Below are 272,667 nucleotides of genomic sequence, written 5' to 3' on the forward strand. Positions count from 1 at the left end.
AGCCAACAGCTGGAAAGGGTGTTAGAAAACCTAAGCAAAACCTACTCTTAATGCATGGAAGCTGCTTTAAAAGCAGAGCTTCTGTCTTCTAAAACATGCCAGGCTGTTTGAAGGTGAGCATTTAAAACTGAGAGGCAGTTCCTAAGTCGAGTGTGGTAGAGGAGATGGTTCTTTAGTCAGGAGAGATGTGCAGATGAAGGAAAAGAGGAAAGATGCAGTTCTGTAGGTGTAGAACCAGGGAAGCAAAGGAAAACCTTCACCCTAGGTAAATCTTTGAAGTATGCCTTTATTTTCTGTGAAATGTTGTGATTTCCAGAATCTTAGGTACACTTCTATGTTCAAGAGAAAGAAAAGGATCCAAATATGCCAAAATCTTAATTAATATTTGTTGAGTATTACACTTTTCATTTAGAAGAAAGAAGCAAATTATCAGAAAAAAATATATTAGTGTAAATATTAGAGAGTTGAACACAGGGTAGTAAGGGCTACCTCACCTATAAAGGAACATATACTTTTATGGAAAACATTGTCCTGGATGAATTTTTTTTTCTCTACTAAATGCATTGTCCCATTGATTTTAAAAAATAAAACCAAAGGTGTATTTACCTGAGGAAGACACTGATACTGAATGATAATACAGTCATATCTAACAGTACAGAAAACCCTTTAAAAATCATAGTTAATGTTTTGGACTATTTAAAGGGTAATTATTGATAACAATTATCTAAAAATGCTTAAACCATACTGAGCACATATCCAAAGTAGTAAGGGTAATTTTTATGTTTTGCGTAGCAGCTTGAATGGTTACATTAAAAAGGAAAATGTGGGTACACTGAATAGAAAATTCTTGACTGAAAGCTTATTTAGCTTCTCTTACCACCTCCCCACCCCCCAAGATATTTTATAGTAGGAGACTTGGTAGTTATCTTTGGCTGCTCAGACCTACTTCTGGATACCCAGGGGGAACATTTGGACATGACCAGCTTGATCTGGTTAGAGGAGGAAGAAAGGCAAACCACACAGCTGAGGTGGTAACGCGTAACACAGCCCTAACAAAGAGAAGGTGCACGTTCAGCTCACCCAGGGAACCAGGGCATTTGGAGTGTTCAGACAATGTGTGTCCAACAATGCCTTGATTCCTATGTGATGGCAGAATTTGCAATCAGCTAGCAATTTCCTTGATTGGGGAATTAGTGCCATGTAAACATTCTATGATGTCTTCTGGCATACAGAATTTGTGAATAATGCTTCCGTATCAACTGAATGTTTGTATAAATTCAGCTCTTTTTAGAGCAGTAACGAGTTGGGCCCATGCAAAGTGCGAGGCTGGACTTTCTTTAAGATCCTCATGGCTCTGAGAGTCTACGGAGCCGTGTTGTGAGGCTGCAGTTTTCTTCCCAGTTGCTGGTAAACTGCCCCGCAGACAGGCAAAGTGGGCCTTTAAAATCGTCAAAGAGTTAATGTGTTACATTCCACTGCTTATATCACTCTCAGGTCAGACCTTAGGTCCTCAGAAGTTTGGTTTTTTTTTTTAATCACTTTTAGAAATTTCTAAATTTCTATCATCTCCATCAAGGATGCCTTGGTTTGCCCTTTTCAAATTCTAGAATGACATTACATAGGAAAACGTCTCATTTTCATCTTTGAATCGCTTTTGCTTTTTCAGAAAAGGATGAGTTGGTTATAGCAGCTGACTGGAAGCTAGGTGGTGGCTAGCTCTCTGCCTTCACCTTGGACTACAGGGGCTTCGAGAATTCTGCCACCAAGCCACTCCTCTAAGTCTGCAGTAGGACAGGAACATTCCCCTAGGCAGCAATACTCTTACACAATAAACAGTGAATCTCTTCTTGGTGGTATTTACAAGTGGAGCCGTCACAGGCACTTCATTTAGTTTTGTTGTCTGTTGTCTTTATTCACATGCTTCAGCTGCCTGCTCTGTCCAGCTTTCAAGAACTCAAAACATCCTCTTCTTCCCTGGGTCTAAACTGAGCTCAGTCACCCCAGGCTTCTGGAGAAATCACTTTTCCTACTGGCTACTACTTTGACGGGGACTATAATACAATGGGGAAGATCTCAGGCTCCAGAGATAGGCTGCCTGGGTTTGAATCTGAGTTCTACCATTTTCTACCTGTATGATCTTGGCCAATTCCCTTAATCCCTTTGTGCCTCATTTTCTTTATCTGCAAAATGGGGATAATAGTATTATATAAACCATCTCATAGGGTTATTGTGAGGATTGAGTTCACTTACGTAAACTCTTTAGCATAGTGTCTGGCAAATTGTTGTTATTATTGACTGAGTTTCTCCCAAAGCCTAACTCAGTCCTTGGTACTCAGTAAATCCTTATTGGCTGGGCGAGGTGGCTCATGCCTGTAATCCTAACACTCTGGGGGACTGAGGCAGGAGGATCGCTTGAGCGCAGGAGTTTGAGACCAGCCTGAGCAAGAGTGAGACCCTGTCTCTACTAAAAAAAAAAAAAAAAAAAATAGAAAAAGTTAGCTGGGCATGGTGGTGCATGCCTGTAGTTCCAGCTTCTTGGGAGGCTGAGGCAGGAGGATTGCTTGAGCCCAGGAGTTTGATGTTGCTGTGAGCTAGGCTGATGCCACAGCACTGTAGCCCGGGCAACAGAGCGAGACTCTCTCTGGAAAAATAAATAAATAAATCCTTATTAAATATATGTACTTAAACTATTTTCCTTTTTTTCTAGTGATCTCCTTTGGTCAGTCCCCTCCCCAATTTTCTATATTTTTCTCACCAAAGAGCACTCTTCGGGGAGATCTCCAGCAAGTCTTTACCCAAGTCTCAATGGGACACACCACCTACTAGCCTCAATCCATACGGCAGGGAGCATAAATGACATAACACACAGGATATGTTCTGGTCATTATTAAGGGACAACTGCAATCTGCCTTTTCTCTTTGGAAATTAGAGCAATGCTCCATTTTTTTCCTTTTCTTTCTTCTTTCTTCCTCTTCTTCTTCTTTTTTTTTTTTTTGTTTTGTTTTTGAGACAGGGTCTCACTCTGTTGCCCAGGCTGGAGTGCAATGGTGTAATCATAGCTCATTACAACCTCAACTCCTGAGCTCAAGCAATCCTCCTGGCTCAGCTTCACAAGTAGCTAAAACTACAGGCATACACCACCACCAGGCCCAGCTAATTCTTTTAAAGTTTTTGTAGAGATGGGGGTCTCACTATGTTGCTCAGGTTGGTCTCTAACTCCTGGCCTCAAGTGATCCTCCCTCCTCCCAAAGTGCTGGGATTACAGACGTGAGCCGCTGTACCCCACCACAATGCTCCATTTTCTAGATCCTCCCCAGAGTCGTCTTTATTTTTGACACCCTCCAGAGAATGATAAAAGTTGTGGTACTTGATTATCTTTGTGAATGGAGGACACTCCATGAGTGCACAATCACTAGTGAGAATGGTTTCAGAGTTGCTCCTGCAGCCTCCAGAGTGGAGGATTTTTTTCTTTGCTTTACCAGGCAGCTGACATTTCTGTTGAGACCTCCAGTGAGATGGTAAAACTGGAGCTCTGGGGCCCAGCACCAAAGTTACAGACCTTGCTAGAGGCAGGGGAGGGCCATAAAGTGGTAAGAGAGACTGGCCACACTCCATCATTTATCTGGGATGGTATGAGCTCAACTGATGAAGGGGCTTAACCAGTGCAAGAAACTGAGGCTCACTTCATCCTTATCCTTATTTGCTAGTAGAGGAGTCAATTAGTGTTAATTGTGTTGGCAATTTGGAACACCCACCAGAGAATTGATCCAAGACAATTCTGTGATGACCCCTCTGTTGCATCTTAGTCCCAGACATTATTCATAGTCAGAGAGAAACAGAGCACTAGGAAATGTCCTTTGGTCAGTGAAAATAAACATGTGTTCTCCTTCTCAAACGTTATAGTGCCCTAGGTTTAAGTTTTTAATATTGTACATGCAGTGACCTGACAACACACTTCTGCCACCGAGAGAGACGTAGATCTGGATGGATCAGGACTAAACTGAAGGAATACATTTTAATAGCAGGATGTTCACAATCTTCTCTCCTCACCCTCTAGCCTGCCAAAGACTATCTTGTTATTGACAGCCCAATTTCCTAACCCCCACCCGTACCTAAAGCAGCTAAGTCAATCTACTTAATAAAGGGAGGAGGGAAGGGAAGGAAGAGGGGGAAGCCTGGGAGTTATGAGGGATGCCAGATAATAGAAGAGGGAAGAAAAAGGGATATGAGTTTTATTGCTGGAGTTTTGAATTTGATCACCCTTAATGTCCTTGGAGAGTCACTAGTAAGAATGGAATTTTTACTTTATTATTTACTTACTTATTTTTCCTAGCGGGGTGTTCGTCTTTAAACATGACGTGGCTCACTGGACAATGTGCACCACTGCTTCATCAGGGTTATACTAGCAACAGAAATAGTATGCGCGCACTCTGACAGGCGCCTAGCTATAGAACTCTTCAGAACCGGGGGTGGTAGGAAGGAAAATGACGTACCTCCTCTGGCCCTCACCCACCCCGATGACTGGAATGCCTGTTTGGGCTTGTTTCTCCGCCCTTGAACACGCAAATCCTTCCTAGTTTCCCCATTCCCCTATATTCGGTAATAATTAGATTGATTGTACAGGGTGGGCTGGATTTTGTAAGAGGAAGGAATTTTACTGAAGAGTTCCCCTGCCTTGCTACCAACTTGGTTACAGTTGCTTAAATACTGTAGCTATTCCTGCCTTTGTGGCCTCAAGGGCTAAAGTGGGACAAGGCTGGTATTTTTGGTGATGAGGAAACACTTTTGTTAAGGGAGGCTGGGTGATTGTTGAACTGGGACAGAGGTCACAGTAGAGGTCACACTGCGATTCTAGGGGTAGTGGGGGGTTGGCTTTGGGTCGGGCATCATGTACCCCCGACTCTGGAGACGCCGCGGAGGCCTCGAAGTTGCTAGCGCACTTGGGGTTCCCACTCCCTGCTCCCCGGAGGGGGGCACCCGGGAGTCGGCGCCGGAGGAACCAAGGCCCACGCGGGAAGGTCGAGCTCGCCGGTGAGGTCACGGTTGCCATGGCTCTGGGCAGTGACGCGCGTCGGCACGTGACGAGCGGTTGCCATGGCGCCGGGCGCCTGGCGGCGCGAGCGCTCCGCCCCCCGGAGTGACGTCCGTCAGCCCCCCCCCCTTCCCGCCCCCCCGCCCCCTCCCCCCGAGCCGGCTCCCCGCTGCCCCGGAGGTTTCACTGCACAACAAGATGGCGGCGGCGGCGGCGAGCGGAGCTGGCGGGGCTGCCGGGACCGGGACGGGGGGAGCCGGGCCGGCGGGCCGCCTGCTGCCTCCGCCCGCACCCGGGCCGGCGGCCGCCCCCGCTGCTGTGTCCCCGGCGGCTGGCCCGCCGCGTCCCCCAGCCCCGGCCTCCCGCGGACCAATGCCCGCCCGCATCGGCTACTACGAGATCGACCGCACCATCGGCAAGGGCAACTTCGCCGTGGTCAAGCGGGCCACGCACCTCGTCACCAAGGCCAAGGTACTGGCGCCGCGGGACCGGGCGGCTGTCGGGCTGCACAGCCCGGGACTGTCCGAGTGTGGCGGGGCCGGGAAGGATCTGCGACCCCCGAGGCTGAGGGGTCGGGCGCAGCCAGTGGGGCTCAGCGTGTCGGGGAGCGTTGGGGGCCGGGCAGACGGGTAGGGGGCTGCCTGGGGTGCGGGGGGGTGAGAAGGTAGCACACTGGGGACCTGGGAGAGGGAAACTCCACAGCAGAGAGCGAAGGGGGGCCGTTGAGCACTGGGACCCGGGGAACCAGGCTTGGGGAAGGGGTCCTCAGGGCTGGTGGAGGGTAGAAGAGGGGGTGACTGGAAAGAAGGGGTTGGAACTCTCAGGGGGTCAGGAGACTGTACGCCAAGAAGACTCTGGAACTAGCAATTAGGAAATCATAAGGGAATGAGGGCAGGAGCATATGAAACGTGGACCGGGAGGATGGGGGAAGGCAAGGGTAAACTGGCAGACCTGGGCCGATGAGGGGAACCAGGACGGTTGGGGCACGGACTGGGGGTGTGTGGCGGTGCAGGGTCCCGGGCGGTCCGAGGAACCTGGTGGTGCCTTCAGACAGATAGGAATCCGCATTTGATCGTCTACGACTGATAGATTGTGCGAATAGGAGCCTGAGGAAAGACACGATTATTGGAGGAAGCAATGGAAAAAAATGGGGAAATAAAGGGGGAAAATTGCCTTGCTTGTCGGCAGGAAGGGGCCCAGTGAACAGAGGCCCTGGGGGGCCCAGGTTTATGGTGGCACTAGGAAATCAGGGGTTAAACAATTTGGGAGAGCTGATTGCTGGTTATTTTTGGTTGTTTGAGGGTCGGGAATTGTGGGCTTTGTAGAACCCAGGGTGGGCTTTCAGTGGCTGGGGGGAGAGCTGCAGAAGCCAGACACCGGGGGATTACACACATGGGGCCCTTTGGTTCCCAAGGGATTTGAGGAGCTGTAGGAGTGGAATTGGCCAAGGTCAATTAGGAAGCCATATATGTATATATATAAAATTCTCTTTTTGGAGGAAATATGGGTAGCACTTTCATGTAGCCTTCTTCGCTGGGAGTATTGGAATCCAAGACATCAGGGGGAATCTTTTGGTTTTGATAGAATCCACAAAGGCCATTTTTACTCCAAATTTTCCTTTGCTCAATATCTCACTTGAATGAATACTTCTAAGGTAGTCATTCATTACATTTGAAACTGCAGTTTGTGTTTTCCCTCAACCTGAGGAATGAAGAACCCTTACAGCTGTTGCTGCTTCCTACTAAAGCCACATCAGTTCCCCTCACCTCCTCAACCTGGCCCCTGGTTATCATCGCCTACCTTGTTTTTGCTTTTATGGCACTGGCTTGTTTTCAAAAACCAGTGACTTATCTAGGCCTTCTCTCCTCACTTGCAACCTGAGGTTCCTTTCTGTCGAGGACTACAAGGACCCTTCTTACCAGGGTGGCAGAGTGGGTGGCTGTGGAGAATTGATTGGTCAGTTTCACTTCCTCTGGAGGGCCCCCTTCTGCCTTTTTGTCAGTTTTTAATCAGAGAGCCTCAAGTCTGCAGGTCGCAGCTGAATGAGATACCAGTCTAGGGCTCCCTGACATTACCCTCAGACCCTGAAAGGGGGTCACTGAGCCAAGACTCTGGTGTTATCTCATGGGTCCTGAGTGTTTCCCATCCTGTTTACTATTATCTAAGCCAAATTTATATTTACAAACAGTGTGCCTTATTCCTTTTTGGTATTTCTTCTCTCCATCTCTTTGAATAATCACATTGTGCTCCTGTGATTATTTTGCTCTGACCTCTGGGGGATAGACTCTGTGGACTTAACTGGTTGCCTGGTTTATGGTCTCTGATTTAAGGAATTTTGAATCTTCCAGCCCTTGGATACACCAAAATATTGATAAAGAAAATTTGTGACAGATAGGGTTGAATGTTTTTGTAAATGTAATTACAAACAGTTGATTCTTGGCTTTATGTATAAAAGAGACATTTCTATCTTAAGTAGTCAGCAAAGCCAGTGCCTAATTATGGCTGATCTACCCGCTTTCTAATTTTCGTATGTGTGTTTTCCATAGTTTTTCTCTGAGACCTTGGTATCCTTTAGGACTGCAGCATTTTAAACATTGGCTTGTTTACAGACGGGTGTCACTGTTTATGTTGGTTTTTATCTTTGATCATTTGTGGTGTACAGTTACGTATGGAAGTATTCAGTCTTGAATGAGACTGAAATGGCTTGGACAATGAATTGCATGTGTGGAACCACACTAGCATTCATTTGTGTTTCTGTAGCAGTGTGCAATTTCCTGGTTACAGTTACAAGTGCGCTATCTTTTGCTGCTTAAATCACTCTGATGACATGAGTGAAGCTTAATTCACAAGGAGTTGTCATGTGCTTTGGGTGAACGATGAGCATATTTTGGCCTGCTCCATGCTTATCTGAATCCACTTTGGAAGGGGTTTTCAAATGCTGACAGCTTAGATGTGCCTAACAGCTGTTGACATACAGTATGATGGCCTATTAAGGCTATGGTTTGGTTATATAATGACAGAGAAGTCTGCATCGTTATTAGAAGTTGCAGAAGCTGCTCCTTCAGTTAACTCAGGTAGATAGATTTTTCTTCCTATGCACTGCAGCGTTTATCTTACTTCTGCAGTCAGGTCAGTTGGAACCAAAGAGAGTTATTTTTCCCCCCATCTCTTTCCAGAATGTATCATTTGTTGTTTTGTCTTTTTGAGGTGTGTGATTTTTTCCCCCCTTTTGCCTTGTAGCTCACTGAATGGTCTGGGTTTTCTTGTAACCATATTTAACAATCAGACTGATGTTATTCAGATGATACTTGTGTTGGCTGAAGGTGGTTAGGTAATAGGTATTTTCTGAACATGAGAGAAATAATTATGATCCTCTTTTCTTACACACATTACCCATTCCAAGGACTAAGAGGCTAAAGTAAACTTCATTTGTTGACTAGACTACTGCACTTCATCCAATAATAAGTGGTTAAGCTGGCTCTTTCCCAATTTCTAAGTCTCAAACCTCCGAGAGTAGGACTGGGGGATGAATAAAACCAGTAGAGAAAAGGAATTATTTTCCTATTTAGTTGTTGGTTACTTTTGCAGCACAGCATTCATGAGCTCAGGCTTCATATTGGCAGCACTGCAGTGCTTAGAGCGTCACTGCAGAACAGTTAACAGGAGAGAATATTAATCTGTGACATACTTTGGTCAGCAGCTCACCCTGGCTATCTTTGTCCTACCTGCTTTTATTTCCTTTTTTTGGAGGAGCCTTAACCTAAGATTCTCTGGCTCTGTTTTTTTGGTAGGACACTATAACGTAATAAAGAGATTAAAAAAAGATTTTTTTGCCTTCAAATTGCTGGTAGTCTGTTGCCTGTGCCTAATTATACCTTTACTAGTTGGACCAATAGGAGCAAAAAGTAGATATGTTTTGTATGCATTTTTAAAGTATGCATGACTAGAAAAGTCTTTGGTCAAATACTTTAAGCATATTTTAACAAATATATGTGTGTGTGTGTGTGTGTGTGTGTGTGTGTGTATTTGTCACTGGTTCGTGGTGAGAGCTTCAGCTTTGGATAAGACTGCTGGGGTTTGAATCCTTTGCTGCTTAATAGTTACGTGATCTTGGGCCATGAGAAATTATGTAACTTCTCTGTACTTGGATTTCCTTATCTGTAAAATATGATGACAATAGTACTTACCTAACAAGTTTGGGTGTTGTGAAGGTTAAATAAGATAATATACATAAAGCTCTTAGAACAGTGCCGGGCACATAGTAAGCGTGTAATAAATGTTACCATCATCATCATCGTCATCAGGTGCTGTAGTAACAAAGATGAGTAAGACATAGTCCCTCTTTTTTGCTTTTTGCCCCTTCAGCACAGTTCATGTGTGCGTATGCCATTAGTTTTGTGTAAGGCAGATGCCATCCTGATCACATGCTTCCGTGGTTAAAAAAAAAAAAAAGGAGTTTGCTTTTCCTATGTGAAGGAAATGAAGAAAACAAAGTAGTTCGCTACCATTTTAGGTGCCACTTTAAGACAATTGGGTTTGATTACTGTGGGGTAAGGGCTGGCAAATCTCATGAAATTGGCATTCTAAAGCATAATTTTTTATTAAACTTTTTTTGAAAAGCAGTTTTGAGAGGTATTTAATGAAAACTGACTAACACTGGCTTTTGCTTTGGGCTGCCTTGAATTTTCAGTGAATTTTGTGTAACTAATTTTTGTCATATTGATGATGGAGCAGTTTGAGTTCTGTCTTTTCTCCGGAGATTCTCTTGCATTCTGTGGAGAATATGTAGAAATCTTTCTATAAGCTTAAGAATACATTTGCCATTGTGTGCAGAGTGTGCTACTTAGAAGGCCAAGGTCAGGATTCTTAACTTTTAAATATTACACAGAGAAAACATTTTGCTCCATGACCCCATTCCAAATATTGACCAGCCAGGACACATCTATGTGCTGTGTGGTTTAGTGCAAACTCGTTTCCATGAGAAGAACAACTCAAAGTGAGCTAAAAGCACTATTTTTACTTCTAAAGAAAAGTTTAGTGAAGGAGATTAGATGATGCTTTTGCCCATTAGAAAGCTGAAAACTTCATTGAAAGATTCATTGGTAAATGCAAAAGAGAATTATGTTACAAAGAAATTGAAAGCAAGATTTACCTTAGATACATTTGAGGATGATAGTTCCATCCCTAGACAATCTAGAAGTTATTGTTGGGAGCACACCTTCATTTTACACATAGGGCCACATCTCTCTGATTTAAAAAAAAAAAATAGAAGTGACTATTGAAAGATGACTGAGTTCATTTTGACATAATTGTGATGGGTTACTAAACTTTGTGGAAACTTTGTTAAGAGCCAAGACTGATTAGAACTTGTCTCTCCAGAGTCAAAATACCACTATTCTACTTTCAACATCAAAGATGTTTATTTTAACATTTTGACTTTGGTGCCAGCTCCCTAGAAAGTCATAGATCTGGCTCAAGCCAGAGGTGCCCAGACTAGTTATTTCTGTGCCAGAAGTGCTGTTTTCATTTTCCAAGCATCAATCTGGCTAATGTTTTCTAGTTCACGGCATAAAAGAGAACAAAATGGATGCTTTGAAAAGAAAAAGAAATATTCTCTACTCACCAGAGACTCCGTAATTGTAAAAAAAAAGGATTCAAGACATCTCTGCACAGAGATGGAAACTTTCCCTTATCCATTCATTCATTCAGTACATATTTACATAATGCAAATTTTTTATGAGGTTTTGTTTTAGGCTCTGGAGTACACCAATGAACAAGAGAGACAAAAAGCACCTGCCTTCCTGGAGTTCACTTTCTAATAGGAGACAGACAAGAGACATGTAAAAAAATAAGTAACTTCATATAGTGATGAGCTTCAGATAGAGTGATCAGGGAAGGCCTTTCCAAGATAGTGATATTTGAGCTGAGACCTGAATGATGAGAAAAAGCCAGCCTGAGAAGATTTGGAAGACAGAACATTCCACGCAGAAAGAACAGCAAGTGCAAAGTCCTTTGGGCAGAAATGGACTTGGTTTAGGCAAAGATGTGACAAAAAGTCATGGCACCATGGTGCCTTAGTGAACAAGAGGGGGTGGGTGGTAAGGGATGAGGCCAGACAGGTAGACAGGGGCCAGATTGTCTAGGACCTAGACTCTAGGTCTTATAGGCCATTTTATGGAATTGGTTATGAAACGGGGTTAACATTAGAGGGTATCAAAGCAGAGCACTGACATCATCTGATTTATGTTTTTAAAAACTCATGCTGGTTATTTTATGGTTAAGAGTAAATATGCTTTTTCTGATGCATTTCTTGAGATAAGGGAGGTGTTCAGTTTTAACAGGTTATATTCTTTCACACTGTAAGAGAATGCCAACATAAATTGCACATAAATTAAGCACGATCAACCAATAAATATTTCTTGATTTATTGGGTACAGAATAGACCTTAGAGGTGTTTCTATTCTTTCTTTTCCAGAGTCTAGAAAGATGGACTTAACAGATTTAGAATCTCAGGTTTTAAGGGACTATTAAAGTCTTTTAGATCTGTGGTCCCCAACCCCCTGGCCATGGACTGGTACCAGTCAGTGGCCTGTTAGAACCAGGCCACACAGCAGAAGGTGAGTGGCAGGCGAGTGAAGTTTCATCTGTATTTACAGTGGCTCCCCATTGCTTACATCAGCGCATAAGCTCTGCCTCCTGTCAAATCAGCAGTGGCATTAGATTCTCATAGTAGTGGAAACCCTGCTATATAAACTGTGTGCGAGGGATCTAGGTTGCACGCTCTTTATGGGAATCTAATGCCTGATGATTTGAGTTGGAGCTGAGGTGGTGATGCTAGTGCTGTGGAGCAGCTGCAAGTAGAGATTATCATTAGCAGAGAGGTTTGACTGCACAGAGACCGTAATCAGTTGCGTGCAGACTCATATCAAAACCCTATCAATGAGTGGCAAGTGACAATGTAATAATAATAGAAATAAGGTGCACAATAAATGTAATGTGCTTGAATCATCCCGAAACCATCTCCCCCAACCCCCGCCATTTGCAGAAAAATTGTCTTCGATGAAACGCGTCCCTGGTGCCAAAAAGGTTGGGGACCACTGGTTTAAACCGGTTATCCATTAGATTCATGGCTTTCTCCTGTATTTCTCCCCCCACCCTCATTTTCTCAGAGTCCTATAGTTAGTTAGCAGGGGAGCTGGAATTAGAATCCAGGTATAGCCCTACTCCTACTTAACTCTACCATAACACCTCCAATCATAGAAAACATTGCCCTTGCCCTCTGAGCACTTAGTCTTTTATTAGAGAAGCAAGATATACCTACCAATTAAAGTTGAACATATTTATCCTCTCTATTAAGACAAATCAGATGTGAGATGTTATGATAAGAGGAAATATTTCCAAGTAGGGAGGAAGAGTAATATACCAACACTGTATTTTACCTATCCTTTGGCATTATGTCACTTTGTCACAACTGCCACTTATCTGCAGTGCTGTATGGGTTCACTGCTTTGCTTTTAAATCTCCTACTCATATACCCCTTGGTCCCCCCATGGCATGACTGATATACAAAGGAAGTAAAAAAGGGAAAGAAGTAAGTCCAGAAGATTTAATGACCATAAAAATAGTCTGCCTTATATAGTTTTCTTATGTCACTGTATCTAGCTAGCTCCCAGGGAATATGGGTACTTATGCTTTTGTTCTGTTAGGCTGGTCCGATCTGCCTTTGAAGGTACCTTTCTTAGATGACCTCCTCACTCACCAGATCATTACCAGTTTCCAGGGATGGTGTCATCATATAACTCATTAAGAAAACTAGTTACCAAGATAGGTACCTTGATGACACAGGTGAAGATCAAGAGAACTACTTATCTCGGGTTCCTCTTAATTTGGTTCTAGTTTCTAGTCTGAGCCATGCCTGTTCCCCAGGTAAATGACCTCACCTATCAGGTAAGTCCCTGGTTCCTACTAATATTGAGTAGCTTGGTGGTCTCTTACTGGTATAGTAGTATAGTCATACTGTCTTGTGGATGACCAGCAACATCCAGAGGATGAAAATTATATATATTCTCATGGGCTTTTGTCTTAATGTAATAAATCATTGCTAAATATATGGCCTAGGCAATGTCTTTGAGATGCCTCAGCAGTCTTTGATGAATTACCTTCTTTTGGATCTGTTCAGAATAGAATCCCAGAAGTTAGTACAAAACTGCTGGATGAGCCATCATTAAGTTATGTTAGGAACATATTTCTCTTTAGCAGGTGTATGATCCGTGGTAGACAAGGAGTCTCTGGCCACTAATTTCATCTCAGAATTAGGCTTTTCAAAGAGGTAGGAATCAGATTTTGAATACTTAGCCATATTTCCCAGAAACTGAAATGGAGGCAAAAGCAAACCCATTGCCTCTTTAAGCTTGTCTGTGTGGGTTGGGCTCACTCAGTTGGATACTTTTGGCCAGGTATTTTAAACTAAATTTAGGTTTTGATTGGGAAGTCCTGAAAAATTATCAAATTTTTGCCTAGTTTTAGCTCCAGCTCATACCAGCAGTATGCTTTTACTTCTCATAGCTCCCCTGAGAAGAACTGATTATGAAAGTTTAGGTTAGTTACATACGTTTCTTGAGACTGAATTTTTTGGAGAAGAAATTTTTCATTTATTCATTCTATCCATCCAATAAACTTTTGAAAATTATCTATTAAAGATATAAATAGATGGTATAGGGCACAAACTTTTTTTTGTGTGTGGTTCTCAAATGATCCTTTATTGAAATATTTTCCTTTGTACTTTTTAACTAGCTGGGCACTCCTTGCACCATTGTTGATGTCATCTATGATGTCATGAGGGTGGTAGCCATACACATCACAGCCCATAGACTGGGCAGTCCCCTGAATCTCTTTAATGGTTCCAGAGAGCTCTCTGGCTAAAGATCAGGGCTGCATCTGTCTGGCAATGTATCTCATCAAAACTGATATTTCCGCTGTGTTTAATGTTTTTCTGTTTCTTTGTGTCTCTTGGTGGTTCCTTGAGGGCTTCGATGATCAAGGCAGAGGCAGAAGGTACCACTTCATTCTGGGCCTGTCTGTTCTGAATAATCAGTTTCACTGTAATCCTCAGACCCTTCTAGTCACTGGTTGCCTTGCTGATATCATCACCACCCTTTTTTGAAGACAGACCCAGGGGTCCAATCTTGGGGGCCGGGGCAGACGTCGCATCGACTTTGCCACCAGTGCACCTCAGGTACATGACTTTGATCTTGTTGGGGTTGAACATAGGTGGCATGTTGGAGGTGGTTGGTGTCAGATGAACCTGGATTCAGGACAGCTGAAGAAGTTGGACCTTGGCCTCCTCTGAGCCAAAAACTGAAAGCTGGCACAAAATTTAAAAGGTGTAAAGGAGGATCCAGTGAAATGAAGTCTTCCTGCCACCCCAATACCTCAGCCACAGTTTTAGTCTTGTTTCATAAACGTTTAGTAAAGGCTTCCTTCCAAAAGTGCGAGGTGCTGTTTACTTTCTGATAGTGCTTAGACATACTTGAAATTTCTAAAAATCTTTTTACTTAAAATTAAAAAAATAAAATATCTAAGTTCTATTGCTAGTTAAGATGGCATAGTGATAGTTTAATATAAATTCCATGAGGTCAGGTATTTTAATCTGTTGCTTACTGCTGTATTCCCAGTGCTTAGTACAATGTCTATAAATATTCGTTCAGTAAATGAATATAAGGATTAAAAAAGAGCTGAGTTTGTACATTTTTTTTTTTTGTAATTTTAGAGATAGGGTCTTGCTCTGTTAGCCAAGCTGGAGTGCAGTGGTGGGATCATATCTCATTGTTGTAGCCTCAAGCTCCTGGGCTCAGGCGATCCTCCTGCCTCAGCCTCCTGAATATCTAGGACTACAGGCATGCACCACTGCACCTGGCTTTTTTTTTTTTTCTTTTTAGACACAGGGTCTCGCTACATTGCTCAGGCTGGTCTTGAACTTCTGGTGTCAAGTGATCTTCTTGCCTTGGCCTTCCAAAGTGCTGGGATTACAGGTGTGAGCCACTGTACCCAGTTATACTCATAATACATCTTTGACTTTTACTGTTGGAATTTCTAATCTCTGGTTAAGATGTTAAAGAAAAGTATTAATAATTTTCTGACTTATTCTTACAGATCTCTGGGTAGGGAGATTTCACAACCTTTCTGGGCAAGTAATTGAATTTTGCCATATCTCAAACTTTCATCATTAGGAAGTTCAGTGTATTTCTAGTAAATCCTGCAATTTAAATTCAAGTCCCTTACTTAAAATGGAACGTTCTTTCATATCCAGGCTCCCAGTGGGAGGTCGCTTCCTTGAGATGGCCCCACGGGTATGGTCAGTGTAGTCAGCCTCTTCTGCCTTGGGGCCTCTCTGCCTTTGGAGACCTACCAGACCATCTTGGTCTGCTGGCACTTCCTGAAAATAACTTCAAACCATTTGTTGAGTTACTTCTTGTTCTTTTCTTGATACTAAGTGATTTGATTTAAAAAACAAAACATTATTTTCTTAGCTTTGGCCTTGCAAAAAAAAATTTAAAAATAAATAAATAAAAAACCAAACCAAACCCAAAGCCAAGCTTTCCTTGTCACTGGCCCTTAATTGTTTAAAAAATTAAAAAAAAATTTTTAATTATTATGGGTACATAATAGTTGTATATCTTTATAGGGTACATGTGATGTTTTGATACAGGCATACAATGTCAATTAATCAAATCAGGATAATTGGGGTAGCCCTCACCTCAGGCATTTATCATTTCTTTGTGTTAGGAACATTCCAATTCCATTCTTTTAGTTATTTTAAAGTATACCCTAACTTATTGTTGATTATAGTCACTTCATTGTTCTATCAAATATTGTTCATTCTATCTGTCTGACTATACTTTTGTACCCCTTAACCATCCCCACTTTATCCACCCTCCCCCACCCCCACTCTTCCAATCTTCTGGTAACCATCATTCTACTCTCTGTCTCCATGAGGTCAATTGTTTTTAATATTTAGCTCCCACATATGAGTGAGAACATGTGAGATTTGCCTTTCTGTACTTGGCTTATTTCACTTAAATGTTCTCCAGTTCCATCCATATAGTGGCAGGATTTCATTCTTTTTTGTGGCTATGTAATATTGTGTATATGTACCACAATTTCTTTATCCATTTATCTGTTGATGGACACTTAGGTTGATTGCATATTTTGGCTATTATGAATAGTGTTGTAGTAAACATGGGAGTGCAGATATCTTTTCGATACACTGAATTCCTTTCCTTTGGATATGTACCCAGCAGTGGCAATGGTGGGTCATATGGTAGTAGTGTTTTTAGTTTTTTGAGGAACCTGCATACTGTTCTACATAGCGGTTGCACTAATTTACATTCCTACCAACAGTGTAGGTGGGTTCCCCTTTCTCCACATCCTTGCCAGCTATTCGTTATTGCCTTTTGATAAAAGACATTTTCACTGGGGTAAGATGATATTTCATTGTAGTTTTGATTTGCATTTCTCTGATACCTAATGATGATGAGCATTTTTTCATATACCTGCTTGGCCCTTAACTTTAATTGGTTACTTTTGATGGTCCTTACCTTTAGTGGATTAATTCAGCTAGTATTTGTTGTATCATCTGTATGCAAAAAGTAGCAACTGCTGGTACTAGAAGACAAGAAGATAGATTTTATTCTTGTTAGGGTAGTCAAAGGGTTAATTTAGAGAAGTTGAATGCTTACAGCTTGAACCTAATAGAGGAAGGAAGACAATAGGTATTAAGCATAAATTCCTTTACCTCAACCACACTGTCTCTTGTTACTGGTTCTCTATAACCACTTTGCCTTATTTTTTTTTTTTTTACTATAAAAATATCTGTGCTCATGGAAGAAATTAGGCAAAATTCAGTTTTGTTTTTGTTTTTTTTTTTTTAGAGATAGGGTCTCACTATGTTGCCCAGGCTGGAGTGCAGTGGTTTTGTAGCTCACTATAACCTTGAACTCCTGGGCTCAAGCGATACCTCCTGGCCCAGGCTCCCCCGTACCTGGGACTAAAGTGTGCACCACCATACCTGGCTAATTTTTTAATGTTTTGTAGGAACAGGGTTTTGCTGTGTTGCCCAGGCTGGTCTTGAACTCCTGGCCTCAAACAATCCTCCTGCTTTGGCCTCCCAAAGTGCTGGGATTACAGGCATGAGCCACCATGCCTGGCCAAATTCAGAAAATTATAAAGAAGCAGGAGTAAAAAAATCACTCAAATCCTGCCCCTCAGAGGCAATGGTTATTAGTATTATAAAATACTTTTACTTCTACCTACATATTTTTAAATAGTTGAGATCATATTGATATATTATTTTATTCCTTTCCCCTTATCATTATAAGGGTTTTCCTGTTATTAGAAACTATTAGTAAATATCAGTTTTAATCTACATGTATTTTTCCATGATATGACTACTATTTTTTGAACCTACTTGGTGATTTAAGGTTTTTTTTTTTTTCCAAGTTTTGTATTTTACAAATTTGCTGTGATAACCATTTTTGTGCACAAGTCTTTGATGTGATTCGGAGTTTTTGCTTAGGATAGATTGTTGAAAGTGAAATTACTGGGGCAAAGGTAACACATGTTTGTAAGACATCTGATATGTATATTGCCACATTGCTTTCCAGAAAGACTGTACCAGGGTTAACCTCCCCAGCAGTGTATGAGAAGGCCTGTCTCACAGCCAACCCCACTGCTCTCTCTTTTTTTTTTTTGAGACAGAGTCTCACTCTGTTGCCCAGGCTAGAGTGCCATGGCGTCAGCCTAGCTCACAGCAACCTCAAACTCCTGGGCTCAAGCAATCCTTCTGCCTCAGCCTCCCAAGTAGCTGGGACTACAGGCATGTGCCACCATGCCCGGCTAATTTTTTCTATATATTTTTAGTTGACCATATAATTTCTTTCTATTTTTAGTAGAGATGGGGGTCTCACTCTTACTCAGACTGGTCTCGAACTCCTGACCTTGAGCGATCCTCCTGCCTTGGCCTCCTAGAATGCTAGGATTATAGGTATGAGCTACCACGCCCGGCCATATTGTCATATATATTTTAAAATTTTATTTATTTATTTATTTTTAGAGACAGAGTCTCACTGTCACCCAGGCTGGAGTGCAGTGACACAATCATAGCTTACTACAGCCTTGAACAACTTCTGGGCTCAAGTGATCCTCCCGGTTGGCCTCCCAAAGTGCTGGGATTACAGGCATGAGCCATCACACCCAGCGTATCTTTTATTTTTTTAATCTCTTATTTGTTTGAATCAGTATCTAAATAAAGTCCATACATTATACTGATGTCTCTTAAGTTTTTTTTAAAAAAAATGTTTGTTTTACTCTATAGGTTTCCCCTGCCTTTCTTTTTCCTTGTAATTTGTTTGTTTAAGAAATACGTTAGTTAATATTTTGAAGTAGGGCCAAGGCCTTTTCTTTGTATACCCTGACTGGAGTTCCTTCATCTTGTTTCCATTAAATACACCCATAATTCATTACCTTTGATTTCCAGTTTTGCTTTGCTTTTTTAAAGCAGAACAGAAATTTAAAGGCATTTGTGAAACAATATTTTTACGAAATCTCTGATTGATTTTTATGATCCCCCCAATATTTTATGCTTATCTCATCCGCATCTAATTTAACTTTAGCAAGTCTTTTTAAATATTTGACTTAGTTTTCATAGAAGCATGTCTTTTTTTTTGGTGTAAATGATCCAAAGTAAAAAAAAAAAACACAAAAAGAAACGTCTTTTTTTCTTAATTTTTTTTCAGTTTACATGATATTTAATTAACTTACATATGTATAATAACAGGAACAACTGGTATAAATAGGTTTGGGAAAAAACAATTAATTATTGGTAAGAATACAACTTAATAATGGGAATAGAAGTGTCCAGGAATAAGAGACAATAGCCCTTAGTTGGGATCAGTTTGCATGTTGGGGACATTCATTGTTTTACAGAGAAAAGGGGAAGCATTGATTATTTTGGCTGGTTGGCTGAAGAGAGGTGGATTAAGAGAACTGCATTAATTTAAAATTATAAATAAGCTGGCTCACGCCTGTAATCCTAACACTCTGGGAGGCCGAGGCAGGAGAATCACTCAAGCTCAGGAGTTCGAGACCAGCCTGAGCAAGAGCGAGACCCCGTCTCTACTAAAAAAATAGAAAGAAATTAGCTGGACAACTAAAAATATATAGAAAAAATTAGCCAGGTATGGTGATGCATTCCTGTAGTCCCAGCTACTTGAGAGGCTGAGGCAGGAGGATGGCTTGAGCCCAGGAGTTTGAGGTTGCTGTGAGCTAGGCTGACGCCACGACACTCTAGCCTGGGCAACAGAGCGAGACTCTGTCTCCAAAAAAAAAAATTGTAAATAAGCCAAAGCTGTTCGAAATTTGAGGACAAGATAATTTATAGAAACTTTATTATTTATAGTGTATACTTCAGGGTGGTATTTTTGTCCACTTAAGTTAGAGGTTGTATGAACTAAAATGAATTTGATAATGGGCCAATGATATTAAAAACTTGGTGAGGAAACAGCCCAAACTCTCTAGTTTAAAAGGTTTATATCTGTTCACTGCCAGTGTAGTGTTCCATGGAACAAGTTGACATTTTCATGTAGTAAGTTGTTTTCTGTTTCAGGCAGAAGAAATCTTGGTTCATATGCTGCAAGAGACAGAATTGTTTTTATTGTGGAAAGCAGGAGCAGAGCTGTGTGTTTCTTATTAGGATTACTTGGGCACCTGCAGGATTTCTTCTCTTTCTGCTTCCTGCCTCCTGTTGTCCTTTCCTTCTGTCAAAATGTTCTAATGTTGCATAAGCAATGTTCTGACAATAGTTGAGTTTTTTTACTAGCTCATTTTTTTAAACCCTCAAAATAATGTTTTTAGTGATTGTATGTTCTTGGCTTACTTTCCATTTCTGCATCAACAGGGATATTGTGATTCTAGTCAAATGGGGTAGTTGTATTCTGGCAATGATCTTTGTGTCCAAGTCAGCTGCAGGAACACCACTTTCATATATTATACCTGAATATCTTACATGTATATAGTAATTCTGGGAGGTAATTAAATGTTAGGATCTCTTTAAAAGGTTTTCCAATTCTCAGGAATAAAATAACTTGTTTGAAGCATGTTACTCAATGGCCTCTGACATACGCAGAAGACTAGCCAGTGATTTTTAGCCTACTGCCTCTTCTGATCTCATTTTCCTTCTTTTGAGTCAGCAGCTGCATCCAGCACCCTGCTGTAAGCAAGCTCTTAGTAAAAACGGTATTGTTATACTACTGAGTCATAACCTCTTACAGCATATTAATGGTTGTTAGATTTTTAGGCCAAGAATCCATTTTGGAGTCACGTTAAATTTCGACAACCAAATTTCATTAGTTAAATTTTCTTCCTTTGCTTATGCCAATACCAGTGTTTTCTGCTTTTCCAGCTCTTTAGTGAAACTTTTTGGTACATCAGAGTTGCTTGAGATAATCTGTAGTAATAAACTGAGCACTGGTGTAGAAGTTAGGGGATGTTTTTCTAGTTCCAGTTTTTACTCACTGGCAGTTTGACTTTGGGTAAATTACTTAACCTCATGGGGCTTCTAGTTTCTTTTTTATTTATGGTTTTGAATTGCTTTATTGAGGTATAGTTCACAGACCATACAGTTTACCCAATTTAATGTTTTTTTAGCATACCTACAGAGCTGTGCAACCATCCCACAATACATTTTAGAACGTTTTTGTTACCCTTCTTAAAAGAAACACTGTATCTATTAGCAGTCACTGCTCATTTCTTCAGCTTCCCTTCCCCAGCCCAAATCTATAGATTTGCCTCTTCTGGACATTTCATATAAACAGTCATGCAATATGTGCTCTTTGTATCTGGCTTCTTTCACTTAGCATAGTATTTGCAAGGTGCCTTCACCTTGTAGCGTACCTTGTAGCGTATGTTGGAATTTCGTTTTTATGGCTGAATAATATTCTGTTGTATGGATGTACTACATTTTGTTTATTCTTGAATTGATGGACATTTGTATTGTTTCTACTTTTTGGCTATTATGAATAATGCAGTCATGAACATTTGTGTACAAATTTTTGTGTGATCATAATGTTTTCATTTTTCTTGGGTATTTACCTAGGAGTGGAATTGCTTGGTCATGTGGTAACTCCATGTTTAACTTTTTGAGGAGCTGCCAAACTGTTTTCCAAAGGGACTGCCCCATTATATATTTTCACCAGCAAAGTATGAGGGTCCAGTTTTTTTTTTTTTTTGAGACAGAGTCTCACTCTGTTACCCAGACTGGAGTGCAGTGGCATATTCATAGCTCACTGCAGTCTCAAACTCCTGAGCTAAAGGGATCTTCCTGCTTCAACCTCTTGAGTAGCTAGACTACAGGCACCTACTACCACGCCTAACTAATTTGTTGTTGTTGTTGTTGTTATTGTTGTTGTTAGGGATGTGGACTTGAACTTCTGAGCTCAAACAATCTTCCTGCTCAGCTTCCCACAGTCAGTGCTTGTGTGCCTGCCCCAAAACTTTCTTTCTTTTTGATTTTAGCCATCTTAGTGGATGTGAAGTGGTATATTGTTGTGGTTTTGATTTGCATTTTCCTAATGAACACAGGTGGTGAGCACCTTTTCATGTCCTAATCGATCATCTGTATATCTTCTTTGGAGAAATGTCTATTTAAGTCCTTTGCCTGTTTTTTTTTTTTTTTTTTGAGACAGAGTCTCACTCTGTTGCCTAGGGCTAGAGTGCCGTGGCATCAGCCTAGCTCACAGCAACCTCAAACTCTTGGGCTCAAGTGATCCTCCTGCCTCAGCTTCCCGAGTAACTGGGACTACAGGCGTGTGCCACCATGCCTGGCTAATTTTTTCTACATATTTTTAGTTGTCCAGTTAATTTCTATTTTTTAGTAGAGACGGTCTCGCTCTTGCTCAGGCTGGTCTCACGAACTCCTGACCTCTAGCGATCCTCCCACCTCGGCCTCCCAGAGTGCTAGGATTACAGGCGCGAGCCACCGCGCCCGGCTCCTTTGCCTGTTTTTAAATTAGGTTATTTGTCTTTTTATTGTTAAGTTATAAGAGTTCTATATGTTATGGATGCAAGTTCCTTATATGTATGATTTACAAATATTTTCTCCCATCCTGTGAGTTGTCTTTTTACTTTCTTGGTAGCCTTGTTTGTAACATGAAAGTTTTTAACTTTGATTGTCTAATTTCTTAATTTGTACACTTATTCTAACTCTGAAATTATATGTTCTAATGTGATTATTTTCCTCTGTAAGATATTCTTACAGAATATCCTTCCAGGCTCATTCTATACCTCTCTCCCATTTTCATATATTCTTCCTTTTCCAGGACATTTTCTAGCCTTAATGACTCTTTAAAAAACCATCTGTCTAGCTGGGTGCAGTGGTTCATGCCTGTAATCCCAGCACTTTCGGGAGGCTGAGATGGGATTAACGCTTGAGGCCAGGAGTTTGAGACCAGCCTGAGCAAGAGTGAGTCCCTGTCTCTACAAAAAATAGAAAAATTATCCAGACTGGTGGTATGCACCTGTAGTCCCAGCTACTTGGGAGCCTGAGGCAGGAGGATGGCTTGAGCTCAGGTGGTTGAGGTTGCAGTGAGAGCTGTGATGAAACCACTGCAGTGTAGCCTGGAGACAGAGCAAGATCCTGTCTCAAAACAAATAAACAAACAAAAATCCATCTATTTATATGTCTGTCTATCCGATACATGTATCTTACGAAATAATCAAATTTTACAAAATGTGTAACAAAGGAAGTGGAGGTTCCTTCTCTCCAAGAAAACATTGTTAACATTTTATAACCAGATTTTTTTCCTATTCACATGTTAACATTTTATGTTTTTTATTAAGAAGGGATCATACCACAATCTAGTTTGCTACTTGTTTTTTCATTTAATAATGTATCTCCAACACTCTTCCGTGTTGGTACATTTTGCCCTAGTCTCAACCATTTTAGTGGCTACAGAGTATTCCATTTTATGGATATAATACAGTTTATTTATATAATAACCTACTGATAGATTTTAGGGTTGCTTTCAGCTTTTAGTTTTTTATTACAAATTTTATATCAGTTGTTTTTGAATATTTATGTTTGCACACTAGTGTTTCTTTTCTATTCCATTTATTTGCTATTGCACTATTTACTGTTCGAAAGACTCTTAAGTTTTAGACTTATTTAAATTTTTAAAAGTACAAGAGTTTTATTAGATCTGACTTAAGAGTAAATTGTCCAAAATTTATGTATTCTTTTCCATCACGATATGTACAATATTAGGATATTCTTTTGAAGCTAGATTCTTTATTTTCTCAGTAATTGTATAGAATAATTTACTAGAAGTGGAATGCCTGGGGCAAAGTGTGAGTGCTTAAAATTATGTGGATGTTGCCAAATTGCCCTCCAAGTAAGGCCGTGCTAATTCACTCAATTAAAGAGTGTGTGACAGTGCTTTTTCTGTTCTCTTTAACCCTGGCAACTGGTGTTTTTAGGGAGTCAATCTGACAGGCAAAAAAAAAAAAAAAAAAGTCATTTTAGTTTGTAGTTATTTATTAGTGCATTTGAGTACTGTTTAATTTATCTGTTGGTTGTCTGTGTCCTTTATCTAATTTTCTTTTGGGCTTTTGGCCTTTTCTCATTCGTTGTAATAGCTTTTTGTATATTAGGGAAATTAGTTACCTTATAAAATATATTACAGGTATTTTTCTTTGCTTGTCTTTTGTGACTTTGTGTGTGTGTATAATATAAAATGTAAACATTCTTATGTTTACAGTTGGATTTTTCTTTTTTTTTCTTTATAGTTTCTTGATTTTTTATTCTAATTTAATGAAAATATTTACCTGTGTTTTCTTCATCTACTTTTATGTTTTGTTTTTAAATTTTAATCTTTGCTTCATGTGAAATGCATTTTAGTATAAACCAAATGAGATAGGGATCAGTGTGAAATTTATTGGAGTTGAAACTTTACATTTATTTTTGTGATTATTAATGACTTTCTTCCTCCCACTTAACTACAAATGAGGGCAACAGATTGTGTCATCTTTTTTCCTTATTCCTATTTTCGTGAGGCACAGTGCTTGCCACATGATAGGCCCTCCATTTTTTTTTCTTTTGAAATAGGGTCTCGCTTGGTTGCTGTGCTAGAGTGTGGTGGCATCATCATAGCTTGCTGCAACCTCAAATTTCTAGCCTCAAGCAATCCTCCTGCCTCAGCTTTCTGAGTAGCTGGGACTACAGGCACACACAACCACTCTTGGCTAATTTTTGTATTTTTTTTGTAGACACAGGTTCTTGCTATTTTCCTCAGGCTGGTCTCGAACTACTGGCCTAAATGAATCCTCCTGACTTGGCCTCCTAAAGTGCTAGGATTACAGGCATGAGCCACTGTGCCCAGCCGGTATCCTCCGTTTATTGAATGTATGAATTTAGGTTTTTCTCCAGATGTTTAGCTTGTCCTGACACAACTTACTAAATAATCCTTCTTTTCCCTCTTGACTCAAAAAGCTACCTTATCATTTACAAAGCCCCCATAGGTACTCGTGTACATTTCTGAACTCTTTAATCCATTGATTATACTGTCTTTATGTGCTTTGATACTGTACAGCTTTAATTGTTATACGTTTTTACTTCTTCTCTTCTTTTCTCTTCTCTTGGGACAAGATCTCACAAAGGTACTCAGGCTGGTTTTTGAACTCCCTGGGCTCAAGTGATCCTCCTGCCTCAGCCCCCAAAGTAGCTGGGACTCCCAGCATGTACCACCATGCCTGGCTCTATAGCTTTATACTATTTAAAGTATATTTGGAAGGCCAGCCTTAAGTACCCTTAAATATATTATACCACAGTTTGGGAAGCTCTGTGATCTCCCTTAGTAAAACTTTGTGCCAGCCCATAGGAAACGTTTATTTAACTTACCAATTAAGCATTTAATCCATTCTGAGAGTCAGCCTGCAAAGTAGAAATAATTTTTGGGGTGCTACTTAGTGAAGAGTTTTTCTAGGATGTAACATCATTAATTCTGGCTCGATCTCTTAAGTATCATTTTAAAAACTCTAATGCCGGGTGCAGTGGTATTTGCTAGTAGTCCCAGCTACTCAGAGTCTGAGGCAGGAGGATCATTGAGCCCAGGAATTTGAGTCCAGCTTGGGCACCATAGCAAGACCCTGTCTCTTTAGGAAAAAAAAAAAAGAGAGAAAATTCTCATTGTATAACTTTGGGCATTTCTAGAAAGACATAACAGGCCGAGCATGGTGGCTCATGCCTCTAGTCCTGGCACTTTGGGAAGCCAAGGCAGGAGGATTGCTTGAGGCCAGGAGTTCAGGACCAGCCTGAGCAAGAGCAACACCCTATCTCTATAAGAAAGAGAAAAATTAGCTGGGCATTGTGGTGTGTGACTGTAGTCCCAGCTACTCAGGAGGCTGAGGCAGGAGGATAGCTTGAGCCCAGAAGTTTGAGAGCTTACGGTGACCTATGATGATGTCACTGCCCTCTACCACAGGCAACAGAATGACAGACTGAGACCCTGTCTCAAAAAAAAAAAAAAGCCAAAAAAACAAAAAACTCATTTTTCTCACAATCTTTTAATGCAAAATACACAGAGGGCAGGTGGCAGGAAAGGTATCAAGATAATCGTGTTGGCACCTAGCTTATGTCAAAGCAGATAATGGAAAAGATATTACTTAAAACGGTTACAGAGAATTTATTTTATAGATCTTGACTTTCCACCTCGTGCATGACACATTACTTTCGTGTGTCATGCTATATTCGACTGATTCATTGGCTGTGACTTGGGTGAAGTTCAAGTAACATTGCTGATTAATCACTTTGTTTTTCTTTGGTGTAGACTCCTTTTCTCTGTAAAAAATTATAAATTTTTAAACTATGACATAGATCATTCTCTTGGGATTTTCTGTATTTCTCATGCAAAAACCAGGTTTTATGATTATTAGAGAAGTTTAAAACAGAGAAATTTAATGTCTGGGGAACAATACTAATGAAATGATGCCTGTTGTAAAAAATTCTTGTTTTCTTTTTGGTTGGAATATTGTCCTACAGTGCTTCCATCAAACTCTGTTAATTCTAAATAACTGCTAATTTGCAAGTGTATTTTCACATGATTACCCATTTTCTTAAAAACAACAACAACAACAACAAAACAACAGAGGTTTTATCAAGTTCTTTCAGACTTTTAAAAAAGGCCTAACCATGGAGAGAGAAGAGCACCTCAGACCTCAGTACCCAAAAGTGGGGAAGAGCCAGGAAAGAAGAGTATGGTGCCTGGGGAGCACCCTAGCTGCAAGACAGAGCTCAGGCTTTGAGAATTAGGAGTGTGTGAAGTGCCTGGCAAAGGCAGGAGCACCAGCGTTTGTGCTGCTCTTGGCTAGCTAGGGGAGTCCGAGGGGCAGCGAGGGGTGAACAACCTGACGCAAGATGGCCAGTAAAGAGATGTTTGAAGATACTGTGGAGGTGCATGTCATCAATGAAGAATTATAAAATGTGGAAGAAGAATACACTGTTTCTGTATGACCTTGTTATGACCCATGCTCTTCAGTGGCTTCCTGAAGTGACTAAACTGGAAGGAAAGGATTATGTCCTTCATTGGCTAGTGCTGGGGACTCGTACATCTGATGAGCAGAATTATCTGGTGGTTGCTTGAGTACACATTCCCAACGATGATGCACAGTTTGATGCTTCCCACTGTGACAGTGACAAGGGTGAATTTGGTGGCTTTGGTTCTGTAACAGGAAAAATTGAATGTGAAATTAAAATTAATCATGAAGAAGAAATAAACCGTGCTTGTTACATGCTGCGGAACCCTCACATCATTGCTACAAAAACACCATCTTCTCATGTCTTGGTTTTTGACTATACAAAACATCCTGCTAAACCAGACCCAAGTGGAGAGTGTAATCCTGATCTTAGGTTAAGAGGTCACCAAAAGGAAGGCTGTGATCTTTCCTGGAATTCTGATTTGAGTGGACATCTCCTAAGTGCATCCAATGACCATGCTGTCTGTCTGTGGGATATAAAGGGAGGAGGACCAAAGGAAGGCAAAATTGTGGATGCTAAAGCATCTTTACTGGCCACTCAACTGTTGTAGAGGATGTGGCCTGGTATCTGCTGCATGAGTCATTGTTTGGATCTGTCACTGATGATCAGAAACTTACGATATGGGACACCAGGTCCAGTACCACCTCCAAACTGAGTCACCTGATTGATGTGCACACTGCTGAGGTCAACTGCCTCAAGTTAAATCCCTATGATGAGTTCATTCTAGCGACTGGCTCTGGAGATAAGACCATAGCTTTATGGGATCTGCGTAACTTGATGTTAAAACTCCATGCCTTTGAATTTCATAAAGATGAAGTTTTCCAGGTCCACTGGTCTCCCACATAATGAAGCTATTCAAGTGGTATTGATTGCCACCTGAATGTGTGGGATTAAGTAAAATTGGAGAAGAACAGTGAGCAGAAGATGGGCCTCCAGAACTCCTATTTATTCATCGAGGACACACTGCCAAGATTTCAGATTTTAGTTGTAACCCCAGTGAGCCTTGGGTCATTTGCTCAGTGTCTGAGGATAACATCATGCAGCTATGGCAAATGGCTGAAAATATTTACAGTGATGAAGAGTCAGATGTCACAATATTGGAACTGGAGGGACAAGGATCCTAAACCCAAAGTACAAAAGATGTTTCTGTTCAACGTAATGCTACATGAATGCGTGATTTCTCAAATGCTAAAAAGGCATTGTAGAGTAGGAAATGTAAATGGTATGGTATGGTGTTCTTTATGGTCTGATTCTAGCACTTTCAAGTGAGCTGTTGAGTACTGTATCATATTGTAGCTATCAGGGAAGAAAAGAATGTTGCTTAAGAAAGAACATCACCATTGTTTTAAAATGAGTAGCAGGTTACTGCCTTTGATTCAACTATTTTAAGTCCTCATTTTCTCAAACTAATTGTTTGCTGTTCCCAAATATGCAAGAATAACTTTTACACTTTTTCCTTCCAACACATCTTGATTGGCTTTGCAGAAATAAAGTCTTAAAAAAAAAAAGTCCTAACCATGGATTTTAGAATTATTAAAGTAGCGAAATAGTCAAATAGGTTTGTTTGGGATGCTTAGTCTCCACCCTGGAATTAAGTGCTACTTAAAATAACTCTGGAATAAAGGGTTTTTATGGGGCAGGACTAGTTGACTTACATGGATTTATTTTTGCAAGTTTCTGTGGGTAGAAAATGGACTTACTTTTCTTTTAATTGTATTATTTAAAAATTTTTCTCAATGCTAGTCTTAACTGAGAAACTTTTAGGCAGTTAACTCTCCCAGCACACCAATAAGTAGCTTGTTAGTTGATGTTATCTCATATTGATTTGTTACTCTTGAGATTTACTGTGCTTGCAAAACACCTGTCTGTAAATTTGAGCCTTGCTAGGTGGTTGGCTTTTGTGTTTGACTGAAGGTTTGCTCCAATGAAAGCAAACAGCTATTGGAAAAAGAGAAAAGGGAAAATAAAGAGTCAGCAAATTTCTATATGCTTTCATGGAAGAGATTTCCCAATTAGAAGGCTTTTGTAGGCTTAACCTTTTTGTCCTAAAGTAACCCAGCATTTCATTATGTATTCCATTGAGGTTTTAGAGCTCTGTGCCAGAAAGCGGGGATCAAGGTTGAATGTGAAAGGAATATTCAGAGGATGAAGCTCATAGTCAACAAAGTGCTGCTTCATAGGCTAGCTCCAAAAATAACCTGCTTTGCCATAGGGGAGCAAGAATGGAGGTAGCATGAGCTGCTTTTTTGAGCAGTGTTTCAAGTCTTGCTATGTCATTCCACCATAATTAAAATTGTGTTTCAGGCAATATCGTTTAAAATTTAGGTTCGGGAGAATGTTGTCTTGGTAAATTTTACTTATCCCTGTGGAATAGTTACTCTGCAAGGTTTGGAAGGAATATTTTTTCTGCCAGATTGGAGGAAATTAACAGAATTTACTCTTTTATAAATAGAGGATGGTTTGCATCATAACCATCTAATAGTTGAAGTTCAAATTAGTGATTTGCTTGGATCCTGTGGTGACTCTTGAGTGATTACCAGGCAGAACTCAATCTTTGGTTCAGAAAAGATAGCTTTGGAATGGATCCCCAACATGCCCTGAAGGTAGGAAATGTTTTGGTTCAGAGGGCTCTTCTAAGGCTTGCAGAAGAACCCTTAAACAGTAAATTTTAAGAGTTATAAATAACATTGAATGTGGACATGCATAGCAATATAGACACATAATTAGCAAGTCAGGAAATTTGACTAGATGGTATAAATTAACTGTGGTCACTTAATGGAAGGAAATCATAGAAGGGAACATAGTTTGTTTTAGGTGGTGGTGATTGTGAGGTTGAAGCTGGCCCAGGAAATGAATCATTAGATATATTGTTGTCCTTATTAATGGTCCAACTTATTTCTCAGGTTTATAGTTGCATAAAGAGATGACATTTCTACCCCATTTAGGGAAGTAGGGATTCAAAATTTAAAAGCTACACAAGAGTGAAATACAGTGAAAAGTATCCTGCCCACACATACCCTATAGTCAGTCATCCAGGTCCCCCTCCCCATAGGCAGTTGGTATTATCAATGTCTTACATGTCCCAAGATAATGTATAAAGTAAATGTGAATATCTGTTACTCTATTCCCTCTTTTAAAAAAAGTTGTAATAGATTATATTATACACGCTAGTCTGCATCTTTCTTTTTTCACCATTGTATATTGAGGATTACTACATGTAGCTCTATAAGGAGCTTTCTAATTAAAAAAACAAAAGCTGCATAGTAGTCCAGTGAAGGAACGTATCATAATTCTTTTTTTAGCTATTTGACTTGTTGCTAAGATTTTGCTAATACAATAACGCTGGAGGATTTAAAAAATGTTAGTTTTATATTGATAAGTAAATATTAAGTCATAATAGCAACTTGTTATGATAATATTTAAAATCTGTATAGTATGTTCATAAATGTCTTCTCTGAGCCTTGCTGTGATCTTGCGAGGTAAGCACAGCATTTTATCCCTTCCGATCTAGTTCAGGTAGTACAGGTAGAAACAAGGTCTTCTGACTCCTATTTGAGTATCTTTATGTTTTACCCCAAATGCAGATTACTGTTGTGGGCTTGTAGGGAAGTGTGCATGGGAGAATAAGAGGATATAAAGCTGGGTGAGACAAGCTTGGGAGAGAGAGGGATGTACCTGTCATTCCAGAAGTCAGGATCCTGTTTGCCAGGAGTGAGAAGAGCTGGATATCAGCCTGTTGCAGGGACATAAAAGCATGCAGGCACTGGCAGAGCCTCATAGTTTGATTGCCATCTTGGAGTGTAGTAGTATGATAAGCTAAAATGTGGCGGTACTTGAGAAACTGGGGACTGTCAGAGCTCCCTAGAATAGACTGGGGGTATAATAGCATTCAGGATTTATTAAGGGAGGCTGGGTATGGTGGCTTACACCTGTAATCCCAGCTACTTGGGAGGCTGAGGCAGGAGGATCGCTTGAGTCCAGGTGTTCAAGGCTTCAGTGAGCTATGATGGTACCACTGCACTATAGCCTGGGTGACTGAGACCCTGTCTCTTAAAAAAAATTTAAGAGAATGTATTTGGCCAAGGCCATAAAACAGAAACTTAGGCAACAGTGAAAACACAGAATTTTCTTAGAAGCCACAGAATCAGGGAGGGGATAATAGTATGTTGATGGCAAGGAGATGGCTGTAATGTTAGTCAATTTTGGTCTTAAGACTAGGGACTGGGAGAAAGCCTTCTTCCTTTAGAGACCAGTTGAAACTATACAAGGGTGAGTAAATCATCCTATAGCTGGACATAGAGAGGAAGACATGAAACTGATTCATGCTTTCATTTTATAGTTAATACTATTTAGAAACCTGAGTGTAAGCCTAGTTATCAGCCTTCCGTCATAATTGCCATGTACTAAATGCCTGCTGTGTTCTGTACATTTCATATAATTTTTGCTAGCCCCTCAAAAACTGCAAAGTAACTATTGTTATATCTAGTTTCCATTGAAAAAACTGAGGTTCAGTTAGGTAACTTGTCCAAGGTCCTTTACCTTTTAAATGGTAGAGCTAAGATTTATAAGTAGATCTATATGATTCCAAGGCTTTGTTCTTTCCATGATACCAGCTGTTAGACATCCACATTGAACAATGAAATTCTAATCAGTTGTACATAACTATACTATATGTACAGTTGTACACAACTATACTAGAATTCTATTACTGCCATTATAAAAGTGTTAATATATAACAAGACCATTGTCTGTTATGGATTTGGGCTGAAAGAGGAGAAGGAATGCTAAGGAAAATGACCACCGGAGATACTAAGAACTGGCAAACTCACTCTGAATATGCATATAATTTAGAGTAAAGTAATGTGCTTACTATACATATGTAGCTTTAAGATAAGATTTCCAGTGCTTCGTTCCCTCATTAGATTGTACTTTCTGAAGTTCTTCTTATATAGAGATTGCATAGCTGCCACTGAAGACCATAGCTGATAGTAACCAGGACCTGGAACTCTTTTTTGTGGGGTGGGGTGGGGGGGTGTTGTCTGAAGGATCCATGTACACTGAGATCACCATAATTATGATTTCTCCTCCCACTGTGAAGTTTGAGGAGGCAAGAACCTCCTTGACTTAACAAATTTTGGCTTATAAGCCAAAGGCCCAACAAGTGTTATTGCCCTCAATTCCTTAGCATTATCCTGCAAAATTTTGGTGTATACTTTTTGGATAATACCTTTGATATACTTCCAATGACCATTGTATGAGAGTGTTAATATGGGAGGTTGACGTACTGGTGAAATAATCACTTGGAAACTGTGATTCAGTGTTAGTCACTGGCTTTTCTGCTAGGTTACATTCTCCTGTGTCTTGCCTTAATTGTGTAGTGAGTCTCAGTCATTTGATTATGCAACTATCAAAGAGACTGACCTCAGTAGTAACCCAGTCACATTTCCAGATAGTAAAAATATTGGGGACAAAAATCATTCATATGTATTAGCTAGGGGTATTAGTTCTTCTCTGGAGAAATGTTAGCACACTTTCTAGATTATGCTGATAATATTAAAAGATAACCTTAGGAAAAATTGCCATTTATACTTTTAGTTAGTGTTCTTAAAAAGTGGAAATGTAACAATGTGCTTTCTGGACATACTCATTTTAGTATTTAATATGGGATAAGTTTTAAAACCGTGCATGGTTTGGATTCATTCTGCCTGTTTTACCTAATTTCTCACTATTCTGTTTTTCTTCACAGCCTCGTGAAGTTGCTACATTTAATCTTTATTTGAAAAAATCTTTTTTGGAATGCCTATTTTTTTCTCCCTTCTTCTTTCCTTCCTTCCTTTTATTTATCCTTCTATTTCATCCACACATATTTGAGTGTCACTGTGTTTTAGGCACTGAGATGGAGTGGTGAACAAGAAAGGGACATGGTCCCTGCCCTCAGGAGCTTACAGTCTATCCTAGTGTTACTTATTCTTGTCTTGCCCTGCCTTCAAGGTTCAGCTCAAGTCTGATCATTGTATAGTTAGTTATCTTTGACTTCTTTAGTCCTTGCTGACCCATCCCTTCTATGAGCTGCACTTCTTTAAATCTGATTCACACAGGTTAGCCCCCACCCCCACCCCCACCCCCAGCAGGAGGCAAGTGGCGGGCCAAGCTCTTCTGTATTTACAGCCGCTCCACCTCCTGTCAGATCATGGTGGCATTAGATTCTCATACGGGCATTAGATTCTCACAGGAGCACAAACCTTACTGTCAACTGCACATGTGAGGGGTCTAGATTTCATGCTCTTTGTGAGAATCTAATGCCTGATGATCTGAGGTAGAGCTGAGGCTGTCATGGTAGTGCTAGGGAACGGCTGCAAATACAGATTAGCAGAGAGGTTTGACTGCACAATAAATGTAATGTGCTTGAATCATCCTGAAACCATCCACTACTGCCCCCTGCCCCCCCATCTGTGGAAACATTGTCTTCCATGAAACTGGTCCCTGGTCCCAAAAAGGTCAGGAACCGCTGAGTTAAAGTATAATTTCTGTGAGGGAAGATATTATTAGATTATTTTTTGCCCTCCACAATGGTGAGCCCAAATAATTAAAAGGGTTTTGATTCAGTATGCTCTGCTGAATGTTGAAGTTACTAGCTCTTGGAATTTAGAAGCAGTAATAAGTGTATGCCCTTAAAAAATTCCTGGTAGTTGTTTGCCTAGCATTTGCTATCTTCTTCTGTTAATGTATGCTAAAACTAGCATAGATCAGTCCCTACTGATTCACTATCTGCATTTATGTTAGTTTCTAGCAAAGGGGTTGTATTTGAGGTCATCATTGCATAGCTTCTCATGTAGTTTACCTTGTGACATTATAATGAGGGATCCATTTCATGACTAAGGAACATAGCTAACCTAGTGTTGATTGCCTGGCACCATGCAGTAATCTTTTGGTCTTAAATGTCCTATCACTATGTCTTAGTTCATGCAGTGTTAAGAGTAACTCACTTAAAATGGGAAGCTGACTACGTAATAACTTAAAATTCAGAATTGAGCTCTCAGAAAGATTAATAGAAATGGAAAATGATCTTTTAATGGGCCTACATTATTTACATTTTATGTTGTTAGAAATCAGATCTTTTCCTAAGTAGTAAATGAATGTGGCAACTTAAATGTGAAGGTGGGAGGCTATGTGATTAAATTAAAAGTTTTTCCTGAATGTGCTAAAAGCTCTGGGATAATGGCAGACTTTAGTATTGGGAATAAGAAGGGATATTTTCTTTATTAAGAAGGAGTAGAGTGTACTGGGGGAAGGAAATGCTCTTCTGCCTACACCTAAAATTAAGAAGGTAAGTGTATGAAATCAAAGGGGTAAAAGACCATGGAACAGGAGAAAAGGAAACCATTTGCCCCCCCTGAAATAATCCTAGATTGCAATTTGAACAAACCAATTGCTAAAAATTTATATGACAGTTGGGGAAATTTGAACATTGACTGGATATCTGATGTTAAGGAATTATTCTCTGTTTAGGTGGGATAACAATATTGTGGTCATACTGAAAACAAAAAGTACTTACCATTTAGAAAAAAGGTTGGGGGAAATCTGAGACACTGAGCTCCTTCTACTCACTTTACTTATATTAAGCTAATTGTTTTCCATATTGCTTGTTTTCTTTTTATTTAATATTTGAAATATTGTGTGGTAAATATAGGTAATTTTGACCTTTGGCATTTCTTGTCTTTTCTCACCCTACCTTCTTCCTGGGAACATATATTTTTCTTTGTCCTTATTTTTTCCATGGTTCTACACAGTTTTTCCAGCAGATCAGGACCCAGCACTTCCTTTATCTTCTGTCCTATCAGTTTGTTGGGTGGTAGTTGTGTTAACGGAAAAAAAGCCAAACTGTAAAATCATTTTAAAGAGATTTATTCGGAGCCAAATTTGAGGATCATGACCTGGAGCCACGCCCAAGAAGTCTTGAGCAAGTGGACTTGCTGTGGCTGGGTTACAGTTTGGTTTTATACATTTCAGGGAGACGGGGGTTACAGTTAAAGTCATAAATCAATACGTGGGGGGCATACATTGGTTTGGCCTGAAAAGGTGGGCCATCTAGAAGGGGATGGGGAGCTTACAGGTTATAGGTGGGTTTAAAGATTCTTTGACTTATAATTGGTTAAAGACCTGAAGCTTTGTCCAAAGGCTTGGAAGGTTTTAACATGCGAGCTGTTTATGGGAGTTAAGCCACAGGACATATATTTGTCCTGTAAATTGAGAACCTGCAGACTTGTCTTGCATACCTGTAGGCCTGCTAATGGGTTACAAAGGATGTCCCCAAGAAGGGAGGAGGGCATGAGGCATGTCTGACCTCCCTCCTCCTGGCAGGCAATTTAGTTTTAGGATATTCCTTTGGCCATGAGGGGGGTCCATTCAGTCAACTGGTAGGCGGTGAGCCTTAAGATTTTATTTTAGTTCACAGTTGTTTCATTGCCATTGACAGAGCTGCCCATTGTAATGTTATTCCCCAACTCATACTGTTAATCGCTACCATTGTGTGTCCTGCCTCCCCACCCCACCCACTCCAATTTGTAAAATGAAATGATAATCCCAGCCTTTTCTGAGATTCTTTATAAGGCTGTCTAAAGATTTTAAAGTGTCTAGTGGAGGTACTATAAACATCTTAGGAAATGTGATAATTTCATAGATTTTTTTTCCAAAATAGCATTTTGATATTCTTAATCAACTTGATTGAGGTATAATTTACACTTGATAAAATTAAAACATTTTAAGTATATAATTTGAATTTTGACAAATACACACATCTATTTAATGACCACACAATGAAGATACAGAATAATTCTTTTATCCCCCAAAGTTCCTTAGTACCTTTTGCATTCATTCCCATGCTCCTCTACTCCCAGAAAACCACCGATTTGAAGTGTTACCATAGGTTAGTTTTTGCCTTTTCTGGAATTTCCTATAAATGGCCTCATTTAGGATGTACTCTTCTTTCATCACCATACTGTGTTTCACATTCATTCATTTTTGTTATCTATATCAGAGTTTGTTACTTTTTATTGCTGAGTGGTATATCTGAGTAGCATTAAGTTTTATGGAAATAACAGGATTTTTTAATTCATTCTCCTGTTGATAAACATTTGGATTGTTTCTAGTTTTTTGCTGTTATGAATATAAGCTTCTCTGAACTTCATGTACAGCTTTACATACACATATATAAATGCCTTAGGACTTAAGTAAATACCTTAGATTGGAATGGCAGGATCATATTAATATGTTGGTGGGTTAATGTTTAACCTTATGAGAAACTACCACATTGTCTTCCAAAGTGGTTGTACCATTTTACACTCTCTCTAGCAGTGCTTGAGATAAGAGAGTTCCATATGCTTTAAATCCTTTTTCTTTTTGTTTTTTTGTTTTTTTTTCCTTAGAGATGGGGTCTCACTGTGTTGCCCAGGCTGGTGTGCAGTGGCTATTAACAGGCATGATCATAGTGTACTACAGCCGCAAACTCCTAACCTCAAGTGATCCTCCTGATTAGCTGGAACAACAGAACACGGAACATAACCACCAGGCCTGGGCCAGTTGCTTTATTTTATTTATTTATTTTTGCTGGCCTCCCTCTGCCCCATGCCTTGGCCAGTTGCTTTAAATCCTTAACAACACTACAATGGTATGTCTTAAATTTTAGCTATTGTGTTTTGTTTTGTTTTTTTTTTTTTTTGAGACAGTCTCACTCTGTTGTTCGGGCTAGAGTGCCGTGGCGTCAGCCTAGCTCACAGCAACCTCAAACTCCTGGGCTCAAGCGATCCTCCTGCCTCAGTCTCCCGAGTAGCTGCGACTACAGGCATGCGCCACCATGCCCGGCTAATTTTTTCTATTTTTAGTTGTTTGGCTCATTTCTTTCTATTTATAGTAGAGGTGGAGTCTCACTCTTGCTCATACTGGTCTCGAACTCCTGAGCTCAAGCAATCCTCCCGCCTCGGCCTCTCAGAGGGCTAGGATTACAGGCCTGAGCCACTGCACCCGGCCAAATTTTAGCTATTCTAATAGTTGTATAGTGGTATCTTCTGGTACATTTTCCTGATGACTATTGATATTGAACATCTTTTCATGTACTTGTCAGCTCCGTATCTTCTTTGGTGAGGTATTTGTTCAAATCCTTTGCCCATTTTAAAAAATTGGAATATTTTCTTATCGGATTTTGAGAATTCTTTTTCTGTATTCTAGATACAAGTCCTTTATCATATAAATGCTTTGTAAAGTTTTGCCATTCTGTGGCTTATCTTTTCATTCTCTCAGTAGCGTCTTTTGAAAACCAAAAGTTTTTATTTCAAATTTCAATTTATCCATTTGTTTCTCTTGTGAATTGTGCTTTTAGTATCATATTTAAGAAATCTTTGCCTTTTATTCATAAAAGAAGCAAATAAAAACTATCTTTCAGCTCCTTTTTCACGCACTGGGGCAACTGCAATGTGTTTTTTTAGTAATCCTCAGATTTTAATAATATTTGACAGAAAAATAATTTATGTGGGGTGACATCCATCCTCATCTAACATAGTTTGCTAGAAAAAGCATATATTCTACTAAAGACAAAACTGCTTGGTATAAAAAGTCAGGAATTTTAGATTGTTAGGATTTTTTTAAAAAATTCTTGGCTTAGGGAATAAATTTCATTAAAATCAATTTATGAAGATTATTTTTAAATGTGAAGATATTGAAGAAAGTTACTAGATTTGTGTGAAAATAGCCATTTATAGCTATGACAGACAGACGCATAAATTTTGTTAAACTTCTTTATATAGAATATTTTGCCTTACGCCACACTTAAGTTTCCATGCTCTCAAATGAAACACAGCACAAGGTTTAAAATTTGTTTCCGTGGATTACTTTAAAAAGTTAGTGGGTTGTCTGATGTTCTATAAAAAGATGAAAAATTCATTTATTTCATTAATGAGATACTATTTAGTGTGACTGTTCTAAGACTTTTATTTTACCATTTAAAATAGTTGATAGTTAAAAATTCAGTCTTCACCCCCCTTTCATTTTTTAAAATAATAAAGTAGTTTGGGAGTTATTTTATGTTGAGTAAGAATCACAGAGACAAATTGTTTTCTATGGGATCAATTCCTGAATTTTATCTAACACAAGACTTTTAGCAACTAAAAGTCAAATGCAGTTCAGACATATTAGTTTAAGTAATATTTTGAATATTTCAAGAGAACATAATTTGTAAGCCATTTAGTTACTTACTAACTACTCTGCCTTTGCTAGAGAAAGAACTTAAATTGAAGTTCTGTTTTAAGGTGCTTTTTAAAAAAGGAGCTATTGTAGGTATAAGATTTGACAAATCAAGATCTTGGGTAGCAGTGGGTAATTATAAAGTCTGATAAGATAACATGCTAAATTGTATTGGTAAGACTAATTTGTGACAGTACTTATCAGTGGAAAAGAAATGTGATCTGTGGTTAAATACTGAACTGCCACTAAAGGTAAAGTGTTTTATAGATGAATTGGAAAAATGCTGAACTGATCTTTATTGCCCAAGATTGCTTTGAGTCAGCAATTTCAAAGAATAAAAGAAAAAAGGAGTTAAGAATGGGAAGCAATAAATAGTATGCTGTTTTTATTTAAGATACCTTGAAGAGATAATTAGAAAGGTATAGGGTTATGGGATTTTTGGTGTTTTCCTGATAATAATGAAGTATGTTATAAATTAGATAACACTAGCACTCTTAAGTTATTGTTTTTAAAACCAATTTCTTGGCAGTTACTGACAAATTACACTCAGGAGCAAGCTGAAGGCTCGGTATTAGGAGCTGTCCCAAGATTAAAAATACCAAGGGATTTTGACCTTAGTTTTGACCTGGCTTTGTCCTGACCGGTCTCTCTGTGAATTCTTAATACTGTACTCTTACAGGGACCTTTTTCCTAGATCTTTCTGATACTATACTCATTTGCATATGATAAAGTTAACAGTGTACCTGAAGAGCTATTTTTTCCTGACTGAATATCAGATGCAGAGTGTGTAATTTGTAGTCAGTGGTACATTACTAACAAGGTTTGTCTTTCTCTTTTAAGATGAAAAATCTTAAGAAACTTCATTAAAAAACCAAAACCTGGGATATACTCTCCTCCTAATAATAATGTCTTTTTACTCACGTATTTATTGGTAAATCAGGCCAGAGGGATTGTTTACGTTTTGAAACAGTGAAACTAGGTCCTGCAGTTCATTTTAGTTACAGATATCTCAGCAACTGATTTTAGATTGGGCAGAGGAGACTACTATGCCTAGTGGTTCTGAGAATAGATGCTCTAGAAACCAAGATAATATGTCTGTTACATATATGGTGAAATATAATGAATCTTTCTCTCCCTTGTGAGGGAATTCCAACTTCACTAATTTATGGCTTCCCAGTGTAGTTATGGTCATATCTTCTGAGACATTAGTACCAATGGTGTTAAGTTTAAACTTATTTGAGCTGACAGTTTTAGGGAAAGGGGAGGGTGTTTAATTCCAACAACCGGTAGTTTTTATTTATCACTTTAGTAAATTTAGGTTTAGTCATAGGAAGAATTGTTAGCATAAGGCAGATTTAGATGTAATACATTCTTCTAAATACTGTATAAGGAGTTAAAAATCCCCTACATTGTCATGTCATTCTTTATAGCAGCTGAAAATTTCCAAGTGCAACATTATAGGAAACCAGTAAAGCTAATTTCTGATTCATCTAAAGCAAAAGAATTTAATATTCTAACTTCAGCAAAAGGCAATTAAAAAACAGACTTAAACCACATTATGTGCTTTCAATATGTATGATTTTTTTCCCATCCTGTCTCATATGTTTTAGTTCTTAGTCATTTACTTCCAGTAGTTTCCAAATTGGTTGAGGGAATTAGCTGATTTACTGATATGAGATTTTCCTCCTATGTATGTGAACCACCCTTTCTGGAAAATACCCTTCCATTGGCAGTCTTAGGACACTTTTCTACACTTAGTGATTTGGGGGCTGAAGCCTGCATTTAGTCAGAGGTGACAAATGGCTAAAAAAAATTTTTTTTCCAGTTTAGTGACTGAGAAATGATTCAGAATTGAAACTGAAGTGAATATGGAGTTACTATATTTCCTTGCCGTTACTCTTAAACAGTTGCTGTCTGTTATTATTAGGCATATTTTGGACATATGGGCTCCATTTTGGGCCAACATTTTGTGTCATGTTGTTCAATTTCATGTCTGGTTTAGACAGTTCACTTTTGAAATTAGCCTGGAACTGGATTTGATCAGGAGGCCATTGGAAATGAAAGTAGTGGCTCATTTGGGGAGGACAAAAAATTGACATATTTTTACTTTAAGAATTCTTAGGAAATTTTTGATAATGTGTGAGAATATATTTTCCAAGTCATAATATTTTGGGGTTCAGTAATTGTCAAGGGAAAATCAGGAAGCTTGTTATTCCCATTGAAAGTATTAGCCTACCGAAATATTAGCCTATTTCCTACTGAAAATGTAATATAGTACGTTATATAATATATATGTTTGTATGTATAATATGACACTCAATATTTTTCTTTTATAATTAAACAAAGGCAAGTTAAAAAAGCATGTTCATTGTAAAATGTTTAATTTATATAGAAGTTTATAAAGAAAAAATCTGAAAGTCTTTACCCCATTCCCAATTTTCCTCTCTAGAGGTTACCTACTGTTAACAGTTTAGTATGTATTCTTCCATACTTTTTTATGTGCACATAAAATATTGGTAAGTAGATTTTGGGGTTTTTATTTTGTTCTACAGCTTTTGTAACTCAGTCCATTTGTATATGAGTATATAAAATCAACTTCATTTCCCCAACCCCATTTTTTGGTTAGCTTTTAAAAAGATTATTTCTTACTCTTGTCATGTTATGGTTATTAATCCTTTGTTAAATATGTTGCAAGTATTTTCTCTTAGAATATCATTTGTCTTAACTTTTTAAAATTTCCTACTTATTTACTTATTTTTAAGAGACAGAGTCTTGCTCTATTGCCCAGGCTGAAGTGCAGCGGCATAATCACAGCTCACTGCAGCCTTTAACTCCTGGGCTCAAGTGATCCTCCTGCCTCAGCCTCCCAAGTAGTTAGGACTGTAGGTGTGTGCCACCAAACCCACTAATTTAAAAATTTTTTTAATAGAGATGAGATCTCACTATGTTGCCCAGGTTGGTCTTGAACACCTGGCCTCAAGTGATCTTCCCACCTCAGCCTCCCAAAGTGCTGGGATTTCAGGGGTGAGCCATTGCTCCTGGTTCAGAGTGACCTTTAAAAAAACAAAGAAACAACAAATCTATTATATTATTTCTTGTACAATACATTTCATAACAGAGATAAAATTCTTAAGTTTAACGGGTCTTAGTTCTTCAGCCTCCTCTCTCTCCTGTCAGTGCGCCAGCTTCACTGGCCCTTCCCATGACACGGCCATTAGCATAAGGTTTTGTATGTGCTCTTCCTCTGCTAGACACTTTTCCTTTGGCATGTTTAATTCATACTCATCTTTGGGACTTAGCTTATCTGTCACTTTCTCCAGGAAGTTTTTCCTGACCTTCTATTTACCTAAAGGTAAATTAACTTCCTCCTGAAATAATAGTAATGAGAGCAACAACAGTAATAACAGCAAACATTTGAGTTTGAATGCCAGAGACGGTTCTCAGTACTTTATACATAAGAACTTTTTTAGTTTTCACAGCAACCCTATGAGTTAGATAGGTGGATAAATAAATAGGGCCTATAATTATCTCCATTTTATAGATGAGGAAACCAAAGTGAGGAGTGTTAAAGTCACTTGTCCAAAGTCACACAGCCATTTGGTAGCAGAGCTGGAACTTGAACCCGGGTAGTCAGACTCCAGAGCCAGTGTTCTAAACTGCTGTGCTGTTTGGTGATTATAATTGTGTAATTTTTTTGTTAATGTCTACCATCCTTGTAGACTCTAAGCTCTTTGAGGTCAGAGGTCACACCTGTGTGGTTAATTTTTGATTTTCCAATGTCTAGGACAGAGCCTGGCACAGAATAGGCTGTGAACAGAGTACTTGTTACCAAATGAATCGCAGCCTACCATTCTACTCAGTCGAGTAAATAGAGGCTTTCAGTGTGATTTTCCTTACTTTACCTCCCTTCTGCTTCCAAATATTAAACCCCCTAACCAAAAGAATAGGTGCCTATATTTATTTCAAAGTCTAACCCCTCTGTTTACCTTTTATATTCTGGAAGTAATCTATGTACTTTCTAAGTGAGAAAAACTAGTGTAAATATACATAAAATAAAAGTATATGTCCTCTATTTTCTTCCTCCTCTAACCTTTCATACTTCCCAGAGGTGTCAACTACTAGCAGTTAAATGTATATCTTCTTCTGTACATAGCAAATTGTATGAACACTTAAAATACACCAGGGGAAATGTATGTAATATGCATAATATTTAAAGCTTTTTTTGTGGGATCAGAGGATTCAGATATAAGTTTTTTTTAAATTAAAAATTAAACTATAGTTTTTCAAGATGTTATCATTGAGGGAAACTATGGTATATGGGATCACTCTATTATATCTTTTTTTCTTTTTTCTTTGTTTTAGAGATAAGGTCTGGCTTGTTGCCTGGGTTGGAGTTGAGTGGCATGATCATAGCTCAGTGCAGCCTTGAACTCCTGTGCTCTCAAGCTATCTTCCTGCCTTAGCCTCCCAAGTAGCTGGGATTACAGACTCAAGCAGCTATGCCTGGCTTCTTTATTATTTCATATAATTGCATGCAACTCTACTGTTATCTCAAAACAAAAAGTTTAATTAAAAATAAATTATGAAAATCTTTTCATGTCAGCATACTTACATCTTTCTTTTAAATGGCTACATAAGATTTCATTGTATGAATGTGCATTACTTTATTTCACCTTTCCCCTCTTGATGGACTTTTAAGTTATTTCCATTTTTTGTTTTCACCAATATTGCTGAAGGTGGAACATCCTTGCATTTGTAGCTATATGCTTGCTTGGGTATATATGCACAGCCAAGTTTTGGAAGAGGAGAAAGGATCTAAAGATGTGCACATTTGAAATACTGATAAAAGTTGGCCTACTGTCCTCCAAACCAGTTGACATTCATTCTCTTCAGCAGTTAGGATCATAACTGTGTGTTTACCTGTACTGTCCTGATCCCATTCTACCACTTCTTTGGGACTTTGTTTTATTAATGAGTCCTTTTGCATTTAATGTATCTACTTTTCTGTTGGTTCTCTTCTGTCTACCTATCCTCTCTAACAAATCCTCTCTATTTTTTTTTTTTTTGAGACAGAGTCTTGCTCTGTTGCCCAGGCTAGAGTGCCGTGGCGTCAGCCTAGCTCACAGAAACCTCAAACTCCTGGTCTCTAGCAATCCTTCTGCCTCAGCCTCCCGAGTAGCTAGGACTACAGGCATGTGCCACCATGCCTGGCTAATTTTTTCTATATATTTTTAGCTGTCCAGATCATTTCTTTCTATTTTTAGTAGAGATGGGGTCTCGCTCTTGCTCAGGCTGGTCTCGAACTCCTGACCTCTAGCGATCCTCCCGCCTTGGCCTCCCAGAGTGCTAGGATTACAGGCATGAGCCACCGTGCCCGGCCAAATCCTCTGTATTAATACAACTTTTCTTTAGTAGCTGTCTTAGTCTGTTTGTGCTGCTATAATAGAATACCTGAGACTGAGTAATTTATAAAAAACAGAAATTTATTTTCTCATAGTTCTGGAGGCTGAGAAGTTTAAAGATCAAGGCACCTGCAGGTTCACTGATGAGTGTTTGGTTTCTGCTTCCAGGAGGGCACCTTGAATGATGTGTCCTCACATGGCAGAAGGCAAAAGGGCAAAAAGGGAATAAGTCTCTCCATCAAGCCCTTTTATATGGGCAGCTAATCCCATTCATGAGGGAAGAAGCCCTCATTCCCTAATTCAGGTCTTAGAGGCCTAACCTCTTAATACCATCACATTGGTAATACTTGAATTTTAGAGGGGACACATTCAAACCATAGCAGTACCTAAGTGCTTTACATGTTTTTACTTATCCTTACAACAACCCTGTGAAGTGGTGCCTGTTTCTCTGCCTGATTTTTAAGTAATTATATTCTTCTGGATTCTGTCCTTGTCTCCTCCCTCCAACCCACCTTCTGCCCCACTTTCTCTTCTCTCTGCTCATCCAAACCAGAAAGACCAGCATTTGAATTTGATTCCATTATTTTCTGTCTGAGAAACACGAATGATTTACTTCATCTCTCTGCATTTCTGTTTCTTTCTCTGTATGAATGGGGAGAATAATGGTACCTATCTCAGGATTGTGTGTAAATGAAATAATGTGACATTTAACAGTGTTTCATTTATAGCAAATGCCTAATAAATGCTACTAGTAGGAATAGTAATAATAGTATAGTTGTATTATTATAACTCTGTATCTGTGGTACTCTTAGCTTTCCTAAGTCTATACAAATAAATAAATAAATAAATAAATAAATAAATATACACACACACACACACACACACACACACACACACACACACACACATTTATTTTTATTTTTGGTTTTTTAGAGATGGAGTTTCACTGTGTCGCCCATGCTGGAGTGCAGCGACATGATCATGGCTCACTGTAACCTTGAACTCCTGGGCTCCAGTGATCCAACCTCCTGCCTTAGCCTCCATAGCAGCTGGGACTACAGGCTCGTGCCACCACACCCGGCTAATTTTTTTATTTTTTGTAGAGACAGAGTCTCGGTGTGTTGCAGGCTGGTCTTAAAATCCTGGCCTCAAGCAAAATCCTCCTTCCTTGGCCTCAAGCAAAAGTGTTGGGATTATAGGCATGAGCCACTGCATCCAGCCTGTACAAAAGTATTGAGCTGCCTACTAGAAATCCACATTTGGATAACTCTCCAGATATCTCAAATTCACTTAATCTAAAGTCAAAGTCTTTCCCTGGCTTCAGTGCTTAGTAACTGTGACCTTGCATAAACTACTTATTTTCTTTAAGCCTCAATTTCTCCATTTTTGAAAGGATGGTAGTAATGAAACTGACCTTATCAATATTAAATAACATAATTCTTGTAAAAGTATTTAGCATAGTGCTAGTATATACTAATATTTTAATAAGTATTTGCTGCTATTATTATTATTCCTCTTTTTTTTTTTGAGACAGAGTCTCACTCTGTTGCCCGGGCTAGAGTGCCGTGGCATCAGCCGAGCTCACAGCAGCCTCAAACTCCTGGGCTCAAGCAATCTTCCTGCCTTAGCCTCCCGAGTAGCTGAGACTACAGGCATGCGCCACCATGCCTGGCTAATTTTATATATATATATTTTTAGTTGTCCAGCTAATTTCTTTCTATTTTTTTTAGTAGAGACGGGGTCTCGCTCTTGCTCAGGGTGGTCTCAAACTCCTGAGCTCAAACGATCTGCCTGCCTCAGCCTCCCAGAGTGCTAGGATTACAGGCATGAGCCACTGCGCCTGGCCTATTATTCCTCTTAAAATTTGACCCTCCTTTTGCCCTGAATAGAATAAGAGCCTCAGGAATAGTTTTTGCTTGTCTGTTTCCTTATCTTCCTCATGCAACTAGTCACCAAGTACTGTTGATTCTACTTCAGAAGCATCTGCTTGCATCCATCCACTTTTTTCATTTCTTGACAGAATTATTGTGATAATCTCTTAATTGCTCTCCTGACCTTTGGGTCACCTTCTGCCTTTCATCCCTGTTTACAGTAGCAGATCTACTTGTATCACTCAGTGGTAAAGGCCTCAAATGGGTCCCTCTTACCTGAAATATAAATCCTCCAAGGCCATTACACCGCAGTCTTCTTTTCTAGCCTCCTCTCTTGTTCTTGGGACCTGTGAGTCCTATAGTGTAAGTAGACTGACAACTGACTCTTCTGTGACTGCACCTTGTACTCTATATTGTATACCTTGTCCCTGACCTGCTATTGCTGCTCTTGCATTCTTTTTGCTTAGAGTTCTGTCCCCTTAACCACTCACTGCAAATAAGCACCCAGACTTCAATCCTAAACACTTCAGTGGTTCGTCTCAAATATATTATCTACTCTCTTCTTTTCAGTATTAACTGCCCTCCAAGGCAACATGAGTTGGTCCTTCATTAAGAGGCAATATAGTGGTTAGCTAAAATCCCTGAGTTTGGAGCCAGCCTGCCATGGTTGATAACATAGCTATATAACTGGGATAAAACTGCCTCAGTTTTCTCATCTATGAAAAGTGAGTAATATTGGTCTTCTTGTGAACATTAAGTGAATTAATATAGGAAAAATGCTTTGAAAAATGGCCTGCACATACTAAGCACTTCATAAATATAGCTAATATTATTAGTTTTTAGGAATAGGGTCTTGCTCTGTCTCCCCAGCTAGTGTGTAGTGGTATAATCATAGCTCACTGTAACCTCAAACTCCTGGGCTCAGGTGATCCTACTGCCTCAGCTTCCTGAGTAGCTGGGACTAAAGGCATGTACCACCATGCTTGGCTATTTTTTAATTTTTTTAAGAGGTGGGTCTTGCTGTGTTTCCCAGGCTGCTCTCAAATGCCTGGCCTCAAGCAATCTTCCCACCTCGGAATCCCAAAGTGCTGGGATTATAGGTGTGGACCACAAAGCCTAGTCTACCATTATTGTTACTATTATTCTCAAAGCATTTCTTATATACCTCTATGATAGCATTTACCACTTTGTATTACAGTTTTTTTGCGTGTGTTTTCCCAACAGACCGTGGCTTCCTTGAGGGTGGGACTGTTTTAATCATCTTTGTGTCATCAGTATCTAGTACATAATGGAACCAAAGAAGCATTCAATCATTTGTGCTATTTGCTTAGGCCATAATAAAGCTCTAGATCATCCTACATTGTGACAATCAGCATCTTATGTCTCCTGGAAATGATTGCTTTCTGAAAGTATGGCATCAGAGACACAAAATTCTGTGGGACTGGACTTCATTGGGCACTTCAACCAGAAATTTGCTATTACAGTGAAGCTTCTTACCTGTATCAGGTAGATTGCAGCTAATAAATAGCATGTCATTTTTAGGAGGAAGTTACTCCCAGAGCATAAGAGAACTTCTGATTTTTTTTTTTTTGCTTAAAGGGACACAGTCTAAGGTCAGAAAGGGTACTGTCAGAATGTTTTGTTTTGTTTTGTTGGGTATAGGAAGAGCTGTTTCTACCTTTTCAACTTTATTCTTATAAACCTGCTAAAGATTGAAATGTGAAACTTTATCCCTTTTAGTGATTCAGAGAAGAGATTTATTTATTGTAAACATGATGTAGAGGTCAGAATGAATCCCAGGTATAGGCTCTCTATAGAAGATTTCAGAGTATTAAGTTATCAAGTCCCTTATGGTCTGGTTTTACTACCAACCCTTAGTACCCTGCCATGCCTGGGCTATTGCAATAGTAACTGGTCTTTCTACCTTTTGGCTCTTCCCTCCAGTCTGTCCTGTCTACTGCTGTTGTAATAATCTTTCCAAAGCCCTGCTTTGACTTTTCTCATGCATTAATAAAAATCCTCCACGAGGCTCATGCCTGCAATCCTAGCATTCTGGGAGGCCGAGGCAGGAGGCTTGCTTGAGGCCAAGAGTTTGATGCCCACCCCCCCCCCCCCCCCCCCGCCGCCTGAACAAGAGTGAGACTCCATTTCTACAAAAAAAAAAAAAAAGAAAAGAAAAGAAAAAAGAAAAATTAGCCAGGTGTGGTGGTGAGCACCTGTAGTCCCAGCTTCTTGGGAGGCCGAGTCAGGAGGGATTGTTTGAGCCCAGGAGTTTGAGGTTGCAGTGAGTTGTGATGATGCCACTGCACTCTAGTCTGGGTGATAGAATGAGACTCTGTTGCCAAAAAAAAAAAAAAAAAAAAAAAAAAATCCCCCACGAGTACCCCATTACATACAGAGTAAGTCTAAAGCTCAACATTCTATGCTAGTATTAGTCAGGGTTCTCTAGAGAAACAGAACTAGCAGGACATATATAGATATAAGAGATTTGTTATGGAAATTGGCTCATACAATTATGGAGGCTGAGAAGTCCCATGATATGTTGTTGCAAGTTAGAGAACCAGGAAAGCTAGTGGTGTCATTCAGTTGGAGTCTAAGTGTCTGGGAACCAGGGTAGCTAAGGCTGAAAGCCTGGGAATTGGGGACTTGTGGTGTGCTGATTTAAGTCCTGGATTCTGAAGGCCCAAGAACTGGGAGCTCTGATGTCTGAGGGTCAGAGAAGATGGTTAGCTCAAGAAGAGAGAGCAAATTCACCCTTCCTCTGCCTTTCCTCTGCCTTTTTGTTCTCCTTTGCGGGGGGAAGGAGACCTCAACAGATTATGATACCCACTTACACTGGTGACAGTGGATCTTCTTTGGTCGATTGATTCAAATGTTAGTCTCTTCCAGAAACACCCTCACAGACATATCCAGAAATAATGTTTTATCAGCTATCTGGGCAGTCCTTAGCCCAGTCAAGTTTATACATAAAATTAACCATCATAGGGTTTTCTACAGCCTGACTCTGGTTACCTTTTCTACCTTATCTTCCGCTGTATCCTAAAGTGAACTTTGTGGATTATCTGGGCTAGTTGGGATTCCTGTAATGTGAATTGCACTTTGCTTTTGTACCCACCTAGAATTTTTTTCTTTTTCTTACCATTTTTCTTTTGAATTCTGCCTCTCTTTTAAGAACACCCTTGCCCCCACCCCCTGCCTTTTAAGGCTAGTCAAGTGAAGCAGTGAGAATGGAGAAAAAACAAAGAAATTTGTAATTGGTTGTGATCAATTAGTTGTAAACACTACAGTGCTATGACTAGCCTAAGATCCATTTTTTAAAAATTTTTCCAGTTTTTAAGTGACAGGGTCTCACTCTGTTGCCCAGGCTGGAGTGCAAAGGTGCAGTCATAGCTCACTGTAGCCACTAACTCCTGGACTCACGCAATCCTCCTGCCTCAGCCTCCCAGATAGTTCGGACTACAGGTGTGTGTCACCAGGGCCAGCTAACTAAGATCCCACTTTTTTAAAAAAACTTTTTATTTTGAAATAATTATAGAATTATAGGAAATGGCAAAATTAGTATATAGAGTCATGTGTACCCTTCCCCCAACTTTCCCCAATGATAATATCTTATATAATTGAGTACAATATAAGATTTATTTTAAAACTATTTTGAAAAATATTTTCAGTGGTTAAAAAGAAAAATCTTTCTCTCCCTCCCTCCTTTCCCTCCTTCCCCTCCTTCCTCTGGCTTGGGTTTGTGGAAGTAGCTAGGACTCATGTATACTATGCAAAACAAATTAGGTGGGTGCCCAAGCTAGGTAGTACGGTGTCTGGTCCTGAAAGGAAAGGAGTATGGTTATATGTCATCATAAGACTGGTTTTTATCTGCCTTTATGAACTTGCTTTGGACAGAATTTCAAAAGAGGAGTTTCTAAAAGTAGAATGGGTGTATGACCTCCTTAGGTAATTAAATGAGGAACAGTACTCACTTAGATGTAAGTATTCTAGTGTGTTGGTTAAGCCAGTCTCATTATTTTATAGCCATACCATTTATATTCACTTTTAATGCTTATGTTCTTCCTTGAGAACATGTTTTCATAAAAGAAGCTAGTTGTTAAAACATACACTGATTTATGGGGGAAAAAAGAGTTTGTTTTCCTTATGCTCATTTTTTAAAGGAAAGCAGAAGGCTCGTAAAGGAAGACATTTTGGAAAATAAAATTTATTCTCTAAATTGGAACCTTCATACATTGCTGGTGGAAATGTAAAGTGGTACAACCACTTTAGATAACAGTTTGGTAGTTCCTCAAAAAGTTAAGCATAGTTGCTATATGACCCAACAACTCCACTCCTAGCTATATACCCAAGAAATTAAAAACATATTCATGTCAAAATAGATACACAAATATTCATAATGGCATTATTCATAATAGCCCCAAAGTGGAAAGAACCCAAATGTCCATCAACTGATGAATGGATAGACAAACTGTGATAGTTCCATAGAATGGAATATATTTCAGCCATAAAAAGGAGTGCAGTACTGGTAATCCTACAACATGGAAGAACCTTGAAAACATTATTCTAAGTGAAAGAAGCCAGACACAAAAGACCAGATATTGTATGATTCCATTTAAATGAAATGTCCAGAATAGGCACAGATCCATAGAGACAGAAGTAGATTGGTGGTTGCCAGGGTCTGGGAGGGAAGAAGGAATGGGGAGTGACTGTGAATGGGTACAGGATGTCTTTTGGGGGTAATGAAAATATTCTGAAATTAGACAGTGGTTATGGTTGCAACTTTTGACTATATTAAAAACCATTGAATTGTACACTTTTAAAGGATAAATTTTATAGTATTTGAATTATATCTCAAAAAATATTCTCCAGTTGCCTTGCAACTATGATGGGGTTCAGAACTTTACCTATTCTCCTAGCATGATGGAACATGTGTAAAAGGCTTCTTACATTCCAAACTCCAAGTGAGGCAAAGGAACAGTGGGAGAACTGAGTAACTTTGTCATACTTAAGCCTGCTAACTGCTCCGTGCCCTATAACCTCAAGGGGCAGAATAGAGGTAGAAGCAGATCAGATAAGGATGACATTAACAAATGTATAACCATAGCCTTCAGCATGGAAGATTGGGTAAACAGACCTTGGGAAATATCTTTTCAACTTTATGCATCTCCCTAGCTATCCTTTAAAATAAGATGTTTATAGGGGTAATTGGAATAAGCTATATTTTTATAAATATCTATATTATCTAATAGTTGAGAACCCCTAACAATCTTTTAGATTTTAGGTAGATTTACTTATCTCAGAGAAATCATGAATTATTTTATTTTATTTTTATTTTATTTTATTTTTTTGAGACAGAGTCTCCCTCTGTTGCCCGGGCTAGAGTGCCGTGGCGTCAGCCTAACTCGCAGCAACCTCAAGCTCCTGGGCTCAAGCAGTCCTCCTGCCTCAGCCTCCCTAGTATCTGGGACTACAGGCATGCGCCACCCATGCCTGGCTAATTTTTTTCTATATATTTTTAGCTGTCCAGATCATTTCTTTCTATTTTTAGTAGAGATAGGGGTCTCACTCTTGCTTAGGCTGGTCTCGAACTCCTGACCTTGAGCGATCCTCCCACCTCAGCCTCCCAGAGTGCTTGGATTACAGGCGTGAGCCACCGCACCCAGCCTGTTTTTTCCATGTTTACATAAAAAGCCTTAAGATTTTTCTCAAATTAACCTGTATGTTTGTGGTGTAAAATTTATAATATGTGTAGAAATAGTACCAAGATGAGGTGGGTAGCCATCCTGAAACGTTATTCTTTGGCAGAATGAACTCTATTTATGTTTTAAAAATAAATCATACTGCTATGTCTGAATAAGATTTCAATTTTATTTAAATAAATATATGAGCGATAGAAGTAAGATTTTCCTAATAATACTAATATTAATAACTATGGCAAGTAACATACACTAAATCTTACTGTCTGCCAGATACTTTTGTCAGTGTTTTATATTCATCATCTTAATCCTCACAACATACTTTATCATTTGATTAGAAAAAAAAAATCAGTACAGTATAGATATTCTCAGTGACTACCAGTTTTTCCTAAACTATTTTAACACAATAAATATTTACTGAGCTCCAATAAATGAACCAAGACTGGTACTTTAGAACAGCGGTGTTAAATTGAAATACATGTCTAAGAGTATCTAGGCTTGGATAGTTTTAAGAGAATCAATTTCTAGGTTCTCAACATTTCACTTATACTGTTACCTGAAATTAATTTGTCCAAAGGCAACACTGATATAATGCTAGTTCATCTTTCCTACCCTCCCTTTATCCCTGGGCCTTCCTATGGTTGAAAAAAGAAAGCTATACCCATCTTGAATCTCACCGTTGTACATTTTTCTGAGGTATAAAATCCTCCAGGCTTCCAGCAAAGGAATAGTTGAAACACTGGCATCAGGTGTGAAATTTCCTTTTATCAAATTATACCTTCCTCCATACATCTTATTAAGAAATGCATCTCCAAAAAAGGAATTATACTTGTTTATGTTTAGTTATTAAAATCTGTAACATATTTACATTGTCTTCATCAATTGTGTATTGCTAGTAATGGGAAGAATATCTTAATCCAACATAAATAAGAAATAATATGTGTATTTTTATTATAGGAAAGTATGATAAAAGAAATTAAATACTGTGGAAGAAGCATAATAAAAATATAATTTCAAGAAGACAAATGTAAATGTAGCATTTCATATAGGAAATGAAGATTCTATTATAGTTTTAAAATAGAGGATGGTGGGTATCAAATTGCTCAGGTGTTTAGATTTCATTGGAATTAGTGATGTAGCAGTTTTAATAACGTTAAAATTAGTGATATAATAGTTTTTTTAGATGTCAGTTTTAAATGGGCATAAATGAAAATATAGGCCGGGCACAGTGGCTCACTGTAATCCTAGTACTTTGGGAGGCTGAGGCAGGAGGATTACTTGAGGCTAGGAGTTTGAGACAAGCCTGGCAATATAGTGAGACCCGTCTCTAAAAAAATATTTAATAAAAAAATTAGCCCAGTGTGGTGGTATGCTCCTGTAGTCCCAGCAATTTGGGAGGCTGAAACAAGAGGATCACTTGAGCCCAGGAGTTCAAGCCTACAGTGAGCTATGATTGGGCCACTGCTCTGTAACCTGGGCAACAGAACAAGACCTTGTCTCAAAACAAGCAAATAAAAAACAACAAAGAAAGAAAGTATAGTCTTGGTGTAGTGATTTAAACTTTTGATGAAAAATTTTAGATATCAACCTAAAAATATACAAGGAGATACTTTTTTTTCCTTCTTCAAATTTGTTCTAGGGTGTGTTGGAGAAAATGTTTTGAATAGTGCTGTAAAGCAGTGGTCCCCAACCTTTTTGGCACCAGGGACTGGTTTCATGGAAGATAATTTTTTCATGGACTGGGGGTCGGAGGGGGGATGGTTTCAGGATGATTCAAGCACATTACATTTATTGTGCACTTTATTTCTATTATTATTACATTGTAATATATAATGAAATTATTAATACAACTCACCATAATGCAGAATCAGTGGGAGCCCCGAGCTTGTTTCCTGAAACTAGATGGTCCCATCTGGGGGTGATGGGAGACAGTGACTGATCTGACAGGAGGTGGAGCCCAGGCAGTGATGCCAGTGATGGGGAGCAGCTGTAAATACAGATGAAGCTTCACTTGCTTACCCACCACTCACCTCCTGCTGTGCGGCCCAGTTCCTAATGGGCCATGTACGGGTACTGATCCATGGCCCGGGGGTTGGGGATCATAGCTGTAAATGGTAAAGAGATTTGAGAAGAAATAATTTCTGCCCTCAAGAAGCTTCTTAGTTGAATGGTGAAGTGAAGACATAGATACATAGTTTGGCTTAAATTAAATCTTTATTGTGTCACGATATTTTGCTGCTTACTTAACATGGGCATTGTGCCTCAGTGTTATGTCATGCTTTACTCAGTGTTAAAATGATCCTTGAATAGTGATTTGGGTGATATGTTCCCTGTTACCACATAGGCTGTTGTGCAGAACAGAGAAGAATTGTGAATTTTAAAAGACAGATGGATAGGAACAGTGCCCACTGCACTGAATATTAGGGCTTTTTCTCATTGTGGTCATAAAAAACATTAGACTGGGAGTCAGGACATCTTCATTCTTTTTTGTTTTTTGTTTTTTTAAGAGACAGGTCTTGCTGTGTTGCCCAGGCTGGACTTGAACTCCTGGGCTCAAATGATCCTCCTACCCCAGCATCCCAAGTAGCTGGGACTACACTGTGCCACGTGCCCAGCTAGGACACCCTAATTCCTGTCCTGATTCTACCACAGGGTGTGTGATCTTTGCAAATCACTTAATACATTTGAACTCTAGTTTCTTCATATAAAAAACTTTGTAGGTAGGGTGTGATGGCTCACGCCTCTAATTCTACTTAGCATTTGGGGAGGCCAAGGCAGGAGGATCATTTTGAGTCTAGGAGTTTGAGACCAGCCTGAGCAAGAGTGAGACCTCTTCTCTATAAAAAATAGAAAAATTAGCCAAACGTGTTGGTGCGTGCCTGTAGTCCCACTGCTTGGGAGGCTGAGGCAAGAGGATGGCTTGAGCCCAGGAGTTGGAGGCTGCAGTGAGCTATGATGATGCCACGGCACTCTAGCCCAGGCAACAGAGTGAAGACCCTGTCTGAAAAATAAAAAAAAATTTAAACTGGATGATCTTTTACTTCTGAAATTTCGAATTCATCAGTCGAGTTTATATATTTTTACACAGTATATTAGTTTTAGAAGGGATAGGTGCAAAGGCCAGGAGTTGTGGCTCACAACCTATAATCCTAGCACTTTGAGAGGCCAAGGTGGGAGGATTGCTTAGGCCAGAAGTTTGAGACTGCCGTTTTTATTAAAAAAGAGAGAGATAATTTCCCCCAATTTTTTAGAAATAGAACAAATTCTACACACGATTAGTAACTGAGAATACCAATTTTAGCTTCTTGACATTGCCTCTAGTGAAAGCCACATTTTTGTAGCATTTTAGCAGAATATTAAAATGGTTTATGGATTACAGACAGCCCCAGGCTTTGGTCTTTATAGGTCAGAGGCGGAAACCAATAGAGCAATTACTGTTCACTCTTGTCATGGACTGGGTCTCTTAGGTTCTTTATGAAGCTAAAGTGAAACTCTCTGGAACAGTTCCACTAGAATGGCTTTCCTGGGGGCTTATGAGGCTTACGTTCTGAAACTGATACTCTTGTAGTACAAGAATAACTACAAACTGATGGGGAATTAGGAGGCCAGAGAGGGGAGATGCCATGTGCAGCTCCCATTCTCGCAAGTCCCTTGGCTGGTGAACAGAGATTTTTCCTGTCAGTAAGCAAATATTTGGTTATATATTGACAAATCTCTAAACAATTTTTAGAATAGATGACTCTGCTTCTATTTTGTGTCTTTGGAGGCTAAGAGGAATATTGGAGTGTGCAAAATTAGCTCATGGTAGTTTAACATGTGCAAATATTATATATTTAACCAGCCTTCATTTCCTGTGTTTGTTCTGGAACATTGTCTGCATTGTTTGAGGCTAAGAAAGATAAGAAATCTGGCTTATTTGCATATGTTATTACCATTTATCTATTTATTAGCCTCAGTATTCGATGGTTTGACTGATTTGCCTTCTTTAGGTAGAAATTTAGATTGGACCCTTAAGTTTTTACCTTTTTTCCCCCCTTTTCTTGGTGATACAAAATGTAGGGTGAAGAGGTCTGTCTTTAAAGTGACCAGGGTGTGTGCCTTTTTGATGCTGAAGAGGGAAACACTATTCTGGCAGACTTTATTTTGTTTTTGTATCACTAAATCTCTAAGTCAGCAGTTTACTTTTTGTGTAATAGTATGTCTTGGCTTGTCTGAATGAGTCATAATTAAAATTTAGTCATAGGGACTCATGATCTTGTCTAAGCAGGAATTATAGTATAAAGATACTATGCCTCGCCATATGTAGAATTAGAACGGGGGAGCCAGGTGTGGTGGTGTGGGCCCGTAATTCCAGCACTTTGGGAGGCCAAGGTGGGAGGTTTGCTGGAGACCAGGAGTTTGAGGACCAGCTTGGGCAGCATAAAGAGACCCCGTCTCTACACAAAATAGAAAAATTAGCGAGGCGCACACACCTGGGGTCCCAGCTACTTGAGAGGCTGAGGCAGGAGGATCGCTTGAGCAGTTTTTTGTTTGTTTGTTTGTTTTGAAGATAGTGTTTTGCTCTGTCACCCGGACTAGAGTGCAATGGCATTTTTATGGCTCACTGCAACCTCAAACTCCTTGGCTCAGGTGATCCTTCTACCTCAGCCTCTCGAGTAGCTAGGACTGTAGGAGTGCGCCATCGTACTTGGCTAATTTTTCTATTTTTTGTAAAGACGGGGGTCTTGCTCTTGCTTAGGCTGGTCTCAAGCTCCTGGCCTCAAGTGATCCTCCTGCCTTGGCCTCTCAAAGTGTTAGGATTATAAGTGTGAGCTACCTTGCTCAGGCAAAAGAAAAGGCAGTTTTTCACATTCTTTTGCTCATTTTTTTTTTTTTAAAGACAGAATCTCACTCTGTGGCCCAGGCTAGAGTGCAGTGGTATCATCATAGCTCACAGCAACCTCAAGCTCCTGGGCTCAAGTGATCCTCTTGCCTCAGCCTCCCGAGTAGCTGGGACTACAGGCATGCACCACTGCACCTGGCTAATTTTTCTATTTTTAGTAAAGATGGGGTCTATGTCTTGCTCAGGCTGACCGGCCTAGGTCTTCCAGAGTGCTAGGATTACAGGTGTAATCTGTGAGCCACCATGCCCAGCCTCCTTTGCTCATTGACAAAAACGTCGTCAGAAGTGTCGATTCAGGACATGTGACTTCTGATCCGTCTTAATAATTAATATTGCTACTATTTGCAGTGGTCATTTGTCATAAGTGTTTTGTTGAGCCAGAATTATACTGGGACAGCAGCCTCTGAATTGGTAAAATATGAATTAAGAATTTAGGTGCCAGGTATTACACTAATGCTGAGGGTACAAAGGTCAATAAAAAAACATCATTTTCTATGTGTTTTGTTCCATACAGGATTTGAGGTGGCTGACAGTAAATAAAATAATATAAAATATAACTGAAATTCAGAACCAGGGAAAACATAAATTCTATTTGGAGGCCAAGATGTGGTTGAATAATTAGACATGAACCCTGTGGCTGAACAGCTCAGTTTAATGTTCATGTTAGTAGTGATAAGGTACAGAAGCTAAGCTTTGTTATGTTCAAACTATGTTAAGGAATGGCTAATATATTTACAAGGATTATGAAGAGTTCAGGCATTTTGGGGGAACTTCTACGAAAATTTCATCTGGAGTTGGATGTGTAAATGGTAGTGTTTTTGCTGTTCGATTACATAAGTTGAATATTGAATATTAGGTGGATTTCAGTGTTTTTTTGTTTTTTGTTTTTAAATCATATTTACACCTCATTAAATTGGGAAGACAGTGTAAGTACCCAGGCTGTGGAGTAAGCTTGCCCTGTATTTTTATATGGTAATGGATTTTTGCTTACATGGTAAATATGGATTTTAATGTTGAGATGAAAAAAGTAGAAGTGAATTGCAGTTTGAAAATTGCTCTGTTTCCTTTCTTTCTATTTTTATTTTAGTCGTAACACTTTATCTCTGGTCTATTGAGTTGTTTCATGGCACCTTGGAGGGTGGGATGGAATGCACTTTGCTGAATCAAAAACTGTTTCTGCACTTCATGGATTAGGGAAACTGATCAGGTAAATATTAATAATTTTTAATTTGAATATGGAAGCTGTTTGGGGAACTCTTAAGGGCTTATGTTGTTTTTAAAAGGGAAGAAAAGATTTACTGATTAAATGGGTATGTAAAACTTTCTGACCGTAGTTTTAGACTTTATCGGCTCAACAAGTAGCATTGTTGCACAATACATAATCTTCTGTGGTAGCTAATGAGATACCAAACTGCATAATGACATCAACAGTTATTTTCCTTATAGAATTTGGCATCTACTAAGTAAACAGTTTTTAAAATTTATCTTAATTGGCTTAGTTATGTGCCGTCATTGAATTAGTCTTATATTTTCCTTCATGTTGCTGCACTCCACATTCTTAGCTGGGCAGAGAAAGATATTAATTGTATTAAGGGAGAGCTTGATCTTTTAACATTTTAGCCAGTTGGCTTTTCTTTATTAGGATGATTACCCATATTTAGATGAAGTCCAACTCAAGAAGCAATCACAATGAAATACTTGCTAAAAACATTCAGGTAGTCAGTGTGGAGAAAAGACTCCTGGAAGATAAAATGTCTCCAAATTGTTTTACAATTTATCCTCATTATCTTTATTCATCCTTCATGTGGGTTAACTACAGAAGGATTCCTGATTGTGATACTGGTATTTTGGCAAAGACCCATACTGTGTCTCAAGTGCTTCTAATGCAGGTGCTGACATTTAAAAACCAGACACATGTTGATGTAGCTGCGCAGCTACATCTCTGGAGAGACTCTGGAAGTCTCTTTTGTTTTATCTTAAGTGGCGAATAAACCAACTAAAGGAGTACCATGCATGAGTCTCATGCTTTGTTTTCTACTTGACAACAAAGCATTTAAGACCATCCACTGACAACAATACAACTTGAATTAACTTCTGATTTCCTTGTCCAGAGACACCCAAGGATTTCACAAAGTATTTTCCTGTACTAATGAGAAAAGGAGACTGGTGGGACCTGTTTATCCTTACTCTGTTTTTCATGTCTTTTTCATCTTTTTCTCCCCAGTTTGCCATTTTTCATTCTCTATTCTTCCCTTCATATGTTATCTTCGCTTTGCTGGCTCACTTTAGTCCAGTGTACTCATGTCCTCTATTTCTCCCAGCTCCCTGTTCAAATTACTATCTTGAGTCTGTGGACTTCCATTATGACCAGGGAACATGTTCATCTGCTAATAACTAACACCAGGGATGACAGTAGAAGTACAGTTTCCACATGTTTACCCCATAGTAGACACTGCCCAGCCACCAAAGCACTCTCTCACTAAACCCACAGTGCTCTCAGCAGCTACGTCCAGTCTCCTGAAGTTGAAAGCAATTTACAGACAGGTTCTACATGTTTGTTCTCATTTGCATTCTTTAGATTCTATTGGGTGAAATATGAAATACACTAGCAAACACAACTTACAGGTTAGAAATGAAACACAAATAGTTAAAGGCAAGAATGGTATACAGCTACTGACGTTTAAAAACGAGACATATGTAGATGTGAGAATGAGATGTAGAATGAGTTCTGTAGAACACTAGTATTCCTCAATGTTTAAATACATTAACATGTTCTAGGAGGAAAAGTATTCTTTTATTAAATAAGTTTGGGAACATGCAGAGTAAACAAAATTAGTCAGTTTCTTTACTATAGGACATTTGAGAGGTCTTGAAATACCAGTGTGCCTTGTGGATCCCTGAAGGGGCAGATGGGGGTGGGGCATGTAGCCTTTCTCAAATTTATTTGACCACCATTCAGTTTGAGAAGAGCTGGTATGTATAATTGCATTACCTGCAAAGCTCGGCTTTTTTCTACGTCTTCTCTGACTTGCTTTGGTATTTTTTTTTCCTGTTCTTACATCACTCTCCCCCAAACCTCCTCTCTCCACATTGGGAAAATTCTTTCTTTTTTCATTTCCATATGTGTATTCCACTTGGGGAATATTAATACTGGCTTACATTTTAAAATATAATATTCTAGAGATCTAATGTACAACACGAGGACTATAATTAATAATATTGGCTGGGCACGGTGGCTTATGCTTGTAATTCTAGCATTTGGGGAGGCTGAGGCAGGAGGATGGCTTGAGGCCAGGAGTTGGAGGTTGTGGTGAGCTATGATCACACCACTGTACTCCAGCCCGGGCAGCAGGGCTAGAGGCGAGACACTGCCTCAAAAAAACCAAAAAATTGTATTGGGAATTTTTGCTAAGAGAGTAGATCTTAGGTGCTCTTGCTTAAAAAAAAAAAAAAAAGGTGGGGGGGATAACTGTGTGAGATGGTGGATATGTTAATCTGCTAGACTGTAGTAACCATTTCACTATGTATATCAGAATGTGTTGTACATCTTAAATTTATACAATTAAAAGAGAAAAAAGAATATAGAATATGATTATGGTATTTATATCTGAACTCTTTATTTGGATCTTCAGATTTCTTGATAATCTGGCCCCTAATCTTACCTCCATTTCTAGGTTTATTCACCACCACTCTTCCATAGTACGTCTTCACTTGAGCTCAGTTTCTTTCTTTGCTATCTCATCATTATATTCCATACTTGGAGTGTTCTCTACCTTCACATTATGGTTCAGCTCAGATGCACCTTTTCCATGAGGCCTTCCCTGATCTTTTTAGCTAGTAGTAATCCTCTTCTTCCTCAGCACATCTGTAGCATTTATTTACTAATACCTATAGTGTTATTTATAGTTTGGTTTGTGGTTATGTATGCACATGTCTTAGACTGGGAGCTTCAAAAGAGGGGGAATACCATACCATATCACCCATAGCCCCTAGCTTCGCCATTGTCCAGTAATACGGTAACACAGTAATAATACTAGCTAACATTTATTGTTTACTAAATGCCAGGCACTGTTCTAAGTGCTTCATATGATTAATGTAGTGAGAAGTAGAGTAGCTTACTCAAAGTCACACGCTAAGTTAGTGATGGACCAGGATTCGAACCTAAGCAGTCTTCTCTTTATCACTACACAATACTGCTTCCTCTAGTGGACACTCAGTATCTGAAATGAGTGAGTAGACAAGGCTTTGGACAAGAGGCTCATCAGCTGTGGCTCAAGGTTGTAAGGCACTTTGTTTTCACCCTTTTTAAAGTTGACATTTATCTAGCCATGTAATGTTTGCAGTGACTAAGAACAATTAGCAAGGATTCAGGTGGGTTGTGGGAGCGGTAGAGATGAGTGTGTGGGGAGATGTGTTTAGTCATCGTGTTTAGTTCATTGCTATGCTGGAAGCTGCTGCTATTCTTGTTGAAGAAATAGTGGTAGGAGTCCAGGCTTTGGAATCAGGAAGACCTGGATGGGAGTTTCAGCTTCTTCATTTATTAGCAGTTTGGGCAAGTTTCTTAATTGTTCTAAACCTCACTTTTGTCCTTTTAAAAATAATAGTAACTCCTTTAGTGTCCTTTTGAGGATTAAATCAGATAATCATATAAGTAAGCACCTAGCATAGTGCCCACTATATATAAAGTGTTCAACAAATGTTACTTATAATGCAATAGGTTTTACTTAATGTGAAATTAACTCCTTATCTCTTTTCAAAAAGCATGACCTTTGAACTCGGACCTTCAGGGTTTAGTCAGTTAAAGTATTAAAAAGGTCTGCTTTTTATGATTTTCTTTTTTTCTTTCTCTCTACTTCACCATACTTTATCTTGTAGTTTGGGAAAGATAGTAGTCCAGAATTCAGTTTATTTGTTCTCTATTTCACAGCAAATAAATGAACACTAGATTAGGAGTGCAAAGCACCAGGCTCTAACATTTTTCTTATTCAGTCAGTTACACCTTCTGTAGGTGATGTTGGATGTGTTACTCAGCTTGTGGCTGTAGTTATTGAGATTGGTGATTTTCAGTGCTTTCATCTCCTCTTTTGATAAGCATAAAAATCTTATGTCTTACCACCTTTTATAATATTTTGAAATAAACACAAAATTGCTTTATTTGTTAAATAAATATATTATCTTTAAATAAAACTCATCTAAATTAAATTATAGTCTGAGAACAGAAACATGTCTGTTTATGATATTCAGTAAGAATTCTAGTGTTCTTTGCACCTTATATGCACTACGAACATCATACATCAGTAGCAAGCCTGCAGTGAACTGAGTTAGTTTTAAGTAGGGTTTGTTCTGAATATTTTCTCATTGTTGAACTTATTTTTGGTGTGTATAATATGAAGATGAGAGGTATCTTTTTATTTACCAAATAACTTTTATTTTATTAATTATGCTTTTTCTTTTGAACTACACCCTAAAGAGTCAGATTCTTCTCTTTCCATGCTGTGAATTGCTGTAGTCTCACTGTACAGCTGACATGATTTTGATCTGAAAGATCCTGCATAAATATGGGATATTTGGAAGAATCTTAGCTTTCATTCATCTGTGGGGAAGAAATATGAGATTATTAGCAAAGATAAGAGGAGAGGAGAGTCATTGCAAATGAATCTTTTAGTAATTTATTCTGGACTAGAGCCAGGGTATTTTGATTTGGCTGTAAATTATTAAAGTTGGTATACTGTGAAATTTTCTTTGAGTGGTTTTTTGGTTGAGAGCGTTCAGTTGAGGCTGAGAAAACAGGAGATTGTTCTTGGAAGGGAAGAAGGTTGTCTTTAGACCAAGACAGGTCAGTAATCCTATAAGGAGAGTCCCCAGAGAGGATGTTTCTGCTTTTGAAAATATTGTCTGATATGTAAATTCACATATGTGGTATAAATGATTCTGGCCAAGGTTTCTGCTTTCTTTTGATTCGGGAATAAGACAAAGCAGTTTTCTGCCCCAGAACCTACACAACAAAAAAGAGACATTATCAACACTTTTCAGAACTTCTGAGTGGTATGATTTTATATGATTTCTTAATGCATTCAGCATTCGAAAAACCACGTGAAAACGGAGGAAAGGTGTTTAGCATAGGAATTAACTTTTTTACATGGCAGTGTGGCATTTGAATCGCTTGTCTCTGTGGTGGTTTTGTATGTGGTTTTTTGTTTTTTTTTTTCCATCTACTTGATTGTCACCTCTTTTTTCTGCTATGGAAGATGTGTCTTTATGTAGGGCAATTACCCTACTTACACAGGAGGCAAATTCAAAGCTAGTAGTTGTTTTGTTTAAGTAGGACTTCCATTTATAGCTGAGCTGGTACTAAGCTGAGTCATTGAGGTTCATTTCACCCAGTTTAGGTTTTGATGCTTGCTTGCTTTATTATTTGGGAGCGGCAGGAACCTGGAATTCTGTTACATTTCTTTTCCATCTTATTCATGTTAGTTGCATAATGCTGATAAAAGATGGCAGATTCACATTCTTTGCCATATCCTTCTTCAAGAGAGGAGGGCGAGGAGTGTAAGTATGGGCCAGGGTGGTCTCCCTCATCAGTACCACCATCTATTCCTGACTGTTTCAATTGCTTCTGTGCCTTAGTGCAGCTTTCTCAGCCTATTCTGGCCCATGGTGATCATTCCCTCCTTTGAACTATTCAAATAGCCTAATTTTCTCTGAGTCATGTGGCAATTAAACTTGTTTTGCTTTGTGTTATCTCTAGCAGTTGACTTTTATTATTAATGTAAGCTGCTTGAGGGCAAGGGCTGTTGTTAACTTTATTATGTCCCTATATATTTTACAGTGACTCTTGATTTTTCCCTGGATTTACCTCCGGAAGTTTTCTTGTCTCTTAAATGGTGAGAGGACTCTTTAGAACATATCATAAGAACTCTCAGAATCTTTTAGATTTTTCAGGTCATGCTGTGTTTGCCTGTGGCCTTGATAAAAGCAATTTTGTCTCTTTGCAACAACCACAGCTAAGATTCTGGGTAAAGACCAGGCACCACAGTCTTCCTAGATTAATACTTACTTTGAATGGTATTTTTGGCAAAAAATAACAGTATTCTTTACTTAGGCTTAATTTCCACCACCAGATATTTTAAAGATGGAAACAAGTGATGTATGGTAGTTACCCTATGGGGGCAGGTAAACAAGCAAACTGTTGAGATCTTGCATGACTAATTAATATTATATGAAACATCCTGGATTTCTGTTGTACTTGCTCTATAACATTAGAAATGAACTGATTGATAGATATGGTACTCTGAGTTTCCTTTAAGGGATTTATTTCTTAATGTATTAAGGATTTCAAATTGAAAATGAATCTGCATATTTTTATAATTTTCATTGCCCTATTGGAAACTCTATTTTGCCAAGAGTCATTTAATATATTTTTCACACTGGCTTTGACTTGGTGACATGCAACAGTTCTGGAAGAACTAATGAGATGTTAACACAAATTGACTGTGGTGGAATAATTATAATAAATATCCCTATTTTTGTTTGGGGAGAAAAGTCTAAAATTCTATTTTATAGGAGCTATTCTGAGCTCTTGAACAGGGTGTATTTAGATCTTCATTTCTTCTAACAAGTTGTGGGGAAAATACAAACCTTGGGTTATTTCCTGAAATATTTCCTGTGATGATTACTACCTTAGCTTTTAAGGCTTCTTTCTTCAAGGGTTCTGACTCTTCTGTAAGCACAGTTAGACTCTTCTTGAGGTAGTCAAAACTTTGTGTGAGCCCATGAGCTGCCCCCACAACATCTGTGTCTCCACATTTCCTTTTGTTATGGTTAGTTATTTTTTCCTGGGAATGTTTTACAAAATATTTCCATACCACAATATCTAAACTTTCAGGAAAACACAAGTTACATTTACATACTCTTTATGTTATTACGAGAAACAGTTTATTTATCTACATTACTATTTTTAAAAATCTTATTTCTTCTTACTATCTTGTACAAAAAAAAGAATAGATCTTGGATTTTAGGAAAGTACATGTATGTACTATGCATGGGGTAATGAAGAATAATTTATTTTGTTTTAATTAAAAAATTTTTGGGCTGGGCCTGAGTAACATGGCGAGACCCCACTTCTACACAAACATTTTTTTAAAAATTAGCCAGGTTTGGTTGTACGTTGCCTGTAGTCCCAGCTATGTGGGGAGGTTAAGGTGGGAGGGTCACTTGAGCCCGGGAGTTCTGAGGCTGTAGTGAGCTATGATTGAGCCACCAGTACCCTAGCCTGGGTGACAGAGTGAGACACTGTCTCTAAAAAAAAAAAAAAAAAAAAAAAAAAAATTGAGTTATGGTAAAATACACATAACATTTTAATTTTTATTTTTCCCTTTTAATTTTACATTTTTTTCTTTACTGTTTCTGTTCTCTCAAGGGAAATAATTCTCTCATTTCTAAGCCTCACACGTTTTCACTAGGGTGCTCTTGTTATTCACAGAGAGGAAAATAAAATTCATTGTCTTTTTTTTTCTCCCAAAACATTTTTTGAAATATTTTTATTCTTGAAAACAAGTTCACCTAGGAGCATCCAAATTTGAGCTTGAGTGAATTAGCACTGTCACCTGTATTAGATGTTTTAGCAATTGAGATTAAGACCACTTCTGATTGGGTTGGTTTCTAAAATAACATTTTATAGCCAAAATTTGTATTCTGAGCTTTTTCCCCTAGTCAGAGATTTTGCAAATGAATTTTTATCTGGAGCCTGAACAAGTGTGAGATTGATAACAGTGGAATATTTAGTATAAATCTATTTTATAAGTTTATTCAATGTTAGAGAAAGAGAGAATGACAAGCTAGTTCTGATAAACGCAGAAGGGAGTTATCTGTGGTCTAGAGAGCTCTAGATTATTTTTATGTTTTGATTGTACTGTATAAAAAATTCTGGTTGACATATAAAAGTTCTTGTAAATGGTGGGTAACAATTTTTTAAAACCAACTTGTCTAACAACAACAACAATAAAGGCCACTGATGTTTTTGAGCACTTAAGCACTAGACTCGATAAGAGCTTTATACATATGATTTTCACAAAAACCCTATGATGTAGGTAGTTACTTTTATCTCTGTTTTACAAATGAAAAAAACCTGAGGTACAGTGAGTTAAAGTAAGTATTAATAATACAAAATTCTCAGTGTATTGTATTAAATATTTGTATTAACTTGCTTTGACTTTTTAGTTAATCTGATCTAGAAGCTTTAAAATGGAGTAGGACAAAATTCTGATTTCCAGATAGAATCATTAATATTCCTTAATTCAGACTTATTCAGTTTGGAATGATTGTTGAATAAGGTTCTCAGCAAATTTAAATCTTCATTGTATATTAGAAAATATTATCTGTGTCATTAAAAAATCGTCATTGCTTATCTTTTTTATTCACTCAGAGTTTTAAAACAGAGAAACATTTTGTATGTTCAGGTCAAATTTTAACTTTTGATTCATTGACATTATTTGTAGTTGTAAAGCATAGTAACATTACAACCTTGTGGTGCAAAATTATTAAAAATATTAGAAGTTGGTGTAGCCGTGTTATATGAGAGACACTAAGCTAATGGAGTTTCTCCATAAGCAAAAGCAAAAAGGGTTTTTTTTTTTTTTTTTTGGTCTTATTAGGACTATTTATAATAGAACTTGCCTTTGGGTAGCCAACAGATTTCACAGATGAAAGAGGGGATTCTGAACTCATCAGATAATTACATAGAACTGTATGAAGTTTGAAATTTAAAGACCATGCTTTAATAAAATCGATAATTTGAATCCTGCTGGCATCTTCTTAACATTTCTTGCTTATTTATGGAGCATGCCATGATTACTCACACATACTACATTTAGGTAACAGCTTTTATAAGACCCTCTTTTTCTGAAGTTTTCTCTGTTATTTTTTTTTTACCACCAGTACATATCTCATTATGTTTTGTCCAACTAATTTGAGGGCATACTAAAAAGTGATCTAAATACTTAATTTTCCTTCTCCTATTGTACATAACATTTTATAAATAAATCTTTACTTTCATTTACTTTCATATCATTAAGAAATTTTGAGATCTTTAGCATTCATATATCTTTGCCTAAAGTATAAAGATTTCACGTAATTTTAGCCTTCCAATTATTCAGGTATTGTAGATGCTTTTCTCTGGTTTATGTTTTCAAATAGTGGTGCTAATTTTATTTAAGCAGTATTATGTTCATTTAGTATGGTTGTTGTAGTGTTGGTCATATAGAATTTAATAAGCTTTTCCTCCAGAGTGTGCACTACTTCTTCATGTTCTGTGTAATAATTTCACAATGCTGTGGTATTTTTGTTGTTTGATTGAAATCTTATCTGAATACTTTTTTTCCTTCAGTTAACCTTAAGCTTTCTTTTTATGCTGTTTTTTACTTCCCCCAAATCACAACTGGACAGGAATCACAATTCTATTTTGTAAAATATAACTTCATTAAACATGTGAGGGACTTGGAATATTTTTTCTTGCCATAAAAGGTGACTTCCAGTAACAAATAGCTATTTATTTATTTATATGAGATTCCTTCATTTCATATATTGTTACCAGTGTGTTTGATAATGATTGAAGAATCAGTTGATGCTGGTTTGTAATTTGCCTTTATTTTATTTATTTATTTATTTTTGAGACAGAGTCTCGCTCTGTTGCCCGGGCTAGAGTGAGTGCTGGGCTAGAGTGAGTGCCGTGGCGTCAGCCTAGCTCACAGCAACCTCAAACTCCTGGGCTGAAGCGATCCTACTGCCTCAGCCTCCCGAGTAGCTGGGACTACAGGCATGCGCCACCATGCCCGGCTAATTTTTTTCTATATATATATTTTAGTTGGCCAGATAATTTCTTTCTATTTTTTTAGTAGAGATGGGGTCTCGCTCTTGCTCAGGCTGGTCTCGAACTCCTGAGCTCAAGCAATCCACCCGCCTCGGCCTCCCAGAGTGCTAGGATTACAGGCGTGAGCCACTGTGCCTGGCCTCTAATTTGCCTTTAGCATGATCAGTCTTGTTATATCCATTATCAGACTTTTTTCTTAAATCTGAAAATTTTAATTATATTTTGATACAGTTCATTGAGGGTAATCATTTTATACTACCACAAACACGTAAGTTATTGAAGACTATTGAAATCTTATTACAATGCTATTATAAATATAAAAGTAGGGCAAGAAAATTCAAACCAAGCTCACTTATTTTGTCACTGGCAGTCATGCTTTGTCATCTAGAGCATGTGCTGAGGGAATGTGGCCTCACACTTAATGGAGTACAGCATATGTGTGCTTGTATACAACATTTTGAGTACATATATACAGTCCTGAGTTTAAATGCTTCCATGGCACTGTTAGTAGAATCTTTGTCAATGGAAAGATTCCAGAAGGAATCTACAAAAAGAAGACAAGTGATTATTATTATTATTATTATTTTTATTATTATTATTGTTTAACTTAAGTCTTTAGATGTTATAATTTGAAAGGGGCATTTTCCCTTTTTCATCTAGGTTTCTCCTACCAAATGCAAAAAAGAAGCCTGTTTTTGTTATTTGGATGATATATTTGAGAATTAGGGGACAACCTATATTTTCTATAGGTTATAAATATTTATCATGACTAAATGTAGTCTAATCACAGATTAAAATAAATAGATAGACTATGTTCATGGGTTAGAAGTTTTAACATAGTAAAGATGTCAGTTCTCCCCAAATTGATAGACAAATTTAATGCAATTTCTATCAAAAGGCCAGCAACATTTTTTTGTAATATAGATAAGATTATTACAAAATGTATGTGGAAATACCCAGGAACTGGAAAAGCTAAATAGAAGAAAAAATGGGAGGAATCAGTCTACCTGATTTCAAGACTTACTGTATAGCAACAGTAATCAAGATTGTATTTGGTGGAGGGATAGATCCAAAGATCAATGGAACAGAATACAGAATCAAGAATAACAGAATAGAGACCTACACATATATCCCCAGTAAATATTTTTATTGAGTTATAATTCACATATGGTAAAATTCACCCTTTTAAAGTGTACAATTTAGTGGTTTTTATTACATTCACAAGGTTATGCAACATTCACCACTATCAAATTCCAAAACCTTTTTATCACCTAAAAAAGAAATGCTATATTCATTAGCTATTACCCAACTGATTTTTGACAAAGATGCAAAAGCAATTAAATGGAGGAAAAAATAGCCTTTTTAACAAATGGTCCTGGAATAATTGGACAACCATAAGCAAAAACAAGCAAAACTAATTTTGACCTAACCTGCACACATACCTTTTACAAAAATTAACCGCAAATGGATCCATGAACTTAAACATAGAACAAAAAAATTTTAGGAAAAAACTATTGGAGAAAATCCTTGGGATCTAGAACTAGGGAGAGAGTTCTCAGACTTGATACCAAAAGCATAATCAATAAAAGGAAAAACTGATAAATTGACTTCATAAAAACCAAAATCTTTTATTCTTCTAAAGACCATGTTTAAAGAATGAAAAGACAAACTACAGACTGGGAGAAAATATTTCTGAATCACATATCCAATTAAAGACTACTAGACTATATAAAGAACTCCAAACTGAATAGTAAAAAACAATCTGATGAAGAAATGGCAAAAGACACGAAGAGACAATTTCACAGAAGAGTATATACAGATGGCATGTAAGCACACGAAGAAATGTTTGACATCATTAGCCATCAGGGAATTGCAAATTAAAACCACAGTGAGATATCTCACAATAAAGAGTTTAATTTATAAAAAGGAAAAATAATATATGAACATTATTAGATTTGGTAAATGCAGAAAACAAGGCTAAAGCAGAAAACAATCACATGTGATCTCTATACATAACTTCCACTGACATTTTGTTGTATTTTATAAACTGCATTTTTATTTTACAAAGTTAACTGAATATACAGGGTTCTGTCTTGCTTTTTTCAAAATAATATCATGAATATTTTTATTGCTTAAAATTATCCATTAATATAATTTTTAAATGGCTCATAACCTTCATCATATGGATATACTATAACTTACTTAATCATTCCTTTCATAACATTTAAAGTACTCCCATTTTGTTGCTATTATAAATAATGCTGTGATGATCATTTTTGTATATAAACCACTGTCAGATTTCTGATTCCTTCCTTAGAATATATTCTTAAATGTTTGGAACTACTGTGTCATTGAGTGTGAGCATCTTAGAGGCCTTTGTTAACTACACATTGTCAAACCCTTTACAGAAATACTATTTCCATTTATGCCCTTTCATACTCTTGTATTTCACTTTTCTCTGGAAAAATAAATGTTGATATTACTTACTTTCACTCTAGGTTTCCGAACCCTCTATCTTGGCTCTCTTCCTACAACTCAGTACATTTCTCACCTTTCTGATGTTGTTTCTCTTTGCTCCTTAAATATTTGGATTCCTTAAGGTTCTGTTCTCAGCCTCTTCTATGTATGTTTTTCCTTGGGCTCACCAGAACCAGCCCCATATCTTCAACTACAGCTTGCACTCTAATGATTCCTAAATCTCATATCTCTTCTGAGTTTTAGGATCCAGTTTCTAATTGCATATTAGATATCTTTACCTTCCAGAAGAGCTTTTGGAGGAAAAATGAAATTAAAAAAAAAAGGAAGAAAAAGATATCTTTATCTTATACTGCCTAGCTAGCACAAACTTAAGTCAGTTATCTAAACCTGAACTCATTACTTATCTAACCAAACCACCTTTTCATCTCCACTGATGGCAGTGTGACCGACCAGTGACATAAGCCAGAAGTCTGGGAGTTAGTCTAGATTTCTCCTCGAATTTTGCCTGTCACTTCTTGTCAATCACTACATTTTAAGATTCTGCTTCCAAAATATTACTAACTCTATCATTTGTTACCTCCCCTCTTTCACTGCCTTAATTTAGGCCCTCATTTTTTTTGTACTATGGTATTGTAGTCTTAACTAATATGCTTTTTATTTTTTAACTTTCTTTTTTGAGACAGAGTCTCTCTCTGTTCCCCAGGCTAGAGTGTAGTGGCATTATTATAGCTCACTGCAACCTCAAACTCCTGGGCTCAAACAATCCTCTTGCCTCAGCCTTCCGAGTAGCTGGGACTACAGGCTTGTGCCACTACATCTGTCTAATTTTTCTATTTTTTTTTTGTAGAGATGAAGTCTCTCTATGTTGCCCAGGCTGGTCTTGAACTCCTGGCCTCAAGCAATCCTCCCGTCTTCCAAAGTGTTGGGATTAGAGGTGTGAGCCACCACGCCTGCGGCCTGTAGTCTTAACTGATGTGCTTATTTCTGGCCTCATATCTCTCAGTTCCATCCTTCATCTCTCTCATTTCCATCCTTCATACTAAAACCAGTTTATTATTATTATTATTATTTTTGAGACAAAGTCTCACTCTGTTGCCTGGGTTAGAGTGCCGTGGTGTCAGCCTAGCTCACAGCAACCTCAAACTCTGGGCTCAAACAATCCTTCTGCCTCAGCCTCCCGAGTAGCTGGGACTACAGGCATGCGCTACCATGCCTGGCTAATTTTTTCTACATATATTTTTAGTTGTCCATATAATTTCTCACTATTTTTAGTAGAGACGGGGTCTCGCTCTTGCTCAGGCTGATCTCGAACTCCTGAGCTTAAATGATTCACCTGCCTCAGCCTCCCAGAGTGCTAGGATTACAGGCGTGAGCCACCGTGCCTGGCCTATTATTTTTTTAAAGCATAAATTTCAGCATGTCACTCACCTTTATTGTCTCCTATCTCCTGTAAAGCAAAGCCCTTGTTTCTCCTTAGCATGGCAACCTTGAACCTGGTCTTAGTTGCCCTGGCTCCTGGCTATTTTCCTGCTTCCTCTCTGGCCATGCCTGACATGGATTCCAGTCATCCTGAGCTAGTTTGTTTACTATATTAGATACTTTTTTTCTGGCCTTTAAGCCTTTGCTCATGTTTTTCTCCTTGACATGCTTCTTCCCTCTCTTACCACTTTCCAGATTTCTTTTACATTCCAAGAAAGCCTTTCATAGGAAGAGTTAAGGACTTTGTCATTTGTGTTCCCATTTTGCCAGGTACGAACATTTCCCCCCGCCCCCTACTTCCTACATTGGTGTACTTTTTTGTTAAACTGTCCATGACCATTATGCTAGATTGAAATATACCCTTACTACCGTCTAAAGCAGGAACTGTGTATGCTTTTTGTTTCCTCAGGGGTTGAGAGTAGTGTCCAGCATATAGTAGGTTCTTAATAAATATTTCTTGACTAAAGGAAGGAAGAAAGGGAGGAAGAAGGAAGGAAGGAAGGAAAGAAGGTTTCATGATGAAAAGTGGGAAAAGGTTTAACTTTAAGAAAAAAAAATCACAGAATTTAGAGTCAGAGGAATTGAGTTTAAGTCCTACCATCATCTCTTAGTGTCTGTATAGTTTTAGGCAAGTCATTTCCTTTCTCTTAAGTGTTTATTTTTTTAAATTTTTTTTTTTTTTTTGCAAAATGGAGGTAATAGTAGTAGTAACAATAATAAAAGTGCTTTTAAAATAATAAATATTCTGCAAATTTTACTTAATATTATCAGTCATAAAAAGCATCCTGTATATGTAGACTGCACATGTGTAATGTATTTGTCTTCATTGAAGTAAGGGGAAAATTACTTAAAATGATGGGTAGACCTACCCATTAGTTACAAGATCAGTTTACCTGGTTTTGCTATAATTTGGTTGCATTGTTGACCCATTTACTGTCACATTGTCTCATACACGTTCAGACACTGAAGATGGGTCAGGTAAGTCAGTTTTAGAAAACAGCCTTCTCTGAAAGAAATCCATAATGCTTATGGTCTATGATGTGAAATTTCCAGGGTGATGAAACATGCAGATGTGTAACAAAGTTCCATATTATTTTCTAATGTGGTCTGACTTTTCTAACTATTGTTAGTGGCAAACTTGTATACTACCAGTCTGTCCTGTTTTCCATGTTTTCTCTACAGAAATGTATAGTTAGAGCAGCGATGACTAATATGTTTTCAAGAAATGCTACTATAACCTTTAAGTCTGATGGGTAGATTGAACATTCAAAGCTGTAGCTTTTTCACTGCATCTGGATGACTGTCTGTTCCTACCAAATGAATCACTTTATGAATATGCATGAGCTTATAAACAACTTTTTATAAGAAATTCTTGTGTTCTGAAACAACATTAAATTGGTAATATTTTCCAAGTTTTCTGTGGGAAGAAGTTTTTTATTAGCCCTAGAAATTCTTTGATAATGTGTCTCCCCCCTACAACTCATGCTACATTTTGATTACATTTCTGGCTTTATTTTCTCCATTATTTTTTCTGTAAGCTGCTTAATTTCACTGTTTTTGTGGGTTTTTGTTTTTGTTGTTGTTGTTTGGTTGGTTGGTTTTTTTTGAGACAGAGTGTCACTCTGTTGCCCCAGGTAGAGTGCCATGGCATCAGCCTAGCTCACAGCAACCTCAGACTCCTGGGCTTAAGCAATCCTACAGCCTACAGGCATGCGCCACCATGCCCAGCTAATTTTTTCTATATATTTTTAGTTGTCCAGCTAATTTATTTTTATTTTTCTTTTAGTAGAGACGGGGTCTGGCTCTTGCTCAGGCTGGTCTCAAACTCCTGAGCTCAAACGATCCACCCGCCTCCGCCTCTCAGAGTGCTAGGATTACAGGCGTGAGCCACCATGCCTGGCTACTGTTTTTGTCTTTTCCTTTAGATGGATGAAATGGCAACAACTTATTTTAGATTAATGAAAGGGGCAGCTCAGCATTTGAAGACCTGATAGACACTAGAGCACTAAGTTGCCTTTATTGTCCATGTAAGGCTTACAGCAGAGATGTGCCCATTCAGTCTTTTATTAATATATAATTTGTAGGTTAGATTACTTCATCAAATTGTATTTACATTTGACCTGGAGGTGCAACAGTGTATTGGTTTGGGACATTTTTAATTGTTAAAAATCATGACTGGGTTCTGATCAGCGTGTATACTCTCAAGTTATTAGTCAGCCACATTGTGGTCTTTTTTTTTCTTCAGAACATCAGCGGCACACAGCAGCTCAGAATGGTCAAAATTGTTTTCTTGGTGCCTTAATGACCATTCATGATCTCTCATATTATAGAATACAAGTACAGTCATGCATTGCTTAACAATGGGAATATGTTCTGAGTCATTTCATAGTTGTATGAACATCATAGAATGTACTTAATACAAACCTAGATGATATAGCCTGCTGCACACCTAGGCTATATTGCGTATAGCTGCTTGCTCCTAGGCTATAAACCTGTATAGTGTGCTACTATACTGAATACTGTAGGCAATTATAACATAATGATAAGTATTTGTATATCTAAACATATCTAAACATTAGAAAAGGTATAGTAAAAATATAGTATCATAATCTTATAGGACCACCATTGTATATGGATCCATCATTGCGTGGTGCATGACTATATGTCCTATATCTACATTTTCCCCTTTTGGCTTACATAGACCATAAATTCCTTGCATTTACATTTATTTCATGTAATCTTAAGGATTTTGTTTTATGCATGGCATCATTTTTTTCTTGATACGAAAATGGTTAGCATAAAACCCAAGTTTGAGAAGTTGGTAACAAATGGCTTAGTATTGAACACAAGTGTTATATGAAGTAGTGAAAAAAGCCTTAGAGAGGCAGTCAGGGGCTCGAGTTCCAGGTCTGGCTGTGCACTTGACTTACCATGTCATCTTGGTTAACAATAACCTAACAATAAAAACAATAACACTTTAATTTATGTAATGCTCTGCAGTTTGCAAAACACTTTTATAGGACTGGGCGTGGTGGCTCATGCCTGTAATCCTAGCACTCTGAGAGGCCAAGGCGGGAGGATCGCTTGAGCTCAGGAGTTGGAGACCAGCCTGAGCAAGAGTGAAACTCCATCTCTACTAAAAATGGAAGAAATTAGCTGGGCGTGGTGGAACACGCCTGTAGTCCCAGCTACTTGGGAGGCTGAGGCAGGAGTATCCCTTGAGCCCACGAGTTTGAGGTTGCTGTGAGCTAGGCTGACACCATGGCACTCTAGCCTGGGCAACAGAGCAAGACCCTGTCTCCAAAAAAAAAACCCTAAAAAAAAAAAACCACTTTTACAGAAAGTATATTGGGCAGAGATATGATTATTCCCATTTATAATGAGAAAACTAAAGTTCAAAGAATTTAAGAGATTTGCTTGAGGTCACATACCTGGCAAGGGCTAGAACCAGTATTGATTTGTATTCCACTGTTTCCTTTTCAGTTATGCCATACTGCCTCTTGTTTTGCTTAATTGGTATCAATTGTAAAGTGAGGGGTTGGGCCAGATCAGTGATTTTCAAGCTACCTTTACCCAGAATCCTAGGATTCTCTAGATTTAGAATCTAATACTAGATTCTCCAGGTTTGCTTGGAGAATGAGGATTGAAATATGGGGAAAGCTCTTTAGGCTGAGCACCAGAGTGGACACACTGGGTTGGGTAGTGGTGGCCCATTTCCAAATGACCTAAGGCTCTTATTCTGCATATCATTATTATGGATGATTTTGTGTTCGTTTAGTGTGATGGGTCAAGATGAAGGTAGAAAGGCATTTGTTATAAACTTTTGGTTTTGCATTTGTTAAAAAGGAGGTGGATTCCACAACTATTTAAAAAAATTTTTTTGAAAGCTGCTGCATTAGATGATTCCTTATGGCATGTTTTAGCCTATGAGTTTGTAGAATATCACTACCTCAACTTTGGTACAAGTGTTACCAGATGGGCCCATGGTGACTTTACAGATGTCACAACCATATATTAGTTTAGAGTTCTAGGGCATTATTGAAGCCCTGTTTAAATTCCAAGATAGCCTTTGTTTTTATTTGCTAAGGTAACTAATTTTAGTAGTATTTAAGGAAAAGAGGCAAATGTCAGAAGTGGGCATGAGTTATTATGTTTATGTAGCCAATGTTTAATGCTTTTTTTTTTTTTTTCAAGACTGTGTAGGGGCAAAGGGGAAATTTTCCCTTTGTCTTTTGCAGGTTCTCTGAAAATCAGCTGACAAAAGGCAGATTAATAGGAGAAAAGGCATATAAATTTTTATTTAACATGAGTTGAGTGAGGGGAACACAACAGAGTCATTATACCCCAACCCGATGGAGTACAGATGCTTGTATACCCTTCTTCTTAGGAGAAGGGGGGCGGGAGTGGGAAATATGGATGATTTTAGGGGGGTAGTAAATGAGAATATATAGTGGCCTGGGAGAAAGTTTTTTGGGACTGCAGAACAGGCAATGCAAATGGTTTGTGACAAAAGTCTACCCAGTTGTGTCGGGAGACGTCGGTCTTTCTTCCTGCAATATAAGTTCAATGAATGAAAACTCAGGGAAGGGTCCAGAGGTCATTATTTTCTTCTTTGGCAGGTCCAGACTTGAGACAGATAAGGGAACTTCAGAGAATAACTTCATCCTATGCTTTGGGAGAGACAGAGGAAGGGGTGAGAATGTACAGTCAGAAAGACCTTGAGGCTGCTTCTTCAGATCAGCATGTCAAAGTGCCATGTCTTGGGGTATCGGTTTCTGAGCCCCAGCAATTGCTAGTAAGAATGACTGACGTTGGAGCTGGGTTGAAGTTACTTTAAAAAGTGAACATGTTGTACTTTAACTTATACTAGTTATCTTGAGTGTCATTTGTTTTTTCTACAGTCTGCCAGTGGTTGAACCTGGTGTTTTTATCGAGAAGGAGCTCTTCTGCTTCTAGAGCAAAGGTGTTTTATTAACACTTGAAATCGATCCACTTATGTAATTACTTCTGTGTTTGTTTCTGAACAAAATAGACCTGCCTGGTTGGTTAAAATATTCTTTTAGCTACTCAAAAATGAAAGTGGCAATTTCGATTTATAATATTAGTTATTTACATTTGCACCGTTTTTAAAAACATTTCCACCGTTGCCACCACAATCTGATAAGCATCTCATTGATGACTATGAAAGACTAATTTGGACCATGTGGTTATAAATAAAATTTCAATTCATTTTTTCTTTTCTTAATTTGTCTCAGAGGAAATATCACAGGGTAATGCCTTTGGACACAGGGATGGTTTGTTTTACTTTGGCTGATGTATGAGGCAGCTCTAGTAGATGTATGTGGTTTACATGCTTGTAGGCAGATGCAGGTATCCACACTGTCCTGAAACTCTCTCCTTTCTGCTTAGTGGAGGTTGTGAAAGTCCCATGGGTATTTGATTCTTTAAGAATTAATTAGTGCATAGAAGTTGGAACTGTAGACCAAAGGGGAAAGGGGCAAATTTTTTCAGTTGGGTTTTTGTCTTTTTTTTTTTGTATGGTATGGGGCTTACCCTTGGTGTCTCCTAACTCAAGCTTTTGGGTATTAAATAATTCTTTGACTCTTATATTTTTTAGGTAAAATTTACATGCCAGGAAATGCACAGGTATTAAGTTTACAATTAATGAGATTTGATGAGTCATTATAACCCCCACTTTAATCAAGGTAGAGAAAATTTGTATCATCCAGATAGTTTCCTTATATCTCTTTCCAGTCAATCTCCAGACAAATTTTCTTGTATAATCAAAATATTTTGACATACCCAAGTATAAAATAATCAGACCTTTGTTTCTGTAGCAACTGGTAATATAAATAATATAAAGTAAAACTTACTTAAAACTAAATTTTTCTTCATAGGCAGGCCTCCTATAGGTAGAAGGTACTCAAAAGCTGGTGTCTTAACTAACTCATGGATTTAAACATTTTTTAATTTTAATTTTTTAGAGATAGGGTCTTGCTATGTTGTCCAGGCTGGACACGAACTCCTGGGCTCAAGCAATCCTCCCATCTCAGCCTTTTGAGTAGCTGGAACTATAGGTGTATGCCACTGTGCCTGGCTTAACTAATGGAATTTTTGATAATTGTTGACAAAGACAGTGGTAAGCAAAGCAGCCCTGCCACCTTTGGTATAGACTTTATATCTTAAAACATAATCCCTTATGTGTGAAATTGAGAGCTTTCTGTAATAATACACAATTATCTATATACCAAGTAAAAGACAGAACATTGGCCCAGTTTGTTTCTCACTGTTTTGTGTCCCTAGGATACATCACCCTATTTGTAAAATATCATTTACCTCACTAGGCTGCTACAGACATTGGTTAATGTTTGAAAAATTCTGTGTAAAGAGTGGGGTTCTGTCCATGTGCTCTGACCAAGGCAGTTGAGCAAATTTGTACTAAATGGTTGACCTTTGATAAGCACCATTCCTTCCCAGTCTGACTTTTGATTCCATTTTTCTTTTGTGCAAATAGTTCTGAAGGTTTAATATTTATTTTTCACTACACATGCAGTAGGCTTTTTCCTCTTGTTGCTGAAAGTTCGGTATTTGTCCCTGAGGCTGAATCAGTGAGAATGAAGAATAAGGACAAGTGGTTTGAGGAAAAGGAAAGAGAAATTTATTAATTTGCTGGCAGATGAGGAGGGCAGCAGACTAGCATCTCAAAAAACCACCATCCTGCCTGTAAGCAGGGCTTTTTATTTATTTTTTTAAGGCAAGCATGAAAATGAAGTTTATTGAGGAGAGAAAGATGGGATTATAGGGCAAGAAAAAGATACAGGTTTACAGGGTGAGATACATACGTCACAGATGATGACCGGACCCATTGTCACAGCAAAGGGAGAGCAAAAGGAAGGGCACAAAAAGAGCAATACAGGGCTTTTTAAAGGAGGGTTTTCAGAGGTTGGGCTCAGGTGTCTGTGACCAGTGTCACGTGTCATGGCTTTGGGCTGTTGTTGTTTAACTGTAGTTGGTGGTTTTGGTTGACCTTATCTCTGATGAAGAGGATCTCGTGACCTCCGGACAATTCTGTTGAGCCATCTCCTGTGGTTTAAAATACTAGAAAACGGAGAACATTTTTCTGCCCCTTTGATTACTGGCCTCGGGTAGGAATGCAGGTTTTAATTCCCAAAAAGGGTGGGAGTTTTAAAGAGGCAAATTGTAAAACATTTTGCCCCTTTTCAGACCTTTACCTCTGTTACACACTTGTGTGGAAACTGCCCAAATGACCAGGGATTACTCTGAGAATATAGGCATAACAAACTGTTTCTTCTGTACTCTTACCACACAAAGTACTTCTGTGACCAGATGTATGGGAGTATTTCCTCACACACCAAGAAATCCACCGATTCTACAGCGGCCACCAAATCAATGTCCTCTAATTCAATTCAATTCAATTCAATTCTGACAATGCCTACCTGGAGATAGTGTCAGATCTCACAGGTTGAGGGCTCAGTTCCACAAGGCTGTCCCCTACTTCCAATGCCAATGACAAGCTCCAAGTTGCTTTACCTGTGCTTGTACCCAACTGACTATAAATTGGGTTTCCTGTGGTCCTTTCCTTGGGTTTGATTAATTTGCTAGAGTGACTCACAGAACTTAGGGAAACATGTTTTACCAGTTTATTATAAAGAACATTTTACTTTTTTTTTTTTTTTTTAAGAGATAGGGTCTTGCTCTGTTGCTCAGGCTGGAGTGCAGTGGCCTAATCATGGCTCACTGTAACCTCAAACTTTTAGGCTCAAGCGATCCTCCTACCTCAGCCTCCCAAGTAGCTGGGACTACTGGCACGTGACACTATTCCTGGCTAATTAAACAAATTTTTTTTTGTAGAGACAGGGTGTCCTGGGTTGCTTAGGCTGTTCTCAAACTCCTGGCCGCAAGCAATTCTCAGGTCTTGGCCTCCTAGAGTATTGAGATTATAGGCGTGAGCCACCACGCCCAGCGATAAAGGCTATTTTAAAGTATACAAATGAATAGCCAAGTGAAGAGATACCTAGGGTGAGGTCTGGAAGGTTCCAGATTATAGGAGCTTTCATCCCCATAAGAGTTGGGGCGTGCCCCTTTCCCAGCAAGTGGATGTGTTACTCTGCACCTTCCTGGAACCCCCCTGAACTCAGTTCTTTTGGGTTTCTAGGGAGGGTTCATTAGGTAGGCATGACTGATTAAATCATTGGCCACTGGTGATCAGTTTAACCTTCAACCCCTTTCTTCTCCCCTAAGGTGGAAGTAGGGCTGTGAGTTCCAACCCTCTGAATTTAGGGTCGGTTCCTCTGGCAACCAACCACCAGTCCTGTGGTTATCTAGGGACTTTCCGAAAATCTGCTCATTAACATAAGTCTTGTGTGGTTGAAAGGGGCTTGTCATAAATAACAAAAGACTGTCTGTCATCTTTATCACTCTAGAGCTGTTAGGGAGCTGTTTTAGGGACCAAGGACAAAAGATCAAATATAGTATTTTAATCAAAGAGACTTATTGCTCCAGTCACTTAGAAAATTACAAAGGTTATAGGAGCTGTGAGCCAGGAGCTGTGGATCAAAAACTGTGTATCACAGTGACCCGGGCTCTGAGTTCTCAAGAGTGTGTGCTTTGTGGGAACTGGCTAAGTTGGCTGTTATACTCACTTGTTCTGAACGAAGGAATATGTAGTTTGATCTGGCTCACTAGTCAAACCCCTGGTTTGGGAGGTGGTTGTTTCCTCAGTGTTGTTTGTTTTTGTTTTAGCTGGTAGTAATTGATGTGGTTGACTTGGGGCTTTTCTCTGGGGAAGGTATAGCTTTGAACTTCCATTCCCTTTTACGTAGAAACAGGGTAGCCTCTTATGGCTCAATAGCATCAGTAAATTGCTGTTTTATTTCTTCTTGTTTTATCAAGGAAAATTCAGAGGCAGAAAATGATTTTGTTTTGTGGCCCTGATGTTAGTTGTTAAGAATGATTTCTTGAGATCTTTTTCTTATGTTGAACATAGTGTTTATCAGTATTACCCATGTACATTTAGAAAAATTATTTTTATTTTATATCAAGGAAGGAAGAGACAACAATTAGCCTTCCACTAGGCTAAGCCTAAAATTCTATTGATGGTTTAGTTTCAGGTTAATACATGTTATGTGTTTAGTACTAGTAATGTATGTCTCTGGAGAGCAGAGTTGCAGCAAAATGATACAAATGAATGAGTACAAAAGAATAGAAACCTAATATGAAATTACTATAGGCTTCTCCATTGAGCCTATCTCCTTTGTCAAGGGAGATTGAATTTATGTCTTATATAAGGTCACTTGATCTACAGTTTCACTGCTCTTGAAACTGTGAGGCTTCTCTTTAACCCGTTCGGTCTGTTGGAGAGCTAAATATCACTTAGACTCCAAATGGCAAATTTCCCTTTATTAAACCTAGAAATAATTTTTAAGAGAATTTAAAAAATCCTTTGAAACATTGTTGCAGTGATTTCAGTTTTCTAAAAACCCTATTCTCTGTGTTTAGTTTTATGTTTATGTGGCATCTAAGCATTACTTTGTGATGGTTGATACTTCTTATTATTTATTCACAATTACTTACTCTTTGGATTAGTCTGAACCTAAAGTTTAAATTAGCAGAGTTCATCTCAATCAATTTAGTAGTTTCTCCCCCTCAAAAGTAAGTTGAAAGGCAAATTGCTTATAATTTCCCAGTTAAATTTGTTTTGTCCTTCCTCCATTTGACCACCTGTCAGTCAACTTCAGAATATCAAGGTTCCTGATATAATTTCCATTTGAATCTGAATGACCAAGAGCATTAGGTTCTTATTTGGAAGATATCATTTTAACTATCTGTCATTATCATTTAGAAAGCTTTGTAACTGTAGGATTTGCTGTTGGCTTCCCTGAAGTAAAAGCTTATTGATTAGTTTTGAATAAAATCATAGTTAATAAGGATTTGACCCAAGAGGGACTGAAACCTACATTTTGCAATCTGTTAAAAAAGGGTTTAACTTTTAAGTTTAAATATTGGCAGGAGGGCAGAAGATTTTAGGTGGGTTTTTTTTTTTTTTTTTTGATACAATGTCTCACTCTCTTGCCCTGGCTAGAGTGCTGTGGCATCAGCCTAGCTCACAGCAACCTCAAACTCCTGGGCTCAAGCAATTCTACTGCCTCAGGCTCCCAAGTAGCTGGGACTACAGGCACGTGCTTGGCTAATTTTTTCTATATATATTTTTAGTTGTCCAGCTAATTCCTTTCTATTTTTTTAAGTAGAGATGGGATCTTGGTCTTGCACCAGCTGGTCTTGAACTCCTGAGCTCAGACGATCCGCCCGTCCTGGCCTCCCAGAGTGCTAGGATTACAGGCATGAGCCACCGTGCCCGGCCAAGATTTTAGTTTTTAATGAGCTTTATTAATGAATCTTAACTGTTTGTTATGGGACTTTTGCTTTGTGAATTTACTTAGCAATTATTTTATTGACTGATTGATATGGGGGTCTTGCTCTGTCTTCCATGCTGGAGTGCAGTGTGCAATCATAGCTCACTGCAGCCTCACATACTCCCAGGCTCAAGCGATCTTCCTGTCTTGGCCTCCCCAGTAGCTAGGACTACAGACACATGTCACCACATCTGGCTAATTTTTTTATATATTTTATACAGATGAGTACTGGCTATGTTTCCTAGGCTGGTCTAGAATGCCTGTCTCAAGCAGTCCTCCTGCCTGGGCCTCCAAAAGTGCTGGGATTACAGATATGAGCCACCTCACCCAGCCAGAAATAATTTCCTTTTAAATGTTAAAATAATTCTACCTTTACTTACTCAGAATGACTGTTTTTTGGGCTGATATGGCCATAGCATGTCTTCTTCTTGCCTCCTTCCCAGCACCATTTGTCTACTTGATGTGGGTTGATTAGACTGACAGGAGTGCTAAAACCCAACACGTTTTATTATCAAGATGATTAAGGTTAGTTCCTGCTATCAAAGATAATCTGATTTAAGATGAAATCCACAGTATTTTAAGAGTGGAGTTTTCTCCTAAAATTGTCATTTGGTTAGGATTAGTGAATACTGTTGTGTGGTTGACCCTTGGACAACACAGGTTTGAATTGTGTCGGTCCACTTATGTACAGTTTGTTCAACCAAACACGAATTGAAAATACAGTATTTTTGGGTTGTGAAACCCATGTTTATGGAGGACCAACTTTTTGTATATATGAGGGTTCCACAGGGCTGACTGCAGGACTCACATATGCTTGGATTTTGGTATATGTGGGGATCCTGGAACCAATCCCCCATGTATACCGAGGGACGACTATATTTAGATATGAGCTGCAGATTTTCCCCCATGGGGCTATTCAATTTTCACAATATCTAGGATTTCATCCTTTTTCTTCTTAGTCCCTAAGATTTTATGCCAACTGACAGGCATCATCTCTTCCCACATCCTAAATAAAAATCAGGGTAGGAAGTGTTTATATTTTCATATTCCATAATATTTTCTCTCTGTGCTTGGTTTACCCATATCTAGAATAATATGGTGTAGTAGTTGATTAGTAACTATACATTTGTGCTTTGCCATTCATAAAGTGCTTTTATAAACTTTTTTTTAATTTTTAAAAATTATCATTATTTTATTTTAGAGACAGGATCTTGCTGTCACCATTTACAAACATAGTTCAATTTAAACTTCATGATAAGCTATCTATGCAGGTAGGTATTTTCTCAGTTTGACAGATGAGGAAACTGAGATTTAGAGAGATTAAGTAATTTGCTAAATGCCAGTTAGCTAATTGGAATCCATACTGCCTTTCGCATTTGTAGGGTTTATATATCCTACCTCCTTTAGGTGTAAAGGAGCTATACAACCAGTTTATTTTCTACTAGGATTATCATATACTCAATCAGGAGTCAAATGACTTTTGCTTCCTCTGTGACTTCTTCGTACTCACAGGTACATTGATTCTCTCAAAGCATATCACATCAGTTCAGTAGTATCTGGCCTTTAAAAAAAAACTTACAATATGTTTTATTGAGTGTTTACTATGTGCTAGGCCTGTACTTAGCAGTTTAAAAAAACTTATTTTGAAAGAAAATACATATACTGGCAAGTTCATAATAAAATAAACATACAGCTTAGTGAATTGTTGTAATACAAACACTTTTATATACAACACACAGATTAAAAAGTAGAACATTCCTAGCATGCCCAGAATCCAGCTTGTGTGCTGCCTCCAATCAATATGCTAACTTTTTGATGTTCATGTCTTTGCTTTTCTTTATGGCTTTACCTCCTAACTATGCATCTCTAAACAATACAGTTTGTCTAGTTTTCAGCTTTATATAGTTGGTATTACACAGTATGGATTCAGTTGTATCTGGCTTCTTACATTCAATATATTTTTTCTATATTATTTGCAGCAGTATTTTGTTATTTTTCATTGCTGTTTAGTATTCCACTGCACGACCATACCATACTTTATCTATTCTATTGTTGGTGGACATTTGTAGTTGTTTCTATTTGGGGCTACTATGAATTTGCTGTTAAGAGCATTCTCTCCCCCACCCAGCTTTATTGAGATATAACTGACAAATAAGATTTATATATATTCCAAGTGTACACATGATATTTTGATAAACATGTACATTGTGAAATGATTACCGCAATTAAACCAATTAACATAAAGGACATTCTTATATATGTATTCTGGTACATATCAGCACATGTTTCTGTTAGGGGATACACCCAGCAATGGAATTATTACTAGGTCATGAGATTTCTTTATCTTTAGTTTATTAGATACTACCCAACTTTTTTCTAAGGTGGTTGTAGCAATTTATATTCTCACCAGTAGCAGAGGAGAGTCCTCATTGCTCCAGATCCTCTCGAACACTTGTTGCTGTCAAACTTTTACATTTCAAATTTTTAAAATTTAAATTTTAACCTTTAAGTTTTAAAAGTTCTGATGTAGTAGGAATGTAGTGGTATCTCATTGTGGTTTTAGTTTGCATTTCCCTGATTAATAATGGGAGCGCATTTTCATGAATTTATTGGCCATTCGTGATGTTCAGGTGTTTTGCAGATCTTTCTGTTGGGTTATTTGTCCTTTTTCTTATTGACTGTGGTAGATCTTTATATATTTTTTATACAGGCCCTTTTTGGGGGTTGTATTTGTTACAAATATCTTTTTTCCTCTCCATAGCTTGCTTTTTCACTCTTAGTAGTTTCTTTAAACAAATTCTTTTTTTTTTCTTTATCAATAGCATTCTTTTTTTAATTTTTTTGTTTTATTCTTATTTCAGCATACTATGGGGGTACAAAAGTTTAGGTTATGTATATTGCCCTTGCCGGCCCTCCCGTCAGAGCTTCAAACGTGTCCATCCCCTAGATGGTGCGCATCACACTCATTATGTATGTATACACCCATCCCCTCCCCCACCCACATCTACCCAACACTCAATCAATGTTATTCCTAAATGTGCTCTTAGGTGATGATCAGTGAAACCAATTTGATGGTGAGTACATGTGGTCCTTATTTTTCCATTCTTGGGATACTTCACTTAGTAGAATGGGTTCCAACTCCTTTCAGGAAAATAAACAAATTCTTAATTTTAATGCAGTAATAAAATTTAATATCATTTTTCTGTATGATTAGTGATTTCTGTATCTTGTTTATGACATAAAATCAGGAAGATAACTTCTAATATTATCTTCTAAAAGTTTTATTGTTTTACTTTTCACATTTATTCTTAAGAGCTAAAATTATTAGATAACTGGATATTAGTTGATTATATACAATTAGTGAATAAGTATTTATTGTAACTCCTGCTATGTAGAAGAGTAAGTGGAAGATACAAAGAGATGTGAGACATGGTGCTTGCCCTAACATCATCAGCATTCTATGTGAGGCCCTTGGCATCAACATGTAACAAACATGTAACACTGGACTGAGAATCGTAAGTTATGCCCATGCCTGTTTTAGAGACCTGGCTCTGGCACTACCTTTGTGACTTTAGGCAATCTCTTTTCCCTCTCTGGGTCTAAGTTTTAACTTAACTGTACAGAAAGAGATTGGCTTAAGTTAGTGGTTTTTGATTTTTGATTCCTCAAATTGATAAAGGTCTGAGTGGATAGCAGTGTCAACTTTTTTTTTAATCTGAGAGTTGTTATGCGTTTTTAGCTATGCTAGGGCCGTACATATTAACCAAATTATCAACCATCTTGGTTTTTAACTGGAGTTGTGTGTCCTTTCTGTGTGAAAACTCAGTTGAACAGCTTTGATTATGATAAAAGTATTAATTTAGTTTTTTTTAAAAATAAACTCTTTGCTTATTGATAATTGTAGTATATTATACAAAGTTTTTAAAAACATGGCCTTTAGACTTTAACCTAGAGGCCAAAGAATGAGTAGGAGTAAGGGAAAGGTATTAAATAACAAAAAGTATCCCTGGTGATGAAAAAGTTGAGACCTACTATTCTAATGATTTTAAAGGGTCTTCTAATTGTACAATATTATGAGTCATTGAAAAGATAATATTTGTTGCTTTATTTCCCTAAGTGCCCAAATGAGTGATCTGGACAATGACTATTACAGAGGTTGTGAAGGTGGACAGAGAACCTTTGGTTGACTGGATAGTCTGAGAAGGAAGGCTACCCAGATGAGCTAGGATTGAGCTGTGGGAAGGATTCTGTTTTTACATGTGGGGAGAAAAATGAGAAAGAGTGAATTCTGGACAGAGCATTGTAAGCAAAGATATGAAGATAGGAAAGTATAGGTCATTTTTAGGGGCAGCAAATGAATCAGTTTAACATTACAAGATGATAAAAAAAGTAGTTTGAGGCTAAAGTATGAAAGGCCTTCAAACATAAGGCCAAACACAGACAGTTTTGGAAAAGTTAACAGTTACAAATATGATGGTGTAGTAAAGATTCTAATTTTTTTATAGGCCTGTGCAGAGGCCCTTGACTTTAGGATGTTCTCTCTGCTCCAATAAAATGATGCTGCCTGGCCCTTGAAAATATTAAAAAACATTTTTGAAAAAGTATTTGAGAGATAACTAGATTGGAATTATATTGACAGCCAGAGTACCAAACAGGAAACCTTATTTTATGGTAATTGTTCACTGTACCTTGCAGATTTTTTTTTTTTTTTAAGACAGAGTCTTGCTCTGTTGCCTGGTAGAGTGCTGTGGCATCATCATAGCTCACAGCAACCTCGAACTCCTGGTCTCAAGCGATCCTCTCACCTCAGCCTCCTGAGTAGCTGGGACTACAGGCGTGCACCACTATGCCTGGCTAATTTTTATTTTTTTAGTTGCCCGGCCAAATTTCTTTCTATTTTTTAGTAGAGATGGGGTCCTGCTCTTGCTCAGGCTGGACTCAAACTCCTCAGTGCCTCCATAGTGCTAGGATGACAGGTGTGAGCCACCATGTCCGGCCCGCCTTGCAGAATTTTGTATGTGAATGAATATTCAGTAAGTCTCAAGGAGCTCCTCTTAGTACTAACAAATGGCTAATAAATGGTGTTAAATTCTTTGTGAATCTCACCAATCTCAACAGAATTTCTGGTTCTGGGTGAAAAAGAATTTTCTGTTTAATTTCTACAGAAAATAACTGCTTGGGAACAGTCTGTTCTTTATTTTGTGTAACAATGGACAGAAATTTTACTCTTCAATGGTACAAAACTATGACTCATCCAAAACCATATCTTGGAGTTAAGAATGTAATCATAATACCCCTATACTTATATGTACATGCTTAGGCAGTTCCTCTCTGCCTTTCTTTTTATTACCCTTCTCACCCCATTGTGATTTAGCCTGACTAATCTATTTGCAACACATTAGCATTCTTAGTGCAAAACTTTTGCAGATTCTATTTGAAGGAAAAAAAAAAGATGGGTGTGGAGATTTTAGATTTCATCTCTGACAGTATTTCTCAATCTAAACTGTGTATATATATATTGATAATATATATATATTTTCCTTAAAAAACATAGTAATCATTTTTTGGTTGACTTATGTCATTTTAATGAAGTAGGGTCATCTACCTTGGGCTTCCTCCACAGGAATAACATTTAAACACTTAAAAAATTAAAGAGGATAGTAGCCTTGGGAACAGGAGTTGGGAAGCATGGTTGGCATACAGCCTAACAAGCCAGCAGAAAAGAGTTCCACAGTAAGCTGAGACAACCCTTCTGATGTAATAGGTACAGTCCTTGGGGACAGGTGGTTTAGGCAGAGACAAAAAGGAAAATCAGATTTTAGTATCCTCAGCAGGCCTTGTACTGCTCACTCCCAATACCCATGAGAACATAGCGACCTAGTCTCCTTGTCCCTGGCTTATTGGCTTTCTCTACATGGGGGATACCTGTCACAACTTTCACTCCAGGACTGGAGAAGTTATTCTCATCTGTCCACCCCAACCATCATTTTTCCAAGGAGAATCCAAAACCTTCAGTACCCAAGCTGAGAGCACTGTAGGTATTCAGAACAGGGGAAGGGGAAAGAGCAAATTGAGTGCACTGGAGCCTTAATTTGCTGCCCTTCCTCTCCTTCCCTCTCTCATCTTCATAAAGGAGGGCCCATTGTGAGCCAGGGAAAGGGGAAGCCTGTCTGTGAGAGGTTTTCTGGGAACTGGGCTTCATCCCCTTGATGTTGGTGTGGGGTTTTTCTCTTTGCAGCCAGAATCAACCTCTTTGGGGATTAACTGATAACAGATGTTGTCATCATTGTTATTTTTAATTTTTCAAAATTAATTAATTATTATTATTATTATTTTGAGACAGAGTCATACAGTCACCTTGGCTGGAGTGCAGTGGCATCATCACAGCTCACTGCAACCTCAAACTCCTGGGCTCAGGTGATCCTTTTGTCTCAGCCTCTTGAGTAGTGGGACTATAGGTGCACACTACCAAGCCTGGCTAATTTTTCTATTTTTTGTAGAGATGGGGTCTGGCTCTTGCTCAGGCTTGTCTGGAACTCCTGGCCTCAAGTAATCTTCCCACCTCAGCCTCCCAAAGTGTTAGGATTATAGGTGTGTACCACCATACCTGGCCTCAAAATTAATTGTAATGTATTTTTTTCCCCCAGTGCAACTTTAATATATGAGCTTTAGAAGTAGATAAAATTTTGTGATTGGTAAATGCTGATCTAGAAGTTGGACAAGAATGGGGACCATCTCAACATTAAAACTAAGTAGCTGAAGGAAATGTTTTTGAGGAGTAGTTGAACATCTGGTTGGATGAAAATTGAGATTCAAAGAAGAAATTTTCAGGAAGGCAGTACGAAGTAAATTATTAAGTGAGGACTCGCTAAAGAATTTTTAAGGCATATTGATTTGGTATATTTGTTAGAACATGCTAATAAGTGTATTTTGGTTGATGGTCTATAAAGCAATTGTGACTTTATGGTATTTATGAGATGGTTACATTTAAACATTTAATCTTGACTTTATGCATCATAGTTTCTTAAGAATACCAACTGATATCTTTATCTTCTTACCTTTAATTGGGCTAATTTTGGAATATTTTATTTTGGGGTTGCTTTCTGTACTTTTGTTGCAATTATAGACTCAACATGCTTCAGGAAAGTACTGTTACCAAATGTAAGGCTATTTGTAATTTAGTTTTCTGGTTCAGAAGCCATAACTGGATTTAACTTTTCATTTATTTAACCAAACATTTTTCATATGCCTTCCTTATTTTCTGTATTTTTTTTTTTTTTTTTTTGAGACGGGGCTCACTCTGTTGCCCAGGTTAGCTCACTGGAACCTCAAACTCCTGGGCTGAAATGATCCTTCTGCCTCAGCCTCCTGAATAGCTGGGACTACTAGCATGTGCCAACATGCCTGACTAATTTTGTTTTCTATTTTTTGTAGAGACAGGGTCTCCACATTACCCGGCCTGGTCTTGAACTCTTGGCCTCAAGCAATTCTCCCACCTCAGCCTTCCAAAGTGCTGGGATCACAGATGTGAACCACTCCGCCCAGCCCTTATTTTCTGTCTTAACTGTACAGGCCGGGCGCGGTGGCTCACACCTGTAATCCTAGCTCTGGGAGGCCGAGGCGGGTGGATCACTCGAGGTCAGGAGTTCGAGACCAGCCTGAGCAAGAGTGAGACCCCGTCTCTACTAAAAATAGAAAGAAATTATCTGGCCAACTAAAATGTATATATACAAAAAATTAGCCGGGCATGGTGGCGCATGCCTGTAGTCCCAGCTACTCGGGAGGCTGAGGCAGGAGGATCGCTTGAGCCCAGGAGTCTGAGGTTGCTGTGAGCTAGGCTGATGCCACGGCACTCACTCTAGCCCGGGCAACAGAGTGAGACTCTGTCTCAAAAAAAAAAAAAAAAAAACTGTACAGAATTAAGCCCCTTTCTAACAGGATTTTGAAGTCACTCTGGAGTTTGAGATTAATATTTTTAAGAAGAAACCACAGTGTCATTTTCTGCAGGGAAGGGTTTTAATCAAATATCCATATAACACCCTTAATTGATTTCAGGGTTTTGACTTCTCTCCATAGAGAATTTTAGTTGATATTTTTTGTAGTTTAGGAGTTTTGACTCTTCTCTGTCTTTTCTCCTTTGTTTTTATAGTAACAAATTTGTGAGCTGGCAAGGTTATAATAGAAAGAATATAGAGTTTGGAGTCAGAAAGCCCTAGGTTCAAATTCTAGCTTAATGAGCAAGTTACTAAATTTTTCCAAGCCACAAGTTCCTCAGCTATATAATGGAATAATATTACCTATATATTGAGATTTTTGTGGGGATTAAATCAGGAAAAAGAAAGTGTTTAGTATAGCGTATAAATGTTACTTTATTTTCTTTTGGCAATTATTTAGGCTTAAGGGTCAAATTGCCTACTTGTTTTGGAATAAATCCAAATTTTATAGTGGTTATATATCAGAATTTTTTTCAAAGTTAGGCTTTTTAATATGTCTTCCTCCTGCCCAATTTTTAAAGCTGTTTTTTCTGTTTGCCCAATATGTTTTTATCATGTATTTTCCAAAAGTGATGTATTAGTTACTCAAGTTATTAGTTATCAAAAGGAAAGCTATATGCATTTTTAGTGAGGAAGATTGAACAACTTCACAGTACAGTGAACTCCCATTCTAAACTCTTAGAGTTTACCTAATGTCAAATTTCTAGAAAAAAGTTATCTAAATCTAAAAGTTATTATGATATACCATAATATAATTGTGAGCCCCTGAGGTGGGGGGGCGGGCAGCTCTAGAGTTATAATGGAGTTTAGGACCCCCACCATGTACAAGCACTTGTGATTGGTGTGCAGTGTGCATTGGCATATGTGCACACGTGTCCTATCACCCCTCCCCCCCAGTCAATGTAGGTTTATTGATTTGAATTGATGAAGAGTGGGAAGGAGAGTACTTTTGGTGACAAGAAAGCAAACTGGCTTATACTTAGCTCACCAATATATTGTTTTGATCCTTTTGCTTTCAATAGAAAGCTGTTGCTATAAGCATGAGCGTATACCAAAAGAACACCATGAGTTTGGTGGGATAGTAGCAAATTATGGGAGATAATCCAGTTTCAAGGCTTACGTCTCCAATTTCAGGTTCTTTGAGTGAATTAATTTGTCTGCTCTGCTGTTGGTGGCTTTGCTAGGACCACTTTCAAATCAGTTCATTTTTCTTTATGATAATTGTATAATATTCCATAACAAGATTATTCTGGGACAAGAGCTTTTCTGTGGAAGTTGCTGTTTTCACTCTGGGAGAAAAACAGAACAGCATGCCCAACTGTACATTTTTGTTATCCCATTCCTAGGTTAATGAGGGGTTAAGATAGCCTGAGTTGAATATCTGTATTTGCAAAAACACATCCCTCCCCATGCTTTACATTTAACCATTTTAAATTGTTTGTGAAGATCTTAAGTTCTATTCTTTTAACTCTGTTCTCCCTTGCTACTTCCCATTTTCACTCTGTATCCTCCTTCCTTATTTAATAGAAAGAGCTTTTGTCTTGAGTAGGCTCTGAGTGGAGTACTTAGGGGAGGCTTTGAATAAATCCTGGCCCAAGCCTGGCCACAACACTCGGTCATTGAGCTTACCTGGATTTACTTTTGATTATACATGGAATCTCTGCTCCTCTAGATCAAAGCTACACAGCCCATAAGGAAACATCCATTGAACCTTCTTTACCTTTACGTAATAAATGTCAGTTAGTTTCATGTTCTGGCAGGGGTCCTTGTGATTTTTATTTTTAGACTATGATTTTTATAGATGCTGACCCAACTGTGCCAAAGACCAAGAGAGGGCTCTATATTCTAACTCATCTGTCATTTGCTTTTTTCCATTTTCAAAAAATTATTTGTTTGTTTGTTTATTTAGAGACAGGGTCTCACTCTGTTGCCTGGGCTAGAGTGCAGTGGTGTCATCATAGCTCACTGCATCCTCAAACTCCTGGGCCCGAGGAATCCTCCTAACTCAGCCTCTTGAATAGCTGCAACTAGAGTCATGAGTCACCATGTTCAGCTAATTTTTTAATTTTTTTGTACAGATGGGGTTTTGCTGTGTTGCTCAGTCTGGTCTTGAACTTCTGGCCTCAAGCAGTCCTCCTGCCTAGGCCTCCCAAAGTGCTAGGATTACAGGATGAGTCACCATGCCTGGCCCAGGGTTTAGTTTTTTGAACGTTTCTTGTTAAAGTATAGTTTTCAGAAATGCTTTATGTCTCAAATGGTGATCAGTCTATAATCCTCATTTATACATTAGTCTATCAATAAATAGGTTGCTCTAACTTTAAATTCTCAGCTTGAATTTTTTTTCTGTGTGGAATTATTATCCTATTTGATATTGACCCTATCTAAAACAAGTAGAATAGCTACAGCAACGAAATTGAAATACTGTAACAACAATCATAATAGCTTATGTTTATAGCATGCTGCGTGGCTGGCATGGCATTGAAAATATTAATATTATTTTATTTAATTCTGAGAACAACCCTGTGAACTACTTTTTAGCTTATATTTTTATTATCCCTGTTTTATATCAGAAGAAATTGTGCTTTGAGATGTTAAGCAAATTACCAAAAGTGCAAAATGAGTAAGTGATGGAGCTTGAATTCCAAACCAGATCTGCTTGAGTCAAGCGTTTCTTTTATGTTATTTGCTAAAGACTCCTTGAACTGAAGTGAGTGAGTATTGGGCACATGCAGCTTGATCAATTCTATATAAATCCTGTCCGATTCAGAATAGTGTAGACCTGACAAAGTCAATGTGAATTTCTCATCACTACAAGAGACTTAATGTAGCAAAAATCAATATCACAGGAAAGGAGATGTTACTGTGGTAAGCAGACTACTCTCTCACCTACCTCACTTTTTTTCGTTGTTGTTGGTTATTGCTCTAGCAACTACAAAGGCGGCATTTACTTGACAAGTTGTGTATGCCTAAGGCAGAACACTGACTGCTTTTCATGCTGGCAAATCTGTACTCCACCAGCACTGGCTACCTGTAAGGAATGTGAGCATGTTGGATTTTAGAACAGGAAAAACACAACTTCCACCTCATTTCACAGTAGAGTTCACTTGGGGATACGGACTTTTTGGTGACAGTAACCGTTACTTTCTGCTTGTTAATTCTGATACTTGCATAATGCTAACCTGGTAGATATTGTCACATGACAAGCCTTCCTCCTACATGTTCTTCATAAAAGAACTGCTAGTGACATTATATTGAGAATTCTACTTGATAACTGTTTCATGGTTAAAGTGCATTTGTTATGAAGCCAAAATTGTGAAATGTTCTTTTTTCTTCTTCTGGAATGTGGCATTTTTTTCTTGGTAATGGACTAAGATGCAGAAATGTTGTATAGAAGGAGAATCTATTGCCCAGATGGACCCCAGTGAAAATAACTTTAATATGTAAATATATTCTGCTTCTGTTTAGAAAAATGTTCTAACATGGATGCTATGGGAAGGGGAGACTAATACTTTATCCCAATATTTGCACCTTAAGGACAGTCTACTCCAGAGTGTAGAGCTTTTCTAGATCTTACTACCAGTGTTCAATAGGGAGGCTTTAAAAAATGGGGAATTTAGGGTTGATTCAAAAACAGGTTTGAAAAAACATGGCAAGTTCAGGGAACTGCAAATTGTTTCTTAAAATGAAAGCACAATGACAGTGTGTGGAGAAGTGTCAGGAGATGGGAAAGGATAGGTTAGAAGAGATCAGACAATGAAGGAGCTTTGTATTTTATGCTAAGGAGTTTGGATTTGTTTTGTAGATAATGGGGAAGCTTCTAAATTTTTTAAAAAAGAGACAGAATTAAGTTTACTTTAATTAATTGTATGGCATTGTGAAGGGTGGATTGAAGGTAGGGAGACGATTGTATTCATCAGGAGACTTAGTTGTTATTAGGAAACTTGTAATCATTCATGCAAGAAATAATGACCTGAATTATGGACCTTGTACTAGGGTAAAGAAAAGGGTATACTTTATTCATTCATTAATTTAAGAAGTGTTTGCCAAGTTCCAGTTTTGTGTCAGGCACAAAATTAGACATTGAGTTACCAAGGTGAAGAAGATACAGCTACTGTCTTCAAAAGGGAGCTTATGATCTAGCAGAGGAGTAAAAAAGAAACAGGAATTTATTAATACAATTGGTAAGTACTATAACAGGGCATTTACGACACCATGTAGACCAGTCTCATGGGGCAGGAAAGCATTTTTATTTAGGAGAGCCTAGGTAGAAGTCAGTCAAGTAAAATTGTACAAGATGTAGGGGTGGGGTTTGGGATGTTGGAAAGACTAGTGTTTCAGTTGAGGAAATAGTATCTGAAAATGGCTAAAGGAGACAAAAGAAAAACTGTGGCTTATTTAGGGAACTACAGATCATTTAGTGTGGCTGGGTTGTGGAGAGCAAGGAAGTGGGTTGATAGAAATGAGGCCAGGGGAGTTAAACAGAATTATCTTACAAACCATGTTAAGAAATTTGTTTAAGGCCGTGCGTGGTGGCTCACGCCTATAATCCTAGCACTCCAGGAGGCCGAGGTGAAGGATGGCTTGAGCTCAGGGGTTTGAGACCAGCCTCAGCAAGAGTGAGACCCCCCCCCACACACACACACTAAAAATAGAAAGAAATTAGCTGGGCAACTAAAAAAAAAAAAAAAAAAAAAAAAATATATATATATATATATATATATATATATATATATATATATATATATATAAATTAGCCGGGTGTGGTGGCGAGTGAATGCCTGTAGTCCCAGCTACTTGGGAGGCTGAGGCAGGAGCATCACTTGGGCCCAGGAGTTTGAGGTTGCTGTGAGCTAGGCTGATGCCACGGCACTCTAGCCCAGGCAACAGAGAGAGACTCTGTCTCCAAAAAAAAAAAAAAGAAGAGATTTGTTTAAGGGCAAAAGAATTGTTTTAATCTAGAGAATGTCATGATCAAATTTAAGCCTTTAGAAAAATCCATCTGGCTGCTATGTGGAGGACTGAGAGAAGAAGGGGACTAGAGTAGATAATAAAGGGCATACCAGAAAGGCAGGAGAGGTTTTTTGCAAGGAGAAGGAAGAGTTTAAAGAAGGGAGTGGTTAGTTCTGTCAGATACTGCTGGGAAGTCATTACAATAGGGACTGTAAAGTATCTACTGGACTAGTATTAGTGGGTTATTAATGACTTCAGTGAGAAGAGTTTCAGTGCAGCGATAGAGGTGGAAGGCAGATTCCATCGGATTGAGTAGTGTTAGGTAAGGATGTAGCACTAAGGATTAAAGACTACTCTTCATAGAAACTCCGCTATGAGGAGATAAAGAGCAATAATGAGAAAAAAGGGACAGGGAAGAAGGGTCGGTGATTGAAGGTTCTTATGAGAATGAAGATTATCTGCTGATATGGTTCCTGTAAGGGGAACAATGAGGTGGGAGAGAAGAACTAACATTATTTTGAATGTTTATGTGTTAGTCGTTTCTCATCATTTTCCAGGACAAGTATTTTTTTTTTTAATTATCATTGTTGGAAATTGGAAATATCTGTCTGGTGTATGTAATTCAGATAGAGTAAAAGAGAAACGGAGGCAGGGAGGTAAGAGGATAGAGAAAACGAAGAGATGTTGGAGCTTAGGATGTCAAGACTGGATAGTTACAGATTATGACTAATCTAGGAATGGAATTGGGATAACAAAGTGGAATGGAGGTAAAGTTTCTTGTCAATAAGGTCATAGTTATGAATTTGAAATTGCCTATAATGAGGGTTATAACTAGGATGGAGAAGACAGAGCTCAATATCAAATTACTCTTTATAATATTGAAAGATGACCTGGAAATTAGTTATGACATTGACTTAAATAGTTATGTAGTTGAGTGACATGAACCTCAATGTAGTGGAAGGTTTTCCTGCTGTCTCCACACCCACTCAAATATGGAAGAACTTTGGGGGAGAGAAAATAGTGATCCCATATTCTAGTTTCTAGTTGAACTATGCTAGAAGAAGAATATTTGCCATGAAGGTTAACTTCTTTAGTTGAGCTCCTTTGCAGAAAGATCAATGTGTACTTTTTTGTTTATAAATGAGCCCTGTTTTATGGATAGATTTAGTCCATAATTCTCTGTGGAGATGATTACTGTCAGTTCTTTTCATACTAGTAACATTTGGAAAACTGCTGCTATGCAACCTGTTGTCATTTGTTAATGTTACTATAATCTGGCGTCAGTGACTAATGATCTCATTAGGCTAGTTATTTCCCCTACAGCTATGCTGGCATCAGTAAGTATGTTAATAGTCTTTAAGAAATGCATTCATTAAAAACCAGGTAATCACTTTGGAGCTGGTACTAGCATTGTCTGAATGAGTTGGACAAGTTAAAGAAAATCTTGAGCCTGAAAGCTACTTTGTCTTTCAGGTTAGTTTGGGCAAGGTAACAAGAGATGAATCAGTTATAATTTAGTGGGATCTGATATTAGTTTTGTAAGATATATCACTTTAATATGATGTTTTTTCATTAATGTTTTAGTAATCTGACAGCATTAAAGAGACTTGAGATTCCCCCTATTTTATTATTTCTTGGCTCCATGACAGAACTATGCATTAAAAGGCACTTAAGATTTTAAAAGGGATGTCTAAGAAAGTAGTTAAAAAATAAACAAATCCCAAGTGAGTTGATCTAACTTATATACTCTAACAATGTGTAGCTAATTGCAGATGGATTTTATTATTCAAGGTATTGTGTCAGCTTCCCTGTGTATATCTTCTATATTGGAGCGTAAGTAATGGAGATGTTTGTTATCTTGCCCAACATTAGGTTTGAGGAAGCAGTTTCCAAGACAGGAATAGCAGAATAGTGTTATTTCATATGGTACTTTCCTCTTTTGTATAAGCTTGCTAAAATTTAGAGGTTGAGCAAGAGGCCTTTGAGCTAAATGAGCTGATAGAAAATTTTAGCAATAGTGAAAAAAAATACAATTATCTAATGTACCCATCTAATATTGGATATTTGTCTTATATACATCTCACTCACAATCAAAGAAGTGTCAGTTACAATTATATTCTTTTTAACTTGCCAAAATGGCAAAACTTTATTTTAAAAAAGATAACACTCTGTGTTGTTGTGGGATTGAGGGACTAGGTAGGCACAATTTTAATGGAAAATAATTTAATAGTGGTATGTCTCAAAAATGTATCAACAATCTGAAACATATGTACTTTTTGACTTAGCAGTTTCATTGCCTGGAGTTTGTCTTACAGAAATAATCATAGGTCAAAGCAAGAATGTAGTCATAAGAGTATTTACTGCAATATTTTTTAGAATATGGGGGGAAAAAAAAAGAAAAGAAATAACCTAAAAATCTAATCCTGAGTGATTAATTTGAAATTACAGAATACTTTCATAATTTTGTAGAAAACTATTTAAAGACATTGAAAGCTAAACAGTATGTGTTCTTAAGTGGTAAAAACTATATTCTGTAATGGTATATATGTACAGCATAGTTTCATTTTTGTGTGGATAGATATATACCTAGGAAAAGGGTACATATTCAAGGAACATAGGGTGAGATGAGCTACATCTGGAAGAGGCTGGGGTGATGGTGGAGCGGAGTTGAGGTGGAAAACTCTGAGCCAGGTGACAAAGATAGACAGCTCGCTAACAGGTTAATGGTTGCATTCCATGAGTGGCAAGGTTAGTGATTTTCATCTTTTATTGATTTGTATTTTCTGATTTTTTTTAGAATAAACAATATTCTAGAAAATTTTTTTTACAATAAACATATTACAATATTTTTTTACAATAAATATATTACTTCATGATTAAAAAATACTTGAAAAAATACAGAAAGGTGGTGGGGTGCTCAACTTTCAATTAATTGTCAGAAGAGTTTGTGTTGTGAACTTGGCACGTGGGCTAATTGCATATGATGTGATGATGAAGATACTGATTATAAATTTTCTTCATTTTGTATCCCTGCCATGGCCAGTGTATGGGATTTTGGAGAAGACATTAAAGCAAAATATGGAAAGATGATTTGTGCTAATATAATCAGATTGCTAGATCATGTAAAATTGAAGCATTTTAGTCAGTTGCTTCTTCAGATAAAGAATGTATTTCAATTAAAGGACTTCTTAGAGTTCCAACTAACTCTGCCTCCTGTTATCTCACAAGATTATACTCTTACTGATCTGAAAAGACTGAATATGTTGAACTTCAAACTGATGCAGAACAAGTATTCATCTGGATTGAATAATGGGCAATTAGAGGTTGAAATTTATTTGTTATTGATGATCTACCCTGAGCTCAAAGGAATCACAGATTTTTTAAAATTTTAGAATTGAAGTTGCAGTTTCGGACAAGTCACAGATGTTTAAGTTTTGGAACCGTAATTGGAGTACAGACATCTATCTATCCGTATATGTCTTAATTAACAAACATCTGTCCTGTTAATACGATTTAATATAAAGAAGTGGTGCACCTAAAAGTGGACTACATCTACTAATAAGAAACAAAATGGTTTAAAACTTTGGATTCGAACCTATGATTCTAGAACAATTCTAAAATTTTTAACTATGTGGTCAAACTCTAGGCAAGATTGGTTCCCCTGTGTTTGTAAAAATGTATTTTCTTTCATTAATCTTCTGCAGTAAAAGCTAAGAGGTATCATTAGTTTTTTAAATCTGGAATCTGATTTGGAATGTGCCTTGATTTTTATATACCCCTGTTCTTGATGTTACCTGTAGTTGTCAGAATTCTCTTTAACTTATTCGAAATGGATCACTTAGTAAAATTAGTTCTCTAACTGTATTCATTTTTAGTTTGATTAAGAACAGCTTTCTGGACTAGTTTGGGATTATGGCTAAGTTTCTAGTTTTGTATGACCAATAATTTATACTTTTGCTATATTTATTAAGCAAAAAGTTCCTATAACTGCACACATACAGATTTATAATTCTGTGACTATTCCTAAAAATTGGAGTTGCAGTAAGAGCAAAGCACTAGATAGATAAAATCTCTGTGCCAGGCCCTAGCTGGCACTTTCAGAGGCATTATAGTGCTACAGTTTGTTGAGAAAATGGTGAAAGTCATATCTTTGTCCTGCCATTTTTTCCCCTTTATCTGTGAGGTCATAGCGAAAGGCCCTGACTCTCATAATGGTGAAATTGAGATTTTAAACATTTGTTTCTGTTTACATCCTAAATTGTAGGTAAGAAGAGGAAGAAATTCAGATATTTTTCTAAGAAGAGTTGTTAGTTTTTTACTTAATTTCCTTCCTTTGAGTCCCAGAATAGCTTATTTTTGGATTATCATATGTAGTACTTGTGTAAGTAAAATCACAAACTGTTTTTCCTCTGCTCTCCCTCCACAACAATCAGCACAGATTTCTGTGACCAAATGTGTGGGGATTTCTCCCCACCAACAAGAAAGCAATCAGTTCTGCAGTGGACACCAGTGGAATGTCCTTCAATTCAATTCTGACAATATCTACCTGGAGCTAGCATCACATCCCCCAGGTTGAGGGCTCAGTTCTACAAGACTGCACCCCACTTCTGATGCCAGTTTCAAGCTCCAGGTTGTTTTACCTGTGCTTCTGACCCATTGGCTATAAATGGGGATTCCATGACCCTCTTCTCATGTTTAATTTCCTAGGGCAGCTCACAGAACTCAGGGAAACTTACTTACATTTGCTGGTTTATTATAAAGGATATTACAAAGGATACAGAGGAAGAGATGGATAGGATGAGGTATAGAAAGGGGCGTGGAACTTCCATGCCTTCTCTGGGTACTCCACCCTCCAGGAAGCTCTGCATGTTCAGCTCTCTGGCAGCTCTCAGTATTCCATCCTCTTAGCCTTTTTATGAAGACTTCATTAGATAGGCATGATCAAAGCGTGGACAGCCATTTGGAAATGTGGTTGGACAAATCTAATATGATGATCTAACACTAATAGACTGGGTGGGGAGACCAGCAAGGCCTGCCTGTTCAGATTCTTCCTGGCCTCTCTGTACATCATTCCATCCTCCCTGGTATGGGGCGGGACCCCTTTTGAAATGGGGGTCTTATGACCTATAGTAAGACAAGGTAGGTCAGAGGATTTCTTTCTGGCCAACTCCAAGACAGAAAGGCAGGGGAAGATTCCTCCCTTGGAGAGAAAGGCAGAAAGGAGGGCAGGAGAAAATCAGAGAGAGAGAGAGTCTGTTTTCTGAGTCCTGCTTCTGAGGTCAACAGTGCCCCAACATTATTAAAAGAGCTATGGAAGTTAAGAGCCAGGAATCATGGATAAAAACCTATATATCTATGTATATCTTTATGTATATATATATAAAATTATTTAAAATAATAATACAGTACCCTTGTAGGTACAGTCCTCTGGATTATTAATAAGATGCTACTGTCTCATCTATTGTTTGTCTCCTAGGCATTTTAAACAATGGTAAATGAGGAAAAAAACTTTTAATTGACCTCAGAGGTTAAAGAAACCATGAAAATAATTGGATTGTTAAATTGATTGAGCAGACATTTGTTGAACACCTACTATGTACTTGGTACATGGCTCTAGGCATTGGTGTCATGAAAAACCTGGGAAGAAGGAATAAAGATAATATAAAGTTTAAGGACATAGTTGAAGAGGTGACCATTCTTTGGGGAGTTGTCTAGACAAGTCTCCAGTATGCATATTTTTAAAGAGCAACAGTATTCAACTTTGCTATTTAAAAAAGGAATTAACATTCACTGTCAATAAAGGCACTCTAGTGCCCTTTCTGGTTCCAGCCTTTCCTAACAGTCCCGGTTGGATGAGATCTGGTATTCCTCTAAATTCATAGTATACTCTCTATTTTCTTTACATTGTACATTTGTCCACCCCTGGAAAGATGTTAAAGATCTTAATGTTCTCGTTTTATTATACTAATGTCTTACTTTTTCTTTAAATTATCTTCCTAATCTCATTTTCTGTTTACTTTTCATAGTCATTTTATCAGCATTTATGTAAGCTACCTTACACTTTTTCTGAATCAAACAGAAATATAAATTAATAATGATGCTTACCTTTTTTAGTAGTATATAACTTATTTTATTAAATTTTTAAGCCACTATAAATACTGTGATTTAAGTACTTTTCCTTTTATAATACTGAAAAGGTACCTTGCATATAGAATATGGTGCAAGATGTTAGATAGGCATTTAGTGCCTTGTGTATTTGTTGAATGAATGATTGCCAGACATATGAGCTAAGTCTGTTGTTTGAGGTCTTCTGTTTGCCTGCGTATGATTTGTCTGTCAAGCATACTGCCTGCCCATTACATCCAGATGAGCTGGCTGAATATATAACCAGCATTTCGCTTAACATACCTCTGCATGTGTGTGTGGATTTATGCCTGTTCCTAGACTAGTTGCTAAGGAGTCAAGTGCATGGCAAGATTAAGAAAGACTGGCAGTGAAGATACCTTAAAGAGCTAATCTAATAATACTGGCCAGTGGTTCTTCTAAATCTTGTTACTTCAAGGTGTCAACTTCAGAGAGGTTTTAAAATTGCTTGCATTTGGGTAAATTTGAGAATTCTTCTTTGATAATGGAAAAAAATGAAGGGATCCTCTCTGATATTGTATGAATGGATGTGATTGTGGTCAGAGAACATGAACCTGTTAAATTTTAAGTCTGCATACTTCCATTAACAACTTAATCAAGAATAGTGAAATTATAACAAGGATAGAGAAATGTATTTTTCATCCTGGTGGATCTGCCCCTTCTCATGTCACTGGATTTGGGCAAGTTTGTAAAAGTTATTGATTTTTTTTGGTCATAAAGTTACAGCTATATTTAAGAGAATATTTTCTTTTTTTCACCCTCCTGACATAGTCAAGCCATAACATGGAATTTACAAAATTGTCTATCTATTTATTTACTTAGAGAAAGGCTCTCACTCTGTTGCCTAGGCTGGAATGCAGTGGTGCCATAGCTCACTGCTACCTCAACTCCTGGGTTCAAGTGATCCTCTTGCTTCAGCCTCCCAAATAGCTGGGACTACAGGCACGTGCCACTATGCCTAGCTAATTTTTAAATTTTTGTAGAGACAGGGTCTCGCTATGTTGCTCAGGCTGGTCTTCAACTCCTGGGCTCAAGCTACCCTCTTCTCTCCTCCTCCCAAAGTCTTGGATGTGCAGGCATGAGCCATTGTGTCTGGCCAAAAAATTTAGTATTTATTGTGTTTATTGAATAAGATTTTGTTCCATTTAATTTTGGAAACAAGCAAGTGAAAAGCTTATCAAAGTCCATAGCATTTTACTAGATACCATGGATGATTTTTTACGGAAGATACAGTTCTTGGCCCACAGGAGATTATGTTGTGGAGTTAGAGCTAGCAGACACAATTAGAGAGCAGTATATATTTATTCTCAGGAGCTAAGTTGTTGAGAGGATTAGGAGTGATCGCTAGGGATTCAGAATACTGGAGTCTTTCCAAACATCTGAACTATGTCTGGAAGGGTAGATAAGATTTATACTGGTAGAAAGTAGAGGTGAGAGGTATCTGCAAAGTGGACCTCTTAAACAGTGGTTGCTGCAGAGGTGGAAACAAAAATGGGAATGTTTTGTGTGAAGGACAGTGAAGAGTAGCAGGACTAAAACAGATTGTTTTGGGGGTAGTAATTGCATAGGAGTATGGGGACAGCTTTTAGAGGATCTTAAAAGCCAGACAGAGAAGTTTGAGTGTGGTGTGAATAAACAGAGGTTCCTGGTACACTCTAAGAGGAGTGTTTTTAGGAAGTTTAGTCTGACGATGTTTTAGGGGATAGTTTACAGTAGGAATAACTGTGGTCAAGATGAGGAGGTTAATTAGGTAAACCGAAAGGAATTTTGTGATCATTATTGAATCCTTACCAAGTACGGTCCCTACTTATTATTTCATTTAAACCTGACAACTACCTTGTGAATTAGATATTACTTTTATCCTCGCCCTAACAGGTAAGGAAACTGAAGCACACAAGGGCAAGCAACTTTCTTAGGGCCACCAAGCTAAGAGGAGTAGAACGGTCTGGCTCCAGAAACTAGGGTCTTAACCACTGTGCTCTAAAATGTTGTTTTTCAGAGAAAATAAAATTAACATTCATTTCTTCTATGTACTTTCCCCCCCTTATTAATTCCCTGCCTCCTTATGTACAAAATGGCTTAGTGGTCTTAGAACAAAGGTTTGGTTCGGGGACTTCCAGTAGGTTTATCCAATTCAGCTTCTTTCAAAACCAGTTGCTGGTTACTTGTAAATAATGCTTTGTAATTTCATAACTGTGACAAATCAAAACAACTTTAGACTGGATTTTAAGGCTAGCGAAGGGAGGCTGGCTAATTACATAAACGTTTCTGGTTTCGAGTTTCTTTACGTAGATCACATTATAAACAGGAATGGTTTTTTTGTTTATACTCATTTAAATTTACTGTTTATACCTGTTTAAATGCTAAGCTGACAGAAAAATTCCAAAAAAATAATGCACACACACAGACACGTGTGTATTTTGAGTTTAGACTGTTAAAGATTCATCATCAATTTGTACCTTGTTCAGGGTCACCGTCGTCTGTATACTGTGCACTTTAGAAAAGGCGATTGCCCAGCCGCTGGTGCGCTCTGGGCTCCCTTTGTCATTTGTGACAGTTGGTCTCTGCTGCGTGTCTTTTAGGATGAGGGATTGAGCTCCTGTAAAAGCATTTCAGAGGTTTTTCAACTAATGATTTTTCCTCTCATTCTTTACTGTTTGGTTTCTTAGGCAACTCGGCTTCCCCTCAGCCCTGCTGACGTCTTTCCAGCCCCTCTTCTCTCCACCACCCCGCCCGTTACTTGAGAGCTTTTTTTTTTCCCCATTGCTGCTTTAGGACTACACTAAAGGCATATACATGTTTTTTTAAATATCTGTTCCTGTATACTTCTTAGAATGTAGTAGAAGGATAGGGAGAGAAAAGAAATAACTTTTAGAAGCTAAGTAACCTGTATTTTTAGGTCAGTTATGACAGGATTTCATCCATAAAAGGCTAAATTTATTCTGTTGTCTCTGGTGTTGATTTTTTTTTTTTAAGTTAAACAGTAATAGAGAAAATGTTTTCCAGTTAAACCAGACATTCCACAATTAAGCTATTTTGAGAATGTAAGGTGTTGGAGAGGGAAAATGATGTGCATAGTTTGATTACTATAGGGTTATGCTGTGATTTGTCTTTTTAAAAAAATCAATTGTGTCTGTGGAAAGCATTTCTACTTCTGTGGGGAGGGCAAAGCAAATAAAATCCAAAAAATCTACCTTTTGTTCACATTTGGTCCCCTAGTGATACTTTTTGAATCCCAATTCCTTGACACTTTTAGCTTCACTATCCTGGGCAGTGGCTACTATTTCTACTACCTAATGCACAATGAAAAGCCCTACTTCTTTATATACAAATGGAACAGTTTGTATAATTGATATATATTGGGTGCTGTATGGTCAATCCTAACAGTAGTGCTAGTTGCCATGTCATTTACTTTTACATTTGAAAATATTTAATGTTTTACTTCTGTCTCAATGTATTTTTTTTTTTTTTTTTTTAGTGCTATAGAGTGTATGGGGTATAGGCAAGGTATGGATAAGAAGGGAAGTGATAGGTGTAGAGATAGTAAGAATTGCTATGTAAATGCCTTTCTTGTACATGTACACAAATAAGAATTTCGTGTATGGGTTTCTAAATGTGTGAAAAGATAAGATTGCTCCCTTTTTCTGGGTCTGCAATGAATTTGGTGATATATATGTATGGGTATATATATGGATATAGATAGATACGTGTGCTGTAAGTTAGGAATGAAAAACTTGCCATAGAAACAAGAGGCGAGAGGGATTATTTTGCCTGAAGAAGTCAGGGAAGGCACCATTAAAGCAAATTGGCTGTAGACCTGGGAGTGGGAAATTGAGAATTACTAGTTGTGTATAGTGGTTAGTACCAAAAAAATGTGGGGATGGGAAGTGACTGGGAATACTGGGAGATATAGGTGAAAGATAGGTTGAAGACAGATTGTGAAATACTGTTTGACTTTATCATTTAACCAATAGGTAACCACCAAAATTTGTTTGATTAGGTCTTTTAGAACAGATCTGTGTTTTGAGAGTATCTCTAGTATTAATAATATAAAATTATGTATACTTCTTGACTGAAACTGTATTGATAAATAATGAATTAGTGAATTAGTTGTTAGGGTGATCGAGTTATACCTGGTTTCCCCCTTCTCTCAGTTTTTAGAAAGCATTCTTTAATGAGGCAGTTTTATATAGTGGTTAAGAGTAAGCGTCTGGGCTGGGTGTGGTGGCTCACTCATGCCTGTAACCCTAGCACTCTGGAAGGCCAAGGAAGGAGGATTGTTTGAGCTCAGGAGTTCGAGACCAGCCTGAGCAAGAGTGAGACCCCGTCTCTGCTAAAAATATTAATAGAAAAAAAATTACCTGGGCATGGTGGCATGCACCTGTAGTTCCAGCTACCCAGGTAGCTGAGGCAGGAGGATCACTAGAGCCCAGGAGTTTGAGGTTGCAGTGAGCTATGATGACGCCACTGCACTCTACCTGGGGAGACAGAATGAGACTCTGTCTCAAAAAAAAAAAAAAAAAAAACCAAAAGTGTTAGTGTCTGGTATTGAACTCTTGATCTCTCACTAACTAGCTCTCTCTCTGACCTTGGATAAACCTTAAGCTTTGGTTTAATTCACTTGTAAAACAGGCATAATAATGCTTATTACCTCAAAGAATTGTTTTGAGGATTTGATTGAATGAGATAATATATGTAAAGTATGGCATTTGACACATAATAAATGTAGCTGATAAATAGAGATTATAATTTTGTGATACAGCTTTCATTATAGAAGAAAATTAATGGAATGTGAAGGATTAATGGTCTTGGGAGGTGGAGGGGGAGACCTTGGTAAGCAGATTTATTAGGAAGTTATTGCTTTATCCAAATAGTGCTTTTAGGTGGCAAGGGAATTCAGTGCAGATAAGGAGATTTGGCAGAAGAGAAAGTGTAGTCAGTATTTGGGTGGGCTGACTTTAAGGTACCTGAGGACATAGAAGTGATATCGAGGACATAGAAATGATATCGTGAAGGTACCTCATGGAAATATGAAGCCTGGGAGGAGGTGGGCCTGGAGGTACAGATGTGGAAGTTATTACCGTCTGGTTGGAGATACCTAGGTCTGGGAAGAGTGGCAAGTGAGTAGTGGCCTAAGCACAAAGCCTTAAGGAACACTAATTAAGAATTGGGCGCCACTCAAAGAGACTGTCCCCAGTTGGCTTTAAGGATATAGTGTACTAGTCTTTTCTCCTATATTTTGGAAGAAACTAGGGACAAAGGGAAATTAATGTCTTCTTTTTTTTTTAAAGTACTTTTTATGTGCTGCCAATAAAATAATTTGTACTGTTATATTAAGTTATTAAACTATGTATTCTGAGTTTAGGTTTGTTGCTTTCCTCATTAATATGCGTACATTATGCCCAATTTTTGTTAGCCTTCTGACCTTTGGCCCCATTCACAGCATTCTCTGTAGTTATCTCTCAAAGGGGGAAAAGTTCATTCTTTGAGCTGGGGACACACACTGATGTTGGCAGGTTTCCTCCTCATCAAGTCCAGATACTCTCTCAGCCTCTGTAGTAGTTTAGTTCAGAAAAGTTCTCGCCTTTGAATTGGTAGACTTAGTGCAGATTCGCTGGTGATTGGCCAGGCAGGATCACTACAGTGACTGGTATTAGTAAGTACCATGTTGTATTGCTGCCAAGAAACTTGCATAGTTAATGTGTTCAGTCATAGCCTTTCCTTTATATGACTACACCACTAAAATACAGAATGTCTTGCTGCCTCCTCACAGAATGTCTACTGTTCCCAGTTTATTTTTTTCTGAGTGAGAAAAAAAGTCTTTTGCCACTGTTTTCACACTGAAATGTAAATTTCAGCTGCCTTTGAATCTGATGTAATAAAATATTGAGACCAAGAAATTCTATTAGAATAGAAATTTCAGTTGCTTACTTCCCAGTTAATAGAGGGTTTAAACCTAAAGCCCTGTGTGTGTTTTTAGGTACCTTTTTGAGTTAAACTTTCAGAAACTATCTTGTATAAGTTAAAGGTTTACCCTTGTTAATTGTCCTGCTTTATCCTACTTCGTTTGTCAAAACCTGCACGTGAGATTTTAAACTTGGAAGTCCATAGTAATAGGAAGTTAACAATCTCACAGGGTCAAGTCTTAATTTTTCGTTTTAATTTGCTCAATCCCTTCTTTAGCTCTAGGATACTAATTAAAAAAAAATTTGGGTTGCCTTTAGTTTTAATTTACAATTTTTATTAGGATTTTACTGATAGTGTTATCTTTTTGGAACTGAAGGTCTCAGAGGGCTGACCTGGTTTTTTTTATTCCTGGGATTTAGAAGGATAGTTTTTTTTGGTGTTGAACTTGCAACTTCCTTCTTGTTTTCAAGAGGCAGAGTGTCAGAAAACCAAGTTGCAAGGTTATGCCGACTTTAAATAAATATATGGTGAGCTATAAAGTTACAATGTTAGATTAGTTTCTGGCCTGCCCACATTGTTTCCAAAGTTCACTTTGCATTTTAAAAGGCCTTAATGATTTTAAGAGCAAATATAGAAAACTGCCTGGAAACACATCATTGGAGAGACATTTGAACTTGCAAAAAACAAAAACCGAATGTAGAAGGAAAGGTACCATTGGCTGAGCATCGTAGACTAGAAACCTGCATTTAAAAAACTGCTTAGGTAAGATGACATGTTTTCCTGGTTTATTCTTGTATTTTTTTCTCTGTCCTCTTGCCCTTATTACTCACAACACAGGAGAATTTTCTTTTACTTATTGTAGTCTCATTTGGAGGAGAGAGTAGAGTGTGGATTATTTAGGGACAGAGAAGGAGAATTGACATCTTTTCAATATTAGGTTCATCGATGTACATGGCATCTAGCTGCTTCAGTAAAGTTTCGTATTTTTCTTCATAAACTCCTCACACATTTTTATAATTTTTTTCCCTCACTTCTGATAATTTGTGGCTGTTCTGAATGTGAACGTTCTTTTAAAATAATAATTATTATTATTACAACGTTACTGAATTTTTATATGCTAGGATCTCACAATTTATTTTGTGCTTAGCTTTTACCCCCACAATGCTTTAGTTTTATCTTTTGTGAAACAAGGGGGTTGGGTTAGAATAAGATATTTCCAAAGATCTTTCTAGTTGTAACATTATGTTGTATTGTGTTGCGGAAGCATCCTTTACATGTTGTACCACCCAAACCCACGGGTAAGTTCTATGAGTACAATGAAACAGCTTGGTTCACATGTATTTGCATGTGTTGTAATACACTATATTCTCTGCATAATGATTGTTTAACATTTTGAGGTACAATGAATACTTAATGTTTAAAAAATAATACTCAAAAGTGCAGTTTCTTATTCTGGTTAAAATAGTTTACTATTATCTCCTTTCCCTACATTTTAGTTCGTTGCTGTGCTAGTTTTACTGCATATTTTCCCTCCTAAAAATAGATGGTCTTTATCTAATGCAGTTTTTATAAATACGCACATCTCAAGTAAAATTTTTACTACAACATGGATTTCATTTGGTGAGTTTCATTAAAGCAGGTTATGTTAAGAGGACTTTCTAGTATATGTTTATTCTCTTCCATACCTCTGCCTCAAGGATCCTATTTACAAAGGTGGGAAGATTCCATTGGCAGTTTCAGTAGTATTCTTGAAGAATTATTTTTATATTTATTTCTGCTGGGTTGAGGGAGCAGATGTTGTACTTGTTATCTTTGAGAATATATTCAGTCCTAACCCAAAAAATGTACCTCAGCAACAGGCTATCTTTTGTATCTTTTTAAAGACATAGGATATATACATTTCTTTTAGATGCTGGCCAGGAATTTATTTGAACAAATTGAAATGGCTAAATGAATTTTAACCCTAAGTTGAATAGGGTTCTAGAAAATGAAGTTCAGGCAAAGGTTGGTTGGGGTCATATTGGGGTGGCACTGAGCTAGTTCCAATTTGTTTTTATTTGCTTTTTGGTAAAATACACATGACATGAAACTTATCATCGTAACTATTTTTGTGTGCAGTACCAGTAGTACTCACATTGTGCAATAGATCTCCAGAACTCTTTGCCTCTTGCAAAACTGAAACTCTGTACCCATTAAACAAGCCCCCATTTCCCCTTCCCCACAGCCCCTGGAAACCACCATTCTACTTTCTGTTTCTATGAGTTTGAACCAGTAGGTTTTTTTTTTTTTTGAAAATTTGACCTCCTTTATGACTGCTAAATGGATTTTGAACATGAAGAGGAGAGTAATCCAGTACAACTAGTAGCCATTCTTCATAATTGCATGAGTGTTGTTATGCCAGCCCTGAAATTAGAGCATCAGTCAGTATTCTATAATGCAGAGTTTGGAAATTGCTGCTCGTTTTGTTTGAGGTTGATGATGACAACAGCTAGTGACTAACACTTACTGGGCACTTATTACATGCCTGAGGATGGAGGAAAGACCTAATTTTGGGATAAAAGAGAAAAGAAAAGCTTGGGGTTCATGAAGATGTATAGAAACATAAAAGAAATTGTCTGTTTTCTCTGTTAAGCTCAAAGCTAGGTCATCTGTTGAAAGTTAGGGGTCTGAGGTTGGTTAGAAGGTTTAAAGAAAGTAACAGATGTTTGGAATTACCAGAAAATGGGGTAGGGACCTGATCAGGGAAAGTATAATAATAATAGTGTTAGTAATAATAATAATAACAACAATAAGAACCGCTAATATCTATTAGCTATCCATTCTGTGCCAGCTACTGTTCTAGCTGCTTTATGTTTTAACCTTTACAGCAACCTTATTAAAGCAGTTGTTTATTACAGATAAACTAAGTGGCAAAATTAGGATGCCAATTTCATTCTCTTGCCCAAGCCCAGGCTTTTTCTTCTTTCTGCACTTTTTATGGCATTTGAAGTATCTTACCTGACATTGCAAGCCATTTGGAGTGTGATGTTTGAAAATCATTCTTCAGAGAAAGGAGGAAAAGTGGACGGAAGATCTGGTTATGTGACTTTGACAGTTAGAGCTATCTGAAATTATAAACTGATTTTCTCTCTAAAGCCTGCATCTGAAATACTGGATTGAGGTTAATGTCAGTAAGTTCTTCAATTTCTATGCAGGGGGAAATGAAGGCCTTTTTATTTGTATTAATGATTATTCTATTTATTAAACAGGCATTAATTGTATTCCTAATCTGTACTAAAGGACTTTACAAAGTATCTCTTTGTTTAAAACAATAGCTTTTCTTTATGTATGTTCATTATTGTTCTAAATAAATGCAAATTTTAGAAAAAGAAAAACCCAGTTTTCTTAGTATCATAAATGCAAGCTTAGGTTTCTTATTAATTTGTTTTTATTTGACATATATGAAGGTTCTTTCTAAAGATACAGTGAACAAATGGAGGCCAAAAATGTTTGATGTGGAGCAGACCAAAGCAGATTGAAGTATATTGACCCTCTGTATTGACTAGCATTTTAATGTCCAGATGGACAAGCAAGCATCATGTTAATTTACAAGGGTCAACCAACTAGTAAGATCAACTGATTTCTAGGCTATAGAGAATATTATATGAATACCGTTGTTATTCGGATGCGACACTTCATTACTGTGTTATGGATTAGATTTATATTGCCTAAAACTGGAGAATTTAACTTTGCCTTGCAAATCTGCATATATCAGATCATTTATAATTCCAGCCGAGCAATTACTTCTTCCACGTGTAACTCTTTAAACTTGGTAACATCTCATTAGGCTAAATGTATCCCATGTACTCTATTTTCTACCTTGTTTTGATGCCTAACACTTTGATTTTAACATTAGGAGCACAACTATCAATAAGGTATGAGATGCAATATAGTATAGATGAATCCCATTAACTTGGTAAATACAAACTATTGTATAATAGGGATTTGTTGCAAACTCTGTGCACACATAGAAAACTCTTCCAAAGACATTTTTGAAGTTTTGCTATGAAGAAAGATTGCCAGTGAATTTTGTAGGTCCCTATTTGGGAATGTGGTAACTGGTACTTTTGGATTCTATGCACAGAGATCCAAGGCTAGGAGAACATCTCAGGGTAAATCTATCTAATTTTTGTATCCAAAAGCTATTAATTTCTTCAATTATAAGAAGAAACCACAAATTGCATAATGGCCTTGGTATTCTGTCAGTATGGAGAGAAGAATGATCTCAGAAGACTTGTAAGCCTGTGTTGGGATGTGTGTGACATGTGTGTTTTTTCTCATTTTTAAAATTTCAACTGTCTTAGACACATTTTTGAAGCTGTAGATATTCTAAGTTAGCAAATCCAAGCCAGTACACAAAGCAACCATTTTTTGCCAACGCAAAATGCATACTTTGCTGAGCTTTCTAATCTGGGCTCCAGAGTTTATACATAGCAAATTCTAACATCTGCCAAATTCTGTTATGACCCAGAAGGGAGTGGAGTGAAGTAGGATGAAGAATCTGGAGATGCATGCTGCTTGTGGGGTAAATTGCATTTTGGAATTTGCTTCCATGTGGATTTTCCCTTCATGGACTACTGTGATGTTTAGGAAGCTGAACTGGAAAGGTCATATTGTGCAAGATGAAGAACAATAAATGGTCTGTTCAAGTGACTTGTTAAGCCTCCTGCCAGTGGCGACTAACAGCCATTATAGCTATTTCTCCTCTGGGATATAGGAGTTTGGCTGTCATCTTTTTGGGAATATGGTAATTGTAGCCATTGCTTTTAGCATGGTGGGGAGATCAAACATTTAAAGGTTCTTAGCCTAGTTATTTACACCACTTCCCCTCTACAAACTGCTGCTTCTTTTGCACCTTGAATGCTACCATGGTTTAATTTTTAACATTATAGTAACAGTGTCTGTTTCAAAAAATGCATGTGCATATTAAATACACTTAATTTTCATTCTGCCAAAGGGAATTTGAATTTATCTCTTCTTACAGTACATTGACTTCATCTTTTTCTTTTTCTTTCTTTTTTTTCTTTTGACTTAACACATTGGCCCCAGAAATAGTTTGCTGGCTTTTTTATTCTTTGCCCTGCCTTTTTTTTTTTTTTTGAGACAGAGTCTTGCGTTGTTGTCTCAGCTAGAGTACAGTGGCGTCATCATAGCTCACTGCAACCACAAGCTCCTGGGCTCAAGCGATCCTCCTACCTCAGCCTCCTGAGTACCTGGGACTACAGGCATGCCACAGCACCCAGCTAATTTTTTTATTTTTAGTAGAGATGGGGTCGTGCTCTTGCCCAGACTGGTCTCGAACTCCTGACCTCAAGCAGTCCTCCCACCGTGGCCTCCCACAGTGCTAGGATTACAGGCATGAGCCACTGCGCCCAACCTGCCTTTGCTTTTAATCAATAAAATTTCCTTTTTCTTGGGTTGTGGTACTATTCTAAACCATGTTTAAAATATGTACAGGAGCACAGACCCCAGTAGTGTTTATGAAGAATCTGGGACGGAAGTTAGCATTGCTAAGAAGTTTAAGTTCCCTTAATGCTTTATAGAAAGTATATTAATTAAAGACCATTTCCAAAGCATTTTCATTCAAATGGTATATGATATTTTACATGGCTACCTTTTAAAATACAGGTACATTCCTGAAATTATTGGTCAATTTTTAATAAATGAAATAGCTTAAAATGAATGAGTAATTTCTTTTTCAGTAATATAGTAGATTAGATGTGCAGAGAAATCCCTTCTGGCCAGAACATTTTACAATGAAGCTATAGAAAGGAAAAAATATGTGAATATATATAAAATATATGTAAAATTCTGGAGCTGATATAAGAAAAACAATTGAAGTCCTGAAAGAATCAGAAAACATGATTCATAACATAGAGTAGGCCCTTCTTGTGTGTTCTGAGGGTTTCTTGTAGGATTAGAGCACAGGGGAGGAAGAAGAGACAAGTAGTGCCCAGGCGCCAGGGGAGGGTCATATTAGCGATTACCCTGATAGAACTGGGACCTGGGGGGGGGGTGAATTCCTCAGTGGATGAGTAGGAAGAAAGATGTTCTGCATGCAGAGGTTTAACTGTTACTGTCTTGGTTCTGGATGGAGAGGGAGAAAATGTCTCCCTTGAAACTGCCTAAGCAGATGCCCATACTCACGTGGATTTGCAATCAGATTTTATGTTACTTGTAAGGCCAGAAAATCTCTAAACTGAAAACTTAGTTGAAAGTCTTCCCAGTTGGTTAGGATCTCCAGGTGTCTGGGAGAATCAAGTTCATAGCCCTACGGAAACACACTTCATAGTCAGGCCTCAAAGAATTTTTATAGATGAAATTGCGAGAGATGTGAGTTTGTACAAGAAAACAAGCAACTATGAGTTAGTCAGATGTGGGAGATTATGTTTTCCGAATATGGCTTCAGCAGTAGTTCCTGACCCATGTGCTCTTCTGGAACTTTGCTATTGTACCATCAAGAAGTAGAGTCTCTATCTCCTTCCATTGAACCTGGGCAGGCCTTTGTGACTGCTTTGACCAAAAGAATAAGACAGAAGTGATACTGTGTCATTTCTGAGGCTAAGTCATAAAAATACCACACATTTCTTCTTTATTCTCTTGGGATACTCATTCTTGGAACCCATCACCATGCTATGAAGAAGCCCATGGAAGGATCCCCGTGGAAAGTAACTGAGGCCTCAGCTCAGTGGCACCAGCTAAGCTCCCAGCACTAATGTGCCAGCCTTGTAAGTAAGCCATCTTGAAAGTGGATCCTCCAGCGTCCTGTCAAGCTGCCCTAGGTGATGCCACATGGAGCAGAGGCAAGCCCTCCTCTCTGAGCCCTGAATAGGCTGCTAATTTGTGAGCAAAATAAGTGGTGGTGGTGGTTGTGTTTTTTGCAGAGACAGGGTCTCACTATGTTACCCAGGCTGGACTCGAACTCCTGGGCTAAAGCTGTCATTCTGCCTCAGCCTCCTGAGTAGCTGGGACTACAGGCATACAACACTGCATCCTGTTGTTTTAATCCACTACATTTTGCGATAACAACTAAAACAGCAGTAACCATCAGTCTCATAAAGACTACAGAGGTATAAAGAAATAAAGGAGGGGTTAAAAATATGGTGAAGAGACTCTCAAAATTGATGAGGAAAGTGTGAAAGAGGAACTCAATGTCAGCAGAACTTCTAGAAGTAAAAAACATACAGACAGTCCCTGACTTATGATGGTTTGATTTAGGGTTTTTAGACTTTACAGTGGTGTGAAAGCAGTGTGCGTTTTGTACAAACCATACTTCAGTATAGTATTCAATAAATTACATGAGATGTTCAGAACTTTATTATAAAATAGGCTTTGTATTAGATGATTTTGCTTAACTGTCAGCACTTTATTATAAAATAGGCTTTGTGTTGGATGATTTTGCTCAACTGTAGGCTAAGGTATTTTCAACTTAAGATGGGTTTATTGGTACGTAACCCCATTGTAAGTTGAAGAATATTTGTAGTTGAAAAACACAATGGAAAAATGATGCAGATTAGATGGAGCTGAAGAATGATTTAGTGAGCAAGAAGATAGATCTGAAGCAGAAGAGATGGAACACATAAGAGGTTTAGTGACATAGAGAATGAAAAGATACCACACATGTCTGATTTAGTGGTTCTCAAACTTTTTTTTTGAGACAGGGTCTCATTCTGTTGCCTGGGCTAGAGTACAGTGGCACCATCATAGCTCACTGCAACATTTAACTCCTAAGCTCAAGCAGTCCTCCCACCTCAGCCTCCCGAGTAGCTGGGACTACAAGTGCACGCCAGTACACCTGGCTAATTTTTCTTTTTTCTTGTTTTGGTAGAGATGGGGTCTCACTGTATCGCTAAGGTTGATTTTGTTTTTTTTTGAGACAGAGTCTCGCTTTGTTGCCTGGGCTAGAGTGAGTGCCGTGGCATCAGCCTAGCTCACAGCAACCTCAAACTCCTGGGCTCAAGTGATCCTCCTGCCCCAGCCTCCCGAGTAGCTGGGACTACAGGCATGCGCCACCATGCCCAGCTAATGATTTTGAACTTCTGGACTCAAGCGATTTTCCTGCCTCAGCCTTCTGAGTAGCTAGGACTATAGGTACATACCACCATGCCCAGTTAATTTTTAAATTTTTTGTAGAGATGGGGGTCTCACTATGTTGCCCAGGCTAGTCTCAAACTCCTGAGCTCAAGTGATCCTCCCATCTTGGCCTTGCAAAGTGCTGGGATTATAGGCATGAGCTACCATGCCCAGCCAACTGTAAATTTTAATTTTTCTTGTTCTGATGGTGGGGGCAGGGAAGGGAGACATAAATAGTTCCTTACTGTTTTAATTTGTATTTCCTCATTTGCTAAAAAGATTGAGGATCTTTACATGTATGATTATGCCCCTGCCCTCCAGCCTGGGTGACAGAGCAAGACCCTGTCTCTAAATAATAAGATAAGATAAAATAATAAATAAAAGTTGTTGGAGATGACATGGAGTGGTAAGAACATTCCCACTGTTGGGTACAACCATTTGGAAGACAATTTGGCTTTACTTATGATTCCTAAGTATATACTCTAGTGAAACTCTTGCACTCATGGCCTGAGGGACATGTATAAGAATATTTATTTAAAGTATTATTCATAGTAGCAGAATATCCAAACAACTCAAATGTCTAGCAACTGTAGAGGATAAATACAGTTGGTATATACATAAAAGGATGACTGTTTAGCATAATGTGAATTAAGTACCACTACATGCATCTTCATTGGGGAATATTACAAATAGGGATCAAAAAAGGCAGTTAAGAATAATAAGTATGATTCTATTTGCATGAAGTTTAAAAACAGGCAAATCTAAGCTCTGTGGTTTTTGGTGTTTACATATACGGTAAAATTGTAAGGAAAAGCAAGTGATGAGCAAACTTCAGGATAGTAGTTTTCTTGGGGTGGTGGGTGCTGTGGAATGGAAGAGCACATAAGAAACTATGGTTTCTTGACATTTTTCACAATAAAAATTGTTATAACGGTGTTGTTGCAAGGAACTCTTCAGTGATTCTTTTTCTAAAGAAAGAATTTTGATAATGCAAATAGTAGTTCTTTTTTAAATTTTTCCCTAACAGCTTAACATTTTAATTTGGGGTAGGGGTGGAAGAAAATATATAAATTGCTTTGTTTCCCCCCATCCTAATGTGTTGGAGTCCAGCCAGGCTGACCCAAATGGAATCCAGAGCAAGTGGGGCGTTGGGTTCCCTAAGGAAAGGGGGCAAATCCCAAACAGAGCAGAAGTGGTGGCAATTATATGGAGGTCATGTTATTGAAGGCATGGTCCAGCTCCTCGCTAATGGCCTTGTACTTCCGTTTCTGGGCATAGAGCTCATCTTCCAGATCATCAATTGTGTTTTCCAGCTTGGCTACTCATCTCTCAGCAAACTCAGCATGGGTCTCTGCCTCCTTGAGTTTATCAGTAAGAATCTTTATCTCTTCCCTATTTGTCTTCTTTCTAAGAATACTTTTCTTGAGCGGTGCTCAGACACTTCAGGTTCTGGTCCATCAGTCTGATGTGCTCATCCATCTCTCGGCGACAGGACTCCGCCAGCTCAGCTTGTTCTTCTGTATGTTCCAAGTCTGCTTTAGTAATCACTGACTTAGAAACCACCTCTTCATACTTCCTATCTGCCTCTTCTGCAATGTGTTTGCTTCTTTGAGTTGGATTTCCTGGCGTTCCATCTTTTCTTCATCTTTTAAGGCCTGGTTTTCAATCACCTTCATACCTCTCTCACTCTCATCAGCAGCTTTTCCCGCTTCCTCCAGCGTTTGCAGGGCAGTGGCCAGGCGCTACTGAGCACCATCTAGCTCCTCTTCAACCAGCTGGATCCTATGGTTCAAGGAGGCCACCTCAGCCTCAGCCTGTTCCCGGGCGCGCCTTTCTCCGTCCACTTCCCGCTGGAGGTGCTTGGCTCTCTTGTCTGCATCACAGCCTGCTGTTGCAGAACCTGGATCTTGCACTTCACGGCCTCGGTGGTGATCCCAGCCATGGTGCTTATCCTGCTCCTGCTCGTACTCCCATTCCTGCCTCTTCCGATCCGGGTTGCAGCCCCTCCAGACTCCTATTTCCGCCTGCTCCCCAAATAGCAGTTCTTACTCTTTTGGCACATGCTTATACACAGAAAGTCTTTTCGTAAATATATCTTGAATTTCTTCTGAGTCTCTTCACCTTTAACTTTGCTATATAGGGAATGTACCTAGGAAGAAGATGAAACTAGGAGAATTCATCCACAAGTTCAAGTTTAGTGGTTGTAGCCTTAGAATGAGAAATTAGGCCTCTTATACTACCTGTCTGAAAATTGGCTTTACTGTTGTTAAAAACAATATTCTTAGTTTATTTATTTATTTTTTTGGTCAGCAGCAACACTATTTTGCCTCTACTCCCAGGCTAAATTTGGTGTTTGTTAAAAACCTCCATAAATTGACATCTCTTCTTTTTCTGAAGGAATGTGAAACCCAATAATTATACACAGACCTGACCTACTTTGGAGGAAGCAGAGGACAAGGAAACTCTAGCTTTCTTCCTCCTTGTTTGGTTAAAAGCAGAGGTCTTGGGAGGTGAGGGCCAGAATTCCCTATATCTATTCTTCTGTGAAGAGCTCAACACGTAAGAACTTTGCCCATTTGTGTGCTGCTTTGCAGACTAGTGGACTTGATGCTCATGAAGACTTTGCATGTCTGTCCATCTGGAAATATCTGACCTTTTCCCAAGGCCCTGTGGGGTTTTGAGAAAATAAGGATGAAAGAACCTATTTGTTTTTATTTTTAATTGTCCTATTTTATATGTTTGATTTTATAAACACCTCAGTCTTCTTTTTTAAAGAAGTAGTTGGGATGTTAACATACACTCAATGAATGAATCAATTGGATAGTAGTTTGGATTGGTCATCCCATTTAGTTATTGTGGCTGCCTAGCAACTGTTATTCTAGTCTGTCTAGTTCTATTTCTCTGTTGTTATTTTGCTAATTTCTTAGTTTATTGTCAAAACCATTTTTTTTTTTTTTGAGATGGAGTCTTGTTCTGTCACCTGGGCTAGAGTGCCATCGTGTCTGCCTAGCTCATAGCAACCTCAAACTCCTTGGCTCAAGTGATCCTCCTGCCTCAGCCTCTCGAGTAGCTAGGATTGATTACAGGAGTGTGACACCACGCCTGGCAAATTTTTCTATTATTAGTAGAGATGGTGGTTTGGTCTTGCTCAGGCTGGTTTCAAACTCCTGAAATCAAGCGATCCTTCAGCCTTGACCTCCCAGAGTGCTAGGATTACAGCTGTGAGCCACTGTGCCCGGCCGCAGACCAATTTTTAATATTTGCTTTATCCGTTGACTTTTTTTTTTAAATAGCGACAGAGTCTCGCTCTGGTACCTGGGCTCTGGTACCTGGGCTAAAGTGACATCATAGCTTACTGTAACCTCAAACTCCTGGGCTCAAGTGATCCTCCTGGCTCAGCCTCTCAAGTAGCTGGGATTACAGGTACATGCCACCATGCCTGGCTAAAATTTTCTGTGGAGATGGGGTCTCACTGTGTTGTGCAGGCTGGTCTCGAACTCCTGGGCTCAAGCGATCCTCCAGCCTCAGCCTCGCAAAGTGTTGAGTTTACGGGTGTGCCAAGTCCCAAACATTTACTAGGCAACGACTTGAGAATCCTGGGTTTCTCACCCTTCTCTGCAGCCATGGGTATAAGAGAAAAAAAGCATGCATCCAATGGGGGGGCTCGAACCCGCAACCTTGAGAGTAAGAGTCTCATGCTCTACTGATGGAGCTAGCTGGGCACTTAAAAAAACAAATAACAGAAGGACTTTTCACTAAACCATAATCACAGATCTTTTTGGTTGGTTCATTAACGATTGCTGAAAACACAACTGGGTTCAGGGTTCTGGGTCCTGGGTCCTAGGTCCTGTACAGACAGGGTGCTTACATAACTTTACCAAACCTGTTGTTTTGTGTTAATAAACACCAACCTTAACAGAAGAAGATGACTATCAATATCTGGAATATCAAGAACTAGAAGAAACAAGATAGTGTGGTATTGGCATATGAACAGACATATAGATCAATGCAATAGATTTAAGAGTTCAGAAATGAAAGCTTACGTTTATGGTCATTTGACTTTTGGTAAGGTTGCCAGCAAAATTCAATGAAGAAAGAGAACAGTCTTTTCAACAGATGGTGCTGGGACCACTGGATATCCACAAGCAAATGAGTGAAATGGGACTTTTGCTTTACACCATTCACACAGATAAACTCCAAATGCATCACAGACATAAATGTAAGAGCTGAAACTGTGAAACTCTGAGAAGAAAACAGGAGTAAATCTTTCTGATCTGGAGTTAGGCAGTGGCTTCTTAAACACAACACCAAATGCCCAAGGGACAAAGAGAAAAATAGATGAATTGGACTATATCAAAATGTAAAAGTTTTGTGTTACAGACAGTGCCATCAGAAAAGTGAAAAGACAACCCACGGAATGGGAGAAAATATTTGCAAATTATATATCTGATAAGGGACTTGTATCCAGAATATATAAAAACTCTTACAAACTCAATAATAAAAAGACTAATAACTCAATTAAAAAATAGGCAAAATATTTGAATATATATTTCTCCAAAGAATGTATGTAGCTGGCAAGTAAACATATTGAAAAGTTGCTCAAAATCATTAGTCATTAGGAAAATGCAAAACAAAACCACAGTGAGCTACCACTTAAACACTAGGATAGTTATTATAAGAAAAAAATGGACAATAACAAGTGTTGGTTAGGATATGGAGAAATTAGAACTCTTGCATTGCTGGTGAGAATGTAAAATGATGCAGTCACTTTGGCATTTCTTCAGAATGCTAAATGTTCCAGAAAATGTGAAATGTGGAGTTACCATGTGACCCAGCAATTCCATTCCTAGATATAAACCCAAGAGAAATGAAAACACATCCACATAAAAATTTTACATGAATGTTCATAGCAGCACTATTGATAATAGCCAAAAAGTAGAAGCAACCTAAATGTCTATCCCTAATAAATAGATAATTAAAATTGGTATATCCATACAATAAAAAGCAATGAAGTACTGGTACATGCTGCTGCAACGTGGATGCCCCTTGAAAACATTATGCTAAGTGAAAGAAGCAAGTCACAATAGGACCACATATTATATGATCTCATTTAGATGAAATATTAAGTATAGGCAAATTTTTAGACAGAAAGTAGATTAGTGGCTGCTTAGGGCTGATGGAGGGTTGATTGTGGGGGGAATAAGTAGTGACAGCCAAATGGGTTTGGGGTTTCTTTTGGGGGGGCAGTCTATTCAAAATTCGATTGTTGTGATGATTGTACTACCCTGTGAATATATTAAAAACATTGAATTTTACACTTTAAATTGGTGAATTATATGATATGTGAATAATATCTCAATAAAGCTTTTTTGTTTTTAAACAAAAAACTCGAATAAAAGGAAAGCAGGGAAACTGTTGCTAAGGAGAAATATTAGTGTGATTATTTGTCTTATTAATGAATGTCTTGTCCTTACTCTGGCTAAATATTGGTGATTTTTTAAAAAGTCTACTTTCAGAAAGAATTTCAAGTATCTTTAGTAAAAGATTGATAGATTAAAACTTTCAAACACATTAAAGAGAATAGGAGCCCAAATAGTGTGGGGAAGAAGGGAGATGGAATTATTTTACCGGAAAACTTAGACTAACCAGAGCTACCACATTTCACTTAGCTTTTGCTTTCTGGTGGTACAAGCAAACAAAAAGCCATGATGAATTCCTTAACCTACATTATTAAGTAAAAGGAAGCAATCCAGTTGAGAAAAATCATTTCCCAGCCCTACAGTGTATGGCAAAACTTAATAGCCTGTGACTTTATAATCAGGTTCACAAAACTATGTTTAAAAAAGATAAAAAGGATTCCCCAGTAGTAAATTTTTAATAAGATTCTAAAATGTTCATGTGGAAACCCATTTTGACCTTGGATATATGTCTAGTGGAAAATGTTAAATTTACTAGGCTTTCTGGTTTTCGAATTGATGAAAGAGCAGAAGAATTTTTTTAGTCTGGTCCTTCTGACGTTAAATGAAGTTTTTTAGCAAAACAGTTTGAGGCTGAATTTGAATGTAATGTCAGAAGAACAGTATTTTATTATGATATTTCAAATGAGATAGATATATATGCTTGTTCCAAAATTTTAATAAACTTTTTATTTTAGAATAGTTTTACAGAAAAGTTGCCAATATAGTACACAGTTCCCAAGTGCCCCACACTTAGTTTCCTGTATTATTAATATATCGTATTAGTATGATATACTTGCCATAATTAATGGACCAATATTAATTCATTATTATCAAGTGAAGTGCATACTTTATTCAGATTACCTTAGTTTTTTACCTAATATACTTTTGCTGTGTCAGGATCCCATCCAGGATACCACGTTGCATTTAGTCATCATGTCTCCTTAGGCTCCTCTAGGCTGTGATCAAATTTGGATAATGTACACAACATTTCTTAGACTTGGATTCTTGGTTTCTGTGCTCCTGTCTTCCTAGTTAAGTTGTAGTTTATGGTTTAATTAGGTTAACTTAATTGTGGCCTGCATCACATTCCATCTCATTTAGTCTGCTACTCTGTAAGTGGGATGGAAATTAATACCAATGTTATTGATTATTTAGTGTTCCTAGTATTAACAGTAGGAAACATTGACTTTACCAGTAATGAAAATATAGACAGCAAATGCCAAGGCGTTTCTGGGCAGTGGTGTTATGCTTTAGTGTAATATATTTAATTGCTATTTAATTTAAGAAGGAAAGTAACATTCTGATGCTGAATAAAGTCTGAGCAAAAAAAAAAAAACAAGCAAAAAAAAGGAAGTAAAGAAACATGGGCTTATTCACCAAGGTTATCTCAAATGTAGTACATGTATCTCTGCTTATTATCATATGGTCCTATATGTATTTTATAGCACTGTAGAACTGTATGGCTTGATTACTTTAATTGTCCAAGATTGAGAGTTATCTGACTGGTAGTGATTTATTTTATGTGAATAATTTTAGAACTTAAAAATAAATAAAAATTTTTGAAAAGGCAAAACCAAAATCTCCCGGAGTTCTAATTAGGAATTGGCACAGTGAGAGCCTTGTCTTGGTAACTCTGCATTCATGCCATGTACAGGCACACCTTTATTTAATAGATGAAAACATTGAGGACCAGAGGGGTAAAATGATTTGCCCAAGCCCACAGACACGTCTTAGAGACAGAGCCTGGAATTGAACTCTGAATTCCAACTCCTACTTCACTGCTCTTTTTGCTATCCCCGTGATTTCCAAACCGTTCTCCAGAACTATATGTTTCCAAAAAGTTTTGTCCATTTTTGAACCTTTCTACTCAAGTTTACAGAGTAGATCCTCTTTTTTTCCTGTCCTATGTATTAGGGTTAGCATGAGATTTTGTTCAGAGAGAAAAAGGTTCTGTTGCTGTATATAATAATTTTTATATTCTTCTGATACTAAGCTCCTTATTTTATTCTGTGCCATTTTCTACTCATAAAGTAAATTTGATTTATTGGAGGGATTTTTTTTTTTTACTTTGTTTCACAAATGCCAACTTGGTCTATAAAGAAATATGTGACCCAGAGACCTCAGGAAAATTCACGAGGACTTTTAAATATGCAGGGATAATTATTTTTAGTATGAAGTTATCATTAATCAACAATTTTATTTCCTTTTAGTTCTCTACATTCTCCCTTCATTGTTTCATCTCATAAATCTCATTCTTTGTGATTTTTTGGGGTGGTGTTACTCATGGTCTATTGTTTGTCTAAAACAATATTTATACAAATATGTCTGTCTTAAACTATTTCTGCTGTCTGGAGATTCTTTTGGGTGTCTTTGGCAATGATTTAGGGGTCATGTTAATTTGCTTCAGAACAGCATTATTATAAGACATAAAAGAGGGCCCAGTAGACAGTAAAGTAGCTTGGTTTTTGCTTAAATTGCGATACTTTTAATTATTTTTTTTAAAAAAACCTCACTGTTATTAACTATATTCAATATTTTAGTCAATTAATTCAGTAAATAATTTACTTGAAATAAAATTCTTCTTGCTACTTTAGCAGCTTTTTGAAATTCTAGACTTGCACTGTAATGTCCATTTAGGACTATCATAGAAGGTCAGTATTTAGGATGCCTATACGCCTGCTATGGGAAAGCAAAAACCATGTTGTTAAATGTTAACTCTGTTATGTTAAGCATATACTTCATGTACCCATCTTTTGACATTTAATGTGGTTGTGTCTAATCTGTATAATAATGTTATATTCCAGTGGAACCATTTTCCAGTTTTTTTCTATGGCAGGTATTTATCAATAGGCTCCCTCCTGCCTCTATAATAAATATCAGAAATTTGAGAACTAATTAGTATTTACTACTAGACTTCCCAGGGATTAAGTTACTTAAACTACACTGTTCATCACATGAAACACAAGCATTCATTATGGAAATAAAATGTGTCTGATTTGAAAATTTGATGATTACTAAATATAAAGAACTTATTGAAATTAGAGTAAATGCAAAATGCCATCACATAAAACATTCGCATTTTGATGGAATTCCAGAGGGGCCTTATCTGCCAGCTCTGGTGGTATGCAACTGTGATTGGGAAAGCCACTCAGAAGGTAGTTGGTGCTGTGTTCCTGATGGGAACAGGGAGGTGCCTTTTTAACTCCAGACTGCACAGGGGAGACCTCCCAGTACCATACCATTCAGACTGGAAATGCATGGTTTGACAAAGATGCACCTCTTGAGGATTAGCTCACACTACTGGCATCTAAGGTTGCATTAGCAGTAAGACGTTCAGAATAAGGAGGGCAAGATGCTATATGAGAATGGAGATTGCTTCCTGTTGTTCTTTAGTTTTCATTATCAAATAATTGGGAGATGTCAAGAGAGAGGAATTTAAAATAGTTTTTCAGCTGTTACCAAGTTCCTTTGGTTCACTCAGCCTCCGGCTACTGCATGTATATTGTGTTATTAGGCCTTGGGGGCATATTAATATAATTTAAAACAATTTAAAGTATGAACTGTTTCTGATTTTGTTCACCAGGAACAATACTACCATTGTAAGGTTAGCAAGATACCCAGTATAATAAATCTCTATGGGGGAAGTTTAAGAAAGTTATTTTATGCCAGTTGAGTTGAACTCTCTTTTCAGCCGGTGCTTTAAAAAGTCTGTGAGTGTTCTAGGTTGTACATCTAAATGTGCTTAACAGTACCCAGGCTCCTTGACAAATGCTGTTCTTGGGAAGAGCACAATTCTTCTGTGAGTCTGTGTTATTTTTACCTATGAGTTGGCACTCCAGGAAAGAGTGGCATGTACTTCATTAAGAAAATTCATCTTAAATTCATTCAGCGTTTTGCCTTCTTACAACCCCGAATTCAGGGCACATTGCCAAGTTCTTTGTCCAGTCTTTTTTCTCTGGGGCTAAAATTTCATCTTTTATGGCTTAATTTCCCATCATAACTTGAAATTTTTTCCTTGGACTAACTACTTCTACCTGTTTTTCTTTTATTTCAAAACATTTCTGTAAGAATTATAGATTGAATATCCCTAATTTGAAAATCCGAAATGTTCCAAAATCTGAAACTTTTTGAGCCACCAACGTAATGTCACAAGTGGAAAATTCCTCACATAAGTACTTAACACAAACTTTGTTTCATGCACAAAATTACTTAAAATATTATATAAAATTACCTTCAAGCTATGTGTATAAGGTGTATATGAAACATAGCTGAATTTTCTGTTTAGACTTGAGTCCCATCCCCACGATACCTCATTATGTATATGCAAATATTCCAAAATCTAAAAAAATCTGAAATCTGAAACACTTCTGGTCCTAAGCATTTTGAATAAGGGATACTCAACTGGTATTATTTTGTCATCATATACTTTCTTAGATATTGTTCTTTGGTTGCCACAATTAGAACTGTCTCGTTAAACCATTTAGCTCTTTCCCTTTTCTTCCCCGTCTGCCTTATACTTTTCTGCCCAGTCCTTCCACTCTATTCAAACAAAGCCTGTCCTATTTGCCCTACATTCTCCTTTTACCCTTCTCCCCCTTTACCTCCTCCCTTCAGGGCTTCAGGGCATCCTTTTCAACAGCTTCATAACTTTAGAGTTAAGCCATCAAGTCCATTCTAAACATCTCCCTCTTAAACTTCTGCAATTTGTTAAATCTAAAATAAATACCTGAAAATGAAAACTTGGATACTGATATTTTATACATAACTCTTACCTGACCTTCATTGTTATTGTCAACTCCATCCTTTGCTCCACTCCTCTTTTAAAAATATATCTTTTTGTCAATTCATTTAAGTGGTAAACCTATAGGCCAAGAGTTGATTTAGTATTCTATAAACCAGTGGTTCCCCAGCGTTTATGGCACGAGGGACCGGTTTCATGGAAGACAATTTTTCCACAGGGACTTGTTGGGGGGGATGGTTTTGAGATGATTCAAGCACATTACATTTATTGTGTACTTTATTTCTATTATTATTACATTGTAATATATAATGAAATAATTATACAACTCACCATAATGCAGAATCTAATGCTACCACTGATCTGACAGGAGGCGGAGCTCAGGCAGTGATGCCAGCCACGGGGAGCTTCTGTAAATACAAATGAAGCTTCACTCCCTTTCCGCAACTCACCTCCTGCTATGCAGCTGGGTTCCTAACAGGCCACAGACTAGTACAGGTTGGCTGGAGGCTGGCTGGCGAGACTGCAGCTAGATGAACAGAACATCGTTGACACTTTGTAAATGTTAAAACAACAGCAACAACAACAGTGTCAGCATGACTGGAGAGTTGCCCATGTTTGAGACACTCATAGGAACTCGGTTTTTTGAGAGGGTAAATGTTAACCAGATGGGAATTACTGGGGCTCATTTTCTTTTTGTCTTTAAGAATTTCCCTTCTGTGCCTTGAATTTCAAGTAATCACCAAAAAATTTCCTTTGCTTTAGACACCATTTATTAATTTTGCACAATATGCAATGTTCCAACTTAGAAATGCTTCCAAGAATAATATTTGTTTCATGGTATATTTTCCTACTTTCATTAAGCTATCCTGCAGACATTGTAAATCTGTGAATTATTTTATGTTCACCATTCAGTACAGTCCAGAGAAGTCGAGAAAAATAAAATTTCAACTGCTCACCTAAAAAACTGTATTTGAAATTATAGTTGTTAACTACTTCCTTTGGAGTTTATTGAAAACTGACTGACTCTTATCTTTGTTGGCCAGCGTTAAGTCCTCTTGTCTGGAGTTGGCTAGCAGCCTTGTATCCCAGCCATTCCTTAGTCTTGAGAGCTGCATATTTTCCCAGAAACAGTTGTGATTGGTGTGTAAAATGAATAGAATAATCAGTTCTTTCCAAATATGCATCTTTGTATTGTCCCTTAGTACTTGATTTGACTATTTGTTACAAACTGAAGTATGTACTCCAATTAAGAAATTGGATCCAGTGCAGAGGTTAGGATCTTCCCAAGAATGTGGCCTGTCTACATCCTGACCTTGGCCCCATGGTGCATTATTAATGGCCATTTAATGCCTGGCAGGTTTAACTTAAGAGTCCATCCAGCTTGTGTAGTTTATGTTGGTTTGGGGTTTCTTTAAATCTGTTTTTTTATGACAATTTTATATTATAGTAAGTTTAAAAGAAGACAGTTTTTAATCAAGGCTGATTTCAAAGGCACTTATATTCCTTTTCTAGCCAGCCATTCTCATCTGTGTCCTGTGAAAGAATTAAGCCCTACAGAAAAAAATTTAAGTGACTATTTTCTAGTTTTCCCAAAGATGGTACCATTCTAGATGCATAGAAGAGGAATTATTACATGTAATGATGTCTTAGGGCAATTGTTCTTGAAGTTTGATGTAGGGACCCTAGAGTCTCTAAGACACTTTCAGTGGGTCCCCCAGGTCAAAACTGTTGTTATAAAAATGCTAAAACATTATTTTCTTTTTTCACTCTCTGCCACAGTTATAAAATGGAGATTGCCAGAGACTACATGCTGCATGATGATGTAATGGTTCTGATGGCTACAGGAGTGCATGCTTGTGTATGCTTATCTTAAAAATTTTTGTTTTAATTTCTGATTTTAATTTTATTTGTAAATAAATGTTGATAGTACCCACATAAACAAAACTTCTTTAAAGGTTCTCATTAACTTTTAGGAGAAGAAGTCCTGAGACCAAAATATTTGAGAACTGCTGACTTAGGGCTGTAAGACTTAATTTAATTCTCTCAGAGAATTCCTCTTGAGAATGGTTACTAATGAGCTGCACAAGGGCAGGGCAGCAAACCAGTCAGTAGCTCAGTAAACATTTTTTAATGGAATTAAATTGAGTTTAGAATACAACGTTTGAGACCTTATTTGAGATTCTCTCCTAAGGCAATGTTTGAGCATTGAGTGCCTTGTAACTTGGGCCAACTTTCTGTAACATAGGTAATTGGCAATTCTGAATATTGAGGCAGCTATTTCAGAAATCATTTTCAGGGAATGCCTCCTTTAACTGGTAGATTAATTGTGTTGCTAGTTGGCATTGTCTAGATCAGTGCTGTCCAACAGATTGAGGGCCACATATATTATTTAAGATTTTTTTGTAGTCATATAAAAAAGTAAAAAGAAACAGATGAAATTAGTTTTAATAATGTAATTTATTTAGCCTAGTATATCCAAAATGTCATCATATCTACATGTCATCAATATAAAAATTTATCAAGAAGACAGTTTATTTTTTTACTATTATCTTCAGAATCTGGTGTATATATATTACCTTTTTACATCAATTTGGACTAGCCACATTTCAGGTGTTCAGCAGTCACATGTGGCTAGTGCCTGCTGTATTAGACTATTCAAATCTAGATTATAAAATCATTCTAGAGCTGAGCTGAGAATGGTCTAGACCAGCGGTCCCCAACCTTTTTGGTACTTGGGACCAGTTTCATGGAAGACAATTTTTCCACAGACCTGGGCTGGGGGGATGGTTTCAGGATGATTCAAGCGCATTACATTTATTGTGCAGTCGGACCACTCTGCTAATGATAATCTGTATTTGTAGCCGCTCCCCAGTGCTAGCATCACCACCTCAACTCCACCTCAGATCATCAGGCATTAGATGCTCATAAGGAGCACGAAACCTAGATCCTTTATCATGCACAGTTTACGGTAGGGTTTATGCTTTTATGAGAATCTAATGCTGCCACTGATCTGACAGGAGGCAGAGCTCAGGCAGTGATGTGAGTGATGGAAGTGATGGGGAGTGGCTGTAAATACTGATGAAGCTTCACTCACTGGCTGGCTGCTCACCTCCTGCTGTGTGACCTGGTTCCTAACAGGCTACGGACCAGTACCAGTACCGATCCATGGCCCAGGACTTGGGGACCGCAGATGTAGACTAGATAATTTTGTCATAGAAATAGAGAATAAAAATTTTGCTACAGATGTTAATATAAAAACATAACCCAGTAGAAAAAATTCACAACAACAAAACATTTGATAACTGCCTAAGTTTTATGACGTTTCAGTGAGAACTAGAATTTTTCTTTAGAATAATATTGAAAAAGTAACTTTCTCCAATGTATTATATTTTCTCTTTTTTGCTCAAAAGCATACCATTTGCTTACTATATTCTGTGAAATTATACATGCATCTGCATACCGGTTTAAGGGAATGCTGTTTCTCTTTTTGGAGGAATTTTAGCGCTGTGGTCTTTATATTTTCTACCTAAGTAGTCTTTTAATTGTCCACATATTATAGCATATCCCTGAATTCCTATTATGGGGGTAGTTATTTCTGATGGGGAATGGTGAGGAGGAAGTATGGTTTGTTTTGATCTTAATACTGACCTTTTCCTTGGTTTATTTGCTTTTTCTGTCACCTTATCTTGCTTGTGAATGTCGTATCAGAACATGCAAGTGAATTATTGCCTTTTGTGAAGAAACCACTATTTTTTTTCAGTTTCATTCCCTATGAGCATTACTGTGCTTGCAAAAGTGAGTTGAGAGTTAAAAGGACTGTGTTTTTTAGTAGTTAGAACTAAAAGGGGGAAACGGCAGTTTTTCCCCTTCTAGAATGAATAATAAAGAGCTATGACTTTAAATTTGGCATGATCTGATTTTAATTTTTTTCTTACCACATGCCAATTAAAAAAGAGTTTGTTGAATGGAAATATCTTAAGTAGGGAAATTCTTAAGGACTCTCACAATCCTTTATAATCCATATCAAATATGTTTAGTGACATTTATACAATGCCATGTTTAATTATTAAAGTTTCAATTCACAAAATCATGCTCTTTGCAAGATAAAAGAATTCTATCTAGAACAGGCAAACTTTAGGAAATATATGGTTTCTTAGTAACGTGTTGGGAGTTTCATTCTCTGTTATAATTTTTATATATAAGTGCAACTATGTAATTTGTAGATTTTCATTCCCAATCTAAAAAAACATATTCTTTGAGAGTTTGTCCTTTGTTTACGTACTGATTTACCTTTTCTATGACACATTTAATTTTCAAGCAACTGGTGTACTTTAAGCTAAAATCTTTATTATGTAGCCTCCAGCAATCTATGGCTGTGAAAATTCATGCTCATGAATCTGTTCAGATATTCTCAAAATAATTATACCTGAGTGCCAGCCTCCTGCTCTCTGACTTGGTAGTTTCTTTGTTCCAATGGTATTTTTCTGCTTTTTAGAGCACCTCCATGTTCCAATTTGCAGCTAAGGTTGGACCTGAGCTTCAGGAAGTTGCCTTCTCCATTAAGTGGTCCTATCAGGCAGTTGTGCTATTGTCAAGTAGCATTAAGTGTCCTCCTCTCAGATGTTAGATACTTAGGGATGGCACAGGAAGCCTGACCGGCTGCAAAGAAGCAGGCCACTGTCTCTCTGGCACAGGCTTGAGGGTCAGGTCTTGCTGTGGGTTCTATCTTGTGGTTCAGTATGACTTTCCTGAATGGAATGCATTTTTTTTTTCCAGCTCTGTTCCTTCCGTGTTCTTCCCACTTCAGCTGGCAGCAGCTAGTTGGTTCTGAATGCTGCCCACAAATTGTTAGCTGTCTTGCTTCTTGGCCCCTCAACTCGCCCCTTGAATAAGGAATTGATGAGTTTCAGATCCAGGATTATGGTGCTTAGTGAAGCAAATCTAATCCTTGCCAAGGAATACCTAAAGTTTAAGGTTTGATTCCAGAAAAAAAGAAATAACAACAGCAATACTTGTAGTGAACCTATATTGCATGGTTAAATGTGCCAGGCATTATACCAAGTAGTTTACATGCGTATTAGCTTAGTTAATCCGCAACAACCCTTTAAAATAGGTTCTATTGTTATCCATATTTTATAGATAAGGAGCCACAGAAAAATTAAATAACTTGCTCAAGGTTACACACTAAGGGATAGTTCTAAGATTTTGAATCCAAGTATCTTGACTCCAGAGTTCTGGCTTTTGACACTACATTCAGCTGCTAAGTAAAGCTTCACTTTTAAGCATCTTGTGGAATCTTAAATCTCGCAGAAGAATAGACAGGAATTTGATGTTTTAGTCTTTTAAGTCTCTCTGTACTCTCCTTCTAAGAACAGATTACACTTAATACAATTTTTCCTGAAAAGATAAGAATACATTTCTTTTTAAAAATTTATGTTTTTTATTTATAAAATTATACATATGTGTGGGGTACATGTGATGTTTTAATACATGCATATAATGTGTAATTATCAAATCAGGATAATTAGGATATCCATCAACTCAAACATTTTCCCTGTGTTGGAAACATTTCAAATCTTGTCACTATTTGGAAATATGCAATAAATTATTGTTAACAATAGTTAACAGAAGGCATTATTTCTAGTATAGATGCTCCTTGACTTGTGATGGGGTTATGTCCCAATAAACCCATCATTTCTCAACAAACCCATCATAAGTTGAAAATATGGTAAGCCAAGAATGGATTTAATACACTGTAGGTATTGGCTGTGATTGTGTGGCTGACTGGGAATTGTGACTTGCTGCTGCCCAGCATCCCAATAGAGAGAGTACCATACTGCATATCATTAGCCCAGGAAAAGATCAAAATTCAAAATTTGAAGTATGGTTTGTACTGAAAGTCTATTTCTTTTGCACCATCTTAAAGTCAAAAAATCATAAATGGGACCATTGTAAGTCAGAGACGGCGTAAGTTCTCTCACTAACTTGAGACAGTCATTCTGCCTCTCTGGTCTTATGTGCCTTGTTTGCAAAGTGAAGGTTTTGGGAAGTGTGCCACAAAAGTAAACTCTAATCAGTCTCATGTATGACTAGCAAGGGAAAGTTTTTCAGTAAAATACTAAGAATACATTTCAATACATAGGACCATATTCCCTTTATGTGAAGTTGGATATACTTGTTACAAACTGTAAAATTATATCCATACTATACCTTTATCTTTATTAAATTAAAAATATTGATTAGGTACATGGTATATGTGATAAGATCTTTTCTTATAGATAATTAGGTTTGGTTTTCTCTTTACCTTTATGAGGGTCCTATTGCTACAGAATGCTGGCAGAATTCGGAGTGAGTGCACTGTGAATCAGGGAGGCCCCGCTGTCTGACTCCCTCAATTACGGTGTGACCCAGCACTCTCTTGGAGAGGAGAAAGTGCAAAAATTTGGTCAGTTGCCTTGAAGGCTACTCCTTTCCCCCAGTTACTTTGTACATGCCATCAATTAGTAGGGTGTGGGCAGAGGTGGGGGATTTCAGGCACAGTCCTTAGACAGTTGACGACCCGTTGTTAAGATCAGCAAATCCTAGCATTGCTTCCCAACTTCTTGTACATCGTGGAATGGATAGAAAGTGCTATTTCCTCTGAGGTAAACCAGTGAGGCTCCTTGAGACCGGAGGTGATCATCATTGCTTATAACCCGTTTCCATCTGGAAGTTCTGCCGTGGGCACATGCCTGCTTGTTACAGGAATACGCTGCAAGATGCTATTCACATGTAAGATTTCATTAATAATTACTATTAAGACCTGGCTATTGGTTCTATAAAGAGACGTTTTGTACCATGATTTTTTGTGTGTTTGTTTTGAAAGCTGTCCTGAGAGAAGCAGGAACAAATGCCAGACCAGTTGTTGGAGTTAAGGTCCTATACGTGATCTGGTGTAAAATGAGGACACATAGAAATGCTAGTGGTCAAGGGTCATGTGGTTCAAGACTTCTTATAGGAGATGAAGCAGCTGGTGAGATTCTCCTCATTAAATTCTCTACCTTCTTTTCTGCCTACTCCAATTCTTTTTATAGTCAAATTTGCCTTCTTTGTGACATCTTGCCCTGTGTCTACCTCTCTCCTACAGGTGAAGGTCATTCACCAATCTCTGTTCTACTGTTATGCCTGGTACATAGCTCTGTTGATTGTACTTACAGTGCTGTATTGTTATGTTTCACACCTCTTTCTCTAATTAGACTGTGAGCTCCTTGAAGTTCAGGCGGTAACTGGTTAATCTTTTTTAACTCAACTCATTGCATCATTAGACAGGGCTTAAAGGCTCTTTGAATCCAGCTGAAATTTTGTCTCCCTATGTCATTCTCCCATTAGTCCTAATTCTAATATGTCAAACAACTCCAAATAAAATTCTTTTTATGCTAGTCATTCATATATTTGAATAACCAATTTACCATGTATGGCTCCATACAGTCTTTATTTCTCTGAGCTAAACATTTTTACTGTTGAAATTTTGCTTCTCTGGTTTTTCTTTTTTCTTTCATTAAGTGCCATATAAGTTTCCTTTCCCTCTCTCAGTATATAGAATCTTAACGTTTTAAGAATTGGAGGGGACTAGAATTTACCTATTCCAGGTCCCTCATCTAATACTACTAATACTACTTACATACTGATTAAGTAATTGAAACTGAGATACAGAGATATTTGGAGGCAACACAAATGTTTTAAGTATTTCACTGAGAATAATGAGAAAGTTGAGATTTAGTAGATTCTAAAAAGTCCCTCATCTTTAATTCTGCTTTAAAATGTATGTGCTGCTGGGTATCTTTAAAAAAACGGGCATATTGGAAAGATATGTTTCATGCTGAAGCCATGTATGAATGGTAGAGAAATACCTTCAGATTCTTATTATTGTTAAGAATTTGACTCTTAAAGCCAAGATGCCTGGGAATCTTCGGTTAATTACTTAATCTCTGTGTGCTTCAGTTTCCATCTTCATAAAACAAGATTAATAATAATGTAGGTGTTACGAGGTTTAAATGAGTTAGTACTTGCAAAGCACCAAGTATTATGTCTGGCACATAATAAACATTCAGTGTATGGAGCTCCTGCTGCCGCCCCAACATCAGCACCACTACCACCACCACCACCACCACCACCACTACTACTGCTACTACTAGTGAGTTATACAAGCACCTGGTGAGATGTGGCAAGCCCCTATAAAGTTCTGGTAGAACCTTACTAAAACGTGTACTTAATGATATAACATTCTTATCTTAAGGAGAGGCCCTACACACCACTCTCTGCACTGGAATATGATTTGACCCAGACTGTAACCACACCTATGGAGCAATGAAGTGTTTTGTCATGGGATTTTACTGTATAAGCAATTTAAGAAATGGCAGAAGAGCCATTAGCTTTTGGAGTCTGTTCCTTTGAGACCAACTTGCTAGGAATCCATTTTCTGTCTTTTTTAAGGGGTAAATTAATTTTTCTCATGGACATTCTGTAAACAACGTACTGGCAGCTTGTATTTTGTGGAATATAATGTTTTAAAGTGGATTTAATTTTCCTTAGTAAACTGCTTTTTTTTCTGAGACAGAGTCTTGCTCTGTTGCCTGGGCTGGAGTGCAGCGGCATCAGCCTAGCTCACAGCAACCTCAAACTCCTGGGCTTAAATGATCCTGCCTCAGCCTCCTAAGTAGCTGGGATTACAGGCATGCACCACCATGCCTGGCTAATTTTTTTCTATTTTTAGTAGAGATGGGGTCTTGCTCTTGCTCAGGCTGGTCTCAAATTCCTGACCTCAAGCTATCCTCCTGCCTCAGCCTCCCAGAGTATTAGGATTACAGGCATGAGCCACCCCACCTGGCCAGTAAACCGCTTTTAATAATGCATCAGAGTAAATTTTCCTCCTCTTTTATCAGGTTGCTATCAAGATCATAGATAAGACTCAGCTGGATGAAGAAAACTTGAAGAAGATTTTTCGGGAAGTTCAAATTATGAAGATGCTTTGCCACCCCCATATCATCAGGCTCTACCAGGTAGGATCATTAGGCTCTACCATGTAGTGGTGTAGTGAATGGCTACGAAGAACCTAGAATGGTCAGTTGTATCTATGGCTGCCTTTGAAGAAAATGTGGGTGGGTTAACATCTGCAACTTTTTTTGTTGCTATGTTCATGTGATCATCCTATTATATTCTCCACCCTTCTATTCCCCACTCAGTAGTTAGTATCCTCATGTTTTGCCTTACCCAGGTAGGTCTTTTTAATTTGTTCTTTAAAACTTGATGCCATTCTTAGCAAGAATTATGCAAAAAGATTATTCAGAAGATGATGAGAACTTATTTTATTTAGGTCAGAATTCTAAAACAGGATGGGAAATCCAAAAGGAAGACAGAATTTAGACAGGTGAAAAGATAGAGATGAATATAACATTATTTTTACAACATCATTAAAATACTAATTTCTGAGGTCATATTATGAATTGTGATGACAAAGGATATTTTAAGTATTGCTATTGCTTCTTGCATCAGTTAAAACCTACCTCTTTTCTATTCTAATAAGGTCCTGGACTTAGTTTTCAAAGGTAGCATTGAATTATTTTGACAATCAAGAGACTGTTTCTAAGTAATGGGAGAGATTTTTATTTTAGTTTTCTTACTTTCCCAAGAAATATGCATATTTCATGCCATCATCAAAATAATTCCCTATCCTCACTACAAAAGCAGTAAATCTGATGGCTGGAATTTCAAGCCAGATAGGAAGGGAGGATCTTGCCTTAGCAGGCTGGTGGAAGAGATATTTTGGGAGAGGTGGGGCTTTGGGGTGCTTCTCAAATTGCAGTGTGTTGGCAGCCACAAACTCTGCCTCTGTACAGGGCCAGCTCTACGGGCTGCTTTCTGCCAGAACAGCCATCTCCTAGTTCTGGAGGAAGTGGCCACCCACTCAGTTCATTTGCTGCTGTTAGTCTGCAGTAAATGGCTACTGGCCCAGACATGGGACCATGTGCAAGAGCGGAGAAAGCACACCCAAGGCACAGTGGGCAAGCTTTCATAGCCTGTTACGTTTATGGAAAAGAAAACATGTCATGATGTTAGTATGTGTGGTTAAGGCTACAGCTTTAGCATTCCCTGGCATCAGCTGCTCACATAATGAAATGAATTAGGTCAGCAGGAGCAGACCTGTTGAAATTTATCAGACTAAATTATGTTTAACAACACCTATGTTCTGCCCCAGAAGTAAACCTGTGAAAACTTCCTGGTATTGCCTGAAGACCTGTGTCTGAGCTCACAAGTGTCTAACCTCGTCTTCCCTCCTATCCTGGTAGACTGAATAAACTTTTTGACCTCACCTTTTAAAATAAGTCATCTTTATATAATTGCAGGGCTTAGGCTGACCTTTCTCAAGAGGTTGGTTAACTTGTAGGTATTAACCTTATAACCAAATTCTGTGAGTTTGCCTCTCTTACCCAGTATTTCATTAGCCTGTAAGAATTTACATGGTTCTAGCCCTGGCTTTGAACAATGCCTCCTTGTAAACTTTAATTTTGCTTTCTGGCAGCTAGTATTATTAATGGGAAATTCTGAGCTGCCAAGGTGAATGGCTAGCAAATTGTCATCATATGGTATCAAGGTAGTTTTCAGGTTCATCTCTTCAGGTTTATAGAGTGAACAAATATAGATAACTGTATATAAAACAACAGTTTTTGAACTCCTGAAAAGTCTAATAATAAAAGAACATTTGCAGTTAGTAAAAGACCTGGGTAGTACAAAAGACGTATATAATATGACATTTGTTTTTTTCTTTCTTTTTTTCTAAACACTTGCATGTATTTAAAGCATTTACTTTTTGTCATGTAAATCAACATGTGGAGAGAGAGAGCACAGAATCAATACATAGGCTAATATCACCAGTATATAGAGAATTTTTGAAAAGAGAACAAAAAAGGACAACAGCTATTAGACTGGAAAATTAAATTAATATGCACTCATACAATGGAATACTATGAAGCCATTAAAAAGAAGAGATAGATCTATATATTATAATACATAATGTTGTTATATGGCATTAATACATATAAATATAAAAGTAACTGGGAATTAATTAATTAACTGTACAGTGAGTGTCTAGAACTGTGTTGTCCAAAGTGGTAGCTACTAGCTGCATGTGGCTGTTGAGTACTTAAATGTGGCCAGAGTGACTGAGGAACTGGATTTTTAATTTTATTTAATTTTAATTGATGTAAATGTATAAACTGAAGCAATTTACTATTTTTAAAGATTGTTGAAATTATAATATTTTAGACATGGGATAAATAAAATATATTATTAGAATTATTTTCACCTTTTTCTTTTTTCTTTTAAATGTGGCTACTAGAAAAGTTAAAATTATATATGTGGCTTACGTTATATTTCTATTGGACAGCACTGTTCTAGAAGGATATACAATAAACTATTAACAGCGTTCCTCTGGAGAGTCAGATGGAGGGGGTTGGGAAGAGGAAAATCTTTGGTCTTTTGTTTATATACTAGGTATTTCTGATGTTTATAACGAGTGTACGTAGGCACATATATTGTTTTAAAAAATGTTTGATGGAAAAGGTGAAAGGGAAGACAGGACTAACAACATATTATAGCAAATTAAAAATAAAGTAGCAAAATAGGGACCAAGACAAAATATAAATAATTTGTTACTTAAAAAATTGATTATTTTAAATTATTGTTCCCTTTTTTAAATTAATGGGCAGTGGAAAAGAAATTTGTTATTTCAGTTTTAAAAAGAAAGCCATATATGATTTCTTTGCAGTTCTTAAGTGATTCCTATTATTTTCCTTAAAGCTTTGTTGTTTTGGTTGGGTTTTCAGGGGGCATTTTTGAGGTTCAAGTGATTGGTCTTGAATGTGAACTGTAAGTTCTGGTTCTTGACAGCTTCTTTGCTTCTCAGTGTTATGGAACTTAAGAGATTACAGAGACCTGATGGAACAACAAAAGGACTGTCTCTCTCAAGCAGTAAATGTTTCCTACTTTTAAGAACTTGGAGAAATATCTGTTTTCTCCTTTTCTTCTTAGTAACATTTATATTTATTCCTCCCAAAATGTTTTAAATTTTCTTTAAGCGGTAGTGGTTATTACTATTTCAAATGACAAAAGAGGTTTCATTAGTTTCTCTTCCTGTGATATCGGCCTGTCATTTGTGTCACTGTCTGTCACTTTCCTGCCTTTGCACCAGGTTATGGAGACAGAACGGATGATTTATCTGGTGACAGAATATGCTAGTGGAGGGGAAATATTTGGTAAGTACATTTATTGCATTCTTTAAACAGCTATTGAGCACCCGATGGCAAACCTAAAATAGCTGTTCAATGCCTTTGTCACTTGAGCAGCTGTCACTTGATGCTGTCCTTCAGTCCTGTCATTTTCTATCAACACAGTAATTTTAATTTGTTTTGATTAACCTAGTAAAATCTCCCCAACATGTTTGTTTCCTTAGCAAAGGTGTTTTGTTTGGTTCAATCAGGTGCTGACAGTTGAGGTTAAAGATTTCCAAAAACAAACATCCTTTCAGAACATGTAACTGAGGGTCTTTCCTATTTCCAGGTTCTAACTGAGGTTACCAAGTGTGCCAGGCTCTGTGGTGCGAGAATGCTCCGCTTGGAGCAATCTCACCCTAATGCATTCCTTACACTTTGTTTAAATATAACATGTAACTATATTCCTTACCATGTGTTCACAGTTCCCCTTGATGATTCTTGTAATTTTGGAGGTTTTGCCTTTAGTAGCTATTTTTTTTCTCTCACACTTAGCTTTAGCACAACATTTGTTTTAGTACAACAAATAAGCAAGAGATTTGTTACTGACAACTGACTTTTTGAGGTGGTAAAAACTGGCAAAAAAAACTACTTTTTTTTTTTTTGAGACAGGATCTTGCTCTGTTGGCCAGGCTAGAGTGCAGTGGTGTCATCATAGCTCACTGCGACCTCACACTCCTGGGCTCAAGCCGTCCTCCTGCCTCAGCCTCCTGAGTAGCTGGGACTACAGGCACACACCACCACGCCCAGCTAATTTTTCTGGTTTTTTTTTTGTAGAGATGGGGTCTCACTCTTGCTCAGGCTGGTCTTGAACTCACAATTTTTTTTTTAACAGTGACAAACAGAACTAAGTAGAAGTAAAGGGTAAATTTTCAAATCTAAATTGACATATCTTTTTTTTTTCTTTTGGCAACTAACTATAGAGAAAGTTTTTATATACTTTATGTTTATCTAATTTATTTGGGGGTTTGTTTTTAATTTCATATTTATTCATGTTTTTAATGTCACATTTATTTCATATTTGTATTTATATGTGAATACTAATTTAAAATTTATTTAAAAGCATAGAATTACCTTTAAAATGGAATCTTCTTATTAATGACTGGTTGATTGTGGCTACAGAGATTTTTTTGGTGTGTGTGGCTTAAACTTTCCCCAGCAATCTAATATTTTTTGTTTCTAAGTATCTTCATGATAAGTGCTAGTCCTTTTTAAATGAAGTATCCTCATTTCTTAATTTTAGCCTTAATTTTCTTCACATATGTGTTTATTTTGTGTCAAAGCTAATGTGATGGAATGAAATTTATAATTAGAATATAGTCTGGATCCTTTTGTAGTTCATAAGCATGGTGATTGGGCTTTGGCCTCCTCCAACCTTGTGACAATGTTGGCATATTACCTGTCTAACATGAAAAAAAAAAGAATATAGTGTGGGAGGGGATACTTTATTTCAAAGAAATGAAAGCATTAAAAGGTTTGAAGAATAGCATTGTATGTCAAGAAGATATAGTAGAATTTTTCAATATGAATGACAATTATATGGCAGTCATGTGTCTTGGAGATGCTGACTCCGTTAAGACACTGGTTTTCCCTCCATGAAGAAATCTGGCAGAAGACAAACATAGAAATCAACATACTACTTTGACCATGAGAACAGAAACTGTAAAACTCTGTATAGGTGAGAGCAGTAGTGCAGATGGCAGTGTGATTAACTTTTGGAGATCAAAGAAATCTTCCTGGAGGACATGGTTATATGGAAGTCCATGAACCATAAAATAGAAGCATAATAGAGGGTATTTGGAGAGAGAAATAGCAATCATGTTATGGGAGAGTATACTACAGCCTGACATGGGTAAGTTATGATGAAACTGCCACAATTCCGATCACAATTGTACACAAAAGCAAACGGACTACTTTCATTATCTAGATACCTTTTTACAAGTTTTATTCTTAAAAAAAAAAAAGCAAAACATCTCCCAAATCCTGAACTACCTATTTTATCTCATAGAAAGACATTTATTGGTTGAGAAACAATAGTAATTTTGGGAGACAAAAGACCATGTCATCTTAATGTTCATAATGGTCAGAGAACACAGGGCACATCAGATCTATATTCTTTAGAAAAGCAGATTTTAAAAGTACAGGTGAGATAACAATCCCCTGGTCATGGACTCTGTGTGAATGTAGTTCAAGGGATGAGCAAACAAAATAGTACTTTGGATAATATTATTTTTAAAAGGAAATATGTAATTATATATGATAACACATTGTATAATATATAGTAACACAAAATATTCTATTAGTATTATTAATTAATTGTTATGGTAATATAAAAGATCCAGATGAAGAAGAAAATGGAAGAAGGTAGTGTATTGCCTAAAGAAATTTTTTTTAAAAATTTTTTTATTTTATTTTATTTTTTGAGACAGAGTCTCGCTCTGTTGCCTGGGCTAGAGTGAGTGCCGTGGCGTCAGCCTAGCTCACAGCAACTTCAAACTCCTGGGCTTCAGCGATCCTACTGCCTCAGCCTCCCGAGTAGCTGGGACTACAGACATGCGCCACCATGCCCGGCTAATTTTTTCTATATATATTTTTAGTTGGCCAGATAATTTATTTCCATTTTTTTTAGTAGAGACAGGGTCTCACTCTTGCTCAGGCTGGCCTCGAACTCCTGACCTCGAGCGATCCACCCGCCTCCGCCTCCCAGAGTGCTAGGATTACAGGCGTGAGCCACCTCTCCCGGCCTGCCTAAAGAAATTATGCACAGGGATAGACTGCTTCATGAGCTCTGATTTTTAAAACTGTCTGTTAAAGGTGAAAGGAAGAGCTTAGTCAAGAACACAGGCTTTGGAGTTAATTAGACCTAGGTTTCAATCACATCTCTGCCACCTATTTGCTCTTTGCTTGTCAAATTAGTAAATGATTCTGGGACTCAGTTTCAAGGTCTGCCAAAGGTAAAATCTGTAAAATTTGCCTCATAGTTGTGAAGATGAAATGAGACAGCATATATAGAGCCCTAGCACTGTGCTTGCTTATTACCTTCACATTAAAGAACGAATGGGAGATCAGCTTCTGGCATGAAAGTTGCCAGAAGCTGCTGACCTGTTTCCCAATGAAACTGGTAAAAACTATGAAAGAAAAAAACCCAGCCGTTTCAAGTCTCTGGAAATAGTCCTAAGGGCAGACGACAGCAAATGAAGACTCATTTATTCAAGAACATCTATGAAAATTCAGAAATAAACAAGAGAGTGTAATATTTGAACCAATATTGCTCTATCCCTCCCCCTTCCTAGCTCAGCAATGTAGAGATTCCAGTCCTCCTGCAGCCAAGAACGCAGGGCTTCCTCCTATGAAAAGAAAAACTTACAACAAATTTAGTTTGACGATCTCAATTTGGTTTACTTTTTTCTTTTTGTTTTTTGAAGAGAAAGGGTATCACTGTGTTGCTCAGGCTGGATGAACTCCTGGGCTTAAGGGATCCTCGTGCCTCAAGCTCCTAAGTAGCTGGGACAGGCATCACTGCGCTCAGCTTCAGTTGACTTTATTTGGGATTCTAGAATTGGGCGACACTTCATTCCATAAAATAGAATAAGTGTTCAATGATGAGCAGAAGAGGTTGGCTTTATAGACAGAAAAGCTGAAGAAAGCAGAAGCAAAGAACAAAGAATGTATTAGTACTTTTAGATAGAACAAGAGAAAATTAACTGGGTAGTAAACATCAAGTTACTTCAGACTATTTTTTTTTTCTGTGCAAGTATTAAAAGCAGAGGGAACTTCATTCATTCATGCCAATTAAAGATTTTAAACTGGCTTGTTTGGGAAATTAGTTGTTATCTCTTTTTCCTGATTTCTCAGAAGGTCAGACAACAACTTAGTTTGGGTTTGGAACTTTAGCATGAGTGACTCCATTTTGATTTTTAGTCTGGTCTGTTGGGGCCTAGTGCTTATTCCAAAAAAATGATCTCTTATAATTTTTACTTGTCATTTCCTCCCACTCTCCCCTAGCACCTGGGCAGACAGATTTCTTTCTAGGAGGATCAGGGCATCAGTATTTCATATCCTGCACCCAGTTATCTGTTGCTGAGGCTGAGTCCTAGAGGAGTGCAGTAGAGAGTTGAGGGCTTCCTTCTTTTGCTGAGGCCCAACTTGTGGGATTTGATAGTGGCATGCTGAGAATACTGGGACCCAGATCTCTCTTGCCTTGTGTCATAAGATAGTGGTACCATGCCAGGAGAGGCAAGCTGAGAGGACCCCATGCTGATGTCTCTCCCTCCTTCTGCTGAACTCTCAGCTCCTTTAGTGGGAATATCACTTAGAGAGAAATTTGCCATTGCCCCCATACTCAGCTCCGGAGCTCTGACTCAGAGAATTTGTCTGAGGGGTAAAATAGACCATAAAACAGGTAGCTCTTAGTTTCTTACCAATGGAATAGACTTCATTTGCAACAGAGAGGAAGAAATTCAAGCCCAAATGCACTCTCAAGAACAGTGGAGGTTGTGGTAAAAGGTATTTGAGAGGAGATTCGTGACAAGGGTAAACTGTAGGTCTGCTAGTTTGCTGGAGAGAACCAGGAATGACATCTGGGAAGAGCTTTCTCGAGGTCAGAAGAAGAAAAATAAAATACTGATCTTGGAAACTATTCCTTCAAAGGAACCAGAATTTGATTGTGTTCTTTGTAGACCCAGGGCATTGTTCAAAACAATAGAGCAATCAGTGAGCAATTAATTAGTGGAGTTTAACAGCTGGGTATAGTTAGTAAAAGAGAGGAAGAAAGTCCTAGCAAACTCATTGTGATCCCAGAGTAACTGTAGGCATACCAAAGCTGTTTCTCCCCGAGGAATAACATAAGGGGCTGAACATTGTGTATATGGAGGGATAAACATCACTAAAAGAATCCAGCCAGTCACTAAACAAATTAACAAGCAAATAACAAGCCCCAGAAAGGGGAGGGAGATGGGAGATATACTAGTACCCAGAGGTGCTATATTATTTAAAACGTCCAGTTTCCAACAACAGTACAAAAAACTACACAGCATGCAAAGAATTAGGAAAGTATGAGATATGTAGGACAAAGAGCAGGCCATTGAAACTGCCCGTCAGAGAGACCAGATGTCAGATTTATCAGAAAAAAAAACTAAGGAGCCATTATAAACATGTTCACAGAAATAAAAGGACTCAAAATTAAAGCAGTAAAGGAAAGTATGGTGATCATATCACTTCAAATAGAGAATATTAATAAGGAGATGTTATAAAAAAGAGCCAACCTATGGAGTTGAAAAGTAAAATAACTAAATAAAAAGTTCTTTAGAGAGGCTGAACCATAGGTTTGAATTGGCAAAAGAAAGAAAAAGCAAACTTGAAGATAGTTTCATAGAGATTATGCAAGCTGAAGAACGAAGATTAAAAAAGAATGAAGAACAAAATACATAGACTCAGTGAAATGTGGGACACCATCAAGTGTTCCAACATATACATAATGGAAGTATCAGAATGAGAGGAGAGAGGGAAAGGAGCAAAAAAATTATGGAAGGAAGTAATGGCTATAAAACATGACAAATTGATTGATAAACAATAACCTATCTGTTTAGGCAGCGCAACAAAATCTAAATAGGATAAACGAAAGGAGATGCACAGACAGACACATCATAGTGAGAATGGTGAAAGTCAAAGACAAGGAGAAAATATTAAAAACAGTAAGAGCAAAATGACACATCACTTAAAGGAAACCTCAATAAGAATTGCAGCTGACTTCTCAGCAGAAACAATGGAGCCCAGAAGGCAATGGGATAGCATATTCAAAGTGCTCAAAGAGCTGGATGTGGTTGCTGGTACCTGTAATTCTAGTAGAGGCTGAAGTGGAAGGATCATCAGGGCCCAGGAGTTCAAAACCAGCCTGGGCAACATAGTGAGACTCTGTCTCAAAATTTTTTTTAAAAATTAGCTGAGCATGGTGGCACATGCCTAAACTCCCAGCTACTCAGGAGTCTGAGGCAGGAGGATCACTTGAACTCAGGAGTTTGAGGCTTCAGCTATGATCATGCCACTGCATGCCAGCCTGGGTCACAGAATGACACCCTGTCTCTAGAAAACAAAAACAAAAAACCAAAGTGCTCAAAGATAAAAACACCGAAACATCTACATCCTGCAAAACTATCTTTCGGAGATGAAGGTATGATAAAGACTTACCCAAGTAGTCAGAAACAGAGAATTTTTTGCTGACAGACCCACCTAACAATGATAAGAAACACTAAAAGAAGTTCTTTAGGCTAAAAGCAAGTGACATCAGCAAAGGTAATCTTATAATTGTAAAAGAAGAGATGCATATTTTTTCTTCTTAACCTATTTAAAGAGTAATTGAATGAAATAATATGTATATAATGTATTGGTAGGCCTATAATGTAATATATATGTAACATATCTGCTAATAGCACAAAGGAGGTGCGTAGAAGAAAAACTGCATTGGCTTAAGGAAATCACTACAGATGGTAAAGTAATAACTATAACAGTATGTTATTGGGTTTATAATATTAATAGATATATTAATAATATTTATAAGGTAATACTACAAGTAAGGGGAAAGGAATAGACCTATAAAGGAGTTATATTTTTGTATATTACTGGAATTAAGCATAAATGGAAAGCCCATTTAAGTAAGATAAAAATGTGTATAGTAAACTTTGGAGCAATCAATAAAAAAAAAAACACAACCCTTAAAATCTATAGTGGAAAAAAAGCATTAAAGAAATTGAAATACTACATTAGAAAATATTCACTTGGTGCAAAAGCAGGAAGTAATAGAGGAATAGAGGAACAAAAAAGACATGAGGCATAAGAAATAAAAAGTAAAATGGCAGACAAATCCAACTATATCAGTGATAACATTAAATGTAAGTGAATTGAATGGTCTAATGAAGAGGCAATGTTTTTAAGACTACCTGGCCTAACTGCATGCTGTCTACAGGAGATATACTTTAGTATTCATTTTTGCATTCAAAGAAAGATAGAAGTAGATTGAAAGTAAAAGGATAGAAAAAGATATAGCATGCAAACAGCAACCACAAGAAAGCTGGAGTGGCTATCCTGATACCAGACCAAATAGACTTTAAAACAAAAAAGACTTTGTTTCTTTTTACTAGAGGTAAAGAGAGACATTCTATAATGATAAAAGGGTTAGTCCATTAGGAAGATATAACAGTTAAAAACATATATGGACTTAATAACACAGCACCAAACACATGAAGCAAAAACTGACAGAGAAACAGACAATAGTTGGAGGCTTCAGTGCACTACTTTCAATAATGTGTAGAACAATGAGACAAGATCAACAAGGAAAAAGAAGACTTGAACAACATCATACACCAACTAGACCTAACAGACATCTATAGAACATTCTGTCCAACAACTGAATGTATATTCTTCTCAAGTAAACACAGAATACTTTTCAGGATGGACCATATACTAAGCTATAAAAGAAACCTCAATAAACTTAAAGGATAACAATAAATATAAATTATGTTCTCCATCTACAATAGGATGAAATTAGAAATAAATAGCAGGGAAAAATTTGGGAAATTCACAAATATGTGAAAATTATACAACAGCACACTTTTAAATAAATAATGGATTAAAGAAGATATCGAAAGTGAATTGAGAAAATACTTTGAAATGAATGAAAATGAAAACACAATATAACATAATAAAACTTATAAGATGCAGTTAAAGCAGTGCTTAGAGGAAAATTTATAGTTGTAAATTGCCTATAATTAGAAAGATGTCAAATGAATAACCTAACTTTCTACCTTAAGACACTGGAAAAGCAAGAATGAATCTAAAGCAAGCAAAAGGAAGGAAATAACAAAGATTATAGCAGAAATTAATGAAATAGAGAACAGAGAAACAACAGAGAAAAATCAAATGAAACCAAAAAATGGTCCTTTGAAAAGATCATCAGAATAGCCTGGCTGTGGTGGTTCATGCCTATAATCCTAGCACTTTGGGAGGCTGAGGCAGGAAGATTGCTTGAGTTCTAGAAGTTTGAGACCAGCCTGAGCACTAGCGAGACCTTGTTTCTTCAAAAAATAAAACAATTATCTGAGTGTGGTGGCAGATCCACCTTACAATTAGCTCCTGCTGAGGTGGAAGCATTGCTTGAGCCCAGGAGTTTGGAGCTTGCAGTGAGCTATGATGATGCCACTGAACTCTAGCTCCGGCAGCAGACCTTGTCTCACCTCAAAATGAAAGAGAGAGAGAAAAAAAGGAAAGAATAAAGAAAAGATCAACAAAATTGACAAATTTTTATCTACATTAATCAAGGGAAAAAAAAGAGAAGACTCAATTAGAATCAGAAATGCAAGAGGGGACATTACTACTGCCCCTTGAGAAATAAAAATGATTATAAAGGAATATTATGAACCACTGTACATCAATAAATCAGATAACTTAGATGAAATGGGCAAATTCCTAGAAAGACACAAACTGTTGAAACTGACTCAAGAAAACATAGTCTGAATAGATATAATCAAAGTACAGAGATTGAAGTAGTAATCAGCAAAACTCACAAAGAAAAGTTCAGGCCCAGAGGCCGTCACCACTGAATTCTACCAAACATTTTAAGAACAAATAGGTAATCTCAATAAGGTAATAAGAATTATATGTTTTTTCAAAAAGCAAATTCTAGAGTTGAAAAGAAATGAAAAATTCACTAGATGAGTTCAGCAGCAGATTTGAAATGGCAAAAGATACAACCAATGAAGTTGAAGAAACATCAATAGAAATAATTCAATCTGAAGAACTGAGAGAAAAATCATTTAAGATAAATAATCAGAGCCTCAGAGACCTGTGAGACCAGATCAAGCATACCAACATATTTGTAATAGGAAATCCAGAAGAAGAGGACATAGAAAAAGGAATAGGGAAAATACTTGGAGAAATAATGGCCAAGAACTTCCAAAATGTGTCATAAACATTAATCTACAGTTCCAGGAAACTCTAGTGTACCTCAAGTAGGATAAACACAGAGATCCACATCTAGATCTAATACAATGTAAATCAATGTCAGACTACTCAAAGACAAAGAGAATCTTGAAAGCAGCAAGAGGAAAAATGATTCATCACATACAGGATAACAACAATATGACTTTCCGTTGACTTCTCATCAGGAAAAAAAGGAGACCAGAAGACAGTGTATTGACACATTTAAATTGCTGAAATAAAAAAAAAACCCATAAACAAAAAAATTTATACTAATGAAGACAAAATATGACGACAAAATAAAAATATTCACAAATAACCGAAGACTGAATTTGTTGTTGGCAGATCTACTGTAGAAGACATATAAAAGGAAGTGCTCAGGCTTAAGGGAAATGACACCAAATGGTAACTCCTATCTATGGGAGGAAGTGAAGAAAATCAGAAATGGTAACTGTGTAGGGAAAAGTAAAAGACTATATAAATGTATATTTTTTTTCTTCTCTAAATTTCTTTAAAAGACATATAAAATTGCTTAAAGCAGCAATTACAACACTTTATATTTGGATTTCTAACATATGTATATGTACTATAAAGGCACAAAGGAGGGTTGAGGAAATGGAGTTATGTTGGAATAAGTTGCTGTATTTTATTTGAATCTGGTATTAACCTGAAGTAGATTGGGATAAATTAAAATGCATATTGTAATCCCTAGAGCAACCACTAAAATATAAATCAGCTTCCTACTTTGAAGGCCAGTGGCAAAAATTACTCTTGGGAAATTTAAGTATGATGGGAAAGCATAAGAGTCGGGTGGTAGCTAGCGGGGGTCTTGCTTGAGTGTGTGCTGCCTTTTTATTATGTATTTGACATAAGCCTCCAGCTTATGTTGAGGTAAAAGAACCAGGAGAACCAAAAGAAATGTAGGTATAAGGGAGAGAGTGAGATTTAATGGAGCATACCTCAAGGAGATACAAGAGGCTACATTTTAGTGCATAGGTGGAAACATCAGTCTTGGGCCATGTAGAAAGGAAGAAGGTGGAGATGGAGTTGCAGGCTGGTGAGTTTGTAGAAATATTTGTGATGCTGAAGTTTGGGAGATTGAAGTTTAGAGTTTTGCTCCCTAGTATAGTCATGTGTTGCTTTATGGCAGGGTTACATTCTGAGAAATGCATCATTAGGCAATTTTGTCATACTGCAAACATTATAGAGTGCACTTAGACAAACCTAGATGGCACAACCTACTACATACCTGGGCTGTATGGTATAGTCTGTTGCTCCTAGGCTGTAAACCTGTTACAGTATGTTAGTGTACTGGATACTGTAGACAATTGTGTAACACGGTGGTATTTGTGTATCTAAACATAGAAAAGGTACAGTAAAAATACAGTACAAAAGATAAAAAATGGTATACCTATGTAGGCCACTTAACCATGAATGGAGCTTTCAGGACTGGAAGTTGCTCTGCGTGAGTCAGTGAGTGAGTGGTAAGTGAATATGAAGGCCTAGGACATTATTGTACACTACTGTAAACTTCCAAACACTGCTACACTAAATTTATTTTAAAAAATACACTATGATGTTATGACAGCTATGACATCACTAAGTGATAGGAAATTTTCAGATCCATTATAATCTTGTGGGACTGCCATCATTGTATAGTCTGGCATTGACTGAAATATCTTTATGGTGGTGCATGACTGTGCTATCTTTTAAGAAGTTGGAAAACAATTTGCATGCTGAGATGAGATTTGGGAATAGCTGCCAAAGGAAATGAAAGAAGGAGGTTGAAAATCCCAAATCCCAAAATCTAAAATCCAAAATGCTCCAAAACCTAAAATGTTTTGTTTATTTATTTGTTTCATTTTTGGATTGGGTCTCTCTAAGTTGCCCAAGCTGGTCTTGAACACCTGGACTCAAGCAATCCTCCCCCTTCAGCCTCTCGAATAGCTGGGACTACAGGCATGTACCACCCTGCTGGCTCAAAATCTAAAACTTTTTGAGCACTGACATGATGCTCAAGGGAAATGCTCGTTGGAGCATTTTGGATTTTGGGTACTTAACCGGTAAGTATAATGCAAATATTCCAAAATCTGAAAAAATCTGAAACACTTCTGGTCCCAAGCATTTCAAATAAGGAATACTCAACCCGTGAGGGACAAATCAGAGAACTGATAGGCAGCATCCAGAGTCTAGCAACTCTTGGATAGATATCTTAACATTTGTTGGGACTCTACGTGTGGCTTATTTTATGGGTTTGTTTTTTTTTTTTTAGCTGTACCAGGCAGCCTAGGTACAGCAGTGAAGAACACAGCTAGTTGGATTGATCTAGAGTTTTTCAAGGTTGTTTCAAGTGATGAATCATGGCCTGTGGAAGTTTCTGCCCTAGGTGTAAGGGAAAGCAGCTGGAAACTTTGTCCTGGTGTTGTTGGCAGATTAAGAGACAAACTGCTTTAGGTAGTAGTTTGCTGCTCGATTATAAACTCAATTTCAGGGTTGCTGTAAGAAGGTTGTAGCTGTCTTACCTTCGGTGGTAGTCACACTATATTTGGAGTGTTATCTTCAGTTTTGAGTACTGTATTGTATCAATAAAAGAGACATCAACAGTCGGAATGTGATCAGGATGGTGAGCAGTGTTTACAATTATTGGATTAAGGAGTGGGTTAGAACAGGACCTGTGGAGAAAGTAATGTTTAAACAGAGTTTTCAAATATAAGTTTACTGAGTGGAAGTGAGCTTTCCAGAGCTTTCCTGATGGGTGATGTATGTAAAGACTCGAGGGCGTGGAACAACTTGGTATAATCAGGGAACTAGAACTATTTAATAGTTTCTTTGAGCATTATGTAGGTGATGGGCTAGTGGTTTTTCAGATTATTCCAGAGATTCTAAATATCTATGGAAATGTCTATGATGTCTTCTCTGAGGAGATGGTATATGAGGCAGGGCTAAGAGGTCATGCTTTCCTCACACATATATTCAACCAACCCCCTTTTTTCTCGTATTCAGTAAGATTGTCTCTGCTTTTGCACCTATAATGCTGATTTGATTTCCATATAAGATTTACAGCTGGGTGTGGTGGCTCACACCTATAATCGTAGCACTTTGGGAGGCCAAAGTGGGAGGATCACTTGAGGCCAGGAGTTTGAGACCAGCCTGGGCAATAACATGACCCTGTCTCTACAAAATAAAAAATTTAGGTGGGCATGGTGGTATGTGCCTGTTGTCCCACCTACTCAGGAGGCTGAGGTAGGAGGATCTCTTGAGCCCAGGAGTTTAAGGTTGTAGTGAGCTACAATGATGCCATGCCACTCCAGCTGAGCAAAAGAGCTAGGCAATCCATCAGTCAAGATTTCATTTAAATAAGTAAATCTGTGGCCACTAAAAATTTGATCCACTGCTTAGATTATAATGGGCCATGGAAAGGCTTTAAGCAAGGGCCAGGACATAGTCTGACTTATGTTTTAGAAAGGGTGCTTTGGTGGCAGTGTGAGAATGGATTTGAGAAAGGTAAGACTAGAGTCCAAGAGAACAGTGAGGAAGCTGTTGGAATAAAACAGATGAGCCTGAGGAGAGTCTCTTAAGTAGTGGCAATAGGGACAGAGAAAATGTGTTATAGATATAGTTATATACGGCAGCATTGTTAGTGGTTAAGAATATGGATAGAATCAGGCTGTCTTTTTTTTCTTTTTTTTTCTTTATAAGAGATGAGGTCTCACTGTGTTGCTCAGGCTGGTCTTGAACTCTTGGCTCAAGGGCTCCTCCTGCCTAAGCCTCCCAAGTAGCTGGGACTACCTGTGTGATCCACCACACCTTGATTCAAATCCTAACTCCACCACTTACTACCTTTTTGAGCTTCAGCAAGTTATTTAACTTCTCTGCCTTAGTGTCCTCAACTTTAAAATGAAGAAGATGATGATGGTAATACCACCTATCTCAGAGGGTTGTTGTGAGCGTTATGTGAAGTGTTTAGTCCATGCAAACATTATGTTCATGGCAGCATTTCCCAAAATAGCATAATAGCTAAAGACTTGAAAGAAGCTAAATGTTCATCAGCTGATGAATGGCTAAAGAAAATGTGGCATATCCATACAGTGTAATATTACTAATATTCACTGATAAAAAGTAATGAAGTACTATTACATGCTATAGCATAAATGAACCTAGAAAACCTTATGCCAAGTGAAAGAAGACAGACACAAAAGGCCATATATTGTATGATTCCATTTATTTTGTTCTCTTTTCCTTTTTCAATTATTATTTTTTGTGCAGACAGTGTCTTGCTGTGTTGTCCAGGCTGGTCTTGAACTCTTGGCCTCCTCCCTTGGCCTCCCAAAGTGCTGGAATTACAGGCATGAGCCACCACATTCTGCTTGCAAAATCCCGAAAAGATAAATCTATAGAGACAGAAAGTAGTTTCATGGTTGCCGGGCGATGGTGTGGGGAGAACCAGGACTAACTGCTAATTGGTACAGGATTTTTGGGAGGGGGTGATGAAAATACTGTAGAATTAGTAGTGATGGTTGCACGACATTGTTAATATATTGAAACCACTGAAGTGTGTGCTCTAAAATGGTGAGTTTTATGTCATGTGAATTATATCTCCATTAGAAACAAATTTTTGAGAAAGAAAAATGCTTAGAACGAATATTGCCTGGCACATAGTAAACTCTCACTGGTAGTTACTATTATTTAAGAAGTGTAATATTATAGGATTTAGTAATAGATTGAATATAGGGTCTAAAAGAGCTTAGGCAACCTAGGATATAGATTAGCAAAGATTTTTTTGTAAAGACCCAGATAGTAAATATTTGAGGCTTTGCAAGCCATACAGTGTCTATTCAACTTTGGCGTTGCTCCCCCCACCAAAAAAATTTAAAAGTAGCCATAGACAATATATAAACAAATATTGTGACTGTGTTCCAGTGAAACCTTATTTACAGAAATAGGCAGCACTCTGTATATATACTTTTAGTATAGTATACAGAAACCACCAAATTCTACACTTTAAAATGGTGAACTTAGACAGTATATGAATTATATCTAAATAAAAGTGGTATAAAAAAATCAGACAGTAAGGCCAGGCACGGTGGCTCACGCCTGTAATCCTAGCACTCTGGGAGGCCAAGGTGGGTGGATCACTCGAGGTCAGGAGTTCGAGACCAGCCTGAGCAAGAGCGAGACCCCCGTCTCTACTAAAATTAGAAAGAAATTATCTGGCCAACTAAAATATATATAGAAAAATTAGCCGGGCATGGTGGCACATGCCTGTAGTCCCAGCTACTGGGAAGGCTGAGGCAGTAGGATCGCTTCAGCCCAGGAGTGTGAGGTTGCTGTGAGCTAGGCTGGTGCCACGGCACTCACTCTAGCCAGGGCAACAAAGCGACACTCTGTCTCAAAAAGAAAAAAAAAAAAAAAAAAAATCAGACAGTAGACTGAATTTTGGCCCATAGGCCCATAGTTTCCCAGTCTCTTATTTAGGGTAACTATCAATTTTCTCACCTGGGTTATTGGATTGATCATGGTGCTACCATTAGAGATAGGAAATTAAAGGAATAGAGGTTTAAGGAGGGGAAATGAGAAATTTGGGGAGATGTGTGGATGGGGAATGAGAATAGCCTATGGTATTTTAGGTGTCTGTAGGCTGTTCAGCTAGAGATATATAGGAAATAATTCAATGTATAGTTTTGGAGTTTGGGATAAGTTTGGGTGAACATAAAACATCAGTAGTTACTAACATATAGGTGGCATTTTAAACCAAGGAAGTGTAGACGATCAGTCGAGGGCAGTATAGAGAAGAGTGAGAAGGTTGAGGGAAAAATGAGTATTTAAAAAACAGTCAGAGACAGGAGGCTTAGCAAAAGATGCTAAGAAGGAATAGTCGAAATAATAGAAGAATCAAAAGTAGAACGTTTGTGGAAGCTAAAGATGAGAGAGCTTTGGAAGAAAAAGATGAAGACTTTAGATGCTACAAAGAGGTCAAAATAAAGACTAGCAATTGGCAACTAGGACATGATTTGTGACTTTGGCCAGAGAAGTGTCAAGGAAATGGTGGAGGTGAGAGATGTTAAAGAAGTGGAGGCGTTGGGTAAGGCTAGTATTGTGAGAAACATAGCTGTCAAGACAACAAGGGAACAAACAGTAGTTTGAATAGGAAGCTGGGTTGTTGGAAGAGAATTCTCCATGGGTATCTCACATTTATTAATGTCTTTTGAGCAAGGCACTGACTGCTTTTGTTCTAGACTGTCTTTTTCAAGATGTTTGCATAGTGAGCAGCCTTGGCAGATAAGAGATAATATCTCCTTCCAGAGCTCAAAGATAGGTCTGTTTTTTGCCCATTATATTAATAGAAGATTTGAGTTCTCTAAGCTCAGGGTTCCTCTCCTATAATGCACCTAGTGGTGTGTGCAGGTATCACCTGGTCGTCTTTGCGTTGCCCTGTGAGAATTAGGGTTTGGAGAACTAAAGCATGTTAATGCTCATGCTGCTTGCTGTATCCTAAGTAACAATGTCCTTTGTCTCTGACTTAGGGGGTCTTGTGTATTCTCCCAGCATTCATGCAGTTGTGGCAGGTTGAATCGTTAGCTCACAAGTATGGCAAAATCTCAAACCCTCTTGGTACTTGACAAAGAACAAGGAGGGTTTTGTTGTATTTTGATTTGTTTAGATATGAGACTTGATTATACATTGAAGTTGAAGATGCAGCAGTGAGGAAGATGAGTTTAACAATAATTGATGTGGAAAACATAACCTGAACAAGAAGATCCCTGAGGAATGGGAAGTGATTGAGCTATGAGCACAGTTGCCAGGAATTGGCCTTGCACAAGAAGGACAGAAGGTAAAAAATGCATGTGGGTGTAGGTAATTTTTTTAGGTAGAAGAATATGAAGTAAGATATTTCGTGCCTTTTGTCTAATTTTCTATTTGGAGTAGGAGTCATCAGCTGAAAGTTAAGGGTGAGAGAGTTGAGACCTGGATCAGGGTGGAGAAAGTGAAATTAGCTGCTGGGAGGAACAAGAGAAGGAGTGATTAGGGCTAATAGAGTTAATGAAAGGCCCTAGATAGGAAACCATAGCATGTTATTCCATTATATAAGATTGAATGATCCCCCCACCCGCCAACAAGGCTCATGGGGCAATCAATGATAAGACAGACAATTGGACTGATCCGGTGTTTGGAGATTACAAGACATGTGCAAGACAAGTTGAAAGCAAGTGTGTTGGGCATGAGAGTGCTGGAGACATAAAAGTCTAAAACTACCCTGCCTGATACTGTAGCCACTCGCCACATGTTGCTGTTGCACATTTGAAATGTAGCTAGTGCAACTGAGGAACTGAATTTTGAATTTAATTTAATTTATGTTTAAATGTAAAAACTGAGCTATTGTGTAAGAGTTTTAAGCCAACTGCGAGAGTTAGCCAACTACAACGTTAGAGAGCATGGTCTCCAAGATCACTCTCACTCTGGCACCAACTGCACGTTTGGGAAATTCCCCAAACCACCCTCAAGTTTGATAAATTGCTGGAAAGGCTCACAGAACTCACTAAAAGCTAATATACTCACAATTACAGTTTATTACAGGGGAAAGATACAGGTTTAAATCAGCTGAGGGAAGAAGCACAGAGTCCAGAAGTCCCAAATGCAGAGCTTTTCTTGTCCTCTCCCTGTGGAGACAGGATGTATTACTGTCATGGTATTGATGTGTGACAGTGTGCACAGAGTACTGCCCATCAGGAAAGCTCAGCAGAGTGCCTGTATTCAGTGTTTTTATTTTATATAAGCCTGATTGATTGATTGATTGCCCACATGGTTTATCTCTGTGTCCAGGTCAACTGATACTGATGACCCAAAGCCCACAAACTAAGTCACATTGTTGATATTTCTAGTGTAGCTAAGCCTCTACCCTAAGACTATATGGGTGTTGCAAGTCCCACCCTCATTTGCACTGTTAGACTCTCTGGCATCACCCGAGGCTCCCGGGTGGACAAAGACACTCCTAACAGTCATAACAATCAAAAGACCAGAAACTCATTGCCTCTTAGAAGCCAAGGAAGGCCAGACCTTCTCTTTGGGTAAGGCCAAATTCTTCACTATACACAGTATAAAACATTTTTCTATTGAACACAACCCTTATTTTGGTAAAACTACATTTCACCTTGGCTATAGACAATTTAGCATCTGAGTTGTGATATGCAGTAAATATAAGATACACTGGCTTTTTGAAGATGTAGTATGAAAAAAAGAAGGTAACCTATCTCATAGCTAATTTTTATATTGTTTACATGTTGAAGTGATTTTTTGATGTATTGAGTTAAATAAGTTATTAAAATTTGAAAATGAGTAATTTGTTTTACTTTTTAATGTGATTGCTACAAGATCTTACATTATATAAATGGCTCACATTGTATTTTTATTTGACAGTGCTGATCTAAAAGGTTATGATAAAAGTTGGGGGAGTATCCTGTTAGAGTTTAGAATTTCAGAGGTAGAATAATGTCAAACAAATACAATTCTGGGGCTGGGCATGGTGGCTCACGCCTGTAATCCTAGCACTTTTGGAGGCTGAGGCGGGAGGATCGCTGGAGCTCAGGAGTTCAAGACCAGCCTGAGCAAGAGCGAGACCCTGTCTCTACTAAAAATAGAAAACATTAGCTGAGTGTGGTGGTGTGTGCCTGTAGTCCCAGCTACTAGAGAGGTTGAGGCGGGAGGATCACTTGAGCTCAGGAGTTTGAGGTTGCAGTGAGCTATGGTGACACCACTGCACTCTAGCCAGGGCAACAGAGTGAGACTCTGTCTCAAAAAAAAAAAAAGCAAAGACAATTCTAAGATGTGGCCCTATGAAACAGAAGGGGTCAGGACACAGATATAAAAGCCCTGCTACCTCCTCGTCTTTGCCCTATTTGCCCCTGATTTTGTGACCCATCTCAAATGTTATTCCCTCTGTGAACTGTGCTCTGATTTTGCCAGATACTTAATTGTCTTTTTCTTCTTCACTTTGAACATACCTCTTGTATAGCACTTCTTGTAGTATGCATGTGTGTATTTATTGCATTTCTAAGTCTGTCATTTACTCTCAAACTAGACTAGGTAATTTAAATTCTAGTCTTTTGACCTGTTGTTTTTCTTCTGTTAGTTGTTTCACCAGATCCCCCTCATGTTCGTGACATCTAAATTTCGGAGTACTCCTGGGTTTAGTCCTTGGACATCTTTTCTGGGATCCATTAAGCTATTGACTCTCAAAATTTAAATCTCCATCATAACCGTTCCCCTAAACTCTGAATTTGTATATCCAGCTGTTTACTTGATATCTACATTTGGATGTCTAATTAGGCATTTCAATCTTAACATCCAAAACTGAAGTCTTGATTTCCACTTACCAACTTACTGTTTTCATCAGTCTTCCCCTTCTCAATAATGGCAAATCCATTCATCAAGTTATTCACACCAAAAACCTTCATAGAATCGTACTTGATTTCTTTTTTCCTCTTGTACCTCATGTGAAATCCATCAGTAAATCTTGGTGACTGTACTTTCAGAATATAGGCATCCCCCCGTATGCGTGGGAGATTGGTTTCAGGACCCCTGTGGATACCAAAATCCATGGATGCTCAAGTCTCTCATATAAAACGGTATAGTATTTGCATCCTCCCATATACTTTAAATCATTTCTAGATTACTTTTAATACCGAATACAATGTAAATGCTATGTAAGTAGTTGTTATACCGTATTGTTTAGGGAGTAACGACAGGACAAAAGTCTGTACATGTTTAGTACAGACACAGCCATCTGGGTTTTTTCTTGAATATTTTCAGTCATGGTTGCTTGAAACCATGGATGCAGATGCGCAACCCACAGATACAAGGGACCGACTGCGTGTGCTGAATTCAATCGCTGAGCACCACCTCCACCACTACCAATCTGGTCAGAGCCATAAGGGTGTCTTGCTAGGATTGCTGCATTATCCTTTAACCAGTCTCTCTGAATCTTGCTCTGACTCCCCTATTCTAGCTGAAAAAAAAAAAAAAAAAAAAAAATCTTTACAAATACAGGTGGGATCTCACCACTTAGCTACTTTTATTGGCTTTCGCATCTATTTGTAATAAATCTATAGTTTCTACTATGGGCTGTAAAATTCTGTATAATCTGGTCTCAGCTGCCTCTCCGACCACAGCTCCTAGCGCTGTCCGCCTCCTCACTTTGGCATCTCTTTCTTGTCAGTATGTTCTTACTTGAAGGCCTTCATATATTCTGTGGGTTTTTTTCCTGAAATGCTCTTTTCCTGGATACTCACGTAGCTCTCTCTCTCATTTCTTTCAAGTCTCTTATCAAATGTTACCACATTAGAGAGGTCTTTGCTAGCCATGCTGTATAAAATCTCATTCTTCCTACTGGCCCACTACTCTAGTCCCTTTCTTGCTTTATTTTTCTTTTTGGTTCTTATCACCAACTGATACATTCATTCATTAGTTCATTCATTTGCTTATTGTCTCAGCTCCCTAAGATAAAATGTGTCATGGGAGTAAAGACTTTGTCATTTTTGATTTCTGCTTAATCTCTAATATTTAGAATAGTGCCCACAGGTAATACATGTTCCATAAATATCTGTTGATCAGTTCAGTAGAATAAAAGTCTAAGTAAATGAAAGAATGTCACTAGATTACAGATTATAGCCTTTAAATCTTACTCATCTGTGTTCTTCCTTGTTTAATTCAGTGTTTCACATGTAGTAGGCACTCACTAAATGTATTTCATTGTATCACAAGGAAATATAATGAAGTAAAGCATGTAATTTGCATGTTATTCTATAACATATTTTAGTTGAGTTTTTGACATGGGGGAAACACCTTTTTGTTTTCTGTATAACTGTATAGAGAAAGGCATTGAAGATTATGAATTCTAAGCAATGTGATAGGCTTCAATAAATGATTATTTAATGAGCATTTGTTACTCAGTTGATTTACTGAGATTATTGCATACTATTCAGCACTATATTATAAAGGCGCAGCAATGACAATGTGGGTCTGTTTAATGTTACAAACAGAATTGAGAAATTGGTTAGTTTTATAAACCACTAAACTCATAATTTAAAACTTCCACAATATGATTTCTTTAGATATATATTCCTAAACTTCCTATTTGAGACCATGAAGTCGTAAATCCAGCACTTTATCAAGTAAGGTTTCCTGAATACCAGGCAGAACTCATGGACATTTAAAACAAATTACTAATTTAAGAGGAGTCTGTTGAAATGTGTATGATTTATTATGAACATTCTCAGTGCCTTAGAATAACATTTCCCAATGGTATGGAACCCAGAACTTCTTGCAAAGCTATTTATTCATGCCATGGGTCACCCAGAAACTATTAGGGCAGGGGATGAGAAAGACTGAATTTCATAACTATTGGGTAGGTACCAGATAATTGTATTAAGTGTTTCAGGTAAGTTATTTTATCTTGAGACCTCATAGATGTTCAAGAACACTAACAAATTCATTTGAACACGCTGCTATATACTAGTTTGTTGTGGCTTTTGGGGTGTTTTTTTTTTTTTAATGTTTTTACTTAATCCTCAACATTCTTTATATCTTTACAACTAAACTATTTTCCCACTAAATTACTTACTCCCTTTGGATATAAAACTAGCTGTTTTCTAAAGCTTTCCTAACAGAAGCAAATAACCACACCACCGAAATTTAGTTACTCTGAATCAAAACAATTGACTTTCATTTCCTTCCCCAATTAATTTCCCATTCATTATTCTCCATTTTTTGTCTTATCATCTTAATATCAGACATGAGGAGCATTTATGTTTGTAACCTGGTTGAGATGTATGAGAAAGCCACCCATGCTTTAATCTTACTTAACTGCAAAACAGTTATTCATAGTTGTCTGATCATCCTGTCACTTCTACCATGCCGTAAAAATAAATGTCGAGAGAATGAGGCAAATATTTTTGCTATATTGAGTATATGTAAGTCCCAAAGGGATATTTTTGCCTGGCTCCTATATTAATATTTTTCCTGAGGGTTCTCTGAACTTTTTTTTTTTTAACCCTTTTTGGAAAATGTAGTTTCCCTGGCAAAGAGAAACTATTAGAATAATAAAGATATTTTTAATCATAATATTCATTAAGGTGAGTGTTAAATGTCATTGCTCACCTTAATGGATATGAGTCTCCCCATGTAATCCAAAAAGGCATATTCATTTTGCTAATAAAAGCCAAGGTTCAGAAAATAGTTTTAAGAAGCCAGGATAGGATTTTATGCAGTCATCTTTTATTGTTTTAATAAATATTTATTAAGTGCCTAATATCTGCCAGATATTTTTAGACAGTAGTGTACAAAATAGATGAAAATCCCTGTCCTCATGGAGCTAGTCGGGGAAACAGACAATACACAAACTAAATAGGAAGAATGTGTAATTTGAACATATGAAATTGAAATACCAGGAGAGGATTGGCAGTAGAGATAGGGTGGTTGGGAAGGCCTGGCTGAGAAGCCTGTGTTTTTTATAAAAGATCATGCAGATATCTGGGGGAAGAGCATTTCAGGTAGAAAGAATGGAAAGAACAGAGGCCCTGAGGTGAGAGTATTTCTGTTGTGTTTGAGAAATAGCAAGGAGAGGTATGTGGCTGTGGTAGAATGCATGAGCCAGTAACACTCAGAAGTCATGAGCTGCGAATCCAGAGAATTTAACAGAAAAATGACATGATCTAATATAAGATTTAAAAGACTTACCCTGGCTACATAGAAATGCAAACTTATGTTCATACAAAATCCTGTACGTAATTGTTCATAGCAGCTTTTTTTGTAATAGCCAAAAAACCTGGAAACAACAAAAATATCCTTCAGTAGGTGAATGGTTATGCGAACTATTGTACATCTATACCATGTTATACTACTTGGCAATAAAAAGGAACAAATGATGGATATACACAAAAACTTGGATCTTAAAGACACATGGTGAGTGAAAAAAGCCAATCTCAAAAGGTTACCTTTTTGTATGTTTCCATTTATATAACATTCTCAAAATGACACAATTATATAAGTGGAAAACAGATCAGTAGTTTCCAGGAGTTAGGGATGAGAGGAGGGGTGAACAAGCATGACCATAAAGGGGATAAGCTTAGATCTTTGTGGTAATGGAATATTTCTGGGGAAAAGGCAAGGTTTATTTACGTGTGCATGTGTACATGCGGGAATACTCAGTAATGAGTAACTCTAAACAGTTCTAAACTCTTGTTTGCAGTGGTTCCACATATCTACACATGTGATAAAATGACATAGAACTTTTGTGCCCATGTCAGAGTCTGGGTTTGATTTCATTCTTAAATGTGTAAGTTTTAACCACTGGGGGAAACTGGGTACAGGGTACACGGGACCTCTCTGTATTATCTTTGCAACTTCTGGTGAATCTGTAAATATTTCAAAATAAAAGGTTTTTTAAAAAAGGATTATTATTCTGGCTGCTCTTTTGAGAGCAGATGCAGGGGGCGAAAGGCAGAATCAGGGACAGTAGGTAGGAGTGATACTAGGAGGTTATTGCAATAATCCGGAAGAGAAATGGCTATTGGATTAGGTTAGTGGCACTAGAGTGGGGTAGAGGCAGGGGTGAGGAATAGTTGAATTCTAGGTATGTTTTGAAGGCAACGTTAATAGAATTTGCTGATGGATTGAATGTGGGGTATGAGAGGAGATGAAAGATGACAAAAAAGTTTTTGGCCTAAACAACTAGAAGAACGAAGATAAGAGAGAGTAACAAGAAGCAGCAACAAGTCAAAAAGCCTGGAATGAGGTAGTTGGATTCTTGGCAAGGAAAACAAAATGACAAACCCTCTTCCTCTCTCCAGTGGCAGCCCGGCCTTATGAGTTCAAGTATAATAGGATATTAAAGTGAGTGCACTCTTGTTAACCTGTTCACAGGTAGCTGAATTGTCTTGGCCTCGCCCTGGCTCTTTTGGAAAGAAGCATTTGTTTGATAAACAGGAAGTCGTTTCCATGGGTGTAGGAAGAAGAAATGATAGAACTCAGTACAAAAGCAAAGAACTGCTAGCTGTGGTTGGCTTGGAACTGGCGGAAAGTTTTTCAGGTAGTCGCCTGAGATTAGCACACATGCTGCTTTTTCCTCTTTCTAGGCTGGGTTCATTCTTCATCATGAGAAATGTGAATTTTCTGCCCTGTTTCTTGACCTGTTGTCAGGGTATGTTCATTTTCAGCTAGTGTTTTGCATCAGCTACGGGTCGTAGACTTAGACAAATGGAGACTCTGTATGTTGAGAGTGGAAAAGTGACTTATTTTAAGAAATGTTGGCTTCCCACCACTATCCCATTAGTGGTATACCACTGACACTCCAGTGAAGCTAGTCTAGGGAAGCTAAGACTGGCTTATGTGTGTTTTTGCTCTTTGAAAGGTTAGAACCTAAATGTACCACCAGATATTTCTTCCCTAGTAAGATTGGGACAAAATTACAAACAGTGAATTGTGAAGCAGACTGCATGCTGGTGCTCTGATACTTTTGAAACTTCAGAATTCATTCCCTATACTTCTGATAATATAACTTCTCATAGGGCATATAAATCCCTTAGTATCACTAACTTCTTTTCATTTTGTGAGGAATAGCAGATAAAAAAAGATGAAAGAAGTCCAATGCCAAGTCATTTAAGGTAATTGGAAAGTGAGAAAGAGAACTGAGACTCTTTTGATAAGAGCTTGAAACAGATGAACCATTTTTTTTCTCTTTAACCAAGAGTTACCTCATCATCCCTGTCTGGTTTAGATTACTGGCATGAAGTTGTAAAAGAAAACTTTAAATTTGCCCTAGACCTAAAATGGCAACTAAATAGATAAGTCGTTAGTTTATGGTGAAAAAGAACGTTTTGTAGTGTCTAATTGAGTTTGTTTAGATTGGGAGGGGGTGGATTGGTGGTGGGGGGATGTCAGGAATCTAGAAATACCAGAAGCTAGGATCTTAGCTACCCTGGGGGGTGATTGGGACTGAGGATATGGGTGGTATTTGTAGCCTGGTATTTAGGAAGCCTAGCTCACTGAATTGCCTGGAAGAAGCAGAACAACTCTTTAGAGTTCCTCGCAACTGGAATTTATCCTGACAGGATTCAAAATATATTTTAGCTTGAATAGTGAGTAGATTCAGGAGCCATTTTGTTTCATTTGCGTTCTGAAAGTACTCCGGTATTTATTCAAATGCTGTGACTACATGTTCAGTCCAGGCTGAGTTACTACTCTGAATTTCTTCACTGAAAGTTCAATACCACATTTGAACTTGAAGAATTTTTGCTGCCTGCTTATAGAGCATATACAAATATAAAGCAGCCATTTGTCAGTGGGCAGCTGAAAAGCGATTTTTAGCAGGGACTAAAAACCACTGCAGGCCACTGGCTTCCTGGCACACCCACTAGATCTCATAGGTTTACACTGAAAGCAAACCAAGAGGTGGGAGGTGGGGGAGGAGGATAAGATGGGCAAAAATAAAAGCAATGGCTAAGATCTGAATGAGATTGAGCCACCAAGAGGGACCTGTATGTGGAGAAGAGCACTATGTTCCCAAAGAGGAGAAGGCTTGAACAGCAAACACAATGCCTAGGAATAAACATCTAATGTTTGCAGCTCATACTTTTTTCTTTTAAAGTGATGTGTATATCTTCTTTGCATCTATAACTGTAGAAATACTGAAGGTGAGCTTGGGAAAAGTATTATAGTTCAAGCTGTTTTATTCAGTGCACTATCACAAATACCTTTTAACAAGAACCGTTAACAGTGACATTTGATGTATAATCACCTTTAAGTATTACAGAATCCTGAGGAACTTTGTGATCCATTAAGCAAATGCTTAAATATTTCCTGTATAGTACTGAATGGACCTTTTAAAAAATGTCTTCTTAAACATCTTTGAAAGTTAAAGTTTTGTCATATATTATAACTCTTAATCAAAGTACATGTTTATTCCCAAATATGCCATTCTTTCTTTGGCTATACAAGAGAGTTTACTTCTGTTTCGTAGATAAAGAAGTGGGAGTATTGGCAGTGTAAATTGTTTGTCCAAGGACAACCAATGTGTCATTGTAGTTATAAAACAGAACTAGGTTGTATTCCACCAGCTCCTGGCCTGTGTAACAATTTTGAGAACTTTCCAATCACTTTAAGAAAACAAGGTACTTAGAAATTTATAAAGAGTTTCTTAATAAAAGAAAATCACTTATTTTGAAAATCACAAAATTAACCATTCTGCCGTATTTAAGAAGTGCTTTGATGTGTTCTGGTAATTAGTATTTACTGCCAGACGAATGTCTCTTGGGCACTTTAATTAATGGGTGGCTTGGCCAAATGAGCTTCTGATGGTAAACCTTCATGAAGGTTTATTTTTATGTTTCTCAAGAATAGCTGTCTCTTCAAAGCTCTTTAATTAGACAAAGTTTAGCAACTAAAACATGTTATTAGAATAATTAGGCCTTGGGTTAAGAGAACTAGGGGGTCAAAGGAGCAGGTACTGTTAGAGAATGGCCTCTTAAAATAAAACATAGCGTTCTACCTCTGATGGATGTCTAGTTTTTTAACAGCTTATGTTAAGTTACTATCTGTAGTTAGGGACTTGGTGTTGTTTAAAGTTGATATGACAGATCTCACCAGAAACCTAAACACACCAGAGTGTGAGCTCATTTATCACCACCTCTAAACTCCCATAGAAAGCTGTATTCTAGTCCTTTTAACATCTAAGCTGAAGACTTACTTTTTCCTTTTTTCTATTAAATTGGTAATCTTGGCTATAACAATGATTGTGTTTGAGGGAAATACTTCAAAGATCTTGTGCGTGGTAAACAAAAATTATAATAATTCCTTTGGGGGGAACTTTCTTAATCATTTAAATTATCTACTTATAAGAAATGTTCTTAAAGTTGCTATAGTATTTGCTCTCCGGAATTTTATGTTCTTGTGGTCAAAATGCAGTTTGAATTATTTCAAAATCTGCTATGTGGATGGGTCATTATCCAACTCCCATTCTTCACCCTCTGCCTGCCATTTCTTGCCCCAGGCTCTCAGTCTTGGCAGTCATTGCTAATAAATATGTTTTACCCTGAACTTCCTTTTTGTGCTAAAGAAAGGATATACCTGACTGGTCCTCTGGGTGAGTGAGATGTCACCAAAACAATTGAGTATTCTTACCAAAACTGCTACTGATAAACAAACAATAGCACACTTATTATTGTCTAATTTTTCACTTTCTTACTACCTTAGGATGTCCTTTTCCCAGCTAGATCAGTTGATTAAAAGACACCACTGATGAGACTATTAGAAATTTCAAACAGAACATACTGTATCATAGCTAACATTTCTAATCCCATCAGCTGTTATGACTTGTATGTGGTGTTGGTTTGTTGAAGAACTGGGTCAAAGACATCTATGTTGTTGGTTCAGTATAAACCTACTACCATTACTGGAAAGTTCTCAAAGAACTTACTAATCGATCAAATCATTTTTGTTTTTTTTAAATCATTTTAAAATGTCAAGCATAGCTTGATTTATGGTATGATAGTTTATCACATGTAAATTCTTTTGATATACCTTAGCCAGTGAAATGATTTCATTTAAGTTGGTAGAAACTTCACTTGGTTTTTGATTGACGTAATCTGTAAAAATTAACATAGTTTTAAAAACATTTGGTAAGCCCAATAAATACAGATATAAAAATGTAGGCATATTGCTATGCGTTCTAGAAAACAGTGCCAAGTAAGTGTGTTTTTATATCAAATTTTTAAACTTAGAGAAATTAGAAGAGATATTAGCCTAAACAGAATCCTATATAAAGAAAGCAGTTTTCCCCCTTAGCAATGACTAATTTCTATCTACTCTTTCCTGAAATGATTGATTATTGGGAGCTTGCTTTTTGACTTACCCTTTAACACAGGAAATATTTCCGATACTGATCTTCATGGGTGTGTTTGCTTGTGCACATGTAATCCCTTGCAATAAGGATATGAAAAAAAAAAAGGAAGGTGTTGCATGCTATGATTCTTGAAAAATATCATTGTAACCCTCAGAACTCTTTTTTTATTATGGTAGTACAAGTATATTCTTGAGCATACTTATGCATAACAGGGTTTATACTTAAAATAGCTTGTACACTTACTACAAATGAGTTTTTATATAATAGATACAAACCAGGACTGTAAGTTTATTGTTCTTTTTTTGTTTCTCTTCTTTGAGTTATTCATTTGCTGGGGTTCCTTTGCATCCCTCCTCAAGTCTACCTTTTGAAATTACACCAGTGTCCAAAACGAGAACTGACTGTATTCTTCTTCAACACAGACCACCTGGTGGCCCATGGTAGAATGGCAGAAAAGGAGGCCCGTCGGAAGTTCAAACAGATCGTCACAGCCGTCTATTTTTGTCACTGTCGGAACATTGTTCATCGTGATTTAAAAGCTGAAAATTTGCTTCTGGATGCCAATCTGAATATCAAAATAGCAGGTGAGAAGTTTGCTGAGGATGTGGCAATAGGGAGAGAGGAGCTTTTCCTTTGGGGTTCTTAAAGCAAGGAACTGTCTGTCTATTAAGAAGTATTGTGAAAGTAAGGAAAATTTAGGATTTTAAAAAATAGCCTGAAAATTGATAAGCTTTCAAAATATATTTACTTTTTATGTAGTATTAGCTGGAACTAGTCTGGGAAGAAAGAAAGGAAAGGGTGATATTTAAAATTCTTTTATTTTGGTTGACAAGTCCTTTTTAAATAATAGGAATAAAATATAGAATAAATTGGAAAGGAAAATTGCTAAAATTGTATACCCTCTCACCTTCAGTTGAGAAAGTTGATTTACATCACTGCTGACATAGAGCAGGTTATTCCAAAGGCTGTAGTGTTATGGTGATTTAGGGAGAACAGATCTTATGGAGACTTATAGGCAGTCTGGCTTTTTGTCTCCTCACATTTCACTAGTCTGCTCATCTGACAGTGCCTAAAAAGAACTTTTCACTGCCTCGATCTGCTCATGCTTCAATTTTAGTAAACTATCAGCATTTTGCCTAATGAATGCAAGCTCACCACCTATTGATAGAAGAAAGTGACTACAGTCTATATAGAAACTATAAGTAGGAAGATAAGCCATTTTTGTTTTCTGACAGTTTCCAGTATCGTATTGTGTGTCCCCCATCTCCTGGATAAAAGGAAGGGCATCTCCTATAGAAAACTGAAATATAGCTAGAATATGATTGTCTTGAAAAGCCAAGGTTTAAAGCAGGTCTAAAGATTTCCTTCCTTCCGGCAGGCTGGTGATTCTTCTGGCAGTTTATTTTGTGTAGATAAGCTCCTTCACTTTTCCATCCTTGGCTGTCTCCTAGCTTTTTATTTATCTCGGTTAGGCTGGTGGCTGCACTCTTGTTTAGAACTTTCACATAGTTTGTAAGGTCTTTGAATCTTGCACTAATTCATTACATAGTAGGCAGGAATTAAAGGCTTTATATATATATATATACACATATATATATATATATATATATATATAAAATCATGTTTTTCCTTTGCTCTTAGGTCTGTTTTATTTTCTCCAAAATACTTGTACTCTAGATGCTGGCAATTCTTATAGAAGTGGGTGGCGTGAAAAGGCCTGACAGTTTCAAACCCTCTTTTGTAATTATTTCTTGTAGCTTCAATTAAATTAGTAATAATAAATTACTAAACCTAAATTACTACTAAACCTGATAGTCTTTGAAAGTATGATAAAATGTATTAATTTCTTATTTTTGTTGTAATAAATCACCACAGATGTAATGGCTTGAAATAACACAGATTTGTTAGCTTGTGGTTCTGGAAGTCAGACGTCTGAAATGAGTTTTGCAGGACTAAAATCAAGGTATAGGTAGGGCCGGTTCCTTCTGGAGGCTCTGAAGAGAGCGTCTGTTTCCTTGCCCTTTTCAGCTTCTAGAGGTCACCTGCATTCCTTGGCCCAGGCCCCTTCCTCACCTTACTCCAACCTCTTGCTGCCAATGTCACATCTCCTACTCCTGACTCTGATCCCCCCTCATTCCCTCTTATAAGGACACTTTTGATTACATTGAGTCTCCCTGGCTGATCCAGTATAATCTCCCCACTGTAAGATTCTTAATTTAATCATGTTTGCAAAAGTCCATGTAAGGCAACACGTTCACAAGAACAGAGGTGCAGGACATAGATATATTTGGGGGCCTGTTATTCAGCCTACCACAAATGTCATTGTAGGGATCTTTGGATTATTGATTAGAGTAGTGACTTAAAAGAAGGCTCTCTTTGTATTCCGTCATTTTATTCTACCTCCACTCATTGCAGGGTAAACTTTTTATAATGCTTCCTTGGTTCTTGATTTTGAATTTAGGACCGTTTTAATTTAGTTAAGGAAAATTTCTATGGCCTTTGTTTTTTGTATTGACAAACCAAAAGTAAAAGCAGAGGTCATTGATATTGAAATTGGAAACTCTATTGGGTAAGAAGATTTTTACATGCTTTTTGTCATTAATAGTTAAAACAAATCCAAGTAGTTACAATAAGAGCCTCTGCCTGCCAGTGTGTAATTACAGACTCCTGGGGGTGCTGGCAGCCAGCCTAAGGCTCTCTCTCTGTGTTAACACATATACTTTGGCAAAATTTTTAAGTTCATTAACCCAAAGTCTGCATTTTTATTATTTATTTTCAGAGCAAAACAAAAAATAAATGACTTCTAATTTGTGGCCTGATACAATTTCTAACGTTGTCTTTGCTCATGCATTCTTTCTCTTACATGGCATTGTTACTCAGTTTCTCAGTCATTGCCTGAACTTCCTTTATTGCATGCAAATTAGATGGAATTCTCACTTTCACCTGCCAAGTCTTTGAACTTAATGGACCAGTGGGAGAAATGCTTCTAGTTGAAGCTGACTAGAACATGACTAATTTTGGAGAGGTAGGTTGGATGGTTTTGACAGGATAGGATCAGAAAGGTAATGAAATCAACTTTAATTCTGAAAGCTAAAAGTATCTTCAGATCCCTGATCTTTTCAATGGCGTTTTTAAAAAATAAAGTATTATAAATCTTTTTTATGTTACAGTAGCAAATTAACTTGGAACTAATAAAAATTTAGATTAGGATACATAAGCAATTCATGTTTTCCTTATGCCAATGTTTACCTAAGTGGTTTTAAGATAGTCATGCATCCTGTTTGATATAGAAGATGACTAAATTGTTCTGGGGATGTTTGTGTGTACAATAATTATTTTTTACTTTTTGTATTAATTAATGTGGCAGTTTATATTTGATACTATAAAAAAATCTCACTATTACAAATGCCCATGCTAGTGCTAGCCCTCTCAGAGAGAATATGTGTTCCCAGACGTGAGGGATTGGTATTATAAGATTCAGCTTAGCACAGTGGCACATGTCTGTTGTCCCAGCTACTGGGGAGGCTCAGGCGGGAGGCTCACTTGAGCCCAGGAGATTGAGTCCAGCCTGGGCAACATAGTGAGATTCTACCTCAAAAAAGAAAAGATACAGCCATCATTCTGTAGTTTTATGATTTAAATTCTTGTTTATGAATTTTTGTTCTGGTTCTATTTCTAGAGACATGAATAACGTAGTTTTCTTTCTGGTTTTAGAATTTAAAAATTCTTCTTAATGGCAGTAGTAAATATGTCTTCTGTAGAATTTTTTAAAAGTTGTTTCTATCAGTAGTAATACAGAATAAACATTCATCATTTTCAGAATAAAGAATTTTATTTCTGAAAGGCACAGTTACTCAGTCTAGAACTAAGAATTTGTAGTGGTACTCTGGGAATCTTACTGTTGTTAAGAAAGGCTCCTTACTCTGGTGGCACAGAAGAGAAAAAAGAAGTGGGAAACATGACTCCAGCCCTTAAGAATTCACAATCTATTTGGGCAGTGAATGTTTAGACCTTTGAAAAGTTAAGTAAGACCAAAATCATGCTTTGCACATATATAAAGTACTTCACAAAGCATTTTCACATATATCACTTAATCATTTTTGGCATGTAAGTATAGCTTATTAGAACACATTAAAATCCCTTCGTATTCTGGCACATTTAACCTTCCAAAACTTTGAATTTCTCATAAAGAACACCCAAACAATTTTTTTTTTTTCATGTAGAGAATCCCAGTGCTGGGGAAAGAATAGGATTCTTGGCCTCTAACTTTTCACTTTTCTAACCTCAGGTGTATGAGGATCTGCAGAGGTGCAGATGAAGGACTGAGAAGGCACAACATGGTTCTTTCAGCATATAGCCTGCATCCTTGGGTAATAGTGTGTTTAACAGTTACCAAATTATATCTCGATACAATAGAAGACTTGTTATAAGGCACATAATTCATTATCACATTAATTGTGCATTCTAATAAGCACAGGAGTTCCCAGGATGAAGAGAACACTTCAGTTTGTAAAATTCCATTAGATGATAAATTCCACAGAGACTTGAGCCATATCCTATTTGTTTCACTCCCACTGCCTGGCACATACCTATTCTATAGCAGGAGCTCCATGGCTCTGTTGATCTGAAGTTTAGGCAGTGCAGATGAGGACATAAATACCCTATTGAGGACATGACATTTAAGAAGAGTCTTAAAGGATGATAACACACACAGGTGGAGAGGGGAGAATTCCGGCAAATGTTTACAAAGTACCTGCTATGTGCAGACACTGATCTAGGCACTGGGTACAGCAGCAGATAAAATAGTCCCCAGGAACTAACACCCTGATGGGGGGAGATAGACAGTAAACACAAACAAATAAGCTCTCATAAGGGCTGTGAAAAAGATAAAATCGAGTAAGGTGATAGAATGACTTGTGGGAGAAGACAGTATTTTAACCAGGATAGTCAGAGCCTTCCAAGCAGAAGGAAGAGCAATGCAAAGGCCTGAGAGAGGTGACTTTAATGTATTTGAGGGGTAGGAGAAGGCCAGCATGGCTGGAGGCAATAAAAAGGGGGATAGAAGGGGTTCGGGTGAGAGAGATGGGATGGTAAGGATGTGGGGTTTTATTTTGGTTCCAGTAGGCAGCTGAGTTGGAGCTGCATGAGCAGCAGTAGAATGCACATGGCATGTTTGCAAAAAAGGTGAAGCAGCTTAGCAGAGGGACACCTCAAGTAGGGGAGTTATGCCTGAGAAGGCAGGAGGAGTAGATGTCTACACTAGATTGTGGAAGTATTTGAATATAGGCTCAATAAACTAAATTCAGGATGGGTAAGGAAAAAGATGGGAGTTGGGGGAAAGGGACAGGAAGGCAATAGAAGACTAGTTAAAGGCTGTGAAATGGTAAAATCCTGCATAAGGGTGGTGACAGTAGACATGGAAAGGAAGAAAAGGGCAACAAATGTAAGAGATAAAGCAAAGAAGAATTTCTAGGACCAGGTAACTGATCAAATATGTGGTCCAGTCAAAGATATGTTTAGAAATGGAAAAATCAAATTTTCTTATTGTTGGATTATATTAAGCTGTCAAAGAAAAATGCTGTTGTCTTATTTTTTAGTGGTTGATATACTGCTATTTGAAAGTAATTTTAATGCCCTTGTCACCAAGGATTAAGTAGAGATATTTCTATATTTTAAAAAGATTGCCTAAGAAAAAACTGAAATGTAGCCGGCTTACTCCCTGAAAAAGTTTTTTCAAATACTCAGACTTTATGAGAATGTTTTGAAAATTGTGGAAACTTTTTTTTTTTTTTAACCTAAGAAAGTTGGAAACTTTTCTCTTTAAATGTCGGCTCCCAGAATGGTCTCCATGAGATAGTTTCCACTCCCGTGTTATTGTTTTAGTTGGCAATCAGTAGACAGCAAAGATCTGAAGTACAGCTACAGAAAAGCCAATATTTTGGAAAGAATTTTCAGAGTGCATGGATTTAAGGTACTGTGGAAATTTTTGACCTTAGTGTAGCGAGAGCTGGACTGTTTTTTTTTTTTTTTTTGAAATTGAGAAATTAAAACATTTCATAAGTCAGTTGACCTTTCATCCTCAGTGAGAATATTCTGAGATACCGTCATATAGAAAAACCAGGTTGGAAACCTTGGATTTTTGAGAACACTTCTATAGTGTGGTGATTGAGAATGTCTCTGACTAGTCGTAGGAAATAGTTATGCAGTATTTATATTAATCCAAATTTTATTTCATGATCCTAACATTCATTATTTATCATTTAGTGCACCTCCCAGGTTGACATGTCAATAAATTGAGACCCAGACAGGCCACTGTGACTGTCCTGAATTTAGGTCATAATAGAGCCTAGGAATTTTAACATCTCAATTTGTGTACTCATCCTGAAATGGCATGTAACCCTCAACTAGAAGCCACTAAATAACCTTAATATATGTTGACCCTTGGGAAATAAAATTTGAAAAACTATCTCTTCTGCATCTTATTCCCAAGACTAGAACTTTACAAATGAACAGTTAATGTACCTTTATTCAAAAGGCGTTTCAGGTACATAGTTGATTTATTTTATATGAAAAAATTCTGAAGTTAAAATTCAAGGCCGGGCACTATGGCTCACACCCGTAATCCCAGCACTTTGGGAGGCTGAGGTGGGAGGATCTCTTGAGGCCAGGAGTTTAAGACCAGCCTGGGATACTAGGCAGACCCTGCCTCTACAAAATTTTTTTTTAAAAATTAGCTGGGTGTGGTGGTGTGTGCCTGTAGTCCCAACTGCTCAGGACACTGAGGCAGGAGGATTGCTTGAACCCAGGAGTTCGAGGAGGCAGTGAGCTGTGATCATGCCACTGCAACTAGCCTGGGCAACAGAGCAAGACCCTGTCTCTGAAAAATCTATCAACTGAATGAGCAGATTTTTGTCAGAGTTTTAGGTTATATGTGAGGTCTTACTGGTCTTGAAAAGTGATTGCATTTTGCTAGTATCAAGAACAATTCTATGTTTGTAGGGGCTCACTTCACAATAGCTATGCTACCAGTGCAGAAACATTGCTTCTCAGATTTTCCCACTGCGGTTTCCCTAATAGCAGAGGAGAATGAACTCATGCAGGGTAGGGTGTGTGGGGTATTGATTACATAATTTGAAATGGCCCACTTTAAACACATTTTTAATCACGTTTTAACTTTAAAAATCGTGTACATTTTGTGTTCTACTCAATGTCATATCTGTATTTGTTTTAATATTAAAATTACTAACTTAGTTTAACAGAGAAAAAAGTTGATGTTCTAGGAAGATCCATTCTATTTAGCCTATAGCTTCACATAACTCTGGGCACGCTGATGTATTACACCTGAGGTTAGGTAAACATATGACAGTTTGAGAAACTGAGAATAAAGAATTTTATTGTCAACCATAGATTCCTCTTATACAAAATTCTAGTTTGTACATCATGACTTCTCTAATACTGTTCCTCAACCTCAAGGATTTTCATGCCCGTATCTACTAATTGCAAGTTACTTATTCTGGGAATAATTTTAAAAAGAGGAAATTGGAGGTTGAGAATAGAAAAGGAGAGGAAAACAAGGCAGAAAAGAAATGGAATCTTTGCTTTGAGGCCTTGGGCAAAAGAAACGAAACTGGGAAAAGAATCCTGAGCCTGAGAGCTTGCCTGTTCCATCCGTGGGAGAAGGGAGCTGAGCTGAGTGTAAGACGGTTTAGGCTGGCAAGTGCTTTAGACCTGCCAAAGCATCTCAAAATTCCACATTGCTCTTTGTCTCTAGGACCATGTTGGGCATGGCATTTAATGAAATGTGAGTTGATAAGTGTATGAGGTGTTAATTAGCCTGATTTAATCAGTTGATGTTGTTTAGAGGCTAACAAATCACCTAGAGTGCTCCTTCACACTGATTCTGAAGAAGTTTGTATTGTGTTGTATAAAGTGCGACAGAAACTTAAATTTAAAGGGATATCAAAAAGGGTGAGAATGATTTCTTAGGCAAGCCTTTGCTAAGTGACAGAATATTAGTAAAAGTCCCCATTAGTCCAAAATCTGTTTCTCACTTGTATGAGTCCTGAACTGTGTATACCTTTGTCAGTTAGTTCTCTGGAAATGGTAAGAGGGTGAGTATAATGTTGATATCTGTTTTCTTAGTGTCAAATTGAGAAAAACTCAGTTTGCTAATGGAAGGCATGGGCATTTCATCTAGTCTTCCAAAAACATATTGATTCATGTAATCTTTGGCTTTTCTTTGCTGAGGCCATACACAGACCACTCTTAATTTAACACCTCAAGTAGTATACAGGATCTTTTCCTAGCCAGTGACTTCTGAATCCTCAGAGGTTCTCAATGTTCCTGGAGATTCACATCATAAAAAGTGATAATGACTTCTCTTGCCTTTCTACTGTTTAGAAGTTATTATACGAAATAATTATTTATGTCTTCCCACCCTTCTTAAATGGAATAGTTTGAGAGCCTCTGACTATAAATCAAGTGAGTCTACCTGCTAGCAGGGAGCTAATAAACATGTTTATGATTCAGTCATTCTGTTTATTACTCAGTTGAAGTAGTTGGCTACCATGATAGTTTTGACCAGGATGCAGTTTTTTCATTATATTTTATTAAATTTATATCTGTTATGGACCATTGGACAATGTAAAGCATAAGAAACAATAATGTTGAAATTCAAATTGATGAGAAGAAGAATGATGCCTCAAGACAAACTTCACCAAATTCATGAATTGTCTCCATTTGATCATCGTGCTTATATAGTACATTGGGCCTCAAAAAACAAAATTTAAAAAATTGTATACTACATACATACATACATAATATATACACACTGCATGTATAATATACATATTTTATACACACATATATCCATACCTATATTTGTCTGTATCTCCATGTATTATATCCAGTTTGATTTATTAGAAACAAAGACTGTCAACATTCATAGTGTATTATTTGCAAAGAAATGCTTATAAATAATGGCCTAAAACTTGCTAATCCATTTCATCATTTAAAAACAAAACATGAAAATAATTCAAATAAACAAGCTTGATTTTTAGGTTCAAATATGTAAGCATTTCAAATACCAGGTCGTGAAAAGTTTTCATCTCTTTTGGGTATTATAGTCTCAATATATATGTGTATCCCAAACTAAACAATATATCAATTTTATGTATTTTTTATTTTTTAATTTTTTTTTTTTGAGACAGAGTCTTGCTCTCTTGCCTGGGCTAGAGTGCAGTGGCATCATCATAGCTCACTGCAACCTCAAACTCCTGGGCTTAAGTGATCCTCCTGCCTCAGCCTTCCAAGTAGCTGGTACTACAGGCGTGCACCACCGTGCCTGGCTAATTTTTCTACTTTCTGTAGAGACAGGGTCTCACTCTTGCTCTGGCTGGTCTTGAACTCCTGACCTCAAATGATCTTCCCACCTCAGCCTCCCAAACTGCTAGGATTATAGGCGTTGAACCATCGCTCCCAGCTGATATATCAATTTTAAATGAATACTTTTCCTTACATAATTTAAGTAATTAAATAGTGTGAGTCACTTGTAAAATGGAAAAATATGTGTTTGTCTTAAAATTCATCGTGAACTTTCATATCAATCTTTAAATAATATGCTAATGTAAAATAAAATATCTTTTACTTAAAGTTACATCTTTATAATAAAGCATGCAAAAACAAGAAAAATATTCTAAAAATTTCTTTCTTGGGAGGTTTTTAAGATAATACATTCCTTTGAAGGGAGTTTGTGAGTCAACAAAGTTGGAAAATACTGGATAACTGTATAATTAAATAGCATACAGTTTTCTTTACATTCTAATCCAAGTATAACCTTAATTTTCTTGATCAGATTGAGAGATTCTCTAAACTCCTGATAGAATCTTCAGGAAAACCGCTTTTCTCTATTATATACCAATTGTCCCCAGAACTTTTCCTTAAAACTCATACAATGATTGTAATTATGTAGTTAGATATGTGCTTGTTTCCTGTATATCTCCCCCTACTGGACTAATCTGCTCCATGAGGGCAGGGACCGTGTCTGTCTTGTTTACCTTGTACTTAGAACACATTTGTGGTCCATCAAAAAATTGGGGAGGGGAGTACTTTACTCCTGTTATCATATTTACACGTTACCTTTCAGATGAGTTACTTTTCAGGTATCTGCTCTCATTTGGATTATGTTTATTCTATTAGCTTTGACTTGAGACAATATTTGTTACCTGCTGTTAATGTCTAGGTAACACTTTAGAGCTTCTTAATTGACAGTCTATCTTTTCTCCAAAAGTAGGCTTCTGCTTATAGACCAAATGTCTTAATTTTTAATTTGGAAAACATTGTTATTGTAACTATATACTTTGTTTCCATTTGGTATCATTAATTGGTTAAGAATTTAAGGGAACTTTGATTCATCATGTTTTATAAAAGGCACACCACAATTTTGTATAGTATACTCACCTGTCAGTATAAGACATTTACTTGATTGAATGATTGGACTTACATTGTTTTAATTGGCACAATTTAAAATCATTACTATAGTAGTACTCATTAATGTTTTTAAGAATTCCAATGAATATTGCTTGCATGCATTATAGAAAGTGTCTCAACCTTTTCTTTATACATCTGTTCAATACTGAGTTTGATGAAAAGATCCCCTGTGAGGGAGGGATTTTTGTTTTTTGGGTTTCTGTGAGAAGGATTGGGTTGTCGTATCTATAATAGAGAGGAGAAGAATGGTTTATTACCTCATTTAAAAATAGCTGAGTTCAGTGATCCCACCTGCTAAGGGTGTCTGGGGGAAAAATACCTAACTTATTCGCTTAAAATGCCAAACTAATGCTTGTCCAAATCCCTCCTCCCACCCCAATAAGCAGATTACTTGTTTTTTTTTTTCCATGAAGAAAGTTTCTCTTGTTTATATATGATCAGGCTGAGTCAGTAGTTTTTGGCATTACTTCTCTGTTAGCTCCTAGTGAGGAAGTTCAGCCAGAGGTTGGAGTGATTGGTAAATACTGAGGACTTCGCAAGATCCATTTTTAAGAGCGAACTAATATTGTGACTCCTGGGAACTTTGACACTCATCCTTCATCACTACCCTAATTCTGAGATCCACACAGTTGACTCTTGTTTTGTTCAATTCCAAATAAAGCTTTTGGGTCACGTGATTTCTGGACTGGTAATATTGTATACGAAAAGCAGATTTAGTTCCTTGTTTGTGTCATGTTCCTGTTAAAATATAGATTTTAAAAGACTGTATAACAGTTTAAATCCCATTTATATTGTATTCTTATCTCAATGTTGATCTTTGGTTCTTTGAGTCATTTCTAGCAAGAACACCTAGCAGCTTGTCCTCCTATTCTCCTTTATGTCCATTGAGAAATTAATCAAGGGTCAAAATTATTTTTGTTCTTTGTCTTTGTCTCTAATTGTAATTGCAGTAATTGGGGTTGTAAGCCCACAGAAGCTTTCATATTTGAAAACATGAAGGATCTTGTCACAGTGTTTTCTGGTGAGGTTGTTCACTTAGGATAAATAAATATTTTCCCACTTCACTTTTTCCCTCTGCTTCCCACTTCCAAGCTGTTTACAAGGAATTGAAGCACAAGTTACCCTTGGAAGGAGAAAGGTTGGCTGTCGATCTTTTCTGTACTGTATTGCCTTAACACAGATACTGAGAACATTAGAACTGGCTGAAGGCTATACCTAATCTGTTTCCATCTGCTTCGAATTGTTCTTTGGTCAGCCAAAAAACAAATCAAGGGTATTGCTCTGAAGTGGTGAACCAAATAAGAAAATTTCCTGTTGCAGTTGTCCTGATTTTTAAATTAGTACCACTCGTTCTTCCCTCTCTCCCCTTACCACATACACGTATCCAGTTGATGATATACTTATTTTTAGGGATATCAATATCACTACCATATATAGCTCTAGGCTCCTGATCTTGCCTAGAACAAAGAATTTCAAGTCTCAAAATTGATAGTAAGCTGGCATTTAAACCATCCTCGAAGACAGACATACGGTCCAAATTAAAGTCTGCTACTCAGTATTAAGAGAAAGGGATTTAAGTTGCCATTTCAGCCTGCAGACAAATACTAACCAACCAGGGTGTTGAGGGTTGGAAAAGAGACTTAAATTATATTAAGATCCAGTTATGAGTGGAGAAATAAATGACCATAGGCCACATGAAGAGAACAACTCCACTCCACCCATTATAGCTTCTGTTGTGTGGGTGTGGGTATCCATCTTAACTAGTTTCTTCTTTTGTTTCTCCCTATTCTTCGTGTAACTCTTTAGAATATTTATCATTTTACTGTTGAATTTGTAGGTCATAAATCTCTGCTATTGTCATTAAGTATACAGTAAAGGATATAAATTGTTTTTATTGGCATTGGTACCTGAGAATTATCTGAAACTAACTACTCAGTAGTTTTAGTTCTTGTTGTTCAAGATGATGTTTTACAAGTCTTTATATTTAAAATAAAAAAGTTTAATTATGGAATTATAAGCATACTGTAGGAAATTTAAACAACAAAAGATTTTTAAATATTCAAACTGTAATCCCACCTCTAAAACTATTGTTATTATTTTGAATGCATTTCCTTTTGTCTTTTTTTCTATACATGTTTTCCATAATTATAATCAGTGTGTATACAATTTTATGTGCTGCTTTTATCTTATCCCTTTTATCAAATGTTTTTCTCATGCTGTTCCACATAATCATCATTTTTAATGATTTTATATCAAGTAGATATACCATAATTTATTTATCCCATATTGTTTTAGGATCATAGTAATTCTTGACAGGGTTTTGGTGTGAGCAACCCCCACCTTGGCATTTATTAGTGCACTTCAAAACCACAAAGTGTATTTAACCTTTTCAACTCACACTGAATCTTTTCTTTGCCTTAAGTTTCTGTGTTATTTTTTTGTTCTCATTTTTTTACTTATATTGCAGTTGTCACTCTTCTGTATTTTTCCTTTATATTTCACCAGCATTTGGCCTACTAGTGCTCTTCACCTTGAGCCATGTGAATGGAACTTCAGCTTATGATAGTGTAGTTTATTGGTGTCCCCTCGAACTTAACCAATTAGAATGATCCCAGGCATTCTCCGTTTCTCTTTCCTAGGCTGACTCGAGCTGGGGCAGTACAGCACTGCAGTATTATTCCTTGGGCTGATATTAGCTCTGGAATGCTAAAAGAAGATAGCTACAAAATGCAAAGTGCTTGTGGTTTTAAGAAATGATTAGGCTCTGCTCGTTCACTGACTTGTTACCTGTGGGATGTGAATGATTAAAGATTATAGTCAGAAAAAAAATGTTCTAAAAAAAAGTTAGGGGGGAGTTAAGATTATCTGAAAGACTTACCAAACCATGTCAGCTTTCAGTTATCCAGTTTTCTTAAAAAAATATTTCCAGGTTTTTTGTTTTTTTCTCCTTTTCTAACCATCCATTTTTTTTTCTTTTCTTTTCTTTCCTTTTCTTTTCTTTTTTTTGAGACAGGGTCTCACTTTGTTGCCCGGTCTAGAGTGCCGTGGCGTCAGCCTAGCTCACAGCAACCTGAAACTCCTGGGCTCAAGCAATCCTCCTGCCTCAAGCTGGGACTACAGTCATGGGCCACCATGCCCAGCTAATTTTTTCTATATATTTTTAGTTGTCCAGCTAATTTCTTTCTTTTTTTTGGTAGAGACGGGGTCTCACTCTTGCTCAGGCTGGTCTTGAACTCCTGAGCTCAAATGATCCACCCTCTTCAGCCTCCCAGAGTGCTAGGATTATAGGCATGAGCCACTGCGCCCAGCCCATCCATGTTTTTTTGGTCCGATAGTTTATCAAGCATGTTTACCTTAAGTTGGACATATTGGAGGAAAAGAAGGAAAATCTAAATTTTTTTTAGTGTTCTTTGTTAACAGCTCTTGTTTGAAGTAAAGAAGCCAGTGACATTATAGACCAAAATGAATTTTTAAATTAACTATATGTAATGTATACTTTCTTTGTCTCTTACTAATATGGGTTATTGAGAAAGTTATTTTATGAGTCTAAGAGTAATACTAATACTTTTAACCATGCGAACTGCTTATTATTTATACCTAATTCCCATTTTGGTACTAAAATGGTTATACCTATTATTAAAATATTTATCCCCCCTTTAAAATTATATTAACTATAACTATAAATTTTATCATTGTATATAAACTTCTCCGAGTTTGCATATAGTTCTTCATATAGGATTATTGCTGTTTTCAACAAAAACTTCAGTGGGATCTCTGTTTTAGCAAGTAGTTCCCAATTCCTACACTCTGAGTTCTCATACACTCTTTCTGTTTCCAACCGGATCTTTCTTTTCTTCCTTTTCTCTCTCCCTCTCTATTCTTAGTTGATCAGTGACTCATTTGTAAGGTATTTATTAAGTGCCTTCTCTTCCCCCAGGCACTGTTTTAGGCCCTAGGAAATCAGTGCTGAGAAAATCCCTGCCCCCAAGAGCCCCAGTGATTGTGAGTTTAGATTTCAGTGAAATGGCTCCGAATGGCAAGAAATAGAAGTAGGGGAGAAAAGAGAGCTATTCTTTTTTCCTTCATTTATTTAAAATATTATGTATACACACAGAAAATGTTCCTTAAGCATATGCATACATGATAATGAATCACTAAGGCAAACACCTGTGTAATTATTATACCACTTAGGGTCAAAAACCAGAACATTTCATCAGCCCAGTCTGTACCCCTCAGCACCTCATCCCTCTCCCAAGAGGTAAAAAGTATCTTGACTTTTGTGTTGATCACCTCTGTGCTTTACTTTATAGGTTTTTTTTAAAATAGTTTTACCACTGATGTAATGCATTACTGAGCAGTGTTTCTCCAAGGGAGTACTCTTTATATTGAATATAATGCACAATGGTTCTGCCTTAAACAATGCAGTTTTGCTTGTTTTTGTACTGTGTATGAATAGAATCATATTGAAAACATTATTTTGTGTCTTATTTCACGCACCAGTCTGTGAGATTTATCCATGTTGTTTGTATAGCTGTGATTTATTCATTTTATTTCTATTAATATATAGTATCCCATGATATGAATGTGCCATAAGTTATTTTTCCATTGCACCTATTTTTAGATTTTTAGGTTGCTTTCAGTTTGGGGCTCTTATTAAATAGCTGCAATCAGCATTCCTAAATGTTTATCCTGGTATACTCTTAAACATTGATGTGCATTCTTAAACGTTTAAGACTATAAACCCAGGAATGAAATTGCTGGCTCATATAGTTATGTCAGTTTTCAGTTTTTACTTGATAATGCCACACTGGTTACCAGCATGTGTGAGCGTTCCCCTTGCTCCATGTCCTCTCCAGTGCTTGGTGTTATTATACTTCTTAATTTTTGTCTCAGCTGGCAAGTATGTAATGGTTATCTTGTGCTTTTAATTTTTCTCTTTAATAATAAAGTTGAGCCTCTTTTTGTGTCTGTTGGCCTTTTTTTGTCAATTGTCTTCTTAAATAAGTCTTTTGCCCATTTTTCTACTGGGTTTTCTGTCTGTCCTACTGATTTATAGTTTTTTGTTTCCTTTTGATAGTCTGGATACAAGTTCTTTGTTTTTTATGTTGCAAATATCTTTCATTACTTTGTGGTTTCTCATTTTGTTCTCTTTAAATATCTTTCAATGAATAGACACTTTAATATGATTTTAATGTAACCATATTTACCATTTTTCTCTTTATGATTAGTGCTTTTTTTCTTGTTTAAGAAATCCTTCCATCCCCCGAGACCATAAAGATATTCTCCATTATTTCTTTTTTATAAGACCTTTATAGTTCTGTCTTTTATATTAGGGCTGTAATCCACCTGGAATTGATTTTGGGATATGGAGTGAGGTAGGTGTCCTATTTAATTTTTTTCCATATGGATAACCAGTTGTTCCTGGGAAGTTGTTTGAAAACTTTATCCTTTTCCCACTGATACACAGTGTCTACCATTCTTTTCTATGTGTCGTTTTTAAAGAAACTTGAAAATGCAAAGTGTTTCTTAAGGACTATATATCTTTGGGAATTACATAAACAGAGCAAAGGGTTGACAGTCAATAATAAAATGTAAAACAGTAGACTGTAATAACTATGGAATTTCTAAGTTATAATAAAATAATTATGGATATACATTTACTTAAATACAAACATACACCTGATGCTGAAAGCACAGTATGGGTATGGACTTGGAGGGCACTGAGAACTGGCATCATAGGCTGGATCTAACTTATTAATTTTTTTTTACTTTTATACTTCGGCATGTTACTTAACTCCTGAACCTCACTTTCTCAGGCATAAAACAAAAGTCATGCTCATCTCAAAGAGGTAATAAATATGAGGTGCTATAGCATAGCACAAGACAGAGAGTCCTTTAAAAATGTCTATTTACTTTGTTCTATATAACTCAAAGTACCACACAAGTGGGAAAATTGCTGCATTGAGAGAGATGAGTCAAGGACAACCCAGTCTAGGTCTTCCCAGGATACCTGGCTCCCTCCAGGGTTCTTTCCACTCAACTCCATGGCCAAGGTGCTCATTTCTAAGTACTCTGAATGAATTTACTAATAATTTAGGCTTATTTATTGGCTATCATCAAACTCGGTAAGAAATGCCTTATTTTATTCATAACATGACTTTCTAGATGATTTAGAATGAATCTGGATTACGTTTGTAGTCTATTCCTATGAGTTAGCCTGTCTTTAAAACAAACAAACATAAATTCTGTGGGGGAAATGATAACCATTTCTAATCCAGAGTAATTATGCCATCATTGTTTCCCCCCAGATAAAAGTTGCATAATACGTGGAGGACATTATATGGATGCTGTAAGCTACCTTTCCCTTCTGCAAAATGCTTTTCTTCTCTCTTAGTTTCCTATTTATGATATTTTTCTGACTTTCTTACTTTAACCACCCTTTCTCTCTCCTTTTTGCTGTATCCTCTTTCTGTTCTTGTACCTATGGACTGGGAAGTACCTATAGGTATTTCCTAAGCCTTAATTGTTGTCCATCCCTTTTCTCTACTTATCCTTTCGAAAATATTTTATCCATTTATTACTACAACTCAATTCCTCAGAACATCACCACTTGAATTTCTTATCACCTTCTCTAACTCAGGACATGAAGAAGTAATTTTTTTTTATTCTGAAACCAACTTTTACCTTTCGTAAGCCTGTCATTTACCCAGATACTTCAGGGCCACATTCTTTACTTTTCCTTGTTTTTCATCTCATGTATTCTATTTGTTATTAAGTAATGTCTGCTCTTTTCAAAATATTTTTCAAATAGTTTCTCTTATTTTAACTACTCCGACATTATCACAGGCATTCAACATTCACCTCAAACCTAAGCCAATCTTGCTTTAGGGTTAATTTTACCGTATCACCTGCCTGCTCCAAAAGTTCCAACAACTCCTATTGCCTGTAAGAGTGGTTCTCAGATGTCTTTAAAAAGAGTTATGTTTTGTTTGTTTCTTTACATTGACACCAAAAGCATAAATGACAAAAGAAAATGCAGATAAATTGGACTTCATCAAAATTAAAAACACTTGTACATCAAAGGACACCATCAAGAAACTAAAAAGATAGTTCACAGAATGGGAGAGAATATTTGCAACTCGTGTATCTAATAAATCACTTATAGCCAGAATATATAAGGAATGCTCACAACTCAATAATAGAAAGAAAACCCAACTGAAAAATGGACAAAAGATTTGAATAGACATTTCTCCAAAGCAGATATACAGATGGCTGATAAGCACATGAAAAGATGCTCAGCATCATTAGCCATCAGGGAAGTGTATCAAAATCAAAACCACAATAATATACTGCTTTACAGCCACTAGGATGGCTGTAACAACAATAATATAAAAGACAATACCTGTTGGCAAAGATGTGGGGAAATCTGAACCCTTGTACATTGCTGGTAGGGATGTATTAATAAAATGGAACAGGCACTTTGGATAACAGTTTGGGCAGTTCCTAAAAAAGTTAAACATAGAGTTACCATGTGACCCAGCAATATTTCTTATATTTCTTATTCTTCATCTCAATATAGCTGTAGGGGGAAAAAAAACAAATAAAAGCAGTCTATGAGTGGAACAGTAGTGAGAGTGTGTCATGAACCAAAGGTTACAATTAATTCATAATCAAATTCTTTGTACCTGAAATCTAATAAAAATTTTTAATTTGGGGGAAAAAGAAGAAAAGAAAAGAAAAAAAAGCAATGGCCCAGAGGATAAAGTCTGAGGTCCTCATTCTGACATTTAAAGCTGTATTTTATCTGCCCTGATGCTACTATGGACTCTTTATTTCTTGGCATCTGCCCCTGCAAACCCTTCATCATACCGAGGGCAGTCTCTTTATTGTCCCTTGAACTTAACAAGTTAATTCTAAGTGTTCTTCCTTGCTTATTCTCTTTCCCAACTACATTCAGAAAACCCTCTCCACCTCCGCCTCTGCTTCTCTAGATCCTGGCCATTCAGCCAAGTTCTACTTCCTTTTTGAGTCTTTCCCTAGCATCTTATCTTTTATGCCTTTGGTTCATTCATAGGAACTAACACATTGCTGTACTCATTGGAAGGGTACCATAAATACATGTTCAATAAATAATCGAAGGAAATGGAGGAACTTATTTAGAGACTTGTAAAAGAGACATTAAGAATGAGAAGCTTTAGTAAATAGTGAAAGACGTTAATGACTAAGACCAGCTCCAGAACCAAAATAAGATGAAGAAGCTCATTGAACGGAAACAGTATTCTAGGTTCAAGTCACAGGTCAAACCTGAGCTCTAATGCTTGTCTTTACCTGCTTCTTTGACATTTCAGACGCGAGCCAGTAAGACTTCTTCCTCAGTTTTTTTTCTTTTTTTTAACTCATGGCTTTAATTTTTGTTCTGAGAATTTTCTCTTCCAAGTTGCGTGATCTTTCAGTTTTTTCAGTATTCTATATGTGTAGGTAACTAAAAACAGCAAAAATCTTAGTAATTCTGTTCCTTGTCTGTCTGTTCTCCACCTACCCCATCCCACCTCCACTTCCTACCATAACAGCCCAGCGTTTCCCTGTACTTGCCTAAACTGCCAACAAAACCCAAAATAGACTAGTTTGAGTTTTAACTGCTTTTATTTTTTCCTTGCAGTTCTCTTAAAATATGTAGCAAAATGTCCCCAAAGGCAAGCAGCTCAGAGAATAAAGAGGAGGGATTCTCCCCATCTCAGTTATTCAGTCCCTGAAGTGTTGATTGGAAGGAACTGAACTTTGAAAATGAGTTCCAGATTTAGTATATGTTAATAACTTGAGATTTTTCTCACATGGATAATTTAAATTTTCATAAAATAAAGTTATGGTATATCTGAATGGACTTGAGCTAGTTAGAATTTTACCATATAAGATGCATAGTAATAGTTAAGATTAATGTGAGATACTTGTAAAGAGCCACTGGTAGGGAAGATAAGACAGTAATACGCTTTCAATGAGACTGTCAATTTTTAATAATATTGGAAAGGGAGGGTAGGTCAAACCCTGTTAGGTTTGGTACATTAAAGAAAGAATTAGGATACTCTAGTCTCATTAACTGGAGGAACCTGCCTACTATAATGGGGAAAAAATGTGTCATTGGAGGCTGGGAATAGGAAATTTTGCTTGAATGTGCAACATCTTAGAGTTGGGAATAAGAATAATACTTGAAATGATTATAGGAGACCCCTTGACAGGTTCCCAAGATGAGAGGATTGTGCTTGGTGTGTTAGAGGAAATAAGAGCAAGCCAGTAGGGTTTTTTATTATTGTTGAAGTTTATTGAAATCTTGCATTTGGTCATTGGTTCTAACTTTTGAATCCAGCTGTTTGGCTGTAACATGCTGTGGAATCAGGTGCGTCCCCAGATGTGGCTGTCTCTAGTTGTCAGGCCCTAATCATATCATTCATTCTTGCACACTCATCTCTAATATAAAAACCTAATAGTAGTCTAATCCTGTAGCCATCGCTGAAGCTGATTCCCTTTGATATTGTTTTCTTTGTAAAGACTTCTTGTTTGATAGATCTAATAAATAAGCTCATGCTATTAAGTTTGTGCCTGCCCCTCCCTGGTACAGTAAAAGGATGGATAGGTTACTATTTGTAGATAGAACATTTGTGATTGAAAATGAGAAATTTACCTACTTTAAACTGCTTAGGAGGAAATTTAAAATCAACTGGTAAAATTCATTGCTTAGCCTGTTGCATTCTCCATTCAAAGCACATACAAAAAAAACCTCCTTGATTCTCTCTTATAGACTTTGCTATTTAATCACATCAATGTCAGAATCTATCAGCTATAACAGAATCATTTGCGTTTGTCCTCTGTGCTGTGGAGAAGAGGAAGGCTAATTATGGAAAAGGACCTGGTGAAGGTCTTGCACACTAATAAAAAAAATTAAGGGTCTTTTTTCTACGTAATTCTCATAGACATCTACTTTGCTGAATCTCACTTATTGAGATTTTTAGCAACCTATCCCCACTCTTTTAAGAAAAATCTTAACAGTATTCAGTGCATGCAGACTTTAAGTTTTAAATTAAAGTTATTGTGTTTTAAAAGTTGTAGGTGAGTTGGTAGAGCTTTAAATGCAGTTTCATTCAATAAGTCAGCATTTATTAAGTGCCCTCTGTTTTCAACACTATGTTACATACTGTGAAAGAGTCAGAGAAGAATAAGGTGTCTTAAGGAACTAGAGAGAGAGAGAGAGTAGATCTGTACGAGAGAGAAGGGGTTTTTCAGGAGCTAGAAGAATAGGTTTTGCATATATATGATGTGTCACACACACACACACACACACATACACATATGTATGCAAATAATAAAGGGAAAATACAAATGGAGAACAGAGAAGGTAGGGGACATTTCTTATAGGGGATCCAGGAAGACTTCACAGAAGAGGTATTATTTATTTCCATTCGTGAATGAGAATATTTGTTTTCTCATAAAAGTAGCTATAATGATGCTAATTGTGGTCTTGACCTCAAAGCCCCTTGTGATCATTAAGTTAATTTTAGAACCTTGGGAGGGACGGCTAGGACACAGAGGCTCTAGTAGCTGGCCAGCTGCCATTGTCAGTTTGAGAAGGCTCCCGTAGCCAGAAAATGATGAGAAGATTGGCCCAGTGATTTTATTGCAATTTAATTTTGTGATCCTTTCTTGAGTCCCTGATGTGTATTAAAAACACCATATGGAGACTAGGATAAATAAAATTGTCCCCCCCCCCAATTTCTAACTAGTGAAGGGTATAAACACAATACGGCAAGTATAGTTTAAGGCAGAGTAGTAATGGGATGTAGAGGTATAAACAAAGGGCTATGGAAGCACAGAGGAGGAAGCCATTGACATTGTGTTTTCTGGTGGAAATCAGTTAAGGCTTCATACAGGAAGTAATATTTGACTAGGCCTTGAAAATGAGTGGTTATTTTAAAGATGCAAAAGAAAAAAAAGGCATGGCACAAAGAGGAAATAGCATAAGAAAGATATGTAAATACAGGATATGAATAGTCATGCTAGCATGTCCAGGGATAAATTGGAAAGGTGGAGTGAGACTGGGTTGTGAAAGACCTTAAATGACAATGCAAAGAGATTAAGATTATTTTGTAAGTAGAAGGGAGCCAGCAAATGTTTTTGAGCAGGGAGGTAACAGGTTCTGATTTCTGTAATACTCACTGTGCTATATGAGTGGATGGCTTAGAAGGAAATGAAATAGATGTAGGTAGTAAAAGACAGCATCAGTCTAGGCCAGAGATGATAGGATTATGAATTGAGATGGTAGGGATGGAAATAGAAGGACGAGATAGATTCAAGACACACTTAGGGACTAGAAGCAGTAAGAGTTTTATTACCAGCTTGAAATGAGGAATGAGAAGGAGAAAGGAATTAAAGATGGCTCCAGTGTTCCTAGTAACAGAGATGGTGATGCCATTAATGAACATAAGAACGTTACTAGAAGAGCAGATTTGACTTTGGAAAGTGGTAGGTTTTAGTTGTTTCTTCCTAAGCAAGTATTGGAAGCTCATGCCAGGAACTCGAGTGGTACCGGGCATACACGGTGGCATGCACCTATAGTCCTAGCTACTCAGGAGGCTGAGGTGGGAGGATCGGTTGAGCTCAGGAATTCAAGGCTGTAGTGTGCTGTGATCATGCCTGTGAATAGGCACTGCTCTCCTGCCTGGGCAACATAGTGAGATGCCATTTTTTAAAAAAGAGTGGTATCAGGGCCAGAGATATAAATTTGGGGAATTATCCCCAAAGAAATCATAGTGGAAATGGTGGGACCACAAGAGTTATCTCTAAGAAAATGTGGAGCAAGGAGAGGCTGTCAAAATCAGCAGATGCCTACTAGAAAACCTTCTGTAGTATGTAGAAAAAAGGAAAGCAAATAGCAAAAGGAGGCAGAGTTGTCAACAAGAGAGTAAAACTAGGAAAAAGAGGAAAGAGTGTCCGAGAGTAGGAGTGTACTTAGCATTTTCAGATGCTGAGTTGCAGGGAGTGTGGTATGCCTGGGGCATGAGGGATTTCTAGTCTGTCTTACTAGCTGTGCATAAATAACAACATTTATATGCCAGTGGCTCTCTATCCTTCGGCCCGCCATCCTTGCTCATTTTCTTAGTTTTCTTCCCCACGACTCACCCCTCCTACCTCCCAACTGCTCCCTCTTACAACAGTAGAAGGGGCAGAAAAGAATAGGGGGAAAGTTCAAGCACAGAGTTGAATTTAGAATGTAAACGTTCTTGGTTCAGTTTGTAAATAAGTTGCTTATTCCTCATTTTGAATAAGCTACCTTAATGATGATAATGTTACTTTGTCGGGCAATACTGTCTAATTTTAAGTGGTCATAAATGTGTTTGCCATAAGAAGTAAAAATAATAAGAAACTTTTGGGTCCAGTTGAGTAGACTTACCTGTATATACTGATTCTAATGTGGTCTTGACATCAATCATCCAATTTCATTTTTGTTTTTAAAGGAACAAATATCACTTGCCTCACTCTGCCTAGGTTTATGAAAGGAGTAGTGCTGTTTTTGCTGACAGAAACCATGTTTACTTTTAGTTAACCAGATATCCTTTTGCGTTCTAACTCATCTATATCTGTTGTGCTATTTTTTTTTTTTTTAAGTTTAAGTGGCTGGCTATATAGTTTCTAAATACTCTCTTTTCACATTTAGTATTCCGACTAAATGATTTGGAACCTTTACCCTAGTGACTAGAGACTAGTGTTTGCTGGGTTATGATAACATGAGTTGTGTCCATTTACCTTTTTAGATTTTGGCTTCAGTAATCTCTTCACTCCTGGGCAGCTGCTGAAGACCTGGTGTGGCAGCCCTCCTTACGCTGCACCTGAGCTCTTTGAAGGAAAGGAGTATGATGGGCCCAAGGTGGACATCTGGGTAAGTAACTACCTCCTCTTATACCCCATGGCATTAGTTACCCTTGACTGATGACAGCTGCCCTTCTCCTGGAGGACACATAATATGCATGTGAACTGAGGTCACGATCACTTGTTCTATCAAGTCCCAATTTTTTGTGTAAAGTCTTTCTTCCAGCACTTATCTTATGGGCTGAGCCACAAGTTTCAAACTACCCTTTGCATCTGCAAAAGAACTCCAAGGATGGGTGCCCTTGCCAAGAACAAAGATTCCTGTTGTTGTCACTTGCCTCATCCCTAGAGAATGAGTACTGAGAAAAATTTGGGATGTTACCCCAAATTAATGTCTGGAAGCAAAGAAGAGTGTTAACTATTCTAAAGATGATTGGCCTTGACAATGCTCCATATTGTTTCTCATTAAAAAAAAAGAAGAAAAAATGTGTTCTATAATCTTGTGTATGACTCACCATCATCTGTATGAAGATGTGTGTGTATGAACACACTATGATGGGCTCTTGTGTTTCCTCTAATTGTGCGTACTCTCTGTTTGGCATGCAGAGCCTTGGAGTTGTCCTCTATGTGCTCGTGTGCGGTGCCCTGCCATTTGATGGGAGCACCCTGCAGAATCTGCGGGCCCGGGTGCTGAGTGGAAAGTTCCGCATCCCATTTTTTATGTCTACAGGTAAGGGAGTTGCCAGGGCACAGCTATGACTGGGTTCATGGAAAGTTAGATATGTTAAGTTGTCCCAGGAATGTATTGATGGAGTATAAATAGTCTACTTAACCTTTCTTAGCTCCAGTTCGCTGACCTGGTGCCTTCAGAAGGCAAGGTTCTGTAGGAACAGAGTATACAGGCTTTAGCCTCAGATAGCTCTATATGCGTTTGAATTTGGGCCCTGCATATTACTATGTCTGGGCTTTAGTTTCCCTTGTCTACAAACAGGCTGAGAGTTTTGTGAGGGCTATTACTATAAGAATTAAATTAAATAATGTATATAAAGAGTTAATAGGCCCATCACATAACAGCAATGCAATAAATGTTTCTGTTTTGCTTCCATTCTTCCCCCCATCCCCACACCATTTTTCAGGATAATATTTCCATTTACTGGGGCCCCATTCTGATGTGGTTTTAAATGCCAAGGATAAAGCAGGCTTTGCGTCATCTTAGTCTTGCTACTTCATTTCCTAACTCTATGACATTTATCCTCCAGACTCAAATAATGCAAAATTTTTAAATGAGTGGGCAGTAGGGTAGGTAGATCTTGAAAAAATTTTAACACTGAAAATAGATACCTAATACCCAGAATCTACAGTATTTTATTGCCATTTATTTGCATACAAGAAGAGAACATTTTCGAGACAATGCAGAAAGTTGTGTATTTAGTTTTCCTTAATCATCTATTTTCATTTTAAGGGAGAAAATAGATCCACTGGGCTAGCAGCAAAGATTAAGCACATAGGCATTGCATTTTAGAATAAAGTGGTGAAACTTGGACTAGATTTAACTTTAAGTCTCCTTCGAATTGATGACTTGATTGTGTAGCAGATAGTGCTAAATGCTGTGAGAAAAATAAAATGGAGGAGTTTAAGATGGTAGTAACATCTACTGAGAAATTGACCTTTCAGCAAAGCTTGAGAGAAGGTGAGGGTGTGAGCCATGCGGTCTGTGGAGGAGCATTCTGGGCAGAGGGAACAGAGTGCAAAGGCCCCAGGGAGGGAACATGCTTGAGTGTTTAAGGAACAGGAAGGAGGCCCGTGTGCTTGAAAAGAAGGAGTGATGGGAGAAAAGAGATGAGGTCAGAGAGGTGAGAGGGAGCTTAATTTTAGGGCCCAGTCAATGTAAAGACTTTAATTTTTACTCTGTGTGAAATGTGAAGGATTGGAGGGTTGTGACAGAGGAATAGCATGATCTGACTTTTGTTTTTTCTGAATTTTATTATTAAAAGTTTCAAATATACAAAAAGTTGAAAGAATTTTGCAGTGACTTTTGTTTAAAAAAGATCACTTTGGCTGCTATGTTGTCAGTAGGTTGAAAGGTGCAAGAGCTGAAGGAGGGAGACCGGTTAGTAGGAAACTTTTGCAATAGTCTGGATGAGAGATATTGGTAGCTAGTTTCCAGACTGGGGTGTAGAGGTAGAGATGGTAAGAAGTGGTCAGATTTAAGTGAAGCTGCATATATGTGGCAGGCACTGTTCAAAGCATTTTACAAACCTGAACTCATTTAATTATCATAACAACCCTATGAGATACATAAAATTATCACCCCCATTTTACTGGTGATAAAACTGAGTCCAGAAGAGGTTAATTAAGCATTTTCTCCAAGATAACACAGCTATTAATACTAAGTGGCTAAAGTAGAAATTGAACCCAGGCAGTCTGACTCCAACAATGTTTAGTGTTGGATTTGAGGTGCAAGAAAGAGAATAATTAAAGGTTAATTCCAGAGTCCTGGCACAAGCAACTGCAAGGATGGATTTACTTCTTACTGAGATGGGGATGACTGGGAAAGAATATTTACCTTTTGGAGAGATGTTTTAGACATGTCAAGGTTGAGATGTCCGTTAGACATCTAAGTTGAGATGTCGTATAGGTAGTTGAATTTAGGAGAGAGTTCTGGGCTAAGGGTGTACAGTTGGGAAGCATCAGTGTACAGATAATATTTAAAGCTATGAGATGAGATCACTATTTAGCCATTGATTACAGAGAAGAGAAGAGGTCCAAGGATTAAGCTGTGGAACATACCAATATTTAGAGATCAGGAAGTTGACACGGGATCATAAGAATGGTGAGGTAAGCCAGAGTCTGCTGTCCTAGAAGACAAGTGAAGGAAATGTTCCAAGGAGGGGAGTGAGGAGCTGTGGGGAGTGCTGCTGCTAAGTCAAGTGAGGGGACTGAGAACTGAATGTTTGGTTTAGAAATGTGGAGATCATTAATGATTTTGAAGGGTACTTTTAGTGGAGGGGCAGAAACAAAAGCCTAAATCATATGGCTACAACAGAAAAGGAATAGAAGGAAAATGGAGAAAGGAAGTAGACATAACTCTTCCCAATTTTGCTATAAAAGGAAGCAAAAGTGGTCTAGTATTCCTCTGGCCAGGTTCACCAATGATCTCATCATTCATCACCTGCATATCCTCAGACTTTATCTTAATGACTGCCCAGCACTAGTTAGCACTTCACCACTTCTTTTTTCTTTTAATTGAATTTATATTTTAGAGCAGTTTTAGGTTCACAGCAAAATGGAATGGGAGGTACAGAGTTTCCTTGTGCCTTATGCCTCTCCCCACACCCCTTCACCCCACCCCCTAACACACAGGTTCCTGTACTATCAACATCCCCCACCAGAGTGGTCCATTTGTTACAATCAGTGACCTCCATTGACACATCATTGTTACCCAAAGTCAATAGTTTACACTGGGATTCTCTCTCAGTGTTGTACATTCTATGGGTTTTGACAAATATATAATGACATGTATCCATCATTATAGTATCCTACAGGATAGTTTCACTGGCCCAAAAGCCTTCTATGGTCTGCCTGTTTATCCCTCCTTCCCCCAACCCCTGGTAACCACTGATCCTTTTACTGTCTCTATAACCAGAATGTCATATGGTTGGAAACATACATACAGTATGTAGCCCTTTCACATTGGCTTTTTTCACTTAGTAATATGCAATAAGGTTCTTCCATGTCTTTTCATGGCTTGATAGCCCATTTCTTTTTAGCACTGAATAATATGTCATTGTTTGGATGAAATACAGTTTATTTATCCTTTCACCTACTGACGGACATCATGGTTGCTTCCAAGTTTTGACAGTTATGAATAAAGCTACTGAAACATCCTTGTACAGATTTTTGTATGGACATAAATTTTCAGCTCATTTGGGTATGGATCAAGGAACATGATTGCTGGACTGCATGGGAAGAGAATGTTTAGTTTTGTGAGAAACTGCCAAACTGTCTTCCAAAGTGGCTGTACCATTTTGCATTCCCAGCACCAATAAGTGAGAGTTACTGTTGCCACATCCTCACCAGCACTTGGTGTTGTCAGTGTTTTGGATTTTGGCCACTCTAATAGGTGTGTAGTGGTATCTCATGGTTTTAATTTGCAATTTTCTAATGATGTATGATGATGAGCATAGATTCATATGCTAATTTGCTTGCCATCTGTATATCTTTGGTGAAGTGTCTTCAGGTCTTTTGCCCATTTTTCTTATTTGGGTTGTTCATTTTCTCATTGTTGAGTCACTCATTACTTTTTGAAACACTTCTCATTGCTTCTGAGACACCACATTCTCCAGTTTTCTGCCCGTTCTCTGGAGCATCTTCCCATTCTTCTATGCTAACTCTGTCCATCCTTTACATCTTTTCTTCTTTACACCATCTTTCTTGAGCCATCTTATTTACTGCCATGGCTTAATTGATTCTGTGAAGATCAGCTCTTTTTTTTTTTTTTTTTTTTGAGACAGAGTCTCGCTTTGTTGCCTGGGCTAGAGTGCAGTGCCGTGGCGTCAGCCTAGCTCACAGCAACCTCAAACTCCTGGGCTTAAGGGATCCTACTGCCTCAGCCTCTCGGGTAGCTAGGACTACAGGCATGCGCCACCATGCCCGGCTAATTTTTTTTCTATATATATTTTAGTTGGCCAGCTAATTTGTTTCTATTTTTAGTAGAGACGGGGTCTCGCTCTTGCTCAGGCTGGTCTCGAACTCCTGACCTCGAGCGATCCACCTGCCTCAGCCTCCCAGAGTGCTAGGATTACAGGCGTGAGCCACCGTGCCCGGCCAAGATCAGCTCTTAATTAACTTTTTGGCTTGGATCTCTCCTCTGGGATCCAGGGCTATATATCCAATCATTTGCTACCCATTGTCTTCACTTTCATGTCTTGAAGTCACGTCAATGAAAACATTTTCAAAAATGAACTTAACTCCCCCCTCCCTAGATTTACTCTATTCTGTCTTCTCTGATAGTATCACTATCTGACCAAGGCAGGAACAAAACTTGATTCCTCCTTTTTCTCACCGTTGCCACAACTGATCAGTTACCAAATCCTGTAGCCACTTCTACAGGTCATACTATCATCCACTCTTGCCTAGATTAAACAATAGCCAAACTATATGCACTCCTGGCTCCAGTCTTTTACCTCTCTAATCCATTCTCCACTTTGCTGCATGAGTAATCTTTCCAAAACACAAATACAAAACCAAACAAAACATACTCCCCCCCACACACACTTACACAAATCTGATCACATCATTTTCCAGCCTAAAACTTTTCAATGGTTTCCATTTCCTGTGAGGTAAAGTTTACTCTTTAATGTGGCTAAAACTAATTTTCAAACATCTTTGACCATGACCATAATAAAAAATACATTTTATACTGTAACTCACAACACACGTACATGTACAACTGAACAAAAGACTCTTAAAAAAGCAAAACTTACCTTTACTATGTGTAGTGTGCTCCAATGTATTCTATTCCATTTAAAAATGTTGATTACAACTTACTAAATTGATCTCTTGACTGCTGTTTGAAAAACAATGGCATAGAAATATCTTTATAACTTGGCTTCTGCCTATCTTATCAGCCCCAACTCCCATTCTACAACCAGTCATCTTAATTTTCTTCTAGTTCCCTGAACAAGTCATGTTTTCTGGAGCAATTCCCACTGCTTAGAATACTTCCTCTGGCCCCCCCCCCCACTCCACTACTATAATCTAGAATAAGAAATTACATGGGGTAGAAAAAAGAATCTAGATAATTTCTACTCATTCTTTAGGTCTCTGAACTTTCTCATATCATGGTACTGGAACCAAACTTTATATTGTAATTATTCTTTCATTGTATATCTTCCATACCAGACTGAGCAAGCAATAAGGGAACAAAGTATCTGGAATGTAGTAGGACTTAGTAGATAGTAAATCTCTGCCAGAATTCTGTTTAACCACTCCCTCTTGTCCCAGTGGCTTTCATTTATAGTTAGAATAAAATTCAAGGAGTCAGTATCCAAGATCCCCAAACCCTGGGCCACAGTATTGGTCCATGGCCTATTAGGGACCAGGACGCAGAGCTCTACCCCTCTACCCCCCTGCCACCTCTGCCATCCCTGCTTCCCTCTGGGGTGGAAAAATTGTCTTCCATGAAACTTAGGAACTCTGAGCAGATGGGGGGTGTGTGTGTGCACAGGAGGAGATGAGTGGCAGGCCAGCCAAGGCTTCATCTGTATTTACAGCCACTCCTCATTGCCATTGCTCGTATCACCACCTGTGCTATCCTCCCCCAACCCCGGCCCCCGACCCCAGCATCCGTCAAAAACTGTCTTCCTTGAAACCAGTCCTTGGTGCCAAAAACATTTGAGACTGCTGATTATTATTATGGCCTACAAGGCACAGCTGCCCTTGTCCCCTCTTTGATCTCATTTCTTATTACACTTCACCCAGGTTTTAAGCTCCAGTCACAGAGGCAGCCCTTGCTGTTTCTCAGCCTTGCCAAGCACACGCATTCCTGTCCCCTTCGGTAGTCATGTGGCCCCTCAGAGAGGCCTTTCCTGACTACCCTCATCATGCTTTTTCTTCATAGCACTTAGCACTACCTCACATTACTTTTGTATTGCCTCCACATCCCCATCCCCATGGGACAGTAATAAGCTTTTGGGTTTTCGTTCACTGCTATATTCCCAGGGCTTAGAACAGTGCCTGGGTCCTAGTAGGCACTCAGTAAATATTTGTTAAGTGAATGTATGAATGCATAGGTTTCTTAAAATGCGGACTACAAAAGCCCCTCCAGAGAGTACATTCTTATTCAAATAATAATATCAATAGTAATATCAAGACATTACATTTCTTGAGAGGCTGAGGCAGGAGGATCTCTTGAGCCCGGGAGTTTGAGGCTGCAGTGAGCTATGATGACGCCTCTGTACCCTAACCTGGGCAACAACCTGAGACCCTGCCTCAATTTAAAAAAAAGAAAGAAAAGAAAAGAAAATTACATTTCTTTAGGGCTTTTGAGTTTATAAAATATTTTCTTATACATGGTCTAATTTGAGCTTCATAACTATACACTGGAACTGGTCATGGCACATACTATTTTATCATTTGCCAATGAAATTTAGGACGCTGAAGTTTGGAGAAATTAGTTGACTTGCCCAAAGACACACAAAGACATACAGGTAGTAAGTAACTAAGTCAGTACTCAAATTCCATGTTTGTTAGTACTAATTTTGCAAAAAACGGCAGGATAAGCAAACCACTTCCTCTACTTTTCCAATGTCCACAGTATATCCTGTGAGCAACTTGGATCTTCTCTACCCTCTGCCGCCACCCTCGCACCATGGCAAAGATTGTTCCTCACACCGTACCAGAGCTGGCTGCAGGTGGTGGGTCCTGGTACATCACTAGCAACACTGTCAACCACTTGTGCATTAGTGCTTAGAAATAAACCATATAACATTTAGACTGCTTAGAAAGAACTAATATTTGTAATATGATATAAGTTAACATGAAAGCTTAAAGACTCAGAGAAAGCCTACAGGATTATCCTAAGTGTAGTCACTCTTTAATCCCAGATAAGTAGTTCGCTAAGTAGGAATAAAAGTTTTTGTAAGATTAAGTACAGAGGATGAGAAACAACCCAGTCTAGGAGATGAGTAGGTAATTGCCACATTACCAGTGTGATCTCTCCTGCCCTCGGGAACATACATGTCCTTGGCATTGCCTAGTGTCACAGGCCTCAATCCCATGGCCCATCAGAGAATACTGTCAAAAGGATGAGGCATAGCAGAAAACGAATACATAAGGTTGTTTGATCTTTTCTTAGCTTAGACATCCCTTGAGTACCATGAAGTATCAGGTTCATGTGAAGGAGACCTAGAGCCTGTCCCTGAGTCCTTTTTCTGCTCACAACTCCTGTTTCTGGACACAATTGTACCTCACTAGACCTAGAGTTAATTCTTCCTACAGAGGCAAGAGCTGGCTACTTTTCAGCTTGTCAGGTCTGTTGTCACTGTGCTACAGAAGATAATGTAGTTAAGGGAAATGTTTAAGAACAAATTCCTTTCCTTTCTCAGGCTGTTGTCATAGACTTGAGCTGAGTTTATCTGTTTTTCTGCCAGAAGGATCTAGAAACTCCAGCTGAGCTGGTATAGTTTTCTAAATTATCACGTGAAAGACAAGAGGGCAAAGGCCCTATCATCTGGCTGCTTCTAGCCAAGTTGAATTCCGGAGTATCTACTTCTGTGTGGGAAGCCGTGCTCTACAAATGGATACAGTTAGTTCAAGAATTCTAAGCTTTTCTTTATTGTCAGTAATGTGTGGAATGAAGTATCCTCACAATTAGTGGATATTTCTATGCTTGGTCTTGTTTGTTTGATACAAGCTTCTTTTCACAGGCATCCTGACATGTATTGAAAACATGCATTTTCAAGTTGGAATAACAATGGTATAAATTTAAAAGAGGATTTATGTGAAGTTGAATTGATCTGAGACCACCTAGTTTTATAATCATGTATATGTCTTCCACTCATCCCCCCCAGAATATAAGCCTCTTGGTATCAGAAATGTGTTTTGCACATCAACATCCATAAAACCTAATAGCACCTGGTAATAAGGATATAAACCCATCCTAGCACTTTGGGAGGATTGCTTGAGGCCAGAAGTTTGAGACCAGCCTGAGCAACATAGTGAGACCTCATCTCCACAAAAAATAGAAAAATTATCCAGGCACAGTGGGAGCAAATGCCTGTGGTCCCAGCTGCTCAGGAGGTTGAGGCAGAAGGATTGCTTGAGCCCAGGTTGCAGTGAGCTATGATGATGCTGCTGAACTGCAGCCCAGACAACAGAGTAAGACTCTGTCTCAAACAACAAACAAACAAACAAATAGCAGATATTTCTGAATGAAAAACTAAATCATCACCACTTAACTATAGAATCTTACATTAGACTCTTGTGTTATATTATTAAAATGATGATCTGAATTATTTGTTTATCAAACCAATTAGTTTTTTTGTACTTTTTTTTATATGGGTTATTATGAAGATGACCAAGGCAAATGACTTCTAGGTTTAAAAAGATGTTTTGATCTACTTTAGAGTGGGCTTTCTATATCCCAAGTAAAATAAGTTTGGTCCATACCAATGTTTTTGGATTAAACTTCTCAGAGCATTCCAGAGAGCAGTTAGGTAAAACCCTGAGCCTAAATTATAGAAGGATTAAAAGTTGAAACTTGTTGTTTTCTTGAGTTGTTGCAGAAGATGAGACCTGGCCTGGCCACGTGTGTTAGCAGATGTTTCCTCTGACTCCCCCTTCTACCAGTGGAAGCCAACAACTTAAATTTTTTGAGGACCAAATTCATTCACTGGCAATATATTTTTAAGAACCATTAGAAATGTACTTAAAACCTAGTTTGCCTTATTCCCCTATTAGACCACCTGCTAGCAAACATAGTAAGATCGTTTATTTAATGGAAGGAAAATTAATTTACAGTGAAAAAACTGCAGTGTTGGCAAGTACATAGAGATCTCTTGTGGACAATATTTTTGAGTCTTTATTGATTAGACTTCATTGTGACTTAATTAATTGTAATACTGCATAAGCATTTTATCACTGGGAATGCAAGGCCCAGGCTTACATAATGCTTCTGATGGAGAATGTACCCTGCAGCTACTGCCAAAAAGCTTCTACTTAGAGGCAAACAACTCTGCCCTGATTGGCTTACTCATCAAGAGCGACACAGCATCTTGCTTGGCTAAAAGCACTTTGTTTAGAGAGAATGGGACAGAGGATTAAAGTAGCTCACTCACCGGACTCCATATATGAAGGGGCTGAGAGTCCTCAAAGCAGTTCTCTCATGCCTTTTGAGGCATATTGCACCACTAGAGAGAAAATCTGTGTAGTGCTTTCATGTCAGTGAATGTAGCAATCACAAATGATATCAGAAAAGAGGCTAGAACTCCTTCAGAGTGAAGCAGGCCTTCCTGACTATCCCCGTGATTTGACCCAACATAATAGAAAACCAGTGGATAAATATTGGTACTGCCCTGTTTGTTATTAGCCTTTTCAAACTGTCTTCTGGCCATGGCAACCCTAAATAGAAAAATAGAGAAAGGGAGAAAGTTCAAAGTGGAAGGACTCCAGAGATTTGGTTAATAGCTAACATTTATTGAACACTTTCTACGTACCAGGCGCTGTTGCATTAACTTATTTAATATTCAAAACAACTCTCTGAGGTAGGCTATTGTATGAGGTCGTCTATAAGATAGGTCATTTGATAGATAAAATTGAGGCACGGTAAAGATAAGTAACATGCCCACATCTAGTAAGTGGCAGAGCTGAGGTTTGAACCCTGGCACTGTGGCTTCAGAGACCATCTAACCATCTCTGACTGTATTTTAATTCTCAGTAAATACATATCTGGTAAGTTATTCCAAGCATCAGGAGAGTCCTGGAATGAATATCTTTGTCCATCTGTATTACGTTTGGATAACTTATCAAAAAAAGTTAGTTAGTAACAGGAACTGTGTCTTGGACTCTGGAATAAAAGTGAGGCAGAATTTTGTTATATATAATGACTGATATTAGGACTCAGAAAAATATTTCAATATGAAATGCAAAATGATCAGCCTCCAGTAAAACAGTGTAGCAAGCCGGGGTCTTTTCAAGGTTGGGCTAGAGCTAAATGTTGGCATCCTCAGCCTTTAGGCCAGGATCTCCTGATTTCTGAAACTTAATTCTGGCAGCATCACACCCTCCTAGAAAAACTAAAAATAAGAAAAGTTCAAGAAATAGGTGTTATTTTTCTAATAAATGGAGATATGTGGGTCAAATACTTTTTTTCTCCTCAGTCTATCTCAGGTTGGTAAACTATTAAAACTGAAGAGAAAAGGCTCTCCACCTAAGTTTATTGATTCCTGTAGAAGCTTTTCTTATGAGCTCCATCTCTATTTGCTAAATTGTTCCAAACCATCTCCCTGTGGTCTCTATGTTCAGTCACTGAAAGTGTCTCACAAGATTTAGAATTATAAGGAACTTTACTTCTATTGCAGAATATTCTGATTATAATACTTTTCAGAAACCACCGGTGTTGGAATTTGTAGTTAAATCAAGAACTCTCCATTTTCTTTTCTGATCTTACTTGCTGTTGGAATACCTTTTTTGAAATTTTACTCCTATATTCCAGTTGTATGGAACTCCCATTTTTCTTCCCCATAAGAACTGAAAGTAAATGGTTTCAAAACAAGACAGTTTTTTTCTTAGTGCCTTTGTATTAAAGAAGTTAATCTCAATGTTTATTTTTTATGAGTAAAATCTTATTACAACCAATACTGTTATGGCTTAAGTTCTATTACAGTTAATTCAAAGATTGTGTATTTTCTTTGTTTTTGTAAAATTGTGGCATTGACTATTACTTTAAATAACCAGTCCTTGAATTTGGGATTTAGAAATGTTTATTTATTTCTATTTTAGCAATAATGTATCAAAATTTATTAAGTACAAGTATTCCAATCCGTATACTACCATTGTTCTAGCAACATCCAATATAAACAAAATTTTAGTGCACCAACAGAACCCCTATATTTTATGTGATTGTATTTAGCATTTATACAATCTCTGAATGCATCTATAGATTAGCACATTTAGCGTATGTTATTTATACATACAGATGTCTTATTTGAAGACCATGTGTCTACTTTGTTTAGATTTTTAAAATAGTGACTATGTAAAATAGGTTTGACTTTAGCTGGCAGTTGACTATGACAGGGTTTCCTTGGGCATATTAATAAAATGTCATTTCTAGGGCTTCATTCATAAGCAGAGCAAAGATTCCTAACTCTGGTCAGAGAAGGTATCTTGGCAAAAACACTCATGATTTCTTATTGATTTACTTTTTAATTATTTCTGTAAGGATCATGACATTGCAACATAGTCATACTATTCTTTGTGTGATTATGACAGGATCAGGACATTATGACAGACTTTACTTTCTTTTCATGTAGAAAAACAGTATGTTTTGTGTGTGATGTTTCTTTTTGGAAAAGGCAGACAGCATTGAAGAGGAGTTTTGTGTCACAAACATTTGTAAGTCTCAAAGCCATGTTGCTCCATCCTGAGATTGCCATTGCAGACTATGCATCAATTTTGTTCTATTTATTTGCTGTGGTAGCATCAGTTCTCTCCCAGACCAGCACCTGAGCTGGATAATGTGAATGGGTAGCAGAGTCAGGCAGCGTATTGCATAGTATCCTTGTTCTGAAAAGCTTAAGACTTTAATACCATTTTAACTTTTAAAAAATGTTTGTAAAGTTATTTATTTTCCATAGAAACATGTTTTAGAGATTTAATAGCCAAGTTATTTTTTGTTTCTTTTTTAGATTTAGAAAAATAGAACCCTCCTTAAAAGTTTGAATTGCACTAGAAGTAATTTATTGTTAAGAAGTAAACATTACTAAGAAGTTTCTTAAAATTATTGAAAATAAAGAACTCTTGGGCTTTGGAATTACCTTTGAACACACCTAGTAATGACTGGAAAGGGTACATGAGAAACTAGACCATAACAGACACCTGTAAGAAGCATGAATTTTCTGGCTAGTTGCTACTTCCTTTCACTCTTCCCATGCCTCTGTCACGCAGATGTCTTTTGTTTCCACCAGCTCAAAGCAGCTTTATGTGGCCAGAAAGAATCCATGACTCAATTTCTGTTATACCGTTCCTTTGCTACAGAACTGAAAATGATTGCTTTGCCATGTTTCATACTTTGGCATTGCATAAAGGGTTTAAGGCTGCTGTCCCCAACCCCCGGGCCACAGACCAGTATAGGGCCACATAACAGGAGGCGAGTGTGCGTAGCTTCATCTGTATTTACAGCCACTCCCCAGCACTCAACATCCTCCCCTACTCACCCCCAGCTCCTGTCTGTGGAAAAATTGTCTTCTATGAAACCAGTCCCTAGTGCCAAAAAGGTTGGGGACCACTGGTTTAAGGAACAGTTAGCTTGCCCTCCTTCATAGGACCAGCCTGAAGATTATAATGATCCAGTTCCCTAATTTTCTGCCTATCATTTCTCCTTGTCTATCATTCCTTGATTTGGGAAACCTATTGTTTCAAGCCTTCTATCACAGTCTTCATCACCTTACAATGACCAGAGAATATAAGTAAGTTTGCTCTGCTATAGTGTATTTAAACCTCACCAGCAAAATTATTAGGGCAGTCCTCTCCCACTTAGATGTTCTTAAGTCCCTGCTTTCTGAATTCATCCAACTTGCCATTCCCTCTTAAAGCTATTTTCTAGCTTGTTCTTAGCGTTCAGACCTAGCTCATTTTGTAATACTAACCTAGCCTGTGGGTGATTCTGGCATGATGAAACCTGTGGAGATGATATGGCATTTGATCTGTCAGAGGAGGGAATTAAATTGTTTTGACTTTTTTTTTTATAAAGATATGCTGGCTACTACCTAGAACACCAATAATTAATTTATTTTAGGTACTACATATAATACATTAAGAATTCTTTGGAGTAAGACTGACCAGAATTTGTATCCTGCCTCTGCCTCTTATCTTATTATTATCTTATTGTTGGTCAAATTTCTTAACTTTTCTGATTTTTAATTTCTTTATATATAAAATGGTGATAATAGTAATAGGAGTTGATATGCAAATTAAGTACTTTAATTTACTTAAAAGATTTAGCACTCTGCCTATCATGTAAGTGCTCACTAAATGTTAATAATTATTATTAAATAATATTGTTGAATGAGTTGCTGTATTAATCTTTAATTCCCTTCTTCCCCATTTTGTTTTTTACTCTTTGCTGTCTTTCTCTTACTTTTATTCTCTCAATGTGCTAAAGGGACATTCATACTTTCAGTCACATCTGCAGGGTTTATGGAGAAGATATCTGCCAAGAATTGTTCTGGTTTGTCGTAACCTCTTAGAGAAAGGTGTTATCAAGGACAAAAAAGAAAAAATATTTTGCCTGCTTAGATGGACTTACACTGGCAATCTCAACTTAATTCCCATTTTAGGACCCTGCCCATACAGCAGCTCTCGCTCCAGAACGTCATCCAAACGCCTGTCAGCGCAGCGGTGCAGGGCCGCGCTGCGCATCCTCTAGTTAACATTCTGTTGGCATATCGAGTTTCATGGGCCCACAGCGATTTCCATTGCGGAGACTGCTTGGCGTCTTACAGGAGCAGATGAAAACAGCCTCTGAAGGGAAGCTGCTTCTCTGGCGCTCACAACAGAGCAGCATATTCGTACGTTGCCTTCAGTGTCATCAGCATCAAAGGCTCTGCCTTTTGGGAGGGAACAAGTGATGGGGCCATTTTAGACATTAAAATGGAGTACTTCTTGGCATCTGGAAAAGTTGATGTTTTGTACCTGTTGATCTGAGGGCCCCCTCTTTCCACTCTTTCAAATTGAATGTCCTATGGTTGATTGTGTTATTAGGTTAGAGAGCATTTATTTTCTTCGTTTTCACCCTATTTCCACATTTTATGTAGAATGGTGTGTTCAAATCTTGTCTGAATTTAATTTCATGAGCTATATGACATTTAGGAAGTATGAGTTGATGATGAGACTCTAGCTTTCTGCATTTTGTCATATTTTACCATCTGTGCAACACATGATAAGTGTTAGATTTATGTTCCCTTTCAAGTTCGATATTATGTAGGACAGACAAGATAAAAAAAGCTCTGGTCCTTGAGGTATTACATTGTAACCAGGAGTTCATAATCTAGGACCTGTAGACATCTAGGGAATCTATGGCAAGTTTCTGGGACTCTTATGCAAATTTTTGTGTATAAATTCTGGCGCAAATATTTGAGATTTTTCAAGGCATCTGAGGCCAAATAATGAATGGTTAAGGATGACTAAATAGAGTTTTTAAGATCCTGAAATTGAACTAGATACATCTTCTAATTAGGACTTACTATGGTGCTGTTGATTTTTTGCTTCTAAGGAAATTGCCTCGAATAAATCTCTTTTAGAGCAGGCCTGTAACTGAACACCATTTGGCCTTGGTCCTCTGATTGTATGCACTAAATTGTATGTGGAGACCAAAGGAAAACAGGAGAGTGCCACCTAGAGGCCTTAGCAACAATTTGGCCCAGGCCTTCTCCCTACACAGGAGTCCTTAGCTTTAGCAACTTTCTAAATTAAGAACATTTTTTTTCTCTTAGGTAATTAAAGATCATAAACATGTGTGTCAATGATATTTATAATCTATACAGGTGCTACACTTGTGGGGTCTAGCCTTGCTACTCTGCAAACATTAATTTTTTTTTTATTTATTTATTTTTGAGACAGCATCTCACTTTCTTGCCTGGGCTAGAGTGCCGTGGCATCACCCTAGCTCACAGCAACCTCAAACTCCTGGGCTCAAGCCATCCTCCTGCCTTAGCCTCCTGAGTAGCTGGGACTACAGGCATGCACCACCATGCCCGCCTAATTGTTTCTGTATATATTTTTAGTTGCCCATATAATTTCTTTCTCTTTTTAGTAGAGACAGAGTCTCGCCCTTGCTCAGGTTGGTCTCAAACTCCTGAGCTCAAACAATCCACCTGCCTCGGCCTCCCACAGTGTTAGGATTATAGGTGTGAGCCGCCGCACCCAGCCTGCAAACATTAATTTTAATAAAGCTTAATGTTGTAGATGATATTTACTCTGTTTTATGGAAATGTGGGAGCTATAGTCTTTTGGATTTACACTGCATTTGAGTATACTTTTAATCATAAAGCAAAAACAAATTGATGCCTGATATAAATTCATTTTTATATAGGGACTTTGTTGTATTTTCTTTTAAAGTTAGAATATATTAAAAGTCAAGAGTAATTTTTTTTTTTTTTTGGAGACAGAGTCTTACTCACTTGCCCTGGCTACAGTGCAGTGGTGTCATCATAGCTTACTGCAACCTCAAACTCCTGAGCTAGAGTGATCCTCCTGCCTCAGCCTCCTAAGTAGCTAAAACTACAGGCGTGCCACCACACCCGGCTAATTTTTCTAGTTTTTGTAGAGATGGGATCTCACTCCTGCTCAGGCTGGTCTTGAACTCCTGACCTCAAGCAATCCTGCTTTGGCCTCCCAGAGTGCTAGGATTACAGGAGTAAGCCACCTAGAGTAATTTATTTTAATTACCCTTAGTATTCATTTGAAGACAATAATAAAGAATGCTGTTCGTCAAATGATGTAGAAACTGCAGAGTTGAATTCACCCTGGAAAAATAGACCAAACAGTACTGAAATTCACATGAAGATGTATAACAGGGTAGTCAAGAGCATACCTTAGAAGTCCCAATTTTGCCATTACTTTGTGACGCCGAGTACATTATTTAACTTTTTTTTTTTTTTTTTCCAGACAGAGTCTCACTCTGTTGCCTGGGCTAGAGTGCCGTGGCGTCAGCCTAGCTCACAGCAACCTCAAACTCCTGGGGCTCAAGCAATCCTTCTGCCTCAGCCTCCCGAGTAGCTGGGACTACAGGCATGTGCCACCATGCCCAGCTAATTTTTTCTATATAGTTTTAGTTGTCCATCTAATTTCTTTCTATTTGTTTTAGTAGAGACAGGGGTCTCACTCTTGCTCTGGCTGGTCTTGAACTCCTGAGCTCAAACGATCCACCTGCCTCGGCCTCCCAGAGTGCTAGGATTATAGGCATGAGCCATCGTGCCCGGTCTATTTAACTTTTTAAAATCTTCTTTCTTCTTCATTTATAAATAGGGCTAATAATAGTATCTAACTTAAGGTTGTTGTGAAGATTAAATGAAATAAAGTGGGTAAGCACAGTGCCTGGTATATAGAAAGTATTTTAAAATTAATAATGTATTAGTCTTATTTTCACTGGCCAGTTTTGTTTTCAGGACAGTTATAATAGAAACAAAAATTTTTTTTAATTATAGAGAATTTTATATTTTAAAAAGCATTTTCACAAATATAATCTCATTTGATTAGAGTAAATATTCAACAACTATTTATTTATATATTCAGTAGATATTTATGCAGCTCCTAAATGGTTAGGTATAATAACCATTTCAGGCATTAGAGATTTGATACTGTGTACAGCAGTAAGAGAGACGTAGGCCTTACATTACAGTGAGGGAGTTAGACAATAAAGAAGAAAATATATAAACAAGATGGTTTCACTAGGAAATCATTAGTGTGAAGAAAATTAGTGTTCCGTAATGGAGTGACTGGAGGCCTACTTTACAGTAGGTGGTCAGGGAAGAGCTTTCTGAGGAAGATACATTTAAGCTCTTACCTGAATGACGAGGAGCTTGCCATGTGAAGCTCTGAGGAGCAGCCATTCCAGCTAAAGGAAGGAGCAAGTGTAAAGGCCCTTAAGTGGGAGTGTGTTTAAGCATGTGCAAAGACAGAAAATGCCTAGGAATTTCGATTTTATTCTGAGGGTTATGGGAAGAGATTAAGAATTATAAGCAAGGTAGTGATATGCTCAGATTTAAGCTTTGGAAAAATCCCTTTTGCTTTTGTATGGAGGATAGATTGGACTAGAATAAGAATGAAGCAGAGAAAGACCATTTAGGAGACTTTTATAGTACTCTAGTGAGAGATGATGGTGGCTTGGATAAAGATGTTAAATTATTGGTTCAGGGATTTGGATTCCCATAATGCACTGGGGACCATTTTCATGGAAGACAGGTTTTCCATGGTGGAGGTGGTTTCAGGATGATTCAGGCACACTACATTTATTTTGCAGGCAAACCTCTCTGCTAATGATAATTTGTATTTGTAGCCGCTCCCCAGCACTAGCATCACCACCTCAGCTCCACTGCAGATCATCAGGCATTAGATTCTCATAAGAAGCGCGAAACCTAGATCCCTCACATGTGCAGTTTACAGTAGGGATCACGCTCCTATGAGAGTCTAATGCCGCCACTGATCTGACAGGCGGAGGTCAGGTGGGGATGCAAGAGATGTGGAGTTGGCTGTAAATACAGATGAAGCTTCGCTCACTCCCTTGCTGCTCACCTCCCGCTGTGCAGCCGGGTTCCTAAGGGCCATAACTCTGCAGTATAAGGGCGGTATAGCATTGTGGTTAAGAGCGCCAGGAGAAGAGACAGACCGTCTGGTTTAAAATCTGACTTAATAACCATGTGGCCTTGGAAAAGTATCTTAACTTCTCTGTGCCCAAATTCTATCATTTCTAAAATGAGAATAATGTGTTAATACTGCTGTTTTATCATCAACATCATCACCACCTTCGTCACAACTTCTATTCCCACATCATCCTTGGTACCCTCAATTTACAGACAAGAAAACTTAGAGGGTGGTTTTGATATCAGATTATAGGTTTCTGATTTTTGAATCCATTGTTCTTTCTGTAATATAATTTGTAATATGAGCTCCCAGAGAAAAATATCTATTGATCTGAATCTCTGTAGCTCACAGCCCACTTTTATATACCTGTGAGTGTATAAATAACATTGTGAAAACGATAAATAAGGCTAGCCGAATCCCAGTGTGTGGTAGATAGGTAGCTACCTGTGCCTGTGTCTCTCCCCACACACCTTGTGCCATCAGAAATTTCAAATTCCCCGAATTTCAAAAAGAGCTATTGCACACCTAAGCCAAAAGCATTAATGCTCACATAGGACAGAACTGAATATTTTGAGAACCTTGTGAGATACTGGAGTTCTTTAGATGACTTTCATTAATTGTATTAAATGGGGCCATGCGTAATGTAAATAAAAGAAATTCATGGATTATCCTCAGTCTGTTTTTGGTCAGACTTTAGTGAAGGCATTAACCAGATTACCACATCTGAATTTCTCTCTTTTCCATCTCTATCTGCCTTTGCCCAGCTCCTTCTGAAGTAAGCAATGAAAGAGGTAGGTTCAAGGAGCAAGAGAGACAAAACTGGAAGCAAGGAGCTTGATAGTCTTCCCGCTGGCCTTGCCCTAGTTCCTCAGTTCCACTGGTTCCTCAGCCTCCCCTCACCAGAGATTGAAGGTGGGCTGTTTGTCTGTTGCAGAGTGTGAGCACTTGATCCGCCACATGCTGGTGTTAGACCCGAATAAGCGCCTCTCAATGGAGCAGATCTGCAGGCACAAGTGGATGAAGCTAGGGGACGTGGATCCCAACTTTGACAGGGTGAGCTGGGCACCGTCGCCTCAGGGAACTCCTTTTAGAGCTGCTGCAGTATCTTTTGCATGTGATTGTAATCAGGCCATGACCTGAAAAGGCAGGCGCTGGGAACAAACTATCGTATAATACCAGTGCAGCAAGTGAAGCAAGCAAGAAATGTAAAACCAGCTGAACTGTTGGAGACCTACCATTTGTCCCCAAATTATAGTCTGATTTTGGCTTTTCAGACAGTATAGCCCACGATTCTGTAGCTCACTCTCCATGGGAATATCTTCTTCCTCTTAGTGTGTTCAGTTCAATGGCTTCTGTAGTATACCTTTATTTAAACCGTTGTGGCCATCCCAGGTACCCCAAGGAGCTCAGGAAATAGGGGGATCTTGTCTGCTCACAGCTGATCACCCTGGCTATCTTGCTTATTAGACTTTGAGGCCAAAAAAATCCTAAGCTAGGAGGTATGGAACAGCTTGGTCATTGTATATGATATGTCATATTGACATGGCTAATTGGGGGCTTGACAGCTTGCCTCTTTGTATGTTACAGTTAATAGCTGAATGCCAACAGCTAAAAGAAGAAAGACAGATGGACTCCCTGAATGAGGATGTCCTCCTGGCCATGGAGGACATGGGCTTGGACAAAGAGCGGACATTACAGGTATCTCCAAAGGAGGGGAGGACAAAGTGAGATGTAGCAGTCATTCCTCTATCCTGCGTTTTCCACTTTTTCTCCTTCCTGGGAACTTGGGTCTTTTTGTTCTCCTCCTATTTTTCTTCCTCTGCCCTTCCCTGGGCCTTGGAAAGAGGAAAGAAGGTGCTTTGGTCATCTAATGTTGTTACTGAAAAGGTTTTGGTCATTGACATGCCATTTCACCGGGGTTTGTTTTTTTTTCCCACTCTTTCCCTTCTCTCTTGGTAGTCATTAAGATCAGATGCCTATGATCACTATAGTGCAATCTACAGCCTGCTGTGTGATCGACATAGGAGACATAAAACCCTGCGTCTCGGAGCACTTCCTAGCATGCCCCGAGCCATGGCCTTTCAAGCACCAGTCAATATCCAGGTGGGCAATAACTCCAGTGACCTAGTTCAGGACAAGTAACACCAGGGGGTAAGGGTTAGCTATTGCTCACTAACCTGAGTCAAGAGAGTTTCCTCATCTTCCTTACCTCTCTCCTCCCATTTGTCATCTCTTCATTTGTCAGAGGTCAATCAAAGATCTGCACCTTTCTTTGACAGAGGATGGATGGGCAACAATAGTTGATTTTTCTTCTTTTTTTAAGAAATAACAAATCATTGGGAGATACTGTCTTCTCAACAGAATGCTTCCTTGTTGTGGCTTCTAAGGGCAGATGAACCAAAGACTTTAGCAATCAAGGAAACATAGACTTTTAGCAATCAAGACTACTTTGAAAGACTATCATTATTTCCCTCTAATGTTAAGGTATGTCTGTGTACATATGTACTGCTTTCCAGGCGGAGCAGGCAGGTACTGCCATGAACATCAGCGTTCCCCAGGTGCAGCTGATCAACCCAGAGAACCAAATTGTGGAGGCAAGTAGCACCCCGTGGTAGTTGTCAGCTGAAACCACCTTCTTTCTCAGATCCTTCCTTTCCTTACTTTTTATTTCTAATTTTGTGATGTTTCCCTCCACCTCAGCCGGATGGGACAGTGAACTTGGACAGTGATGAGGGTGAAGAGCCTTCCCCTGAAGCATTGGTCCGCTATTTGTCAATGAGGAGGCACACAGTGGGTGTGGCTGACCCACGGTGAGTACCAGCCCTTATTAACACCAGGGCAAAGAATTGCCACCTGACCTACCATTGCACATGTTTCCTACTTCATTGTACCTCCCAGATGAGGTCTAACCCAGTGGCCAGGACAAGTGGACAATGATATGATGCTATTTATATACGTGGACAAATAAAATTTTGTGAACCAAAATCCAAAACCACACCAGGTTCTCAAAGTGTTTTCCCAAAGCAGTCCCTCATGCCTCACATTGGGGAATTAGACTAAATGCCAACTCACTCCATTTTTGTTCTACAGTTGGAGACTGTCAGCATTAAAAATAGCCTTACCTCTTTCTGGATATTTTCTTTGCTGAGTAGGGAAGAGAAGGTTGTGGCAAGAATTCTCTTGAGAGTTCAACTAGGGGCAAAGCTGGTTTTCTTATAAATATCTCTTTTCTCTGAGTGAATTTCCAAAAAAGACTCCCATGCCTGCTGATTTGCTTGCTTTATGTTTCTTGTTCTCGGCCTATGATCAAACAGGCAGTAGGAGAACATTCTGGCTCCACAGACTGTGTCAGCTGCAAAGGGGTAGAGTCCTGAGTCTCTCTGTTAGTGGAAAGATCTCTTATTTTAAAGTATGCTGTAAAACCTACTGTTGTAGCATGACAGCCCTGTACATCCAGTACTTATCTGTCCTATCGGCACTGACAAGAATAATTGCATTCTTTCCCTGGTGAATCAGTTGCTACTTCAGGCAGCTATTGTTGTAGCGGATGGCCCGTTTTCTCTAGAAACTTGCTTGTTCACCTCCAGGCTTTGGAAACCCGAACTGGACTGCTGCCAGTATTTCCTCTCGGCTCAAGAGCTGTTGGTTTTACATGAGTGGCCAGTGAAGAATAGCGATCCCCAGTCCCAAACAGTCGAATGGGAGAGAGTCAGATTTCACACATTAGGCATCTGCTTTACTTTGGGATCTTAGAGAGAAGTACAAATTTAGGAAGAAAGTAAAAAAATAAAATAAACTGTATTGAACATAGCAGTGCTGTCAATTTTGGGATATAAGCACTTTAGAGTAAGAATATTAACCAAACTTCTCTGTCACCCTGTTTTCTATCAGCACGGAAGTAATGGAAGATCTGCAGAAGCTCCTGCCTGGCTTTCCTGGAGTCAACCCGCAGACTCCATTCCTACAGGTGGCCCCTAACATGAACTTCATGCACAACCTGTTGCCCATGCAAAATTTGCAACCAACGGGGCAGCTTGAGTACAAGGTACCTGGATATGGGAGAGGGTTTGCTCCAGAAGAAACAAACTTGAGCTTCCTTTGAGAGGCTTTGAGGGACCTTCCCCAGGATTTAAGGATTTCCTTATAGAATAGGATGATTTCTCTTGCAGAGCAGCTCAGGTGAGAGGGAATATTTCTGTAGTCTACATCACAATCAATGGATCCCCTAATTACAGTAGATCAGTATATTGCTCTTTTCATTCATACTTCTCCCCATCTTACCAGCCTGTCCTTCCCACTCTACTCCTGGCAGGAGCAGTCTCTGCTACAGCCGCCCACCCTGCAGCTGCTCAATGGAATGGGCCCCCTTGGCCGGAGGGCATCAGATGGAGGAGCTAACATCCAGCTCCATGCCCAGCAGCTGCTGAAGCGCCCACGGGGACCCTCCCCACTTGTCACCATGACACCAGTGAGTAGCAGCTCAGAGCCCAGTTTACTTTCTCAGAGATTTTTCATAAAGAGGTTGTAAGCCTGGGGTTGGGAACCCAGGGCCAAACTAAATGTCTGAATTTCTTCTTTCTCCAAACTTACAATGCTTAATGTATTCCCATTTTCTTCAGGCTAGTAGATTTTTCCTGACTTTATTTTTGATTAACTTCCTTATGTAACCAAATAATTTCTATGCCAAGCCCCACTCCCAGAGAGCCATTCCTCAGTGGGCCACTTTATCGGCCCCTGGTTAGGTACAGCTGCATTCCCGCCAGCTTGAGGAAAGGAGCAGTAGCCTGACTCAGAGCCTTCTCACAGACGACTGTTCCCTGCCAGAAGGCAGTTGAATCGAACAGTGCTCTCTGGAATTCATTGCTTTCTAGACTGCTCTGCAAAATTACCTTCTCACCAATTCTTTCTCTTTTGACAAATACCACTCACAGTTTTGGTACAACCTGGATCACTTGATTAAATGGCTTTCACAAGCTCTAGCCTAGTCATTCGACATCTCTGAGTCCCATCTTCTTTGTATGATAGTCACATTGAAAGATTTTTTTCTTCCCCTGGGTTCTGTTTATTTCTGGTTATTTTCCTGTCATAGGTCATTCATTCATTCATTCATTCAATCTCAGAGTACCAGAAGATTGGGTGCTAACTATATCCATAGCCCTTACAAGATGTTTTCAGGCAGTGCTTCTCTGATGACCCCTTTTTCCCCCTTAAGTTAATCATGAATTAATCCCTTATAAAACACAGTAAAAGTGAATCATTAGAAAAATTAAATTTTTATTTTTGGTGGAGCCAAGATGAAAGAAAAAAAATACAATTTTTAAAACACAGAAAATAACAAGGCTAAATTTTTTATTTAATTCAACAGACAAAATTGCTCTGTTAATTGCTATAAATGTTTCTTAGAGCATGCTGTTGATTTCTGTACTTACCTTGTCATCGATTGGTAACAAAACAGTTTATGGACTGGCAGGGGTCCATGGGCCACACTTGCAGTAACACTGATGTCAACTTGGCATCATCGACAACATCAACATGTGTGAACTATTTGAATAACAGTGAAAGACCATATGTGATTAAGTGCCAAAGTTAATAACGTGTACTATTAGGTGGCAGAGGCATTCAGGGCTGGGCAAGATCAACATAGGTTTTGAAGGATCATGAACAGGTTTATGGGAGGTGGGTTGACTTACTCTGTCCACTGTAACTGTTTTTGTCAGGGTCACTAACAAGTTCTTATTGATAAGTCCAGTGGACACTTTTAATCTTTATTTTTTGGACATCCTAACTGTATTAGTCACTGTTGACCATGTTTTTCCTCGAAATATTTTCTTTTCTTGGCTTCTGTGGTACCACATTCTCTTTGTTTTCCTCATGCCTCTCCTTTCAGATTTCCTTTTTGCCAGGGTTTTATCTTAGGCCTGTTCCCGTCTTACTTTACATACTCTCTCTGGATAAGCTTGTCTACTCCCATAATTTCAGTTACCATCTGATTCTCCAGCCCAGAATGCTCTTCTGAGTTCTACACATCTGTATATATGACTGCCTACTGGACAGATTTAGTTGGTTATCCCACAAGTGTTCACAATTTTAATTCAACATGTCCCAAAATGAATTTATCATGACTCTGTGAAACCTGTTCCTCCCCTTGGGTGACAGTGAATGGCACTGTCATTATCCTTGTGTCATTATACAAGCTAGGAATGTGGATTTTGTCTTAACTCTTCTCTCTCCCTTCTTCCCCATACCAAGATAGTTATCTAATATCTATGAATTAAATATCTTTTTGTCTCCACAGCCTTCTCTTTAACTCAGGTCACTGTCACCCATTGCCTAGATTAACACAGTGGCCTCCTACCTGGCTTCCTTGCTTCCAGCCTTGTCTCCTGATCCCCACCTCTAGTCCTTTTCACGCTGCAACTAAAGTGAACCAGCTTTCTCCAGTGTAAATCATATACGATCATGCCCCTGCTTAAAATCCTTTAGTGATTCACCACTGTCCTTCCCCAAAATAAACTTCTTAGTGTGTTATTCAAGGCCATTTATAACTGGCCACAGCATTCCTCCCCTACCCCATGTACAGCCACTTCCTGCCTAACCGTGTTCACACCACCCTTAGAGAATTGTAGTAAAGGATCTGGAAACCCCAGAAGCATTCAAACAGTGGAATTATTCCAAAAAGCTTTTTGTTTTGTTTTGTTTTGTTTTGTTTTGTAATTATCCATTTTAACAAATGTTCTTTTCTAATAATTGAAGTGTGATATTTGTTCTAGTGCTTGAAGCATGGTGATTACGTGAGCCACCAGGCTATGAGTAGCTATTACGAATGCACAGCATTCCAGTCCTCGTGCAGATGGGAACAGTCACAGTGATGCATGCATTGTGATGGTTCTCATTTCACTTATATGTTTTGGTAGGTAACAGCTATTTTAAAGCATTAAATTGCAGCTACACAATTATATGTTATATATAAAAATGTACTTTCAAAACTTCATTATGCTTTCCCGGAATTAAGACATTTAAACTCTGGAAATAACATTAATATGAAACAACAGGTCAGTTCCTAGACATTACAGGTAAACAATCTTATACTATATTTTCAGGTCCTCAAACACTGCAAGCCTTCTCTTTTCTCTCAGCCTAGAAACCTATGGCCCCTTTCTCTCTTTGCCTAGCTAGCTCCTGTGCATCCTTCAGGTCCCAGGTTAGTTGTTACCTCCTCTAGGATGCCTTGCTTAATTCCCAAGCTCCCTTAGTAGGGTACTTGGTCATGCTATTTTGTAATTGTCTGTTTACGTATCTCTGTTGTCCAACTAGATTCTAAAATGAGGGCAAGGTCTATATCTATAAATTCACATTTTATCCTGTAACATAGTAGGCATATTTGTTGAATGAATAAATGAATGAATGAATGAAGATGAATTAGGGAAGAAATCCCAATTTTTATCACCCGAGCAAGGTAAAAATTAAAAAAACCCAGGTATATGAAAGTTTTGTATAACTCAGGAGTCCTAGAAAAGTTTTATAAATAAGAAAGTTACCAGAAAGTCCTGCCCACACTCAGTTACTAGAATAAGAGACGTCAGAGACTAGGCTGCCACCTTGAGCTTTTCCTTCCTGTCTCTCTTCAGGCAGTGCCAGCAGTTACCCCTGTGGACGAGGAGAGCTCAGATGGGGAGCCAGATCAGGAAGCTGTGCAGAGGTAATGTGACATCTGGCAGTGCTTGCAGAACGTCCTTGGGCAGGCTCCCCCTGCAACCAACGAAAGGTCACTTCTGCCCAAGGAGGTGGTACAGTGCAGCTTCAACATTTGTGTGGTCTCTTTGCTCAAGCCAGATGGCATGTTCCTCCCCACATGGAAGTAACAGAAGACTACCCAGAAAATTTCATTTCTGTAAGCGCCATTGGAAGTCCCCTAAGTGACAGCAATAATCATAAGAACTTTTTCTCTCCTCCCTCCTTCCTTCTTTGCCCCCTGCCTTCATATTGCAACTCTGATAGTATTCACAAGGCACAAAGCCTGCTCCTTCCTGCCAAGAACTGTTTACTGAAAAGGAATTGGAGATTTGGGATGACAGTGATCCTGGCTAGTCTAGCCATGGACCTCTGGCATGGACTCTTCCTTTCCAGGAGAATGAATACCTCTTGTACTGTTTGCTGTGTGCTCCTTCTACCCCCTTGTACCAACAAAGAGATATTGAAAAAAAGAATATGGGATTCGGGCCAGGGACAGATGCAAACATCCATTGTTTGCAAAACCTTCTTGAGAGAAGCCTAATTCACAGAGAACGGCAGTGACCATCAGGCATGCTGTACTGTTCATTTGGCCTCAGTTCCTAGCCCCGGTCCCCAGTTCCATGCATGCCCCCTTGTGGGAGTTGTCTTTCTTATTTTCCGGGGAAGGGGTTTCACCAGAATCCAGCATGTATTTTCCCAGAAATACAGGTGTTCTTCAAGATTATATGTTTTTCCTTTGAGGGAAATTGAAATAAAATGGTTTTCATGGGCTCTTGGGGAAACTTTGGGTGTCTTTATCAAATGGATATTAAACCACTAATGGCTTATTTTTTGGTAAGTTTATAACAACTAATCACTCTATAATATGTTAACTGATTTTGGTTTAAATGGGCAAGGTAGTTAAAAATGAAATGAGACCATTTTTTAAGAACCTGACTGTTGCTGGCCAGTACTCTTCTTCCTGCCTCAGTAGCTCTGTAAGGGAACTGCTATGCAAAAAGAAGCTGGTCCTATGTGGAAAGAAAATCCTGATGAACAGGGGTGTTGGCAGGTGGGCCAGCTCCTTCTGCAGTTTAGCCAATAGAAGGAAATCTGTGGTAACCTTTTTTCTCTTGATGCTGTTGTTTCCATAGTTTGCTGATAACAGGGTATATAAGGTTGCAAATGGGCCCTGCTGGGTCATGAAGAAATGAGAAATCAGGAAATTTACTACCTTCCTACCTTACAAGAGACAGCAATATTTTATTTTACCTTCTTTGTCTTAGACTTTACTTCTTCCAGCTCCACCTTCTTTCTTCTTTAGAGTAACATTTTAAGGGTATAATGCCCATCAGTTTTGATGTAATAGAGAGGAAATAATGCCTCTTGCAGTCATGCCCAAGAAGAGCAGCAGTGGTGAAGGAAGTCATCCCCCAGACGAAGGACACGCATATCTTATTAATGTATTGACTAAGTGGCGGGTCTGAAAGATCTTCAGAATGAAAGCCATCTGCTTCTGAACTCTTCAGCTTTTGAAACTCTTCTGTTTTCTTGCCTTGCCTTTCCTCCCCCTATAGATAATTCTAAACATCTCATGTGGTTCTATTTCTTCATCCTCTACAGAATGTTGGTTCCCTGGGGACAACATCAATCTTTCTTCTCTGATGATTGAGTTACAGTCACTGAGCGTGAGGGAAGGGGTGGTTGTGGAACTTGCTTATCCCCAATGGAAGCATCTGTTCTGTGTGACCTACAGTAAGGACAGTTTCCAAACTGGGGGCCTCTGGGATCAAGAGACACACGCGGAGCCCTTCTGAATATCTCCCACGGCTCATCTCTAGGAATAGTCTTTAGGGCTCATTTCCTCTGACTTGTATTGTGGAAATTTAGAAGGAAACAAGGAATAAAATTAACATGTAGAAAAGAAATTCTTCTGTTGAAGGGAATGAAGTAAGGAAAAGTAATCCTCTTTGTGAGCTAGATCTGCTTGCTTTCCTCTCTTCAGTGGCTGCTCTTAGGTTCAAGTTTAGCCACTTCAGTGTTAAGCCGACTTTTGTTGGCCAGATAGAAACAATTCACTTCCATCCAGTCAGGGATCTCTTAGCCAAAGAGCCCTTCTTGAGCTCTGGCACTCTCTCATTGAATGCTTTGGATTAACTTCTAGTGCTTCTTGCAGAGGAATATTCCTGCCTCTCTTTTTTACTATGAAATGTGCTCCTGCTTGTTGCAGGTACTTGGCAAATAGGTCCAAAAGACATACACTGGCCATGACCAACCCTACAGCTGAGATCCCACCGGACCTACAACGGCAGCTAGGACAGCAGCCTTTCCGTTCCCGGGTCTGGCCTCCTCACCTGGTACCTGATCAGCATCGGTGAGTAGCCACATGAGCTATATGAGCTCTTTGAGGCTCATCGAACAGGCACCCTTCTGACTAGTCTCACAGTGACAGTGACTAGCATCATGGCTTTAAGTAGAAGCCAGCTGTCATCCTGAACTCTCGTCTTCTCGGCTCCTTGCACTAAGTAATACACAGGGCAAAAGTTTTCTACTGGGCCCTGGAGCAATACAAAATTCCTCTTTCCCATTGCCTGGAGACCTGTTAATTGTCTGCAGTTGATTTCCATGATTCTAGATGTTGATTCATAGATGAAATTGAACTTGAGACCAGCAAGGAAGTGAAACTCTCAGAAGACCAACTGTAAATAGGAGGAATTATAGCCATATCAATAAACTTGACCTTTAGTAATCCACCACCTTCAAAAGAACGAGCATTTCATGTTACCATTGAACAACGAACTTGAATATGAAGAAAGACACAGCCCCTTGTGAATGGTAGAGCAGAGATGCTGCATCCTCTTGAGTGATGTGTTTGAGAAGTCATCCTTTCAATATTCTGATGGCAAAATCTTTTGCTAGGTCTCTGTTACATTTATAATTCATTCTCTTGAAGAAATAAAACCAAGCTTAACCTTCCTGACCAAGAAAACGTCATTGAATCCAAGTACACCAGGAGGCAGGGAGGGAATGACACTTTGCTAGATTGAGATGATTATCTTCTGTGAAGACCTTGATGACTAAAAATCTTAGTCTTGTCCGTTCTGAAGCTACCCCCAAGCTCGTGGGCCACACTTTCAAAGCTACCAGCAGTTGCTAGAGCTTATGTTATTTCAGTCTTTTGGGGAGGACAGTGAAGAGCAGTCTTACTCGGGAAGGCTGACAAGCAGTCAGATTCTGAGGAAATTAGGTTTATATGTATGTTATGAAATCTTACAACCAGCTCACAGTAGCAAGCGTGATACAATTTTTTATTGTGGCTAGTTACCCACTTGGCGGCATCGATGTAATCAGCAGAGACAGGTGAACTCTGAGCAGACGGAGACATAATTAGTGCCACGTTGGAACTCCGAAAGAAGAAAGATAAGCTTTTATAAATGACTATAAACAAAATGGTCATTTAGGAGTAGGAAGAATGAAGATTCTCAAATAAAAATCTGATGGCACAGAAAGTCTTTTTCTAGTGAAAATCTCTCAGGACCTACACTGTTAGTGCACATCAAAGGGTACTTTGAGTAATTATTGGAGAGCTGCCTTCTCCTCCTCCTGTACATTTCCTATGATTTCTCATAACTTTGACCTCTACACTTGTTCCCAATAGGCCCTTTATTACTTCATTTCTCCTGTTCTCCATCTTTCTTTCCTCCACAGCCTGACACTTAATTTTTCAGCTCTCGTCAGAGTCTATTGTTTAGCTTAAGTCCTTCGGGTATCCTTGTTTAATTCTAGGTATTCCTCAGGAGGTATTCTTATCAGGGAAACGTGAAGATAGGCACATTTCCAGAGTCAACCTTTATCAAAGACCCAATATCCCACTGACATTTGTTACTCAAAGACCACCTTGGCCCACAGCTCTGTCTATGTGGTATCCACCCTTTCCTACAGTCATTGCCAAGGCCTTGACTACCGGAAGTCTGTCTGCTGTCTGTTTTCATGTTTGGTAGAGTGTTTTGAGGGTTTCCTGTGGCCAAGCCAGTTTGAATTGGAAGAACATAAATGCTTTATGAGTGGCATATTGTGTAAATTGGGGCATTTGTGCAAACTCTGCATGTCTTGATGGGGTCACTATACAAATATGCAACACAAGAGATTAAAGTCAGTCTTTAGGGGAATAGAGAAGCTTTCCAGGCCATAAAACACTGAAAATGGGTGGCTTGGATAGGTTATTGAATTCCTTTCATTTTCTGGAGGAAATGATTAAAGAACAGCATATATATCTGTTCTTCTGGTATATAAGAGATGAAGTCCATCATGGAGACAGAAGAGTGTCTGATCAACCTTTTCACTCCTGGAAGTATGTAATTTAAAATTAACAATAGTTTTTAAGTATAACAAAAAAAAAATAACATAAGATGAATTTTATCCAGGTGAGGAACCAAGTCCCTGTTTGAAGAGTACAGTGTGGGAATATCAGCCTAATGTGAGGCTGTCCTGAGTTTGAACATGATTGCTAATAAAAATAAAATCAAGCATAATTGATACTGTCAGTGCTTCTAAAATGAGCAACTATGTCAGAAGTGTTCCTCTGAAGTTTCTGTGCTGGACTGACCTGCATATCAGTCTACTTACAACCTGAGCTTCTGGAAAAGTCATGAAATACCTGGACCTGGGACTATTGCTCTGATTTTTTGTGCAGAAAAATCGTGCTGACTGCTTGAAGAACACAGCTTTCTGAGTGAATCAGAAATGTGTCCATTATCAGAAAATACTGAAAACCTAGGAGTCAAATTTTAGGAGAAAATAGTGCTTGCTTGCTTTATCTCAAAAAACCTGAAGTAGAAACAGAAATGAGAAGTTTCGAGGAAATGCTCCTGAACGCAGCTTTCAAGATCACTGTTTCTGGATTGTGTCTCCTTCAGCCATTTGTCTTTTGTGTTACTGAAACAAGTATGTGTTTGTGCTCATTACTGTGTCAAGCTTCAGGTAGAGTCTGAAACAGAAGTCATCGTTAGCAAAGAGAGCTTTCACCCGCTGCCAGATGCACTTACCAGCTCCCAGCTCCGCAGTCATCGGATTCCTCCTGGCCCCTCCCTGTCTGCATTGCATTTAAACTCGCTTGTTAACCTGCTTCCTTAGCTATATGGTTCTGCTTTGGTCCAACATGAATCACTGGCAAGGTGGTGCATCATTTCACCCAGAGTTCAGTGTAATGTCATCTCTGCCCTGGACATGAAACCCTGATCCTTTCCATCAGCTATTGGAATGCTGCTTTGGCAGTCTTTTATCTGCTTACCTCATCCTATAAACATCTCTTTCTGATTAGGTCACAAACATAGGCGTTAGCTTCTAACCCTGGTGCCGTCTCAGGCATTACTTATCAATAGCTTGTTCTTTCTCTCTGTTAAGATACTGGCTGTGTTCTGATTCAGCAGTGGGGGTCTTTAAAGGTAATCCACATGATTCCTCTTTCATTAGGAGGTTTGGTGGTGCTGTTGCTCTGAGAAGTTGATCTTCACAGTAGGTAACCTTTTTTGTGTTGAGCAGGTACACGCAGGATCTTAAGGCCCACATTCCTTAAGAACGTGCTGTCTGCATCCTGGGATCAGAAGTCCCCACGTTCCCCCACCCCAACCTTCACCCTCCATTTTTTAGCACAGAACCTGTGAACCTCCAGGCCAGACCTTTGACCACAAAGCTGACTATAGTTTCCCTCTGGATATACAGAGATTACCACTCAAGGAAAACTTTGGGTCAAAGAGTGAATTTTAGGCTTCTGAAGGCACTAGATAGAGACATGATTATATTATAAAAGCAAGAGTTCCTGTACAGCCTGGCCTGGGGGATATTGAGAAGCTTTTCTCTCTGGCCTGGTATATTTATGAGCTCACCAGGCTTGGAAGGTAAACCAACTGAAGGTAAGTGGAGATGGAAGATGTGCACTTGGAGCCCTCTAAAGGAAAGCAGGCTAGGGAAACGACCGGCTTCTGGAAATGGCATGGAAGTGACATAATATGCAGAGCTACACATGCAGCCAGCCGTCTTTGTGTTCGTCTGGAACAGCAGTCCCTATGTGATTTGGTCACACACCCTGAGTCCCAGCCCCTAACCTTCTCTTCCCGTGTATTCAGCTCTACCTACAAGGACTCCAACACTCTGCACCTCCCTACGGAGCGTTTCTCCCCTGTGCGCCGGTTCTCAGATGGGGCTGCAAGCATCCAGGCCTTCAAAGCTCACCTGGAAAAAATGGGCAACAACAGCAGCATCAAACAGTTGCAGCAGGTAATGGACGAGATGGAAGGCATCTCTGGAGAAGTGTGGGTGAGAGAGTAGTATTGCAGGAGGACTGGGGTGGTAAATGTTCTATCCCTGCACGTCAGCAACACTGCAGTTTCACAGGCTAAAACAGTATAGCTTTCTAACATTCTTTCCTTCTTATTATGTACAGCTCGCCCCAGGATCAAACTTGCTTTCCTCCACGAAGAGACTAAATTATTCTCCTGTCTTTATGGTTTATGGGAAAGGAATGTCTGGGCTTGGGTTTCTGTGGGAAGCACCAGGGAAGGTTCTCCTAAGCAACCCTGGCAGTCCTCATGATTTCAGGCGCTGGGTCTTGTTGGAGCCTGCTCTACATCATTACCACCTGGCATACTCTCCAGTTGGTAGGGAATGGTGCTCCCAGAAGAAGGAAACGTACCTCCAGGCTTCTATAAAGGGCCACTTTCCCTCCTGCCTTCCTGATGACCAAGTTTCAAGTGGCATGTGCTTTGTACACAGATTTCACATTGGACACTTGCCCTCATACACAGGCCATCCTTGGTGTTTTCCATTCATTCAGAACTGTGAATATATTTAGTACACAGATACCTTTATAAATGGACTCATCAAGGACACTGTTCTTCTCTTGTGGTGTTTTCTGCCCATGAGACCTTGGGGCAGATCTGCATCTGCTGAGATCACTGCATGGGGTGGACCTGGCTGCATCCCATCTGTATTAACTGCTTTCCCTTCAGGAGTGTGAGCAGCTGCAGAAGATGTACGGGGGGCAGATTGATGAAAGAACCCTGGAGAAGACCCAGCAGCAGCATATGTTATACCAGCAGGAGCAGCACCATCAAATTCTCCAGCAGCAAATTCAAGTAGGCCGTCACTCTTTGCTCTCTCCAACTTGTTTGGAGTTTGCTTGCAGGCTGATTTGCCTGTGCATTTTGGAGGAGATCACTCAGGGCAAAGTGGAGTTGAGTTTTGTTTATCATTGACATGTTCATTAAAGGTAATCAGACCTTTTGGTGAACAAAAAAAGCATAAATCTGAGACACAGATAGTTCTTTCTGTTTCTTCCCTTCCTGAGAATAACTCTGAGTACTCTTCAAGCTCACAATGATTTTTTTTTTTTCCTTTCCCCCATATGTTTTAGGATTCTATCTGTCCTCCTCAGCCTTCTCCACCTCTTCAGGCTGCATGTGAAAATCAACCAGCCCTCCTTACCCACCAGCTTCAGAGGTAATGAATCATTTTGTGTTATACCTAAGCCCTTGTCTCTGTAGCGTGGTGTCCTTGGCCTGACTCATATGGGAAATATTGACTGATTTTAGCATTCATCTTATAAGAATCCATTTGAAAAGCAGAGAAACCAAGTTAAATTTCAGGAGCCTTCCTGAAATCCTGACTTTCTGTGCCACTTCATTTCCTTAGCCCCATGAGAAAAGTAATCAGATACCTAATACAGGAGGCCAGGCCTAGGCCTACAGTGAACTCTGCCTTTTCGGCTGGGAAGTCTGGTCAAACAGGATGTGGAGGCCAGGCGCAGTGGCTCACACCTATAATCTCACCACTTTGGGAAGCAAAGGCAGGAGGATGCTTGAGGCCACGAGTTTGAGACCAGCCTGAGCAACATAACAAAACTCTTCTCTACAAAAAACAGAAAAATTAGCTGGGCACGTCAGTGTGCACCTGTCGTCCCTGCTACTTGGGAGGCTGAGGCAGGAGGGTCCCTTGAGCCTAGGATTTTGAGGTTGCAGTGAGCTACAATCACACCTCTGCACTCTAGCCTGAGCCACAGAGTGAGACCCTGTCTCAATTAAAACATATATAGATAGACAGACAGACTGTGGTGGATGGCTTATGTATGTTTTTCTAGCATGGAGGCTTATCAAAACTGAAAAAAATAGTCTCTACTTCTGTTTTGTGTGGCTGAAACTTAAGATTGTACTGTCACCTCATGAAGTTTCCTTATTTGTTTTGTTATTTTTAAGGTTAAGGATCCAACCTTCAAGCCCACCCCCCACCCACCCTAACAACCATCTCTTCAGGCAACCCAGTAATAGTCCTCCCCCCATGAGCAGTGCCATGATCCAGTCTCACGGTGAGTGGAGAGGTTCAGATCGAACCAGTCATCATATACACTTGGCGACAGTGACTCTTAGTCTTGAGCACCACGACCCATTTGAAAGGCAGAATAACATAGTTTTCAGGGGTATGGGCTCTGGAGCCAGACTGCCTTTCTTTGAATCCTGGTTCTACCAGTTTCTTAGCTGTGAAACCTTGGGCAAGTTACTTGACTTCTGGGTACCTCAGCTTTCTCAAATGTAAAATGAGGATAATAATGGTATAGTATTTAATGAATAAATATATGTAAAGCATTTGGAATAGTCTCTGGCACAAAACAATTCTTAATAAAGGTTAACTGTTACTAATATTTTTAACAAAACCCCCCTCCAGCCCTACCAGATAAAAAGCTGCTACCAGAACCTTTCTTATTGTCATGCCGCCATTTGGCTATCCACCACACATGTGGGACCCTCTCTTGAGGATGTTTAGATGGAGGTGAAGATGAGTAACTGGTGCAAGTCTTTAGCCATCGGCGCTCTGAGCATCTCCTGGGTAACTCCGCCCACGCTGCATCCGTTGTCAGTCTCCCAAGGAATCCTTGAGGAAAGTTTGAATCGGCCTCTAGGCTCCTCCTACTCAAAGTGGGATCCTCCAGCCAACAACATTGGCAGGAAAAATAGAATCTCAGTCCCATCCCAGACCCACTAAATCAGAGTCTGCACTTTAACCAGATCTCCAGGCCACTTGTGTGCACATTAAAGTGTGAGAAGCACTGCCCAGATCCACGTTACCCAAAGTACAATCCATGGACCAGCTTTTAGGGGAACTTACTAGAAATACAAATTCTTGGGGACCTACCCTGATCTACTGAATTAGAATTCTGTGGGGAGAGCCCAGGAATCTGTTGTTTAAAGTGTTCTCCAGATTTGTCTTATGCACACTGAAGTCTGAGAAGCACTGCTGTAGCTAGTATCTGGTTTGAGTGTCCTCATTGGCTCCCATTACTTCCAGCTGACAGGTAACCTGGGCAGTTGTCACTCTGAGGTTCCTTTTTCTCCAGGTGCATCTCCTTCCCAGTTTCAAGGCTTACCCTCCCGCAGTGCAATCTTCCAGCAGCAGCCTGAAAACTGTTCCCCTCCTCCCAACGTGGCACTAACCTGCTTGGGCATCCAGCAGCCTACCCAGTCACAGCAGGTGACCATCCAAGTACAAGAGCCTGTTGACATGCTCAGCAACATGCCAGCTGCGGGCTCCACCGGGCGGGGCATCTCCATCAGCCCCAGTGCCAGTCAGATCCAGATGCAGCACCGTACTAACCTGATGGCCACCTTCAGCTATGGGCACCGGCCCTTGTCCAAGCAGCTGAGTGCTGACAGTGCAGAGGCTCACAGGTAAGGCTGTCTGATGTCACCTATCCAGGTGATCCAGGTGGGAGGAAGCCCCTTAGCAGGGTGACAGAAGGAGGGTAGGAGATTGGGTCTGACTATGCTGTGCTCTTATTTTACCCATTCCAAAATTTACCAGGGTAGTGGGTTTGGGATGAACTTGTAAGCTACTTATTGACCCAGTATTGAAATGCTAATGATGCAGAGGAGGAAACCGGCAAAGCTATCTTACTATTTGCTTGCAAAGAAGAAAGCAGCCTATTAGAGGAGTCTGTAAAAATGCCAGTTCCCCTTGTCTATTCTTTAAGGAGTCTTTCCCTCTCTGTCACTCTCTTCTAAGAGATTGGTGCATCTTAATAGCTCAAACGATGTTTTAAGATAGGCCAAGTTGCTACCTTCAAGGTAGAGCTAGATCTGTTATGCACACAATGGCCCAAGTCCCTTGGAAATTACAGGATACACAAACAAGGGGCTGAATAGGGCCGATGCGTACCTCCCCTTCTTCCCTGTTGCACTGCAGCTCTCTGTACCAGTGGGTGCTCCCTACTGAGGAAGAGTAGCAGCTATTCCCAGGGGAGTCTAGCACACTTGTTACTCACTCCCTTTTGTGTCTGCAGCTTGAACGTGAATCGGTTCTCCCCTGCTAACTACGACCAGGCGCATTTACACCCCCATCTGTTTTCGGACCAGTCCCGGGGTTCCCCCAGCAGCTACAGCCCTTCAACAGGAGTGGGGTTCCCTCCAACCCAAGCCCTGAAAGTCCCTCCACTTGACCAATTCCCCACCTTCCCTCCCAGTGCCCATCAGCAGCCGTCACACTATACCACATCGGCACTACAGCAGGCCCTGCTGTCCCCCACGCCGCCAGACTATACAAGACACCAGCAGGTACCTCACATCCTTCAAGGACTGCTCTCTCCCCGGCATTCGCTCACTGGCCATTCGGACATTCGGCTGCCCCCAGCAGAGTTTGCACAGCTCATTAAAAGGCAGCAGCAGCAACAGCAGCAGCAGCAGCAGCAGCAACAGCAAGAGTACCAAGAATTGTTCAGGCACATGAACCAAGGGGATACTGGGAGTCTGGCTCCCAGTCTTGGGGGACAGAGTATGACAGAGCGCCAGGCTTTATCGTATCAAAATGCTGACTCATATCACCACCATCACACCAGCCCCCAGCATCTGCTACAAATCAGGGCACAAGAATGTATCTCCCAGGTTTCCTCACCCACCCCGAGCCATGGGTATGCTCATCCGCCGACACTGATGCATTCAGAGAGCATGGAAGAGGACTGCTTGCGTGAGGGGGCCCAGGATGGGTTTCCAGACAGTAAGAGCTCAAATACACTGACCAAAGGTTGCCGTGATAGCCCCCTGCTCTTGAGCACCGGTGGACCTGGGGACCCCGAATCTTTGCTAGGAACTGTGAGTCATGCCCAGGAATTGGGGATACATCCCTACGGACATCAGCCGACCGCTGCATTCAGTAGAAATAAGGTGCCCAGCAGAGGTAAGAGTCTCCGCAGAGTAAGAGTCTTGGGCCAGGCTGCCCTAACTCAGTCATGTTATCTTTTTTCAGCTAGTACCTTGTGTTCCTAAGAAAAAAAGAATTCCTGAGAAGAGCTTGAGGACCTTTTGGGGGGAAAAGCATATAGGAGCTGGGTATTTGTGGGTAAGGGGTCTGTTTTCAAAATAAAGAACTAGTGATAGACAACACTTACTCCAGTCATGAGAAATGTTATCGATTCCCCCAGTTCATACCAAGGTTTCATGGGTTCCAGAAATTCTTGACTGTCATCAAAATAGCTAACTTTAACTTCCGCAATAAAAAAAAAAGTCAGCCAAATAAGATTTAGTGTAAATAGTGTTGGAGCAAGAATCAAAATGTCTTAATTCTGCTCTTACCTCTATCATGAATATGACAACCTTGTCATTTAAATGCTCTGATTCAGATTTTCCTTATCTGTGAAAAAGGAGCAGGAGGAATAATGGTCCTTTGCAGAGTTATTTGTGAAAAGCAAAACATGTATGTATGTTTTAAACACTATCACTATGTGTTTGTCTTTATGCATAATGTTTCTGTGTGTGTGTGTGTGTGTGTGCGTGTGAGAGAGAGAGAGAGAAGCACTTGATAATCTGAAGTATATGATATAAATGTATAAATTTGAAGTATTTGCTCTGGTCATTTTGTTAATGAACTAAATACAGAATATTACAGCATCATAAGGGGCCCATGTCATTTCATTTTGTATCACTTTATAATGAAATGAGTATATTCATTTTCATTCTGAAAGAGATTAGGATTACTATCACTAAGTTATACTCAGAAAATGTAGTTCTGTTAGCATCATAGCATTCATCCTAGACAAAACCAGGAATGATACCCATCCCATCATCATAGAGCTTGCAGTTTACCACTTTTCATCGTTGCCATCCGAGGGAATAAAAGTGAATTTATCCGTAAACTGTCTCATCCTGAGATTAAGCATTTCTTTCATCCTTCCCTCCCTGGAACTACCTGCACCTCCTGCCCTGTCCTTTAAAGTCAACACTCTAAACTCAGCTCCGCGGGGAATTCGATCCTGCGGCACAGAACAGCACAGCAGACCTTGCTCTAGAGCAGTCTGTGTGAAAAAGACGTGGTGCTTTCAGGTTGTGCTCATTGTGGACTGATGGGGAGGATACTGCGGTTGCATAAAGCACCGGGTACAGCCTGGGCGTTTGAACAGGTGGGAGTCATCCAGCTCCCAGGTCTGCCCCAGTCACACATACTGAGTTCATCTGTGGCTGCTGCGTTCCCAGGTGGACCTGGGTGGGAGCTTCCAGAACCAGGGCATATGTGGAATGTCCCCAGGACTGGGGGTGTTTAGGGTTGGGAGGAAAAACTAAGAGAAACATCATACCTGACAGAAGCAGGGATTAGATTTTTCTGGATTGATGTTATGGGGCAGAACCAAGATCCGGATAAAGTTACAGCAAATTTCTATGGAAGAAGAAATTTCCTATGGAAGACCTGTATAAAAACTTTCTAGAATAGGCTGCCTCAGCAGCCTGGGAGCTTCTGTTGCTGGGAGCGTTCTGGCGGAGGGGGGATGATGATATTGGGGATGCTGTGGAAAAGATTCCTGTGTGAATGAAAGTTTGCAGCAGATGAGCATACTATAGTTGGCATAAAAAAGGAGAACAACTAACTTTTTTATTGGGCTCTCCATGTGCCGGCCACCAAATGCCATTCATAGATAAATTAATTTAATCCACACAACAGCCCTATAAGGTAGTGACTCTTATTATCCCCATTTTACCAATGACACAACTGAGGGACAGAGATTAAGTAACTTGCCCCCAAAGTCAAAGCTAGTTAAGTGGCAGCTGAACCTGAGAGTTGCTCACACAGCTCCGGCTGACACTCGAGACTCTGACTGAGCATGCCCGAGGTGTGCAGGCACTGAGGAAGGAGCAAAGCCAGAGCACAGAGTGCTTCACCCTCCGTCCCTCCCCCAGCGCTGGATTGCCATGTGTTGAAATGCTTTTTGAAACATTTTTCTTCAAAAATTATTTTCTCTAATTTCTCTTCACTTTCCCTCCTGTGTATAGAAAGGTGGAGAACATGTATTCATCATTGTCCCCGAATTGTCGGAGGAGCCCCCCCTTGGCAGGCATGCTGGTCTGTTTGGTACCCATGGTAGGCAGATGTGGTTGGTACAAGCGCTGTGGGAGGAGGAGAGGAAGGAGAGATTACTTCTAGATCAGAGGAACAGGGTGGGCTTCCAGCAACACGTAGCATTTGGGTTGGGTCTTGACGGATGAAGAGCGTTTTGCCACTGGATTTAGAGGAGAAGCATAAGGAGAAAGTAATGGGGTAAGACTGATCCAGGGAAGCTTTAGGGGACAACACGCAGGCTTGGCTGGCTTGAGGTACAGTGTGCATGAAGGAATCAGGGCAGAGGTTTTCTCAAATCGAGTATTGTCCAGATCCGACTGCAGTGTGCCGCACGAACAGTGGCATGCCTCCCAGTTCTCCTGGCAGTTTTAAATCAATTTGCAGTCCTGTCAGTTGGTCCCTGTCATAAGTCTTTTCAGTCTAAGGACTTCACTTCAGATTGATACTTTGTGGTTATGGTTCTTTTGACAAATCTGTCCCACCTCTTCCTCTGGTGGACTCCCTGCCATTACTCCGCTCCTCCCTCTTCCTTCTCCCTCCTCCTTGCGTCTGCCACCATCACTGCCGTTATCCCCCACAGACATCCCTTTGGGTTTCTGGAAGAGTCAGACTGTAAGTGTATCCCTAAAGGTTTCAGTACAAAACTACCCTGTCCTTGTAGCCTTGTTATCAGCTCTGCTGGTGTCTTCCCCCATCTTTTCCTTCTGACCTTTGATCTGAGCTTTCCAGAAGCTGTCATCTTAGCTCCTGCCCTGCTTGCTAGTGCCCTGTAGAGATTTGTCTTCCTGATGTCTGCCCAGTTTACTCTAAACTTCACTTTTTACCTTCACCACAGAGTGTGCCCTTTCTTGCTTAAGTACTATTAACTCTACCGCTTTCTAACATCTATTCCTGTTATGTAACTTTGGGCATGACATATACGATTATCTTTAACAAATAAAGCTACCTGTTTATTATTATGTGAGTTTAGAATCCAGTCTAGTGAAGTGATGCAGTAGAGACATTAAAGGCCTAGGGAAGCCCAGTGCTGCTTAAGAATTAAAAATCCCTTGGGAGATGTATGTCTGTGTGTTTAAATGATTTCTTATCCCAAGGCATCCCCATTGGCCTCACCTGAAACAAGCAGAGCTTACTCTGTGACCATGGGCCTGTCATGTAACCTCACTTCCATTTTTTCATCTGTGCATTGAGGGGTGTAAAGCTAAATGCCCCCCTGAGAGAAGGAGCATGGCATTAATGTTTGTAGGATACGTGCTCCGTGCTTGGTACTTTTAACTCAGTTGCTCATTTTTCTCAACCACCCTGGGAAGTATGTGTTAAGATCCCCCTGTAGAGTAGAAACTGAGGCTCCACAAACTCTGCCTGCTTTAACCTGACTTCATTCTATTCTTTTAAAAACTTGACAGCTTACATTTTTACTTGACCAAAGAATCATCAGATAATTTACTGTCACTTTTGCCAAGAGAGAATTATAATGCTATGCCCTCACCACCTTGTGGGGAGAGCTCATTCTTGTTAACTTTTTTGGACAGGGAGGAATGCCTGCTCTTTCCTTTAATCATCCCTCCATCTCTGTGTAGTTAGTTACACACTAGTCCCAAACACTTCAACTGTTACTTCCACATTGAGCAAATTCAGCAAAGCTTACTGAATGACTATTGCACAAGACTGTACTGTTGGCGCTGTGGGAATGCAGAGATGAAAAGATAGAGAACCTGCCCTCAGGTTCTTCTACTCTGCTGGGAGCAGTAAGACAAGCACATAAACAGCTTTACTATGAAGTGCTATGTAAGGAGCGCTCCAAGAAGTATAATTAGAAAGAGCAGAGCTAGTGTGATCTTCCTAATATCTCTTAAGGGTAGGTGAACAGGGATTGTTGGTGTTAGTCAATGAAAATTAGATGCCATCATATCCGTGTCCATAGTTACCTGTTTCTTTTGTGGCTGTTTGTCACCAGCCACTGTGAGGCCAGGCACTGCCAGAGCACTGAGCAGGTGGCATGCCTGAGGTCCGTTTCCAATGTGTGTAAGTGTCAGGGCTATACATGCCCCATGCTAGCTATGATCTCCCTGTCTGCCGGTCTAGAAGTAAAAATAAGGTTTGTCTTCCTTCCGTAGCATTACATACATATGATTTTTTGACTCTGCAAATAAGTACAGCATAACCGGTCTACACAGTAAGATTACCAACTTGAACTCACAAAACCACATCCTCTTCTCTGAGCTCAGCCAGCTTCAGCATTATTACTTTCAGCCCCAGAGAGGAGTAAAATGCTGGCAGACTGGGAGGGGGTTACCCTCAGAGCCTTGAAGAGGAATATGCAAGCACATTGTTTCTCTCATTTTCTCTTAAAACCCAGTAAATGAGTAAGGACAAGTCAACATTGACAGATTCAACAGAGAGTTGTGCAAGCCGTCCCAAAGTTCCCCGGGCAGGGGGGTGGTGCACATTTTTTCCCTTGCGTGATCAGACGATCATCCCGCCCTCTGTGTTGTCTCAGTGCTACTTTGGTGAATGGCCAAGCACAGGGCTCTTGGGGGCCATCTTTCCCCCATTATTTTTGTAGCCCTTGGTGAAACTAACAATTCTGTAGCTACTGAATTGGCATAAAGGATGCCAAAGGTTTGAGCCTAAATCTCACATCCTTTGATCAGTGAGTTAGTCTGCTTACACCCCTCCCCCAACCAAATGGTGAGTAGGTCTCATTTATAGTGTCATAAAGGACTCCTAGACTCAGGGTCAACATTCTTACTAAAAATAATATTTATATAGTCCTTTACAATTTATTAAAGACCCTTTCACATGTGTTATTTCCTTGTGCCCTCAAACAACCCTCATTTTTTAGATTAGGAGCCTTAAGGAGAAGTTCAATGACTTACTCGTGTTTGTACACACTGTTCATGGTAGAGCTGGATCCTGACTTGAAGTTCTCTGATTCCCTGGTCTTCTTTCCTTTATGTCCCCTTACCCCTACTCCACACCTTCTAAGCACATCTGCCAAGTGAAAGAGGCTAGCCCTTCCAGATCTTTTTTTTTTTTTTTTTTTTTTTTTTTTGAGACAGAGTCCCACTCTGTTGCCAGGGCTAGAGTGAGTGCCGTGGCGTCAGCCTAGCTCACAGCAACCTCAAACTCCTGGGCTCAAGCAATCCTCCTACCTCAGCCTCCCGAGTAGCTGGGACTACAGGCATGTGCCACCATGCCCGGCTAATTTTTTTTTCTATATATATTTTTAGTTGTCCAGCTAATTTCTTTCTATTTTTTTAGTAGAGACAGGGTCTCGCTCTTGCTTAGGCTGATTTCGAACTCCTGAGCTCAAATGATCCTCCCGCCTTGGCCTCCCAGAGAGCTAGGATTACAGGCGTGAGCCACCACGCCCGGCCTCCTTCCGGATCTTTGACCTACTGATAATCCTGAAACTCGAGCAGAGGCCTGGCTTACTCTCCAGCTCCTACTAGTACACTTCCTCTTCACCTGGTTTTTAACTCACATTGTCTCTCCTAAATCAGAGGCTTCTTCTCTGGAAATTAAAGTTTTAGTAACTCATTTGTTCATTTACGTATGGGTAGATTATCCCCATAATTCTGCAAGTAGGGTTCTGTGATAAAATCAGTTTCCTTGTTTGTTTTTATCAGCTGGTTCAGTATGCCCTTATCCACTCAGAACTTCTCTGAAATGAATATTATAAATAACACCAGTCTTTCAGGTTTTTACAGTGGACCAGGCTCTATTAAGCACTCCACACCCCTGTGGAGTAGGTCCTATTTTGCAGATAAAGAAACTGAGACCTAGGGAAGTCAGGTAACCTGTCCAGGTCCTGCTCCTTGGGAAGCAGGGAAGCCGGGATTCAAGGCTAAGACTTCTTGACCGCAGAGCGTGTGCTCATGACTGCTGTGCTCGGCTCCAGCTCGGCTCAGGAGTGATCCTGGGGTTGGGAGTCAGGAAGGCTCATCACGTGACTTGTCAAACGGTAGCTTGCTCTGTCTCAGTGGCACTCTCAGGCCTGTTGGCATCAGACCTGAAGGCTGGGAAGAGAGCAGACAAGGCAGAGCCAAAAAGGAGGGTGGATGTCTTGGTTTGGAGAAACCCCATTGTCAGGAATAAAACAAATGCAAAAAGAAAAGAAAGCAGACTTAACAGACATGGCAAACAAACAAACAAAAACACTGAGGCCTCCAGAATAGGCAGGAAGGCCCTAAATATCACAAACCAGGACTGTATACATTTTGTTAGCTTTGCCATTTCCTCATGTTTGGTACTGATCCTTTAAAAATCTTTAAACAGGAGAGCTGTGCTCATGTTTATCTTTGGGGGCAGCGAGGAGGTGCAACTGATGAGATTTGCACCCAACTCTATAAACAGGCTTAAAGAAAAAAAGCTCCCCAAGGAACTGAATGGGTAGTAAGAGAACGCAGGCATTAGGAAATACTTTGAAAAAGTAAGAAGCAGCTACTCGTGTTGCTTCTTGGCAAAGCAGAGAGACTCAACATTTCCTCGCTCCCACAGAGCCAGTGTTGCACCACTTCCTGCCAGTGGGTTTTGGTTGGTCCTGGGGCCAACACAGGAGCCGTGCCCGCTGAGGGGAATTGCGCTGAGTGGGCGAGATGGGCGAGCTAATCCCACAGAGCAAGTCCTGGTGTAGGTTTTCTTTTATTTCTCTCTGTCTGCTGCTGGCTTTTAGCTTTGAATAGCAAAAGAGTTGGCTTCTGGCTTCTCCTTTGGCCTCTTTGCTCAGAGAACTTTCAAAAGATTTTCCACTTGCCTTCATGTTTGGTAGTTGGAAAGCTCCCTCCTCCTCTAATTGTTCTCCAGAATGTCTTTCATTACTCGCTGTGTGCATATCAGTTAGTTCCCTCTTCCCATCCTATCTCAGCGTCTAAGCCCAGGCCTAACCTTGATTCTTAAAGGAAACCATTTGAATATAGAGATCTGAAACCCTTGACCCAACACTCAAGCAGTATGCTTTCCTTAATTGTTCAAATAGATACTGGAATGGCACAGTTAGCATTAGAGCTGTTTTCCTATTAAGAATTTTTTTTTTTTTTGAGACAGTTTTGTTGTGTCACCCAGGCTAAAGTACAGTGGCACAATCATAGGTCACTATAGCCTTCAGCTCCTGAGCTCAAGTGAACTTCCCACCTCAGCCTCCCAAGTAGCTGGGACTACAGGCATGTGCCACCACATCCGGCTACTTTTTTTTATTTTTAGTAGAAGCAGTGTCTCACCATGGTGCCCAGGCTGGTCTTGAACACCTGGCCTCAAGTGATCACCCCACCTCAGCCTCCCAAAGTGCTGGGATTACACGTGTGAGCCACCATGCTCAGCCTAAGAATTTTTTTAAAACTTGGTCTCACCAAACAAGGGTCAGTTTATCAGGAAATAAGCCCAGTAGTTGTCAAGGAGCTTTAACTCAGAAAACCAACCAAGCAAACACATTGTCAAGTCCCAGGCCCTTAAAGATAAGCCAAACATGCTACCAGGAGGGTCCTATCAACTTAGGTGTGGCTCTGATAATCTTCTTGACTATCCCTGATAGAGAAGAAATACCAGTGGGATGCGGTGGCTCACGCCTGTAATCCTAGCACATTAGGGAGGCTGAGGTGCAAGGATTGCTTGAGGCCAGCAGTTCAAGACCAGACTGGACAATAGTGAGAGATATCTCTACAAAAAATTAAACACGTGGCCGGGAGTAGTAGCACATACCTGTAATCCCAACTATAATACTAGGGAGGCTGAGGCAGGAGGATCGCTTGAGACCAGGAGTTGGAGGCTACAGTGAGCTATGACTGGGCCACTGCACTCCAGCCTTGGCGACAGAGCAAAACACTGTCTCAAAAAAAAAAAAAAAAAAAAGGAAAGAAAGACTCATTCCTCTTGAACTCCTCTTTCTGTCCAAACTCCAGTCCATAGAGTTGCATGACTCTGACAGGATAGTAACCCATATTAAGAGAGCATTTATTAATATCAGTTACAGAGGTCATTACTACCTACTTACTGGGTATAAGACAGTGTTCTAGAACACTGGAGGTTCACAGACATGCATAAGATACAGTTCTTGTCCTCAAAAAACTTACAGTCCAATATGAATGACTAGAGTAAGTACACAATTGAACATGGTATCAGGGATAATGTTAGAGCAACCAGAGACAAAGTCTTTTGAAGTTCAAAGGAAGAAACAATCTACTTCTGTTCGAAAGGGAAGGTTTCATAAAGATAATAACATTTGAGATGGTCCTAGAAAGATAAATTGATTTGGATTGGCAGGAATGGAGGCAGAAGAATCAGGCATTTACAAGGAGAGGGAAGATCAAGGAGAGCAAATGCGTAAAATTGTGGATGGGTGGGGAAGACTCAAGTAGTCCCGTTTGCCTGAACCTTAGCATGTGCAGGGGAGAACAGTGTGAGATACTGATTGGAAGACAGGCTGGGGCAATGTGAAATGAAGTGAATGGACTACTCTAGAAATGCACATCTTTGAAGGGTAGTGGTAGGGGGATGGTTAGTATAACATCCAGGCAAGAGGTAAGAGGGCTTCCATGCAATTGGAAGGAAGGGAACTGAAGTGATCAGCACTGTAGAGGCAGATTCTTTAGACTTCAAGCTGCTGTGGGACCAGGAGTGAGGAATCAGTAGTGACCCCACAAGCTCATGCCTGGAAGGTTAGGAAAATGAGGCAGCAAAACAAGGATGTGTGAAGGAGTAGCAGGTCACAGGGGAAGTGGATGGCTTTGGAATTGGACATGGTAAGTGTTACTTGCTGGTTAGATACCCAGGACAGATAGCTAGTAAATGGCTGGAAGTTAGGATCTGGAGCTTAAAAGAGGATTTCAGTAATTCTTTACATACAGGCATACAGTTGAAGCCATGAAAACAGATGACATGGCCTGAGTAAGTGTGGGGAGAGAGAAGGTGAGGGACAGACTGTGAAGAGTCCTTGCTTACAAAGGGTGGAGGAGCCATGGAAGGAGTCAGAAGCCGCAGTTAGAGAAGCAGAAAGAGGAGAGGACCAGGGTGGCACCCTGAGGGGGACGCCAGGGGCGGAGAGAGGAGGCATCTGCAGAATGGAGGCCATCCTCCCAGCTGGAGGGCCCTGGAAGCTCCGAGAGTGATTCTTACTTGCATCTGGATTTGGAACATAGCACCGTTAAGTCAGCAGAGAAATGAAGCAAGAAGGAAAGGTTCAGTGTGATCCGGCCACACCCTGTTAGGTGGGATGTTTTTCCTAGGGGCATAGTCCCTTCCTAAACAGGCTCAATTTGCTGCAGGAATTAGGGTTGTTGGGCTGGTCCAGGCTCCTGTAAGTGCCACCACCAGCCAGCTGAGGATTAGCAGTTAGTGCACATGGTGGTCTTCAGCCTTGCTCACTGTCCCTTGCAAGACATTTCTTTGACAGGAGTTTACATGTTGAGAAAAATTCCAGGGCTGCTGACCTGATTTTGCTCTGTCTCCTCAGAGTCTGTCATAGGGAACTGCATGGATAGAAGTTCTCCGGGACAAGCAATGGAACTGCCGGGTCACAATGGGCTCGGGTACCCAGCACGTCCCTCAGTGCGTGAGCACCACAGGCCCCGGACCCTCCAGAGACACCACACGATCCAGAACAGCGACGATGCTTACGTATGTTGGTCCCCCCTGCTTTTCAGAGGTGGGATCCTACCAGTTCCAACCCGGAAAACAGAACGTCATGATGTGGGCGGCATCTCTCCTCTCTCTCATCAGTCAGACTCCAGTACCATTTCTTTGCATCACCCTAACAGACCAACCCTTAACTCCAGCAGAATCTATACTCCCAGTTTTAGACTGAGGAATCAAAAGTAGTGGTCATCTGTTCCCTGTAGTGTCAGTCACTAGACCTCTCCCCAGTCTAAACCCGGGCCCCAGCAAACGAAGCCTTAGGCCTTTGGTTAGTTTTCAGTGGCTACACTGAACTTACTGAGATAAAGGAAGCTGATCTGGCTCAGCAAAGCTTTGTTTTCCTAGAGTGGCACTAACACAGTGGCATCTGACCACATGTTGCTATTCAAATTTAAACTTATTAAATTAAATTACAAATTCAGTTCTTCAGTCATACTAGACACACTTTAAGTGCTCAGTAGCCACCTGTGGCTAGTGCCTATCCTACTGGACAGGGCAGACATAGATCATTTCCATCATTGCAGAATGTACAAGGGGACAGTACTGTCCCAAGACAAACTCCTAGTGGTGAGAGTGATAGGTCAGAAAGCTGGTTTTGGAAGGACGTGTTAAGTGTCTTAGTGTCGAGGGTATCTGGCCCCTGCTGAGATTGACCACGCCCTCTCCCTGCCCACGCCCCCCCTTTACATGGTGCCTGGGGGAAGGGAGTCTGGGAGTGGTGCCCCCCGGCTGTCTCTAAGGGTCACCTGAGTGTGGCACATTTCCTGGTATCAGTATTTCTTTTCCTAATTGTTTTCTGCAGGTACAGCTGGATAACTTGCCAGGAATGAGTCTCGTGGCTGGGAAGGCGCTTAGTTCTGCCCGGATGTCGGATGCAGTTCTCAGTCAGTCTTCGCTCATGGGCAGCCAGCAGTTTCAGGATGGGGAAGATGAGGGTAAGAGGCTTCGTGCGTGGGGTACCCCAGGGAAGTTCCTAGGGGAGGCCCTCCCTCCATAATTAGCAATTGCTCCACTTTTCTGTAGAAGGAGCCCATGGGGAGGCAGAACCACAGCATCCCCAAGGGTCCGATACTGCACCGTTCCCCACCTGTCCCCCCCGGCTGCGGCACAGCTTCTGGTTAAGCACAGGGCCATCACCTTGCTGTCTCTAGTGCTTTGTGAAGACACGCCTGAATTGTTCACGTGGTTCTGATTAGAGGGCATCATCCTAATGGAGCATTTGCGCCTCTCCTTCGAGCCTGTCGAGGGAGGGTGTCAGGACAAATGTCAGACTCAGGCCTTGGCGTGGACAGGTCTGCAGTAGATCCCAGCACTGCCCTGTACGTGCTCTGCTTGGCCCTTCTGGACCCCAAGGCCCTCATCTGTAAACTGGCAAAAACAATAGAGCCTGTATCCTGGATTGTGCTGTGAGAGTTGACCGGCTTACCAAAAGTAAAGTGCTTAGCATCGTGTCTGGAACATTCTGAGCAGTGAAATTATTGGCTTTCACCCTTAAAGAGGTGAGGCTTTCTCAAGGAGCGGCTCTTTATCTTCTCCGACACCACAGTAATCGATCGCACTTAGAGTGGGAGAGGGTAAAGGAAAAGGAAGAGATGGAACACTTTAGAGGAGGACACAGGAAGAATCTTGGCCCCCAGCCCACAGTTGCTCAACTGCGGGCCGCTATGAGCCGCAGAATTCAGGGCTGGGAGTCAGACTGCGGGGTGCTCAGCCAGGTTGCCTTCTCTTCCTCCTCTCCCTCCCCCGTGCTCACCTACCCACCCAGCTCCTTGCCAATCTCACATGCTCTTTTTGGTCTTGCAGAATGTGGGGCAGGTCTGGGAGGTCCTGAGCACCCAGACCTGAGTGATGGCAGCCAGCATGTAAACTCCTCTTGCTATCCATCTACGTGCATTACGGACATTCTGCTCAGCTACAAGCACCCTGAGGTCTCCTTCAGCATGGAACAGGCGGGAGTGTAACGAGAAACAGTGAGTGTCACCCTGGCCATGGTCAAGCCAGCCCTTCGCCCAGTGCCGGCTCTTGATCCTGTTCACGAGTGGTGGCCAGTGAAATGGACAAGGCCGCTCTTCCCCTCATGGCCTTCACATTTTCCTGCTTTTTCATTAAGCACTATGCTAGTTTCAGGGCATGGATAGGGGCACACAGAGGAAATGCCAGACACAGCCCCTTCATTTAATTCTGGGGCTAAGACACAAGACCTGCCCCGTGTTATAGGTGCTATAGCCACACAGACAGAAGTGAACTACGGCTCCAAAGGATAGCGGTGACCTCTGGCCAGTGTAATAAGGACAGGAGGAAGTCCTTAAACTCAGTCCTATAGGATAAAACCCAGCAAGAAAACACTTCCAGCCCTATTTTTTAAGGCTGTACAGAAGCAAGTGGCAGGATATTCCAGACAGGGGAAATAAGTAATCAGAGGCCAGTGGTAGGAAATGGGTAAATTGACTAGTTTGGCTGGCAAAGGGTCCACAGCAGGTGTTGTTGGTTCTGTCTCTGAAAAATCTTTGACAGAAAAGACTTGATGAAAGTGAAGCCATCTGGCAAATCCATATTAGAACCTCAGCATGGCAGCCTCTTAAAACACCTGGGGTGAAAGGGAGCCAGGTGCATCTTTTAAAAAAGTTTTCAATCGAATATTTGTATCTTGCTCTTTACAAACTAATTCTCTTCTGTGTCTGCTTTGTTGCAGGTTTTGTGTACAGCTTGGGAATTAAAAGGTTGATTTTTAAACCAACAGTATCTAGCAGCGTTGCGCCAAATTGCCATTGTGTTTCTCTCCACCCGGATATCGTGGCCCTTTCCTCACGTTCGGTTCATCAGTGTGCTGTTCTTGCGGGCTCTGAGGGGGTTTTGCCATGTTTGCTTGTATGACCAAGTCACCAAGGAAATAAACAGGAAATTTGTGTTCTCCATCTTTTGTGACAGTGTAATAGAGTTGGTGGTTTTCTTGTTTTGTTTTTGGGTTTGTTTGTGGGATTTTTGTTTTGTTTGTTATGTTTTCTCTTGGAGGTGATTTACTTTCTTTTCTTCCTTCCTTTTTTTTGTTTCTGTTTTTTGTTTTTTGTTGTTTTATTTTGGGTTCTTTTTTCTTTCTTTCTTTCCTATTTTGAGACAGTTAGAGCTCAGAGACCAGGGGCCTCAGGGCCACTTCCTCCCTAGCCTTCATCAATAGAGCACCCTCTATTCCTCTTCATTGCTCTTCCGCAGGAGCAAATACTAAAGGATAACATCCTCTGGAATCTTAGTGGCCAGGAAAAGGAGAGAGGACCAGGGATGGCCTCTGGCACTTAGAGAACAAAGAGAGAGCAAAGAAAGAGAAACCCCCAAGCCTGGAACCTAGAGAAGTCTTTACTGCTGGGATCCACTGGAAAATGTGTCTGGCCCAGCCGAGATCGTATCAAGACTTTAGAGTGGAGGCTGGAGACTTAGCATAGGTGGGCTGCCAGTTAGAATGGCTCTGTCTGAGCCCTCTCTTTGGTGTATAACTCAGCCCCCCTCTTGTAACCTGGAAAGTTGGTTGCCATTACCATCCTGCTGGTTCTACCCGTGGACTGAACACTGAACAGTGGTGCATTATGCTTTTTGTGTCATCTTTCATTCTCATTTTATATTATGCTATAATAAGGATTGTTTCTCCATATATATACACACATCTATATACATGCTTTCCACATATATGTGTGTGTGTGTGTGTATATATATATGCTTTCCCCTTTCAGCCTCTTTGTTAGAAGCAAGAAGCACAGGAGGTTGTCTTGGGTCCTGCCTCCTTCCTAACCGCTGCCTCCTCCTCCCTGGGCATCCTCAGCCCCTATATTTTAATTCTTAATCATGTAGGAATTGTTTTTGGTAAATGTTGATATTATTGTTATTATTATTATTAATAAATAAAGACAAAGGGATTTTTGTTTAAAAGAAATGTTTAACCAGATTCTGTTCTATTTGAATTGTGACTTGCACCTTTTGTTCAAGTATTTCCTTTAGGCATTGCAATTGTGAACAGCTCTGACTCGTGCCAGTGACAGACGCAGCGGTCTCCTTTCCCCAGCTGAAGCAGTGCATACGCAATAGCTATTGTCTGTGTCATTATCTTTCTTTCTCTTCACTGTTAGAAACCAAAGTCTCCTCTGCCGGCTGGGGGCTGAGAGAGGATCTGGGTTATCCCCTTCTGATCTTCAAAACAAGAGAGAGATGTTAAATATTCTGACTCTCAATCCTTTTTTCTGGGAAAGGAGAGTAAGACATCCTGAGTCCCCTCCTAGTCTTTCATCCTGAATTTGCACAGAAGAAAGCGGGTGCCCAGCATGGCTGTCCTGGCGTTGCTGGCAGGATCCCCATGCAGCTTGTCCTTCTCCACTGATACTGGCAGCTCGGCTCCTGGACCCAATATCCCTTGTGGATTTCTGCAGCGCAAGAGCCTTTCTTGGGATCTGTCCTGTGTTTCCAATGGTCCCCAATCTTCTCTTCACTTGGTGGGGCCACCAACTACTCACGAGAAGGAGGCAAACCAAGAAAGCCCTAAAAGTTATTGTTTGACTTCTCTGGGCTTGTTCCAACTCGGATGCCCCCAATGCGCCCTGCCACGACCACACGCTCAGGCTGATCTGTTTACATGGTACTGGACGTATGGAGAGCAGTCTGCAGCCTCCAGCAACCACCCAGACGGAAGCCAGCGAGCCTATTAACCGTGCCATCTTGCGAACTACACTTTTAAAAAAACATTGCTTTGTATTGTAGTAACCAATATGCGCAGTATATGTTGAATGTATATGAACATACTTTCCTATTTCTGTTCTTTGAAAATGTCAGAAGTATTTTTTTCTTTCTCATTTATGTTGAACTAAAAAAGGATTAAAAAAAAATCTCCAGATTCACATTGCTTCAAGACCTTTTGTCCTTTTTTTGGTAGGGCACTTACAACTTAGTGACTTATTTGGACAGCAGGAGGTTGTGAAAATAAAAATCTGATCATGTTCTTATGCTGATGTAGTATTTGCCTTGTGGTTTGGAGTCTAGTTGGGAGAAGCATCCAGGTGGGTGGAAGCTGGAATGCTGGAGGCTGGAGAAGTGTCCCAAGCTTAGGGTGGGGCTTTGAGTGATTCATTATCCCACCTCACCGTATGAAACCAGCATGCTCTAGAAGCCTGAACTCAGCTTCACGCTGTGTCCCCAGGAACCCAGCTTGAACTCTGCACCCTTACAAGGGAGCATTTGAGTTTGCTGAGTTGCATGGAAAACAGATTCCTTGAAAGGGTACTTTTGAAGGAGTAGAGAGAAGGGAGATCTCAAAGAGTTGGCACAGGCTGGATCCTTTATGAGGTGACCCCAATGGGCTAGTAATACGAAAGCCAAATGAGTGTTAGGACAAGAAGGGGACTTTTCCTATAGTTTTCCCCTTTTTCTACACCTGGACTCCAAAGGACAGGGTAGAATTTCCAGCAGGGTCCCAAGCATGGCTAAGTGATAGCTGGTTGAGGGTCTTCTATGAAGAAAGCTTAGCAACACTGGAAACACTGAGTTTGTAGAAAAAACCGAAAGGAAGGAATTTACAAAAGCTTTCCAGTCCCTGGGGGACTAGAAAGTCACTGTGGGGCTGTTTAGAACAGCAAAGAGCCTTCTCAAAAAGGGTCTTCTAGAAATCCTGAGTCTGTACACACTCCCATGCAAGGCTAGGTGAGTCTGTGGAACCAGTGATAACACGCAGATGCCTTCCAACAACTTGTAACGCCTTTTGCAGCAGGTGCCACCCCCTCCTGAAGCCAGCCAGGATGCCTTTGGGCTAGAGGTAGGAGTGAGCCTCTGGAGGAAATGGGGCACTGCCTCCTGGGTACGGACCTGGAGATCTCTGAGCTCCAGAAAGCAAGCCATGCCGGCAGCTCCTCATGCAGCGTCTTCCTGACTGCGTGTGAGCCCCCACCCCGCTCCAGCTGCAAAGGTCACAAGTCAGAGGGCTGCCGCGCCTACCTGTGCGGGTCAAAGACGAGCTCTGTCTTGGCCTCCGTCTCCCAGGCAGGAGGGCAGGAGAGAATCTTGCACAGTTGGTTACAATTCCCTGTCCTAGGTTCTAATTTGGGGATCTCTCACAAGAGTTGCAACAAAATTACCAATGAGGAAGTACTGGGGAGACGTCCTCTCCCCCCTGCTCAGCCTGCACCTCCTCCGCCCCGCTCTGCCATCCTGGCCCCCACCACATGTGCTCAGAGGAAATGTTCTGAGCAGGGGCTGGTGCACGGCTGAGTCCCCTCCCAAGGCCCGCTCCTCCCTAAGACCCTTGACTAGTCTGGTGACCCTTCCTTTAGTGTGCGACTGTCAGTCATTGAACAAATATTTGGTGAGTGTCTGCTATGTGCCAGGCCCAACGGGACAGAGTCCTCTCAATGCAGACCGGTCAGCCTGCTGGGACATAAATTGTGAAAGGAGTCGCTAATCATTCCGATGGAAATCCACTCCTGCAGCAGCTGCCAGCACTCTCACTCGTGTGAGGGGACCCAGGGCCAGCACGCGGTGACCCAGTTCAGAAACAGTTGCTCTGGAGACTCAAGATTAGGGGGAGACAGGCTGGGAGCAAGGGCCTACGCTGGTGGGCCCCACATCCACCAAACAGCGAGTCCAATCCACGGACACCGACACCTCTAACAACGTCTGGCTGGGCCCGAAGTCTGAGTCTGTGACGAGCCCAGTTGGTTGTTTGTTTTCCCATAGGCCTCTGTCCAGAAAGACCTCCTTCCTTTCCCAGGTGTTAGTAAAGCGGGGCTTGGTCTAGTTTAAGCCAAATATCTTGTAATGAAATGGAGAAGACACACTAGTAAATAAGAATATTAAAAGAAAGAAACATCCTGCTTGGTCAGATGCTGTCCAACAGCACCCCCTGTCCCAGTGCCCTGGTGTCCCTGAGCCGGGAAACTGAGAGGTCCCTGAACAAAGGACAAGGGCTGTGAGTGATGGCTGCCAGCGGCTCTGTCGCTGTTGGCCAACAGGCCACCATCAAAGAACTAGAAGCCAGATTCCCAGCCCGGCCAGCACTAACTGTTATCCTAACAGCTGAAGGATGCAGGGCAGCTCTTAGCCGCTCTGAGCTGCACTTTTCCCACAGGCAAAATAACAAGGGTAAAATCTGGCCTCTTGCCTTACAGGGACATAACTAAGTTAGTTGTGAAAGTGCTTTGGCTACAAAAGAATTGTGCAAATGTTAGATATTAGGCTGAGCCATAATAATCATTTCAGTAATAAACCAATGAGAAGGGCAGAACTATGGCAAAGTAGCTCGGAGTCCCACCGGTAAGCTGCTGAGATTCCCCCACGTGCTGGCTGGGACAAGCTCTACCCACGAAAGAAAGGAATATCTCTTGGCTTGAGACACCTCTGAGCTGCCCCCACAGAGAGCTGGGATGGCCAAGTGGCGGCCAGGCTGACTGCTCACCAAGGCCACCTCCTATGCACGGTCCCACAGACTCCTGGGGCTGGTTCAGTCCTGGAAAAGACATCCCACAGCTCAGTATCTGCAAGTCAAGGCCAAGCAGACAACTGCGGGGCCCTTGCCTTCCCCCCTTCTGCCAGAAGCTAAGGGCTGGGGCTATGGTCTGACAAAGCCAGTGTGCTCATGGCTAGAACAGAGGACAGGGGATACATAGGGGAGAAAATACCAGAAGCCAGGATTTGGGACACAGAACAGTTACTATTTACTAAGTGATAGATATCTAACAGTTGTGCAGACCTGTTAAAATTTCATGCTTAAAACAACATAAATTTACTGTCTTACAGTTCTGGAGGTCAGACGTCCAAAATGGGTCACACTAAGCTAAAATCATGGTGTCAGCAGAGCCATGCTGGTCTCTAGGGCAAAATCCATTCCTTTGCCTTTTCCAACTTCGGGGGGTGGCGCTGCCCTCATCCCTTGGCTCATGGCCCCCGCCAGCAGTCACATCACTCTGACCCCTGCTGCCATCCCCATGTTTCCTGCTCTGACCCCACTGCCTTTCTCTTGTGTATTTAAGGCCCCTTGTCATTGCAGTGGGCCCGCCGGGATGGTCCCGGCTAGCCACCCCGTCTCAGGGTTACACGTTTGCAAGATTCCCTTCACCATGTAAGGTAACAGTCACAGGTTCCAGGGATGAGGACATGGACATCTTCGGGGGGCCGTTATTCTGCCCATCACACGGTAACTCCTGCTGTAACTCAGGGACATGGCATGTTCTACCATTATCTTTATTTAGCAGATAAGATACAGGTGTGGAGAGGTTATGTAACTTGTCCAGGGTCAAACAGCTCATAAGTGGCAGAGCTGGAATTCAAACCCAAGGTTTTCTGGCTCCAAGGCCTCTGAAGCAAAAGGCGTGAGACCAGCCACTCCTGGATCTGGCAGACAGAGATGCCAGGCTTGGGTTCCAGAGTGTTAGGGAGTTTCCTAGGGAGATGGTACAGGGCATATTTCTGCTCTGAGTCCTAAGTCCAGAGACCTAGGTTCTAGATCCAGCCCTGCCTCTAACTCACTGAGAGATGAGAGACGTTGAGCAAATTCCCTGCACTCTCTGCAGTCTCCTTATCTGAGAGATGGGGACGGGAGGAGGCTAGAGTGACCTGACAGGCCCTCTTGGCTTGCACGCTTATGAGCTCTGCGCCTGAGGTCCTGTCAGTGACCAGCCGTGGGAGCTCTGGGCCTTCCAGGAAGAACCTTACAAGGTGGTGCTGCAAACACCACCAACATCCAGAACTTTACATTCACAGGCTCCTGGGGGGTTCTGACAACCGCGACCATGCTTGGTCCCATTTTGCAGATAGGACACTGAGGCCCAGGGAGCTCACAGAACTTGCTTGCGATCTTCCTCCTGAGAAGCCAGGTCTCCTGCCACCTCCCTGTCCAGGGGCTTCCCCCCACCCCGGGGGGTTCCTAAGGGCTACTAGCATCCATTCTCACCTGTGTGTGATCAAGTGGCAATATGAACAAGGCAAAGCTACACATCTTCAATTCAAGTGACATGAGTTCTGTGATTTGATTCTGAGATTATGCCTTTTTGGTGTTAAAAAGTCTTTTCTTTTCTGAAGTGATCGTCAAGGTAGACAGTGAGGATTTTTCAGACGGGGTGCAGAAGGTAATATCTTTGTATAACTAAATTAAAAGCTGGCAACTCCGACTTGGTCCCTAGGGATGTGAGAGGTCTCTGGAAACTCAGTGTGGGGCCGCTGGGCCGCCCTCCGCTCTCCCCAGGCAAGTCCTGAGCACCACAGTTTCCCCGCTCTACCTGTACCGGCTCAGGAGGCCCGCAGAGGGCTGGCGGAGAGGTGTGCAGCACCTGCCGGGGCTACTGAAGGGTGCTGGTGGGAGGAGGGGACGGGGCTGAGGGGCGTGAAACAATCTCCTGGAATGCAAGCAGACGTGGGGGAGGAGGTCTGGGGGGAGGAGCGTCCCTCCCCTCCTCTCCTCTTGCTGCACATGGACAACGGCACCCCCCACACGCTCGCATGGAGGGGCAGGGGATGCGTGCAGGTAACCCCCAACCTAGGGACCTGCAACCACTCCCTCCACCCCCACCCGAACCCTTGATCCCTGCCCTGCAGCCCCTGGGGCTTTCTGTTTGCCCACTCTATTTGCCCGGCGCCAGGGACAAGGCTGATCCTTGAACTCTAAGTTCCACATGGCCAGGACCAGTGAGCAGCGACAGGGGCCGGGCTGAGCTTATCAGCCTCCCAGCCCGGCCCCTGGCCAGAGACATAAATAGGGCGTTGGAGAGCGAGCGCTCACACGCTGCTAGAGGGAGGTAAGTGCTGCTGCCCGCCCCAGGTTACTCGGGCTCCCCAGCCCTAGGCATCTGAGGCTCAGGCTCTGTCCCAGGCTGGGGCTCTGGGGACATAAGGCCTTCTCCCACGCTGTGGCCCCTCCTCCCCTGGCTGCTTCTGCACCCTAGAAGACCCCCACTTAGCCAGGCCCCTCTTCTCCTCCAGGTCACCCACGCCCCTGCAGGATGAAAGCTGTGGTGCTGACCTTGGCCGTGCTCTTCCTGACGGGTAGGTACCCCCAGCCTAGGGAAGTGAACCATGGGGGGGCCTTCTCCCTGGACTCCTGTGGTCCACCCTCCTGGGCCCAGGGAGCAGACTTTCTCATTAGCCCCCTCTCCCCCGCCTCCAAGCCTGGCATTTCGGCTCAGATCCCGGCCCAGAGCCAGCCTGATCTGGGTCTCCCCTCTCACCCGCAGGGAGCCAGGCTCGGCATTTCTGGCAGCAAGATGAGCCCCAGTCCCCCTGGGATCGAGTGAAGGATTTGGTCACTGTGTACGTCGACGCAGTCAAAGAAAGTGGCCGAGAATATGTGTCCCAGTTTGAAGCCTCCGCCTTGGGAAAACAGCTGGAGTAAGGACACAGCCTGGGGTCTGGGGCAGGGGTAGGGGCTACCGGTCCTAGGGGGCAGAGAGGCCTGTGGGAAGATGTTGTAACCAGACTGGCTGAATCCTCATCTGCTATTGGATGAGTTGGCCCCATCGATGGTCTTAATGGAGAAACCGGAATGGGATCCCTGGGCAAGGGACAGACCAGTGCTGCCTGATCAGTAACCACACCACCACATTCTGCCTGCAAGTGCAGCAAGCCCCTTCCCCTTCTTAACCACCTCTGCTCGCCCAGCAAGAGTGATGGCTGTCTTCAGAGAGAATGGACTGGAAGCATAGAGGCTAGGTCCTTCAAGGGCCCAGCTTTGGGGACAGGCAAAACCAGGAACCAATCTCAGCTCTGTCTCCTTCCAGCTCTTCTCTGTGCCTCAGTCCATCTGCACCATGGGCCATGGTGGTGGGCGGGCAGGGGTACTGGGTGAGGGTGTACAGGAAAGGCCAGCCCCACAGCTACTGCACTTTTGGGGGCAGGTGATGCCCAGAGCTCATCCCGGGACAGCTGGGGCTGTGGGTTTGCCGCTCCAGGGCAAGCCAGGGGACCTGGGAGGCCACCCCTCAGCCCCTCTCTCTCCTCCTCCAGCCTGAAACTCGGGAACAACTGGGACAGCCTCAGCGCCACCATCACCAAGCTGCGCGAAGATCTGGGCCCGGTGACCCAGGAGTTCTGGGATAACCTGGAGAAGCAGACAGAGGGGCTGAGGCAGGAGTTGAGCAAGGATCTGGAGGAGGTGAAGAAGAAGGTGCAGCCCTACCTGGACGACTTCCAGAAGAAGTGGCAGGAGGACCTGGAGCGCTACCGCCAGAAGGTGGAGCCGCTGGGCACGGAGCTGCGCGAGGGCGCGCGCCAGAAGTTGCAGGAGCTGCACGAGAAGCTGAGCCCGCTGGGCGAGGAGCTACGCGACCGCGCGCGCACCCACGTGGACGCGCTGCGCGCGCAGCTGGCGCCGCACACCGACGACCTGCGCCAGCGCCTGGCCGCGCGCCTCGAGGCGCTCAAGGAGGGCGGCCCCGGCAGCCTGGCCGAGTACCACGCCAAGGCCACCGAGCAGCTGAGAGCGCTGAGCGATAAGGCCAAGCCCGCGCTCGAGGACCTGCGCCAGGGCCTGCTGCCCCTGCTGGAGAACTTGAAGTCCAGCTTCCTGAGCGCCGTCGACGAGGCCACCAAGAAGCTGAACAGCCAGTGAGGCGCCCGCTCCCCTTGCCGGCGTTCGGGTTCTCAGAATAAACGTTTCCAAAGTGAGAAGCAGCTTCTTTCTTTGGGGAGGGTGGAGGCGGGGCGCGGGGTGCTCAAGGGGACCTCCAGGGGAGCCCGGAGCAGGGACTTCTGCCCGAGCTCAGCGACTCCAAGCCCAGACGGTCCCCTCCGTGGTCCTTTCAGGACCTTCATCGGTGTTGGAGGACCTGCTGGGCGCCTGGCTGGTCAGGAGGGAGGGAGTGGAGCCCCTGTCCTAAAAGGCAGAGGACCAGGCAAAGCGACAATCCAGTGCCAGGTGCCCTGACAGAGGCTCAAGCAAGACCTGCAGCCCCGAGGAGGATCAGAAAATGGGGTTGCCTTCGCTGGGAGCAGTGGGTTCCCTGTGCCCCAGAGGTGTCACCCTAAGGGAGCTGGGCACATAGAGGTGTCCACCTGGGCAGAGGACAGGAACCTCCTCCAGCCCTCTGGCTCTCAGCAGGGTGGGGCAGGCCTCAAGGAGCCATTGGGTGTGACTTGAAGGGTTTGGCCAGGTGCAGATGGAGCCTTGAAGCTTGATCTGCCCTCCTTTATTTCAAAAAACTAAAAGAAACCTCTCACACACTCCCCTTTTCTTTTCACAAGGCCAGTATCCCCTCCTACTGCTCCCACCCTACCCAGAAACGGACGCAGCTTCCTCAGGCACAGGTGGAAGCCAGCCAACCCGCCCCCTGTGGCTGCACGGGCTGCCACCCTGCTTTCTGCCAGCTCTGGTCCCAGTCAGAAAACTAACCACCACCTCTTGCAGGTAATTGGCACATTTTTATTCGCAAGATGCTCTTATACCCGTCGTCTCACTGCACCCTTCCTTCCCGGCATCCCGGGTAGATTGCCATCGGATCCGGGGCACGGCTGAGGAAGCTGAAGCTTGTAGAGGTCGTCACGTCACTCACCCAGTGACTAGCAGGATGGGCCAGGCTGCCCTTTTCAGACCTTCTGCCCCTGGGAAGCCATGATTATTTTTAAAAAGTGCGCAGCGCTCGGGTTCATGGAGTGTGCACACATGCCTGCACGTTCTCAAGTTGCATCCCTGCGCACGGCCGGCCCCTCTCACACTCATGTCTGAACGTCTCTGTGTGCATGCATGTGGCTTCACAGACCTGGCCGTGCACCCACAGAACCTTCCTGACACTCTCCCTGCAGGAAGGGAGGGGCCCCTCACGCAGGCCTCTGGAGAGACTGTCCTTCTGCATCTCCAGTGTGTCTTTCCAGACCCCTGGATAAAGGAGTGGGCTTTTTAGTTCCTAACCGACCAGAGCTACAGCAATAGGCATCCAGCCGGATTTGGTGGGAACACTTTCCAAATGTGGGTGCTGAGGTCCCTGGCCCTCTTTGGACAGAGAGAGAGAGAGGCCCAGTTGGATTTCCAGAGAAAGCAGTCTCCAGGTGGGGCTGGACATACCAAAGCCACCAGGATCTGTAAAGGAGACCCCCAGCGCAGGAGTGACAAAGCCTTTATCTGTGCCAACTGAGCAGAATCTGGGCTGCTGACCTGGGCTGAAGGTCTGGCCCTGCCATTTGCTGGCTCTGTGACACACAGCAAGGACCTTCACCTCTCTGAGCCTCAACTTATTCATCTGAAGCGTGGGGGCCTGCTCAAGCCGTCTGTGGTTCTGGAGCTCTCAGATGTGACGTCTGTTGGGTGGAGGGGACACAAGGAAAGCAGCCTCTGTTGGGGTGGCCTCATGTTCCTTCTTGGTTCCCAGGACACTGCCCCCCAACTCCAATCCTGGTCCCAAGGGGCCAATCAGCAACCATTTACCTGGCACCTTTGACGTGCAGGTGCCCTACCGAACGCTTTTAAACACTGTCTCATTTCATTCTCACAGCAAACCTCCTGTGGAGGCGCTATTATTGTACCCACTTGACAGATAAGAAACTGAGGCTGATATAGTGGCAGAGCCCACACTAGCACCTAGATGCATCTTTTTTTTTTTTTTTTTTTTTTTTGAGACAGAATCTCGCTCTGTTGCCTGGGCTAGAGTGCCGTGGCATCAAGCTCACAGCAACCTCAAACTCCTGGGCTTAAGCGATCCTCCTGCCTCAGCCTCCCGAGTAGCTGGGACCACAGGCATGCGCCACCATGCCCAGCTAATTTTTTCTATATATTTTTAGCTGTCCAGATCATTTGTTTCTATTTTTAGTAGAGACGGGGTCTCGCTCTTGCTGAGGCTGGTCTTGAACTCCTGACCTCGAGCGATCCTCCCACCTCGGCCTCCCAGAGTGCTAGGATTACAGGCGTGAGCCACCGCGCCCGGCCACCTAGTTGCATCTTATGCCAACTACTACCTGGCCCGGCCTCCTTCCCTCAAGTGTGCTTAGGAGGGCCAGGTGGCCTGGGTCGTGGAATGAGCTCCGCAGTTTTGTTGAACACACACAATCTCAACTCTGATGATGACATACAAGTGCCAGGCATAGCGCACACATTCAAGTCACATTGGACAGCACTTGACAGTTTATCAAAGTACTGTCCAACTTATTACCCCATTTGATATTCCACACAAACCTGCCAAGGCAGGCAAGGTACGTAGGGTTATTCCCACCTTAACAGATGGAGAAACTTGGGCCAGAGACGACCCAGCTACTACGAAGGGGGCAGGACACTGGGCCCCAGGCTTGCCCGAGCTGGCGTCAGCACACAGCCCCAACCCCAGCCACAGAACAGCCTCAGCCCATTCCCAGGCCCAAACACAGATGGCACACGTGGCATGTCCCACTCACAGCAGCTTCTTGCCCAGCTTTATTGGGAGGACAGCAGGCCTGGAGGTGGCCAGGCCTGGGGCAGGGGCAGGGGAGGGCACTGAGAATACTGTCCCTTTCAAGCAACCTGCGAGGCCAGCCCTGGAGCTGGCAAGATGGACGGGCAGGTAGGCTTGGGGTGTCGAGGTCTCAGAAAGTCTCAAGAGGCCAGAGTCGGTCCCTCCTCAGCGACGGAATCCCAGAATCCTGAGAACTTGTCCTTCATGGTGCTCCAGTAGTCTTTCAGGGAGCTTAGGCCATCAGACATCCAGCCCCTGGGGGTTGAATCAGTAAGAGGAAGCGACAGAGGGGGGCGTGGGAGCTCTTCTGTAGGCAGTGGCGACCGCGGGGGCTCCCGCCCATGTCCCCACGGGCTCTCCTACCACCCGCTCAACCTCACCCAGCACGGCACCTGAGACCCCAGGCAGGAGTCACCCACAGCTGCCACCCCAGGCAGAAGAAATGCCGAGGGTGGTGAAGGGACCTCGGCACAGGTGGGGTCAGACCTTTGTGCCCCCGCAGGCCTGAGGCACAAAGTGACTGAGTAGGGAGATGTGCACCGTCAGGGCCATCATTGTCATCTACGCAAATGGCTCCCCCTGGAGTTGTACAACCTGGTGGCTCTGGGGGTGGGGGCAGAGGGAGGCAGTCTCTCCTTTGGAAAGTCACTGAGCATTGGTTAGCTGTGTGATCTGGGGAAGGTCACCTAACCTCTCTGAGCCTCAGTTTTCTCATCTGCAAAGTGGGGCAAATAATACCCACTCTACAGTCAGTTCTGAGGACTAAGCATTTGTGAACGTCTGTGCTACATCAACGCCGACCAAAGCCAGCGAGTGGAGGAGGGGACGGGAGTGCGGGAGAGGAGGTGACTAGGAGGCAGGGGCAGCGTGGCAGAGGAAGGACACACTTCTGCTCACACCGGCCCCAGGTCTTGGAACAAGGCAGAAACACACTCCCACAGCCCGGGGTTAAATGGGATCAGGTGGGGCCTCCCAGGCAAACCCCCAGCCTACCAGAAAAGGAAGTGGTGGCGGGGGCTAAAGTGGCTGCCCGAGGGCTGCACGGGGGACAAAGGCCCTGCGAGGGCACGTGCGGCCCAGAGAGCCACAGCCCTGGGTGGGCTGGGAGCACCACAGTCCCATTACCAGGGCTCTTGCCAGGGCAGGGGCAGGGGAGACTGAGGTAGCTGGCACAGAGGACGGGGAAGGAGGGCTGGTGGGCGTACCTGGCCCGCTGGGCCACTTGGGACTCCTGCATGCTGGTCAGTGCGTCCTGGGCAGTCTTGGTGGCCCGATACACGTAGCCCTGCATGACGCCCAGCAGGGAGGCTTCCGTGGCCTCCTCAGCTCCTGCAGGGAGAACAGGGCTCAGCAGAGGGTTGGGGCCTCCGGGGCGAGCCCTTGGCTCCTGCCCGGCCACCCATCAGGGCTGGGGTTCCCCACACCACCTCCCGCCCTGCCCCCGCCCCAGTCCCCACAAAGTGCTTACGCGCAGAGGCCAGGAGCGCCAGGAGGGTGGCAACGAGGAGCACCCGGGGCTGCATGGCACCTCTGTTCCTGCGTGGAAGTGTCCTGTGAGGGGCAGCCCAAGTCCCCCGCCCCTGGACCCCTCCCCGGGGAAGTGGTGTGCCCCTTAAGCTAGAACCTGAGCTGGGTCCATGGCCCTCAGATAGGGGGCTGAGGGGGGCAGGCAGCCCTGAGGGAGGGGACAGGAAGGAGCAGAAAACCCACCAGACTAGGAGTCAAGGCACCTGGGGCCTGGCCCGGTCTCTGCCACTAACATGCTGTGTGACTTTGGGCAGATCTCTGCCCTTCCCCAGGCCTCAGTTTTCCCATGTGGGGTAGGACTGCGCTGTCTATGGCTTCTTCCAGCCCCAAGTGCACAGAGTGGGGGGCAGCTGCAGACTGGGAGCTGGTGCCAGTCCCTGCATCTATGTAGCTTTGGGCAGGTGACTTCCCCTCCTGGGCCTCCATTTCCCCCAGTTGAGGGCGAGGAACGTTCATCGGGTCCTGAGGCTTCGAGGTTCTGGCAAGCTCTGCAGGCCTGGGGGCTCGGCCGGCCGCCTCTGCCTCTGGGTCCTCCTCCCTCCTCGTCCCTCCCCAGGGGCATTACCTGAGGAGCTGCTTCTGGGGATGAACTGAGCAGACAGGCAAGAGGGTTCTGAGCTGTTTTATATCGTCCTCAGGGCAGCGCGCACTGACGGCCCAGTGAACCGGGCAAAGGTCACCTGCTGACCAGTGGGGACCAGGGCCCGAGGCAGGGTGGCCAGACGCAGCCAGCTGCCGGGAGAGTTGGAAAATCCCTGGGAGGCTGTGCCCACACTGCTCTCCTGCCGCCCCCGCAGCCCAGGGGGGCTCTGGAACTGGGGGTGGCCTGGGGAGACCGCATCCTTCCCAGCAGACTGGCTCCCCGGGGAGAGGCTGGGGAGGTGGGGGAGGGCTCGGCAGCGGGCCAGGGGCCCCAGGCCTATCTCAGCCCCTCTCACCTGAGTGTTCAGGCCCCTCTGTCTGCCACCCCCAAGCCCTGAAATCAGCCTGGAGGGGGGTGAGGGCTTCCTCGGACTTGAGGACAAGTCAGTGGGTGGGGGTGGGGGCGTCTAGAGTGAAGACACAGAAGGGCAGAGAGCAGGGCTCTGTGGGCAGAGTGACACGGTGGCACTCGCACAGCCTCCGCAGCACCTCCCTCTCTGGCTTCTGTCCAGGAGGGCAGGGGTTGGTGGGAGAAGGGCAAAGGCTGCTGTTTGTGCCCCCTCCCCTGCTCCTCACCTTGCCCTCTGGACCCGCTGATAACATGCCCTGGGCCAGGAGCTGGGCTCATGACCGGGCCCTCCCCAGCCCCGCCTGTGGGTCTCGGGTTCCCCAGGAGCTCTGTGGGCAGCCGCTGCCCAGGGGAGGCTCTGACCCTCCCCGCTGGGCCCACGGTGGGAGCCGCAGGCCGGAGAGCAGGATCAGGGGGCTCTCTGTCTTCTAGATCTAAGACCTTGGCGCCAAGAAGGCTTAAGTTTAAATGACGCCTGTAGCACTTACTCATCTGGCCCACGGCCAGAGACCTCACATCTTAGAGCCTCAGTTTCCTGAGCATAAAATGGGGATAGAATATCGATTTCCCAGAGTTGTGGTGAAAAGTAAATGAGATATGTACAAAGCAGCTGGTCCACGGAGTGGGCTCGATAAAGCTCTCTCCCTTCCTCTCAAACACTGTGCCCTTCCCCATGGCACAGTCTGAAGGCAGAAGCACCCTCTAACATAAAAGTCAGGCTTTGGAAAGCAGTTGTCCTTTCAGGAAGAAATAACTGACTCCATAGTGTGAAATCAGAGGCCTGGGAAAGGGCCTGGCTCTCCCCTCAGAATTCTTTATCCATGGTGAGACTTGAAATTCCTCTATTAGAGATTCATTCCTTTGACTTAAGACTTTGTTTTCTGTTAACAATGCAAATAGAATCCTGTGGAGTAGACATTAACTCCCTTTTATAGATAGGAAACCTAAGGCTCAAAGGGTAGAGACCTACCCAAGGGTACAGACCGTCATTGGTAAGGCTGGGAGCCATAAGTCAGGTGTTCGAACACCCAGGCACGTACTACACAGGCTAGAGAGAGGAGACCCTTAGAGACTTATCAGTCATTCACACCTCAGAGCAAATCCGTGTCGGGTCTCTTTCTAAGGGCAGACTTTGTGATGGGATAGAAGGTGATTAAGAGGTCACTGCAGGGTTTGGGCATCGGGGAAAGTAGAAGGCCAACTGTGCCCACTTCCCTCCTCTGTTCTGGCCTGTTCCTTAGCCCCAGGGGGTGAGGGCACAGTGGGGATCCCGACTCCAGGCTGGGGTGGGTGACCAGGTCCTTGGACCCAGGCATGCTACAGTGGGCTGGCTGGGGCCCGTGGCCCCCGCTCCTCCAACTCCCTTTCCATCTGTGTGGAGGGTCTGGAGGAGCCTGTCCTCTCTCCTCCGAGGCAATGGGCCACTGAGCCCAGGGAGGTCAGGAGACTCGGGCAGAGAGACCCAGCGGGGTGGGACTGAGCTGGATGTAGCACGCCTCCACGAGGCCTGCGGCCTTGTCTCTTTCAAAGGGCTTGCCACCTGTGAGTGCCTGTGTCCCTCCCAGCAGTCCAGCCTGGGCCTCGGTGGGGGCCCTCTCTGTGGCCAGCCTAAGCTTCCCCTCCGTCCCCGCACGGGAGCTGCTCTTGGCCCACAGACCCAGCTCTGGGGAGCAGCCAGCGGTAGGTGGGAGGAAGAGGGGCTTGACCAGCTGGGGCCAAAACCTCTCCTCTGAGGTTGGGCCAACTCTCTCTGCTTCTGCTTGTGTCCAGGTGAGGTTTAGTAGATGAGCCTGGTGATCTGTGCCCCTGCCACCAGGCTGGGCTGGGCAGCCCCGATTCAGCCCTGCCGGCCAGAGGCCCTTGTTCATCACGCCTCTCCATGCTGGAAGTTCCTTCTAGTATCTCACCCAGATCCTTCCTATGGCAACAGGAGCTGTTCACCTTCAGTTCTGCCCTGGGAGGAGGGCTGGTGTGAAGCACACGTGGGGCACATGTCCGTGTGACTTGCCTGTCCCTGGCTGAGCCTGTCCCTGGCTGGTCTGAGCTGTCCACTCCTGACGCTGACCTCTGCACTGACCCCTGGCTTGATCCCTGCGTGGATGGCCAGGCGGGTGGCTGTAGGTGATGCTGGACTGTCAGCCTCATCGCCTAACCAGCCATTAGGTCTGTCTGTTGTACAGACAAGAAGACTGAGGCTCAGAGAGGGGCGTGACTCAAAGGGGGACATCCCCTGACTCACAGGACCAGGCCTGGCAGGCCGTCTGCTCTTCCCATTAGCAGCTCGCACCCTCAAAGACTGGGCACAGGGCTCTCTCCCCACTCCCCGACACAAATCCATCTACAGGTCGGTATGAAACGTACCCACAGACTTTGGGAAGTAAATACGTTAGTTGATGACATCACGTCCCCAGCACGCTGGGAGGCAGCACGCGTCCCACCGGGGTGGGCGCACACCCGGGCTGCGCCAGTCCGGTAGCCACAGGCCATTCAGCTACCTGCACACTTCTGTCCCTGTACACAGCCTGGTGGATGTTCTCGGACGTGCTCAATGGCACAGGCACACACGGGTACACCTGGGCGGGCAGGCGAGACAGAAGCACCTCTGGACATGTCACATGCTGGTGGCCCCTGCTGCTCAGACTGCAAGTCCAGGAGGTCAAACTGCAGCTGAGGTGTCCTTCATGACTCATTCCCTCCTCAGCCCTGGCCCAGGGGGAAGGGACGGGGGCACCGAGCGCTGACCTTTACTCCCACCGTAGGCTGCACTGGGCCTGACTCGGGAGCAGGACTGGGACCAATGGGTCAATGTTACGGGGCATGAACCTTTCAAGGCTAAAACGTGGCTAACATTTACACGTGCCAGACACCGCTGCAAGCGTTACACAGATCACCTCACGGAATCCTCGGCCTAGGAGGCAACTGAGGCTCGAGAGGTTACGAGGCTTGTCCAAGGCCACACAGACAGCGCGTGGCAGAGCCTGGATGCAAAGCCACGGAGTCGGATCCAGAGTCCGAGCTTCCCAGCTACTGAGAGATGGCACAGGCTGCTCCAGGAAGGAGCGAGCTCCGGGACACTGGAGGCAGCATGGGGCGGGGGTGGGGACCGCTGTAGGGCAGTGGGGACCCAGCATCAGAAGTCCATTTGGCTGTCTTCAACCCCATAAGACATCAAGTCACTTCTGGTAGCAGAAAAAATGAGCACAGGGCAAAGCAGAGTTAGCAGCGTTGTGGTTTCCTGTGACGGTTGTCATTTTTACAACACCCATGTGTCAGGTACCGCACTCACGGACAGGTACCAATAGGACAACATGATGGATGTCACCTTATAGTCACCAGGAGTGGCATGGTCCAGCAGAGGGACCCAAGCTGACCATGGTGTGTCATCTTCTCGGGGGATGTCTTTCTGTAATTGTGCATGCAACCTCCCGTGGAGATACTGTTAGAAGTGTCGTAGAAGGCCTCATGGGCACCACCACTGTCACCCTCCATCCCTGGTGAGACAGCCCCTGAGAGCCTCAGGCCCTATGGTCCTGCCGAAGCTGGCGGCTCCTGCCTGGGGGGTGCAGCTGGGGGACAGGGTGGGCAGGAATCAGGCCTCAGGCCGCCCCCTCCATCATCCCCCCTCTGACCCACCTGGCACGCCTCGGAGAGCTGGGTTCCACCCTGCCACTCCCCCTCTACTGCAGTCTGCTTGGGTCCAAGTCAGGAAAACAATATTATTATTATTAATAATAATAACAGCAGCAACCCCTTTTCAGTGCTGCCTCTGTGCCAGGTGCTACGCAGGCAGCCCCCCATATCTGTGGGTTCTGCACCTGCAGATTCACCAACTGTGGACAGAAAATGTTTAGGGGAAAAAAACTTGTGTCTGTATCAAACATGTACAGACTTTTTTCTTGTCATTATTCCCTAAACAATATATTCATAGTGAAACAACCACTTATGTAAGATTTCTATCGTATTAGGTAGCGTAAGTAATCTAGAGTGATGTGAAGTCTATGGGAGGATTGCGTGGTTATAGGCACACACTGCACATTTTATCTGGGGCGCTGGAGCACCCGTGGACGTTGAGATCTGCGAGAGGTTGTGGACACTGAGGGACAGCTGTACTGCCTCTTTCACCAGCAATGTCTCATTGAACGCATTGCCCAACCCCACTGTTTAGAGGAAAAACTGATGTTACGGGCTTTGAATTACTAGACCAAGGTGGCACAGCTTGGCCGTGGTGGGACATGAGCACATTTGCAGTTACCCCTTCAATGCAGGGCCCTGCCCACTGCCACCACCTGCAAAGGCTCCCAAGCACCCCCTCCTCCTGGGTGTACCTTGCCAGGAGACCTAGGTCTTAGCCTGCCCCCCTCATCTGCAGCTGTGGCTGGTCCCCATCCGGTGTCTGGTGCTCTGAGATGGAGTCAGGGTTGATGGTAGATGTGGGGATGGGGGTGTTCTCCACTGGGGCAGACAGAGGAGACGTGGACTTTGCCCCCCCCCAAGTGTGGCACAGACCCAGAGCTGCCAGCAGGGCCCCTGGGCATCAGGCGTGGGCTCCCTAGGCCGAGTTCCTCCTCCCCCAGCTCTTGGCTCCCCTGCTCCCTCCACACTGGGTGGGGCACAAACCGAGAACAGCCGCTTCTGACCGCCGCCTAAGCCCCAGTCTGCTGTCAGCTTCCACGTAGTCTTAGGGTCACTAAAGTCCAAGAGGCCTCCCGGGAATGTGTCATCTTCCAGCGTGGAGTCACACTGGGGAGGGAGGCCGGGAGGGCAGCCAGCTGGGAGTTTAAATGCCTGATTCTGACTGCAGTCAGTCCACACAGCAGCGCAGGTGAGCTGCCCAAGGACCTCTTCTCCAGCTCCCTCTGATTCCAGGAAGGATCCAGTGCGCCACGAGACTCCTCGAGCCCGGCAAGGAGCCCAGGATGTTCCTGAAGGCTGTGGTCTTGACCCTGGCCCTGGTGGCTGTCACCAGTGAGTAGAAGCTGTCTTTGCATGGGTCTTTGCTGCACTGAGTGGGGCAGGACAGAGAGACTGGGCCAAGGTAAAGGGGACAGTTTTGAGTGCCTGTTGGCTCTAGCTGGACATGGGGGGCTGCTCAGTCGCCAACTGGCTCATGAGGGAGCTGGCCCATTCCCACCGGCATTGGTGCTATGCCAGTTTCACGAGTCCCTCTGGCTTCTGACAGCCTAAGCCCAGACAGGGAAACTGGTGCATTGGGCTCTTCCAACATCCAGTCTGCAGCTCAGAGCTGGAGCAGAGGGGCCAGAAAGATGAGTCCTCATGAATTGTTCTCCGTCACCTGTCCAGGTGCCCAGGCTGAGGTCAATGCTGACCAGGTGGCCACTGTGGTATGGGACTACTTCAGCCAGCTGAGCAACAATGCCAAAGAGGCTGTGGAACATCTCCAGAAGTCTGAACTCACCCAGAAGCTCAAGTAAGAGGCGGCACAGCTGGTGGTGGTGGTGGTACAGGGTGTTCTTAAAGGCCATGCAATGCATCGGCAAGGGCTAGGCTTAGAGGCAGGAGACCCAAGCCTAGGATACCCACTGCCCTGCCACTAGTTCCTTAGGTGACCCTGAGGTCACTGGACCTGTACGGTCCACATACATAAACACGGAGGTGGGACTGAATAATCCCCAAGATGTCTTCCTGCTTTAACATTCTAGAGTTTGACAATGGCCACATCCTATTGTTGAGGGTGATGGAAGAAACAGAGGGAAAGAAATGTCATGTGAGCTGGGTTCTAATACATTCCAGAAGGACAGGCCCCAGTGAAGTCAAGGAAAGGAAGGTGGGAATATTTGGGAAGCCTCTGGGCACAGGCAAGGAAATCAGCACCTTGTGCCGCTAGAGGACCATGGCAGAGGCTGAGAACACAACACACTATTATTACGCAATGTGATCCTCAGGCTCTTCCCTGAGCTGGGAAGAACCTCAAAGTCCAACCTTGTCCTTTGTAGACAAGGAGGGAAGGCAAACTGCTCGAGGTCACATGATGGGGACATATTGAGACAATCTGAGGGAGATCCAGAGATACAAGTTCAATGTAGTAACTCAGCCCACTACATCCATTCTCTCAAATCGTGATCCACCTTAGGGAGGGCCACAAGGGGAAAAAAGCCTGAACTCGGTACCCCTGAATACTCACCTGTTCCAGGCAAGTGTGCATAAGGTGAGGGGTATATAAGCAGACAAGGTCTTGCCAAGCAAATGCCAATCGTAACGGAGGCCTCCTTGTGTCCTGCCCCGCAGTGCCCTCTTCCAGGACAAACTTGAGGACGTGAACACGTACGCGGGTGACCTGCAGAAGAAGCTGGTGCCCTTCGCCACGGAGCTGCACGAACGCCTGACCAAGGACTCGGAGAAGCTGAAGGAGGAGATTCGGAAGGAGCTGGAGGAGCTGCGGGCCCGGCTGCTGCCGCACGCGCAGGAGGTGAGCCAGAAGATCGGGGACAGAGTGCAGGAGCTGCAGCAGCGCCTGCGGCCGCACGCGGAGGAGCTGCGCACCCAGGTCGGCGCGCAGACGGAGCAGCTGCGGCGCCAGCTGACGCCCTACGCGCAGCGCATGGAGAGGGTGCTGCGCGAGAACGCCGACAGCCTGAAGGCATCGCTGACGCCCTACGCCGACGAGTTCAAGGCCAAGATCGACCAGAACGTGGAGGAGCTCAAGGGGCGCCTCACACCCTACGCCGACGAGCTCAAGGTCAAGATTGACGAGAACGTGGAGGAGCTGCGCCGCAGCCTGGCTCCCTACGCGCAGGACGTCCAGGACAAGCTCAACCACCAGCTCGAGGGCCTGGCCTTCCAGATGAAGAAGAGCGCGGAGGAGCTCAAGGCCAAGATCTCCGCCAACGCCGAGGAGCTGCGGCAGAGGCTGGCGCCCGTGGCCGCGGACGTGCACAGCAAGCTGAAGGGGAACTCGGAGGGGCTGCAGAAGTCTCTGGCAGAGCTGAGCGGCCACCTGGACCGGCACGTGGAGGAGTTCCGCAGCAACGTGGAGCCCTACGGGGACACCTTCAACAAAGCTTTGGTGCAGCAGATGGAGGAGCTCAGGCAGAAGCTGGGCCCCTTCGCGGGGGGTGCGGAGAGCCACTTGAGCTTCCTGGAGAAGGACCTGAGGGACAAGGTCAACTCCTTCTTCAGCACCCTCAACGACAAAGAGAGCCAGGACAAGACCCGCGCCCTCCCCGAGCAGGAGCAGGTGCAGATGCCGGATCCTTTGGAGAGCTGAGCTGCCCGTGGTGCACTCATCCCACCACCGTGGATACCTGCCCTATCCTGCCCCCTGTCTGTCTGTCTGTCCCAAAGCAAGTCTGGTATGAGCTTGAGGACACATGTCCAGTGGGAGGTGACACTACCTCTCGATATTCAATAAAGCTGCTAAGAAACTAGCCCTGGCTGATCACACGTGACTCCTCCATGTGGCTGGGCCTGAGGGTGGGGAGGGGACCACTGCTTTGTAGAGCTTAGCAGCTGCCTGGCTGGAGACACTTTAGGGGACACTGAGGGCTGGGTAGATCAGACTGCAGGAAGGGCAGGGAAAGGGGGTGCTGGAGAGAGGTGTGTGTGGAATACTCTAAGGGGAGATGGAAAAAGATATTGCACATTATCTCAAGACAAAACATGCAACCCAGGTCTATTCACGTAGCCAACGATTATTTATCGCATGCCCTCAGTGTGCCAGCCACTGTTCTAGGCACTGGACAGCCAGCAAATAGCTATTGAGAGCCGTGTGCCTGACACTGCCTCACGCGGAGGGGGTGCCTGGAGGTGAGCAGGACGTGGTCCCTGCCTTGGAGAGCTCACAGCACAGTGGGGGATATGGTTTCTCCTTCCGTATAATCTTCTGTGCCTTGACCTTGACTTTTTAATGTGAAGTTTAGCTTAACCTGCCCCATCCCAGCCCCATTATAAAGGCTAATAGTGCTTATTTCAGAAATTTCTTGACTGCTACATCTGTGGTCTTCAGGGTTGAGGGGATGAGTCCGGGGAGGAAGGGTGGAGCAGGTGCCGGAGGCTGCAGGGCGCTGGTGTGCTCTGCCCAGGAGCCTCCTGCCAAGTGGCCTGCCCGCCTGGGGCCCAGTTTGCAGTTACTGGGGTTAGAGGCAAAGAGTTGGGGGACTGAGTGGTTGCATCAGCACAGCCAGCTGTGGGCAGCTGCAGCCTTTGAAGCAGGCTCTCCCCCTACTCTTGGGGGCACACGGACTCCCCCAAGGAGGGAGCCTCAGAGAAGACCCAGTTCAAGACTTTGTCCCAGACTCCCACCTCTGACTCCCCTACTTTGAGTCTAGCTTGTCACCTTTTTCTTCCCCAGAGTACGGTGCAGGCCCCTTAGGACTTTCCTGGAAGAGGCTCAGAACATGCTGGGGCGGGGGGCAGGCTCTGGGAGGGTGTTCTGGGGCCTCCTCCCTCTTTCCCAAGGTGCTCTCAGGGTCGCTGTCCCCAGGCATGGGCTGGCCTGGGCACCTGCCTATTGGGGGCGATGTATGTTTGGGAATTAGGGAAACCTGGGTTTGGATCCTGGCTTTTCGGCTGACTTCTGGGTGATTTGGGGCATATAATTGAACCTCTTTTGGAAGCTAGGGATAATGACAATCCTTGGCTCAGAGAGTTGTTCTGAGGGCTTGATGGGACAACAAGTGTCAAGTTGAACAAGATATTGGGCACAGAGTGATGTGCAATAACTGGTTCACATGCCGCTGCTGCTGCTGTAGCACAATAGATGCCCAATAATGTGATCTCCTCCTCCCATGCACCTCCTCATCTGCCAACTCCAGGTCACACAGCCTACTACAGGAGGCCACCAGAGCTGGCCAAGGGCAGACCCTCAGGTCTCCCAGGCCCCGGCTGCTCTGGTTCCCATGCTCCAGACCAGTAAGACTGCAGTGGCCACCCCCATAACTGGAAGTGCAGGAACCTACCAGTGAAAACACCTTGACAAACCCACCAGGCCACTGGAGGTTTACTGCATGGCTTTAGGAAAGGGCCAACGAGGCCAAACAGCAACAAGGCACTGAAAGGAAATGGAACAGAGGGCAGGCAGGTTTCTGAGTGGGTCTGGAAGCTTCTGAGATGCTCTCAGAGTTTACCTGCGGGCCACCTGGTTGAGTGCTACTTCCAAAACCCCTGGGGACCTCGGTGTCTCCCAGAACTTGGTTCTTAGTGTGAATCCTGGATGGGACGCCTGAGTCTCTCCCACTGCCCCCGGGGCCATCCTACAGGTCTCTGAGGGTCCTGCCACAGTCCTAGCCCACCTGAATAAGGAACGCCTCCTTGCTCCTGTACCAAGATTTCTCATCTGGTCTTCAGTCTCCTGTGTCACTGACCTGGCAGATGTCTCCCGGTAGTAATTTTCTTTTGGCTCCTGCAACGAACTGAATGTTTGTGTCCCCCAAAATTCATATTTCGAAATCCTAACCCCGAAGGTGATTGTGTTAGGATGTAAGGGCTTTGGGAAGTGATTAGGTCCCGAGGGCTCTGTTCTTATGATTGGGATTAGTGCCCTTATAAAAGAGACCCCAGAGAAGTGAAGAGATAGCTAGAAGGTGCCATCTATGAACCAGGACGCAAGCGTTCACCAGACAATGAATTTGCTAGTGCCTCGATCTTGGACTTCCCAGGCTCCAGGACTGTGAGGAATAAATGTCTGTTGTTTATAAGCCACCTAATCTACGGTATTTTGTTATAGCAGCCCAACGGACTAAGATAGCTGCCCAGCCTCTGAACCTGAACCTCCCTTGATTTGTTCAGGGAATGTCTTGCCGATGAGTTTGGGTGGGAGGCAGAGGCTGCCACCATTACTGCCACTAAAAACGCCAGCACTTGCCTTCCAGCCTCCCTTGCCTTGAGCGGTGACATGGGGCCTATGCTCAGGAAATCAGATGTTATTGCCCCAGACTGGCTTAAAGAAACAGTGACAGCGGACAACCCCTTCTGGGATGGGCAGGAGCAGTGTGGCAGCAGCAGGCAGTTGCAGTCAGCCTAGAGCCTCAGCCAGGGGGCCAGGTCTGGCAGTGGCCACTGAGCAAGCTGGGCTGTCCCTGTCCTGGCTCAGTGGTGGCAGCACAGCTGTCCCCACTGGTCTAGTTCTGTGGCATGAATGTGGCCATGTGTCTCCCTCGGCTCCCCTTGTTCTTGTCTCTTTTCCAAACCACGTGCTCCAGCTTTCCTAGAAATTTCCTTGAAATTTCTGGAAATATTTCAATATGTTCATCTTCTGCTTATGTCTTCCAGAGCAGGCTTCTGTGGCTAGCAATTAAGAACCTAGATGGACATACCCCTGCCCTGTGGGGGAGGTTTCTCTCACCCTGGCCCTTGCAAGCTACATCCTAATCTCTGGCCTATTCCAGTTGGTCCTGGTGGATTGTCTGAGGCACACCTGTTAGTCCTCCTTAGGGTTGGCTCCATCTTCCCCTTTTGTTTATTCTAAGTGGTTGTATGGCCTTAATCTCCTGCGACCAGTCAACCCAACGGTCCTCTCTAGCAGCTCAGATGATTGGACGACCGAGGAGATGAGGAAATGACCCTGCTGCTCCCGGCTTGGGCAACCAGCTCTATCCGTCCCTCTCAGAGACTCTGACAGCTGGTCTCAGATTTCCCGTGAGGTCCTGAGTTCGAGAAAACTCTCTGATTTGGTTTGGGGAATATGTATATTTATCGGTAGATGTCCAAGATATTTTAAGGAAAAAAAAACAAGGTCCTGACTATTATGTACTCTCCAACCCTGTTAACACGTACGTATTTGTATGTGGCTGTGTAAGGAGGTGAACATTCTGTTAGTTCAACAGCTGGACCTAGAACTTTGACAGTTCTCGCCAGCCGCCAGAGAGGAGCCTGAGGATCTGGCTGGAAGGGGCCCGTGACACAGAGAGATGGCTTCAGCTGTTTCGTGTGTTCCCTGCACAGGCATTCGGGTGGTAATGACGCGCGGGAGAGGAGGGGAGGTTACAGAAGGGAAAACAGAAAATAAAAGAGGAGGCTAAAGCCCCTCCACCGGCCACCGGACAAACATGATGGGCGAGGAGAAGCATCCCGTGGCAAGGGTGGTAGAAATTTTCAATACAGGGATGGCAATAGAGCCGAATGCTCTCTCGTGCTAGGTGCTTTAAGAAAACACTCATAGATACTGTATTGACTCACGTAGTCCTCACAGTGGATTGTGACATCCAAGATGCAGTAGACGAGGAATGTTGAGTATGTTCCCTAGCAAGTGGTGGGAATGGCGTTTGACCACAAGTCATCCAGCTACAGAGCTTTTCCCTTAAGTTCCAGGCTGTGGTGTCAAGAATCCCCAGGAACAAGCGGGGTGCCCCCTATGCAAGGGACAGGTGGGTTCTGCCTGGTCATAGTTCAATCCTAATGTCTAGTTCCCAGAGAAGTAAGAAATTGGGAAACCTCAGCAGCAAGCCTATCGGGACTCATCTCAGGAGGGTGGGATTTTGCTTTCCATTTTAAACACTTACATAGTGTTGGGGTTTACGATAACAATTTAGTATGACATTTTAATTGTGGTAAAATATATATAACATAACAATTTACCATTTTAACTATTTTTATGTGTACAATTCAGTGGCCTTAATTACATTCACAGTGTTGTGCAACCCCCACCACTGTTGCAAAGAGCTTTTTCATCACCCCGGACAGAAATGCTTTATCCATGAGACTACCGGGAACAGCGCTGCCGTGAGCACGGTGCACACACCTGCTCCTGTCCTTGCTTTGCACTCTTCTCAGTACAGACCCAGAGAGTGGAGTTGCTGGATCACATGGTGATCTATGTTTCATTTTTTGAGGAACCACCAAACTGTTTTTTATAGCCGCTGCACCATTTTACACTCCCACCAATGACGCACGGGGTTTCAATTTCTTCACGTCCTCTCCAACATTTGGTATTTTGTTATTTTTTTTTATTCTCTTTTTAGTAATAGCCATCCTGAGGGTATTACTTTTAAAACCAGAAATAAGTAAAAGATAAATATTCTCCAGAGTTATGTTAGCGTGCAGTCCTTACCACCAAGCCGGACTGAGGCACTTGACACCCACGGGAGGGCTGTGCTGGGAGTCCCCGGGGCCAGGGAAGGGTGCTTTCTGGGCTCCAGCCCAGCTCACATCAGCATTTCTCAACAGTACCCCAAAGCCAGCACAGTTTCAGGCTGGAATCTTCCACTGTTACCTGTGGCTCCCAGGTGACTTGGCGATAAAAGCCTCCTCTGTGAGCCTGGGTTAGTGCCCCCAAAGGAGTGTTGGCTGACACCATGTGATGCTAGCCACACCCCTACGCCTATCCCCCAAGCTCGCAGGCCAAAAGTCCTCTGAGAACATTACAGGGGTCACTACCCCCGAGGTCTCTGGTGTATCCAGTGGCCCTGATTAGGGTTCCTGAGGGATTGTCCTGGCCGGCTTAGAAGCAGCTCCTGCATGGGACGCTGTGTCAGCCATTATCATAGGACACCCTGTTCTCCTGGGAGGAGAACACAGGCAGTGGCTAGCTCTGGGGAGAGAAACAAGCAGCTTGGGGTTTTCAGAGCATTTCTGTGTCTCCGTGTCTGAGAATGGGCAGGGTGGGGCCGTGGCTACCTTGCTGTTTGATGACAAGCAGTGACAATGAAGGGGCACAGTAGAGATCCCAGGATTACTCATGTTAGAGGAGGGAAGGTTTGAACTGCTGGTTCTGAGATGGCGGATTATCGATATGGGGACGAAAGACTTAGGATCTAGAACCATAAGATCACAGGATATTAGGGTTGAAGGGAACCACCTTGTCTCTGAGTCTAATTCCTTTGACATCAACTCAGCAAATGGTCATAAATCTAGACCAACAGCTCTTGAGCTCAGGCACCCCATTTGTTTTTTGGTCATTGTATTTACAGGGTGTGGTCATCAGCCTCCAAGACGGTCCCAGTGATCCTCGTTTGTAGTATACACACCCTTGTGTGGCCCCTCTCTTATTGAAGAGGGCTGACCTCTGTAATCAACAGGTTACTGTGGAAGTCATGGTGCATAACTCCTAAGGCTGGGTCATAAAGGGCACTGTGGCTCCTACCTTGCTCTCTCTTGTCTTCTGGGGGAAGACAGCCGCCATGCTGTGAGGACACACAAGCAGCCCTGTGCAGAGGTCCACACAGGGAGGAACTGAAGCCCCTCCTCAATGGCTAGCAACAACTTGCCAGCCATGTAAAGCGAGCCACCTTGGAAACAGATCCTCTAGCCCCAGTCAAGCCTTCAGATGACTGTAGCCCCAGGCAATGTCCTGCTTATACCCACGCGACAGACCCTGAACCAGAAACACACAGCCAAGCTGCTGACTCACAGAAATTGTGAGAGATCGTAAGTGTTTACTGTTGTTGTAAGACACTAAGTTTTGGGGTGATTTTTATGCAGCAATAGCTAACTGATAGTAGACAGGGCCTAGCATAGTGCCTGTCACATGGTCTCAATCGTTGAGTGCATGAGACCTGCTTGGTATTGAACACTTCCCCTGACAGCCAACTTAACATTTCCCAAAACATTTCAGTCTATCTTTGGACAACTTTGTCAAAAGATTATTAAACTGGGTCTTTAAAAATGATTAAAATTAAACTGGGATCTTTTTCAACATAGCTGCTTACACTCTGGTCTTCCTTTTACTCCTCTTTTGAACCACAAGATAAATTATTCCTCTCTACATACATTCTGTGCCCGGGGCAATCTACCCAGAGACTCTTTCATAGAACCCCAAACCTTGTGGAGAAAATTGAGCCAGAGACGTGCCACCCTTCACAACTGCCTTGGGAGGAAGAATCTTGGTTGGTTTCTGAGAGGGCAGAGGTCTTGTCTATCTCATTTATTCTTGTATGGTCAATGCCTAGCACAATGACTAGAATTTAATAGCTGCTCAATAAATATTCATTGAATAAATAAGTGAATTTAACAAATCTTTTCCTCCTGAGTTGTATGTTACATATCTGTTCATCTTTACCAGATGATGCTGAATTGTTTTCCAAGGTGATCACACCACTTTTTCTTTATCTTTTCCAATCATGGGAACTTTCTGGGCAGGTCTTCTAATTTTCTTATCTTTTCTTTCACTTCTTCGATCTCTGTATGCTCTCCTTTCTGGAATATTTTTTTTCCTCTCTATACATTTTTTAAATTTCTGCTATCTTTTTTTTAATTTGTAAGAGCTTTTATTATTATTATTCTGTGAATGTTCTTTTTTAGTATCTGGTTCTTGTTTAGCAAATGTAACATATTCTTTTAATTCTCTGATGATATTAATGGCATTTTAAACGTTCTTTGCTCTGTGTATTCTCAGTTTTCTCTCAGTTCCTTTTTTAATGTTTGTTTGTTTGTTTGGTCTCTGTCTTTCATGTTAGGATCTTTCCTCAAATGATTGGTAATCTTTGGTTGTCTGCTTAAATTTAAGGGTGGGGATTGTAAGGGCAACTTGAAGCTCCAACTACATGGGTAGCACTTGCTGACTGTGAACTTCACTGTAGGGTGATTGACCAGAATCTTTGGCTGGGGAACCCCCAACGTAAAAACCTTTAGATCTTACCTCTAGAGCTGTTCATGTTCCCCTGAGAAGTTTCTCCCATTTTCCTGCCTGGTGGATAAAGGCCTGGATACCAGTGTTCTTGGGGCCAAGTAGAAGATGAAGGATGGGGACTTAGCATTCATGGGGCATACTTGGATTTAATCTTTCTGTTTCTAGTTCAGGATACCAGGGTCTTGCTCTGTTGCCCAGGCCAGTCTCAAACTCCTGGCCTCCTCACCTCGACCTCCCAAAGTGCTGGGATTACAGGTGTGAGCCACCACACCTGGTCCCTCGGTGATTTTTTAATATAATTCAAAGGGCCCTCTATATGAAATCCCATAGAGATATTTATTTTGCAACTCAGTGCTTAGAAAAGCTTATTTTCCCTGTGAATCTGGTGTGCTCTCTTCTTTTTAATTACGACAATTATGTAACTGACTGAATTTCCCTCTCCATGGGTTTCCAAGAAACCCAAAGCCAATGTGAAGGTCAACTCTTGCAACTTTATCATCTCTTATGGTTTCTACGGTTGTGCTCTTCATCAGGGCATGGTTTTCTGCTGTTTTTATTTTCCTGGCTCCTGAGATCCTCTTATTGTTAGTTCAATTTTCATTTCCAGTAGCCTCAAGTCTTTGGTGATGAAGGGGGGTATATGTAAACAAAAGCCAAACAAATAAATAATAAAAACCTTTATCTTTGTTGGCGCACCATCACAGTGTTGACTCAGAACCTGCTCGGGACATTTCGTAGTACTAGAGTCCACTTCACCGGTCCCACCTAGCTGTTGCGCCACCAGCGCGTGTTTTTGACACAAACATCCAGCTGTGGGGCATTTCTCAGACACGATGGATTATGGTCTGTGGAGAGTAAACACGTCACAGTGGCCACCTGAGGGCACAAGGACCTGGTGTACTGGCTACAGCTGGAGCTGGCCCTGCCAGTGCAGGGGCAGGAGAGGAGGGAAAGTGAGGGGCATGTTTACATGCAGGATGGGACAAAGAGGAGAGGTGGACTTCACTCCAACACACAGGTGATGACTTGGCAGCTGTACCTGGGCTTGGCTGTCCTTTCCCTGGCTGGCCCTGAGCTACTGTTCCTGTGCCCAGATCAGCTGACACATGGACCTGGCTTGCCTGTATTTCAACAGCCTTCTTTCTCTCAAGTCATAACCCACCCTGGTGAGGGGGGGATGGGACCTGGCTTTCTGCTGAGCACAGTTGAGTCCCTGGCTTCTCCCAAAAGTGTAGAGGCTGTTTGTTGTGGTTCTGGTCTTAGGAGCTGCGTCCTCTCTCAGCTCCCGAGCATGAGAGCGTGTACTGAGCATTGAATTTGGAGTCAGATAGACTCAGAATTGGCCCAGGGCAAGACCTTGGGTGAGATACTGAATCTGTCTGAGCCTCAGTTTCTCTGTAAATAAAATGAGGATAACAATACCTTAGTATAAACCTGAGCATTACAGATAGTAAAAGTAAATACCGGGCATGTGGTAGGTGCTCTGTAGAGAGAGAATTGTCATTAAGTCTTTTCAAACCCTATCGGGGCAGATTACGGAAGGCAGAGAGACTGTGGGTGTGCCAGGCTGCCTTCCCCAGCCGCTTCCCACCACCACACTCGAGCCATGCTGAGCCCCTCAGCATTTTCCCAGCACACTTAAGGTTTGCATCTTCTTTTTCTCCAGGACGTGGTAGGGTGTCCAGCATACACTCTGTGGTCCCAGCCCTCCAGGTCCCAACCACGTTGTCTTCATGCCAGCTGCCATCTTCACCACGGCTGTGGATACATTTGGTGCATCATTAACCTCTCTTCTTCTTCTTTTTTTATATCAGCATATTGTGGGGGTACAAAAGTTTAGGTTACGTATATTGCCCTTGCCCCCCCCCATCAGAGCTTCAAGCATGTCCATCCCCTAGATGTAACTTCTCTTCTATGCCCACTGTGCTTCACGTCTCTGTCATTCCTTGTCATAGCCCCAAACATAAGGCTCTCTGGCACGGTGACACCCCCCTCCCTTTCCTGCATCGTTCTTTGCTTAGTGTCCCTGTCCAGCATCCAAAAAGGTCCATTCCCTCCCAGTTTTTACACTGCCCTCTGTGTCTTCAGCCCTGCCTAGAACCCTCCCTCCACTTCCTGGCCTCTGCTGGGGCCTGACTCTTGCTTAGACCGCCTCTCCCCCAGTTCCCTCCAGCCCTCTGCTCACTCTTGGGCTCCGTGGCTGTTTCTGGAACATTCCTTCCATCTGGCCATGCTCCCTGCTGGCCTCACTGCTGGCCTTCACATTCACAAAGACTTTGGCAACTGACTCCTAGCTGAGCCGCTCTCTCTTCTCCCAAGTTTGCTATCTTCCTCAGTGACCTCAAAATCCACCAATCCCTCACCTCTCAGCTCCTCGACCTCCTCAATGTCAGCACCTCCTCCTCCATCTCCCGGTCGCCGGCCACACATGCACATGGAAGACCCGCCACGGCTCCACCTCTGGCACCTTTACCTCCAACATTCTCCTTGCCTGGCACTAGGCAGGTCCCTCCTGCCCCTCCTCGCTCACACTGACAACTCACACGCAATACCCGGGACCCCACATCCATTTGTCCTTCTCGTTCCTTCACCCGGGAAAACCTCCTTCAGGATCAATCTGGTTTCTGCTTTTTCAACTTCGCCCTGTAGAGCCTTGTTAGAGAAAATCATGCTCTGATTTATGGCACTACGAATTTATGGGTTCCTGCTTTAAGTGGGCCCTTAAGCCCTCAACGTGTCCCATTGCCCAAAGCAGCTGTATCAAATGTCCTTTCAAGTCCCCTCCATCTTCATTTCCCCGCAGTGCACCACTGTCGGCTGCTACATCCTCCATGCCCAGCATCTGCTTCGGTCTGCTCACCACGAGCCTCTCTGTGCACAAAACCAGTGGCACTCTTCAGCCTCGTCCTTGCTTTCTCTCGCCAGCAATTGAATCCTGGCGACTGCTTTCTATTTTTAAATGTTTATAATAAAATATTTCAAGTATATTCAAAAGTACACATGGTAGTATAACTAATATCCTTATACCCATTACCAAGATTTAACAAATTTTCTTCTTTTGACATTTGTGCCTTAGAATCGTTTAGAGAAATAAAATGTGACATTATCTGCCTGAGATCCACAGGAATATAAAAAATAAAATAAAATAAAATGTGACGGATACAGTTGCGGTCCCTATTCTCTTCTCCAATTCTGTTTCATTTCCTCTCTCCCCAAAGCTGGCATCTCCTTTCCATTGTGGATTTATTCTTTTGTATATATTCATGTAGCCAAAATGATATCTGATATTATTTTACATGTTATGCAAATTTATGTAAATAACACAAAATTGTTTATATCCTTCAGTATCTTGCTTTTTTCCCACTTTTCATTATGTTTTTGGGACACATCCATGTTAATACATATGTATCAAACCTGTCCATTTTTACTGGTTGTGCAGTACACCACTCTGTGAACATGTCATAATTTATTTGTCCACCTATTGATGAACATTTGTTTTCCATTTTTTTTCCTATTACAAACAATGCTTGGGTTTCCTTTGAAGCCTAGTGTGTGTTTGATTGGGGTAAATAGTTTATATTTCCCTGCAAACAGAGTTCTTTATCTATCAAGTGTGTTCACTGTTCAAATCTTAGTTTTTCCTGTGATTCTATCAGTTTTGAGGAAATGGTATTAAAATTTACCACCAAATTTGTCAAGTTCTCTTTGTGATTTGGTAGTTTTTAGCTTTATATATTTTGAGTCTGTGTTGTAGGTTCAGAATTATTTTATCTTCGTGGTGAATTTTTTTCTTATATATATGTATCCCTATTAATCCTTTTTACCACAAAGGATTTGTTCTGATATCATGTCGTATGCCTGCTTTCCTTTGATTAATATTTGTCTGGTATGTCTTTTTAAATTCCTTCCCTGGCACCACTTTTTAAACTTTCTCTGACATGTTTTACGTATGCCTCTTATAAATAGCAAATAACTGAAATTTTTGTAAAATCCAATCTGAAAACAATAATAACTGCAGTCAATCTTATGTAGCACCTACTGTATGTCAAGCACTGCGAGAGCTGTTTTTTAACCTGTAGTGAAGCATTACTTCCCACAGATCCTCTGATGGAGGGACTATTATTATCCGCATTTTACAAATGAAGAAACTGAGGCACAGACAAGTTAAATAACTTGCCCAAGGTCGCAGAACTAATAAGTGGCAGGATTTTAACCCAGCAGACTGGCTCCAGAGTTGATGCTTTATGGGCTCATTGAATCTGTTTACCTTGATTGTCATTTCTGTTTTATTTCTGTCATATTATTTTGTATTTTCTATTTACTATGGTTTTTTTTGCTTGTTTTGTCTTCCTGCTTGCTCTTCTGTTGGTTTTGTGTTCCTTTTAAGAGATAATTTTATATCTTTTTTAAAAATTCTGTTTTAAAAAAATCAAACTGCACCTAAAGAGTCAGTTTTACAGGTTAGTATACAAAAGCAGCTGTCTGTCAACTCACCTCCGTTTTCCACTTTGCAAAAACAACCATGTTTGACTCTTTTAGAAAATCCTGTGTTGTTACTTTCTGATTTTTCAGTTTTAGGCTTGTCTTTAGGTTTATGACTCCCTACTGTGATCAATGTAAACTGGATTCTCGGTCACAGATACACACTTTGCACACATCACATAGGCACACACCCCACATTCACACATTTTCTTTCTGTCTCTTGTCTTCTTCTGCCTCTCAATTTATTGTATCATAGTTCTTATTAAAACTATGATATTGTAATCGATGTTTGTATTATCATAATTATGTACATGCTCCTCCTAGCTCCATCATGGGATTTACTATAACCTGTTCAGCACTACCTTTTTTCCTCCTTGCAGTTACTAAGTGTCTGTGGTGGTGATGGTGGTTTACTTGGTTTTTCTATATGTTTCAATAATTTACCCTCAAATTCTCACCCCATTAGTATATCTGGAATATAGGGAAGCAAGTAAGATAGCAGAAATCAAACCCAGCCTGGGAGCTGAAATAGTTGAATCTTGGCCAAATATCTGAAATGTCACTTGATGCATTTGAAGAAAACTTGGGAAAATTAACCCAGTCATTGACTGAGACTGTTCATTTGGGGAAGGGCTGCTGGACCTTGCAGCCCTCGGGGTGGCTAGGTTCCTCGGGGTTGCCAACTCATGAAATAGCGTGTCTTTGTTTGTTCGTGCTGCTGTAACAAAACATCTGAGACTGGGTAATTTGTAAAGAATAGAAATTTATTTCTCTCAGTGTGGGAGGCTAGCAGTCCAACAGCAGGGCGCCAGCAGGCTCGGCGTCTGGCGAGGGGCACAGTCTCCATTTCCAGGATGGCACCTTGTCGCTGAGTCCTTCCAGAGGGGAGGAACGCTGTGTCCTCACACGGCAGAAGGTGGAGGGACAAGCTAGCCCAACACCGTGTGAAGCTTCTTTTGTGAGTGCTTTAATCCCATTCATGAGGAAGGAGCCTTCACAGCCTAATCACCGCTTAAAGGCTCCACCTTTTTATATTGTTACCTTGACAACACCTGAATTTTGGAGGGGGCGCATTCAAACCACAGCACACTGGGATGGGGTTTGCAAGTGTCAAAGAGTGAGCTGACTTTTATAAGCTGGGTTATCTGCCTCATCTGGATCACTGAGTCCAAGGCTTCCTCTTTCATGGTTTACTCCCTTATTTTGGTGGAGCACATGCTATACTCGTTCCTGGAGAAAAGAGCATGGGAGGTATGGTTTTTGAGATCTCCTTGCATTTCTGAGAATGTCTATTCTCACATTTAATTGATACTGTAAAGTGCTACAGCATTTTACATTGAAAGTAAACTTTCTTTCACAATTTGGAAAGTACTGCTTTTTAGCTTCCAGTGTTGCTACTGAGAAACCTGACTCTGTTCTGCTTGTGAACTTTTGTTGTTGCTGTGGTTTTTGTTGTCATTCTCTGTCAAACAGTTCTCAAGACCCTCTTTCTCCCTGGGGTTCTGACAAGTTGTGATGAGTGCTTTGGGGTGGGTTTGTTTTAGTCCACTGGGCTGGCACTGAAGTACTAGATGGGCCCTTTCAACATGGAAACTCACATCCTTCAGTTCAGAGAAAATGATGATTTTTTTTTTCTGTATCTGGAACTCTTATTAATTGAATGTTAGATCTATTAGACTGGTTTCTAATCTTTTAAATTTTCTTTCCTATTTTCCAACTTTATCTTATCACCTTTCTATTGAGTTTTTGTTTTAAATTGTTTTATTTCTGATACTATACTTTTTAATTTCCAAGAGCTCCTTTTTCTTTGACCATTCTTTTTGTCATTTTAACAAAGCATTCTGTTCTTGTTTTATAGTTATAACATCTTTTTTTTTTTTTTTTTTTTTTTTGACACAGAGTCTCACTCTGTTGCCCTGGGTAGACTGCAGTAGCTCATGGCAACCTCCAACTCCTGGGCTCAAGCAATCCTCCCTCCTCAGCCTCCCAAGTAGCTGGGACTATAGGCGCACACCGCTACGCCCAGTTAATTTTTCTATTTTCTACAGAGACAGGGTCTCACTCATACTCAGTCTGGACTTGAACTGGCCTCAAGTGATCCTACCACCTTGGCCTCCCAAAGTGCTAGGATGACAGGCATGAGGCACTGCACTGGGCCATGACATCTTTTCTTATGGTTCTCAGTGTTTTCCTGTTTGTTTTTGTTTTTAAATTTTCTTCTTCCTGCAAAGACTCTCTTTTCTCCAGGTTGCTGTTGTCTATTTTTTATACTGGCCTGTGTTTTTCATATAAGAGAACCTCCTTATATGTGTTATGACTTTGGATTGTCTGCTTATGTTTAAGACTGGAAGATCATACTATAAAGCCCTAAAGTAGAACAGTCTGGTGTTGGCACCTGAAGACACAGACAGACCAATGGAACAGAATAGTAAGTCCAGAAATAGAACCAAGAACACATGGAAATTTAGTATATGATAAACATAAAATCTCAAATCATTGAGAAAATGGTATTAAGCTACCTGAGTAGCTATTTGGGAAAGGATAAAACTGAATTTATACCTCACATCATACACTCAATTAAACTCAAAATACATGAGAGCTCTAAATGAAAAGATGAAACCATACGACCACTAGAAGGAAAAACAGGTGAATTCCTTTGTAACCTGAAAGTAGTGAAACCTTATACAATTATGACTCAAGTTCCAAAAGCAAGGAAAGAAAAGGTGTATATGACTATGTAAAAATGAAAATATTTGTATGGCAAAACCCCCAAAACACTATAAACAAAGTCAAATGACAAATGATAAGCTAAAAGAAAATATTTGCTGTAAGATCTCTCTGAACAGATATAGAGTGATCACCAGGATATTATTTTAAATGAAAAAAAGATGAACTGTGGACATCATATATAGCATGCTACCTTTTGTGTAAGAAAGGAAGGGAAATATATGCATATGCTTACTTATTTTTTAACAAAGAATTACTGGAAGGATAGACCATACCAGAGACTAAGAGAAATGGTCATGTGTATGTCACTGAAGAAAACAGAGTAAAGGGACCAGGAATATGAGTGAGACTCCTCTGAAAATACCTTTTCATATAGTTAGGACTTTTAAATCCTATAAAGGTATGTATACAAAAGATAAAATTTTAATCAAAAAGAAAAAAATCAAATCGCCAAATTTAAAGCAAACTGAAATAAAT

General features: G+C 40.4%; 4 protein-coding genes and 4 pseudogenes across 12 annotated transcripts; 5 read left to right on the forward strand and 3 right to left on the reverse strand.

The window, feature by feature from the left end:
- Positions 1-5,230: 5,230 nt before the first annotated feature.
- Positions 5,231-236,485, forward strand: SIK3 (SIK family kinase 3). Of its 7 annotated transcripts, none has more exons than XM_045556413.1 (25): positions 5,231-5,503; positions 133,187-133,303; positions 136,492-136,555; positions 163,856-164,017; positions 186,722-186,846; positions 187,383-187,506; positions 205,792-205,910; positions 206,445-206,555; positions 206,817-206,960; positions 207,374-207,451; positions 207,558-207,667; positions 208,749-208,902; positions 209,170-209,325; positions 212,486-212,556; positions 214,801-214,944; positions 218,696-218,846; positions 219,578-219,703; positions 219,982-220,067; positions 220,820-220,929; positions 221,956-222,286; positions 222,898-223,787; positions 233,389-233,552; positions 234,373-234,505; positions 235,374-235,540; positions 236,263-236,485. In XM_045556413.1, exons 1-24 carry the CDS (start codon positions 5,231-5,233, stop codon positions 235,529-235,531), a joined length of 4,101 nt encoding a protein of 1,366 aa, XP_045412369.1. In that variant the 3' UTR covers positions 235,532-235,540; positions 236,263-236,485. The 7 variants fall into 7 exon arrangements, with proteins under 7 accessions (XP_045412369.1, XP_045412373.1, XP_045412370.1 ...); XM_045556417.1 differs by having other exon boundaries at positions 223,078-223,787; XM_045556414.1 differs by lacking the exon at positions 214,801-214,944.
- LOC123641545 lies at positions 13,818-14,324 on the reverse strand (annotated as a pseudogene).
- LOC123641543 lies at positions 26,231-28,128 on the forward strand (annotated as a pseudogene). The gene has a single exon (XR_006736308.1). The product of XR_006736308.1 is annotated as a histone-binding protein RBBP7-like (transcript).
- Positions 115,268-116,007, reverse strand: LOC123641544 (annotated as a pseudogene).
- Positions 137,896-137,979, forward strand: LOC123643165 (annotated as a pseudogene).
- Positions 236,486-243,470: 6,985 nt separating the features above from the next.
- Positions 243,471-245,192, forward strand: APOA1 (apolipoprotein A1). The gene is made up of 3 exons (XM_045556424.1): positions 243,471-243,575; positions 243,764-243,917; positions 244,533-245,192. Exons 1-3 carry the CDS (start codon positions 243,533-243,535, stop codon positions 245,134-245,136), a joined length of 801 nt encoding a protein of 266 aa, XP_045412380.1. The 5' UTR covers positions 243,471-243,532; the 3' UTR covers positions 245,137-245,192.
- A 2,702-nt stretch (positions 245,193-247,894) lies between these two features.
- Positions 247,895-250,139, reverse strand: APOC3 (apolipoprotein C3). Of its 2 annotated transcripts, none has more exons than XM_045555433.1 (4): positions 250,035-250,139; positions 249,411-249,478; positions 249,148-249,271; positions 247,895-248,197 (listed from the first exon to the last, which is right to left on the reverse strand). In XM_045555433.1, the coding sequence occupies exons 2-4, from the start codon at positions 249,463-249,465 to the stop codon at positions 248,083-248,085; spliced, it is 294 nt and encodes a 97-aa protein (XP_045411389.1). In that variant the 5' UTR covers positions 249,466-249,478; positions 250,035-250,139; the 3' UTR covers positions 247,895-248,082. The 2 variants fall into 2 exon arrangements, with proteins under 2 accessions (XP_045411389.1, XP_045411388.1); XM_045555432.1 differs by having other exon boundaries at positions 249,411-249,472; positions 250,035-250,075.
- Positions 250,140-255,221: 5,082 nt separating this feature from the next.
- On the forward strand, positions 255,222-257,848 carry APOA4 (apolipoprotein A4). The gene is made up of 3 exons (XM_045555402.1): positions 255,222-255,425; positions 255,762-255,888; positions 256,707-257,848. Exons 1-3 carry the CDS (start codon positions 255,377-255,379, stop codon positions 257,683-257,685), a joined length of 1,155 nt encoding a protein of 384 aa, XP_045411358.1. The 5' UTR covers positions 255,222-255,376; the 3' UTR covers positions 257,686-257,848.
- The last annotated feature ends 14,819 nt before the right edge of the window (positions 257,849-272,667 follow it).

Source organism: Lemur catta, chromosome 7, assembly GCF_020740605.2.
Source record: "Lemur catta isolate mLemCat1 chromosome 7, mLemCat1.pri, whole genome shotgun sequence".
NCBI classification, from domain to species: domain Eukaryota; kingdom Metazoa; phylum Chordata; class Mammalia; order Primates; family Lemuridae; genus Lemur; species Lemur catta.

Excerpts from the sequence above, each read along its gene's own strand:
- SIK3 (XM_045556413.1), top strand. The coding sequence starts at position 5,231 with ATGGCGGCGGCGGCGGCGAGCGGAGCTGGCGGGGCTGCCGGGACCGGG. Across the intron at positions 164,018-186,721 it reads TCTGAATATCAAAATAGCAG|ATTTTGGCTTCAGTAATCTC; the intron begins GTGAGAAGTTTG and ends TTACCTTTTTAG. Across the intron at positions 205,911-206,444 it reads TGGATCCCAACTTTGACAGG|TTAATAGCTGAATGCCAACA; the intron begins GTGAGCTGGGCA and ends TGTATGTTACAG.
- APOA1 (XM_045556424.1), top strand. The coding sequence starts at position 243,533 with ATGAAAGCTGTGGTGCTGACCTTGGCCGTGCTCTTCCTGACGG. Across the intron at positions 243,576-243,763 it reads GGCCGTGCTCTTCCTGACGG|GGAGCCAGGCTCGGCATTTC; the intron begins GTAGGTACCCCC and ends TCTCACCCGCAG. Across the intron at positions 243,918-244,532 it reads GCCTTGGGAAAACAGCTGGA|CCTGAAACTCGGGAACAACT; the intron begins GTAAGGACACAG and ends CTCCTCCTCCAG.
- APOC3 (XM_045555433.1), bottom strand. The coding sequence starts at position 249,465 with ATGCAGCCCCGGGTGCTCCTCGTTGCCACCCTCCTGGCGCTCCTGGCC. Across the intron at positions 249,272-249,410 it reads GGCGCTCCTGGCCTCTGCGC|GAGCTGAGGAGGCCACGGAA; the intron begins GTAAGCACTTTG and ends TTCTCCCTGCAG. Across the intron at positions 248,198-249,147 it reads CAAGTGGCCCAGCGGGCCAG|GGGCTGGATGTCTGATGGCC; the intron begins GTACGCCCACCA and ends TTCAACCCCCAG.
- APOA4 (XM_045555402.1), top strand. The coding sequence starts at position 255,377 with ATGTTCCTGAAGGCTGTGGTCTTGACCCTGGCCCTGGTGGCTGTCACC. Across the intron at positions 255,426-255,761 it reads GGCCCTGGTGGCTGTCACCA|GTGCCCAGGCTGAGGTCAAT; the intron begins GTGAGTAGAAGC and ends TCACCTGTCCAG. Across the intron at positions 255,889-256,706 it reads GAACTCACCCAGAAGCTCAA|TGCCCTCTTCCAGGACAAAC; the intron begins GTAAGAGGCGGC and ends CCTGCCCCGCAG.